Here is a 286,104-nt window from a genome sequence, read left to right as displayed (position 1 = left end):
CCCCGTTCCTGTTCCCATTGCCCCGTTCCTGTTGCCCCGTTCCTGTTCCCATTGCCCCGTTCCTGTTCCCATTGCCCCGTTCCCGTTCCCCCGTTCCTGTTGCCCCGTTCCTGTTCCCATTGCCCCGTTCCTGTTCCCCCGTTCCTGTTCCCATTGCCCCGTTCCTGTTCCCATTGCCCCGTTCCTGTTGCCCCGTTCCTGTTCCCATTGCCCCGTTCCTGTTCCCATTGCCCCGTTCCCGTTCCCCCGTTCCTGTTGCCCCGTTCCTGTTCCCATTGCCCCGTTCCTGTTGCCCCGTTCCTGTTCCCATTGCCCCGTTCCTGTTCCCATTGCCCCGTTCCTGTTCCCCCGTTCCTGTTCCCATTGCCCCGTTCCTGTTGCCCCGTTCCTGTTCCCATTGCCCCATTCCTGGTCCCCCGTTCCTGTTCCCATTGCCCCGTTCCTGTTCCCATTGCCCCGTTCCCGTTCCCCCGTTCCTGTTCCCATTGCCCCGTTCCTGTTCCCATTGCCCCGTTCCTGTTGCCCCGTTCCTGTTCCCATTGCCCCGTTCCTGTTGCCCCGTTCCCGGTCCCGTTCCCCGCCCCGTCCCCGTGGCCCCGCCCCTGCCGGAAGGGGCGGCCCCGCACGCACGTGACGGTGACGTCACGCGAAGCGCCGCGCGGGGCAGGGGGGGAGTAGCGGCTGGGGGCGCGCGCGCTCAGATCCCGGCGCGGCCATGGGGGCAGCGGCAGCCGAGGCGAACCGGACGCTCTTCGTGGGGAACCTGGACCCCAAGGTCACCGAGGAGCTCATCTTCGAGCTCTTCCACCAGGTACCGCCCGGCGCCCGCGCTGCGTGTACCGGGGGAGGGCGCGGCGGGGGGGCCGCGGCCGCCATGGCCGGCGGGGCTACGGCGGCCGCCGCGGGACAGGGTTCGGCGGGGCGCACGTGCGCGGCGGCGGCCGCTGCCTCCTGGTGTTTGCCTAACGCCTTCGCCCCCGGTGCCAGGCGGGGCCCGTGATCACCGTGAAGATCCCGAAGGACCGGGATGGACGGCCCAAGCAGTTCGCCTTCGTCAATTTCAAGCACGAGGAGTCGGTGCCGTACGGGCTGCGGCTGCTCAACGGGATCAAGCTGTACGGGCGGCCCATGCGCATCCAGTTCCGATCAGGTACCGGAGACACCTTCACCCCCTTTGCAGGGGGACGTGAACTGCTGTCAGCTGCCCTAGCCTGCAGCAGTCACGGGTAAATTGCAGGAGCCTCTCACCAAGGGGTCCCTCACCTGCCGGCTCTGCTTCCCTCACATCCTCCTGTCCCGGTGCTTCGACCAGGGACCTCCTGTCTCTCATGGCCAGTGTAACCCCTTGGCTGAGCCTTCTCTGTGGGTTTTTATTGGATAATCCTGCAGCACCTCCAAGATCTGCTCTAAATTATACGAGCAGCAAAAATCGCATCTGATCGTGGTTAAATGAGGCACATTGGCTACAATATCTCTGCCCTTTCTGGTGGGAACTAAGATTGCAGTGCTTTTGCAGATCACTGACGAAACTTGAGAGCCAATTCAAAATGTGTTGATTTTCTGCAAGTTCACTTCACACCTCATTTCCTTAACTGGTGTTTGTGGGTCTCCTGAATTATTTGTCTCTCCGCAGGGAGCAGTCATGCAGCCCAGGATATCAATCCATCCTGTTCCCAGCTCGGAGCTCCTGGCACCAGCCTTCCTGGGATGCCTCAGCCAGCATCCAACTGCAGCAGGTACGAGTGTGGCCAGCACAGGAGTGTGCAGTGGAGGCAGACATTGCATGGTTCACTGTGTTCCTGCCTACTTCCAAGGGCAGTTTGGCGTTTCCTTCCCGTGGAGGGAGCACCAGTGGGATGTAGATGCCCTGTTGTGTGTTTAAGGCTGACACTGCTGCTGTGTTTTCCCTGCAGGTATGAGAGGGTTCCAGATGGCATGGGCTCACCGGGGTACCCGTCGAGCCTGCAGAGACAAGCGGTGGTACGTGCACACTCACGGGCACAGCTGGTGGGAATATACTGCTGGAGGGCTGGAATGGCACTTGCAGATGATGTGAAGCTCCTGGCACAGAGGGGGCCAGCTGGGAGGGCTCTGGGCGATGTAGGGCTCTGGTGTGAGCAGTGTGGGTTGGAGGAGGCTCTGGGCAGTGTAAAGGTTCTGGTGTGAGCACTGTGGGTTGGAGGCCAGCCCGGGGTTTGGTTCAGGCACTCCCCCAGGCAGTGAGCGTGCCACACCGAGCCCCCTGTCTGTGTTTCCCCTCCAGATGAACAGCGCGGCCCGGCAGCAGCCCCAGTTCGGGGGCAAGTACGGGGAGCAGCCCGGCTTTGCCCCTCCCGGCTACCCGCACTCGTTCCACGGCCTGCCCGGCTCCCCGGGGCCGCGGCGCCTGGAGGGGCCGCGCAAGGCCCGCCTGGGCGCCCACCCCTACAGCCCCGACGGGCGCCACTTCGGCCGCGAGCGCTTCGGGGACGGCGGCCCCGAGTACGGGCGCGGCAAGCGCGACGAGTACGGCTTCGAGGAGAGGGGCCGCGAGGGCGAGCACCACTACCGGGGCCGCGAGGAGCACTACGAGGACAGGCACCGCGACGGCTGGAGCTACGAGCACCGCAGGGACAGCTACAGAGAGGCCAAGTGGCACTCGGCGCGCCACTGAGGGACTCGAGGGCGAAGCAAACGTGACCTGTTTCTCACTGAGAACGTGTACAAACCCCCCACCCCCCAAAAACCCCCCCAGTGAAGTCACCTTTTAGTGTTTGTAAAAATACCAGCAGTGCAGTCCTGCCAAACTCCGGTCTCAGTATTAAATGTGTTAACGCACACTTCAGGGCTTTTCACGGGGTAGGGAAGCCATGGAGAAACCACCACACTGACATTGTGTCACAGATAAGTGCTGTTAGTATTTTTTTAGGAGAAAGGAACATCTGTGTCAGATGGAAGGGTCTGGCATTTTAAGCAGAGTTGAGGTGGGACAGATGCTGCCTGACATCTGTAACATTCCTCGTGTTTTTTATACAGTCACAGAATCACATTTTGGTTTGGGTTGGTAGGTGCATTAAAGATCACCTCACTCCAACCCCCTGCCAGAGGCAGGGACACCTTTCACCAGCCAGGCTGCTCAGAGCCCCATCCAGCCTGGCCTTGAACGCTTCCAGTGATGGAGCATCCACAATTTCTATGCGTAACTTGTTACAGTTCCTAAGCACTCTCACAGTAAAGAATCTTTTCCTACTATGTAATTCGCACCTACTCTCTTTCAATATGAACCCATTCCCCGTTGTCCATTTGAAATACAGTATTGTTTTGAAGAACATTAAAAGTCTCCCTGGGGAAAGCCCCTGGGTGAACCTCCGCCTTTGAGGCCGGGGCAGCAGAGCTGCTCCGTGGCGCCGGTAACGGCAGGAGCGCCCCCGGCCACCGTGGACTACATCTCCCAGCAGCCCTTGCGGCGCATCCACCCCTATGGAGCGTAGGCGGCGGCGCGGGGGTCGCCGGGAGCTGTAGTGCGGCGGCGATGCTGGGCGGCGGCCGCGCCGGCCTGGGCCGCCTGCGGATCTGCGCCGGGCGGTTGTGGCGGGGCCGGCGGAGGGCGGCGGCCATGGCCGGCGGCGACATGGGGCAGCGCATGGTCTGGGTGGACCTGGAGGTGCGGGGCGGCGGCGCGGGGCGGCGGGGGGCGCGGGGAAGCAGCGGACGGGACGGGGGGCGCGGGCCCCGGGCGCGCTGACGCTGCCGCTCGCCCCTGGCAGATGACGGGCCTGGACGTGGAGAAGGACCAGATCCTGGAGATGGCGTGTCTGATCACCGACTGCGACCTCAACGTGCTGGCCGAGGTGAGCCGCGCGGGCCCCGCGGGCAGTCCCGGCGATGCTGGAGCAAAGGAACGCCGGGGTCCCGGCTCCGGCCGCGCCGGGATCGCCGCTCGCACCGGGAGCGTGGGAGCGCACCGGAGCGCGGGGCTGCGTCACGGTGCGCGGTGTGCCTGCCGCCGGCACTGCCCGCCTCCGCCTGCGCTCGGCACCCAACTTCCACGGGCTCCTAAACTTCTTGTGCCATTACCTTGTGCTTCCCTTCCCCGCCAGGGCCCGAACCTGATCATCAACCAGCCCGACGAGCTGCTGGAGAGCATGTCCGAGTGGTGCAAGGAGCATCACGGGAAGGTAAAAACCCTGCTCGGCCTCGGCCGCCGTGGGAGCGACGGGTGATTCCGAGAGATGAGCTGCAGGGCGAGTGATGCTGAGAGATGAGCTGCAGGGCGAGTGATGCTGAGAGATGAGCTGCAGCACGAGTGATGCTGAGAGATGAGCTGCAGCACGAGTGATGCTGAGAGATGAGCTGCAGCACGAGTGATGCTGAGAGATGAGCTGCAGCACGAGTGATGCTGAGAGATGAGCTGCAGCACGAGTAATGCTGAGAGATCAGCTGTAGAACATGTAATTCTGAGAGATCAGATGCAGGACGTGTAATTCTGAGAGTTCGGCTGCAGGATGTGTAAATCCTGAGTGATCAGCTGCAGCACGTGTAGGTTCTGAGCGATTAATTCTGATAGATCAGCGGCAGTACAGCTGCCTCAGCAGGGACAATTCCTGTGCTGAGCAGTTCGCAGCCACACAGAGGGGTTCAAAGACAGGAGACAGTGTCTCTCTTATTTTGTATTGAGGAGCCTGTGTGGAGTGTTTTGCCCAAGGTCTCACGAGTCATCTGTGGCAGGGTTCAGACTGCTCTCAGGGATCCTTAGCCTGCAGCTTCCAGCTTGCCTAAAGCAGCCTGTGCTTTGCAGCCTGGTTTCTGATAAGTTGGAAGAGTGCTGGAAGCTGCTCCCTGGTCTGGGAGCTGGAAGCATCAGCACAGCAGCAGCAGTGAGCTCCCCTGGGAGGGCTGGAGCAGGCAGGGGGGCAGAACAGGATCTGTCACTCAGGGATGTGCCTCTGGCTCACATCTCGCAGGGCAGGGCCTCAGCCTCCTTTCTCCCAGTGGGACAATTGGGGTTTGGTTCCTTGGTCCCCACACAGAGCTGCTGGCCACCTCCTGCCTCTGTGGGAGCCCTGGTGCAGGCTGGGCTGGGTTCAAATTCTGACAGCTCCTCCTGATGGGGTCTTGCATAAAACAATTCAAAATCATTCCAGTGGGGAAAGGGGAGGTCAAGCTTGAATGCCTGAATAAGAACAGGTGCAGGATTGGTGCAGAACAGTCCAGAGCCAGTCAAAGGCAGATTTCTCCCTGTGGACTCTGGTGCATGTTTACAGGACTCCAGGCTTTTGCCTGTCCCCTCAGCCCTGTAGGCCTTGTGGATTTTTTAACTGAAAGCTTCACTTTTGCAGCAAGAGATTATTTTTAGTTCTTTGGGCCACCAAAGAAAGGTTCCTCTTTGCCAGCAGCAAGAGAGCAAATGGATTTTCCAGTCCCTGATGATGAATTGAAGTTCAAGTTAGTTTTCAATTAAGGGCTGAAGTTTTAAGACATCCATAACCCCCCTCTCCTCCCCCTTCGGCATCTTGCTCTCCCTGGGAAGAATTAGCAAGAGTTTGAGAAATGAATATTAATTTACTGTGATGGGTGCTTCTCCCTGCCCCAGTCGAGGATTCCAGCTCAGCCTCGGCTCAGGAGTGAATTGGAGATGGAAGCATGCGTCCTTGCTGCTCCTGAGGAGCTACTTATTTTTAATTGACTAAGAGAAGAGAAGCAATTAGAATATAGATGAAAATGCTGCCACATAATGAATTTTTTAACCACCACTTGGATCTGTCAAGTAGATTTTTGCTGCACAGTCGTGGAAATATATAGCGTAGCCAGATGGAAATAAATCACTGAGAACACTTGGAGAGGATTTGACATTTAGCAATTGAAAAAAAAAAAACAGGGAGGAACTTTTCTGATTTATAGGAATCTTGATGAAGCCTGAAGGCAGGATCCTGTTTATTTGTGTTCACTGGTAGCTGCTGCTCCCTGCTGGGGAGGTGAGTGCCTCTCCTGGAGCAGGGATGTGCGGGGAGGTAGCGCTCTGCTGGCTCAAGGATGTGCAGGTGGATCAACAACGCCTCACATCTTGGTAACTGGAAAGAGCTCTGAGCAAAGGAATCAAAAAAAGGGAAGGAAAACGTCCCAAACCACACAGGAAGGTCAGTGCTGTCAGCACTATTTACCTGCCTTGGATTTCCTTCCCACGCAGGAGGTCCCTGGGGAGAGCAGAGGCTGGGGGTGCCCCAGGGACTGAGGTGCAGAGTTCAGGAGGCACCTGGGGGACCAGCAGCACTCCAAGGGCTGACCTTTCACTGCAGAGTTAAACATTTACCTGAGAACTGGAGCGTTCCTGGCAGTGTCTGTGACAGGGTGTTTCTGATTTATGGCTTGGCTCTGTTTTGCAGTCTGGCCTTACTAAGGCGGTGAAGGAGAGTAAAATCTCGCTGCAGCAGGCAGAGTACGAGTTCCTGTCCTTCGTGCGGCAGCAGACACCCCCAGGGCTCTGTCCTCTCGCAGGTGAGGCACCTTCTGTCTGCACATCATCCATCCATCCTGCACTCCCAGCACCCCCTGGCACGTGGGGCAGGCACGGGTTCCTCTTCTGTGCTCTGTTCCTCCCTGGCTATGCAGCCAAAGGCTGAATAAGGATCTTCCAGGTGTCCTGTTACCCAGAATTTCATATATTTAATATATTTCATATATGATCTTGGGACAGGTGCTGAGTGGAATTAATACCAATGGCCACTTTCACTTGGCAAAAAACCCGATGTTGGCACAATTCTGTGATATTTATCTGCGTGACACAAATTGTGGGAGTAGTAACAGAGGAATTACTAGAGGTATTAGTGTTAAACCCCGTGTGATCCTGCAATGAAAATCTGACAAACCTTTACAATCATATTTGCTAGAAAATGGGATAAATGAGCTGCTTGTGAATGGCTTTTCTTCCCCTGTGATCTCTCCCAGCTCGCTCCGTCTGCCGCTCGTTTCCATGTTGTTCTGTTTTCTTCTGTTTGAAGAAACATCTTGTTTGTGTCTTTGTAGGTAACTCTGTTCATGCAGATAAGAAATTCCTTGACAAATACATGCCACAGTTCATGAGGCACCTTCATTACAGGATCATTGATGTGAGCACTGTCAAGGAGCTTTGCAGGTAAGTGTTCCCCCAGTTAAGTGGTTTGAGAGATACCCCTGGGGTGCCCATTTGTGGTGCTGGGGCTCTGCAGATCAAGCAGGGGGACTGGCAGGGCCGTGGCTTCTCTTGGTGTCAGTGAAACCAGGGTTCCTTCACCAAGTGTAACAAACCTGCAGCAGCCACCAGGCATGCCTTTGCATCCCAGTTTTCTTTCTAAGTGGCAATTCTTGTGCTCACAGGCGCTGGTATCCAGAGGAATACGAGTTTGCACCAAAGAAGGCTGCTTCTCACAGGTGAGCTCTGTGCCTCCGTCTCTGACAGCAGGGCTGGTCCTGCAGAGAACTCTGCTCTTCCTGAGCAGGATATGGGGCTCCCTGTGAATTCCAGCATCCTGGGGCTGATGCAGGTGGAGATGGCTTCTGCACCCTGTCAGATGTTTGAATTCTCCCGTCCAAAGCCTAGATAGCGTAGGGAAAGGGATTATTAAAACCCAGAGAACCAGAAGTTTCCTCAGCCCTTCTGTTTCACTCTGCTCTTCAAAGTGCATGTTTGTTGACCATGCAAACAGTCACTTAATGGGGGTTATCTGCCCTTTTTTTGGGCAGAGGTGGTCACAGAAACACAAAAATTTCAGAACTGTGAATGGAGGGGTGAGAGTCCTGCTCGTGCCTATTTCCTGAGCTTGGAATATGCCAGAGAGGTGGCAGGAAGGAGCCAGGGAGCCTCTGTGGCTCCACTCTGATGTGCCCGTGCTGGGCAGGAGGGAGGCTCTGGTGCACACACAGGAGGAGGAGGAGGGCTGGCTGTCACAGGGGTCCTGGCTGAAGCCGTGGTTGATGTGCTGCTGCAGGGAGCTGAGCCCTGAGCGTGCCCTGGCTGGAGCTGGGCAGCTCTCTGGAGCCCTGGCTCTTCCCTCGGGTGGAATTGTTTCTGACAGCCAATGCTGGTTTCCAGCAGCTGCGTCCCAGGCTGACATAAACGAATCAGCTGTGAGTTACTCCCTGCCACCTTGGCACCACTGGACTTCTATTGCTTCCCTGAGACAATGAGTGTTATTTTCATGCCTGACAGATGCACCCTCCTGTGCATCATTTTGGTTTCCTGCAGCCTGGAAGTTTTCAGTGGCATTAGGATGTGGGCATAGCTGGAGATGTACCCCGGCTCTTTGAAACCCTCCTTAATTCTCTTTCAGAGCACTTGATGACATCAGGGAAAGCATCAAAGAACTCCAGTTCTACAGAGACCACATCTTCAAGAGGAAAACGGATGAGAAGAAAAGGAAACTGATTGAGAATGGGGAAAGTGACAAAGCTGCCAGCTGATTTCCCCTCCCGCCACACCAGCCCGTAGCACACACTAGATGCGTCTCCTGGTTTTCTTTTGTTTGCCAGTCTCTTGGGAAGCTGCCCCCTGGGTTACCTTGTTTCTTACCAGCTGTTCAATGCAGACAGAAGCCTGAGTTGCTGCTGCTTTTCAGTTTGAGCGGGGAATGGGCACGCTGGGCCTCGGCAGCGCCGGGCTCGGATGTTCAGGTAAAACACGCTGTTTGATACTCCTTGCACCTGCTTTTGGGTGCAGTCTTTCACGACACAATAAAACAGGTCAGTTGAAAGATGGTGGTTTTGGACAGCCTTTCTTTGGTGCTCCCCACGCTGCTGCTGCTCCCCTGGGCTGTCCTGGAGTGGGAGCTGCCGGCCCATGAAGCGGAGGGTGCAATGGAGCGCGGGCGTGCAGCTCCCAGGCATGTTTTTATTATGGGCATTAATAATAACGGCCATCCAGGGCTTCTCAATCCTGCTGATTGTTGGAACACCTGCTCTGCCAGCCCTGGGAATGACTGTTATTGCAGAGAGGCCGTTAAAATGGTTAATGGGGCAAATAAATGAGTCTGTGAAATGTCTCTCTCCTGTGTCACCAACTCCCAGGTAAGTTGGCAATTCCAGAGAGGCTGGGCAGGCTTGGAGCAGGGCAGAGCTGAGGGACGTCCCTGCACAGGGTTATCCACCACAGGCAGCACCTGCAGAGGTGCCTGGGTGCATCCCCGTGGGGCTGCTGGGGCCCTGGGATGTGTTGGAGCTGAGGATGCACGGTTCACCCTTGTCCCAGCAGCTCCCCAGACCCACATCACAGCCACGTGCCACCAGAATTCACTTTGTCTTTCATTTCCATGTTGTTAGTTTTCCTTCCTTCCTTTGACTTCTTTCTGACCTACTTCTGCTTTTCATATTTTATTCCTTGTTAAGATGCTTTTGTTTTTCTCGAAACATTTTTTAAGGAAAATATGCCACCTGCATTTATACATTTTTAAATATTGTTTATTCTTGCTTCTGAAGTAACGGTGCCGTATGGAGGATTTTTATCTCGTCTCCTGTGTTATGCAATAGCATTCGTGGTTCTCTGTGCTGGCATCGTTTGAGGTTCCATTTTAGTACAAATTTGTCACGCACTTGGCAGAGCACAGATAAACCCCACCAAAGCGGGTGTTATTTTGGGCTGGAAACAAAGTTCCCTCCTGCAGCAGGGGCTGGGGGGAGGAACAGCAAGGACCCCCTGGCTTAGCACCGTTCCCTTCTGTAGGAGCGCTCACAGCAGCTCTTTCCATGCTCTGAAAGCTCCTCAGCATCACACAGCCTGGAGGTTCCAGATACAGGGAGGCAAATAACTCTCTTTTTGGATGGGGTAGTTAAAAGAATCCCTCCAAGGCAAACACAGAGTGTGCCGGGAGCCCTTGGCTCCACCCTTTGCGACTTGTGGAGGTGTTTAACAGCACATTAAACCTGCGGCACCACCCGGGTTTGTGCTCCCGTTGGGAACAGGAGTCCCCACCGCTCCAGTCCTGCCAGCACGGAGAGTTTCCCGTGTGGAAACTCCTTCCAGACATGAGACATTTGAGCCTCCCACGATGGCAAAAAGAGCAGCCAGTTATCCCTCCCTCCTTCCCTTCCTCCCTCCTTCATCTTTTCTCTGCCCTTCCCTGCACCTCTCCATCAATCCACACTGCACTGTTTGGGTGCAAACCACAGAAATCACGAAAAACAACAGCTCATGCTACACTTCTGCCCACCTTCAATGTGGTCTGCTCCCATTCTCTCTTTTTAGAGAAGTCCTCCTGCTCCAGGCGCAGCTGCTGGCTCCACCACAAAGGGCCAGAGCAGCTTCTGCCCTCTAGGAGCTGCAGCACACACGGCACACGCCTTGGGAAGGCAGGGATGAGGCAGCGACCCTCGAGCAGCATTCCCCGTGTGCTGGGGCGGCGCTGGCTGCCCAGAGATGGCAGGGATGAGCTGGGGACACTCTGAGCCCACCCTGGCACCGCTGCCAGCGCTGCCCACTGGCCCTGGGCGCCGCCGGGTGCAGCTGCAGTGGCTCAAGGTCGCTGCAGACAGCCCGGAATAGAAAACCTTCAGACACGATTTTTGTCTCTTTTTTTTCCTCCCACTGCCGCTGATGATACCCTTTTACTGGAATAACTCTCTCCTGCTGACAGATAAGCTTTTAGGGTAGTGAAATCTCTGTGACACTTTAAGTGCCCTAAATGACAAAACAAGGACGTGCAAGATTACCCCGTGAAACACAACTTGTCACGAGTTGCCGCAGCCCCCACGGGGACAGGGCAGACCCAGGACTGTCCCTCCAGCAGGACAGAGAGCGGGATAGGGTGAGCAGAGCAAAGGGAGGGAAAGGGGCAAAGCGGGGCTGGTGTGAGCGCGGCCTCCCAGGCCATGGGCACGGGGGTCCCTCTGGAACCGGGGATTTGTGTCTCTGCCTGCTCCCCGCTGATGGATGGGATCCAAATGGCCATAAATTGCCGGCGCTGCTGCAATGTGGGGGCACGGGCTGCCAGTCAGCTGCCAGGGAGGGAGAGGTGACGGCCAGGGACAGCCATTCCCCAGCACTAACTGCAGCTGAGGGGCATAAATGGGGGATAATGGTGTGAGAGGGCCCAGCAGACACCGTGTTTTGGGAAAGAAAACAATCATCTGGTGAGTCAAGTGGCACCTACTGACCCCTCAGCTCTGGCACTCAGGGCAGGCTACAGAGTGCAAATCCCTCTGCTTTCCCAAGACCAAGCTCAACACCCCTTTCCTGGGAAATCTGGGGGAACTCTGTTCTGAAAATCCATGCAACCTGTGTGAGGGCACAGCTTGGGAAGCTGCCCAGCACCTTCCCCAGACAGAGAGCTCTCCTGCCCTGCACTTGCAAGGCAATGAAATTGGTGTCTGCTCCCGCCCCAACACACAAGGCCGGAGGGAGGATCACACTCTCCAAACTTTGCAGAAGGGAAACGAAGCACCGAGAGATGAAGTGACCTCCTTAAGGTCGCACGGGGAATTTGTAGCAGAGCCAAGAACTGAGCTGAGATCTCCAGGGTCCTCATCTACTTCTTCCACTGTAAGTTATTCCTTCCACTTTCCCTCCAGCCAAGTTAAAAATAAAACTGGGTTTCACGTCCCTTTGGCTGCGACGTGACTCCAGTGCAGAGTCTGGGCCGTGAGCTGCCAGGGCTGCAGCACCAAGGATGAGCCTGGCTCTCTGCAGTGCCCACTCTTGGGGGGATGGCTGCATGCATGGGTATATATTTGTGTGCATACATATTAGTTATGTGGCGCTTTCTGCCTCATAATTAAATGGAACCTCTTCATAGGCCCCTTTGAAGCAAATCTCTGTTGGTTCAGAGAAACTTTCATCGCCAGCCAGCGCTCTGCCTGTTTGTTCTCATTGTTTCTGCCAGCCAGAATAGAACTGCTCACAACGACAGCGAGGGTGGCTCGGGATCCCCAGTGCCATCCACAGGCAGAGCCCAGCCCTTTCAGGAGGGGAGATGCCTGCAGTGGTGTCTGCAGCGAGCCCTCAGCGTGCCCCGAGCGCTGGGCAGCAGTGTGGAGCACTCCCCCGCTGTCCTCACTGTTGGCTCTGGATGTCTCTATCCCTCAATGTCCCCACGAGCCCTCCAACCTGTTGCATGCTTCCATGTTCCGTGCTCTGCTCCCCAGCAGCCCTGGCAGGAGCTGCCTTTTGCAGCAGGAGCCCCGGGGCGGTGGGATGTTCATTGCCAGGTGTACCTGCAGTGCCCTTGCCTTTCCCTGGGCAGGTTCGGACACTCCACCCGCTGCTCGGTAACACCCAAAGCCGCCCCCAGCCCGTTCTGGGCTGCCGTTCCCCGGTGGCAGCGCTGCCGTTCCCGCATTGGTCTTGTGGTGTCTCCCGAGCACCGGAGCTGCGAGCGGAGCTGCGGCAGGAGGAGCGGCTGCGGAGCGAGCGGGGATGGAGCCGGGCCGGGGCGGGGATGCTGCACAGAGCCGGGCTTCCCTTGGGCAGCCTTGGTGTTTTCACTGCTCCAGCAGTCAGAGGGAGCTCTGAAGGGTACAAGGTACCTCTCTAATAATCCCTTGTTTCCAGGGGGAAGGAGAGTTTCCTGCAGGTATTTGATTGTTTGTTTGTTTCCAGGGGGGGCAAGAAGCCCTGGCTGAATCCCCCTGTAGGAATCTGTGCAAGCCCGGGACTCACGGCATGTTCAGCACAGAGTCCGCCTCTCTGATTCCCCACGATTGGTGGCACACGCTTGGAGCTGTCACTCCGGCCTTCTCCCCCACCTCGGGTCCGTGTCCAGGGCAGCAGTGCAGATTTTGGGATGATGTTTTTGGGATGATGTTTTTGGGATGATGTTTTTGGGATGATGTTTTTGGTCCGTGAGCCCCTGCAGGGGTCAGGCTGGCTGGGCCCCGTGGCAGGTGCCAGCTGAGGAGCAAACCCAGAGCCCCACAGCCCCTGGAGAACAGCACGGCACAGACAATCCTGTTCCCAGCCCAGGCTCACCCGGGGCAGCCTGGACAGGGCCAGCCCGGGTCAGCAGGGTGGGCAGAGCAGGGAGAGGTGAATCCCCCAGCCAGGACAAAGGTGATAAGGAAGGGACAGGAGGGGAATGCACTCCTGCGTGGCTCCGAGCAGCAGCGCTGCATGCACTGCAGGCACCATGGAGAAAGGATCCTGCTCTGCTGGTTCTGACCACGCCATGTCCCAGCTCACTGCAATGGATCTGCTTTCATGTCAGGCAGCAAAAATGCGAACAATATGTTCTGGGACAATTATTTCCCTTTCCAGAGGGACAAAGTGACTTGTCTCGAGGTCCTTTCCGTGCCCTCTGCTCCGTGCTCTAATTGCCCCAAGATGCTCTACCTGGAGAGAGCCTTAATACATAATTATATACCATTAGCAATGAGAATAACATGACAACTGCTTTGGATAATCACGGCGAGCACCGTTCCTGCCAGTCTCCTAGCTACCACAGCACACACGTATTGGGCTCAATTTGTACAAGAGGGCATTTTGGAGGAATTATCTGAAGCTGGAAATAAGAACAGCAGACACACAGTCCTGGTTTCATGGGACTGAGATGGAAACCAATGGGGAAATTCACTGCAAAGGCAAGTCAACTAGTAGGATTTTTAATTTTTTAAACCCAGCCTCATTGAGAGCAGAGGGTGTGTAGCCCAAAGGAAGCCTTCAGAAGATTGCAGATGCTCTCTGCCTGGAGATCGTGTGGTATCTGGTGTTGATTTAAAGACTCTGGGAAGCTGCACTGCCATCCCTAGGTAAACTGTTCCCATGTTTTATGACCAGGCTGCTAAGAATTTGTCCCGTATTTCTTGCCTGAATTTGTCTTTCTTTCATTCCTAACCACTAAGGATCATTTTGCCTTTCCCTGAGACACACCATCAGGATTTCCCTCTCTCTGGGAAGGCATGGCAGTGCCAGCTCTCCCTCAGCCAATCCTGTCAGCACACCTCATGCTTCTCTTCTTACTGACCTCCAGAGCTGTGTATCGCCATTTTCTAGAATTCATCCTTACAACTCCAGTGTGTAAACCCCCACTTAAATGCTGTGGGGACATGCCCAAGTCTTTCTTCTAAAACTAAAATCATCTTTCTTGCCTGAAGCACCACAGCATCTCCTGGCTCCCATCTCACCTTCCCCCAGGACTCCCTGCTTTGTCCCCCCCACAGCAGGACCAGGTTTTAATCCATCAGGACAGCGAGAATCACGCCATCACACTGCCCTGGGACGTTGGGAGGCTGCTGTTCACCGCGATGCTGCAGGACCGGGTGCTCCTTGGTGCTGGTGCTTGCCCCAGGAGCAGAGCCCATGGCAGTGAGCTCCCCCCATCCCTCTCTGCCCAGGGCAGGGTCCAGCCTGGCCCTCGTGCCCTGCAGGATGTCCCTGGCTCTCTCCTGCTCCCCCAGCCCTTCTCTCTGACGTGTTTTTCAGCCTGAAGGACAGCACTGTCAACCTGTCCCTGGAGGATGAGGAAAAGCAAACAGGAACCTTGGGGGGTGCTCCGAGTGCCAAGGACAAGGCTGGCTGCTGCCAAGGTCACAGGCAGGAGGATATTCATCTTCATTCCTCACCATCTCCGTCCAGCCCAGCCGGAGAGAATCGAGCTGCTTCCGCTGCACGTGTTTAAAGGATGAGGGAGCACAGGATGGTTCAAGAGGAGATTGCTTCGTAAGACAATGGCTGAGCTGATAATGCCAGCTAAAGTCGGGCCACTGGGGACCTCTTACAATTTTAAGATCCAATCAACTTTAAAATATTACTGTCTCAGGCAGGCGACAAGTCTTGGAGCAGAAAACAAGCGATCCTGTTTTATTTATGGAGGAAAGGATGTTCTCCCTGTCCTCACCCACATGTTGAAATATTAATGGTGTTTGTCTGCGTAGCTGTGTTAACATCACATTTCCAGAGCTCAAGCTATAAAAGCTCTGGTTAAAACACTTAATGCCATGATGCTGGCTGCCCTGGAGAAATGGACAGCAGGGATGCAGAGGGCAGGGGCAGCAAGGACATGAAGGAATGCCTCAGGGAGAGGCTGCAGTCAGGAGGGTCTGTATCTGAATCCCCCTCGCCTCCCAGTGAAACCTCTGACTCCATCACCTTCCTGGTGGCCAGGTCACTGCTCTGGAGCAGCTGGTCCAGCACCAGCAGATGCCCAGCCTTTGAGGTAACTGTGACCTTGGCTTAGAAACTCTGAAATTTCCAGGTGCACCTGACCTCCTTCACCCCTGGGAGCTGCCATCGGGCAATTACACAAATCCCTGCAAGGCTCAAGCGTTGCCTGCAGGAACTGAGCTTGGGAGCAGCCCAGCAGCAGCAGCAGCAGCAGCCGTGCTCTGGGGCTGGGCTGGCCGTGCTGCCACCCTGTTGGGATGCTGACAGAGAGCAGGAGCTCCTGCAGCCAGCTTGAGTGCTGGGTCTGGCTCTGCTGTCTGGGAAGCGCTGGTGTGACACCTCATCACTCTGCCTTAGCCCGTGGCCACAGCGGGACGGCAGCACTGAGGACTGCATTGTACGTTTTATCATAAACACAAAAGCAACAACTACCACAGATTCTTAATAAAAATGTGTCTCTGGCGCCTGTGCAGAGCGCCAGTTAAGCATTGTGCCATCAAGCAATTTGCAGCGCCTGCACACGCGATCGTGCAAACGTCCCCAAAGTGCCCCGTGGAAAAGTCAATAACATCAATAAAATCAACAACAAATAAAAGCAGCCTGGCTCAGCAGCAAGCTCTGTTCACAGGGAACATCTCAGCGACCTTTTGAATGGGCTCAGTGTGAGAAGCATCCCCACGTGCGGGGAGGACGGGCGCTCTCCTCCCTGAGAGCAGCTCTGTGACAAGCACTGCCCAAGGACAGAGCCACAGCATCGCCCTGGGCCTGGGTCTGCCCCACAGCAGCCTTCAGATGGCCAGCAGCGCCCCGCCTTCTGCACTGAGCATCCCTGGCACCCTAACAGCACCCAGCCATCCCAGGTGTCTCCAGGAACCATCATGACAGAAGCAATAGGTCAGAGCCACTTTTGCAACCTGCTGCCCTTTGTTGGGATATAAAACACCTCTCCCCCAACTCTTATCCTCTCCTGTGTTGTGTGACACAGCCTTCCTCTTCCCACCTGCCAGGACCTGTGCTCTAAGTCATGCACCTTCTTCTATTATGTGCCCATTCATCCATCCCTGAAATTCACATTCCTCTTCCTTTATGAAGAATTAACTTGTTGAAGCTGATTTATGAAGACTGGCAGGCACCTGTGCTGGAGCAGGGCTCTAATACGTTCATCATGAAGTCCTGTAGTTATTCCTAAAAGAGCTCATGTTAATGCCTCACATTAAAATTCATACTTTATTTTTACATAACTAGATGACTCTCTGCAATCTTTAAGATATGCCCTTCAGAACCTGGATTTCTTTTTCTTTTTTTAAATTCCTTTTTTTGCGAGGGCTGGAAGCAGCGCAGTGACAGCTCCTCATAAACACGGGCTGGCACTGGTGCAGGGTGGCAGGTCGCGTGCTCGCTGCGTGTTGTGTGCCTCGGGTCTGACTGACAGCGAGGCCTCGCCAAGGCGCATCCTCCGTCAAACACAACTCGCTTTTGTTAGCGCAAAAACAGAACCGTTTTCCTTAGGAACATCACCTTTCCCAAACCTGCCTTTGCTAACAGGAGCCAGCTTGCCCTGGAGAAGCAGCGGGTTGAGCTCTGCTCTTGTGGAAGAGCCTTCAGCAGGCGAGGGGCGAGTGGAGCTGGAGCGGGCGCGGGGGAGCAGCTCCCAGGGAGCCTTTGGAGGCTCTGATGGGCATGAAAGGGGAGCTGCAGGGGGCAAAGGCCTCAATTGTTTGGTGGGAACATTTTTTCCCCCTTTCAATCCAGTGCGTTTCACTCCCTGGTAGAAACAAATCTGCTGGAACCCACTGAAGTTGGCACAGGTTCAGCTCAAAATTTAATTGCCCTCAAAACGCCACTGGCCAAACTTGAGCGCAGCCTCACGCCCCCCTTTTTCCTGACGTGTTTCCCTTTGGATGCCAGGCACACCTGGGGATGGCCAGGGACCCCCGGCATGGTGGGGTGGGGTGCTGGCAGTGCTCAGGGCTCTCTGTGCCCTGCCCACACAGCTCAGAGCCAGCCCTGCGGGGAGGCGTTGGTGGAACAAAGCTCTGCCAGCACACCCAGCACTGCTCTGCAGAGCATAATTGACCGCTGAAAGTCTGAGCTACAGCTCTAATTTGATAGGACTGCAATAAATTGTGTACCTTGCTCTCAGATGCAGAGAGAGAAAGAAAAGGAGTGGGAAAGTTAATCTGGGGGTTTTTTTTCACACCATTGCAGCAGAAAAACCTTGTCCCTTGTTATTGTTTATGTTCAGAGCAGACTGCTGTGTTGGAAACACACACGGATGATCCCTGCCCCAAAGAAGGTCTGTCCTCAGCCAGGCAGACACACAGGCCATCTGTGGCATAGCTGTGGCACAACTTTTGGCTTTCTCTGAGGGATGTGGGGCTTGGAGGAGCTGAGCAGTCAGAATGGCTCTGGGCAGGAGGGGCCACGCTAAGCGCGCCACTGGCATTGGCCATTGTCCAGGCCGTCAGGGAGGGAGTGGATATCTTAATCCTGCTCCCACCCTGGATCTGATCCAAGACAGACTGAAGGCAGTGGAAATCTTCCCGTGTCTGCCCTGGGCTTCCAGCCAGACGGGCAGTGGCGTATGGAGTTCCTGGGACAGAGACAGAAAGACAGACGGAAAGCCCCAGCAGAGCTGCTGTGTGGCTGCAGCGTGAATGCACAAGCAGCTTTCGCTGCAAAGAGGACATGAAGCCCTTAACAGGACTGCCACTGCCCAGTGGGGAAAACTTTCCCTCGGGATCCTGGCGTTGCTCAGCAATGTTCCTCTGAGCATCCCTGGCAGCGTGCCCCCGAGCCACATCCCATCTGTCCAGAGGTGCCACCCAGCTCAGCCCTGTGGGACAGGACACGGCACAGCCCCGCAGCACGGCCAGGACAGATCTGCTCTCCGTTATTTATCTGTTTTTGCGGGGTGGTACAGAAGATGACAGCTCATAAACTGCCTGCCAGCGCCCTCCCTCCCGTGTCCTTTGAAGCGCTGCTTTGAGCCCGCTCTGTTTATTGTGTGCTGCGCAGCTCACGCCTTGCCACTGACATAAATTACAGAGCACGAGGAGAGAGAAAAGCAGGGAGATAATGCAAAATGCCCTCCCAAGTAACTTTGCTAATTAAACCAGCTCTGAAGCCTTCCCAAACACCCCCATGTTGTGACAAGATGAACAGCACGTTCCAGGGAAACTATTAAATTTATATTGTGTAGGTAAAGTTCAAATGAGACCATTGTTGGTTGATAGCTGAAAATGAGCCAGCATGTGCCCAGGGCGGCAAGAAGCCATTGGCATTTTGGCTTGTGCCAGCAATATTGTGGCCATCAGGAGCAGGACAGCGACTGTAACCGTGTGCTCAGCCCTGCTGAGGCCATGCCTTGAGTGCTGGGGGCAGTTTGGGACCTCTCACAACAAGAAAGACACTGTGGTGCTGGATTGTGTCCAGAGAAGGGCAGAGGAGCTGGGAACATGCTTAGTGGGGACATTGGGGTGCTGGGCTAATGGTTAGACTCGATCTTAATGGTAATTTACAACCCAAACAGTTCTCTCAGTCTATGATTTCCTTCCCATTGCCCTTATGCCAGGGGGGGCAATCCTTTGGGACATCCTCGAGGAAGAGGGATCCCTCTGAGCCTGGGTTGTGTCTCCTGCTCTCCCCAAGACGCCCAGAGACAGAGCAAACACAGCCCTGCTGGGATTCTGCCTGGGTTACAGCAACAGCACCAAGGCTTCAGGCTGTGCCAGCACAGCCTGTGAAATGGGAACTCACTACCCTAACAAGAATAATATTCCTTGCAGAGGTTCACGCGCTGCTGCAATTGAGTTATGAAACACCACGAGGATCAGGTGGACTTTGCAGGAGCTGCTCTTCTCCTGGAGCACTTTTTCATTGTCTTTAGCTAAAATAACCTTTCAGAAAAGCAGGAGCAGCATCCTCCTCCCCCTCAGCCCTCCAGTCACTGTCCTTCGCTGAACATTGATTTTTGCACTGCTCCTCATTTTTCCTGCCCTGGAAATGAATATGACTATGTATTCCTGCAGAGATGGTAGAAAAGAGGCAGCGAAGGCAGAGATGTCTGCACGACCACGAGGTCAAACTGGTCCAGCTTCTGGGAGTCCTTACAAGAGGCTCCAAGCTGCCCTGTCTCAGGCACTTTAAATTCAAGACATTGATAGCTGGAAAGGCAGGATTCTCAATGCTGGAGGAGAACGAGTGTGACCCTGTGCCAGGGAGCCCCGCGCTGGGGTGACAGCGACCTGCCCCCATTAACTCATCATTTGCGGGTGGTTATATCGCATTGATGGGTGGCCATCATTTGCCACGACTAATTTGCCACCAGGCCCCTGGAGCTTTCTGGCTGCTATTTTAAATCACTGTTCCCTCTAAGCAAGCAGCAGAGAGAAGCAACTTCCAGGCCCCACTCAGCCGGAGAAGCTGGAAAGAAGAGACTCCTGTGAAAAAAAGGCAACTTCTGCCTCCAGGTCCGGGTCTCGCAGTCCCTGAGCACTCGGGAGGCTCTGCTGCGGGAAGCATTTCCATCCAGCTGCTGCTCTGACAGGTGCAGGAGGGCTGGGAGGCGTTGGGTGGAGCTCTGCATGTTTACCACTGTTTATCCTCTGCATTTTCCTGAAAGCTCTGGGTGCTCAACAATCCTTGTGCAAGGGGAAGCGCACACATGAGAAAGCAAATTTCTCCCAAAAACATAAAAGTGGGGAAAAAAAATAGAGATTACAGATACATTATCAGTGGATGAGGGATCACCCTAAACAGTTATCTACAACTACACAGTGATTTAATTCCAGACACAAATGACGAACTGACAAATTTCACAGCCCAGTTTCTATTCTGAAGCCACTGCTCGCTGGAGCCGATTTTCTGGGGGAGGTTTTGGAGGAAAACGTGTTCTTCCCCCTCAGATCTCCCCGGGGAGCGCTCCCACCGCGCCGCTGCTCGCTCGCAGCATCCCCGACACGGAGCACAAACAGCGACATTTCCCAGAATCAAACGGGGAGCGGAGGGGAGCTGCGAAGATCAAGCTCTGCTCTGATCTAACTTGCATCTTGCCAGTTTAAAATCTTAATTGAAATGCTACTTGAAAGCCTCCTGAGCGCAAGGAGGGAAGATAAACCCAGGCAGTCGGCCTGAATGCCAAAGCACGGGGAAGGAAAGCCAAAGGGCTGTTTTTTTCCGGAAAATATCATTTTGAGCTGCCTGTCGCTGGCAGAGGCATGACATGTTCCTTTTCCAGAGAGGGACAGGAGAGAGAGGGAAATCATCTTTCAATCTCAGTGGAAGCATCAGCTGGGCAGCAGTGCCACGTCTGCCTCTGCCTGCCCGGGAAGTTTGGGAAGAGGAGGGGAAGGAGGGAAGGCAGAGACCGCCCTGTTTGGCAGAGCCGGGCCTGCAGGTCCCTCTCTGCCCGCTCCAGCTCCCTGCGATCCCTGAGTTCGGCGGGCAGCTCTGCCCCGTGGGATGGAGGGTGGGGAGAAACCCCCAAACCGGCCAGAAACCCACTGGCTGTTAATCACACTTTGCAACATCTGCTGTTTGTGACTATTCGTTTTACTATTTCTACTTTATACATTAGAACACTCTGATTTTTGGTTGTCTGGAGCTACAGAACCGCCTTGGAAAAGAGCTACTGCTCAGCAGCAGCAGTGGAGCAAGCGTGACCGGAGCACTGCAGCACAGCAAGGACCGCTCCAAGGCTACGGCAGCCCGGCTGCTGCTTTTTTAGCGATTTTGGTTATTTTGGGCACCGCAGACAAACCGTTTGTTCATTTGGGAACAACAGAGCTTAAAAACAAACGAGGTGTTAAAAGCAGGGAGCTCAAAGCTGGGCTTTCATCTGCAGGCTGCGGTGCGGCTTTGATGGGGCTGGAGAGGAGCTCTGTTCCCAGGGGATCATAATTACGGTTTTGGCTTTGGAGTGCGGTGGGTTGGATCTTCACAGGCTCTCCGTGCTCCCCTCCCCGCCTCCTCGCCTTCCCACTTCAAAGCACAAGGGAAGAAGCCCCGAATAGCATCATTTTGTTGATCAAAACCCGGCACTAAACACCGGCCCGATGAAGAAACCAGAGCGGAGCTTTTCATTAGCGGCACATGAAAACGACACCTCGGCCGGGCTCGGCCGCAGCCGCTCCGTCCCGGACAGGACGTTCCGGCGATGTCCCAGCGATGTCCCAGCGATGTCCCAGCGATGTTCCAGCGATGTTCCAGGGATGTTTCAGGGATGTTTCAGGGATGTTTCAGCGGCAGAGGAGCCGCGCATTTCCCCGGCCCCGTGCGCGGGCAGAGAACCTTGCTCAGGGCACCGGCATTTAGAAGAAAATGGTTTTCTTTCATCTGTCCAAGTAAATCTCTTTCGAACACTTGTGAGCCTGATTGCTGCCAATTTCCGCTGCTGAATGCAGCCATTCGGAGGGAAGGCATTAGGACTAAGAGATACTCATAACATTTCAAATGAAGCCGTTTTTTCCTTTTCTTTCCCCCCCCATCCCACCTCGGGCTGTGTCTCTTTCACCGTTTGGGTATTCATTCTTTGAGAACAAGAGATATTTCTCCGCTTGAGCCCTCTCCTATGCAGTCCATGCCCGGACACGAAGGCACTTCTGCTTGGAGGGATGAGTCCCATTTGCAGCTGGGCGCCATATAAACATAAATATATTTATATATATTTATATATAAAATATATACTTTATATATATTTATATAAAATATATAAATATATAAAATAAATATATAAAATATATAATCATAGGGTGGTTTGAGTGAGAGGGACCTTAAAGCTCATCCCATTCCACCCTCTACCACAGCAGGGACACCTTCCACTATCCCAGGTTGCTCCAACCCGGCCTTGGATTCCCCAGGGATGGGGCAGCCGCAGCTGCTCTGGGCCATCACCCGGTGCCCAGGCTGTGGGATGAGCCCAGGACAGGGGGCTTCTGGTTTCTGGGCTGTGCACACGTCCAGCTCCTGTCCCGCCTCTCATCCAGCAGCTGCCCCGAGTTTTTCTGGGCAGGACTGCTCTCCATCCCCTCATTCCCAGGCTGTACGGAGACCAGCAGGTTGCCCTGGCCCTGGCGCAGCACCAGCCTTGTTAAACCCCTCGAGATTCCCATGCTTGACTATTCCCTGCACTTTACACACTGTAATATATGTACTGAGAGAGAGAGGGAGCAGAGGACTCTGAGCATCTCCCAGCGGTGCTGTGCAGAGCCGCAGCCGCTCGGGGTGTGTACCGGCGCCAGGCTACAACCATTTTCCACTCATCATTCTGTGCCTGAATATTGCCACACATATGTTATGAAAAATTACCCGCTGCTCAGAGAGCTCCGAGATACAATAAGATTCACATCAACATTAATGAACCCCTGTCTCTCTTGCGAGGGAAAGCTAATGTAATAACAGCGTTATATTCGGCAAACAAACGCTTGAGACAATTTTTTTAAAGCACCAGACAGTAAACAGGACTGAAAATATCCTCATGAATTACAAGAGTCTAAAATCCTCTACTGAGAAATTAATTTAATAGCAGTAAATACTAGAACAATTTCCCCCATGTGAAAAGCCACAGCCACATTCAGTTAAAAAGCTTCATTTAAGCAGCACGTGGGCACCCACCGGGGCAGGGGAGCGTATTTCATCACCTAATGGTCCTTTGGAAAAGGCTGTGTCCCTCCTGCGCTGGGACTTCATGATGGATGTGTCTTCCCCTGTGAAAAGCTCAGGGAAAGGAAGAAGGAACACAAGCTGGAGAGACTCAGAAGGAGAAAAACACCCAAACAACCTAACAATTGAGGAACAAGCTCTGGTTCAGGGAAATTCTTAAAGTTTAGCCTCCCTGACCAATGCCAGACATTTCCAGGCAGCTCCCACGTTCATCTGCTGCAGCAGAAGGGGAACGTGGCACCAGGGTCGGTAATGGCCATTGATGTTTGGACGAGGCTCCACGCCCTGGAGAGGGCTCATGGCTGAGAAGCAGCGCCTGCCCCGATCGCCGACCAGCGCCTCTGGCCATAACGGGATCGGGGAGCGCTGCAGGAGCCGGCCCGGCCTTGGGGAGCACACGGGCTTTGGAAGGAATTATGGCAATCAGAGCAGCCCTCTCCCCCCATCTGTTCAGCTGTTATTCCGGGCAAAATTAATAGGTCCAAGGATAGATCCGATCATAATGACAATCTGGTCTGCGCAGCAGGAGGTTTTACAAAGGAACCGAACTGCGGCTCGTTGAAAACACTTAAAGTAATTAGTTACAGGGCTACTCGCTTTCTTTCCTTTTAATAGTAATAATGGTTATTAATGTTTACAAATTACAGCGCCTCGCTGCAAATGAAAGAATGGCTGGAGCTGCTGCCTGGGGAAAGCGAGCGCTCCGAAATTCAGCTCCCTTGGAGACGGACCCTCTCTCCCAGCCCGTGGTGCCGCTGGAGATGGGCTCCCTCTGCCAGGCTGGGGGCATGCCGTGCCCAAACACTCACAATACGAGCTGGTTCCAAGCCCAGACAGAGGTTTGGCACACTGGGGTGACCGTGTGGCCACCCCTTGCCAGCAGGCACCGTGCTCTCACGTGCCAGGCACCAGGAAAGGCAGGGAGAGAATTGCTCTGATGATAAATATGTAGGAGAAGCTCAAATCAACCTGAACTTTAGGAAAGAAGAAAGATAATTAAAATATAAATAGACATGTTTGTTTCAAAGATTGATGGCAAGCACTCGATTCAGCCTGAAGATTAATCAGGGAAGTATAATTATGCCTTTGCACAAAAACCCCCGTTAAGCCCCCTCCCTGCCCCAAGCAGCAGGGGAAGGAGGCAGGCGGTGCTGCCAAACTACAATGAGGCTGAAGGACAGTCCCCAGCATAGGAACACTGGCATGCAGGGGCTCACACCTTTGTTCCACTCCATAGGTTTGACAGCAGCTTCCCTCATTTCCCTAGAAATGCTTCATTTTCACACTGGGAAGCTCAAGTGTGGGATTTCCTTCCATCTCTGTCCCTTCCTCACACACCAAAGCCATTTGTGGGGGTGCAAGGTGTCGCCCCAGCAAGAAGACATTTTCTCTGTTCTTCTCCTTTCCTTGCAGCCCCTGCAGACTCTCCCAAGGACATTCCAGGCTGTAATTATGATGCTGGATGTGATTGCCCAGGCTCGTGTGACCAGCGGATCGTGCGGGGGGTGCTGCTCAGCGAAGCCTCTCGGTAACCCCATCACAGCCCGGGGCTCTGGGCACCAGGGGGAGGTGGGTGCAGCACCACGAACCCCCAGTGCTCCCCACCACAGGCCCCACAGTGCTCCCCACCACGAGCCCCACAGTGCTCCCCACCACGAGCCCCACAGTGCTCCCTACCATGGGCCCCACAGTGCTCCCCACCACGAGCCCCCAGTGCTCCCCACCACAGGCCCCACAGTGCTCCCCACCACGAGCCCCACAGTGCTCCCCACCACGAGCCCCACAGTGCTCCCCACCACAGGCCCCACAGTGCTCCCCACCACAGGCCCCACAGTGCTCCCCACCACGAGCCCACAGTGCTCCCTACCATGGGCCCCACAGTGCTCCCCACCACGAGCCCCACAGTGCTCCCTACCATGGGCCCCACAGTGCTCCCCACCACGAGCCCACAGTGCTCCCCACCATGGGCCCCACAGTGCTCCCCACCACGAGCCCCACAGTGCTCCCCACCACGAGCCCCACAGTGCTCCCCACCATGGGCCCCACAGTGCTCCCCACCATGGGCCCCACAGTGCTCCCCACCACGGGCCCCACAGTGCTCCCCACTACGAGCCCCACGCTGCTCCCCACCATGGGCCCCACAGTGCTCCCCACCATGGGCCCCACAGTGCTCCCCACCACAAGCCCCACGCTGCTCCCCACCAGGCTCACACGGCCAGGCCAGGGCAGCAGATTGATCTGAGGGGAGCTGTGCTCACGTGCCTCAAGCCAAGTGTGACGAGCACAAAGATTTGTTTGACATCGCTTCCACGCAAGGTCAAGTTGTGCTCTGCTGCTGACTCAGGCACTGGGGATGCTGCGAGGCTGGGCTGCTGTCTCAGCATGCCCAGCCACCACTGACACCCTTTCCCTCTGTGCCACTTGCAGCTGTGCCACAGCAGCCCGCTGGTCTCGCCAGGTGGGCACAGCGCATGCACTGCTGCTCCCATGCAGTGCTCCATGCACGCCTGCTCCCACCAGCACCCTCTCCTCCAGACCATTCCGTGCTTCCCCCGGTATCTAGTCACCCTCCCTGCTCACAACTGGGGGAGCTTTCCATCCTTTGGAACGAGCCATCAGAGCGCTGTGCTCCCCATGGAAACACAAGAAGAGGAAATTCTGTGCAAGAGGCAAATGTCTGAACGGCCCTCAAGCCTCTGTGTGTTAGTGGTTCTGGCTCTGAGGCTGTTTTGCTGCCCCAGGCTGTGCATCAGACACTCGCCCCATGGGTCTCTCATTCACTGGCAGGTCCAAGGTCCCAAGGGAGCTGCCCATCACAAGGCAAAGCACGTTCTCAGCTCCTTGCATGTGCCAGCTGGGAGATGGGTCTCTGCTCTTCACATTATTTACTTTTTATAGACAAAGCTGTGACCCTGGACTCCTTTTTAAAGCTTATCTATCATGTACTTTCTCCTCTCCCTCTCAGCATCATGCTGAGAGGAGGATGGTGTGTGTGGAGGGATGCAGGATTTATTCTGCAGCATCCTGAGGATGGAGCTGGCACCCAGGACTCCCCCTGCCCTTCCCTGTGCAGGCAGCAGTGGGACCAAGGTCCCCACACCTACAGAATGCAGGAGATGAGCAAACAGAAAGCAAGGGACAGAGGGAATTTTTGCATGGGAATCAAAAAGAACAAGCTGTCATTGACTGTGAGTGAAGTCAGGGCCGCTGTGAGTGCAGCACATCGAGTGCTTTATTTAGAGTATCTGGAGAGAGAACAGGTAAAATAACTGAGTTCAGGGATGAGGCCACCATTCCCCTGGCTTCGGAGAGCTGAGACTCCATATGAGAGGTCAGAGTGATTTTCATGAATCAGACTAGTGGTGACAGATGCTCTCCTCTCAGCTGGAAAAAGAGGACTGAAAAAGCTCTATCCCCCTTTTTAAATGGCTCTCCATCTCCAGGAGAGCCCACATCATTCCCGGGCCTCCAGCACTCACAGCACACCCTGATGGGGCTGCAGTGCTCCCCTCCTCTCCTGCTGCCTCTGTGGTGCTGGGGTCCGGGTGTGATGGGGCATCACTATTCACACACACATGTATATATATATAATATATAAATATACACACAGAACATGACAGGCAGCTCCTACACCAAGCACAGGGGAGGCAGTTCCCCCTCCACCCACACTGAGACACAGCTCTAATCCGTCACTGTCTCCTCTCCCTTCATCTCTGACCACACCTCGGAGCCGCTCTGTCTCTGCAGAGAACGGAAATGCTGCAGGCTCCTGAGGCACAGGCTTTGTTTGGTTCCTTCCTCTCCACGCACAAGGATGTTAGGAAACAAAGTTAGACATAAAATCCCCTAAATTATTTGATGAAGAAGAAGGCCTGAGTGTGTGCCAGGCAGCTTTTAGGGGCGAGGGGAGAGAGGCAGCCCAAAAGCCACTGCTGAGCATATTAAAGAATGGCATTATCAAGTGGAACAGACAAGACGTATATAATGCATAAGTAGTGTTTGCTGCTTCTCCAAACAACTCATAGATCACCAGGACACCAGCTCCTAGGAAGAGCAGAAAGGGAAAGAGAGAGGAATGCACGATAGCATCAGAAGAGACGTGTCTGCTGCTGAGGAATGGAAAAAGCCCCAACCAAAGCCCGGGATCTGGGCAGGACTGGCAGTGCCTGCAGGTCTGGGGAGAGCTGGAGGGAGCTGGCACTCAGAAACCCTCGATCCCCACATCAGACTGAGCTGTGCTCTGCCTGCCAGCTTGGGTGTCCCCGGTGCCACCCGGGGTGCCAGCCCTGAGCGATGGATGGGCCTGGCAGGGCAGCATCAATCTGCCAATGCAGTGACCTTCAGTCCTGCAGGGATGTTCTCAACAACTCATAAGCCTAAGGAAGGTTCATTTGTGTTCTCATTTAGCATATTAAAAGGGTATTATTGCTACAAACCAGAAACCTAAATGAGCCCCTGCTTGCCGCTTTGGATGAGGCTTTAGACTAAAGGTGCAGGGCAGTGATTAACAGTGGCACAAAATGTTTATGCTTCACAAACAAGGCCAGACACGCTGTCCCTCACGGCAAGTGGTGCAAGGAAGCTGGGCAGAGCAGAGGCAGAGGGCATTTGGGAGCACACGTGGCTGTGGTGGCTCTGGACTGGGTGCCTCCATTGCCACGATCCAGCTCTTTGGACAAGCTGCTGTTTACAAATGCAAAGGCTCAATGTGTGCCCCAGATCCTGAAGGGCCATCCTGCTCCTCCTGGCTTTACCAGGCTCTTCTTACTCCTGGCAGATTTGTAGGACCCCCTTGCCAATAAAAGTGTTGTGCAATTTCATCTCTTTCCTCCTGCTCCCAGCTGCGAACCTTTCCCTCCCCGTCCCTTCCATGACAGAGAAGGGGAGGAAGGAGACGGGAAGGTCCTGCTGGGGCAGGCTAGCAGGGAAATGAGATGGTGATTATCTGTGCGCTGAGATGCTGCTGGCAGGGCCGTCTGAGCCCCTCTGACAGAGGTGACAGGGCTGGCTGTCCCCAGCTCGTGCCATGCCAGACATGGAGCACCCCTGGCTCCCCCCCCTGCTCCAACCCAAGGGCACCACAGCACTGCAGCCTTGGGGAGCTCCTGCCGTGCAGAAATCAGTCACTTTAATTACCCCTTGCACTGCATTTATCTCCATGAAAGGTCCCTGGCTCCTTCAGCTGACGGGCGGGGGGAGCAGGGAGGAGCAGCAATGATCTATCTGTTTGTTTGTTTGTTTGTTTGTTTATTTCAGAGCACCCAAACCCTGCTCCCCAGCGCGCACAGGGGAGGGAGGGCTGCTCCAGGAGCCCGGCCAGAGGTGGGGTGGGATGAGCACATCTGGGGCAGGGCAAACCTGCCCTGCTCTGGGGCAGAGCGAGCGGAGGGGAGCTGTGTGCACAGAAAGCAGGGAAGGAGCAGCAGGGATGGGGAGGGCAGCGTGGCCGTGTCCCCGTCCCCAGGCACCGCTGTCCGTGCCAGCCCAGCAGCTGAGCAGCCCTTTCTGCTGTGACAGGGTTTTCTCTGTGACTGACCCCAATTACAGGAGCCAGCCCGAGTGTGTCACCGCTGTCAGCCCAGCAGCTGCCCGTGCCTGCCCAGCGCACAGAGTGAAGGGCAGAGCTGGGTTAAGGGCAGCTGGCATGCAGGGCGATGCTGGCACTGGTGCAGCATCCCTGGGAGAGCCTGGCACGTACAGAGACCTGTGTGCACCCCGTGTCACCTCCGGGGGACCCCGGGCACCCCCAGCTCTGCCCTGCCCACTCTCACTGGCCAGGAGCTGCCCACAGCTGCTTTACAGCCTCTCCAGCCTTCCCATGCAGATTTATCACTTGCACTGCAACATCAGAGAGCAGAAAGCCAGCACAGGAGCCTTGAGGCGCACTGCAGACCCCACACCCCCAGCACGGGTGATGCCCACCTGCCCTGCCCTGCTCCGAGCATGGGGAGGGGTCCTGGGCATGGCCACGGCACGGGGGGAGCCTGGCCCTGATCCCCTTGCTCTGACCCCTGCCAGCAGCACCAGGGCAGCTGGGGCAGAGTGTGCTGCCAGCTGCAGTACGGAGCACAGCCAGGCACAGCCCCTGCCCCTCGCCTGCTGCAGGAACAGGGGCAGGAAGGGCTTTCCCATTCATTCCGAGTTTTCTCTGGAGCATTTGGGAGCACAGGAGATCAGCAAGCTGCTCCCTGGACAGCAGCTCACACACAGGTGTTTGTGATTAGACTCGCTGTTCATGTGCAAAACGCTTCAAGCCCCCCAGACCACCCTCTCCAGCAGGCCCTGCCTGGGCAGTGATTGTGAGTAACGAGAATCACCTGGTGGGCAACGAGAATCACCTGGTGGGTAACGAGAATCACCTGGTGGGCAACGAGAATCACCTGTGGGGTAACGAGAATCACCTGGTGGGTAATGAGAATCACCTGGTGGGTAACGGGCATCACCTGTGGGGTAACGGACATCACCTGGTGGGTAACGAGAATCACCTGGTGAGTAATGAGAATCACCTCTTGGGGTAACGAGAATCACCTGGTGGGCAACGAGAATCACCTGTGGGGTAACGAGAATCACCTGGTGGGTAACGGGCATCACCTGGTGGGTAACGAGAATCACCTGGTGGGTAACGGGCATCACCTGTGGGGTAACGGACATCACCTGTTCTGACTCAAACCTCTCACTGAGGGGCACCAAACCCAGCACCTTTGTCTGCTTTCCCCAACAGCAAAGGACAATAACAAAGGGTTTATAAATGTTCAAGTGTAGATACATTTCCCCAGCCTGTGTTTCAATGACCTTGCAGAGAGGCAAAGAACTTGTTCTAGAGCACAGAGACACAAATCCTGGAACAACCACTGACCAAAGAACCAAACCATTGACCAGATAACCAAACAGCTGACCAAAGAACCAAACCAATGACCAGACAATTAAACCAATAACCAAACAACCAAACCACTGACCAAAGAACCAAACCACTGACCAAACAACCAAACCAACGATATTTCTGCTGAAATAATTGAGAAATAAACACCCAGAGACTCACCCAGGGTCCCAGCTGAAGGCTTTGGAGGAGCATCCATTGCATGCAGCTCTGGAGAGCCTCTCCAGGACGCGAATGACTTCACCTGCCCCAGGAAGGCAGGCTCAGCTCTCCCCTCGTTACCCACCTGCCCACACCTGGGCCCAGCCTCTCCTGCAGCATGCTCACCTGCCCACACCTGTGGGCATTCCCGGCAGCTCCACCTGTGTTTGCTGGAACACAGCAATTGTGCTCTGCTCAAAGACCCACTTCTGTTATTATTTCATTCCACTGTTATTAATATCCGATTTGATTCCATTTGTTCCATTTTACAGCTTGTCTCCTGCAATTGCCTGGCTTTAGAAACAGTTTTATCTGAGCAGGTGAGGCAGATTATAAATAAATGTTGTACCACACTTTGTATTTTAAGCAAATTTGAGACTTTCCTGATTAGGTGCTTTCACTGGAGAACCTCGTTCTGTTGGATAATTGCAACCTCGGTTCTTTATCCTCCCCTTTTGTTCTCTTCTCCCCTTGGCAAAGCTGCAATCTTGCATGAGAACATCAGCAGACAAAACCCTTGAAAATAACTCTCCAGAAGAAATCTCATTTACTTTTTAATCTGGCTCGGAAATTTGCCAGCAGAATTCCCCCCACAAGCAGAGCCATTTATTCCTGTTTATCATACTGGCCAGGTCCTCACTCCAGTCCAGGTAAGGCCGTGGGGACAGCGGGGCCTGAGGAGAAATGGGAACAGAAATCTTTTGATTTATTATTTATTTGATATAATCTTCCTCCCAGTAAGATCAGCGAGCAGAGGACAGTGATGACCTTATCCATTCCAGCTGAAAGGCCACACGGACACAGAGGCTCATTCCACTCCCTTTGGTGGGTTCTCTATTTATTTATCTATAGGCACGCATGTCCATACGTTTGTATTTAACATTCCCGGGGGGAAAAGAGCTGATTCCTCTTGTTTCCTCCTGGATGAGGGAAGTTTCACTGCATTAGTGACTCGAGAGTCCTTTTGCCACTGGCAGCCACGGGACAGTGCTGCTCCCTGAAGCCAGTATGGTTTGGTCTGATGCTGTGGCTAACGAAGGGCCATGAATTTGTTCTGTGTGGCATCTTCAGGGGCAAAGCAGAGGGAAGGCCCACATGTTCCAGGGGGAATATGGAATGCCCTGGTTCCCAGTGAAATCATTAGACTGGAGCTGGTGAGGTCTGCAGTGGTGTAGGCTCTGCTGTCACCCTGTACCCCAAAACAATCCTCGTTCCCCTCTTTTTCCTGACATCCTGGTGACATCTAACTGCAGGGATTGGGGGGTCCTGCTTGGAGTCTGTCCTCTCCTGGCCACCCCTCTGTGCCCTGACAGCCACTGCCGCATGCTGTCACAGTGTCGTGGTGTCCCTGAAGGGGACAATAATTAGCACTGACTCCATGATTCCAGAAGGCTGATCAATCACTTTATTACACTTATTAATAAACCCATTGCCCTTACAGACAGTCATGATACAGGTGCACCCAATTGGTCCTTGAAACCAAACCCCATCACCAGTATCCAATGAAGAAACCACCCTTTGGTAAACAAATCTCCATAACACATTCCACCAGTTCACAACTGCAGCAAGTGAGGATAGGAATTGCTTCTCATTCTTTGCTCTGATCTTCTCGCAGGCTGCCCCAGAACAGGCCTGTGCGGGTTGTGCCTCCCTCTGTGGCCAGAGCTGCTGGCACAGTCACAGCTCCCAGCCCACAGCTCCTCTCTCTCAGGCAGATTCCCCAGCCCCGCTGAAGTTTCTGCAGCAAAGTTTCCGTCTCTCACTTTTCCTTCTTGGAACGATGCCTCCTGTGGGAAGTGTAAATACAGAAAGATGACAACGTGTGCATTAGTGCTCGTTAGAATGTCATCATTATATCCTGCAAAGTGTCTGCTGAAGGGATCCCTGAAGGACACTTAGAGATGGAGCAGCTGCTCCGGATTTGTTCCAGCTCACATCTCAAAGAAAATGACATTGAGATGGATAGGGCACCGCGAGTGGCTCCGGAGCAGAGCAGGGGAGGAGAGGGGACCCACAGGGCCGGGACACTCAGCATCTGCCCGGGGCACTCAGCATCTCTCCAGGGCACTCAACATCTCTCCAGGGCACTCAGCATCTCTCCCAGGCACTCAGCATCTGCCCGGGGCACTCAGCATCTGCCCAGGGCACTCAGCATCTCCCCGGGGCACTCAGTGGCTCCAGAGGGCACTCAGCATCTGCCCAGGGCACTCAGCATCTCTCCAGGGCACTCAGCATCTGCCCAGGGCACTCAGCATCTCTCCAGGGCACTCAGCATCTCCCTGGGGCACTCAGCATCTCTCCAGGGCACTCAGTGGCTCCAGAGGGCACTCAGCATCTGCCCAGGGCACTCAGCATCTCCCTGGGGCACTCAGCATCTCCCAGGGCACTCAGCATTTCCCAGGGCACTCAGCAGCTCCCAGGGCACTCAGCATCTGCCCAGGGCACTCAGCATCTCTCCAGGGCACTCAGCATCTCTCCAGGGCCTCAGCATCTGCCCAGGGCACTCAGCATCTGCCCAGGGCACTCAGCATCTCCCAGGGCCTGCCTTTAGCAGCAGGGCTGTGCTGAGGTCCCCACAAACCAGGGGTGAGATGGAGAGAGCCCCATCCAGCTCCAGCTCGAGCGGATTCACTGCAGCAGGGGAAGTTTGGATTCTTTGGGGGGAAGAGCCAAAACACCATCCAGATGTCTGGACGATAACGCACACCTGACCAAGCTCTCCAGTGTATTTTATGGTGGATTGTCATCTGCTGGAATCAAAACAACATCGCTTCTCCCTTCTGGAGAGGGGAGCTTTGTACAACAAACGCTTTGCTGGCACCAGAGCCAGGACGGCTCCAGGCTGCCTTTGATGGCCTGCTGCCAGGGGAGAGGGGACACAGGGCTGTGACAGCCTCCCCCTCCTGGCTGCCTCACAGAGCCAGTCCTGAATGCAAACAGTCCCAAGGGGACTCGCAGCAGGAATGAGAAAGGTTAAGGACTGTGATCGACCACAGGAGTATCCAGACTTACACTGCTGGGAGCCCTCACACGCTTTCTCTCTATCTCTGCCCAGAAAATAAAGAAAAAAAGCATTGTCTTCAATTCCCCTGTCTCCCAGGAGCTTCCATCATGTCAAGTAACAAAGCCACAGACAGAGTTTCTTCACTTGACAGCAGCAAACAGCTCCAAACATCTCCAAACAGCTCCTTCCCCGGCAGCAGCGTTGGGCTGGGGTGGGGGGACCTCTCCACTCCTGACACCACTCAGGGAGCTGGCAGGGACCAGGTCACCTTCCCTCCTTGCATTCCAGCGTGTGCGTCCCACACCAATTAATGTTTTTTTAATCTCATCTGCCCAAAAATCAGCCTTGAACATGTCCTTCTGCTTCCTTGTGTCCAGCTGCTCAGGAACTGCACATCAGCAAGCTGGGTGTGCTCTGGGACAGGGGCACATCTCCTGTGAGGGATCCTTGGGACAGGGACACATCTCCTGTGAGGGGTCCGTAGGGACAGGGGCTGCCAGGAGCTGGAACAGAGATGGTGCCAGGAGCTGCTGCAGTGATGAATTTACTGTGAAATTGTGTCACTCTGGGAGGGGGAAATTAGCCAGAGACAGCTGAAAATTCTTTGGAAAACCAGAAAATTTCTGTTTTATCAGTTCACTTCACTTTGGAGAAGTGGAGGAGTGTGGAGTGACTCATGTGGGTGCTGGCACAGGTGCTCCAGGGTTTTTTGTGCGCTTGGGCCAGGACCCTCAGGTGCCACCATGGTGCAGATACCCGTGCCAGCTGCAGGTGACCTGCTCTGGCACACCAGGGTATTGTTGGCTCTCTGGGGACGAGGGCTCAGCATTTCACCACAGAGCTCCATTTCTCTGGGTGACAAGACAGACTGCTCCCTTCAAACCCAGGCTGTGGGCAGCCCTTTCCACTGTAAATCAGCCACACTCATAGGGCAAATATGTCACATACACAGAAGCAGATGCACTGTATATTACATATGGTATTATACGTGGTATAACATATATGTGTGTGCTCTGAGCTGGGAGTCAGGCGCTTCCCCATCACTGTGAAAGAAGTTCCACTTCCAACAGGCAATTCCAGCCATCAAAACATTGAGTTTCCCAGCTGACATCCACCATTTAACAAATTTCCAGTGAAAAATCTGTTTCAGAATGAAATATTGCCACTCTGCAGCCCAGCAGGGCTGAAGCATTTCCATGCTGCTGCTGCATCCCTCCCTGCTCTCCGTTTTCTGCCCCAAGGTGGGATGAGCAGGGCCATGGAGGGGTGCAGGTGGTGCCAGCCGGGCTCTGACCCAAAGCCACCGTGCTGTCCCCAAGGCTGGGGTGTCCCTGAGCTGCAGAGAGCAATGGGCAGAGTGAGAAGGAATGGCTGGGGCACGGGCGAGTGCTGGAGCAATGCAACTCCCAGCACAGCTCCGTGAGGATGCAAGAAAACTGCCCAGATGGCTGTTTTGCTGGAAACAAGCCCCGTTTGGGGTTTTTGTAATGATTAGAAACTAGTTTAAGCTAAAAGGACTGGAATAAGAACAGATGAAAGGCACAATCTGCCGAGCTTTATGGCATCCCCGAGCTGGGCGCCGAGCACGCCCACGGTGACTTACAGCACAGCTGACAAACAGCAACTTGTTAAGCTGCGGTGGCTGCACGATACATCTGAGACTTAAAAGCACAAACAGAGATTCATACCAGCCCGCCTGAACCCAGCACAATTCCCCATATAGGCAAGGCCTCCTCTTCCATCCTCCCTGCCTGTACATAATGCTGACAGAGCGGCTCCCTCTCCACCAAAAATCTCTCCAGCATCAAGCCCAGTGATTTTTATCCCGATTTTTTAAAGCACATGCCTGACTCGGCACCTGCAGCCTCCTCTCCGTGCAGCAGAGTTGCCACAAATAGCTGTAATTTCTTTTTAGTTCAATTATTTCTGCCCCATATTGTTTGCAACAGCTGAAGCCAATGGTGCTGTTCCCATATGAGTACTCTGTCTCTGCTCCATGAAATACTAACACCACAATGGTCTGAACTCACAGAACCATAATCCATTAATAGCTTTCTTCATTTTGGCTGTGGAAGATGGCAGAATAATTCTTTTTTAAAACAAATGTGTGGATTCCAATGAAGCTGAGGCTCTGGCAACTTTTGCATGAAATCTGCATTTACCTGTGCCAATGCACTTGGCTTTATTGCTTTGTTTCTGGCTTATTTGCAGAAAAACATTTTCTTCTGCATCTTTCCAAAGGTCTGCAGTGGCCAGGTTGAGGACTAAGAACAATGAGACACAACTCTAACTCCAGATCTAACTTCCCATTCCCAGAGTGTTTGAGAGGAGCTAGAATGGGGTAGTTCCTTGGGGAGTCCTGCTCCCCACATCCCCATTACACATTAAACTTTTTGGGACATCTCTTCTGAGGCTCAATAGATTCACACTTGCACCTTCTTTTCTTAGTAAAGACCTTTTTTAATGCTTTTTGGCAAATTTGCATATTCCTCCTCCTCTCCTTCCATGCTTAAACTCCCGAAATACAATAAATATTTCACTTTCAAATCTAGATTCATTAAAGGATGCCCAGGAGGGAGAAATAATAAGATATCACTTTACAGCCCAAATAAAGCACAGAAAGACACAGCCTATAATGTATATTTCAGGCTCTAGGTTGAGATAACTCAGACATCGCTCCTGGTTAAGAAACACGGATGGTGCTGTGTCAGCACCTTGGCTGAAAAAGCATCTTGTGGTAATATTTTATGCCTTTTGGGAATGTCTCCCCACGATCCTCTGCTGGAGCGAGAGGGAAATGAGGCAGCCCAGAGCAGCAGCTCTGGGGGGAGCTGGGATGGTCCCTCCTCATCCCTCCATCCTGCACCATGCCCGGGGAACCAGGCTTAGAATGAGACCCTTTAGGGGCAAGCAGCAGAAATTCCCCCTTCCCCAAGACTTGGCATGAGCTGGTCAAGCTCAGCTTTGGCCACCCAGCCCTGGTGGAGCAGGACAGGAGGTGCTGGGTGCTGCAGGTCCTGAGTGAGCAGCTCCAGCCTTGCCTCCGGTGCCTCCCCACCCACACCCTGCATCCCCGCAGCTCTGCAGTGCTCACATCAGCCCCGCAGCTCCGGCAGGGAGCAGAAACGCGGCGTGGGGCAGGGAGGGCCAGGGGAGACCCGCAGGGATGCGCGGCAAGGGAAACACGGCGAGCGCGCTGCGCCTGCTGTGGTTGTTACTCTCCCACGTATCCTCCTGGCTAATCCAGTAATCTCTTATTTATGTGCAGCCTAATTAAGGCTGTGAGTAGCTTGATCTTTGTTTACTTAAGTGCATAGCAGAAGATTGCCGAGGCGAATGGAATCAGCTGCAGGCAGGCAGGGCTGTGCGCGCTCGGGATGGCCCGGACGGCGCACAGGGGCTGCTGCACCACACGCCCTGCTGCCAATTCCAGCTTGGCTAATGAAGATTCAGACAAACCAGACCAAACCAACCCAGCCAGGGCCGAAAGCAGCTAATGGGACGTGATTAGTGCTTGTCAGCCTCTGCTGCTGCTGCTATAGGCAGGACCTCGCACCCCAGCCTTGCTTGGGAGCAGGGAGCACCCTGTGCAGGGGCCACGGAGAGACCAACGTGGTTTTAAAATCTCATCCCTATAAAATAAACCATAACTGGGCTGATCCCAGCTGGAATCATGGCACAGACACCCACGATCTGCTCTTTGGGACCAGCCTGTGCTCCCTCCCAGTGCTCCCCACCTGTGCTGGCCCTGCAGGAACTGCTCTGGGTGCACCCCTGGTCCAGGGAGCTGGGTTCTGGCTTCTCCTCCCTCTGCCCACGGGGCTGATTGGTTCTGGCCAGCCCCTGCAACCTGAATTCCATGAATTACTGCAGGAAATGGGTGGGATGATCAGTGAGTAGCTGTGCACCAGCAGGAACGAGGGGCTGCAGGTTGGCTCTCGTGATTTATCGACACCAGGGAAAGAGATGGAGTGTCCACTCGTGTTGGCTCCCGTTTACTCAGCTGCTCTGTCTGAAAGGGGAACGTGGATAAAGTCGCCTCCTCGGAGCGTCACAGATGAAATATGCTCGCAGCATTGCATACATTATGATTTTTACACTTACCACAGTGGGAGCTGCTTCTCCCACCAGCTCCCGGAGCAGATCCCACAAGCTGAGCCAGCTAACGAGACTATTACATTCGCAATGTGCACTGCCACCCTACATCTTCCAAACGTTCTCCAAATGGATCTGTTTGGACCCATTTTAAATATAAATATTGCTGGGTTCTGTGCTAAATGTGTACGCAATGCGTTTTATGAAACCTTTAACAAATTCTGTGCAGAAGAATATGTTTTCCCATATGGGCTGCTTAAAGAAAGGCAGATGTGAGGCAATCCAAATCCCTCATATGCTTCTCCTCCTTCTCCCTTTCCTTTTGGCAAACTAAGTCAGGCAAAGACAAATATTGTATCAAAGAGTTATGGAAATAAACATGAATGTAGCTCAAGGGCACAAGTAAGTTTCTGGAATATTTTCTCTGTGCAATTAATAGGTAACATTGCGGGGGGAGCACGAGTGCCCAAAATATGCCCGAGGAATGTAATTTTATTGTGCAGACGGTGCTCTGGGATCCACAGAGTGAGCTGCGTTGAGCAACATTAGTCAGGATGCTCGTAACAGGCTGCAGAGAGAGAAGAGGAAACGTGTCACAAGTTGAGGGAGAGCAGGTAGCACGGAGCTGCAGGGAGAAGGCTGAGCTGGGACAGGGGACAGCCTGCTGCAGCCCAGAGGTGGGAGCCACGTCAGGGGCTCAGGTGTGGGGGTGGCCAGCCCTCTGGAGCAGGCTCCAGAAGCCTCTGGAGGTGGCACTGCCTGTCCTGGAAGCCGCTCTGGGGAAGGATGCTCTGGGACGGCTGCCAGCCTTGCCCTGGATTCTGCAGACACAGGAGCTCCGTGGCTGGTGAAGCGTGTGCTGTGTTGGAGCTGCTCATCCTGTGCCCAGGGCCATGTGAGAACAGAGGGAGAGAATGCACCCCCAGATAAATCAGGGTGTTCTGTCTGTGGTCATGCCCTGGCACCCTGCTCCCACGGGGTCCTGCAGCTGAACCTGCTGCTGGAAAAAACAGGAGGCCAGCTTCAAGCTCTGTCTCACTACAAACCCCATTTCTTTCAAGAAGAAGAAGAAGAAATAAATATCTAGTTCTTCTGCCAGGTTCCTCAGTTCATTAAATAACCTGCAAACATTAAACCAGATGTTGTGTTTTATCACTTGACTCAGATCATTATGACTTTATTTCTGACGGGCCTGGAATAAATGAAATGCAGTTATAAAGGTTATTTAACTATTAAAACAACTATTAATTAAAGTTTGCCAAGTCCTGGGGGCCCTGAGGACAAGAGGCAGCTAGGTAAATGTCAGTTATTATTTAATAAGTCCTTGTTGTTGGAATATGTGGCACGTGAGCTGCATCCCCAGCAGGAGCTGGGAGCTTGCAGATCCCTGCAATAAATATTTTGCCCGGTGTTTGCAAGGCAGAGGAAAGGTGGGAGGTGATTGAGTGCCAGGGTCGATACTGCCAGGGCTCAGTGAGCAGAGGAAAAGCAGCTGCAGGGTGGGCACCAGCAGAACTCAGCTCCCCGAGGGGCTCAGGGGAGTGGGAGGCACGGAGAGGCTGCAGGGGCCTCGCTCCTGTCCCGGGATGAGCAGTGACACGGGGGACACAGGCGGCTTGCACAGTGGTGACATGGGTGGCACAGGTGGCTTGCACCAGTGGTGACACGGGTGGCACAGATCATTTGCACACTGGTGAATTGGGTGGCACAGATGATTTGCATGTTAGTGACGCAGATGGTTTGCATGTTGGTGACATGGGTGGCACAGGTGGCTTGCACTAGTGGTGACACGGGTAGCACAGATGATTTGCACAGTGGTGACACAAGTAGCACAGATGATTTGCACACTGGTGACACAGATGGTTTGCACATTGGTGGCACAGATGATTTGTACACTGGTGACACAGATGATTTGCACACTGGTGACACAGATGGTTTGCACATTGGTGGCACAGATGATTTGTACACTGGTGACACAGATGGTTTGCACACTGGTGACACAGATGGTTTGCACACTGGTGACACAGATGATTTGCACACTGGTGACACAGATGGTTTGCACATTGGTGGCACAGATGATTTGCACGCTGGTGACACAGATGGTTTGCACATTGGTGGCACAGATGATTTGCACACTGGTGACACAGATGGTTTGCACAGTGGTGACACAGATGATTTGTACACTGGTGACACAGATGATTTGCACACTGGTGACACAGATGGTTTGCACATTGGTGGCACAGATGATTTGCACGCTGGTGACACAGATGGTTTGCACATTGGTGGCACAGATGATTTGCACACTGGTGACACAGATGGTTTGCACAGTGGTGACACAGATGGTTTGCACACTGGTGACACAGATGATTTGCACACTGGTGACACAGATGGTTTGCACATTGGTGGCACAGATGATTTGCACAGTGGTGACACAGATGATTTGCACACTGGTGACACAGATGATTTGTACACTGGTGACACAGATGATTTGCACACTGGTGACACAGATGGTTTGCACATTGGTGGCACAGATGATTTGCACAGTGGTGACACAGATGGTTTGCACATTGGTGACACGGGTGCCACTGACGATTTGCACATCAGTGCCCGTGCTTTGGGCTGCCCTCCCCTCAGTGCTCCCCCTGCCCTCTCCAGCCTGGAACGCTGTGCCTCGGGGCTCTCTTGTGTTTCTGCCTGCAGAGCACAGGCCCTGGCCTGCAGCCCTGGGAGAAAGAAAGGTGGCAATAAATTGTTCAGCAGCAACAGCTCTGAGCTCATCCAGGATTTCCTGAAACTGCTCTAATGCCACTAATTAACAGAAATAATGCTGAATAAGCTTCCAACGCATCAGAGCCTGAGGAGTAAAGGACTCCACTGAGCTGGAACCTAGGGGAGAGAAATACGGTGCAGCTTTTGCACATTATGCTGTAATTAGGGCTTGCTGCAGCTTTGTCCCTGTTCCCTCCGTGGCAAAGCACAGCCGGTGTCCCCCGGGTGACATGTACCGAGAGGAACAGCCACCTCACAAGTCCCTGCTTTGTACACGTGAACAAAAATAAAACAATAGCTTGATTCTTTTAAGCAGGAGGGAGGGGAAGAAGGGAGAGAGAAATGAATATGGAACAGAGAGCTTGAGCATTAAATTGGGATGAAATGCTGCCAATGTTCTTTTAAAGACAAACCAAGGAAATGAAGGGGCTACACTCAGCTGCCACCGCCACAACGATCGTTCATCAAGTCAAAGTTTCACTCTAATCACTTCAGCTGTTAAGGGGGAAAAGTAGAGCAGTGCTGGGCTGGGAGAATTACCACTCCTTGCCATGCCCTGCCCCAGGATGCCATCAGCAGGGCTGAGGAGCCTGCCTGGGGGCCAGACTACCCCAGATTTCTCGTGTGATCTCTGCTAAGCACTTTGGAATCCCCAGTTCCAATCCCAGCGAGTTTCATCTGATCCAGGAAAGCATTGCTATAATTTTTATTTCTCTTGTATCCTCTCTGAGGTGTGTCAGAACTAAACGGTGATGCTCAGGTGAGCATTAGAGCCTCCTGTTTCCAGGGCTGGATTTTCCCTGCTGTACACTTCAGAGGGAACTGTATTTCTTGGCTTTTTGGATATGGGTGCAGGGCTTCCTCTGTGTATCATCGTTCTGAGCTGACAGGGCTAATCAGGGCACAGACATTCTTGACAACACCTCAGGTAATTGCAGTCTCTGTTCATCATTTTGTGTTGGGCAAGGCAAACATCATCTCTGAGCCAGGCACTCGCTCACCAGCCACTGGTAGATGTCCTTAAAATTTCTCCAGCTTCTTTACACTTGCCTACTTGACACAGCTGTGTGTCATCGCAAATTCTGTTCCTTCACAGCTTATTGCTTCTCTAGATCATTAATGACTGCATGTCACAGTCCTGGAGCAGAGCAAATCCCAGAGGCTGCTTCCCCTTCATCGTCTCCAGCCACAATTTATCTGCTATTCTCTTTGATGCCACGGCCAGTGGAGCAGGGATGAGGGCTGTGTCCCCACAGAGCCCTCCTGCAGAATCAGTGTGAAGAGCCCTGGTCCCTCACAGCCCTGCAGCGAGGAGGATGAGCAGCAGCTCTTGGCACAGAGGCAGGGTTTGGAACACAAGAAATGGCACAAGCTGGAGCCCTGCTTGCAGCAGGAGCAACTCCCTGGGCAGCCACAGGCTGGAGCCTGGTGGGGAAGGAGCCCTCTTGTCCCTCCAGCAAAGGGACTGTCAAGGTTTGTTTTGGTGAAAACAGAATTGGCTGGTGGGCAGGGGAAGGAAATAAAAGTGCTTTCACACCTCTGTTTTTATCTTTGGCCAAAACAGCAGCCAGCAGCATGGCACAGTGACTTATTCTGTTCAAGCCTTATTTTCTGTCAGGAGCAGCCTCCTGAGCCTCTTGCTGCAGTTCAGACGGCTGACCTGCCCTGAGTGTGGGGATTTGCTGTCTGGGTCTGGAGCCCTGGCTGTCCCCGTCCCACGTGCTGCTCTCTGCTCCTGTGGCAGGGCTGGTGTCAGGGCTGTGTGTGCTGCCGGCGCCTGCCACAGGTTCAGCCCAGAGCTGAAAGTCACCGGGGAAGAGGTAATTAATGCAAATCCCCAGGGCTGGATCAATGCAGATATGGAGGCTTTACAGCCTCCCTGGAAGGTAAAAGCTCTCACTGGTTGCTTATTTCAAGAGTCCATGCCACACAAAGATCTGGGGATGCTGTAATTAGCTCCTGAGGTGCTGCAGAGATGCGGGATGCCATCAGTGCCATCAGAACCATCCACAGCAGGAGCACAGCCCCACGGGCCCTGCGCGGGCCTGGGATGGGGCTCACTGCCTTGTTCTGGTCTGGGGAAGCAATATCAGCCAGCTGTGCTTGTTCAGGGCCTCCTCTCCTCACTGTCTGTTAGAGCCTGCCTAGAGGGGCTGGGCAGGACCGCTGAGATGGCAAAGGGAAGATTTCCAGTACAAGATGGTTGAGGGGCACAACGGCGTTACCAATGTTTCCACAGGATTTAAACTTCCCGTGCAATAGCCAGAAATAAAGTGAGCCTCGTACGTGCGTTACCGCTACCTTTTTTGCATACAATTGAATAAATTACCCTTTGTTATGAAACATTAATCCTCTTTGCTAAATGGAATAATTCCCACCTCGGATGCAGCGGAAGGTTGGAGTGCCCTCAGAGCAGACCTGGGGCATCCTCTCAAGCAGCAGAATGAGAGATGGGGCAGGGGAGCTGCTGTGCCCGTGGGGAGAGCCAGGACCTCACTGCAGGGCGAGAGCTTCCCTGGGTGTCCCCAGATAGGGCAGCCTACATGTATTTTATTTGTATATATATATATATATATATATACAAACACACATATAAAGTGAATATACACTCCAGTGCAGAGGGAAGGCTGCCCACGTCTCCCTTCCTGGCTCTGGCAGGTTCCCTCTGCCCTCACCCACGCACAAACACCGCGTCTGATGCTGGCACCAGGAGGGATCCATTAGGAGGAAACTCCACAAATCTCAGTGTGATGCTACAGCTCCTGACAAAATGAAGGCAAGTATCTGGTTCAGATCTGCACTTAAAACAATCCAGAGGGCCATTAGTATTCATCCCGTGTGATCCAGATGGAGTAATAGCAGCTGTATGAATAAAATTAAAATTGGAAAGCTGAGTCTGCCTCACGCTGAGGAAGAGGCTGAAGATTAGAGCTGGCAAAGGCAGCACTTCAGTAGGAGTTGGGGTTTGTGTCCAGCCTGTGTGACCGGCCCAAACTGTGAGAATGTCCCTGTGCTCATCCCTGCAGCTGGGCAGGGCCCTGAGCCCGCCCTGCCAGGGGCCAGAGGGGCTCCAGGACATGGGGGGCAAGGAGCCCCTTCAGAGGGAGACCCTTCCCTTGGGCTGCACCTCCTGGCAAAGCTGGGGAGCATTGCAGAGCCTCCCCTGGGGCAGTGGAGGGCAGGGAGCCTGGCTCTGGGGCAGAGGGAGGGATGCAGAGGGAACCCCAGAGCCCTGGGGGGCACCCAGGGGCACAGGAATCCTCTTTGAGCAGCAAGTGGGTGAAATCCATACAGCTTTTGCCCAGGCTGCAGGTTTCAGACTGGAGTTCATTAATTCAAAGGGATGGAATTGATGTCTCTCCCCTTCCCATCGATGCAGTCCAAGGGTTCTCCAGTGCTGCCATCGTATTCCAATAGCCCTGGCTGCCCCTGCAGAGCTGGATCATTGCTTCCCCCAGGGACCCTTTGGAGATGCCCCTCACGACCCCCCGAGCTGCTGTGTGAGGAGCCTCTGCTTGGATTTCAGAGAGATGCTGGCTGCCTGAGTCAAAACAGCGATTTTTGCCAAGAGTCCCTAAGCACTATTATTCATGGTTGCTTATGAAACCCCTCATTAGCTGGAGAAGCTAATTGTTGTTGTTGAAAAAACGAGCAGTGAATCTCCAGGTCTGGCGTTCTGCCACCCCAGGAACCTGGGCTTGTTTACCGTGAGCCTCAGCGTTCTCTGCTGTTGCAGTCAGGAAAATATTGCCCAACAAACCCCACCTTTCCCATACTACCGACTGTATCTCCTTTTTCCCTGCCCAGGTTTGATTCACAGGAACATTCAGGGGTGCTAGGGGATGCCAACCAGCGCTTTGTGACTGATTTCAGATAAATCCTGGACAGCAGCAAAGTGGCCTCCCAAGTGCCCACAGTGGGGAAAGCATCCTGCAGAGAGCACCAATGCAGGGGCTGGGCATGGAGCTGCTCCATGTCCCTCTGCACCATCTGGGCTCAGGAGCAGCCCCAGGGTGACACCAGGGCACAAACCACCCTCCCACCCAGCTGCGGGGAGCAGCCAGGCTGCAGCCTGCAGGAAATGGTTTTGCAGGAATTGTTTTGCTAACAATAGCGGTTTCTGCTTCCGAGAATGCCGTTTTGCTTAATACCTGCTTTCTGCAGAGTGGCAACGTGATGGAGTAATAGCCCTGGCACAGCTATGAGGGGTCTGGCTGGTGACAGGAGAACAGACAGCTGTATCCATCAGGAAAGAAAGAAAACAAGTGTAAAGGAAATAAGTGCTCCACGCAGGAATCCCCCGACAACATAAGGTTTTAATCTTCAGGATTAAATGGTGTTTTGATCCCGTACAGCACAATAAATGTATTTGCAGGGGGAAATGTGCCAATTTTCTTCTCTGCAAAGAGAAAAGAGAGCTGGACCTGAGCAGTGCTCTGTTTACAGGAAATAAAACGGAGTTTTGTTTTGAAAAGTTATCTGATAGAGGTGAGGTGAGACCCAAATCCCATGGTGTGGCACAGAGCACAACTGGCTGCAGCTCCTGTCCCCGTTACCTGTACCTGCTTTCTGGGGACACTGAGATCACTCAGCGGCTGCACAAACACCAAAACATTCACTGCTGATAAGAAAGTGGGAAACTGAGTCCCATGACAGAGGGGCTGATTGTGCCCATAGGGCAGAGGGGCAGAGGCAGCGCTGCAGCCCCAGCCCCTGCTGCCAACCCTGCCATGCCAGCAGCTCTCAGCCTTTGAACTGAACCCTAAACCCACCCATGACCCAAGATATGGGATTATTCCTAACATTTCCCTGGGACTGTTTCCACTACACAGAGAAGGCCGTCACAGGCCGGGCACTGAGTGTTTATGAATGCTGATGAATTATTCAGGCTGTGTGGAACCAGGCATCATTATCCCCATGTGAGATAAAGGAGCGGGTGCACGTCTACGTGGATGCAGATATAACACCGGCTTTAAAAAGAATTACAATTCTTCGTATTCTCCTCCCAAACAAAACCCCCAAGATGCAATGCTCTGTTTTTCCTTCCTTTGAAAGAAAAGCAGTGAACACCAGGTCCTGCCGGGCTCCTAATGAGAGGCTGCTGTACCCCACATCCCAGCCCAGCAGCCACCAGCCCTGGATGCCACTAAATGTGCCAGCTGTGCCCCACTGCACAGAGGGGCAGGCCTGCAGGAGCTGTGGAGGAGCTGCCCAGGCTTCCCAGCTGCTTCTGGCTCCTTCTCTGGGCTCTGCATTGATGTGTCACCTCTGCCCATGTCCAGCAGCAGCTCCTGTGTGGGTGAGCAGCCCCCACAACCCGACCATGGGCATCTGCGAGTTCCAGAGCTCTGAGCTACCTGCAGCCCTCTGCAAACTGATCCAAAGCAGCCCAAACAGCCTGATCTGGTGCCACAGGCAGTGTGGGTCCAGCGGAGCACAGCAGCTCCGTGCCCAGAGCCCCAGGGCAGAGCTGCATGGCAGGGGCACCCCAGCACCCAGGGGCACCCCCAGGACAGCCCTGCCCAGGCTGGGTGCCAGGGGAGCAAAGCTTCTCTGCAAAAAAAAAAAAAAAAAAAAATTGAAACTCCCTCTGAAGCGTGTGATAAACACGAGTGCAAGGGAAAGCGCTTGTTTTAAAACCTGGTAAGAAATCCTTCAGCGCTGTCCTTCCCCGCTCTCCGCAGGGGTGATGGAGGGGCCAGAGCTGCTATTGATCTGACCCACAGCACCCCGAGCGCTGCTCGTTACCAAAACAGAAAAACAGTGTTCAGCAGCACAACATCTTGTTAGCTGGGGAGGCTGGGGGAGCCCTCCTGTGCCAGCAATCACTCCGAGCAGGGCGAGCGCACGGCTCTTAATGGGGTTATTAATAACTGCCACGTTCCACCAAGCTGGAATAATGGGCTGCCTTTCACCCACAGATTACACAAACCTGTGGGGAATTGCCCCGGTCCCCCTGCCCCGCTCTGTGCCCCAGGCTGGCAGAGGAGCAGCGCTGCTGACACCGTGTGCTGGTCAGGATGGCCAGGGGCAGATCCCCAACACCAAACCCTGTGGGGAATTGGTGGGGAATATCAGTCACTGGTCCCCCTGCCCCGCTCTGTGCCCCAGGCTGGCAGAGGAGCTGCTGGTCAGGATGGCCAAGGGCAGATCCCCAACACCAAACCCTGTGGGGAATTGCCCCAGTCCCAAGCTGGGCAGAGGAGCAGCGCTGCTGACACCGTGTGCTGGTCAGGATGGCCAGGGGCAGATCCCCAACACCAAACCCTGAGCAAAAACAGCTCTGTTTTTGCTCCAAAAAACAAATGCACTCAGTGCTTCCTTGTCGTTATGCTTTTAGACCTAAATATAACTAAAAGCCAGAGAGAGGAGAGTGTGTTAAGAGACTGTTCAACTGCAGGCAAGAAAAATCCCAGTCCCCACGTATTAATTTAAAGTTTGAGGTTTTTATGGGGATGCTGCTGAGACAGACACAGCTATGAGTAAATATGTCAAAATAATCTATCAAGTGGAAAGCTGGTCCCTGAGCTGTTCTATGCAAGAGGTAAATTACACAAAGACTATCACTAGATTTCCAAAATGCCTTCAAAAAAAAGAAAAAAACAAAAAGAGAGAAAGGCAGGGAAAGGACAAGATTTGGGTGTCTTTTTTAAGGCTTAGACTGTTCCCAGCCCTTTCTTGCTTTCAGAGACAGACATTACATTTTGAGGTTCTCCAGCACATGGCAGCCCTGCTGTGCTGGAGCTCCTGACCAGCCCAGGGGCTGCTCCCTTCCCCTCCCTGATGCCCCAAGCATCTCTGGTGGGAAGGATGGCTCCAGTCCCAGTGCCACACAGAGCTGAGTAAAATCTGCCCGCCCTGCCACAGGGCTCCAAGCCACTAGCTGGTGGAAGGGCTAAATTAATCCATTTAATAAAGAAAAACCCTGCCTTCAGAATAAAACAAGATCCAAGATCTCTCTGAGCAGTGTTTCCCCCGAGGCTTAGCAGTGCTGCATTTTCCATCACAAAAATAATGTCCTGTAAAAGACTGATTAGTCAGCTGATAATTGAGTTCTTAAATGTCAAAAACAATATGGTATGAATATTCAGCAGATCATGCCATGAAACTTACCTGTTCCATCAACAATGACTAACAGTTTCTATCCCCATTGTTCTTTTCCAGATATTATGTTAATTCGACTTTTCTGAGGTGATGAACAAGGCTCCCTTAAAACACAGCTTTGCAGGTTAATGTGTAATGGGCTGCTTAAAAGAAAACAGTTTGGAAGTCGTGCCTGCCTTCCATCCCTGTGCATTAGCTGCAGCTTGCTTGAATCACAACAGCTCAAAGCAGACAGAGTTAATATTTTGTCTTCTGAGAGGAAGAAAGACTGATATGTAGATTGAAAAAAAAGCCAAATTTTTGTGCTGTTTAAGGTTAAATGCAGCCCAAGGGTCAAGGTCACAACACATTTCAGACATCATTTAATTTAACAGGGGAAAACACAGGCTGTGTTTCATTCAGGGCTGTATCTCTGGTTTTTAAAGGGAAGTGGGGTGATTTTGGGTATAGCCCCACTCCCCTTGTGGCCCAGCCACCCAGCCAGGTTTCTACTCAGCCAACACAACCCATCCAAGCCACGAGCAGCCAATTTCTCCGGGACAGTCCTGTGGGAAATGGTGCCAAAGGCTTTGTACAGCCTGGGCAGTGAGTGATGGAGCCCAGCACCCTTGGCAGCACGTTAGGGGCTGAGGGATTGCAGCTCTGCATCGTCCTAAGCGTGTGTTCAATTAACACCCCAGCCCAACGGGGAGCTGGAGCCTGGCTCAGTCACCCACACCCAGATTTACGGGCTCCATGAGGAGTGGTGAGCAGAGACATGTAAACCCATCACCACCTCGGAGAGGCAGATCCAGGCAGCCCAGGCTGCGCTCCTTATGCAGGAGAACACAAAAATAAAGCCATCGGGCTCGCCAGACAAGCAGGTTATTTGTACTATTTTTTTCAGTGATTAGTTTCTTTAATAATGCCTTTTGCCTGCACTGGGAGAAACTCTCCATCGTGCTCTCACACCACGCTGCTGATGGATGGAGCTCCCATGGGACCAACCAACTCAATTTTAATGTTTCCTGATGCCACCGAGGAGAATGAAGAGGCAATTGTCATTTTCCCCCAGCCTCAGATGCTGCCAAGCATGAAGGGGTGGCATTCTTGGTTGAGGAACTTTGTGCTTGACTTCCCTGAAGATTTTCAAACACATCAGCCAGATTCAGAATCGTCAGCCTTTTAGGGGAAAATGGAACTTTTGGGGTTTATCCCCCTCAGCCTTGCTACCCCTTATATCAGTCACTGGCTGAACTCCCATGCATGATGGGCTCAGAGCCTTCAGGAGAGGAGAATGTCCCACAGCTGAGGCACCTGGTTTGGGAGCTCTCCATCCCTCGCAGATCCCACTTCAGCCTTGGTCTGCAGGCATCTGCCAGAGCTTAGGAGGACACATCTGTCCCCTGACTTCTCCTGATTGCAGGAGCCATCACTGCAAAATATATCAAGGACCTTTTTAGAAGCTTGCTCTGGTGGGACCCAGAACCAGGGAGGGCAGAAGGGAGGAATCTGCCTTTTAAATACTTTTTACACTATTTTGTAAAAAATCCATCTGTAGAAATGGCATAAAAAGGGCCCTGTTAAAACAGCATCGATATTCCACCTGACAGAAGCCAGAGATTTGGGGGAATTTCTTTCAGTCTTTGAAGGTTTCCATCTCATACAAAACTCTGAGTATTGTTATGGACAATACCCTGTCACTCAGATAGTTCCAGCATGTCTGGGGGGGGGCAGAAAAAGAGGGATTTTTCCTCTCCTGGCAGGCTGAGGGAAGGTGACCTCTCCGAGTTAATCACCATCGTGCCTCTCCTTTGCTGCCCGGCCGGTAGCCCTAATTACACCAACCTATTTTCATGGGTACAATGGGAGAGAGTTCCGAAGGAGCAGAGCTCCTGTGGGCAGGAATTAACCTCCTTCCCTGTGTCTGGTGCTGTTTATTCCTGCCGGTGGCACCGCAGCCCTGGGCAGAGGAGCCGATGGAGCAGGAGCAGGGATGGGGCAGGCAGGGGCAGGGATCCAGCCCAACCCAGCAGGGACCAGGCAGTGCCTCTGCAGCCACACCTGCTCGGAGGGAGCTCCAGCCCTGTGCCCTGAGACCTATTGCAATCACCAAAGCCACTGGAATTTTAATCAGCAATGCTATAGAAGTGTTTCTGATTCAGCCACCTGTGTAAAAACCACACAAATAACCCCAAAATCAAACCCTTGGGGGATTGAGAATGGCCATCCCCATTTATAATGGGACATGAGGGCATTTCCTGGCAGCATCACTGCTCCCAGGGCCACCAGCAATGCCAGAGCCAGCGGGTGGGTGCAGGGGGAGCACTGGGCCCAGCATCCCAGCTCAGCATCCCAGCTCAGCATCCTCATCCTGGCCCAGCATCCCCATCCCAGCATCTCCATCCCAGCCCAGCATCCCAGCCCAGCATCCCCATCCCAGCCCAGCATCCCAGCCCAGCATCCCCATCCCAGCCCAGCATCCCCATCCCAGCATCCCAGCCCAGCATCCCAGCCCAGCATCCCAGCCCAGCATCCCAGCCCAGCGATGCTCCTGCCCAGGATTTCCCCTGATCCATTCCCCTGCCTGGCCGTGCCCACTGATGCCCCTGCCCTGATCCCCTGACCAGCTGGGTTGGGTGCTGGTTTTTGCCCTCCCCGGGTATGCAAGCTGCCCTGCTCCTACCGCAGGAAGCAGAAAACTAGTTTAACATCTCATTTATTTCATAGAGGAGAAAGTAATTCCCTGCTGAATGATTGTCCTGAACCAACAATTCAGAAAGCAGGAATTTACAGTGCCTGCCGGAGCCGGGAGTGCATTACTGTAGTGCTGCTCCATGATGGAGCTGAAATATGTTTTTTTCCTCCTGTTAGCCTGAAGAGAAAAGCCATTAAATATGATTAAGGTTAAGAGATTGCTAAAATTACAAACAGCCGCCATTCAATTATTTTGGTCTATAAAATGCAACACAGATTGGAGTTATTTCTCCGAAATGTGTTTTTAGAAAATAACATAACACAACTAATGTGGTTTGATGTAGCAAATCAGGTTTCAGATACTCCTCGTAATGCAAAACTAAAAGGTTCATAATTTAGCTCAAAGTTCGTAACTTGAAGTCGTCAGGTGGCTGCTCTGTTAAAAAAGTGGGGGGCCAAAAAAAAAAATCAATCCTGCCCCAATGAATGCATCGTGGAGTTGTCTGAAGCCAGAGAGTCAATCAGTTTTAGCACCCATTAAAGCAAAGACAGAAAAATGCAACAACTTGGCATAACAGTCACACATTTTTTATGGAGAATAAATCTCCCCAACAGTTTCTGCAATTTCTAACGCGGCCTGAGGTGGGTGTGAGGGACGTGCAGGGACTGGGGGGCACTGCTGGGGTGTGGGGGGATCACGGGGAGGGCTGCTGGGGGTCACAGTGGGCATGGGGAGCACCCACTGCCCTCCATGCCCCTGGGCCGGGCACTGCCAGGCTCACTGTGCCCCAAAGAAAGTGCACTGCAATGCATTTTCTGTCAGCAAGGTGCAGGGAGCTGAAATAATTGGAAAGCTGGAAAAAAAATGTGGATGGGGATACAGCAACAGCTGGAGACCGGTGTTACTATGGTTAATAAAATATAAGGAATTGCATTATTCTGCTGAAAGCAACACAAACCTCATGGGGTCTCTGGAGGCTGGCTCCAGAGCTGTTTCCATCAGCAGACTCGGAGTGAGCTTGGCATGGAGGACGTGAGAGTGGTTGTGGAGGGCAGGGCAGGGCAGGGCAGGAGGGGCAGGAGGGGCAGGAGGGGCAGGGCAATGGGGGCTTCAGGTGCTGGGCACTCGCCCTGTTGGGGGCTGCCCCATCCCACAGCCAAAGGAACCATCCCACTGACCCAGCATCACTCAGGCCTGGCACATTCCTGTCTCATGAGGATTTCTCGCCCCCTGGATGCTGACATCTGCGTGCCTGCAGGAGTCACAAATTCCCACTGTGGTTATCCCAAAGGCCCAAGGCAAAACCCAGGAAAAACATTCACTTCCACCTGTCAGAGTTTATGCACAAGATCCTTTTGTGGTGGGTTGCAAAGGGTTAATGTGTGAGAAATAGATCATTTGATGAGTAACTTCATGATTAGGACCCAGCGGATCGATAATTTCTTATAAATGTATAAATAATTCATTCTGCTAATGTGCTTATAATAACGTCTCATGTACCCACTTGTGCCTCACAACAGCCACTCACACTCATCCTTTGTCAGCCCCACGTAAAGCAGCACACACAGGGCAGAGAAAACGCAGAAGAGTCTCCTGATGGAGCCAGGATTCAGCTGAGCAGGTGGCTTTTCCAGCAGAAACCTGGACCTCAACAGGTTTGTGGAAAAAAAAAGAAAACAGAAAAGAAGCTCAGCTGGTCAGCAACTTCTTACCACAAATCCAATCCTCCTCCACCTTCCTGGCAAGCACTGGGGCGGTCAGGACACTCTTTCCTCACCTTTCCCACCTGTAGTCCCTCAAAAGAAGCCCTGTGGAAACACAGATGGGGAATTTCCAGTATTCCGGCCCAGCCTGCCCCTTCCTGCCCCCATCACCTGGGTACACCCTGCACCTCCCCGTGGCTCCCTCACAAGCAGCCCCTCGGCACAGGGACCAGCAGAGAACCCTCTCTGACAGGTAATTAGCTGCAGAAAAAAGCCAATGAGAAACAGAGCCTGAATTAATAACAAGGCACACACACGTATTTGTCTGGAGATGCACAATGAATTACTTTAATTTACCAAAAGCGCCTGGTTTATCTGCGGATGGGAGCAGATACATCTTCATTTCTGCTCGTCTCTGGGAATTGCAGCAGCAGCTGGGGAGCAAGGCAAGGCTCCAGCCATTGCCATTCCCTGGCTGTGCCAGAAAGTGCAGACCCTGGCACTGTCTGGCTGTGCCCACAGTGACACTGACAGGGGCAGCTGGATCCTGGTAATTATTGCTATTTTGAGGAGAAAAAGGAAAAGAAAGTGCCACTATTTCAAGCTAACCCTATGAACTTCCAGGGGAGCAGTGTGTGATGAAAAAGGGCAAAAAGAGATTAAAATAAAAGCACCAACCAGCCTTGGCACAGGAGCACTGCAGGCAAAGCCAGGGCTCTTCCTGGGGCACGTGGCTGCTCCTGCTCGGGGAGGCAGGAACAAGGCGGGAGCGAAGGTGAGCTTTGCATTTTCCTTCAAGGCTCATTGCTTTGGAGTTTCAACCTTAAAGCTGAATTTCAATTACATGACCAGTAATATTCACTTAATGAAAAGCATCATCCTCGCCCGGTGGGCTGCAGCGGGAAGGAAGGAGAGGAACAAGAAGGATTAAGCATCACTCCAGTGAGACAGGCACTCACCTGCCTGTGTCCCAGTGCCCCTCACTGCCAGGATGGGGATGAGGTGCACGAGACCCTTGTGCCTTCCTGACTCTCTCTGGGGTGATGCAATTTGAGGAGCAGGGTGTTCAGAGTGTGGGCAAAGTGCACCCCAGCATTGCTCTGGTCCCGCTGGGGACCCCTCCATGGCAGGAGGGATGGAAATGCAGCAGCACTGGCCCATCAGGGGCTGCACAGGGCTGCCAGACACCCATCCCAGCAGGGCAGGCAGCAGCACAGCGCTGCTCCCAGCTCTCCTCCTCCCACACTCCCCTGGCCTAGGGAAAAACATCGCTCTAGGATTAGGCTTCCCCCCGATTCCCATCCAAGGCTCTGGTCACCACCTGTTTGTTTAACACCAGACCTTTCAGGGACCATCAAATTCAACAGGGCTTGACAGATTTGGGATTAAACACAAAAGCCAGACAAATCCCTGCTTTCACAGGAGGCCCCAGTGGATGCTGCAGGACAGGCAGGATTAGGGGAAGGAGAAGAGGGAAAAGGGAACAGGAGAGACACACACATGGAGTCTGGCTGCTCATGCCAGGAGCATTGTCCCGTGCCAGCAGCTCTCTGCCCTCTCTCCTCCCAGCCAGGATGATATCTGCTGGTTCTGCCCACTTTCCCCGGCTTGTTCCCTCTCTGGCTGGTGCAACAAACCCTGGAAGGCACAGCCCTGAGCGGGGCTGGAGAGCTGCTGAGCCTTGCAGCACAGCCCAGGCACTCCAGGGTACAGGGTCTCCTTTATAAACCACTCTCCTCCCTTAGCCAAACAGAAGCTCAAAAGCAGCTGGTCTGATTGAATTACATGTTTAATATTTAACAAGGGGTCAGGTTAGATAATCAAATAGTCTTTTTTGTCTGAAAATTAGTCCTGAGGTCAGTACAGAACCTGCATAGCTTCTCCTCTGCAGCAAGGGGGGCTATTTCTCCCCATTGCAGTGATGATCACGGGCAGGGAGCTCAGGAGAACCCCAGGAAAGTCCAAGATGTTTTTAAAATACCATTAGAAAGGAAACATAAAATACACTTTATCACCAAATGAAACTTTCTTGGTGTCATGGAAACAGAATTTTGGAATTAACAGGTTTGCTTCTGTCGTAGCTTGTTGTCTCACCCTGCTCATGGAAACGAGAAAATGAAGGATGGAGCTTGGTTTGGAAACTGCTGTAAATGGTCACCCAGGCCTGAACCGCTTTTAAATTTGAAATGAAGAGCCATAAGGGAACAGATGATTTGTTCTGACAGAATGAAGGAATGAAGGAAACAGAATGAAGGAAACTCCCCCTGGCTGCTTTGGCAGTGCATGGTGCCTCCAGCCCCACAGGCCCAGCCCTGCTGCCCACCCAAAGCCCTGGGCTGGCACCTCAGAGCCACCACAGGTTCCTCTGGGAATGGGAGCCCTCCTGGCACTGCCCTGCAGCAGGGACAGCCCTGCAGAGGCGCAGGCTGCCCTCCCTGACATCATTTATCTGCAGCTGCAGACAAACGCGTCCGCTCTGCGAGCAAACAGGAGCCGTGGCCAGTCACCGGTAGCAATTCCCAGTAATTAAATGAGAATTAATTGATTAACCAAGCAACGCACTTGCTTTATATATGGTGTTTTTATTAGCAAACCCTAGTTACTTAAGTAATTTCCAAGGCATATTTATTAGCGCTGCATAAATCTGAGTAAACAAGTCATTTTTAATTGTGGGAATAATTAAAAATGCCCACGTGTGTTTGTTGAAGAGCACACCCGACCAGAGCTGTGCTTGAGGAGGCTTTGTCCCTCCAGCCTGGCACCCAGGGCTGTGCCGTCTCCTGGTGCAGCCTTCCCAGGCACCAGCAGCCCCCTGCCCTGGGAATCATCCCCTTCTCCATAAGAAAATGCCCCTCGTCTGATTTATTTCCCATAGGACATGCCCCAGCTGGTGCAAGGGCTGGGGTGTATGGGGCAGCAGCAGAGGAACGTTCTCCTCCATCCCCCAGTGCCCCCACACTCCTCCTCACCTCCCCACTCAGCATAGAAACATTCCAAAGGCCTTTTTGGGGGGGGTCTCATGATTAAAAAATTGGCTCTGCAATGCTTTATGCATGCATCTGTTATGCTAAAATAACCCTCCTTCCTAACCATGCCCACCTGCTGTCTTTTTCAATTTTAAGTATTTCTAAGTAGCAATCAAATCAGTATAATTTGTTCTTTATCTCAGAAAAACCATTGTGAAAGAAAAATGTGACCATTATGTTACATCAGGGAAAAATACCAGCCCTTTCTTTGCAGCCTTCTCTCTGTTCTATCAGATCTCAGTCGTCATTATGCCCGTCAGATTTAATATTGCTCAAATGCTCCGAGCTTTCTTTAATCACTGCAACCTTTCTGCCATCCCCGAGCTCCCCCCTCCCCAAGGTTAAGGCTTTTTTCCCCGTTCTTTTTTAATTCAGACACATAAATACGCACATTAGGGATGCGTTAAGGGTTTCCAGGAGACGGCTGGCTCCCGTTTGGGGAGCTGGGGCTGGCATCAGCCGCTGCTGTGGGCACCGTGGGCCGGGATGGGATGCTCGGGCATGGCCACCGCCCTCCGCCCGCTCTGAGGCACCACAACAGCAGCCCCGGCAAATATTGATGCTGTGATCAATGCTGAGATTGGGATTGACTGCGGGAACACACCCAGGTCGCTGTAAAAACATCCAGTGCTGCAGATTTCAATAAAGCCTGCGGATCAGAGGGCAATGGTAAATGATTATTTATAGACTCGCTGCAGAGGCAGGGCAGAGAGGGAGCCCATTACAGCCTGGATCAATCCCTCCACGTGCCGAGGGCTGGCTGCCATGCACAGGGGCAGGCTTTGGGACGATCTCTGATTTAAAGGAGGGGGCAGCAGAACCTTTCATCCATTTTCAATCACCTGGTTCCTTGAAGGCTCAGTCCCCGTTCAGTTCACTGATTATTCATCTTCCCAGATCCCCACGTGGTCTGTGGCCACCCTGAGCCCCAAACTCCTCTCTTGAGCCCAAGGCTGGAACGCTGTGATGGCACTGAGGCCTGATCATCCTTTATGTCCTTTGGAGGAGTCTCTCCATGCCCTGCAAACACAGCCACGGCCTCTGGTCACACCCCAGCCTGTGCTGTCCCCACGGACTCCCCACGACACGGCCACAGGGGCTGTGTTTGCCACCAGCACTGATGTGATGCTCACTGCACCCCAGCACGGGAGGGCACTGAGGAATTGGGCCCTGGAGAACCGTGTCCTTCAGCCTGCAGACCTCAGATCAGCTTTGGCAAGAATGCACGCTAAAAATACACCCTGTCCTTTCCTTCCCTTTTGACTTCCCAAAAGCCAGGCTAAAAATAAGAGCTATTTGCAGGAAAATCCCCCACCACCGAGACTCCTTTTCCCCGTGTCTCTTCCAGGACACAACACTATTGCTGTGAAGTGACCTGTGAGCACATCTCCAAGAGATGAGAAAAATGGCACACAAGGTTCAGAGCATTAAACAGGCAGCCAGGCTGGGGTCAAGCATTTCTGGCGATGAGTGGGCTCCCCCTGCCAGCTCCTGAGTCCAGTGAGAGATCAGCCCTGACCTGCTGCCCACGAGGGGCTGCAGGACCACCCTCCTCCAGACCCCCAGCTCCCTGCTGCCTTCCCACCTCAGCACGCCCTGCACACGTGCTCTCCAGCCAGCTCAGCTACACTTCACAGAGTCTAGTTTCCATAAATAAAAATTAAGCAAACACTTAACAAGCGTCATGCATATTAATACCCTCCAGGTGAAGGTTAGCATGAGCTGTGATTGTGGCAAATCCGCATTTGATTAGATTGACTTGAAAACAGGGGAGATAAACAACCCACAAAACCCTAAAAATTACTATAATTTATTCTTTTGACCTCTACGAGTTCCTCAGTTTTATACAGCTTCAGCCTTCTTCCCTACCCAGGGCACTTCAAAGGAGCAGGTGGTGGCACAAGAAAAGTGACTCCACTGCCCTGGCCTCTTCAATGGGTCCCACATGCAGACTTGGTCTGCAAAGCAGTTCAGAGTGTTTGACTCAGCCAGCCTGTACAAAGCTCCTTGTGGAAATGAGAGACCTGTTCCAGGTGCCTGTGCTGAGCATTGTGGCTGTGGGACAGGCAGGAGGTGTGAAGGATGGCAGGGTTGCCTTCTCTCACCAGCTGCTGGTAGTTCTGAGCTCTGGTGCTGCTGGGCAGCCAGAGGGATGAGGCTGGCTGGGGAAGCTGCATTTCCCCCCTGCCAGCCCCAGACACAAACTGCCCCACAGATCTCTGCCTTGGCAATAACCTTCCTACAGCCCAGGCAGCTCCTCCTGGCCCCGCTCACATCTGGGGCAGTGCAGATGTTTTATGGACCCCTGGCCCCACTCACATCTGGGGCAGTGCAGATGTTTTATGGATGAACAGAGCAGCTCACAGGGTGAACAGAGCAGCTCCCAGCTCCTGAGCTTTTCCCAGGGCAGCAGTCTCTGCTTTCCCCACCCTCCAAGCCAAGCCATGAAGGACATTCCAGCTGCAGACAGAGCATCAGCAGCTGCTGAACAAACCCTGGTGGAGATCCGTGGCAGGATCCAAACCGCGGCTGGAGCTCTCCGGGGGTCCCTGCTCCACTGCTGAGCTCAGGACACAGCTGCTGTGCCAGAGGGGCCCTGGTTATCCATTCCTGTCCCGTCGGTGGTGACAGTGTTAATCACAGCACTCTCTGGGAGAGGGATGCTAATGAAGATGTGATGTGGGCAGCCCGTCCGCAGCCATTTCTCAATTCATTAGCATCCTGTCACTCCAGGGGCGACCGCAGAGACCTGTGTTCCCACCTTTCACCAAAACATGACAGGATAATAAAGCAACACTATTTTTGCTGGGGAAAAGCCAAGAACATTCCTTAAGCTCAGTGTCTGTGGCGGCGAGTCCCTAAAACTGGGAACAAAACCCCAGCACTCAACTGAGCAACAGCAAAATGCCTTGCAGGCAGGCCCAGCAGCCCCATTGCTCAGTTCAGGGCGCTGCTGTACCCACGGCAAGGAGCAGGGAATGGCATGGAGTGGGCCTGAAAACCTGTGTGTGTATCCCACGGCAGGACTGGCCCTGGCTGCTGAAAGCTCCCTCAGTGCCAATGCCCTCACACCTGCAGGAACCCTTCACTGGGTACCAAGGACATGGAGAAGGGAACAGGCAGCAATGAACAACAGGAATAACTCAAATCTCTGGATCTGAGGTCCAGACTGTGCTCCATGTCAATGTCCCCTAATGTTTGTGCCCCACATCACAGCAGGTGCCTCTTTGGTAGGGCAAATTCATTCCAGCATCTCCACACACAGAACAAGCTCATTTCTCTACTGAAATCACACCTCATCCTCAGGAAAGTTGCAGCGTGCTCTGACCAGCTTTAGGTTAGAAAACACAGTCCTTTGAGCACTCTGATGGGTGCCTGAGGTAACGTGATAACAGATAAGGCAGGTTTCCACCCTGGCTGTGAGCACCCTGCCCTGCTCTGGACAGGCTTCCATGCTGTTCCCATCACTGTGACACCAAGCAAGGACAGGGCTGCAGGAGCTTGCAAGAACCTTCTGGAGCAGCTGACAAGGAAAATGCATCTGCCGCCCTCCCAGATGAAAGAAAATGTTCAGTGCACACTCTGACAATACAGACCTCTCCTGATCTGATGCTCACTCCTCTTGAAAACACTCAAAAAAGGAATAATCTTGCTCCCCATCCTCCTTTTGCAGGCTGGCACAAAGGCACCAGCTCTTCTCCATGTGTTTCTTTTTTTTTTTAAATAAAGACCACGCACTTCCATTTAATTAAAAGTATCTATGTAGGAATGAGATTAATTAATTCTCCTTCTACCCAAGAGCCCTCTCATTGTGTTCACTTAAATGAGGTTTTAAATGTTGTCTCTGTGCCGTATCTGGGCCAGTTGTCTCCAGACAACACTTGGAGTGTTCTTCCAGCTCGTGCTATGCCACCCTGCATCTCCTACAAGGAAATGAGGAGCCCAGGGCCAAGAGTTGTCTGTTCTGCCTGAGGAGCAGCACCCACACTCTGCGCACCCCAATCCCACCTGTTGCAGGGGAGACACCTTTCCTCTCCCTGGAGCTACCTGTGGCCATGGCAGGGGCCCTGCTCTCCCCAGGTAAAGCCCTGGCAAAGCACCACGTTTGCACCCCAGTTCCCAGAGGCAATTCATGTTTCACCCAAATCCCCCATGGTAAACCTTTATCTGAGTGCCCATGGCAAGCCTCTGGTGCCTTTGTTCATTCAGAGTGCCCTGGACCAGCCAGGGCTCCATGGGAGGGTGCTGCTCCTTCCTCTGCACCCCGGGGAGGGCTGGAGGCTGCAGGTGGATCTTTAAAGCCGATTTGGGATGCCCAGGCAGCACTTACCTCCTCCCATTTATATCTCTGCAGCAAATACAGGAAATTCAGTGGATCGCGTTAACCTTTGGTGTTGTTCTCCCCTGTAACTCTAATCTTTTATTCATCTCAGCTATGAGCAGACTTTCCAGATAGTACAGTGGCAATGAGACTGGCAGGTGTGTCACCTCTATGTCTCACATGGGGGTTGTGGGTGCCCTCGGTGCCACCTGCAGCCCCAGCTGTGCAGGACCATGGGCTGGCCCCAGCGAGGCTGCAGGAGCTCCTGGCAGAGCCAATCTCCTCCTGGGACAGCCAGGGGGGAGCACAGAGCCTGCCCAGACAGGGCTGCGATCTGCCGGGGATGGAAATTTCCAGCATCCCTTCCATGCTCCCGTTTGCTCCCTGCCTGCCATTAGCCTCCAGAGCTCTGATTTGTCGGCCTGTCATTTGGACAAACGTTGACGGGCACAAACAAGCAGGGCTTTCTTCCCCCCCCCCTCCCCTTTTCTCTCTTTTTCCACCTTCCACACTCTCTCGTGCCAGAGAGAACATCAAGGGAAAAGGATGAACAACTGACCCATAAAATAAATACAGGGCTTACAGTTTCTGATAGAGATTAAATATTGTAGGAGTCATGACTAGATAAAAGCCAGTGGAAGGAAAAGCCTCAGACCTCAATAGAGCATTAAATAAAAAGAAAGCAGCACATATACACACACCCAGACACAAGAAGATGTGCCGCAAGATTTATGGGGAGTTTGATAATCTGAACTGGCTTTGCTCCAAGCAGGCTCACCTCAGGAGTGCAGCTCTCACACAGAGCCCTGAGGAGAGGAGCAGAGGCAGAGCTGCCTCACCCTGTCCATGGGCTGGCAGGGCCTGTCCCCCGCCCCAGCAGCACCCAGTGCTGGACACGGTGACCAGTCCAGCAGCTGGTGGTAGGGGATGGCAGCTCCTCCAGAGCTGATGGGGACATTTGGCATGATCTGTTTGTGACCCTGCCAGTCTCAGCAGGAGAAGCTGATGCTCCAAGGATTGAACACACAAATGCTCCAAGAACCTCAGCAAACCCTGCTCCCTGCTCCTCATTTCCCTCTGCCTCACTGAGAACTGCCTGCTAAACTCTCCCGTGACCCAGCTCCCAAACCTGGGCCTTGCCAGGCCTCCACAGGTTTAATTTCCCCTCCCTCAGCCTGCAGACCTGTGGGATTTGGGGTTTGCTCTAAACCCAAACCTGGGCCGTGCCAGGCCACCACAGGTTTGATTTCCCGACCCTCAGCCTGCAGACCTGTGGGATTTGGGGTTTGCTCTAAAGCAGCTCCAACCTGGCACAGCCCAGGGACAGCTCGGGCAGGGCTGCTGCCCCTGTGCCTGCCCTGGGTGCCCCTGGTGCTCCAGCCAGCAATCAGGCAAACACCAGGCAGTGAAGGCAGCAGCACAGGGAGAACTGGAGCCGTTCCTGGCAGCAAATTAGGCATTTAAAAACTGAGGAGAGCGAGTGGCAAAGATTAAATGCGTTATAGATTTGCTGGAGGAGAGGCGGGCGAAGCAAAGGTGGATCATTGACACCCCTCAGGCAACTGGGTGAAGATTTGTTTATGTACTGGTGTGTAATCAAGTAGGAATGAATGCGAGACACGGGGCCTTAATTTTTCATTTGCAATCAAGGCCACGCACACACCTTTTCTTAGTCACAGAAAAACACTGCCACGCTCCCTGTCCCTGCTCAGCAGCATTACCCGGAGAAGGGAAAATTACCAGGGATAATGGGGCTGACTGTGGACAGGAGCAGTGGGGAAGGAATGCTCAGGGCTGCAGGGAAGGGCTGCAGGCTGCTGGGTGTGGGAAGGAGCCACAGCAGGTCCCAGTCACCACTGCAGGATGCTCTGGGCACCGTGTGCCCCTGGCTTGGAGCAGGTTATGTGGAAGAAACCTGAATGCCCAGAGCACAGCATGGACAAGGGGCATATCTGAGGAAGGGTAAGGTCTGAGCAAGCAGTGCGGGGCATGGGGCAGCATCTCCTATCCTGGAACAGACACAGGGACCAGGTACAGAGAACAGAAAGCTGACCGTGGGCACGGAAACAGTGGAGAGGAGCTGGAACAGAGAAGGGAACAAAGGTGCAGGGTGCAGAAAAGAACATGGAGAGTCACAGGCTGAAGATTCCCTTCTCCATCTCATTGAGATTCCCGGGCAGGCCCCATTGTGAGGAGCTGCTGCCAGCCTGTCGCAGCTGAGGTGCTGGGAAGCAGCGAGGTGCCGTCCCCGAGGGAGGCTGAGAGCCAGAACAGAGCATACAGGAGGGCGTCTGATCAAATATTCCCTTTACTCCTGGCAGCCCTCACATCTCCCTGCTCTGCTCCGGGTGTGCTCCAGCAGGTGAGGTGCTGCCAGCCCCGCTCACCTGCCTGCTGCAGGAATCCTGCAGGAACCCCGGGAGGAATGGGGCTGCTCCCGCAGGAATGGGGCTGCTCCCGCAGGAATACCATAGGAATGGGGCTGCTCCGGCAGGTGCTTAACCTGGATTAGGGCTCAGCAGCCCAGGTGTGACACGGCACCAAGCACCTCCCACTGCACAGGCGCCACTGCAGCAAGAGATTCCCACTTTGGGGCAGCTTAGTGAGGAAGAGGAGGGCATCCCACCCACCCCAAAGGATGCTGAGAGTCAGCACCTGAGGACTTGGGTCAGCGCTGGTACTGCTGGGACACAAAGCAGGAAAATAGGATTTCCAGGGTTTCTCTGGGGACAGGGCAAAGAACAGCTTAGAGCAACTCTGCCAGCCACCACAGGGAGTGTCAGGAGGCAGATGTGGGTCTGGCTCACAGCTGTGTCTTAAGCCAGAATCGAGACATCCCAGGGCTGCTGAATCCCTTCACTCTTCCGAAGGGCTCAATTTTCCCACCTTCTGGGGTGCAGGGTGTCCTCCAAACCCCACTCAGGCTGTCCAGTGCCCAAGCCCTGCTCACCTTGAATTGCAGAGCCGAGGGAGTGTCGAGTGGCATCCCTCCCTACCCTCTCCTATCTACATTCTGCATCCCTGTTCCATCTACAGGCATTATTCCTATGCTGCCCACATCTCTCCAGGTCTGCAACTTACAGGGCTGCTGCTATCCTGCAGAACAGGATAAGAACTGCTGCAGGAGAGCAGGCTGTGGGCAGATAGGCAGAGGCACACATAGGGTTAGAGCTGATACTGGTGCAGCTCAGCCCGGGCTGACAGGGAAAACAGATGGAGAGCTGTGCAGGCACCGAGGTGTGAGGCACCCATCAGTCCGTAAGGAACTGACCTGGCCTGGGACAGGGAGACGCCCCGAGAGCACTGAGGGTGTCCCCAGGCACAGCAGCTCTCAGGTGGAGAGAGCAACAATGTGCCGGGCAGCATTGCTGAGCTCTCATCCTGCTGGCACAGCTGGACCTCAACAGAGTTTGCTTATTTAACTCAAGCTCTTTACTGCACTCAAGTTTGCTTATTCAACTAAAGTTTATTTATTCACATAGTGTTTGTTAGTTTGGCTAAAGCTTATTTTTCTTCCTGAAACCTGTTTGTTTACACAAAGCCTGTTTATTTAAGCGAAACAGACCAAAGAGCTGCTCAGCTTGCAGGCCAGCTGCAGGGTGTGCAGAGCTCTGCAGAATGCCCTGCCCTGCTCACCTGTGCACAGGTTTCCAGGAGAGACGTCAAAGTGCTGCAGGGATCACAGCTCACTCTGGAAACAGGACAAGCCCAGTTTAAACCCTTAGTGGTCAGTGGACTGAAATTATTTTCCTGGTTACACTAATTCAGATGTAAATTTTTAAGCCAGGTGTTGGGTTTAGATGGAATTCAGGTTTTCCCTTCACTGAAATGACACAACAAGGTAAAGCTGGTGGTGTCACACGTGCCCCTGCCCGATCGATGCCACCTGGAGCAGGTGTTATCCCAGGTGGCACAGCACCAGCCGCTGCCTCGAAAATGGGATTGGATCGTCAGAAAAAGCTATTAGCCCCTTGTCAGGACCCTCTGATGAGAACTGACTGCCCAGCACGGATCGATGCTGCCAGCTCACGCCTCGTCCCTGCTCCTGTGTATTTCAATCACCCAGCCCAGGATCCAGGTACGCCTCACCTGATGGGAGTTTAAGTGTCATTTATGGCTAATTACTTTATGTGGCATAAGGTTTTCAGTAATTTCAGCCTGGCAGAACAGGCTGTAATTACACAGGTCAGACTCAGATACCCAGTTAAAACAATTCCTCCCTGTATTTGGTTAAAAAGTGAAGAAAATGAAGAACTGTGTAACTGACCTAATAAAATAATTTTGCAATTAGGACCAAATAACTTCTGTAACTTGTGAAAATGTGAAATTCAGGGCAAAGATTACATTTTTATTTGAAGTAATGATGATTTTCTTCATTTTCATAAAACCCTGGCAGTGTTCTCAGCTCTGTGTAATGGACTAGGCTCAGCAGCTGTGGGGTCATGGATGGGGAGCGTGTTTCTGCAGCTGGACACAAGATATAGGGGTCACTAAATCTTGCTGCTCAAATGTTACTCTCTCCAGCTTTCCCCATCCAAGTTCTTTGTATCTCAGTGTCTGAGAAGTTAATGCAAAGGGTTTCACCAGGTCCCTGATCCTGCATGCTACAGGTACAGTTTTCTGCCACCTATTTGTAATGTCTGTATAGGGCCAGAAAAGCAAAGAAGCAGAGTGTTTAGGTTCAATGGGAAGAAAAGCACCACTAAATAACCTTAAAACCCTGAAAGATGTGGACCCCTGAGAGGATAAATTACACACACCACAAGTGTGAGACACAATTAGTGCTGGCTTGAGGAGAAAACCATCGTGAGCTGGCATCAGCCACAAACCTCTTCTGCACTGAAATAATTGCAATAGCCATGGAAACCATCAAAGCTGCTCTGCTCATTTCAGGTAAGAAAAGAACGAGCAGCATTTTTGGCTCTGCCCTATGGTTTTTCCCTGTGTCACAATTTCGCTCAGAAAAACCTTATTTGTGACATAACCACGAGATGCCTCGAGTGCTCAGGAGCTGGACAGTGGCCCTGGTGTGGGCACACACCCCCGGGTCCACGCAGCCCCTCTGGGGGCCAAGCGTGCTCATTCTGCACGGTTGTTCTCGGTGTGATCTCCTCAAAAAGCAATTGTCTTCCTCCTCATCCTTTGTGCAAAACATAAAAGATTAATGATTCTAATTTCAGTGCCGCAGCTGCCTCGCAGCCTGATCTGGGGGGCTGTGGTGGAGGGGAGGCAGGAGGAGGAGAGGAGGAATGTTGGTGCTGCTGCCCGAGGCTGAGCGGAGCCGGACGGATCCTCCCGGCAGCACCGGCAGCTGGATCCACGTGTCCGGGGGCAAACAGACCCCGGAGCCACAACCTGGAAATGCCAGGTGTTCCACACACAGACGCCAGGAAAGCTGGCAGTGCCAGGACTGAATGGGAGACAACAATGGGCTGAAGGAGGTCACATATTTCAAGGAGGATTACCTTACCTTATTTACCTTACCTTACCTTACCTTACAAGGCAGGATTTAAATATCTGTCTGCCATTAAGAACTTGTGTGCTGACCTACTGCAGCTTGGGAAAGTTGGAATATCAGTGTCAGATCAACTTCCTCCAAGGCACTGCTCCTCAAAGAAAATAATTTAGCAATTATAAACAAGAAACTTATGAAATCTGCTCTGCATTATATGCAGGTTCAATACATCAGGTTTAACTCCTTTTGTCCTGGTGCTGAGCGTGACCTGCTCAGCCCCAGCTCCGCCTGCCCATGTTGCTGGTGGAGCTCAGATAGTGGACTCTGTAACAGCTGGGATAAAGAGTGCAAAACAAGGTCTAGTTTTGTAACATTAACTTTTTTTTTATTAAGAAGACAGATATTTTATAGTACTTCTTTTCCTTTGTAAAAATGGGATACATGAACCAATACAAAATGTGAATGGGAACAGATGGATATGTATTTTCTTACACTGTAACATCTTCCATGGACACCTTAAAACAGAACTGGCCTAAGGGGAAAAAATAAAAAGGCCGGGTAAATAAAGAACAAGGTTGTTTATCATCAGTTCTGCGTTCTTCATTTGTGATCCTCCTTTAAACAAGGTTGCTCTTTCTTCACGCTTCAAAGTCCTAATGATCTAAAGCTGTACAAAGTAATACTCAACAATACATTTCAACAGTGCACTGTATACTGAAGAAAAAATACATAAACCGATATACAACTAAAATTAATAATTTCCTGTTTTTTCTCCTGTTTTTATGCATGGTTTTTTTTTTTTTTTATTTTTCCAATGCGTGGGGCCGAAATTTTGCAATCTACCTGAGACGGAAAACACCAATCAAACACATGAACCTGAGACATGTCAACATTGTAAGTCAAAGTTACATCGGTAACACTGCACTACGGTACACTTCCAAACAAATATGGGCTGCTCAAGGCCAGGATGCCCGTCCCGTGCCGCGGAGCCCCCGGCTCCAGCCTGGCTGCTTCTCACCGCGATGGGGTTTGGCAATGGTGCTGAGGGCTCAGACAAGAGCTGCGCTCGGCAAAAGCTGCTCGGAAAAAAGGGGTGTTTGCTTCGCGAGGTTCCGCCCGTGAGAGAGGGGAAAGACGGAATACTGCCGGGGAAAACGGGCCTGCTTGGTGCCCCAGGCCGCCCCGTTCCCAAAGGAATCCCACATTGTAATGGTTCTGCCCAAAATCAGCAATTAAAAAACAAACGCACGGAAATGGCCCCCCCCCCCGCCCCAAAACCCATAAAAAAATCCCCAAACCTGACACTAAGATTAATGCTTTCCTTAAATAAATCAGATACATTTGCCACATAAACACAATAAAAAAGTATCACTCAAAATCCATGATTACTCACCAAAAAAAAGTCAGCATATATAACTTTATACCGTCTTCCCGCTGCAGTTTGCTACCTGTCGCTTACAATCCCAATTGAGCCAGAGTCTCCTGTGCACCTATGGCTTTAGTGGTCATTAGCACGCTCGTTTCAACACGAATTCCCGCGTTTTACTCAGCAGGCAGAAAAAAAAGGCAGTTTTGTTCATCCAGCCGCTCTCCGGGTCTGGGCTCACACGTCAGAGGGGCTTTACCTGCTGCCTCCACGGCCGCCAAGCGGGAGAGGATGAGGAGAAGCCCCCGCAGCCGGGAGGGCTCTGCCTGCCCAGCAGGGACCCTGCTCCCACATCCCCACGGCCGAGCGGCGCCTCTGCCGAGCTCCAGCCCATCTCCCAGCTGCACCATCGAAAGCACCTGAAACAGCCACAAAAGGGGGCTTGGGGGTGTTATCCGAGCCCTGACGGCAACAGGGGAACGGGACATGGGCACATTGAACTGCAAACTACGCATCTAAAATGTGCTGGTTCTCCTCCGATGAGCTCGAGTTCTGAACGGAAACTGGTGAAGAGAAAAAAGGGGAAACACCTTCAGAGAAACGCACCTACTCCACGGGGTCCCAGCTGGCAACTCCAGAAACAGGAAAGGGGAAACGAAGAGCCACAGAAACCCGAAGGGAACTAACGCACAGAAGCCCCTCTTCTTCCCAGCCTCCCCCCGACCCGAACAAACAGAAATTAAACAAGGCACAGAATCTTCTGCAAATGACTTCACTAAACTAAATCCAAGCTGGACTTGGCCAAAAAAAGAAAACCCAAACGAACTGAGGTGTCAAACAGCAGAGTGTACTTTACGAGGAATATTTTTACACAGCAAATCCCAGACCTTCCCGGCCTCACCGCTCTCCACCCATTTGCTTTTTTTTTCCTTAAAAAAAAAAAGACACAAGCTGGTTGCAACTTCCAAGATCACTTTGTCTTTGTAGCATTTAAATAGGGCCAGTAGTAACCGTCCACAGTTGGACACCTCATGGGAACCAAGGCTGCTCTAGATGAAGTACTCTTTCTTTTCCTCGGAGTTGTTTTGTCCCCCCTCTGCGTTGATGATGGCTGTGTCTGCGTCGGCCGCATCATCTGCTCCTTTGGCTTCGTGAGTGAAGTATGTACCTGCAAGGGAAGTGGAAGCTGCGTGACTCCTTGGGGGCCTCGGTGTGGTGCTGAGGGAGCGACTGACAAAGGAAACAGAAAGTGCTGCTGGGAGAGAAAGTGGGGCGTGTGTCCCGTCAGACATGACAACACCACGACTGAGGGGCCACACGAGCCTGGCCTTTCATCCTCCAGCCTTGCTCTCTGTCTTACCTTTATGTCTGGCAAAATATCGCCCTAAAATGATGAGCAGGCAAAGCATTGCAAAGACGACGACGGCCACGACGCCACCAACCACGGCATGGTCCACGCTGCGTATGGCGCCGTCCTCACCTGCGCGGGAATCTGTTGAGATCAGAAGAGGAATAAGAATTGGGGACTCACTGCAATGCTCTCGGCAGGCTCTGGCTGCAGCTGCTCTCAGGATGGGGAGAGCTGCCCTCGGGCTCTCCAGAGGAGCAGGGGTGAAGCACGGAGCTAACTAGACAGATGAGTTCGGGCAGAGGAGCTTTGTCCGGAGCCGAACTGATCTGGCGGCTCGACTCGCGAGGTGTTTTCCGCTAAAAGCAGCAGCACTATGACTACGCACGTGGGAGACAGCTGGGAGAGGGGAGGAAGGGCACATGGAGTTGTTGGTGGGGATCTATTTTGGGAAATTTCCCTATAGTGCTCCTCAGCCTTCTTGGCGGATGGGGCATGGAGAAGAGCAGTACCATACGGGAATATTAATCGTCAGCTCTGAGAAATGTCATTAACGAGTGCCCTGTTGAAAACATTTCAACTTCCCAAAACACTCCTTGCCCAAAACCCCACCCACCCAGCATGGAAAATGTGTTTACAAACATCCTCTGCCGTGACTGAACTGGGTTCCACCATGAACCTCCATCTTTACTGTCCAATGCAACCGATAAGGACACCGCACTCCTGACCCAAAAGCTAACACCCAGTCCAGGGCCAACAGTAAGCAGTAACTGTACAGAGCCTCCGACTGCTTTACTGCGTTTATTTAACTCCTCACCACACAATTAGTTTCCTTTCAGAAGCGCCTCTCCCTCGGGACGCCGTCACCTGGGAGAGGGATGACTGATGTGGCGGAGGAACAGCTCCGGAATGAACCCCGGATGAGCTATGGCCATGTAAAATGAATGTATAGCAGTGTAAACAATTTTAATTTAAGAACGCAGCTACATCAACCCTCGCTGCAATCCTAATGGCAACTGAGATTTATAATGCAGTAAAAAACAATTATTCTCCCGCTGATTAATACATTAACATTTTGGAATAGAAGCTAAACCATTGTCTCTTTTTTTTAGTGAGTCAAGCGCGACACCTCTATTAAAATGATTTACTGGCCATACCTTACAATTTAAGCACAGCAGCAACAGAAATGGTAAAAATCTTTTAACTTTACATGATTTGTGAAGTCATATGTGAAGGATTTACCATTTAAATCTTTCACTACAAGAAGCACATGGCCCATAAATCTGCCCTGCCTGCGCCTGCCTGGACACCTCGGAGAAATGCGTTTTGCCAGGACGACTGAGAGAGCAAATGCAAGTCAATTTTTAAGAAAGATTTATCTCCGTCTCCCTCCAAAGAACAGAGCAAATCTCTGAAGCCTCCACCTCTAATAATATTTGAAGTTTATCGATCAAGCGTACAGATCCGTGACAGCTAAAGGTAATGGGGCTCTTTTGAGCTGAGACCTGATACAAAGCTTTCGAGCAGCAGCTGGGATTTACGCTTTCTATCGATATTTCCAATTCTGCTCCAAGATTAAGGACTGAGGGACCCAAGTAAATAACTAGGGACCAAGAGCACCATAAAGCGTCTTTTAATTAAAACAATTTAAGAATAAAAACCACTTTCGAGTAACCTCTGAGAGCAGAAGCCCCAGTGTGGGCAGAGAGATGCTGGGATGAGCTGGGGCGTGGTGAGACACACTGTGGAGACCCTTCCAGCAGCTTGGCTGATAAGGTAAAAACAGCAGCCAAAAAAGATTATTCTCCTGCAAACCAAAAGCACAGCAAAGGAGGACCTTCTGTCTCATCTCCAGTGGGAGCAGATCATGCTGTGATCACTTCCCAGCATCTGCTGTGTGGCGAGCAGCTGAACATCCCTGCATGCTGAGGGAAAGGTGCCCATGGACACCCATGGGGTGCTGAGCTGATGCCGTGCCCAGGGACAGGATCTGCTGCTTGCCCAGGGTGGGGAACACCAGTCACACTGGGCATCCTGGGAGCCCCCACTCCGACAGAGCCTTCCCTCTGCCACTCCAGCTTGGCTGATCCATGAACCGGCTCTCTGCAAAGCAACTGAACTGGCTCATCTGCTGGAGCAGCTGCTTCAGGCATGCTTCACTACATTTTTTTCTTATTTTTTCAGAAACTTTCGCCCAGTTCCGCTCGGGTGCATTCGGAGCAGCCAGCAGCATCCCAGCCTGGGCGATGAGTGCCTTGTTGACATCTGGAACAGCTGAGGGGCATAAACATGCTGAGTTACGGCTCTGTAATGTGCTTCCAGCAGGATTTTGCATCAAGAGGCATTTTTTCTTCATCACCATAAATTAAGGTTCTGGAAAGACGAAGCCGTGTGCTCGTGCTGGCAGCGGCAGCCTCCGCGCTGTCCCACCGACCCGGTGCCGCAGGGATGGGGCTGTGCCAGAGCCCCGTGCCTGACACATCCCTCCTGTCTTCCTTTGCCTGACATCGTGCCAAGAGCAGGGAGCGAGGGCTCCCCTGAGAAGGGACTTTGGCCTACAGCCTTGCCAGGTTTGCTCAGCAGAGTTTGTTAAGTGTCAGTTCCTCTGCTGAGACGTGCAGGGCCATTTTTCTCAATTGTTCCTCTCAAGGAAGACCCCTGCGAGGTGCCAGCCCCAAGTTCACGCTGTTATACACGTGGCTAAATACCTCTTCAAGCTCACACACAGCCTAAAACATTCCCGCTGCAGCATCTCCTCTCCTTGCCTCCAGCCCCTCATCAAACCCTGCATGCTCTGGAGCATGACCCAGCACCAAGAGCTCTGCCTGCAGGCACAGCAAAGCCCAAACCCACAGCCAGCGATTCCCACAATGCTCCCAGCAAACCTGTCTGCGTGCCACCAGCACAGTAACAGCCCCTCCACATCCTCCTGTCCCTCGCTATTTCTTCGGTAATTAACAAAGTGTCAGGTCTATGGAACAAGGAATAATTCCCCAAAGCCAACGAGAGACTTGACCTTAACAACCGGAATCTGCTTTAAATGCTGTCTCCAATTCACCCAAGCTATTCCTGCCTCCTATCTCTGATTAAACCAGAAATCACAACTTTATTGCTGAAGAGGGAACAGTTGAGATGGCAGGAACTGACAAAATGCCACATTATTTGCTAATCCTAATATGTTATTCTTCCTCAAGATTTGCTTTTCTCAGCACCAATTCAATTACAGATGCTACAAATCCTTCTGACATTTAATTCCCTCTTGTCAGGGCGCAGTAAATGTATACATGCAGAGCTTTCCCATTAGGATGTTAATATATATTGGAGCAAGCTGAATCCTGGCCTCTCCAGTGAATCATCAGGAATTTGCCTATTAGGCTTTTGTTTTGGGTTTGCTTGTGAATTTTTGTGGGTGGGGCAGAAAGAAGGAGGGAAGCGCAGGGAATGAACAGACATCACAGCATGTTGGCAGCAACATGCCCCCTCAGGGCTACTCTGCAGCTACGGTGCACCTTGGCTGAACCGTTTTTGGGTCGATGCTTTGCCTGGCACCAAAGCACCTTAAAGGAAAACTGCAGAGGTAATGGTACAATCCACTTGCCAGAGCTGAACTCATGCAGGAAAAAAAAAATCAATTTGTCTTTCCAAGTGCTGTGCTGCTTCCCCAGGGGATTGGCACTGCTGCACCCCACAACGGGGGACACCAGGGTTTCAGGGGATGCAGTACTGGGCCTGTGTGCCCATGGTGCAGATCACTGTACAGCAGCAGCAGTGCTCCAGAGCCTCTTCTAGGGGGGCCAGCAAGAGACTTGGGCAGCTTTAAATTTATTTTTGCTGATTATTTTTACCAACTGCTCATGTAATCAACAAAATAGTGATTACACCGTTGGAATGGCAACCTTGAAGTTTTCCTTTAAACAAAAAGTGCGGCTCAGCAAACAGCACACAGACAGGAGAGAAAGGGGTTTGGGACTGCTTCCTACTCATCACAGAACGAAGGAACTAATTCCAGAGGTTAGGAGCAGTACGGAGCAGATGCTGAGCTGGAGATTGCCCATCTAAGTATCGATAATCATCATCTGTGATTCACACCTGCAGGCTCTCAGCTATGGGGGCTTTGGGGGAACTCTTAGAAAGTGAATGTTCTAATGATCTCCAGGTTTCTAACATTTCTGCCAATGTAAGTGCTAAAATCAGCTTTCTGTGGGCTCTCAAGAAAAATGTTGGTGATGGTAAGAGCAGCACTCTGACAGTCTGGATCAGTGCTTACACTGAGGTTTAGCACAGGGAAGACTTCTCTGCTCCCAACTTCTCAATGAATAGGTTCCACTCAATTCCACTTTAATGAGGCTTTAAATATAGATGTATCTATGAATATTCCACTCTTTCCGTCAGCAGCAGCATCCCAAGAGTAAAGGCAAGACTGGGTTGGCCCGGGCTGCCTGTATTTTAAATCTCCTTTCTACCCACACTAACAGCCTGAGACCGATTTGGGTCAAACCACTGCAGGTTTACCTTCAGCGCTCCCCTCGCTCTCAGCAGCGCGTCCCGCGAGGCTCAGGCAGCGGCTCTGGGCTCACCTTGGTGCCAGGAGCACACACCAGCATCCTCGAGCACCTGGAGGCAGCAGCTCCCTCCTCCCAGGGGCCTCCTGCAGCCGGAGGAGCTGGCCCCACCTCTCCGGAGCGGCTGGCACCGCTGCTGACACCGACACTGCTGCCAGCAGCTCCTGCCCTGCTCTGCACGCTCCCCAGCCGCTTACGGCTCTCCTCAGCTCGGAGCCAGAGTGTGGAGCAAAGGCAGCACTGGGACACGCAGCCTGTCCTGCTGGGATGTGGAACCCCGGCTGTGTGGGGCTGCTGACTCCTGTCCTTCCTCCTCACCTCCCTCCAGCTTCACCTTAGCCCAACTGCAACATTTGGGGTATCTCTGTACAGCCCTGACCTTCCTCTATGTCCATTTCTGCTGTAAAAGCAGAGAACACAGGGAGATTTTTATGAAAGTGGAGTTAAGACATTATTTTTGGCACATCAGGATTTACTGTTGCACTTGCACAAAAATTTACCTTCTATTTCTGGGTGAAAATTAAGGTCAAGCTGCTGACATTGGGCAGTGTGGGCTGAACTTGTGGGCAGGAGCAAGCTCATATATACCAACCCCACTGAAGCTCCTGAGCTTCCCAGATGTGCAGGTAACATCTGCATCGCAGCAGGGGAAAGGAAACCTATGCCAACAGCTTTGAAGAATTCCTAAACAAGTGACCTCTTGTAAATCTGATTGCAGTTTCGTTTGTTAAATGATTATCCCATCAGTATGCCTGAAGATCCCACAGGTCACAATTTGGGTGTTTAATGGCCTTAAGTCATTTGAGCACTCCTGAAAACCTGGTGAGCCAATTATTCCTTTTCCCTGGAGGTAGAAAACATCAGGACTGCACTGACACCTCCCAAATGAATCTGGGGTCAATTCTTTTGTGGAATGAAGTTTTTGAAATGATGGAGCAGCACTAGAGGTTGGACTTGGCAGGGGGTGCTGGTGGAAGAGCAGGCTGCAGTTACTCTGTGAGCACTATAAAGCACTTAGCCACGACATGGGAGGACAGAAATCACTGCCTGCCCATGACAGGATGAGCAATAATGTTATTCATTCCCACAGCGTGGCATGGAGCAGGCTACCCCTCCTCGAATTTATTGAGGGGCTGTTAAAGAGCAGCGTTAACCTGCCTGTCGTATCGTAATTGAATTTGGTCTAATTTAAACCAGAGAAATTTGAGGAGTTCATCCTTCTTCAATCAATAAGCTCCCCTTCAGCGACCCATTTCAAGATCGCTTCATAAAAAATAACGCGCTTTGTTTGAATAAATGTGCTCACCGTGGCAGAGCTCAGAGCTGCACGGCTGTTTCCACAGACTCCTCTCTGGAGAAGGGAGCCCCGTGTGCAGCCGATGCCATCGCTCCACCAGCATCCCCTCTGCAAAGGCAGGCTGATGGTTTTTGGTCAGGGAACCATTCCCCGGTTCACAGGAGGTGCTGGTGCTCTGGAGCAGAGCCAGGAGAGCCTGGGGAGTGTGGGCAGGGGTCCCTGGAGCGCCGTGCCCAGAGCCCACGGCAGTGTCTGTGTGTGTGCACCTGCACGCACAGGTGTGCACAACACACACACACACACAGGCTCAGGTTTGCCCCCTCAGTGCCCAGTGCTGCAGGAACCCTGCCTGCCGGTCTGTGCCAGGCTGGAGTGAGGAACTGAGAGGTGCCAGGCCAGCCCTCTCCGTACCCTAAGGGCTCAGGACGTGAGGAACAAGAGGAGGACTGCGAGAGAGAGGCACGGACACACAGAGCTCAGCCCAGGAGAGAGGATGGCTCTGGACTCAGGCTACCTGAAGGGCGGAAGGCAAGGGATGCATTACTTAATTGCTCAGTCGGCAGAGCCTCGGCTGAAGCTGTGGGTGGGACAGATGTACCTGGAAGGAACAGCACACTGAGCAAACACGGCAGCAGCCCCCGCCCGCCACGCCAGGGTCCCCGTGGGGGTGGGACCACCTGCATCCCTCAGGGTGGTGCCCAGGGTCACCCGTGGGGGTGACACCACCTGCATCCCTCAGGGTGGTGCCCAGGGTCACCCGTGGGGGTGACACCACCTGCATCCCTCAGGGTGGTGCCCAGGGTCCCTGTGGGGGTGGGACCACCTGCATCCCTCAGGGTGGTGCCCAGGGTCACCCATGGGGGTGGGACCACCTGCATCCCTCAGGGTGATACCCAGGGTCCCTGTGGGGATGGGTCTGTGCCCTGCATCCCCCAGGGTGGTTAATCCAGCTGGAGCAGAGGGCAGCGTTCCCAATGGAGAGCTCAACTCCAGCACTCACCTGGACCACCCATCTGAGAGCCCCCATGTGCTGACCCCGGGCCAAAAACGTGACCTGATTTCAGTCTCTGAAGCCATGGGGCAGAGACCACTCTGTCTGCAGCAGAGAAGGGCCTGGGGCTCTCTCTAGTGCCTCCCCCATACCTGACCCAGTATGATGCTGACCAGGAATGATCATCACCCTTCGGGCAGCAGGAGTAACCCAAAGAGCAGCAAGCAAAATTTTGAAATTCTTAGGGAAAAAACCAGCAGCCAAACCAGATGCTCCAGAAAGGCTGCTTGGCAGCACATGATAGGTGCTCACTGTGGGCAGTGGCTCTGCCTGAGCTGCGTTCTGTAGAGGGGGGGGGGCAATTTTTGGTTTCCATTCCAGACTCAGAAAAAGGACTACACTGAGCTGTGTGCTCCGGGAAAGGTGTGAGCCCCTCTGAGCAGCACAGGCTGGGGAGCGAGCACCCATTCTGGGAAATTCCCTTGAGGAATTGTTTCAGGTTCTTCTCTTCATTCACCAAAAAGTGTATTTTTCCTTAAAAAACAGAACTTTAAAAGTAAAAGAACTTAAGACAAAACAATTTTCCCCGTCCACTCAGGGATGTTCACCACAGCCCTGGTGCATCTTACCTATGGGATCTGTCCCAGGCCTGCAATAATAATTGTTAGCATTGCTCAGTGTTAGTAAACATCCAGAATGAATCCATAATTTCTGACCTCTTGGCCACAGCACACCTGTAGTGGCTTATGGGATGAGACAATCCTGATTTGCTTGGGTGAAGGGAACCATTTGATGGAGTAAGATGAGGACTCAGGGTTTTTTTGAGTATTTTTTTGCTCCATGCTGAACCCCTGAGAGGAACAGCACTGGGCTCCAAGCCCCTGGGCTGGGCTCCTCCCAGGGGGACAAGTGGCTGCTCCTGCCCTATGGCCAGGACTGTGCACCCTGTGCTGGAGCAGCCACAGAGCCCAGCAGGTACCAGGAGTCTGCAGGGATGCTCTGCAAGGGGGGGCAAAAAAAAAAAATAGGTGCATTTCTATAAGAAAACATGAAAAACAAAGATTTAGGTTTGTACCACTGGTAGAGTCTCTGCTCTGAATGCACCCAACTGCATCCACTGAAGATGCTGTTATGCTTTAATTCCAATCAGCACTAATTGGCAAGGAGCAGCCATGAGGATGCATTGATGCCCCTTTCAGACCAGTGTGGATAAAAAGAGGCTTGAACCATTTACTTGGCTTGGCCTCACTGATGAAACAACCACCTCCTTTTTACTGCCAATCTGATGCTGGAATGATGAGGAATCCCCGAGCAGCCAAGGGTTAGTGCTGGCCACCTGTTTAAAGGGGGGTTTCACACAACACGGCAGAGTCAAGTGTTTTACAAACAAAGACTCAACTCAACCGGTCTCCCATTCAATGTTCAAAAAATCCCAGCCAGGAGGGAACCACAAGGGTTGGCCTTGGTGCCCTGCACCTCCTGCCCCGAGGATGCCACACAGAAATGGGTGCCAAAATAAAAAAATTAAATAAAAAAAAGAGGAGAACCCCAACAGAAAGGAGCGCGCTTCCAAGCTGCAGGAGCGTGGGGGGAATGGCTGCGCCATAGCGACTGCACAATGCAACATGGCCAAGATGCAGAAACCAGAGTGGAACCAGTGTCTAGCGAAGGAGAGCAGCGGGTTACCTACAGACTAGCCCTTACCTGAGAGATCCCCATAGTCCAGCTCCTCGGCCGAATTGGGCAACTGAGTAAAGCCTTACAAGTAAAAACAGACTCGTTTTTCTCTGCGTTTCTCAAGCGACAAAAAACAACACACTTAAGAACTGAGGATGAATTTCTTGAGGGGGAAAAAGAGAATGCGTCAGTCACTTGCCACCGTCTGCCGGTGCGGGCAGAGCCATCGTGTGACACCAGTGCAATCGTGGCCTTCGTTACAGACAGAAATGCTCCTCGCTCTACACTGTTGGCACACGGAACGTGGTATTGAGACCATCATAACAGCATGCAGAGCCCCACACTCTGCCCTTTGGGGACATTTTCCCAATTTAGTCCAGGCCGATTTCAGTCCTGCATACAGAGAGCAATGGAAAACTTGCCTCCAATTTTGCAACCAATCCAATTAGTTTTGGTCATGGTGACAAGTCAGGACATTTACCAATGACAGAATATGAATACTGCGCAGTGCATGTCATGGCCTGTTTGCAGGCTGTGGGCTGTGTCCTCTGCCAAAATATGGGACAAACCGGCTTTTTTTCATTGGCCCAAATGTGACGGATTTATGGAAAAAGCATCTGTCCTCAAAGCTCTAAAGCAACCAGGGAGGCACGTGGCCATGGCCACCACAGGCAGCACTGTCTGTGAGGGCCTTAGTGCTGCTTGGTCTGGGGGTCTGAGGAAGTGCTGGGCTCTGCAGGCAGAGCATCTCCAGGGGTGGACATCTCAGCACCAGTGCCAGGGCAAACCGGAGGCAGGAGCCAGCCAGACTTACTGAAATGTGGGGTGGGGAAATGTTACCCTGTGGGCTGCGACTTGCAGGACTCACTCTTGCTGCTGGCCACTAAAAGCAAATGCATGAGCAAAGGAAAAAAATTCCCATGAAGAGATCCCTGGGGAACCTGGGATCATCAGCTCAGACTGCTACCAGAGCTGACTCTCTGTTAAACAGCCAAGCTGTGAGTGCAGTATGGTCAATGTGCAGACTTGGCCCCACCGCAAAGCAGCAATATGTGTATTTTTATATATACACTGCCCTTTAAAAATGAAACTTATTTTCAGTGATTAGTTTTTAAATGCATCAAATCATCAGGAAGCTACGTTGGTATTACCTCCTGAAGTGGGAAGCCATTTAGATTAATAGCAGGAAATAGGCTTGCGTGCCACTCTTGGGTTTCAGGGAGTCCTTTTCAGATTTTCAGGAGGTTTTTTCCTATAAATGATCTATAAATACGACAGTTGACTCACAGAACCATTGACCATGCAAAGCTGCACTTGGCAGAGGAGCCCTTCAACTTTTCTCTCTCCAAAATTGATTCTGTAGAGAGTTCCTTTTCAAGGAACTACATTTTCTCACTGATGAAAAAGGGCAACGCTGCATTTTTTATGAAGGAAAAAAAAAGTCCTTTTCAGAATAAAATTTGCAACAATTCCACAATTTCGCTTCTCCCTGCACCTGGGACACTCACAAATGCCACCGGCCGGTGTTAAAGCCTGTTGTGAGGCATTTAAATAGGTGGTAAATTACTTCTTGATTTTTCTCATTAAACTTTCATACTGGCTACTAAAGCCCCTTCTTTTCACTTCTGAGGGGATGAACTCAAAGCCTGCCACTGCCGCTGTCACAGAAATGAAAGGGAACTTTTCACTCTGCTCCATTTCCCTGGGAATGATAAATCCCCGGCAGGCAGAGCCGGCTCGGTGAGTGCATCACACAAGGTGCTCACACAAGCACCGGGCACCCGGGTACGTTTAGGTTCCTGTGGGCTCCCACGCTACACCCAGTTCTTTAGGAAAAGCCAATTTCTCTCCCATCTCAGGCCCTAAATAAGCAATTAGGGATTCCGTTTCATGCGGCGCTGCGCGGAGCCGCAGCGTGCAGGCAGCGCTGTGATGTTTTATTCACCGCCCCAAGGATGGGAGCTGTAAAACAGACTGAGGAGCGCATTCACTATTAGCTGCACTTTTAAGTAGGGCATTTCCAAGAGAGAAGGAGGCAGTGGGACTGGCAGAGCTGCTTGGTGATGGCAGTGCAGAAAGCCCTTTGCTGTGGCACCTGGCAGGATGTACACGTGGCCGGTGCTCTGGTGCAGCCTGGCTTTGGCTTCAGCCAAGCATTTTCAGGGACTGAGGGCTATCAGAAAAAGGAACATGAGTGTAACACAATAGTGCTACCTATTCTTGTACCAAGCATGCTAGGGCCACAATTAAAAACCCACACAGGCCTTCAGGGAAGGATTTCCAGCCTGTAAAATAATTTACCTGCTGCATTATGGGCCAGGTATTTTCTTATCACTCTTCATTTGTGACCAGGGTGTTTTCCTTATTTTAACCTTCACTCCAGGCTTCCTGCTTTGCCAGCTTCAGAGGAGGCTTTTCCAAATGGCTCAAAACCCTATCTTTCCACAGGAATGAGCAGAAATTCTGCCTCTGCTGAACCATTGCCTGGTTCTTGCCTTGCCAGGGGAAGGGGGAGCAGCCCTGAGCCCCCCATTGCTGGGCAGACAGATGGATGGACAGGGCCTCAAGCACAAAGCCCTGTGTGGGCAGCACCCACATCCTGGGGAATCACTCTGAGCATTTAGAGCTCTCTGCTTACAACAGGGTAAGGGCAGAATTTGGAAAAAAATGGACACAAGGTCAGTGTGTTTAAGGTCATGGCTGCTTGGAGATGTCCTGCTTGTACAGGGGGCAAACATGAGCTGGGCATCTCACCTGAGGGGCTCCCCAAAGGCCAGAACTTTGTGAGGGCTGAGCTCCCTGGTCACTGAGGGCTAACACGGGCCAGGGCATTAAAAACTGGCCTGTTGATTTTTGTGGGTAGAGGGGCAGGGAGGAAAACTGAAAGGGCATGGCAGAAAAAGTGCTTTCTGCCCAGAGTGAGTGGTGCAGACACTCCGGGCTGTCACACTCCCGGCTCCACCGAGTTCTGCCTGTACTCCAGCTCAAGCAGTGGGAGCTGTGATTCCAGCCCCACGGGCACCCTGACCCCACGGGGCACACGGGAGGGAGGAGGGCTGAGGCTGGGAAACCCCAGCTCGTGAGGTGCAGCGGAAGCACAAGCCTTCCTGCCGGCCATGACCATGCTGTTATTGGAGCTCTGGCAATGAACAGTGCAGAGAAAGGAGAAAGTGCATCAGAAAATTCACAGTTAAGCTCTCATTTTTCAACAAAAGGGTTAACAACGTTCGTGCGTTAGGTCACTCATGCATCGCTGCCGTCAACTCCATTCCGTGAGGAAACGGGAATGGCAGGGCCTTGGCTACTGCTGGGACATGCACACACACACAGGACTCCTTCCCCCCAGTCCTCTAGGATACACTCCAAAACTTTCAATGGCTCAAAACCCTCTTTCCCCGATTGAAGCATTATGTTGGCTCCTTACATTCCATTTTCTTTGCTAGCAAGCTCTTTTTTAGGTTGGTTTTTGGTTTTGTTTTTTTTGTTGGTTTTTTTTTGGTTGGTTGGTTGATTTTCTTTTTTTCTTCCCCCAATTCATTTTAAATCGTTTTTGGAGAAAATCCATTTGGCTGTATTCATGCCCATGCATTTCTAGTCATTCACAGACATGCTCACTCCCATCGGACATCAGAAAGAACAAATGGCCAACATACAGAAACACCTGGTATACTCCATACACACTCCAGCAACACAAGCTTGGAAAGAAATCCAGAGTCTTCATGGGAAAAGCACCCCACAAGGGCAAGCACGGGGGAATTCAGAACAAACTGGCTGGTTTTAAGGCAGGAAAGTTTGTGGCAGCTCGTTTGACTGGGATAGGTTGTCATTTCAGCTGGCCACCTCCCTGGCACTGATCCTCCCCATGGAGGGGGGAAGCCCCCGAGTTAAGAACAGGCTTTTTATGGCTTCCTCAGAACAAAGCAAAATAAGACATCAGGAATTGCTTTGAAAATGGCGCAAGGGTTTGCCAGTGAGCATCTGCCCAGCTTGTCCTCACTGCAGAGTCTAACACGTGCCTACACTGAGCCTTTCCTGATGCAGAAACAACACCCAGAGAGGATGCTGGGAGTTGTGCCATCACTGGGGCTACCTGATCTTTTTCAAATTTAGGGATCAACATCTAGCCACAGACATGTAGCTACAAAATCAGCAACGATGGCTCTTGACATCTAACACACACAGGGGGATTGACACACAGACAAAACACAAGTGTGCCCCAAGATTTCTGATCTTTATGCCGGGTGGGAAAATGCATCCAGGTAGGTAAGTTATTTGGGATAAAAGTGTAAGCTCCTCCATTTGATAAGGCACATTGCTATGTAATGATTGCTTCACTCAGTCCTGCCTCTGACCTCGCCCAAGCATCCCCTCGAGGGGAGCAGGCAGGAGAATGGGTGCTCTGTGCTAGGGATTTCTGTCAGTAAAAAATCAGCCAATTTATCAGAGTCAAAAGAAACCAGAACAACGAAGTCCAACATGGATTAGCTGTAATTAAAAATTGTCAGAGGTTTTGGTTCTTCAGCTGAAAAGTAAGCTCGTGCCAAAAAAAATGGGATGCTCAACTTCCAGCCTGCAGCGTACGTAGGCTCGCCGGGGAATGGAGGGAGCTCAGGAAGCTGTCAAGCTGTTAGCTAGACTGCCTCGAGCAGACGAGAAGGGTTACTTTGCTAGACTGCTATGCTGAGAGGAAAGTGTTGCTATTTGTTTTCCCCATCTCCTTCTGCAGTGTAATAACGCAAACTTCCCTGCCGGCCTTGGAGGCGAGCGCTCCTCTGTGGAGCATCCCAGAATCCCAGTGCTGCCCTGTGCCAGCAGACCCGCTGGATACTCTGCCTTAAAAACTAACTCAAAATCCAAGGAAAATGCTCAAAAATATAACAAAAAAAAAAAAAAAAAAAACCAAAAAACCCCCACCAAACAAAAACCCTAAAGAAGGAAAAAATTTAATTTCTTTTTCATGTGTGAAGTGATTCTCTCAGTCAATGGCTGGAGAACCAATTGGCGTTGCTTGGACCTAAATGCCATTTCCATGGGGCTCGTGTGTGCCTGGCACCAGGATGATCAGCTGGGGAGCTCACAGCAGAAATGACAAGAGCAGACAGACTTTCCAGCCTTAGAACCCATGTTGTATTTATGAGATGAGTCCACCTGGAACACAGTTTTCCCTTGAAGACTCCAGTTCCCTTTTTGGCCTCCCCTTCCCAGGCTTGTCTTGCCACTCAGCAGCGCTGAGAAATAAGATAAACAGGAATGTGATACCAACCGTGAACTGCTGGTTCTGTCGTCGCCGTTGTGTCTACACACGGGAACAGAGGATTGGAGGAAGGGAAGAAACAGGAGGAACAGCATGCAAAAAAAGGGAAAATGGAAAAAATGGAACAGATAATATATGAGCAAGCTTTCAAAGAACATTGCGTGACAAGCAATAATAAAATGAAAGGCAAAAAGCATTTGAAGTGAGTTGCACTGTTTAGAAGACATGCCTCCAGTTCAAAAGCTATGAGCCTGAGGAAAACAGTAAATTTTTCTCTTTTTCCAGGTCCTTGCCAGAACAATTACTGGTGGTTGCAAAGTCAGGGGAACAGGAGACAGGGGAGAACACCGACACCAACAGTTTTGGTTGGTGGGGACAAAACAGAAGCTCCAGAGCAGGATGAGGAGCTGAGGCTCGGCACGTTGCTGTTACACACTCAAACACTGCCTCACTGAGCACCCCTGGCCAGGGGACAGTCTGCTCCTGCCTCTCCTCCAGCCTCCCAGCCACCACCTGCAGCATGAACCGTTTTTATCAGCATAAAAGGTGTTCTAGAACTGGCAACAGTGGACAAACATTACCAGTCCCTCTGCTGCAGCAGGTAGCTGGCTGAACAGCTATGCGTAATTAAAATATCCTGGATGTTTTTTCCTGGTTAGTCTGAAGCTGACTCTACTTCATATGGACGACATCTCACTGGAAATTTCCTGGGGAGCACTGCCTTGCCAATGGAGAGAAGCCTTGTCTCCTCCAGGAGTTTGCAACAGGCAGTTTTAAAAGACTGACCAAATCTTTTGGCTTTTACTCACAGTTATTTCCACCAACAGGTCTAAACCAAATGTAACCACATTGCCCAATTTACTGGCTAATTCAGCTGTTGGAGGCTGTTTGCTTTGCATCTGGAGGCACTCTGTGGCCGGGGTCAGTGGCTGCAGGGGGCTGGCTCCCCAGAAGTGAAATAAATCCCAGACCAAGCCCTGCCTGGCTGGGGTGGGCAGTGTTTGGGTGGGTAACACCGTGGGTGAGCAGCGCTGCACCTGAGGCCTGCACAGCAGCCTGGAGCTTGGGTTTTGCAGCACGACAGACAATTCACAGTGGCCTTTCCCCGTGACATGCTGGCACAGGACCCAGGGACAGGGCCCTGTGCTGGCAGAGGCAGCAGTGGAAACAACAGGACCTGTGTCTTGGCAATTTAGCTGAGGACAGCCCAGGGCTGAATTCCTGAAGCAGCAGCAAAGACAAGAATCATACAAGGAATACATAATACTTACAGATACAAGGTCTACATGCTTTAATTATGGAAGCAAAACAAATAAACCCTGCACAGTTTAACAAACTGCACCAAGATTCGCATAACAGATTATCAAGCCATCATTAGCCTGTTTCCACTGCCAATGTAGGCTGTTCTCATCTTGGCAACCAAATCTAAGGCACCCTCAAGGAGGCCAGCCCTTGTTCTCCTGCGGGAGCCCTGGGGGCTGCAGGGGAAACCTTCCAAAGCCACGAGGAGACCAAGAGCGGGGCTTTGCTTTGGTTTTGGGTAGCAATCCCCATTTGTTTTAACCAAGCAAATGGTGGAAGGGGAAATGGTGGTGGAGGTGGGGGGGAAGCCATTGTTTAGAAGGGGTTGTAAAACTGAGTATTAATTCCTGAGATAGCATCTTGGCATCTATAAATAGTCTCAATTTACTGTCTTCCTGAAATAAAAAAAGTTATGTCAGCTTTTACAATAAATAGAGAATCTGCTGGAAGCAAACTTGTATTGATGTGCTGGAAGAGATTATTAGTCAAGAAACAGTGCAAACTGGACAGTGCATCTCGCTTCCCCGTCCGGGGACAGAGACCGACAGGTTACACAAAATAAAGTTCTCAAGCGGTTGTAAGTGCGAACAAATATCCACGTCAAACAACATGTTGGCTGCAGCTGGAATGACAAAGTTATGATTAGCAAATGGTTTGGATGGTTGCAGTAGGAAACACAGACCGGTTAAAGTTTAGAGTGAGCTTTCGGGGAGTCCTGAGCAGCCCCAGTCCTCTGTGGGAAGGAGGGCAGCACACACCAGGGCTCTGCAGGGAGAGACCCCTGCTAGAGACACGAACGTGCTGACACTGGTGTGGCTCTACATCATCACGTGGCAGAGGAGAGAAAGCTGTCACTGCTGCTTTGGTACCAGATCAGGGCATTCCTGTAAATCCAGGTGTGTCCCGGCCCCGCCACTGCCGCTCCTCACCTGGGAAGGGACACCTGGGAAGGGACACCTGGGAAGGGACATCCAGGAAGGGACACCTGGGAAGGGACACCCAGGAAGGGACACCTGGGAAGGGACACCTGGGAAGGGACACCCAGGAAGGGACACCTGGGAAGGGACACCTGGGAAGGGACATCCAGGAAGGGACACCTGGGAAGGGACACCTGGGAAGGGACATCCAGGAAGGGACACCTGGGAAGGGACACCTGGGAAGGGACATCCAGGAAGGGACACCTGGGAAGGGACACCTGGGAAGGGACATCCAGGAAGGGACACCTGGGAAGGGACACCTGGGAAGGGACATCCAGGAAGGGACACCTGGGAAGGGACACCCCAGGAACGGACACATGGGAAGGGACACATGGGAAGGGACATCCAGGAAGGGACACCCGGGAATGGACACCTGGGAATGGACACCCCGGGAAGGGACACCCCAGCCCTGCAATGCTGCTGCTCACACAACCTGTAACTTCAGGCTGGACTGGCTAACTTCAAAGGGGCTTTTCTGAATCCTGAGGTTGTGAAAGTAAAGCTTCTGCTTTACTTTCAAGAACAGCCACACTTCCATGTCAGAGCAGGCACACAGCACCCCAGAAATCAGCCTTCTGCCCCATGTCCTGCAACAAAAACCATCTCTTCTCAAATGCTGACCAACAAGAAGTCTTTGATACACTCCTGATTTAGCTAATGTTGATCAAAGCCAAGGAAAGGCTCTGCCATCAGCAAAAAGCACCGTTCTGGCCCCAAGCCATCAACATGCTACACCATCACCCAAGGCTGATGGCTATCATTTAAAATGGAAAGCTGGTGATGAAGAAGGGGCCAGTTTACTCAGTGCAGCAAAGCCAAGAGAACATGGAAATCACATAACCAAACAGACCTGGGATTTTCTACCTTAATATCAAGGCTTCTCTTCCCAATGCCAATCAGGAAAAGCACTAAACACGCTGTTCAGGAAAAGCAGAGCAATGTCAAGGCCTTCCAAAATCTTCATGTACAAAAGCTCCTCAGAGGCCAGGTTTATAGTTACAGAAGGTACCCAAAGGAGTAACCATTGGCTTCTACAAAGCTGCAAATTTCACTTTATTGGGATTTCTGTGTAGCACTGGCTGTAAGAAATAAATATCTGCCAGCTAGGACAACTGAGATGACACCCAAGCTCGAGGCACTTACCACCCCATTAGGCAGCTACGCAAGGGCACACACACATATACACACACATATTTATAAAATTACTGCATGGAGGCAGCTGGGCCACATTTCTCAGAGTTATGAGCTCCACTGCTGAGCCTCCTCGTTTTCTCAAATGGATTCTCTCCAACTTCAAACTGTTTGCAGAGTGTGACAGACCAGGCCCTTTAAACTTGGCCGTAATTAGTCCGCAGCCTCAAACAGAACAAGCACGATGGAGGAATATTAAAACCCCAGCAGCAAAATTAAATTCCCCTGGTTGAATGCTGCAGCCGCAGTGCTGCAGCCTCGCAGAGGTACCTGGTGCTGGGCTGAGGAGCGCACACAGAATCACAGCAGCACATCCACAAAATCACGGCAAAACACGCTGCTGCCTTTTAAATTTAAAGAGGCTTTAGCAAGTATAGATATCCATTCAATATATTGCTTTTTAAATTGCTTTCTGAACTGAAACTAAAAGCCAATCTGATCCCTGACGCGTGGAGCTCTTATTCTTCCCGATTTTCCAGAGTGCTTCACATGCACTGACCGGGGCGAGTGTGAGTTCCTGCACGCTGCTGCCTCGAGCAGCCTGAGGGACAGCATGCAGCACTGCACACGGATCCTGCTTTGGTTCAGCTCCTTGGGGCTGATGAAAACGCCTACAAAACCCTGCCAGTGTTGCTCTGGATGAAACTTCTGCGGGACACCAGCACAGGTGTCACATCCCACAGCAATGGGGTGATGGGGCTCAAACACCTGAGTGCAGTGACCCATCCGTCCCCTCCTTCAGCTCAGCCATCCTCTCCCTCACCACACGCTCCTCCAAGGACGGATGGAGATGTCCCCTGCATTCCTGAGCCCCTGATCTGCTCTGTACAGGGCTCCAGGTTGGCACCGAGTGCCCTGTTATGGGCCCTGGGGACAGCTTGATTGGCAGACCAGATGTTTCACAAAAATCATCACAATCTGTATGGATGTTGTGTGTGACCAGAACAAAAATAGTCTGAAATTAGCACAGTGGCTCCAGCCATGCTTTTGCATGTTTCTCCACACAGATTTGGGAGGATTTGGGTTTGGTTTCAAGCCCAAGCTTGCACACAACCCACTCTTCTGCTCAGCAAAATGATGGTTTGTGCACTGCTTATGTACACCAAAAGTAAGGCCACGTATGACAGGTCCTGCCTGCTACTGGCTGGACATGGGACTGAAAGAGTGAATTTTATTTCATTTTATTTTCTGTCCCAAGCCTGTCAGCTCTGCCTTTAGCCCCTTTAATGCAGACACATCCTGGATGAAAATGTCAGAAAGGCGAAGAATCATCTTTAAATTAACTTGACATTTTACCAGGGACAGGCAGAACCTTCAAGAGAAAGCAGAAGTTAAATAATAAATAATTTGGGGGAACAAATCCCTGGGCTGCGTCCCTGCACAGCGGCACCAAGCAGCTGAGCATGTCACAGCTCAACACCAGGCTGGGAATGCCGAGAGCAGACCGGGAGCCTCCTGCTCCTGCTCATCTCCCGTGGGCAGCGTGGGCATCTCCACACCCCCAGGAAAGGCAGAGACTGTGAGAGAGTCCAGGCAGCCACGCTGACGCCGGCCACTCCGAGCTGACTGGGGAATAAACGTGTTTTACAATCAAATTCCATGATCAGGTCAGCACCTGCAGCAGTCCCAGGCAGACGTGGCCGTACCTGAGCCCATGTCACCATCCTGCCAGGACACAGTTGGGCTTTAAACATCCTCACTCTGCCTCTCTGCCTCCCACAGACCTAGAACAAGGAAACCTGAGAACAGGATGACTGGGACTGCATTCTGCCTGCCCACCAGCCACTGGGATTACTGCTGGAATAAACCCCTGCAACTGCAGCTTCTCACACCACCGGCTGTAATTAGGAAAGGACAAACTCCTACTAGGATAAAATAAATTTTCAACATGTGAAATGCTCTGAAAACCTGCAGCTTATTTTTGCTCCCAGAGTTCACATTTCCATGTGCCATTATTTTTAAAGCAGCTGGGATGACACAAAGGTGTGCTTCTCAGGAGACAGTGCCTGCCCTGTGGGTGACAGGAGAGCTCCACCACCACGTGCCCCTGCTTGAGAGCTGATACTCCAACTCGGCATCAATTCTCAGCTCCACAACTCACTGGTTCCTGCACACCTCCAAGCCAAAGAGAGCTGGCTCCTGGCTCATCCAAATCCTGAGCCTCAGGAAGGAACTCCTGTTCTGGTTTCCACAGGATGGGCTTGGTCCTTTCCACACGCACTCACTGAAGGGGCTGGAACAGCTCTGGGAATTCTCAAGTGAAAATCACTGCCTGCAACGTTACAGCCCCCTGACATACACAGACACCTCCACCCAGACCTGCTACTCCAAGGGACCAGTGGGATTTAAAATATGCTCTAAATGGGCATTCTGGGGGGGACATCAGGAGCCCCCAGCCTGCTGCTGAGGATAGAGAGCAGTGCCTTCACAGAGCAGCATCACCTGCAGGGCTGGCAACACTGGCAACCTGCACGTGTCACCCCCAGGGGTTCACCAAAACCGCTGCCAAGACACCTGTGCAATTCCACCTGTGGAGAAAGAGTGGGACATGCAATGTGCAGCTCTGAGGGGCACCCTGGTCCTGGGAGGGGGCGTGCCAGTGCCTGGGGAGGCTGGCACAGCCAGGTGAACCCGAGGTGAGGGCTGGGCTGTGATTAAGGACCTTTATTACCCAGGAAACGACAGCTGCCCGAGCCCAGCATTTCCAGGAGCCACTCCAGGGCAATTCAAATGATGCTGTTTGCTCTGCTGTATCGTATTGTACATCTTAATGAAGAAAGCCACAAGGACAATTTAACTGATAAAAAAGGGCTCGGCAGTGATAAGGGCTGAAACACCAAAGGATGGCTGGAATATCAATGCTGCTGCAGGATACGTGGAAAAGATCAAGCTGTCACGCAGGAAATCTTTTCAAGCACCTACACTGAAGTGACAGAGGGAAAGCTCTAAAGGTCGTGGTGTCTGGAAACTTCACTGCTCAGCTTGTCCTTCGCTGGAGAAAGCATCAGGTCAGCTTTCCTAGAGCTCCCCCAGAAACTCGCTGAACCAATAAATCAAAAGGACAACTCCAAGGGCAGAATTTTCTAGGGTCACCTGCTAGAAACTGCTTCAGTGCAGCCTCTTTCCCCATGTTTTATTCAATTAAAGCAAGACAATTGTTTTTCAGAACTACTCCATGGTTCCAGGGGACACGAACTACGTCAGGGTTATACTAAAAGTAGGGGGACAAAAGCAAAACGAAGCAGATTTCAAACCCACCTCATCCTAAGGACTGGATTCCACTGGGCTGGCTCCAGATGCCTGGATTGCCAGCAGCTCAGAGAACACCCTGCTCTCTCCCAGCTCTCCTCTGTCAGACAGGAAGAATGCTGGAGCATTTGGGAATTAAGGTATCAGGTGTCTCTCAAGGCTTTGAAAAGTGTTCCAACACTACTCTGCTATGTAATTCTAGAGATTATGTTAATTTGACCTAATTTTTTCCAGCCACAAAGTCTCTTAACTACTGAAGGGCAGAAGCTGGTGTGGCTCCACACTCCTGAGCACTGACTGGAGAGGACACACACACACAGAGATCTCTGCACGACAGAGGGAGGAGAAGCCTTGGCTGCTCTGGGTGGGAAAAGCACACTGAACTCATGGGCACAGCATGGTGAGACACATGTCAAGAAGACTCAGTGCCAGGGAAGAAAATAATAATTTCCCTTATCAGCATTAGTAAATCTTCTTCCGACAAATCGCGAGCAGGAACTGCTGGAATCAGGGAGCAATATCACATCGTTACTGTTCCAGCCTCCTCAGCAGTTCAAAGGCAACACAGAAAAGCACCAAGGAGGCAATGGAGACCCACTGGGCTGGGCCACCAGAGTCTGAGATCCTCCACCACTGCAAACCAAGGTGAGAGAGCAATGCTGGACAGTGAATGCTCCTTACCCCAAGGGATCTCTGCCAAGCTGATGACACGGCCATTTCCAACTGCAAGAATCATCTCTCCCCTTATTTTTAATATAAAAAACCTGGAAAGCTGTGTGAAGGAAAGCCCAAAGGCTACAGAGCATCCACAGCCAAGCTGCAGTAGGACAGCAAACAACCAAGCTGCTGTTCATTGGGAAGAACCAAGCACTGCTGTGGGACCTGACACAGCACCAGCTTTGGAGGGCAGTGCTGGGGCAACCCCTAAAAAGACAGGCTGATAACAACCCAGCTCCCAAAAACAAAACAGTCCCAGTCATTAAGGTTTGCAGGCACCAAGATCAACTGAAGGTGTTATCCAAGCATCAAGACACATGGGTCCATTTAGCCTTCCAAAATTCACTGGAAGCACGAGCAATTACCGTCAGAGAAAGAAACCCGTGAGCACGTCCAGGTACAGCCCGTGGGGCACGGCCGAGCTTCTCTGCCAACAGCTCTCAGGGAGGCTGCGAGAGAGCCTCAAACCTGCTCTGAAACAAAAGCGGGTTAAGGCCAGGAAGCAACGCCAGGGCAGGAGGGAGAGGCAGCCCAGCAGCCCGGAATGGGTGCCCGGAGCGCGGCGGCCGGCAGGCACCTGCAGGGAGGAAGCAGAGCGCGGCGAGGGCTGGCAGGCTGGTGGTGGTGCAGAGAGGCTTCGCCGGCGCGTCCGTGCCAGCGGGGCCTGCCTTGGCTGCAAAAACCTCGGGAGGAAAAGAAGCCACGGAATGCCCTGGGCAGGGTGGTGAGAGTCAGCTGAGCAGCGTCATAAAAGCAAATAAAACGTGAAGGCATTTACACAAGGGGTGCTTTACAGCAACAGTAAACGTTGTGCCATTAGCTATTCAATGGTCCATCCTCACCTGCCGTTTGTCACCTCTGCCTCAAATAAAAAAAAAAAAAAAAACAAACAAAACCAAAACCCACAAAAAGCAGCAAGCAAAAGCAGCGGTTGGAATAGGAAAGGTCAGAGAAATGACAATGCGAATGGTTACAAATAAATCAGAAGGGTTTTCCTGGTGAGTCAGGTTTGTGAGGAGGTATGAGGATGTGTCACAGAGGTGTCATGATCTTGCTGGTTGTTTTTATTCATCTTTTCTCGCAAGACACGGAAAATCTCACAAGCTGAAAGGCAGCTCCTCAAGAAGGGGCCTATGGATGGCATTCACACAATAAAAACAACTGGTGGAATTCCCTTTTCTGGGAGAGGGAGGGAGAAGCTTATCACAAAGAAATACCAACATCTTGGCATGAGAAAAAGCATCTTGAGGCACATCAGGCGAATTGAACTGCCAGAGACCAAACTTTCTATAAATTGCTCAGAAATTGGTACTGACGGGACGGAGGCTGAAACGACTGCCCGTGCTAAGGGAGCTCTGAGGCTTTTGGCATCTGCATGTGAAGTACCCAGTGCTGGCCACCAGTAACTGAATGAATCACTTTTCCTGCCATGGCAATTCCCACATTTCAGGAACGCCCACACCCACAGCAAGGACTGTCCGACACGCCGAGCTGCCGGACCAGGGCTCGTGCTGTGGGTGGGCGCATTTGAGGGGGAAAAAAAAATACTGCAAGTGATTGGTTTGTTGTTTTTCCCCAGGCTTCATGCTCTGCTTATATACATAAAAGACAATAAACATTCAGGACATTTCCAATGGTTATGAAGGTACCATACCTGTGATGGTGGTAGGGATGGTGGTGGTAGTGGTGGTGGTTGTTGTGGGAGGAGGGATAGTTGTGGGGGGATCTGGATAAAATATAAAAAGGAAAATAATAAAAAAGCAAATTAAGAAAAAAAACAAGCAGAACACAACAGCGGTCAATTGTGATCAGAGGAAAACAAGGATGCTAAGAAGCAGCATGGGGATGGGGACCCCTCCCTGGCTAAATCCCAGGGGGGAGCCCAGCAGGGACAGCGGGGCCAGATCCTCCGCCCACGCTTACCCAGGCTGGAGAACCTGGCCCCAGCCTCTCCCCCCTTTCTGCCTTCTACAGTGCTAAAAAAAATAAATAAAACCCAGCATAAATTAGTCAATGAGAGAGAGAATGGAATGGGAGAGGCATAAGGAAAATAAACTGCACGCTTTCCACAACAAAAAGACCAGTTTGCACATACAAGGAGAGACACAGTGGTGCTTTGGTGGTTGCCTACGGACACATTTGCAAACCCGGGTGGGAGGGTTGTGCGAGAGACCCTGCTGTGCTTCACAGCCCGAGCATTAACAGCACACCAACAGATCTCACTGTCTTCCCAGGGCCCTGAACCTCTCTGCTCTTCCTCTATAAACACACGGCAGCAGGATGTTAAAAACTACTTCAAAGGTGGTGAGGGATACAGAGAAACGAACAACACCATTGCTGAATATCAATGTCCAGGTATGAGGAATTCCACCAAGATCTTTTAATTTAAAAAAAAAAAAAAAATCAATATTTTTCTGACAATTTCAGTTGCACACTCTTGTTTTTGCTACTAGGGCATCGTTAATGAGATGTTTCTCTCTGTGACCATTTCTCAGATGGACTGGACCTGTTGAGATTCAAACCCTGCTGCTCGTCACGGGATTGATGTTACACACAGGGACACATCCTTATCAAAACTATCGGGCAGGAGAAGGTAGATATGAGAAGATGTAAAAGAAAAAATATGTATCAATGCCCAGATGATCAAACTGAATGCACTTAGTAGTCAGAAAGACTTTGAACTACGGATTCATTTGGCAATAATAGAGCATGAAACCTTTCATGGGCTTTTGATTTTAGGTTTCCTCCGTAGCACGTCAGCTGTTCCTCACTAACACATCTGCTACTCTTTTATCTCTGAGCGAGCTCCCTTGGATCCCCTAATTAAGATATCTGAACTTTAATTATATACTGCACCATTATTATATTCCATCCAACTTCCCAAGAGTTAAGGAACATCACCCCATAGTTTGCTGTGCTGTGAGCAGTCACTGTCTCTCCTCTGCATCCCAAGGATCTCAGCCCCTGGGCTTCTCTCTCACTGCTGACCCACACGTATCCTGGGAGAGTGGGGATCCTCCCAGTGCTTGGGGAGGCCCCCAGACTCACACTGACCAGCCTGGTCTGGCTGTGCCGTGGGCTTTTCCTCCATAAAACCAAAAAAAACCCCAAAAAATCTGGAGTGCTAATGGAGCTGGAGGTTTCTAGCAATGTATCTGCCCACGCCCACGGGGACAAAAAGCATAAAATGAACTTTAGAAATGAGCAAGTGTCCAGTGTGTGTCCATGTGATGATACACCCCCATCTCACGTGGGCAGCTGGGGAGGAGCTGGCACAGCTCAGCTGCTGGAGCCACATCAAACCCTGGGCCTGCAGGGATGTCCCTTGCAATGGGACTGCCCCAATGCTGCAGGGAACAGGCTGGTTCGGTGTAGGTGCCCCACCACTGAGGGGCTGAGACCCCCATGCTGAACCTGCCCTCAGCAGCAGCTCTGCGCCAGGAGGCTTCACTGATGGCCACAGCCCATCCACTCTGGACTCCTCCCTTTTAAATCAAGGGTTAAAAGGATTCCCTGTGCTGTCCAGAGTGGATGGCCCAGCAGGATGGTCGCAAACGTGCAGCACTGGGGGTGATGGGGTGTGTAAAACCCTTCTGTGCCCATGAGCAGCCCTCCTCTACACGGACACACATCTGCCAGATGCCTAAGCTGGAACCCACAGTCTCCATCCCCTGGGAACCTGCATCTCCTTCCAAGTAATGCTATCCTGGCTCTCCTCCTGGGGATTTAATCCCAAGAGAAGCAACCCCAAGGAAGTCTTGCGCTGTCTATTCTCGCTCACATGCAAAATGCAGAGTAATTATGTGAGATTCCCCACCAGCTCTAAACCTCAGGGCAGTAATGCTGGGGAGGTGCCCCCAGCCCTGCCTTGGCCCAGGATGGGTGCACAGAACTGCACCCACCCCACAGCTGCTTTATGGCAGCAGCTTTCATGATTTCCATCTCGTGGGGAACTGCCTGTCTCCTGTTCCAACTGCTCTGCTCTCTGCAACATTGGCTGTTTCTTTCAACACTGATGTAAACAAGTGGGCTTTTTACATAGTGAGCATGCAAATTACCAATCATAAATGCCTATCTGACTTCATTTTGTAAATTGGAGTCTTGTGGAGCAAGAGGCACTAGAAAAATTACCTATATGATGGGGTACATGAGTTCTGTATAAGCTCAAAGCTGTCACTACCTTGAGTCTTTAGGTGAGTTTCTAAGACTGGGCTTAAAACCACTCCTGCAGAGCTGGCATTTGGAGAGGCATGGGAGGCTCTCCACTCTTTGACTGGATCAACTACCAGAGAGCTCAGACTGCAGAGCTTCAGGTGGCTGTTGCATGGAACAAACTTCAGACCAAGTTTCTGTCCCACCTGAGTGGAACTGTAGCATTGTTCAGGTCAGAAATGACCAAGACCCACCAGGAACTCAGCCCAGCCACACACAACCGCCCTTGACTGAGAGTTTAAATATGCAGCCCAAGGAGCAGCTCATCATTAACTGGGGGATTGCTCTGCCAGTGTCTCCTGAATCTCCATTCCATGCAACACCTCATGGCAGGAGCATGAGGCTCACAGCAATGCCAAAGCAGCACAGAGGAAAGGAAGAATTAAAGCAGGTACTTAACAGCGCTTTAAAAGATGCTGAGGCATGTTTTAGTGTCTGCCCAGCCACACAGACAGGCTGAGGGAACCTCATTCCTCCAGTTTATTTACTGGTTTGTAATTATTTGGGGATGCTGCCTGATTAACTGGCTAGGGAAAGGCTCAGAACCCCTCGGACCATTGCTCAGGCCACTGGAGAAGGCGTTACCAGAAGGACAGAAATCAGTGACAAGCCCAAGGAGAACCGCACAGTTCTCCCCACGCCCCTGCTCTGGCTTTCCTTAGGCTTCGCTTGGGAGCTCCCAGAGCTGGCACAGGCTCTGTGCCCGATGCCCACGCCGAGAGCCCCGCAGCGCCCAGCGCCTCCCCAGCCCCTGCCAGCCCAGCACAGCGCTGGGGCTCAGGAGTTGCCTGCAAACCTGGCATCGAGCAAATGTAAAGTTCTGTCACAGCTTCCCGAGCAGGGCATGGTGCAATCAGGTGTAAAGGAGTCTAGAAGAACGGTGGTTTTTCTCACGTACCGTATACAAACAGCATGTAATCCGCATGTGATTTCCCCACTGCGTTGGAAGCCTCACAGCGGTATGTACCATTATCTGTTTTGTTTAGGTTACTAATGAGAAGGTTTGAACCAGACACTACAACGTGTTGAGGCATCTCATCATCTACTCTTAACCACCTCATGTCCGTAGGCCTACAGAGGAGGGAGAAAAAGAAACAGTCACATTACTATTTTCCTATGGTCAAGATGGCATCTTCAAAAGTTCATCCACAGACAGAAAGCCCAAACCAAGAAAAACTGTAAAGAAACAACACATACTTTTTTGCACTACTCAAGCCCAGATGCTGTCGGGCTTCCTCAATTTAAATTTATTTAAACCCAACAGGAAACTGTATCCAGAGCTTAAATTTTCTGAAAACACTAATGCAAGCAGGAAGAAAGTTCATTAGTGGTTAATCATTCGCTTACTCAGCAAACCTGAAAGCTCTGAGGCTACAGACTCAGTGTTGATCCACGGGGTGCTCTGAGGGCAGAGCTGCACAGCAGAACAAGCAAGGTTTTGTCAAGTTTGAACCCTTCCACAGGGCCCCGGTGACCTCGGCAGGGGCTGTGCTGTGCACTGAGGGAGTTCCAGCCCCTCTCCTGCCCCCCAGCCCGCCTGGCAGCCCCTCCTGCACCCCACACTGATGGAACCCACATGGGCAGGGGTCTGCAGCATTCAGGGGATGAAATGAGCCTGGGTTGTTAGAGATGGTAAAGATTCAAAGTGCTGAAGGGCTTTGGGAAGGGTCTTTTCACTTTGTGGGGTGTTTAGCATCTCTTATCATTAGGTCTTTAAGCAGCAGTGAGGGGACAGATCAGCTCCTTCTTAACAAGAAAATTCCAGCACTGTTCAGGCCACTCAACTCCTGTTAAAGGGGAGTTTCCTGCAGCACAGCACTGCTCAGCCTGCCTGGCTCCAAGGCTGGCAAGCGGGACTTCATGCTGCTGGAGGCATCCCAGGGCTCAGGCTCTTCCCTGGGTACAAACAGTCCATGACAGCCATGGTGCAGAAGCTCCTGATGCTTCAACACCCCAGCCATGGATCCAGCACACAAGGCACAGTGTGGGCAGCAGGAGCTCCTGAGACAGCCCCAATGCAGTTTAACTTCAGTAGGGGTGGGAAGGGTTTGAATGCTCCTGGGTACAGTTTTTGAAGGGCTCTTTGTGCTGTGGAGTCCCCAGCTGGTACACGACACAGTAGCTGCTGCTCTGAGAAGTGCCCCTGGATGCCTCAGAAGTGACCATTTCAGCATCTTCCCACTTCTGTCATAGTTTTAGGGGTTGTGTCTAATCTAACAAAATATCTGTATTAATACCAAATAGAAATTTCTCCTCTCTAGTCTTTTTTTTCCCCCTGAGCTTCCTTCCCCCAATATTTATGCTGCCAAATTTTGCAGAGAAATTACTTTGCTTAACTGGAGAAACCTCCCCCTTCATCTAAAACCCCTGTAAAAGATTTCATGAAACCTCTTTCTCTTAAAAAGATGGAGCCAAACCCAGCTCATTATTTTACTGTGTGTTTTCTTAGCTTTGGGAGACCCAGGTGAAGTGACCTAGAGAAGCCAATTCCCACCACATCACCAGACCACGAAACGTGCAGCAGCGAGCTGCCAGGGAGATGTGTCTGTCCTATTTAACATGGGAATGTCTTACTCATAGCCTGCAAGGAGAAAATGCAGAGAAGCCTGTTCATTAGATTCCCAGGTGACAGCAAATGGGAGGCGCTGCAGGTACCCGGGGGAGCAGGAATGCAGAGGGGCTTGGCAGGCTCTGAGCAGGGAATCGCTACTAAACGGAATTCAGAATTCAGCAGGGACGTGCCAGCCTCTGATGCACGGGAAGGGACTGGCCTCGTGCCCAGCAGAACAAACTGGGAATCAAGCAAGGACTTTGGGAATCAAGAAATACTGTGGATGGGGATGCAGGCTAGCAGGAGGATGAGGGCAGCCCCTGGCGCCTGCCCTGCCCACAGCGCCGAGCTGGACCCGCTCCAGCTCCCCACGCCCAGCCCTGGGCACGCTGCCAGGGAGGCACTGACAGATCTCAGGGATGTTTGCAGAAATCTCATGGACATGAGGAAAATAAGGAAGGATAGTAAATACTTGACAGCCATAAATCCAAGTGGAAGAGAAAGTATTTTGGAAAAAAAAAAAAATAAAGCCGACAAAACTTAAATTAGAACAGCAATGAAAGTGTGAGAAAATCTACCCTCCCTTGCCAGGATTTTCCTGATGCATAAATTTCTTCAACTGCCTAAGAAAGCCTCAAGGGCTTGGCAAGAAGAGGAGAGAGAATAAAACTGGTATTCTATAAAACCACACGAGGCACCAAGGGGGAGCAAAACCATCACACAGTCAGTACGAGCAGAAGGATGGACTGCCTTACCTGGGGATCCATCCCACTTCCCCAAGGGCCAGTGCTGTGGTGCTGGGTGGTGTCCGTGCACTGGCACCTCCAGGGGCCACAACTCCCCAACCCTGCTCTTGCAGATTAACCAAACCCACGATTAACTGCAGATTAATGCCACCCCAGCCATTCCCTGGGGGAAGAGGTGTCCAGTTGGGGGCCTTGTCCTGCTGCACCCGAAGGCTGCCGCATGGTGGCCAGGAGGAGCTCTCCTAGGAGCCTTCCAGTGGAAATTCCTTGGCCATGAGGTGCACAGCAATAAATGCAAGTCCAGCAGCTGTCTGGGTGCAGGAGGCATCTCTGTCCTTCCCTCTGGGACACTGTCTTCACAGCAGAGAATGGCAACAGAACAGCGGCCGCGCAACGTCCCGTCACCACCGGCCCACCCTGGCCAGGGCCCAACTTACTGTGGCTTTCCAAAGGCGGTGCACGTCAGCTCCAGCGGCTCCCCTTCTCTCGTCAGGCCTTGCAAGGGGTAATTCTGAGACACCCGCACTTGAGGCTTATCTGCAGGACACAAAACACGGCAGGTGAGCCCCGGCTCGTGCCCCCGTGCCCGCCTGGGGCTGGTGGCACCGCGAGTCCCCACGGCCCCGTGCTGCCCTGGAAGGGCTCCTGGGGCACAGCTCCTCCCTAAAAGGAGTTCCTCCAGCTAAAAGGAACTGCTTTGCCATCGTGCTGAGGGGAAGCTGCAGAGAGCCGTGGTGCCCGCGATGGAAGGGTTCTGTGGGGTATCAGCGACTCCTGCACCACAGCCCCCAGGTCCACGAGTGCTGACTGGGCTGGACAAGAGATGCTGGTTAGAGACACAAACAGAGCCACAGCCACCGCTGCCTCTGTAAACAACAGGAGGCTGCACTTCATCCGGATGAAGCTCCTCTAAATCCTACAATAAACAGAGAATTAAAGCATGGATAGTTAGGGAGCCAACTCAACAACACTTTAGTAAGACCCTGCAGGAAAAAAAGAGCCAAACCACAAACCTAGAGTCCACAATTAAAAAATTCATTACCTCCCATGACTGAAACAGAGATTAAAAACGCAATCTGAGCTGTAGCTAAAACATTATCAGTGCAGGAAATCAATTCAAGGCTACAAGTGCCATTAAGCCATAGATATTTTTCAGGAATTTACTCAACTGTAAGGAACAAAGGAAGGAAAAAAATCAGTATGCATAAAGGTTGAAACCATTTAAATGTTTCTATTTCCTTTGAGAGTAACTGCTACCCAAAATATTGGCTGGCTGCATTTTATTAACTGTGTTTAACTCATTAACATGCCTCCTATGGAATAATAGAGATTAGGAAAAAAAACCTGCGTGTCAGGATTTAACCAATTTAAACTCTCATAATTTTCAGTAATGGAATAAGCTACACAAGTAAATCCTCTCCCGAGATGACTCTACCACAACATGTCATCAGCTAATCCCTGTTACAGATGCTTCCTGCAGCTCTGGAGCTGGGGTGTCCTTGTGGGCTGGGGGTGCTGGCAGCACCTTGGGTGTCACCGGCTGAGGGGACAAGTCCCAGTCCCACAGGACGCGGGGCAGCTTTGGTGTGCCCTGGAGTGGCAATAGCTCTGCACAAGGAACAGGGGAGGACAAGTTCACCTGGTGTAATGCAGCAAATAAATCACCTGCACATCCTCGGCACTGTGCTCACTGCTCCCGTCCACAACTCCCACCCCACAGCATCTGGTCCCCACTTCTGATGTGCTCTGCAGCAGCAGCACCAGCCCGTGCCAGTGCCAGGAACGTGGATGGTGTTATATCCGTGCTGTGGAAGGAGCAGCAAACATCCCAGCCCAGTTTACTCAGCACACAGGGACTGAAACACTTCCTTTTGCTGTTTGCCTCTCCCACTGCATCCCCCTCCCATTAGGTGAGTTTAGTATTTCTAACGAGCTGTTTACTAATGACAATTACTGATGGAAATGAGGAGGAATACACCCAGGCTCACTGTACTGAGCACAAACTGCCAGCTCCATGAGCTCCCACCAAGCTGGGTGAGCCCTTCCTCTGCCACCTCCCAGCCCCAGCAGCTGCATCAAACCAACAGAGGCAGTGAGGTGGACCCGTCCCATTTGGATCCAGGCACTGTGGAGGGGTCACCTGCAACAGGAATCTGGGTTTATCAGCACTGCTCAAGCCAAGAACTTCCAACACAGTTACCACAGCAAAGGACTTGTCAGCACGCTGGGAGTTACAGAGGGCACTTAGGAAAATGTACCCGAGCCTGAAGGAAGCAGAGGGATGGCTGGACACTCCACAGGACCGGCTGGCATCAGGCTCACAGCATGAAAAAAAATTTCACTCAAGAATCTGGAGGGGCAGTGGTGCCTTTCTCCCTTTGTTTAAGGACGTGCCTTTAGACAATCTTAAATTCCACTTCCAGTGCTCACACCTGCCTCACAGCAAGTCAGTGTATTTCCTGCAGATTATGGACTCAGAGCGCAGGTTTGTGAAATGCCGAGCGCCCTGGGACCCCAGCCCGGCTCCTGTGACATTTAGCAGCACACGGACAGAGCTCTGATGGCTCCAAGGATGCTCCAGCTGTCTGCTCCTGCCTGTTACAGTTCCAGCAGTGATGTCTGCAGCTCTGTGACGTGGGGTGATGACCACCTCGGACGGTAACACAGGACACCAGGCAAGAAGTGGCAGCTTTCACCAGTGCCCGAAAATCCTCAACTTGGAACTTCACAGCATCACACCACTGGATTGTTACATAAAAATAAACACTTGCATCTGTGCACCCGAGGCCCTGCATGCTCCATGGCAGCCAATTAGACCCAACAACCCACAGCTATTTCCTACTACGCCTCTTTCTAGCAGCTTAAAAAAAACAGCCTCGTAATTTAATAAGGCACCTTTATTAAGCTAAATTCATTCAAAAGCTCAGAGTGATATACAAGGTTAAATACCAGTCGTCTAAAGGTTACATTGTAGCAGCAGCCAATTTGAAAAACTTATTACAAAGCCATTCTGCGTTTGATGAGATTTCTCTCACAACAGGCATGGCGCGTGCCCGTGCACTGGGGTCTGTTGGGGTCTGCAGCCCCAGAGGGACCACGCACCCCAAAACCCTCATCTCCCTTCAGGATGCCACTGGCCACCGAAGCCAGTACCCATTGACTTTCACAGCTCTCAAGCTCCGTGCTTGGGAGCTTACCAAACCACTCCAGTTATTCTGCATTTGTCCCAGTTCTTCCTTTTTTAGCTGCTCGCCCCATTTTTGTGCCATCAGCAAAGATTATTAACAGTGACTTTTTAAGAACTTCAAATGCTTCAACTGAACAGCATCAGGCCAAGCACCCAGGCCCCTGCGTTCCCTCTAAAAATACCAGCACTGCTGATTACTCCCTAATGACTATCCTTTGAGATCTGCCAGTTAGTGATTTCTTAATCCATTTAAACATGCACTTCATCGATAATGCTTAGATGTCATTAATCAGCCGAGATAAAACATTACACCGAGTTCGGGGCCTTACAAAAGCCTAAGCCCATTATTTCCACCCGTTTCCTTTCATCAGGCCAGCCCAGGCAGGCAGCTCACTGCCCCAGCCCGCACCAGGCAGGTTTGGCAGGCGCAGCTCCCAGGGATGCTCAGGGCTCGGCGGTGGGACCTCACTGACCATCCCTGGGGACAACCCACGCACGCTGCCCGGAGGACACGCTCCCTGTGAGGCTGCAAACAGCCACAAGGCCCTTCCCAAGCGCTGGGAGAGCAGCACGAGGTGCTTTTGGCAGCGCCAGGCCGGCAGAGGAGCCGCCAACCTGGGCTCTGCCAGGGCTTCAGCCGAGCAGGCTCCGGCCCCTACCAGGCGGGGAGCGGCCGGGTCCAAGCTTAAAATCCGTTCTCTGATCCCTGCACGAACTGCTGACGTACCTCCTGGCAAACCTGACGGCAGATGGCATCCCTGGGAGCAGGATCTGCGGCCAAGCCGTGTTCCTGCCCACCGCAGCTAAACCCAGCCTCAGCACTTCCCAGATAATGCTCAGCACATCTCCCTTCAGGTGGGCATCGCTTCATCCAGCTCCTCATCCCTGTGCCAAAGAGAGCTGCTCAAAAAACTGACTTGAGGGAGTCTCTGATCTCACTCAGGGAAGAGCAGGAAAAATGTGTTTTTCAATATTAAAAGGAGTCAGCAAAGTTAACACTGATCCTCAGGTGTAAACAACAGCCACCTCTATTCCAAAATCCAGTGGGGCTGCTCATCAGGAATGCACTGTGCATCAAAGCCAACCCAGCCTGGCAATCCCCTGCCTGCTCCTCACCTCTGACAAGGACAAGAGGCTGCACTGCTGATTTTCAGCCAAAATACAGAAATCTATTCAATAAATAGATCCCGTGTCTAAAATAAGGAATGAGCAGGACTGGCAGATCACAGCTTGTCTGGAAGAGCCTTGTCAACCCCAAACACGACTCTGCAAAATTCACCCTTAACGAAAGCAATTTAATCATGTTGCTTGTTGCAGGAAAAGGAATGCCAGAGCCCGACAGGCATTTTGGGGATAAACACTTCTCTTTTAATATTTAAGCACACTCTGCTGCTTAATGCCTGCAAATGGCAGAGCCCCGGTCGCCCCACACGCTCCGTGCTCCCAACAACATTCCTCCGAGAAAACCTTATTAATGAGCTCACAAACGAGCACCCAACTGGGAAATGTCACAAACAAGAGTGGCTAATGCCCCAGAAAATCAAATAACTGAACACTCGGCTGATTGTGGTGCTTTTCATATTCACTAAAAGAAAAAAAACAGCTTTAAATCAAAGTTTCTGAAGGGGTCAACACCTCGCTGAACAAAACAACTCATTTATTCGCTTTTAGCGATCTCCAGATGATAAATTACATTGATGTTAATAACTTCACTGCAAACTATGCAATTAATATTTGTACTGGACGGAAATGTAAGGATTACTGGAGATGCGGCAGCAAACATATGCAGCTGATTTTAAACATAATTGGGCACAAAAAGTTCTCCTATCGCAACAGCAGAGGCTGCAACAGACTCCACTGGGGCAGGCTTTAAAGGTACACATGTAGGTACTACAAAAATGAATGCACAGGTAATTATAACTTCAGAAAAGGACAAAAAGCCAGCCCAGGGAAAAGGCCAAAATCCAGTATGACGCTCGCTTCCAGTGTCACATAATGAGAGCAGCAAACGCACCACAAGGGCTCAACTCGCACGTCTCCCAGAATATCTGGTTCCATTCAGCTCCTTAACGACATTTTAATGCATTTTGTTGCTTCATTTCCTTTCTAAAATTACACCCAACGCACTGGTCTCCCATTAGACCCACGGAAACTCGGTGGCTGCAGCAGAGCTGGGGACATTTCCCCTCCAGTGCCACTGTCCCTGCCAGGGCTGGGGGTGCTCCCAGCACGGGAGTGCTGTGGCCACTGTGAGTGCGCCACTCTCAGTCCAGCCCTGCCTCGCTTTTGAGGAGTGCTCGGGGAGGGTTTCACACATGTCACACTGCTTGTTCACAGAGATTTCCTTCCAGTAACACACCCTGCAGCCACGTGAAGGCAGTCACCTCCAACTTCACCATGGGCCATGCTGTGCCAGGGCAGATATGCAACAAATGGCTTACTCCATAAATAGGACAAGTTAACACCCAGCATTGTTGTTTTCTGCTCTTTTTCTTGGAAAACAAACCCCACAACTTTTTAGTTGCATCTCAGAAAAAATATCTCCCTACTCTGAAATTTAGTCAGACAAAAAATACCTCATTATCTGAGCAGGCTCCATCCATCATCCTCCTGTCCTTCCCCAACACATTTCATGCTCCAGTTGGATACATTAAGTGCAGAGAAATACGACATCTGCTGAGAAAAACATTTTCTTGTGCCCTGCTGATGTTCTGAAGGGGCGGATCCGCTGCGCCCGAGAGGGGAGCGGGCAGGATTTGTGGGGAGAGGAAAATCAGAGCAGAGAGTGGAACAGGCAGCCCAGGTAAGGACCTGCTGCAGGGAGAGGGGAACAGGCAGCCCAGGTAACTGACCTGCTGCAGGGAAAGCAGCCACATCCACACGGGATGAGCCAGGGATTCCCAGTGTCTCTGCAGACCTGGGAGCTGGGTGCCTGCAAGGACACGCCATGGACAGTGGAGGCACGGACAGCAGCTGGAGAAGCATCCTCTGCTGCACATCCCACGTCCAAATTCAGCTGAGAAGGTGTCAGTGCAGGAGCCCCAGGGCAGAGCTCTGTGGGAGCACTGATGGGGACGCCTGTGTGCAAGGACAAGAGGCTCTTCCTCCTGCCCACACTCTCCCACTGGCCAACAACTCATCACTGTCAGACAGCAGAAGCTCCAGGGTAAGAGCTTGCTCTGAAACTGCCTTTTCTTCAAGCTACAGCCCTGCAGCAGGTATGAAATGCAGGTGTCTGGCCATGCTCCAGCCCATCGAGCCACAAGGTCACAATGTAGGACAAGTTCTTGGGCTGGGGCTCCTCTCTGGCCATCTGCTCTGCCCACTCAAGGAACAGACTGGGCTAACGGGGTCAAGTCCCCACATTGGGACATAATTACTTTTAACAAGCTCAGAGTTTAAATCAGAACGTAAAACCAAATCAGTCTGAACTCTCCTCTCCTGCTCATCCCTGCTCCCTCCTGAGGAGGCCTCATTCCCACAAACAGCCCTGGAACAGCCCAAGGAAATGCAAATTTCAGCAGCAGGGCCTCCAGTGCAGGAGCTGAACAAAGAACTGCGCTTTAGGGGTGCTTTGCCCTCATTGCACAGGCAACCCCTAAGGCTGCAAACCAAAGTGGCCAAGGAGAGACTGATTTGTGGAAGAAGAGATGAAATGTTCACTTAATTCCCCCGAAACAGTGGCACTCTCCTATTCCACCAAATCACCAGGACTGCAGAGATTTCTGAGAGGAAGCCTCAAGGTTGTCCAACGCTCTTCCAGCCCAGTGAGTTCCAATCCCCTCACACAACAGGGTAGATGGCATTTCTTGCTCTTCCCCGTTAAGTATTTGATCACGCCTCACAAAGGTGCTAATGTATTATTAAAGCTAATGGAGCTCTGCAAGAAATGTTAATGGACATTAAGTTTGCATAAATGAATTACACATTAGCACAGTCGCAAGAAATCTCGTATCTGTCAATTTAGGCAGTATCTGATCATTCCTGTTTTCCTCATTACAGGAACATTACTTCCCGCTACTTTCGGAGATACGAGAATTGTAACCAAATGTTCATAATGAAACTACATAATGAAGCAGATGAAATAAATTAATACCAAACTTCCTCTCCTCCTTTCAGTGTGATGTAGTTGAAGGGACCCTACAAAAACAAGGGCTTTGAATTGTCTCAGGGCCTGGCTTTCCAAGCACATGGCCTCGCTGTAGGGACCATCCCACTTTGCTTTTGGGAGATGTTTCAGAATGTAGGGATGCATGTACACACTCCAAAATCTCCACCGGGTGCATTTGGGACCACAGCTATTTCCAGGTACCTGCTTGCTGCTGTCATGTACAGCGGAGCAGCTCCTAAGGGAAGTGAGATGCATTATTAACAATGAACATGTCAGGAGCAGTACAGGAAATAGGCTGGCTTCAATCAGTGCTGCTGCTACAGATTCCACAGAGCTCCATTCTCTGATGTACAAATGCAGCCGATGCTGTATGCTCACAGTGCACAACACTGGGTTTCTCTTGCACAATACCCAGTTTTTGCCAGTAAACTCGCCATGGTGGCCAGTTGCTTTGGAGGGGGAGAAGCACTTTTCAGAGGTAAGTAAGTTGCTAGAAGAAAAATACTCAGATTTAATCTGTTCTGACAATTAAAAAGCCCAGCCAGAAACCTTTGATGCAAATTCTATGTACAAGGAGTTATTTCATCAGAGAACAAAGTATTTATGGTATCAGAGAGGGCTGAAAAAGTCGTGGCTTCACCCATGAAGTGTTACCTTACATTGTGTTTATGATTTCTGTGTAACACGATATAATCCATATTGATGTTGGAATCTGAACATGTAGGGAATGGTTGCTGAACTCCCAAGCACACAGTGTTACACGTGAAGAGAACGAAAGGTTCTGCTACTCACACATGACTTCCAGGTAACGCTGTGTCTGCAGGTCCTTGACGGCAGGGTGATCCACCAGGCAGATGACGGGCACGCCGTCGTCCTCGCGCCCCACCTTCAGCAGGAGCTGGCTGGTCACCGTGTACATGTCCGACCACCGCTCCACCTCCGACTTGCCTGGCCAGGGCGCACAGGGACAGGGCAGTGAGGGCAGGGGGACGCCCTGCAGCCAGGCCACCTCCCTCCTGTCCACCTCCCTCCTGTCCACCTCCCCTCTGGACACCCATCCCGCCCTCCCCGTCAGCCTCCGGCCAAGCGAGGTCCACGCGATGTTACTGCAATGATTACCGCCATCCCCAAATCCCCAAACTCTCAAACCAATGAGCTACAAATCCCCTCCCACTCCTGAATCAACAATCAGCCACAAAAGCGATTTAACAGATTAGATTAATTAAAAGCAGCATGGGTAGGTGGGAGCATTTTCAGCAGTGCTCTGTTTGAGGGAGGGGAGCCCAGCTCGGGACTGGCTGCCTGAGGGATGCCGAGATGGAAACAAGCAGAAAGACAAGACAAAACGAGACGAGACAAGACAGCAGAAAAAGGATTTCTCCAGGAACTCAGCAAGCGCCTGCTGACAGCGCAGCTCTGCTCTGATCTGTGCCTCTTTATTTAAGAATTCACAGGCAAAATTGCTAAGAGTAACTTCTGTAGCAGAGCTCTTCCAGACACCAAATATTGCTGTATAATATATGAGAGTGAAACAGGTGACACATGCAGACACCCCTTGATATTTGGAGGAAAAGCTTTCCCATGGGCAAAGCCACACTTCCTGTGATTCACAAACTCAGAGCCAAATGTTTCAGTCTCTACTTTGTTAAAAAAAAATCTGAAGACTGAGCAGGGCAAGGAAGTATTACAAGAAGCTCAGCATTCTTCCCAGGGAACTCAAAGCTGGGATTTGACTGCTAACAGAAAACTCAATCAAGAAGCTGCACAGGTCAGGCAGAAAGGGACAGACACTTTGTCCTGCTGCCCACTGGCATGGTGAAGGGAACCAGAACGGGATCATTAACTCCTGCACACCACAGTGCTGGGACACAGCGGGGCACCACTGGGCCAGGTTTGCATCCCACCCATACCAGCATCCTGCCAGCACGTGGCCTGCTCAAATGCTCTGAAGTGCTGGGCTTAAACAGAGGATTTTATCCTGTCCTTGCAGGGGAGTGGGTTTGAAGTAATGAGTCTGGACTTCTGCAGAGAGTCCGTCAGCGTCTCAGACTGGGTAAAGCACAAAGGTGTTGTCAACCAAGCTCACATCTACATGCAGACTTAAACTAACAGCGTGTCACATGCAATCAGAGTCAGTGACTTGAATGTGCAAGTACTGGGAGCCACCAGACTTCAGGGAGTCAGAGAAACCCATCTTGGATGAATATTCAACTGAACGCAGGGAAAACGCTCTACAAACAAGGGAGAGCTAGACGTGAAGGTGAATTGCAAATCCTTCCAGCCCAAAGCGCAGACGATCCCTCTCGTAGCTGAAACAGGGCAGAAAGCTACACAAGCCATGCAGAAATGAATTCAGAGCACAGCCCTGGGCTCCTCAAGGTCACCTGCAGTTACAGCAGGACTCCAGAACCCGCCACTCGAGGCTGGCAGGTGGGCAGAGGACCAAATGGAGTTCAGCCCCCCGCGTTAGGGAATAATCTGTCTGCCCACACAGTCCTTTGTTCCTCAGCTGGTGCTCAAAGAAGCTCGCTCTACTTTTCTTACTTTTTTTTCCCCTTAACTGGCAGCAGAGAACAAACACCCAGCGTTACATAAATCACTTCAGCTCCCTGAACAAAGCAAGGGACTGAGAGGACACATCTACCCGTTAGCTCCTTGTTGCCTTTGAACCATCTGATGGTGGTGGCTGGTCTGCTGGCCATGGCAGTGCAGTTCAGCTCGATCTCCTCTCCCTCCACGGCCGTTTCTTTCTCGATATCAATTACCAAATTGCGTGGTGGCACTGGAATGGGAAACACAACACAAACCAGATGAAAAAAAACGTCTTTTGATCACTAACACAGGACAAAACCTTGAGGAAAACCAGTAAAATCTACCGCAGGAAACAAGCAACCAGCATTTATTTGATCTTTCAATCAATCAAACCCTTTGATAGGTGGTTTTGCAGTAATTGGAGTGAGCACTTTCACTCTCCACCTAATAATCACTGCAGTCTCACAAATTATTACTTATCAGGGTTGTAACTTTCTGTTCCCTCTGCCAGGCAGGCACGGTTCCAGGGAGAGCCGCAGCCTCCTGTGCTGCTCGGGTGTGTGCTGCTATTTAAAAATCCAGCTTGACTCCGTGCACATTTCCTGACTTCTCTGACAAGGAGAGGAAACACAAAAGCTGACACTTGGCACTGCATTACTTACCAAGCCTCTAACCTCCACGGCAATTTTTCTCTCCTGCTGTTCAGCTCCAAGGCTCAGCCGTGAGCATGGAAGCAGGCCAGCAAACATCAACCTCATTTAAGATGCTCGAAAAGCCACTGAGCACAAGCCTGGAGTGGAACAGCATCCCTTGGGAACAGCTCTGCGCCCATCACACCCCCACAAACCACCCCAAAACCACCCCAAAGGAAGGGGGAGCTGGATCTGTGCCTGGCCACAAGTGCCACATCCTTTGGGGTGGAAATAAGTGCCACATCCTTTGCCCAAGCACACATCTTCCCTAGGTCAGGAGTCTCCCAAAACACAAAGCTGGGAGATTGTACCCAATGAAAAATCATCCAGTAATACTGAGAAACAGGCTGTAACTTCAGGGGTAACAACCACTGCAGCACAGCCCGGAAATTGGACAAATGAGCTTAAAAATTAAGACATGGGAACAGGGGAATCTCTTTCCCATGAAAGCACCAGCAGCGAGGCAAAACCCAAGAAAAAGTGAACAGCAAGAGCTCTCATGGCAGTCATGGCTTCAGAAAATCCCAGAACTTCCAAAGGAAACTCAACTTTGCTCTGATCAATGTGATTAAGCAACTGCACAGTTCAGATGTGACTCACAGGTCTTAAAGCTAATGAAGAACAAATATGTATAAATACCATCCAGATGATCAAATGGACTAATTAGTCACTTGTGGCTTCTCTCTAAAAAGAACAGAATGAGCTACATATTTGAGAGTTTCACATGTTCCAATTAAGCATGAATAAATCTACATATTGTGTCACAGAAGACATGAAAGTGCTGAAGCTTCCCCCGAATGCCAGCTGCAAAGGGGACACCTCAGCACCTCCCTGTGCCCTCCCGAGCTGGCAGCACCACAGGCAGGCCAGCAGAATCAGGCTTTGACACAACTTCAGCCCTGTCAAAGGCTGGTGATGGCCACGAGATTCTTGGTGGGGAACAAGTTCCTGCGAGGAGCAGCCAATGCCACACAGAGCACCACTCCCCCACCCTGGCTCATTAGTTCCCCTAATTAGGGAGCCAATAATGGAAAGGACAGGCAAGACAAGCCATGCCTGGCATCACAGTGCCCAGTCTCTCCATGCAAGTACCAAGACCTCTCCCTCATCCTTGCCTGCTTCCTGAGCTGAGGTTTGACCCTAGAGCATGACAAAGGTGGCAAGAAACCACCTCCCTTATGGATGTGGGGGAAAGGCAGCACACGCTCTGGCCATGCCACAAAGGCTGCTCAAAAACAACTCAAGTACAAGGCAAGAAAACTGACTTTTCTCTCAGTTCTAAAGCATGATTCATGCTCTAAAAAAACCCAACAAAAACCTGCATTATGTCTCCCACTTGAAAGACACGCGGTGCTGGCTTACAGGTGAATGAAATGAGTGTTCTCCTTTCAAACACCTTCTCAGCATTGCCAGCAGTGAAATCAAATCCAAGGAACTGTTTTTGCCTGTGCACGATTAGAGGCAGGATCTGGAAGAGCTTCCCGTGCCTGTGAGTGCTGGAAGTGCACGGAAACTTTGAAGGTGTTGATAACTGTAATAGCAAGAGTAAAACTGCTTATAAACATCACTTAACAATGTAGAGAAACTTAAGACCCAAATCTCATTAAGCAAAAGAAGAAAGATTTAAACTAATCAGCAAGTGAGATCTTACATTAAGTCACCCTCCCTGATTCAGGTTCTCCCACTAATAGAGCCTTAAAAGCCGCTGCTAATCGGCAGGAACCGCTCAGACAGAGCAGGGGCTGTCACTGCCACACTGCTCCTGTGGCCACCAGCACTCAGGGCTCAGTCCTGGCTCCCAGTCCCCCTCCCCAGGGCTGCCCAGAGCCCCCGTGCCCCTGTGTGTGCAGGGCTCCTCACCCAGCACCGTGATGGTGGTGTAGATCTCCTGCGGCGGGTCGGTGTAGAGCTGGCAGAAGTACCTCCCCTCGTCTGAGATGGACACGTTGGTCAGGGACACCCGCAGCTCGCTGTTGGAGAAGTTCACCAGCTGGAACCTGCTGTCCTTCAGGGCTGTGGGGCAAGCACAGCCTGGTGACTGCAAGGAGAGGGGCAATGTCCCCTTCCCACCACAGCACAACCCCAAATCCCCACAGGCAGCAGCACATCAGGGCGAGCACCCCTGGGCTCCGGAGTAGCTGCTCCCTACCTTCAAGCTGGACCTACAAAATCTTTTGGTTCTCAATAATCAACATGAACCAATCACAGGGCACAGCATCAAATCTTTGGACATAGTTTTATTACCAGGTTTTATTTGGGATGTGTAGGTGAAATGCTTATGGTGTCTATGCAGCCCCAGCACCAAGTGTAGGCACTCAGGGACAGCCTAAGTGAGGAAGGAATTGGGAGAAGTAGAATTTAAAGCTTTTTTCCTGTCCTGTTGCTTCCTGGGCAGAGGACAGGCGTGTCCCCACAGTGACACCAATGCAGACCATTTAAAGCGTCTCACTGCAGCTACTGTGGCACTGTCACCACAGGACAGACATATCCACTGGACATGCAAGTGATGAGAGATTTCAGTTTGGGTATAAAGCAGCACAGATTGTCCTGAAATTTTCAGTCTTTGGTCTGAAGAGATTACTCCTGAGAACGCTGCGCTGTCTCGGTGTCACCCTGCTCAATTTGTTTGTGTCAGCTAAATATTTGGCATTCAATTGCAATTCACCCTGAATTACAACAATCAATTCCCATTGCAAAGTAAGATGCTCTGACTTTTAGAGGGGACTGTGAAGTTTTCCATTAAGGGGAAGATGATGATTGTCTATCTCACCTACCTCCACAGAGCCAGTGAACCGTAAGTGCCCAGCACTGCACAAACAGGAGGGATCTCAGCAAACGCCGTGTCCTGAGTGCGAGTGAGGCACAGGAGGAGTCACGACCAAAGGAGGAGCCATAAACTTACGCCTGAAATCTCTGAAGTAGATGGTCTGCCTGTTGGGGTTCAGGAGCTGGATCACGGAGTCGTCGCTGTTCTTGACGCGGCAGCTGATGGTGGCCACGTCTCCCTCCACCACGGTCACATCCTCTGTCACCAGGTTCTGACCGTGACCTGCAGGACACAGCAAAGCAGGGCTCAAGGTCAGACATGACACCAGGGAATGACAAGCTCCATGCCACCAAGGGAGGAACATCAGCCAGTGAGGCACTGACCCTGGGTGCCCAAGCAGCTGGTAAAGGAGCAATGAGAAAGGAGCTCTGAGATGGGAATAGAGGAGGAAGGACTGCTGCCCCACACAGAAACACCAAAAATTCCCTTCCTCTCCCAACAGAAATATCCTGTTAAATTACTCAAAGGAACCACTCCCTGTAAGAAGCACTGATCCTTTGCAGCAGGCAGACTTCAGGGAACCAGTCCTTACCCACTCTGTGTAATCAGCAGGTGCTATTAATGTCCAGAGGCAGGGGAAAAAGGATCCTGTGCAATTATGCCGTGGGAGCCTTGTAATCATTTACAGGTCATCACCCCAAAACTCTCCTCCTAATGAGGCAAGGCACGCTGAGACATCTGGCCTGAACACCAAAGGACACGGGGATGGCACTGGAGCTGTGCCTTGCATGTCAATCCTTCCATAACCCTGGGAATCAAAGTGGGACAAGTACTGAGATTTGACGGCAGTGCTCCAAATGGAGCCAGGATGGCACAGGCTGGGTGGTCAGAGAATCCTCTGCTGCTCCCCAGCTGCCTCAGCCACCAGAAACCCAAAAACATGGGATTGGGATCAAGCCTGCACACAGGAAATCTGGGGATCACATTTAAACCCCAGCTTTTCTCTCACCCTGCATTTCCTTAATTTATCTTTCTTTCCAACTTGCCTTTATAATTTGACATCCCTTGGAAACAAACGTTTGACAAAAAGGTGCATAAGAGAAAGATTGATAAAGCATCAGACCCCTCTCCACACCTGATGGGCAGAAAGCTGAAGTCTGGGCACATTTTTCTGCCCTCTCAGTATAAATTTTAGACAGATTCTCCAGACTGATGAGCTTTGAGGAGCAACAAGAAGATTTACTATCAAACAGTAACGCCCATATTGGAGCACAGACCCCCAGCCCCAGTCAGGAGGGGCACAGAGCCTGTCCCAGAGCTCTGCCTGGCTCCTGCTCCACATCCTGCGCACCAGGATGAAGCTGGCCCTGCCCAAAGCCCTCTGATCAGAACATGAGCATTGAACCACCCCACCACACTACCAGCACCCTTAATGTGGTGTTCCTGAACCTTGGGGACACACGTTAATGGCTGGACTCAATCTCAGAGGGCTTTTTCAGCCTAAATGATTCTGTTCTCAAATCCCAAACCCTGTGCAGAGCCCTGCCCTGCCTGTGCCCTGCTGCCCTGGAGGTGCTGGAGCAGCCCTGCACAGCCACATCAATGAAATCAAACATCTCCAAAGTGGTTCAAGCAAAAATATTAAACATTACTAACTGCTTCTGGGGAATAATTTTATCAAACCCATTCAAAACAAGGTTCTTGCACAAGGATCAGCTTGATATGTTCTCATAAACGCAATATTCCCTACAAATCATTAACAAAGCTATTAAGATTCGATTTCCATCTAAGCAATTATTGCCAGCATATTTTTTTACATTTACTTTAAAAGACTCAATCCTATTTTCAATTCATTAAACTGTTCCTTGCGTTTACTGAATTTTACATCCGCTTAGAAGACTATTTGAATTAATAAGAATTACAGTAGAAGTAATTTAGAAATAAATTATTTGAAGTTCAGGGCACTGAAGCTTTTCACACCGGGATGCTGCAGCACTGAGCCCGCCGATGGATGGCTGCAGAGTCCACCCAGCACCAGATCCCTCTGGAGAAGCTTTTACCCGGGTTAACCGTGGGCAGGGAGCACTCGAGGACACGCTGAGCCCCTCCATGGCTCAGAGCAGCCCCAGCCTCTTTGTTCTCCATCCAAGGGTGTCTGAGCAGCCCTGTCTGCTCTGCTGCACCCAGCCACGGCGGGCAGCCCTCCTCATTCTGCTGCACGTTCCCCTCTCTGCTCCCAGGAAAGCCATTCCCACGAGCAGCAGCAGCAATTACAAACTAAATTAAATAAAAACGCAGCACAAAGCAAGAACTCCTCAGACCCATCCTCATTGTCAACAGCTCGGCAAGTTTCTCAGTAAATATTTACTGTCGGTGTATACGTATTTTGAGGAGCATTAAAGTACACACACACACACACAGCATTGACAATATTTTGGAACAGAAAAGGACAGGCTGGGGAGGGCAGAGGAAATTTATGGACTCAACAGGGAATCTCAGGAGCTAAGAGAGGCAAAGGAAAATTACTGTTGAGAACCAACATTAAATCCTGGGAATGCTTTGGAGGGGCACAGCACAAGCAGATCCAATGGAAAGCCCCAACAGAATGATATGGACAGATTTTCATCTATCAAATGTGAAGGGATTATGACAGCACAGTGTCCATGATTCAGACCAAGGCTTCCTTTTGGGACTCCAACATAAGGGACAAATCCTCATCCCAGAGTGTGACGGACAGACACCAGGACAGACAGAGTCCAGGACTGGGCTCAGGGCCTTGAAAATCTTGGCTTGGAGTCCAAGGGATTGCTCCAGAGGGAGTGGAACAGAACAGAAAGGAAGCCACTTTCTGGGGGGAATCTCTGGGGTGAGCTCCTGTCTAACACACGCACGGTGTTAACAGCAAGGGAATCACCCAAATGGGTGTCTGCAGTGCCTGCAGGGAAAACACGACTGTGCTTCCTCCATTACCCAAAGCAATTCTGCAGCCTCATTTGCTGAACCTCCCTGTGAAGGTGAGAAATGACACCTTGTTTTGTACTTACTGCAAGGGGGGCGACGAGGGGGACACAGTGCTGGAGGGACGCTTTGGCTGCAACCTGTACAATTAATTTCTGCACTTGTCTCCCTGCCTTAGACCACTGCAGTCTCTGCTCTTAGGGCTGCAGACACACACAGATGAGTAAATTGTGTTTCAAACAAGTTCCCCCCAGCTGGACACAGCCCAGGGACCTTGGCTCATATTCAGCGGTCACATTTAAAATCAATTCTTTCTCCGCTTGTAGGACACTGGGCTAGAGGGAAGTGTCAGGGAGAGGAAAGATTAAAAATACGTGCTGGGGAGCATGGTTTTTCAATTTCTGTGGAATTTCTAACCACAGGTGCCCCAGCGTGAGCTGCAGCCCTGCTGGCTCAGCCTGCAGGATCCCGACACAAATGCTTTCCAAGGAAGAAGGGTTTTCATTACACCTGAACTGTCTAAGCCCTAAACCTAAACAAAATTCCTCTTAATAGATTGAGTCAGGAGAAACAACTCGCACAGATACACAAACTGCCCACGTGCTCAAGGAAAAAAGCGACACCAAGCTCCATTCCCAGAATTAACACAATTTGAATGTCAACATTCATCTATCAGTTTCAAGTACCTAAAAGGAAATGTGGTGGTTAAGGCAGAGACAAGTGGGTTTATAAACACTGAGCATCCACCTCCCCAGAAGCTTTGTCTCCTTTGTGCTCCTTCTCCTCCCTGAGCTGAGCAGCTCCTCTGCTCTCTCATCCATCACTGAGAGCTTCATCTCTTCCCCTTAACACAAATATCACAGTCTGCTTGCCAGGGAGAGAACAGAACCAGAGACTCCTGGTCACGGATCGGACACAGGAAAAAGGAGGGGACCCAAAGCCACTAACCACCCTGCAGATCTGCCTCTGGGAGGGAGAGGAGAACTGCCAGCAGCGCTGGGAGACGCCACTGGAGCCCCGTGCAACCAGGCTCCAAGTCTTGAGAGACCGCTTTAAAAAGCTGCAGTCGTCACACTTGAACTTTGGAAAAGAACAGACAATCCACGCTGATTGTGCTGGCAGGGAGAGGCAATTGCTGCCGATGGAGTTAATTTCATGGCATCTTTTCACGGGCAGCAGCTGGAGACCAAGGGAGCACACGGACACACGTGTGGCTCTAGTGCAGCAGGAGGGTCCTGCAGCAGGGCAGAACAGGCTGGGGAAGAATGCAGAGCTCCCACAGCCCCACCACGGCCAGCCTGCATCCTCTCACAACCCCAGCAAAGCCAGTCTGCATCCTCCTTGGTTGTTCTCACCCACTCCCAAAAGGTCACTCACTGTGGCAGGCTGGGCTGCAAGGAGGGCAGGACAAGGCAGCTGCTGCTCCTTCCACCCCTGCACAGCCTCCAAGAGAAACCCACCAAGGCCACGGAGCCTGGAGCCAGACGTGGCACCCCTGAGCAATTCTTCTGCCAGTGCCCTCGCCCCAGAGGAAAATGTTGTTTTCCACCAAGGTTCATAACGAACCTTTTGCAACAGCAACTTTCTCTTCTAATAAGATGTAATTACCAGTTTTGTGACCCCGAGTCAAGCCTCTCTGAGATTTTTCTGCATTCAAGTAGCTCTTATTCCCTCTTCAGCATCTTCTCCATGGCCAGAAACAGACTCAGCAACTCCAATTCCCAGGCAAAGAGCTCTTCAAAAAAAGTGATGGCGGCAAACAAATAGAATTCTAGAAAGATCTCCCTTTTGAGTTAGTTCTGTGCAGGTCTGTCAGCTGCAACTCAGCACTGGGGAGAGTCTTGCCCATGAAAATTCCTAGCTGAGCTCAAAGGGAACAGAGACTTTCCAGCAAGGTGCAGCTGAGCCAAACTGGGCAAGGTTTGCTCAGTGATGATGGGAATGGGGTATGGCAGCTCCCTGTCTCCCTCTGAGGCACAGACCACAGCAAATTGATTCGGTAACGCTCACCTGGTATTTGGGTTTTACTTCCACATTTAATGCGTGTTATCCTTCCTTTATGCCGCAGCCAGGTTGAAGAGAATTGCTCTGAGGAAGGGCTCTAACAGCAGAGACAACTTTGCTGTGCCAGGTTTGGGATCCCCTGGCGATGCTCAAAGCCCCAGTTTCCATTTAGGAGCGAGAAGAGGAGGAGTGGGAGGAATTAGCATTCACGAAATGCTGATTTCCTTGAGCCTCCCTGGCACTGTCTGCAGGGACAGAGGCACCCGGATCCCATCCCTGTCACAGGCTGCGGCAGCCCCAGCAGTCCCAGGGACCTCTCTCTCCCCTCCTTCTCGGCACAGATTTTCTCAGCGCTCTCGCAGCGCCCGCTCCTCTCCCCGCTCCCATCACACTTCCCCTGAGCTGCTCCCCACACTCAGACAGCCTGCAAGATGGTGCTAAAAATTACTTATTGTGAGGAGCGAGTTTACGCTATGAAACAGCCACTTCACAGAAATATACGGCAAATTCAAGCGAGTTCTGCACAGATATTAAATTTGTGCAGAAAAAAAAATGCCATTGCCACCTTTATGGCTTTTCTGGCTTAAAGAGTAAGAATAAAAGATGACAATAGCTCCGAAATTACACTGGAGGCTGCACTGACTTTAAACATAGCGAATGTCTATGTGATGCAATGGCATCAGGGAATTCTTTCCACTGGCTGAAACCACAACGGTACAGGAACAAAAATCCTGTGTTATGCCCAAATTAAAGTACTCCTTTGGATGTTAAGAACAAAATTCTCTTTTTCTGCCATGACAGCCTCTGTGGCCGTGGCCAGAGCGTGTTTCAGACTCAGCAGCTCCTTTGCCCTCCCCTCACACTCCCGCTGCCGCCAATCGCCCCGTCGGCGCAGATTTATGATCTGTCACCTGGGCTGGGATTAGATGTCACCCTTGTCTTTCTATTACCCAGATATTGATAGATCAAACTCCCTGGCCATACGTCGCCTGTCCCTTCAAAGGTTACTGCTGGCGGACACTGGGGATCAATATCCATCTGCTCTGTCACTGACCAGAGGGACGAACGTGGCGAGGGAGGATTCGGAGCGGCAGCACCGGTCTGCTGCTCTGCACATCTCCGCTTTGTGCTCCACATTTCTAAAACATTTCTAAGGAACAGAAGCAGCTGCTCTCTTGCCGTGTTTCCAGCAGCTGATGGTCCATTGCCTAGACAGCAAAAGGTCACTTGCTAAAGACTTCTCCCATAAGGTCAGGGGTTTATCCAAGCGTCCCCCAAGGACCCCGGTGGGTGTGAGCGGCTCCTCGGCTGCACAGGGAGACAGAACAGCTTCTGGGGGAGGATCCGGGAAGGGGAGGCTGCTGAGGGCTCTCAGGGGCTCTTGGGGACACTGAGGGACAGAAACAGGGGAGATGAAGAGAGCAGGAAAGGGCCGAGCTGTGAGTGGCCCCTCAGCAGAAAGAGTCAGGTGCCGTCCCCTCGTGTTCCCCTTGCACTCAGCCATCACTGGCAGCCAACACCCGCCAAGGACACCCCCCAAAATCCACCACTGCCATGCCCCAGCACTGCCTGGCAGCAGCACCAGCAAGGGAGAAGCTCTGACTACACGAGACGGTCCCAGCAGGCTGCTGCCTCCATTCAGTGTGTTTAAATAACACTCAGTTAGCATCAACACACGTTTATTATTAATGGAGCCCTAATACAGAATTCTTATCTGCGTTTATCTTCCAGCTACATCGCTACCAAGGACACCCATAGCCCAGATCCAAGGAAGGAGACCTTGATTAAACCCGAGTTTCAAACACAGGTGGAATTTCCTTTCCCTGCCTTGACTTGCTCCATGGGGAGCTAAACCCTGGTGAGGAGCGTAAGAGGAGGAAGCACAGATCAAATATTCAGTTTGCACAATCAAAGAGCATGTTCTGTGCATCTCCCTGACCACAACAACACCTGCTGCCTCACACTCCTTTCTGTCTCTGCCACGGGGGTAAAGCTGCAGCAGCCCCTGCCAAAACCCGAGCACAGGAGGAGAGAATTTACATGTTTGCAGGTTTGTCACCACCGTTGTCACCTCTGTTTGTGCCCTGCGGTGGCCAGCAGCTGCCACCTGCCTCGCACGGAGCAGGGCACTGCTCACACCCCGAGCTGGCACCTGGATGTGAGGAGGGAGCTCCATCTGCTCTGTGCCCACCTCCAGCACACATCCCTGTCCTGGGTGCCATCCCCCTGCAGCTGGACAGGGGCACAGGGGGGGAACATCCATTCCACGGCCCTACCAGGGACCCCAGCACTGCACTCAGACACCCTTTGTCCCCTCCAGCCCTCTGGGTGATGCCATTGCTGGCGAGCTCTGCCCTGGCACAGCTCAGTCCCTGGAGCAGACAGCACCTGCCCCAGGTGTGCCCACAACAGCGATTCCCATTAGTCACAGCGACAGGGCTCCCAGGAACAAGGAATCCTGTTTCAACTCAGATGATGGGTTTCGTTTTACTCTAATGAGCAGATATGTCTTATATCCATACCTGTAACCCATTTCTTGCAGACTTTTTCACATCCTTTCTATTTTTTACTGTCAGTAGCATCTGTCACAACGTGCGGCTTAATAATCTCTTTTAAACCCAAGAAATCTGTATTTCCATAAAGCACCCACAATGAATTCTGATCAACATCAGCCTGGTCTCTTCCCTATAAAAAGGACCTCCTTTCAACTGCCTGCATATTTAAGTCTGAAATCTTTAGCTCACCACTGAAATAAGCAAGAAATAAATGGCAAAATTAATAACAAATGCACAAACCTGTAGGAAATGTCCTCAAAACAAAGGACCAACAAAGAATACCGGGGAATACTGTGGTTTTTGGGGTATCCAGGCCTGTTCCCACCCTTTGGCTCAGCACGCACCCAGCCTTAAATCCCAGCACTGTCCCTGCCCTGTCACACACAGGAGTGACTCTGTGAGCCTCTGACAAAACACCTGCCCAGCTGTTATCCCAAAACTGGGGTGTAGAAGCAGAAGAGGAAACATTTACCAGCTGGAATGACCAGGAGCTTGCACAGTGACCCGTTTGCTACCAGTCCATCTCGAGGGTGAGCTCTCCTCCATAGATCAGGCTGAGTTTCTTCTGCTCTTTGAAGTTAATTCCCAGTTTGCCATCAGGGCAGGAAAGCTGGTGTCACTTTCCAGGAATTGCCAGCTTTGGAGTGGCTTTGCTCACAGGTGTTACCTGCCCACTCCTCATCTCCCTGGGCAGATGGGAATGGCACAGCCCTGGATTCTGGAGCCCTGCTTGCCCACAGGTATTCATCTCCCTGCCCACCCAGCACCTGTAGGGACTCCATGCCATGAAGAAGGGCACTGTCTTAGGGGTCTTTCCCTTCCCTTTCTTTTACTCAAGTATGTGCCCCCCTTCCAGTCCTTTCAGAGACAGCAGACAAGATCTTTTCTCAAGGAACAACAGACCCCCACAGGGACAGACACTCCCCCACAACACAGGTGAAAGGATCTCAGCAGCAACGTCGCGATCAAAGCCAGGACTCCTTCCAATTTCCACTTCCCAGGAAGGATAAAAAGGTATAAGAGAAGCCTTTAGTCTAGATCCCAGATCAGACATTATGATGAATGCTCACCTAAAGGGCAACATATTTGTAAGTTTCAGTCTCTTGCAACACCAACTGTCCTGATTCATCCCCACGATAAAGGCAGCTCTGAGAGCTATTTTACCATATTTATTATTTTACAGAGGAGGAAGAAAAAATGCGGAATCAGCCCTCAATCTGCCACCCGTCGGATTTATGAATGTTAGTATAGGACCAGTGCTAATATCTTTAAACATTAATCTCCTCATTGCAGATCCTGCATGTCCCCCTCCAGCCTCCGCCCGCTGGCTCATCCAGGCTCGGGGAAATAAAATGCATTTTGGTATTTTTTTCCCTTCATCTTTGGGATTTGTTTTGACTAAACCCATGAAAAGAAGAGAAAGGGCAGATGCTCCTGAGCACATTCCTGCCTGCTGTCAGTGCTCTGCCAGCTGAGTGGAAGGCACAAAGCTCTGCTCCAGTGTTTATTTTTAAAGATGCAGCTTGCCTGATCCACGCTCATTCCTCAAGCCTTGTTTTCAATAGAGGCTCTGTTTTCTTTGCTGGCTGCCAGGACAAAGGCAGAGCTGGGAGGAAGGGAAGAGAAACCGTGTTGTGCACACGAAAATAAAACCCTTGGGTTTATAAACTGCGTTAGCCCAATGCCTCTCACTGCCTCTGCAGGTGCAGCAACAGGACTGTGAAGGATATGACCAAACAAATACAGTAAGGATGAGAGAGAAAACGAGTCTGGATATGGTCCTCATCCCACCTTCCTCAAACCTGCACCCAGACCATCCCACAGCAGGCACACCGAGCCCAGCACTCCTCTCTCAGAAAGCTCTTTGTAAATTTTATCACTTATTTCTTAAAGTTGCAATTGCCTTTTAAAATTAGATTGTATTTAGTTCTTAATTAAATCGTCATCGTTCTACAAAACCCCACAGGCTCTGAGGTTTAGATTGTCATTTTAAACAAAAGTAAAATGGTAAATGCCTTTTCCATCCAACACCATTAGGTATAATTAAGCAATGGGTAAAGCATACATCGTGCTATAAATGTCATTTAGTTTTACAGTGAAACTCATCAACATTTATCAAAACACTGCCTCGAGAAAGAACGAGACAGCTCCAGAGAGTGACTTCCATTCGCTGCTGCCTTTGAAGCGTCTGCTCCGAGGGAGAGCTGCAGCAAGAAAAGCCTTCCCATTACATATTTTTATCTTTTGGGCTGAAATGTTCATTTTCTGCCGCGTTCCCATGTGTGGCAGGATGGGTGCTGTGCAGCCATCGTGCACCCATGTTTGGGGTGTCCTGAGAGCCCCAAAGGCAGGGGTGGGATGAGCAATGCCAGGTAGAGCAGAGCCCCAGGTAACACCAAAGCCAAGGGAATTTGTGGTGGGGCAGGACGGAGCCACTGCTGCTCCCTGGGGACAGCGTCCCTGTCCCTGTCCCTGTCCCTGTCCCTGTCCCTGTCCCTGTCCCTGTCCCTGTCCCAGCAGGGCCCTGGGCTGCCCAGCAGACCCACACCTGTCCCTGTGGCAGTGTTCTGCACGTTGGAATGCTGAGATAAATGGCATTTCAGCGCTGCTTTCAGGTGAGGCGCCTCTGAGCCGCCACCAAAGGGACGTGAACTGTAAAGAAAGACAAACACCAGCAACGCACAGCACCAGGCACCGCCGCGCTGCTTCTATTTTAGAATCTCCGCATTTCTTGTGTTCTCCCGAGAAGCATTAAAACAGTCAAACTGAGCCCATTTAGAAGCAATTTTCAATTTAGTGCTCCTCCTTGATACCCACATGGCAAACATCAGCAGGCACCGGCTCCATCCGCAGGGATCTGGGCACCCTGCTCCCTGTGCCGAGCCTGACGCTGCAGCTTCAGGCACCAGTCAGAAAAACAGATTTGAAATTGATGTTTCATCATTACCCGTCATTAAAAAATTATGCTGTTGTACAATCTCAGAAGCAGCAAGGAGCGAACGCTGAATGCCTCTGCCAGCGTTATTAATTCTCCCTCCCCGCCGGGGTGCAGAGGGCTGGTTTTGGGGCGGTGAGGTTCTCTCCTCCTCCCTCTCTTCCTCCTCCTCCTCCTCTCCCTGAGCATCGCTGCAGCCGCGCTCGGCTCCATCTCCTGCACGGTGTTGGCAAGGCAACAGGAGCAGAGGGCTCCGGGGAGAGCGGGCAGGGCTGCGCATCCATCCCCAGGGCAGGGCTGTGCATCCAGGGCAGGGCTGTGCATCCATCCCCAGGGCAGGGCTGTGCATCCAGGGCAGGGCTGTGCATCCATCCCCAGGGCAGGGCTGGGGAACCCGGGCTGGGCTGTGCATCCATCCCCAGGGCAGGGCTGTGCATCCATCCCCAGGGCAGGGCTGCGCATCCAGGGCAGGGCTGGGGAACCCGGGCTGGGCTGTACATCCATCCCCACGTCAGGGCTGCACATCCATCCCCAGGGCAGGGCTGGGGAACCCGGGCTGGGCTGTACATCCATCCTCAGGGCAGGGCTGGGGAACCCGGGCTGGGCTGTACATCCATCCCCAGGGCAGGGCTGGGGAACCTGGGCTGGGCTGTGCATCCATCCCCAGGGCAGGGCTGTGCATCCAGGGCAGGGCTGGGGAACCCGGGCTGGGCTGTACATCCATCCTCAGGGCAGGGCTGGGGAGCCTGGGCAGGGCTGTACATCCATCCCCAGGGCAGGGCTGTACCCCATGGCAGGGCTGTGCATGCATCCCCAGGGCAGGGCTGTACCCCAGGGCAGGGCTGTACCCCAGAGCAGGGTTGCACACTACACAAGGGCTACCCTCTGGGTTTGGCCAGAACCCGGCCACTCCCAGCCCTGTCACAGCCCTCCCTGCCTGTCCGAACACAACCATTTCCATGGCACATTTCAATGGCCACAAAGCAAAGGTGACACCGGACATGCACTTACGGAAAACCTCCCCAAAATCAGAGAAAATACACAAGAAATTCATTCTTCCCCAATTCCTTTTTGCCCTTCTTGTTCTCAAGTATTTGCCATCTCTCATGCTCTCTCATACCCATGAGAAGCCCTTGCCCAGCCTGCACCGGGATATCCTAAGATGAGGGCAGGCAGAGGGGCCAGCAGGAGGACACACTTTGTGCCGCTCCTCTGCCACGTTTCCAAGCTCAGACACAACTGAATTTTGGTCAGCACACACCTGCACTCCCCCCAACAACCCTCCTCCTGTCCACAGGCAGTGTCAGAACTACCAGCAGGGAAACAAACTCCTGATCTCCAGCCCACTGCAGCGCCCTGGAGGAGAGGGGAATATGGATTTACAGGTGGAGAGAGCAGTACAGCCAGGGATTTTGGAAATGGACACTACAGCCAGCACCAATCCTCCAGGTCACCTTGTTTGAAAACTGCAAATACAGAGAGGCCACACCACCAAAAATCCATCTTCTTAACTGCTTGAAACTAAATTTAAAATGCATGTATGCAGTGTTCCTCTCTGCTCGCTATTCTGAGCTTCTCCTTTGGCCTTATGATAAAAGAATGCAGGAAATTATAGCCAACCTTCCCCCAGCCCGGAAAAGGGAATTAATTACTGCAAGCACAAAGTCAGCGCTCTTCCAATAAAGCAATGCAATCCATCCAGGCACTGAAAAGCAAGGAAAACATCCTGGGGGCTCGATACCTTGCTAGCCATTCACAGCATGTGCCGCCGTGGATATTGCACAACAGCTGTGCCTGGGACTATCACAAAGCCAACATTATCTCTGCCATTATTAGAATTAAATAAAGCCTCTCCTGCTCGATGTGCCCGGGATTACAAAGCACCTCAAACCCCTGCAGCTCTCGCCACGCCACGCCTGGCCCCACGGCGGCTTTACCTGCTTTAGCCAGGATTGCATGGACTGCAGCGACCAGGGACAAAGTGCCAAGCTTTGACCACCCCCCGGTGCCACCCACAGCAGCTCTGGAACACTCTGAGGAGCCCATGGAGGGGTGTGGGGCTGGGGGGTCACTGCCCATATCCAACTCCAGCTTTTTCAATCCTGCTCTCCCTCCCATCAATGCTGCTCTTCCCCGTCCTCCTGGGCACAATGAGGAGCCCCCAGGAAAACGTGGTACACTGCTTTTCTGCTGCAATTTTGGACAAACCTGCTCCCTCCTGGCCACGGGGCAGCACAGGGCTGGCACCGAGCACTGCTGCAGGTGGAGCATCCCAGCACACACCAACTACCTCCCTTCCCTCTATTGTACACACAGCGAGTGTATTTCAAATAAAAATACACTCCAACCATCAAAGCCAGGCAGGCTCCAACCCTCCTGCTGCCATGTCACAGGAGACATGAGACCTTTTACAGATGTTGCCAACAGCAGCTGAAAATCTACCAGACATTTGCTTAGCATTTCTTGAAAGAACAGTTTCAATTAGACTCATTCTTCACAGTTCTCTTCTCAAACCCCAACAGTTTGAAGAGATCTGCTTGTTTTTGCCAAGTTTTCACGAACTGTAAGCCTGGCCCTCTTGCACTCAGCATATCAAGGGTAGGATATTTAAAACAAGGCTCATTTTCAATGGAAATGCTCCACAATAAATAACTCAGCAGTGCTGTTGTGAAAATTTCAGATTTCAGCAGTTGACTTTTAATCAGGAGCTGCATTTGCACCTGAGAGCAAGAGAAATCCTCCCCTTAATCACTTGCATTTAAAAGCACTTTATAAAACCCGCTCTAAGTGAGCACAGTCTGTCCAGAACACCCCTCCTTAAGCCCCAGCAACCGCGACCTTCCAGTAAATGCTGCTCTCACCAAACTGGATGACACACCACATTCTGGAGCCACAAATGAAGGACAATTCGTCACGGCTATTTTTCTAGCAAGGCACTGAAATGACAGCCTGGTTCAGGCTGGCTTTTAGAAATGGTTTATAAACGTTAAAAGGGTTTTTGCTGAGGAGCCACTTGAGCACATCCTGTAGCGAAGGTGCTTTTGGGCTGGGGATTATTTTTTTTTTTGCTGAACCTGCCAGGGCTGTGTGCTGCTGAAAGGTTTGCAGGCAGGCAGCTACTCTGGAGAATGGGTGTCATCAATCACCGGATTCAGGCACTCACTGGGTTCTGCATCCAAAGTGACACCAACACCTCGCCCAGGCCTGAGCCCCAGCACCTCCCTGCAAGCACATTTCTCCCTCAGCTCACCTTAGAGTCATCACCCTGGGGTAACCACCCTGTGAATGGAATGCATTAAGCTCAGCTGACAAGATAAAACACCCAAGTTTTGAGGAAAAATGCTTTGACACAGACACCATATGCTCAACGCCCACAATGAGGCAGGTGACTTCAACCTGCAAAATTTCTTTTTTCCTACTGCCTGTACTTAATTTGGGAGCATCTCAGCCTGCTCTCATCCCCTGAGCGCAGGGATCCAAGCAGTGTGCACGGGAATGGATCCTGGAGCACAACAGGTTCTTCCGCAGCTGGGGCTGGATCCTCGTCGTGGGTGCCCCGCGGCAGCCGCGGGCAATGAACGGCTGTGGAGTTTGGGCTGCTTATGAGAGCAGAACAAGCCATCTTGAATCTGGAGGTTTTATGGGTATGCTGTTTCATGTAATTTCCAAAAAAAAAGAGAATTACATTCTGCTCATTAGCAAACGGCGCTGCACAAAGCGGAGGGCTCTGCAAGAGGATTACACGCGGCAGCGCGGGGACAGCGGATAACGACTCCAGTCAAATTCTATTTTAATGTGCCCAAAGAAACAATAGCGCAATCAAACGGGGGGAGGGAATCAGAAAAGAAGGAAATTCATCTGCCGTACTCTTCCTTTCCATCTGAAATGCAATACAAGGAATTAAACTTGTCACTCTCAACTGCAAACCGCACGGCAGAGTGGAACCACGTGCGGTTTTCTCTGGCATCAGTGAGCCCAGGAATCTGTCCTTGCACTGCCAGCCACAACGTTTGGAAGTGCTGGTCTGCAGGACGGGAAGCAGTGATTCCCTGAACCTTGCACCAATTGTTTTCCCTAGGAAAACTGCGAGTTTGCAATCATCCACCCAGAACTGGCAGAGCCTTGTGCAGACACGAGGACACACAACGTTCGTTATTACTGGCACTGTACTGGTGCCATGCCTCAGACTGAGTCACAATCCACACTGCACCTGTTCTCTCACTCAAAATCCCAGGGACAAGTTTTTCGCTCCAGCTCAGAGGGTTTTTGTTTGTCTTCTAAACAAACACCAAGAAAATGTTCTCTGATAGTTACCCACACAGACACGAACAGCCCGTCTCTGAGCAGCCTCGGCAATAACTCACTGCAGAAGCCAAACTGGTTCTTATTCAAACTTCACTTCTTGTTTGGAACCCACCAAACTCTAGAGGAAACATTCAAAATAAGGAGGCTTTGAAACACTCCAATACAAATCCCAGATTTGGAAATAAATGGGAGCTCAACCACAAGGATGGCTATGTGACACAACGCCTGTCACCAGCACCAGCCTGCACCCACCACCAACTGCTGCTTCCCAAAGACCAGATCTTCAATCCTGAAGATTCCTGGGCATCTTCAGGAGCACCAAGCTCAGTCAGAGCAGCTTCTCCATCCCCTGCCACCCCACAGCTACTGGGGATGGTGCTGGTGCCAAAGAAGCAAAACCTTCTGAAGCAGCAGGCGAGCGTTTTGCTATGCTGAGACTCGCTCAGCTGAGAACACCACTTGCAGCACTTTCCTGGTCCAAAAAAGGCTCAATTGCACCTCGTCCCCCTGGCCAGAAATCATTAATGGTGAAACCCCAAAGAGCTGCAGCTTCTCAGCCCTCTTCCCTTGCTGCCACCGCGCTCCCGGCCGGAGCCTGGCCACAGTGCCAGAGCCGGAGGGAACAGGGAATGCTCCCAATGGCGATCCCAATTAACAAGCCCACAGCTATTCACGTTCAAAGGCTTCGCAGCTTCCATTGAACGTTTCCCTTTTGTCTTCCTGTCCCTTCCCAAAGCGAGGGCTCATTACTGCTGCAGCCCCGGCTGTAATTGCTTGGGAATGCGGCTCTCGGCACAATACCCCAGAGAAGCTGCTTTATGAGGCTCCTCATGCTACTGAAGAATGCCATGAAAACCCCAATCCCAGATGTCTGGCTCCGAACCAGGGAACTTGGCCGGCCTGACGAGATTTCCATCGTGCTGCTGCAGCATCGTGCTTATGTAAGGGTGGCACTCACAAAGGGACACTGTGGGACAGAGACTGCCCTGGGCCCGCTCCCCTCGCAGGGAACCAACACCTTTTTTACCTTTCGTGTCCTACACAGCACCTAGAAAGGAACTCAGCACCTGCACTGAACCTTTGCCCAAGTGAAACCATGAAGGCACCTTCTGCCCGTGGGGAATGAGCAGTCAGAGCATCATAAAAGAGAGCAGGTCAAGGAACACCCCGCTGCCTGCCAGGGTAGTGGCCAGGTGTGCCAAACTCGGGGAAATTTGGGCACTGTGGATGCTCAGAGTCATGGGGCAGCCTGTCAGCTGTTCCTCACAGAACACCAACACATTACAGCAAGGAAAAATATCTTATGGGTGAGCTCTTCAGCATCACAAAGTGACAACAATCTTTTTAGAACAGAGAAACAGGTCAGGAGCAGCCTCAGCTGCAGCAGGAGAATCACTTGTGCACCAACATCCCCCAGTAATGGGCGGCCAAATGACACGGTGGAATTATCCATGTTAACAGCTCTCACGTGGCTTAGAGCACTCAGAGCAGGGTTTGGAGCAAAGCCACATGTTCCAGTTTCTGCCTGAACGGGAAGGGATGACCAAGGGCAGCGGGAGGCAGCATCACCACAACAGCACTGGTTTCTCTGCAGCAAATTGTCACCCGGGAAGAATCCTGCTCCTGTCAGGATCTAGATCAGCTGTGTCACGCACCCAGCAGACACAGCAGAGAGCTGCCACAGGAGCTGCACTGCCCGGGGCGTCTGCAGCCGCAGCACTCCAGGAACAGAGAATAAACACAGTGAAGCCTCTCAGGGACACTGCCAAGCTCACAAAGCCAGAGCTCCCTGCAGCACCAGGAGCTTCCTCAGCGTCCCCCAGGAGGCCCTGGCACACCTGGACACACAGAACTGCTGTCCATCTCTAAGAAAATGATTTTTCTGAGTTCAGCCCATCTTCCATTACTCATCAGCCCATCAGCCATTACAAACACAACCCAAGCAAGATGCGCTGAGGTGTCTCAGGTACCGTGTGCTACCTGCAGTGCACATGGGGCTCTCCAAACCATCACCTCCCAGCCCCAAAATGCACTTCCTCAGCAGCAAGGGAGGGAAAGTAGCTATCCTGGCTCAGGGGAAAAGCCAAATTTCCCAAACCACCAGGCAGGAGCACTGCAACCCTGCCAAGGACAGGGGAAAAGCAGAAAGCAGAACTGACTGGGAAAAGGACACAGGGAAAGTCCTTAGCCAGAGGCTGCAGACCACAGGAAATGCAGGTCTTTACTCATTGAAGACAATGCTGAATTTTCCTGTTTGTCAGCTCGGGCCCTGCCACCACATCCCTGCTTCCCCCGGGGGTTAGAGAGGAAGGTTTTCTGCGAGTGACACCCATGGCGTTTGACAGATTGTCCTTCTGCGAGAGGGAAATGGAGGATTGGGTTGCTAAAAGCATCAGCCTGCTTATCAATCTACGAGCAGCATCTTTAAAGGTCACAAGTGGGGAAAAAAATAAAAAAAATCAGCTACTCATTCTAATTCCTCGCAAACAGGAGCTCGTTTTTCACAAATCCACCCTGCCGTGCTCGGTAACGCGACCTTTCACTTACAAAGAGAACAGCCAATTTCTGACTCTCATGCGCTACCCTCCCTTCTTTTCCATAAATTAAACACAGCCTTTGTACCTCCTAACAGGCTTTTCCAGCAGCCCCCTAAAGCTGCCACAGCTGCTCTGGTTCTGGTCCTGCTGAGGGTCTGGAGCCCACTCAATGGGCAAATAGGGAGAAACAAAACTCCACTGGAAAATGGGTTCTGTCACCACGGCAGTGCTGGATGCCAGGCCAGTCCCCAGCTCTGCCAACACTATCAGTGTGATACTGGCCTTTCCAATGGGAATTTTTAATGGTACCTCCTATACATGAAGACAATACAAACCAAGAAAATTTGATAATAAGAACACGACCTGTCCTCTCCAAATCTTTCCATTTCTCTGCTGCTGCTGCAAAAAAAAAACCAGATCAAAACTGGAGTTGAGCTGGCGGACATGGAAGTGGAGCCAAGTACAACCTGGAGGACTTGAGGAGCTCTCAGGGGAGATCACAGTATGCCTTTTCCAATCCTTGTCTGTTTTTAACTACTCCAGACTGCCAAACCCAAACCAGCAGCACCCCAAAAGCCACTTTAGAGCTAACCTGGACTCCCAACCAAGGAGTCAGAGGAACAGAGTCATCACCTCCTACAACACAGTGCACAACCACAAAGAGGTTTAACAGGATTTGCCTTAAAAGCCACATATTTAACACAATCGTTACATTTTGGCAGTAACAGATGTTGGCAATGGGAGGAGAGGTTGATCTTCAACTCCTGTACTTACTCATAAGAACCTTCATTGTTTGTGCACTCTTTGCCCACTTGCCTGCACAGCTTCAGCTCTTAGAGGAGCAGCACCCATGACATTTACCATGGCTGCTCTGCAATTATCTCTGATTTCAATTATCTCAGCATTCTGATGCTGAAGGTATCTGAAATGCCAGCACGGGATTCCACCCACACCCATTGCTGCCCAACTTCATTTGGGCCAGAAGAGCTCCCACATCTCCAGCCAGCCTGACAGCTCCTCCTGCCTGACAGAACAGCTTGAGAAGGGGCTCACGCTGTCCTATAAGCCATCCTTCAGCCTGGGGATGACCAAGGCCTGAGATAACCACCACCACCTCCTGGAAAACTTGATCTGCCAGTGCACGCCAGGCTGGGCAGTGGGAGAGCACCTGAAGTGAAGCTGCAGCTGCGCACACGTGTAAGGCAGAGTGAAGGGGAGACCATCCTGGTCCTGCCAGGTTGTGTTAATGAGCAGATTCCATAAAAATACCCCATATTCCTGCAACCACCAAAAATGGGGAGGTAGTAGCAGCCCTCCCTGGGCTCTGCTGGCGGAGGAGGGCGGTGAGTGGGTTCTGCTGAGCCATCAGGACCAACATCATTGCAGCGCTGAGGAGCGGCGTGCCTGCAGCCCCAGGCAGCGTAAGGAGCTGTGGGAGGGGAACAGCCACGTTGGCATCGGGCTGTGGGAGCTCCAGAGGGGGATCTGGCAGATGACTGCGCTCCTCTCCACCCCCGGCTCTGGCAGGGTGAGTCAAAGCTGAGTCAGGGGCTGCGGCCGCGCTTGGCTGGGGCTGACCAGCAGCACCAGCATCTCCCCGAGCCACGGAGCAGCCTCAGCTCCAGAGCTAACGCCGTTCCGTGTGCCCATGAATTATTGATCCCAGTCGCTCTATCAATTGCAGGAGGCAGAGGAGATCACAGGCAATGCACCCTGTGAGAAAGCAACGCTGGAAAACTCAGTACAAAAGAAAAAGCCTCATTTTACAGATTTCAGTTTAGTTGTGTGTTGCCAGCACCTCCCTTCATCCATATCGTTATCGCTGGTATTTCATATCGGCTCTGTGCTTTTAATCCTAACTTTGTGTGGAAAATATTTCTGAGAGCAGCCTTTGTTTGCCACCCACCACTGCAAGGCTGCTGCCAGCTCCCGTAGCGGCACCGCCGACAGCATGTGCCAGATGAAGAGAATGGCACGTACCTGTCAGTCTTTGTCAGAGCAGCTATTTCTGGCTTAGGTTTACATGCACAGCCTCCTGCAAGCTGCTTGAAATCTCCATTTTATAGAGGTATCTGATGCTACCTGAATGCTGGCAGGGATCGGCACGCTGACAGCGAGCAGCCAGCGCCGTGGGGTCCAGGCTCAGGTTGGAAAGGGCTGACTACAATGCTCAGCTCACAGCTCATTTCTTCATAGATTTAATTAACTCAAAAGTCTTTTGCCTCCACACTTGCAAAAAAAAAAGCATTTTACATCTTAAACTAGGGATAACAAGGGCAGTAGGGCTAAATCTCCAATCGATGTACAGACACTGCAACGCCAGCGAAGAACTGATGAGAAACTAAATAAAAATGCTCTTTTGTGTTCATCAGCCTTGTTACGCTCCAACGTTTCATCCTCTGTTGTGCTTCAGAGCTCCAGCACAGTGGTCTGTCCTGGGGAAGCCTTTTGGACCAGATCTTTTGATGTACCTTCCTGAAACGTGGCCCTGAATGACTAAATGCTGTATGGAGAAACACAACCACACCCCAGTGCCTGCCCAGGGAAGGTGCAAGGATGAACGCCTTCCCCAGACAGTGCTCAGCTCCTGCTGAGGCTCAGCCTACTCTGGCTACCAAAAAATAAAACTTGGGGTTGCTGCAATTTCCACTTAGGCAAGTGCTTTCACAAAGCTCCCATCCCAGGAAAAGCAACAGAGTCTGGTTTGCCCAGTACAGTGATAATGCTCTGTTCCATTTGCACAGAGCAACTTCTCTTCAGTAATGGCTACAAACTCTGATCCTTACCACAATCTGCCAGCTCGCCTGCACCAGCATCATTTCAGGATGAAAGCTGCAAAGGTGAAAGAGTTTCCCAACTGAAATTGTGAGAGCAGCCTCGAAAATAGCATCTCACTAAATCCCACAGCCAGTGAAAAGCCTCAAAAGGCATTTGCTGCACGTGGATTCTTTGAATCCAGTAACTTCCCTTTTCATCCCCTCGAGTACACTGAGCAGCCAGAGAAAAGTCTTCCAAAGGCAGTAAAATAAAGTTCAGAGGGAGGTGTTGAATGATTTCTGTGCTCAAGTCACACATTCTGATGCTGGAGCTGGAACATCCTTTAAGTTATTGTATGAATTTTTCTCCCACCTTCCCTCAAAGGCCAGAGGCCACTGCTGAGGGCACAGCTGATCCCTTAGAGTACACACACAGCTGCTCATCACATATGTATTTTTTAAATTATATGACACCAGGAATGGCTGAAACCATTAGAAGTGTGCAGAGAACCCATCGGCACAGAAGGTGCCGTTGAAAGCCAGGAACTGCCTGGTTCCCATCTGGAGCAGAGCTTTGGGGAGGCTGTTGGAGACCAAACCCACCTTGGTGCAGCAGTTGGGTATGTGGGGCAGCAGGGGACTGGCAGCTGCGGGCTCTGCCACTGCCACAGCCCCAGATGTGGCCCCAGATGCTCCTGGAGCCACGGCAGCACTGAGACATTCATGCTTCACTCTGTCCCAGCTGGGACCGCTCCTGCAGCCCTCCAGAGCACAGAGTGTTCATGGGCTGCAAAAGGATTCATCTGCTGGTCTGGAACTGGAGGACAGCAACAACAAAGAGCAGAAGATGAAGCCAAGTTGCTGTGGCTGAGGTGGGAGCACCAGAAGTGCACAAGGGGAATGAATGCAGAGGCTGTTGGGGATCCCTGTTCCCTCCTGCAGGCAGGGAAGAGCCCACCAGGCAGCAGGACAGGGCACACGCTCCACAAATCATCGGGTTTGAGCAATCCCTCCCCTGTGGAAGCCAAACACGGGATTCCAGGGTAAGAAAACAGGGATCAGGGCATCCCTGGGGTGGGGGAACCATCCTCATCCGGCACCCCCGGCTGGGAACATCCCCCTGCACTGAGCCTTTTATCAGGGATACACGGGATAAAAGCTCTGCTTCTGCCAAGAGTGACCGAATCTACAGGGATATTCCCTGCAAATTGTCTGGTTAGAATAATAAATAGTGGCTTCGCCTTCTAATGTGGGCTGCGCACAACGCGTTCATTTGTGATCCCAGGCTCCGATTTAAGGGAGGAAGAAAGGATCCTCGCCTGCCTGGAGATAAACTTAAGTAAATAATGTTTGCCATCAACTCCAAATGAAGAATGACAGTTAAATTTTATAATCATCTTCACAGCTCCAGGACTTACTTTATATTTTCTCAGGCTCATGACCCAGGGGTTGTCATAGCAACTAGGAAATCCTACCTTATCAGCCTCTTACATTTACATTCCTTACGGCTGCTTCCCTTTATGAATTAAATCCATCACGGTCCTCTATTCTCCAAATAAGAAGTTCTTAGGATTATCTCGCAGAAACAAGGATCAAATGCTTTGATTGAAACACTATGCAAAAGCTAATTCACTGGTGGTTTTCTTTAAGGGAAGATTGACTGTGCTACAAATAAATGGCTCCCATCCAAGCGTGCAGTTGGCAGCCGCTTGCAAAAAAAGTTTAGAGAGCAAACATGATTTCTGCAGCGTGTTCATATCACTGGAGAACGCTCCTACATCTGGACACTAAGAAGGGCACCGGCTTGGCTGGGCTCTCTCTGGTTTACAGAATGTAACAAGAGAGATTCAGCGCTCCAGAGGAAGAAATCCAAACATACCAAACACGTGTGGGCATCCAGCACGCGACAGACCCCAGGCATTGCTCAGAGCCCGGATGCTCCATGCACACACCAAGAAACACAAGGGAGGCTGGCTTACAGACACTGAGCCCATCCGCCTGGCTGTCTGTTCAAAGACAGGATGTCACCAACAAAGAGCATAAAATCCCATTATATGTAGTTATATATATATTTGGGTGGGGGATGAGACCATTTAACTGCTTAAATTAAATTTTTCCACATCCAGTGGGCCCAGGTTCAGAGCCCAGCTCAGTATTCAGAGAGATCAGCAGCAACACCACTTGTCTCTGTCCTAAACAACACAGGAATAAAATAAACTTTAATTCCCAGAATGTTTTCTGCAGGAGTCTCTTGATTAACAGAACTCCTATAAACTGTAATGAATTTCAGAAAGGCAACTCTGCAGTTACAGACCTGCAGGCATCAAGAGTTTAATTTACTTAATGTACTTTTTATTCATTACTGGTCCTCCACGAGAAGCTGATCACCAACTTGCAGAGTGCATTGCTTAATTATCCATGCTGCACTTCTTCAGATGAGAACTATCGGGGCTGCCTGTCAATACGGCGGGCGGGGATCGATTGATGCAGGCAGGGCCGTGCTGCTGGAATGCCAAAGACCAGCAGCGGCCCCGCGGAGCCTGCGTGGAGCAAAACAATCAGCAGCTCATCTCGCGGGCTGAAAACCCTTTCTGTTCCCAGCGATGCTATCTGCTGCATCCACAGATGGCGAGCAGAGCCCAGCGCTCCTCTCCGTGCGCCGTGCGCCTCGCTCAGTGCCAACAGCTCCCCAACACCTTGTCCGGGCAGCCTGCAGCAGCACTGCTCGTGTTTGTGCTTTATCTCTGTCCTCCGCACCGGGAGGACAATGGAGATGTGTGCTCCAGTCTCTGCCAGCTGCCCCAGTGCCCCAGGGAACAGGTCCTGCAGTCAGAACCGGTCCCTCAAGGTCGGCTCACCTACAGAGGCCAGGTGAGACAGAGATCCAGAGCAGCACACAGCGCCAGCACACTGTATCACCTCAACGCCAGCAACTCAATAAACACAAACTACAGCTCCTCTGGCAAACACAGACAAAAACCTGCCCTTCCAAGGAGCAAAGGCCCTAGGAAGCTCCAGAGCTGACCTAGGGTGCCATTCTGCAGAGGTGTCCCCATCCACACTGAAATGCTGCCCACCCACACCTTCACCAGCTGCAGGGTTCATGCCTCACCTCTCCCTTCCAGCAGTGATGCTGATGTGGGAGAGCTGTGGCAGCCTGAAGGGTGGCTGAGGATCTGTGCCCTTGGAGCCGCGTTCCAAGGATGGTGCCCAAGGAGCTGCGCTTGGTCTGAGACTGGGACAGGAGAGACTGCTCGGCCGAGGGCAGCCTCCATCAGCTGCCTTCCCCGGAATATTCACCATCACTGGATCAATAATTCATTATATAATGTGATAAAAGGTAATCCACTGTTTGAAGTCAAAGCTTAAACAAACTGCACTCAGTTACAGCATGGCAAGGTCTCACTGAGCTCAAGATACCCTGCAAAAGGCAGGAAGAGGCAGTGGGAAGGGACAGATCCATCCCTGCTCCAAAACCTCCCTACCTCTGCTGAACAGGAACTATTCACAGCTCCAAGTTAAGCCCGAAGCCCTTTGCAAAGGGATGCTAATTCAATATGAAGTAACATAAGTCAATATTCTTGTTTCCCCTTTCATCCTTTCAGCCAATATAAACTAATACAAATGATAATGACATGGCACCCGTGACCCCTTCAATACTCTGCTCATGTTGGCAGCTGGGTGTTGATTCTCCCCTTAAGCAGACAACTCAATTTGAGTGAAAATTAACTCTGGGTGAAGGAATACCTAAATTGTGTCAGTGCAGAGATGCTGGCATGCCCCAAACAAATGTACCACCCCTTTCTGAGACTAAACACTGGATTTTCAATGCCAACCAGATGCTTTGCTTGAGCAGCCAAGGCTGGAACTCAAGCACATAAAGCAGAGACACAAAGCTGATTCTGAGGGGATTGGATCAGCCTTGCTGTCATTTCTGGACCATTTGCCAAAGGTGTCAGAACTGGGAATATGAAAGGTGCTGAAGCAACCAGACCCTGAAGTCCCAGGTTGTCAGAGGCAAACACAGCCTGCGCTTCCCCTTGGGCTCCTCATCTGCCTCAGTTCATCAGGAAAACCTTAAAAAGGTAAATATCTATACCAAAAAGGGTCTCCTACATTGCCAACCACCTCATGGGCACAGTAAGTGCTGATGAGAGAGGCACGTGAAAGGGAAAATCAAGCCTCCCACCTCTGCTGGCATCCTCCAAGCATCACAAATGCTTCAGCAAAGCTGGTGGCCACAACAGGGGCTTGTTCTTTGCATAAAAGGCCACAACAGCACACAAGAAACCCCGCTGATAGTTAAAAGGCAGAGATCCAAGGTCAGCCAGGCTGGGAGCCAAGGCTCTGGCAATAAACCGCCAGATCTGCTCTGAAGTGGGGAAAGTAAAAGACCTTATAATTGTAGAGCTCTAGAAGTCTTCCATATTAATTTAATGCTCACCTTGAAAGGTGATCCTGCTGCAGACCCTTTGCAGACCACAGAGGATGGGGGAGACCACTGGCAGAAGGAGGAATGCTTCTCCCCAGTGTTTAATCACATGAAAACCAAGATATTAAGACAAAGGGCACCAAACTGATGTCCCAAAGCCAGCCACCATGAAGACAGCACGCCAAAAGCTCCTGCAAGCCTGCTCACACCTTCACACCCTGCCCCATTCCTTCCCAACATGAACATCAATCCTGCACCTGAGGATCTGCATGTTCTACAAAAATAGTTACCGTGGGAGAGGCTTTGTTCGTAAACTGAGTGAGAAAGTTCATTACACGATAAAAATTCCAACCGTGCTACCGGGATGTAAATTGCCTTCGTACCCAGAGCTGACATCTTAAACAGTTTAATTTAGGTACCGCTCTCAGCAGCTTTGGGTGTCTGCAACAGAAACAGATGCCTTGAATCATTTCAAAGTATGCTCCTGTCAGAAATGTCCTTTCTGACACCAAAATCAATTTCCTTCTCCTTTACTAACTACTTTTCCAAAAATAGAAGGGGAAAAGTTGCCTCATTTTATCTATTGTGAGCGGCACGAGACGTGCCGTAGGCTCCAAGGAGGAAGATGGCAGCGCGCGGCACGTGCGGCTGCGGTAATTAGCGCTATTTTGATAGAGCAACTGGCAACGAGAATGAACCTGATCCATCTTCATTATGGAGATCTATGAAACCTTTGACAAGGCTGGTGTAAAGGCAGACAGGCTGCTCCCTCGCACCCACACCGGCGCTCACAGCGGTGGCTCCACAAATGGCGGAAGGGACAGGGCCCTGTGGGCTCCCCTCTGCCCGTGGAGCTCAGCCTCAGCAAACGGAGCGCACAGGAGATCTATGAAACCTTTGACAAGGCTGGTGTAAAGGCAGACAGGCTGCTCCCTCGCACCCACACCGGCGCTCACAGCGGTGGCTCCACAAATGGCGGCAGGGACACGGCCCTGTGGGCTCCCCTCTGCCCGTGGAGCTCAGCCTCAGCAAACGGAGCGCACGGGGCCCGAATGATTTTCCACTGATGGTCAGATGAACACCTCAGCAGTCCCCAAGACCTCGCCGTGCATATTTGAGCAGCTGTTGTAAATCACGGCTCTTCAGCAGGCTGCAAATCCAATTAAAACAAGAGGCACTGCTACCCAGCGATGTGCTGGGCACAAAAACATCCTTCCACCTCTAACAAGCTGCACCAATGGAGGCCTTTCCTTGCTCTGCACAAGGCTGGCTGCTGCCCTGGCAGCCCTGTCCTGCCCTGTGGCTATGAAGCAAAGGGGACAAGTGGCACCACTCCTCCTCCACAGCTGCAGCCCAACACAGAGCATCCCCCTGCCTGCGGTGATGGTGCTGCACAGCATCACCAGCACCCTCCCTAATCTTCAGCACACCTGAAACCTGCCCCATTCCCACCTTCCCACAAGTTCCCTCACCTCTGCTCCCACCAGGTCAAAGTCAATGGCCCTGACATCCCTGGGAAAGCCTTTCAGCAGCTGGAATTGAAATTCACCAGGAATTTGGCTTGCTCAGTGCCAGCCTGGCACCCAGACATCAGCAGGGTCACCTTGGGAGAGCCACGCTCCTCTTAGGGGCAATGAGAGCCTGAATCCCACCCTGCTTCCCATGCTGGAAAAACTGCTCAGGAGCCCCACAAAGAGCCAAGAGCCACAAACACCGAGTGTTTGGGTCACACAGAAAACAAGGGAGGCTCCTGAAAATGACTTTCCTGAGAATGCCAGCACTGCCATCACTGCACAGGTTACTGGTGGAGTTGGCAGTGCTAGGGAAATGGTTGGAGTCAATGATCCTACAGGTATTTTCCAGTCTAAACAATTCCATATTATTCTGTGATACTGGCTTCAGGAAACCGTCACAGATCCTCAGCCCATGTCCATTGCCAGCTGCCTCCTCCAGCAATTTAAAATGCTCCATTAGTTTGACTCCTGCCCAACACACCAAAGTATTTCCAAGATTGCTTCCCTGCAAACACGCTGTGCCAGGGTCTCCAGCCAGCGCTCCCCCTGCACTCAGACGTGCAAGCAGGGCAGCATTTCCTAACAGTAATTTCTTTAAAGCTATACAAAGGAAAGATCTGTGAGGATTTGTGTTCTAAGAGGAAGCACGACGTGGAAAAACAAGCCCAAAACAAGCAAAGCGACAAAACCTTCAGCAGCACAAAGTTGATATTGCTGACAAACGGCTGGCGAGGCTGGGAATTGCACGATGGATCAGCCGGGCGAGGGCATCTGCATATCCCATTAACGGCCGGGAGAAGGGGCCCCGGGCAGCCACCATCACATTTTCAGTTTATTTTTCCTTGTCTGGCCGGCTCCCGCAGGGCAGGGGTAATGATGGCACTCCATCACGGCGCGGAGTGTGCGTTTGCATGGTGTTTGCTCCGTCCTGCCCGCCACAGCTGCGTCCCTCCCGCCCGGGATGCGGCGCCCCGCAGCCATCGCTCACCCTGCGCCTTCATTAACAAACTGCCCTTAATTACAGCGGTAATTGCGGAATTATTTCATAGCTGCAATTACTCTTCTCGGCCCGATCCAGGCTATTTAGGCAGGGCATTGTCTCCGAAAATGGCACCGGGCCAGCCCAGGGCTCTCGCTGTGCCATGCGAAATGCAGCACCCGGGATGGCAGCTCCGGGCATGGGGGCTCTGCTGTGCCCACGGGGGTCCCGCCTCAGCGTGGGACCCTCTGTGTGTGCCAGGGACAGGGTGTCCCACCAGGGCAACCCCCCTGCGATGGGGGAACAAGGAACTGGCTCACCAAACCGGAGGGAAGGAAGGTCAGGAAGGGACAAGGCCCTTTGAAACCACAACCCGGAGCTTTCCTGCAGAACTGCTCGTTTTCAAAGTTCACCATCTGAAGGATGATCCCAGATCATCTTGTAACAGCACAAGATCAAGACAAATGGGAGGTTTTCTCCAAAAACGACTACAGCTTTGTTAAAAACTTCTCATAGATCATCCTTGTAACAACTTTACAGCCAGGAAGTGAATCTATTTCATTTTGATCATTTCAAATACTCCATTAATGAGAAAAATTGAGGCATATTAGTCAGTGATCTGAAATACTGAGGAAGCACAAGTTCAGGGTGAGGCTGTGAGCAATTCCCATGCCTGACAAGTCGGGGGAAAGAAAAGGGGATGATGACAATGCACCACTGGAAGAAACTGCCAGAGGACAGGGTTAGATGGATCCCTGGAAGTGTCCATGGTCAGGTTGGACAGGGCTTGGAGCAGCCTGGCACAGTGGTGGCATCCCTGCCCGTGGCAGAGGCTGGAATGAGATGATGTCTCAAGCCCCTTCCACCCCAAGCCATTCTGTGATTCACTGCCTGAACCCTGTTCCAACAGCCTCAGACTGGTCAGATTTGCTCAATTAATTCCACACTCCTCCTTGCTTCTGCTGCTTTCTAACATCTGAAGTAACTATGGCAGCTGCCAGCGCGCAGAGGAACACCCAGCATAGACAAATTCATGCAAAGTTTTCATGTAATAGAGGGGGAAAAAAAAATCAAACAGCAAATCAACCTGCCATGACCTCAGCTCCTCTCAGCTTCCCGAGTCCTGCACAGCAGCCGTGCTACAATGCATCTTTAATGCCTGACCTGGTTATGTATATGCAAATATTGGAACAGCAGCATCTCCAGAGCCCTGGGTGTACCTGATGTGCAGACACAGGAGCTGCTCTGGGTTTCCAGCCCAGTGCCTTCCTCAGTCCCTCCTTGCTGTGCTCCGCCAACGCCATCTCACCAGGCTGGTGATCCCTACAGAGAGATGTTTCTGCAGATTGAATGCTGGGGCTCGGGGCTTCTTTGAATCCGTGTAATTTTGGAAATTCTAGGGTAATTTTGGAAATTCTAGGGTAATTTGTTTGTCAATTTTATTAGAAGAACACAGCACAGACCTGCCTCTGCTCAGGGCAGTTGGTACAACAAGAACATTTCCCTGCAGAATCTCATATTTGGGAAGTGCTGACGGATGCAGGGGGGAGCAGTGACTCTGCTCTCACAGCCAGGGCACAGGAGGTGCCAGCTTGGCCAGTGCCAGCCAAGCACCTTGGCCAAACAGGATGGAAAATATCAGCACCCACACGGTGAAACCCTGAGGGGCAGGTGCCCAGCAGGCAGTGAGGACACACGGCCACCAACACGTGTTCTCTAAGAGCTCAGATATTTCAAATCACAATGCATTTATCAGCACGGTGTTACTGCACTTCTCAGTCAAAGCAGAGACATTCAATAATCACCCAGAAAAGCACCATCTGTTATGCCTTATAGCTTAATTAAACTAAAATACAGAACTCCTTAATTCTCCCAGCTCATAAAGATAAAGGTCATCCCACAGCTTTACTGTCAGGTATCCTGCACAGAAAATGCAGAGGTTGGAATTTCTCTCAGCCAGACATCACTCAAACGTGGCACACCCTCCCAACACACACAAACATGGTTCCAGCAGCGTGACAATGGACTGGAGTGTGGCTGTTGGACTGACAGCCAGGGTGGACACACACAGGTCACTCCTGCAGTACAAGGGGGCTGCCTGGACCTGGCCACGGTGGGCATCCCCTCCCTGCCATCCAGAGCCCTCCTGATCCTGCCCCAGCACCTGAGAGCACTGCTCCAAAGAGCTGGAGCGCCAAGGACTGTGCCTGCCCACAGGATGCTGTTCAAGGTTTTTGTCCTGTTGTCCCGTGGGAATGCCCACAACAGCAACACTGAGATCTGAAAGTGCCCACTGTGCCCCATCCTACAAGTCCTCCATACCAGATGTCCCAGACAGTCTCTTATACTGGAAACCACCCAAAAATTCAAAGGAGAACCAAACACTGAGCACCCAAACAGGAGCGATGGCTCCAAGGCACCAGTGGGACAGGAGAAATTACAGAGCCACTCATCATTTTGGGAGTGAAACAGGAACAGAAAGGTTCCCTCTGAGGAGGCCCTGGAGAAGCCACCCAAGCTCTGTTTATTTTCTCTTCTGCATTCACATGCAGGGAGAAGGCAAACAAAGCTGAATACAGAACAGGACTGGATGGGTATGGTGTGCCTCAGCCCCAGTGCAGGCACTGCCAGTGCCCCTGCACCTGCAGGTCCATGGAATGGGAAGGAATGGAAGTTCCAGCCCTTTCCATTCCCTGAGCCCCTGCCCAGCCTGCCTGGAGTGACAACGTGGGCACCAATCTGCTCCTGTGCCATTGGCTCCACACTCAAAGTTGTGATTCCCCAAACCTTCCTGCACCATCTCTGCTCTGCTCAGAAAGGTCTGCTCTGTCTTTCAGCACAAGCCCCAGCAGAAGCCTCGCTAACGCAACCAAAATTCAATTATTGGCTTGTCAGCGTTTCCTTGTTGAGGCCTGGGCACGAGGAACAGGGAGTTAAAACCTGTCTGAGAGGCATGGAGCCTTCAGGCTGCCACAGCACCTCCAGGAGCAGGGCCTATGCTGCATGGAGAGGGATGAGCTGCTCCCCTGGAAGGGCTAACCGAGTGCTGTGTGACTCTGGGGGCTTTTCTTGCTTTCTGCTTCCTGTAGGTGGAGGCAGACTCCTTGCTGAAGAGAAGACAGACAGGAAAACAGGCAGAGGTACCTGCAGCAGCTGCCAGAGAGGAGCCTGCGCATCTCTCCTGCAGGGTGATGGAGAGCTCTCACCATGCCATGGCACCCACCCCACAACCAGCTCCAGCTCAGGGATTGTGCAGCCCCAAACTGTAAAACCACCCCAAACTGTCCCCGAGGGGTGGCTGCCCCACAGCACTCTCTGCAGAACACCTTGCTGCTGGTTCTGCCAGCCCAGGGATCACCGTGGCACCCGGGCAGGGAGCATTAACCCACCCATCTTTGGCTCCCTGAGGTTTGCAGGCTGCCCAGCCTACGTAGGGTGTCGTGCCCTCACTCCCTGGCACTGGCACAGACAGGTTTTCAGCAGCAGAGACATCCCACCCACCAGCCCAGCCTCCAGCTGCACCAACCCTCACCAGACCCTGATGCCCGCCAGGCAGGCTCAGCCACAGGGACATTGCCAAATATTGCCAAATACTGCCAAATTGCCAAACCCCTGGGATGGAAGGCTCCCTCCCCTCAGAGCCATTCAGCTGCCTGGGAGCACCACCACAGCCTTAACGAGCTGCCTAACCTTGCCCCTCTTCTCCACCCAGGCTTTAAAATTTAAAGCTCCAGCCAGCTCAACATGAATAGATGAGCAAGAACATCACACTGCTCTCAGTGTAGGTGCAGTGCTTTATATCTTCATTAATATTTCAGTCTCTCCCCATCTCCTCCTCCTCCTGCAACTGGCCTCATTTTATTTATATCTGCAGGATGCCACTGGTACTTCTTCCAAGTTCTTGTTTGCTTGGAGCAAGGCTCCCTGCCGAGGGACTGAGCCTTCCCAGCACTGCCTCCGTGCTCTGGCACGGGGAGAGCTCCAGCCCCGAGGCCAGGGCACCAACGTGGTGCCTCTGCCACCATATGGACCTTCCACCACTGCCAAATAAGTGACATTTGGGGTGTGGGTCAGCCCAAACCCGAGGGCAGCCCCAGGTACCCAAGGTCACACTCCACCCATCACAGGGATGGCACAATGGAGGTCTCTGAGACTGTGGTCAGTTGATACTTTTCTGACTTGATTATGAAGAAATTAAATTATACAAATATTGCATTAAATATCTTTTTAAGCCTATTAATATTAATATCAATTCCGCCTCTTATGTGCCTGGCATTTAAAAACCCACTTTAAAATCTCAAACTAATTTAAGATTTACATCCAGAATACAAATCAGCGAGCAAGACTCCCCACTCTCTATTTTGCCTGGCACCCATATCTGCCCAGTTACTCTTAGATGTCACTCGGTGACACCCGGAGAAGATGAATATTCAAGGCGTGCTCTCTCCTGCAAATGTTTTACAGCTTTCCGGCCACTGAATTTGTTTAAAGCCGCAATTATGCCGAGCAGCCAGCCCCTGCAAGACCAAAGCGCTCTGTTTGTCTGCACGCCACCACATCACTGCACGCTGATCCGGCTCCAAATTAATAATCAGGATGCTGTGCTGGGGGGAGCGAGTTTGTGTGCTGTCAGATGGAGCCTGGCAGGGACGGCAGCACCTGGTTCCCGTGCGATAGCCTCGCCTTTCCTGCTTCCCCACCGAGCTGCCTGCACTTGCAGCCCTCCCCTTTATTTATCCCAACAGCCGCTTCTTCTGCAGCCGCCTTGCACCACACACGGCTTCTTTTCAACGGCCAGAAGCCCAGGGAAAAGGAAAAAGTTATCTTTTCTGAGCAGCCATCCAACAAATGAAAGGCGAACAGAAAATTAGCATCCTTTAAACACTGGTACATCAAGGAGGACAATTGGGAGAGGCTTCTCATGGTGGCCAGGCTCTCCAGCGCCTGAGCGCCTGCTCAGCTTCTCTCTGAGGTCAATACTCTCCAGCTAGCACCAAAAAAAGCTATTAGTGGCCCAGGCACTTCCCCTGACACTTCCCTGTCTCACAGGCACTCCAGGCACCAGTGAGGAGCATTCCCAGACATTGAACAGTGCAGAAACCCTCAGGGTTATCCCAGTTCGTGTCCTTTGGTGGCAGCCCACCCATGGCAATGCCTGCTCAGTTCACATGGTGACAAATGATGATGGGAGGACCCTACAGGCCATGTTTTCTGAAGGCCACACCTGTGCAGACCAGGAGGGGACTGCAGGGTGGTCACTCATCCTCAGGGAGAGCACCTGGCTATTGCACAGGGAGGGAGCCTGCCCCAGGTGTGACCAGGAGATGCTCAGCATTGATCCACAGGGCTCAGGGTTAGCCCAGAGCTCGTGCTGCAGCCCCACTCACTGGAAGGACAACGGGGAACCCCACAGGTGCCACTGGAAGGACAGTGGGGACCCCACGGGTGCCACTGGAAGGACAATGGGGAGCCCACAGGTGCCACTGGAAACACAATGGGGAGCCCACAGGTGCCACTGGAAGGACAATGGGGAGCCCACAGGTGCCACTGGAAGGACAGTGGGGACCCCATGGGTGCCACTGGAAGGACAGTGGGGAGCCCACAGGTGCCACTGGAAGGACAATGGGGAGCCCACAGGTGCCACTGGAAACACAATGGGGAGCCCACAGGTGCCACTGGAAGGACAGTGGGGACCCCATGGGTGCCACTGGAAGGACAGTGGGGAGCCCACAGGTGCCACTGGAAGGACAATGGGGAGCCCACAGGTGCCACTGGAAACACAATGGGGAGCCCACAGGTGCCACTGGAAGGACAGTGGGGACCCCACAGGTGCCACTGGAAGGACAATGGGGAGCCCACAGGTGCCACTGGAAGGACAGTGGGGACCCCACAGGTGCCACTGGAAGGACAATGGGGAGCCCACAGGTGCCACATGTCCCCTGCTCTGGGGCACCGCAGTGTGACCGAGCTGCTCTCAGAGCTCAGTCCTGCATTCCACACTCAGCTCCCTGGGAAGCCACAGGCAGCTCCAGTGCTCAGACTTCCTCCCTTTTACCTCCGATGACTCACGAGCTTGTATCAAAATATTTTCTTTATAGCTGGCAAAATCTGAAGCCAAATTTCCCTTCCCTCTTACAAATGCAAGTGTAAGCTTAGCTGCAGATGCAGCCAGGGAGCTGCTCCTCTCCCATCCAGCCCCACACCTAAGGGATCGCACGACGTATTTTGAAGGGCAGCACCCAATTAACATCATGCTAAATAAAACCTCCTTTCATGCAGAAAAAGCGGCACATCAGCAAAGCCATGGAGCTCACAGCAGCACTGCCTGGCTGCAAGTCAAGGCAGCACACAGGCAGGAGCGCTGTGGGAGATCTGGATCCGTGCTGACCGCATCTCCTGGCACTTTGGAAGGAAGGAGAGCAGCCAGGCAGGGGAGCACGGAGCCAGCCCAGCACTGGGGGAAGGAGCTCATTCCCATCAGCACTGCTGGCAATCCTTGAGACATCTCCCTGCAGCTTCGTGCCAAGTCACTCTGGTCTCTGGATGTCCTCTCTGCAGCTCCTGTCCACAGCAGTTAGCCAAGAGACAGCAAAGAAGCCTTTCTCTGCATGGTCTGTACCTTAAACCAAACACTGTCATCCTTTTGAACCACAAACACGCAGCTGAAGGAGAGAAGACTCAGATAGCACTTTGGTATTTGCTTGATCCAAGGGCTGGTGGTGTCCCAGTGTGTGTGCCCTGCCCAGAAACACCCTGAGCTCTACCAGCACCCTCACCTACAGCCCCAAAACACACAGGATGTGAGCGAATGTCACAGGATGCCCCTTCCCATGGCAGGAGAGGCAGAACAAACCCCAGCCATCTTTATTTCATGCATTATTTCCCCTCCCACCTGAGTTACACTGCAACAAGAAGCTGCCGACGAAGTTCACCGAATTTCACTTTATGGCACCAACAAGATCAGAAAACAATTCTCTGTCTCCTTGTCACGTTAAGTGTTTCAATATCCAACTCAGTGTTTCCAGTCTAAAAATTTATGAATTCAGTGAGCAGCCTGTGCAATATCTTCCCTTTCTATCCATCTACTAAGGAAAGAAATTACACTGGCCATTTGTCATGATCGTCATTCCAAAGATAAGTAACAACTGAAATAACTTTAACTTACCTTAGGACCTGCAGCTACCATAAAAAACAGCTGCATGTGCAGGTTCTGCCATGCTGTAATAAGAGATTACTTTAATTTGATTACTGAGAACAAAGGTAGTAGAGGACCTAAAAACCAGGGCCAATTTATCATACTGCAGAGCCACTGTTATGTTTGGCTCGTGAACCTTATCAGTGTGTAGCTACAAAACACATCAACTGTGTAAGAGAACATACACAACTTGTAATTTTCATCTAAACAGCACTGAGGAAATGTGATTTGGGCTGGGGAAACTCGAGTTTCATTCCCAATTGGAAACAGCACACACACCCCTTCAGTTTCAGAACTAAAGGGCACAGATAGTTGTTTTTTGTAAGTAAAAAGCAGAAGGGAATATGCAAAGTGCTGTTATTTACGAAGAGAATTGCTGGGAGCGTTTTTGCTCACCCAAAAACCTGCTGGCACCTGGCAGATCCCAGCCCACAGCACAAGGGGCACATTCCCCTGTGGGCAGCTCAGCTGGGCTGTGCCCATGCTCACAAATGGGGTTTGTGTCCCCCCTCACACATCCCAGCCATTATCTGCACAGGCACAGGGGAAGCAGCTGGGATTTGCTCATTTGGAGCAGAGCCCACACCTATCAAGGGTCAATTAATCTGCTTGTCCAAATGCAGAGACAGGAGTTCAAATTAAATCTTGAGGCTCAACTGCCTTAAAAAATTCCTTCCCCCGAGGGCTCAGCTTCGAAAAGCCATCACAACACAGCAAAATAATTAATCTCTGCTCAAACAGGGACTAAATGAGACTATGGGACTAAATGAGTTGAGGAATGTCTGAGGAGGGTTCTCGGAGGAGCAGCGAGGACCAGCACGCACACACTCTGTCAACACTGATGCTCACCAGCACCAGCCACAAATTTCTCCAGATCAGAGCTCCATCCTGCACCAAGAGACACAGAAAATCCACCTCTCTGAAAGCACAAGTGCCAAGACAGGAAGGGAGCAGGGCACAGCCCAAAAAGGGGAAACAGAGTCTCCAGGTTCACTTCTGCAAAGGACTGAAGACATGGCACGCCAAGGGCTCGCTTCATAAAAAACCCAGGCTTCTCTTCAGCATCACTTTGCAAAACTTCACATCTGAAGCAGAAACCAAGGGCAAAACTAATCAAAAGGATACGGATGCTACGCGTGGAATGGGGAGGGTGGGGGAGAAGGAGGGATGGGGGCTCTGCTCCCTGCTAAATTTAGTCTGATTTTCATCTGCCTTGAAAGTGTCAGCACCAGGCAAGGAATAAAACAAGGTTAAAGAATGTGAAGTTGAAAGCGGATGTCTTCGTGTTTATCTACAAAAGCTGCACAACTTTTAAGAGCATCATCCCAAGCGGGCGCCACGCAACGCTCAGCTGCCAATTTGCATAGCAAACCAGCTCAGAGAGAGGCTGTGCCAGCATGCCCACAGCCTCCCAAACAGCCCCAGAACCCTCCTCCTCCTCGCTGAAATCCTCCTGACACCCACAGCGCCGCACATTTAACCAAAGCCATTCCCCATCTGAGCAAGGTTTGGTTCGTGACCTCCCAGCACGGTGCAAAGGCAATAAAACAAACACCGAGAAAACAAACTGCTCCTCAAGTTGTCTTGGGACTTTTAGGAAATTCAAGAGACTTTTAAGTCCCTGTCACTGACTCAGCGCAGTGCTTCCAGCACATCAGCACTGCAGAGCCAAGGAAACTCCAACAGAACTTGGAAGAGTCACTCCACAGCTTCTCCCAACTTCGACAAGACTAGACTACATATGGCTACTATTTTCTTCGCAGCGTGTCTCATACCGCCGCTTGAGAGAAACCCAAAAATCCCACATAAAATCTGTGGACAGGCTCTAAGTTGTGGTTAACCACTGAGGATCATCTCAAAAAGAAATCTTGGGGGATTTGGCAAAGCAGGCGGAGAACCACCAGGAGTCAAAACAGGCCTGTGACTCATCTGTGGCATATAACTGGCAAGAGGCACCACGTACAAGTGGAACAGTCCTGGAGCCTTAATGAGCTTGGCTCAAGATAGGAATACCAGCACTTCTTTCCTGGGAAAAATGACACCAGCTACAATAAAGGTGCCCAAAATAAAGCGGCTTACAATGTTATTGATAAGTTCTACGAGTTTGTTAATAAAGGCTGCAAATTACCAGGCTGAAACCCGTCATTTACTAATCAAATTTAAGACTCATTTTCCTCCTACAGACACAAGATGAATTATTAATTCCTTCATATCACTGGTTGAGGAGCAGCCTCCAACACTGCAGAAGACGAGATCTTGGAAGCTTCCCACCAGCAGCACTCGGGGGAGTCACTGCAGCTGACACTCTGGTGAGCCTGGGGTCTGACAGGGTGGCACTGAGGGGTCCACGACACCAATTTTCACTGGAGGAAAATCTCCCTCTGATTTACAGCCAAAATCCAACGCAAACCAAAAGTGCCAAGAAGGAATTCCCCCACCTGTGTACTTCAACACTGCCAAGGGTTTGGGAGTCATCAGGCTTTGGAGGCTGCTTTATTCCAGCCTCTAACGAGCATCCTGACACTGTAACACCAGGATTAACTACCGCAGGCAGATCTCCCTGAGCACTTCTGAGCTTTGTAGGATTCCCTACAAAACTGCACACAGAAGCACAACTTTAACCCAGACTCTGCTGTAGCAAAGCCATCGGATCCTGACACTCAGGGAAGCCCAAGCGACGGCCTCAGCCCCGATGTTTGTTCTCGGCGCATTAGATGGAAAGTTCCATGCTAATGTGACATTTTGCTATCGTGAAGAAAGCCCAACGCTAAAATTAGAACATAAATCAGGCACAAATATTCTTCCAGACATGCAATCAGCCCGGCTTTCCACTCATCCTCCTTTATCCACCGGGGGGTCACGGCGCGCTCCGCTCCGTACGCGCGCACTGCGCGCGGCTCCCTGCGAGCCCCGCGGAGGCAGCTCCGGAGCGCCGCTAACCACACCAGTTGGCTGCAGATAAAGCCAGCGATTAGAGAGCTTGGAAATATCCCTTTAAAATCGAGATTGGAAGATAAACCCTGCAGAGTCTGGGATATTTATCCCGACGCGTTCCGACCGCAAGGCACGCCGGGGAAGGAGCGGCTTTAATCGCAGCATCAGCTCGTAAAAGCAACAGTGCTTGCCCCAGAAAGGCCATGGCGAGCCCGGGGGCTGTTTGGTGAGCAGGAGGCGGCCTTGAGGACAGGCTGCACACAGAGAAATTAATCTTTGAATTAATCCAGTCAACCTGCACCAAGGCCTATAAAGTATTATCCATTTGTGCTCAGACCTGCACAGCCGGTGCGGCCATGCCCCGATCTGACAATGTGTTCCCACCGGGGGGAAAAGCCCATAAATCCAGCTGAAATTCCCTGGCTATCAGGGAAAACCACCAAACCACATACAAACACACACTTTGAATCAATATGCAATGAAATATAAGTGGGCCACCACAGGCCTTGCAAATTAAACAGCATGTTCGCAGCGCATCACAACTTGGCGCATTAATAATTAGCATGTTCTTTGTTTCGAATTCAATGAATTTATATCATCCTTCAGCACTGTTTAGCCAAAGCAAATAAAAAACAAGAAAATCACATTACTTTTTCCCATCCACACAGAATGATCTGGATATTCACATTCAAATTTGCCGTCGTGGATTAGCTGAAGGCAATTACTCGACTTGCTGAATTCTTTTACAATAATTTAAAAAGAGAACTCCAGTCTGTTCTAATAAGAAAAATGAAATCCCATTAGCTGCGTCTCCCATGTATATTAACATTTCTTTTGTTTAGAAAGGTTAATATCCCCCAAATAAAGGAGCACAGACTGCCTGTTAAAATAATTACATCATGACATTTCCAAAGGGTTGGCAGATAGACATGGTTTCCAGCAAAGACACAAACAAAATAAGAGGGCTTTTATAAAATTATCCAGACTTAAAATATGGGAGGAATCGGTGTCTCTGGACATTCCAATAGCTTTTGCATGGTTGGACTTACCTAAAGGAAATACTTTCCAACCCTGCTTCCATGATACACAATCAGCATCTCATCTAGTTAGGTGGTTTGGGGAGGTTGGACCTTCAGCAGAACACTGAAAAGCCCCAGGTCCACTGGTTTTCTGTAAAACTGTTCAAGATGAGCAGAGAGGGCCAGGCTGAGCTTCCACTCTCTGGGGAAGGGAGCCTTGGATCCCACCAACACAGCAGAATGTCTGAGCAGCACGAGCCAAACACTCATTCAGAAACCCAGCAATATTTAAAACACTGTGATCCCAGGAATCCTCGGATCTGAGGGGTCAGAGCCTGAAAGTGCTGCTGAAGGCAGGGCCAGCCCCTCTTGGCTGATGCACAGCAGCACCATGAGAAACACCCCCGTGAGAAACCCCCTGCCCATCCCTTCATCTGGAGCTGGGAATGGCTCCTGGTCATCTTCCCACTCCTTGTTTAACAAATTTCAGTCCAAGGGAGCAAACAAACTCTCCACCTGCTCTGTTCTCACCTGTGATTAGGCACTGGCACCAACCAAGGAACCCTCCCCGTCCTCCTCCTCCCTGCTCCTTTCAGGGCACCCCATGGATTTGCTTTGGGCCACCTCTGAAATCACATTTGGCTGGAACACCATTTGTGGCTTCTTGCAAAAATCAGCTCTCTTCATTGCATGAAATATTTGCATATTTTAAAGCGCTTGAAAAGCAACAAATGTTACAGTTTCCAAATGATTTTGGAACAAGCACATGTAATTAGCCCTGTCTAACAAATCTGCTCCTGACTGCAGTAGTAAACAACTGAATTTAAGCCAAAACCTGTTTCAGAGACATCAAATGTCAAGGTCTGCCTGCTGCTGTACCGCCCGTGCCGGAGCCTGGCAGGTGACACCTCCTTGGGGCTCATTGCTTTGGCTGTGTTTGGATGAGATGTCCTGACTGCTGAGGGCTCCTCCAGCAGGAAAATGCACCCCTGGGCTCCTGCAGCCTCCCATGGCAATTCCAGTGTGGTTTACACGGTACAAACGTGATTCCCGGGCTACAGAAACCACCCCAAACCTTCCCAAAGTGCCACCTCTGGTGCTGGGGCCGCCCTCCTCTTTGGGCTCCAGCACCAAGCCGTGAGTACAGCGCTGTGAGTTAACTCAGCCTGGCAAATCCTGGAAGCTACCTACACAAATCTGCTCATGATGACAGAATCAGCAGTGCATTGGAAGGCAGAGCTGTGTGTGAGCCCTGCAGTCAGGCTCCCAGTGCCATGGGCAGCACCTCGGGTGGCAAAGCAGGGGGACAGAAGGTGACTTGTGGGGCAAGAATCAGGACACCATCACTGACCTGTTCCCACATGGAGCTGGTGATGCTCTGGGAAGGGCCAGACCCATCTCCAGGTGAGAAAAGCTTCTCAAGGTGTGGTGATGCTCTGGGAAGGGCCAGACCCATCTCCAGGTAACCAAAGCTTCTCAAGGCACTGCCAACCCCAAGCCTTGGGACAGGAGGTGACTTGTGGGGCAAGAATCAGGACACATCACTGGCTCCCTCCCCTTTCTGCTCCAAAACAAGGAGAGAAAATTGGGTTTTGGCAAAACCCTCCTCAACGTGATTTCTGTGAGAGCACTGGACCACAATACTGCACTGTAAAGAGGTTTAATACTGATGATGAAAATCCATCTTTTCTTATTGCCTCTTCCATGGGAGAATAAAGACTGCCTTCATCCTGAAAAGGTCATGTTTGCATTTCTGGTAAACACAACACATTGTTTTTTCCTCTCCACCCAATATGCTCAAGTGAGTCACATCTGGCTGACTTGTCAAAAGATAGTGAAAGTTTGAGGAAATGGTGTTCCACAGATGTTACAGCCTAAAAATAGCCTTGCCACAACTGATAACAATTTTCCAGCTCAGTGGCCAAATATTCTGCTCCAAGGCATGTATTGCCAATTGAGATTATTGCAGATGCCAAGTTCAGCAACTTCTTTCTTGTCCTGTAAAAACTTTCCTGTCCTACCATCTCCTGTCAGCACAACCACATGAAATCATCCCAGGATTTCAACACTCCTACTGTTCTGCCACAGAGCTGAGACCTATCTATGATAAATATAAATCCAACGCTGCTTAACCTTCATCTTCCAAAGGAATAATTTTCAAATCAGGTGCCTGTAATAAACAGTTGTTCTCTCACAAATTCATACAAAGAAAAGTGCAGATTTGGCATCTCAGGTAGCATCTTTCCAAGCTGTGTCTTTAGCAGGGACACAGAGAAATAATCACATTAGAGTGTCAGCCAATAAATACTGGAGGAGCAAAGCACAGACAAAGCAATTTCTGCAAACTCTGCCCGGATTGCTTCTACAGTTATTGATAACGGAAGAACCGAATGCAAACAACGCCAGGCTGGCACAAATAAGAAAAATATTTTCCGGAAAAAATTCTATAAAATGAATACTGATATCCCATTGCCATCTAAGTTAAAATTCTGCAGAGGATAAAGAAACTTCAAAAGCCGGTGCATTTAGTGTTGAAAATTCTTTACATTCCATGACTAAACCACCACCGGCGCGGAGGCATTTCCATCTCTGATTCTGCTGATGCTCACAAACCGAGCTGTGCTCGCGCGTGCACGCTGCCCTGACTGAACACCGTGTCATTCCCGAGATAAAGTGTCCCAGAGCCAATTCACCAGGCCCTGAACAGGAAAGAGAGATGACCTCAATCCCCTCATGAAGAATCTCTCCCTAAAACGCCTTCAAAAAGTGAGAAAAAAGGATTCTGCAGGAATCCATCATCCCTTCCTTAAGTAGCCAGCCTTAACGCCTGGCCCCTGCACTCCTGGCCCTCAATTATTCAGCATTTGCAGGGATCCCTGTCCTCTCTAACAGTGGCACAGGCAGCCTGGGGGACATGGTGCCAGCAGTGCCCACTGAGTGCCCTGCTCTGGCAGCAGCCCTGGGCTCACTGCAGACACAGCCAGAACTGCAGCTCGTAACTAACACAGTCCCCAAAAACCAACTGTGCTCCATTGATCTTCTTCTTCAGAGAGGAAACGCCCTGGACGGCACCACAGCCACCAAGATGACTGAAACCTGTCCAGGAGGGACCTTGTACTCAACACCATCCTTTCTGTTTGGTTTTCAGATTGCTGCTTAAATTCACAAGCCTAATAAAGAGACGGAAAGAAGGTATTTGCTAGGTCTGTCACAAGCATCAATTTAACTGATGGAACCAAGAAAATCTTTTTCCTCAGCACTGCTGAAAGAAAACATAAAAGAACTCTAAAATCCCACAGCAGCTCCTTCCCTCCAGGGGAGAGGGATATTTGATATTCTCAGTCTCCCTGCAGCAGAACTGTAGGGAAAGAAGGCAGCAGTGCTCTCAGGGGTGCTGTGTGTGCTGGGGGGCAGAGGGAAACACCCTGCAGCCCCATCTCTGGGGTCAGCCCATCCAGGCATCCCCACGGCAGGGAACTGATGGAAAACGAGGGATGGGATGGGATGGGGTGGGATGGGATGGGATGGGATGGGATGGGATGGGGATGGGATGGGGTGGGATGGGATGGGATGGGATGGGATGGGATGGGATGGGATGGGATGGGATGGGAGGGGGTGGGATGGGATGGGATGGGATGGGAGGGGGTGGGATGGGGTGGGATGGGATGGGAGGGGGTGGGATGGGATGGGATGGGATGGGATGGGATGGGATGGGATGGGATGGGGTGGGATGGGATGGGATGGGATGGGATGGGATGGGATGGGATGGGATGGGATGGGATGGGGTGGGATGGGATGGGATGGGATGGGATGGGATGGGATGGGATGGGATGGGATGGGATGGGAGGGGATGGGATGGGATGGGAGGGGGTGGGATGGGATGGGAGGGGGTGGGATGGGAGGGGGTGGGATGGGGTGGGGCAGGACCTGCAGCAGGGACACTGCTGCAATCCTGACGGGACACTCTGCTCCCCAGCCCATGGCCTCGGAGCACTGCTAAGACATGGCAAAATCTCAGAGGGTTTCTGGGAGGCTGTCTGCCAGTTGAAGAGAATTTAGGAGGCAAGGAAGCAGCAGCCATGGCTCTGGTGGCCCGGAGAGCTCAGGGTGACATCCTGACATCCCAGAGCAGGGCTCCTCGTGCCCTGCACAGGCACAGGACCCCAGAAATAAACACCTCCCAGAGAAAGTTCTGTAACATCTCCCATGCCTGTCACATCCAAATGCTCTCTGCAGAGACAGATGGTCCGGGCTTCTACTAGCAATGAATAATGAGATGTGAAGTGGAAGGTGTGAGATGCTGCTTAACCTTGCTCCCCCCAGCACCCTCAGCCCTGAACTGCTCAGCATTTGATATTTCTGTATTGTAAACCACCGAGAAGCACCACAACCATCACAAGTTTGCCAGGCACCGGTTGTTTTGCTGCCTTTAAACACAAACCTGCTCCTATTTTAGCCTCCTCCAAGACTGGCAAAGCTGAATCATCTGCCACAGAGTCAATTCAGAGCCAGCCACAAATCAAAGGAGCACCCAGTGAGCATCCCAGATTGAGCATCCCGGATTGAGCATCCCAGATTGAGCATCCAGCATCCTGCCAGGGCACACAGCACCTCCTCACACAGCATTATCCTGGATAAAGAAGGATAAGGAAAAAGGAAAAAGGGGCGCTGGCACATCTGTCAGCTGCCACTCCTCACGCTGGAGCAGCAGAGCTTTCAGAAAGAAGGATCCAAAACTATTTAAAACATTTTGTTCAAATTAATGGGCTATTTCACACAAAAGTGTGTTCCCTAGGGCCCTGTGCATTTGCAAACGTGCCTGCTTAACCGGTTTTAGCAATTTGTAGACAAAAGTTTGGCAACACAATACACCCATCTGGGGAATACACATTATGTCTTACTCAGATAAACAGACATAATAGCTGTTCTCTTTTCAGCACCTCTGCTACCACCTGAACTGGGTAATGCCCACAAAGGGTCACTCCCTGCCCAGGGAGGAGAGCCAGAGCAGCCACGAGGGACCTGTTTGGAGGCACAGAGAGGCTCCAGCAGCACCTCTGGGATCACCAGGCAGCAGACAGGGCTGTAAATAACCTGAGGTGCCTTGAAAATCCACTTACAATGATGGCATCCCCACTGCCCTTTCTCTGTGCATGACAGTAATCCCCAGGAGCTGCTGTGTTCTCTCCTGTCTTTATCAAGGAGCGCTGGTGCCCAGGAGCGCTGGGGGAATTTCTGTGGGAAACCAAGGGTTTCCGTCAGGACACTGACACTGCTGGGCAGGCACACAGTGAGGGCCCCTCACCCCAGAACTTCTCCTGTTGGGCAGTGACAGTGACATGGAATGAAGAGTCTGCCCTGGTTATGAGCATTAACATCAGCTTGTCTTCTTTCCTTCCCAAATGAGATGAGAGATGAGCCTGATGCCAGTGAGAGACCAGCAGGAACTCCACACTGAAATCAGGAGACACCAAGATTAGGGACTGCTCCTGCTTGAGCAGCCCACATCCCAAACTCTGACAAAACTGGGACAAAACTGGGACACTGCAACAAGCAGATCTCGCATTTGCCTTCTCTGTCCACACACCCAAACACAATATGTGTGTGTGAGTGTGTTTGTGTGCACACACAGTGATGGGAGGGAGGGCCCAGCTACTATAGCAAATCCTTTCTTCAGGGCACATAAAACCCTCTCGCAGGAGCAAGTGCTTTAAATCCAATTTGCCACAACAAACAAAGGCATGAAATGCTGTGTAACCCTCACACAGGCATTCACGTTCCTCATTGTTAATTTGGAAAGGAAACCACATTTCTCCCAGGCAGATGAAGCCTGGCTCTCGTGATGTGAAGCTGCTCTGCCACAAGGACAGCTCCTAAATGCTGCACTCAGTATTAATAGCTCTGGGAGCCTCACGGGATCAGAGGCAAAAATTAATCCAGTTTAACAAAGTCTGAGGGCACAGTGAGCTGCTATAAACTCCTGGAAGTTCATCTGAAGGTAATCAATAACTTAACAAGGCACTTCCTACCTGTTCCATATTAAAAACTGCAAAAATGCCAAACAAAATGATTTTTCCCCTGCAGTGTCTTCACTGACACAACAATGCAAAAATTCTATTTCTGAGCAGCCTGGCATTCACACTGAGGTGCTCAGATCTGACTGACCCTTTTTAAAGCAGTCTCCTTGCCAAGGCACCTCCCTGTGCCTCTCCCCTGCCCACAAAGTTGCTCACAACTCAAGCAGATCATTTCTTCTTTAATGGGGACCCCAGTGGAAACCAAATAAACTCCCCAGGGCATCCAATGGACCACTGGAGCTTGCACCTGAGAGTTGAGGCTGTCAGATTTACTGGCATTTGGTGAGAAGGCATTTACAGGAGGATCTGTCCCAGGAGAGGTGAGGGCTGGGAGCTGTGGCTTTTCCAGCTGGGGACACGGAGGTGACAGCCTGGTCAGGACCAGCAGTGGCCCAGGGCCTCCTGCCTCCCTGCTTTTCCAGGGCCCTTCCACAACACCATGGTTTTAAATCTGATAAACCAAATTCTCAGCCACAATTTCACGTCCGATGTTAAACCTGAACTCACTGCAGCTCCCAGCCTGGGACAGCAGGACATCCCTACACCCCCAATGCCACAGGACCTCCTCCTCCTCCTGGCACCAGGCTCCTGTTTTGACAATTGCGCTTTTTTTTTTTTTTAACGAGACATTTGTCATTAACAAACTTTAGACAAGGTTAATGAAAGTTCTGTCACTTTAATGTCTCGCCTGCTTTAAATTACAGATGTCATCTGCCATGACTAAAGAAAGGGCACTGAGCAATAATACCATAAACTATCATCTCCAGGGACACACAGGTAATTGCACAGCTCATTAAAAAACTGTTTTAATTATTAATTGACCGTGTCAGAGTTGTCCTTTGAAGTCAGTTTTAATTTTTTTCCTTGCAAGCATGATGATTCCAAGCTGACCTACACAACTTTCTGCAGCACCTCCAGGAGCTGGAGGGAAGGTTTGGGACCTGGCTCACAGCACAAGTGTGGCACACACTCAGACATTCCCAAACCACAGGGGCAATGGTGTGAAATGAAAAGACTCGAGCAATGAAGTGAAAAAAACCTCCTAAATGTTGGCTGGCCACCAAACCTGAAAGGAGGAAAAAAATCTGAATGGTTGGCAGGCCACAGACACAACAAAAAATGCAGGAAGAGTTCTGGTAGTTCCTGTGGCTACAGAATCATCCAGGCCACCTCCTCTGAATGGCTCCAGCTCTGCCCCAGGCTGGGGGACACACGGATGAATTAGAGTTTTCACTCAAGAGAGGTTATGCTGCTGTTGGCACCTTGGCAAGGCCCCGTGAGCCCAGGGGCCGGGTAAGGAGGCTGGAACACAAACAGAGGCAGCTCTGCTGGGCACTCAGTCACAGCGATAAGGACATTAAACACAAAGCAGCCCCTCCATGACAAACAAACACCTGCACAAGCCCTGCCTCAAACTCAGAAAGGGAGCAAGGCACAGACAAGCCGTGCCGCAGAGCTGTGCATCCAGGCAAGCTCCTGGAGGGAGAAATCCCAGGGGAACGCGAGTGTGGGCTGGGGCTTTCAGCTCCTGAGCTGCTTTGTGTTAAACAGCCGAGTGGAAGAGCCCCAGAGGAGGCAGAACGAGCTCACAGGTTCCAGCAATCCAGTGGGGCCCTTGTCCTACAGCTGATAGGAGATGTTTGTACTGCAGGGAGGGCTCGAGCACAGAACCATGTCCTGCTGGGCCCTGGGGTGAATCACAGCCACTCTGGCTGCTCACCCTTCCCCTGCATCTTAACTCAGATCTCACCCGGCATTCAACTCTGGATCCTCACAGCAGCCCCAGCAAGGGCAAAGCAGCTGAACAAAGAATTTGGGGAGAAAAATCCCCTATTTCCAACGAGGAGAACACAAACGCGTTAACTCTTCCCTGCACGGCTTCACCCCAGCAGGATTTGGGGGCCTGTTTCCCACAGAAGGAGCACGGTGAGCACACAGCAGCACTGAAACACTGCCAGCAAAAAGCCACGAGAGCCCCTGGCCACAGCATTCCCCTCTCTGAACCAACCCCAGCAACACCAGGGCTGCAGAGGCAGGCGGAGATCAAAGCTCAGGCAGCACACAGCTCCTTAATTGCCAAGCACAGGCTGGGGGGAAAAGAACAAAGCTCCAGCTCAAGAGAAGAAAACACCTTGCAGGTAATTGCACACCTCGAGGAAGGCTGCAGGAAGAGGGGTTTACAATGGCAATGCCCCTCCTGGTCCTCTGAACCTCACACTGGGGCAGGACACACAGTTCACTGCTGCTGCTTGTCCTGGGCACCAAGTAATTGTGCAAGGAAGCCCTGTGACACAGGCACCGTGATGCCCTGGCCTTTTCAAGCACAGGAATAAACTCATTTCTTTGTGGGTACAAGCAGCAGAGTCACAATTCCTGGGCTGACTGCACCAGAACAGTACAGGAATACACTCTGTGATCCTGAGCTCAGGAATACACCCTGTGAGCCTGTGAGCAGCACTGGCACTGCCAAGGGCTGGGTCAGGCTTCTCCCTCTCCCAGTTCTGTGTACCCAAGGCAGGGAATGCCAATATCACCTATCAGCCACCAACCTCCCAAAGGCACAGAAGGTTTCCCAGCAATAACACAGGCAGCCCAAAGGAAGCTGGAGGGACTGGGATGCACATAAACCATCACACACACACACACACACACACCAGCAGTGCACAAACACCCCCACAGCAGCTCCAGGTGGGTCTGCACGCAGCCCAGGTGTGATGGGAACGGGAGGGTTTAATAAAAGTGGTGTTTTTATCACAGAACTCCATAAATCCACATCCCCCTGCCCCACGAGCTCCCTTCCTACCCAGCTATTTGCCAGTGTAATTGAATCCTTCTCCCAGACTCTTTATATTCCTCTCTGGTTTGGGGACAATGCTGCTGAAATATGTTTACCATCCATCTTTCTTAACGTGTTTAATCTAAATAGAAGACTCAAATCCAAGATTGTGCAGGTGATGGATAGCTCACCTTCTTCCACCAGCACGCCTTAAATGCCTGCTGCTATATTGCTCTCAGAACCTCACAGAAAACCTGCATTTGCTGGGATTTCAGCCTCCTCTGCCCAGTGAGTGATCATATATTCTTATTACTGTAGAGTACCATTAAAAATTGATAAGGTTCAAGGAGCTGCCACATGTAAGACAGAGATATGTGAACACACTTAACAGACCCCAGTGCCACAGGAGACTTTGAGCAGCTCCAGGCTGCGGAACTGAGCCCCCTGCTCCCTCGGGAGCCCCTCACAAGTGGCAGAGCTGTTCACTGGAGCGAGGGACTCCAGCAGCTCCCCAGGTGTGCTGGGCTGGCTCAAAAGGGAGCACAAACAAACCAGGGCAAAAAGCATCCCCTTGTTCACTCCTCACACAGGAACGTCCCTCCCACACACCTCATACCAAACACCACGTGCCCCATGAAGTCTCCAACAATTCTTAATGAAAATTAAAGCATGCAATCAGCAGAGGCAATAACTCTGCCACTCCTAAAGACACCCAGCTATAACAGTGAGGGTGGTGAGGCCCTGGCACGGGCTGCCCCATCCCTCAGGTGTCCGGGGCCAGCTTGGACAGGGCTTGGAGCAGCCTGGGACAGGGGAAAATGTCCCCAACCATGGCAGGGGTGTGGAATGAGACGAGCTCTCAAGTCCTGTCCAGCCTGAGCCATTGTGGGATTCTGTGCTTTACATATTTAGATGCACAGTTGGGATATTTAAAGGTATTACATGGGAACTAAGAGTCCATCACTGGTGCGAGAAAAGCACTGCTATGTACCCAATAAAACCCTGTATTAGAGGACTAACTTGGGTATTCTGCATGAAATGCCCGTGTTTTCCTGTCCTTGGCTATTCTGGATGAAATGCCCGTGTTTTCCTGTATTTGGGTATTCTGTATGAAATTCCCGTGTTTTCCTGTATTTGGGTATTCTGTATGAAATTCCCGTGTTTTCCTGTATTTGGGTATTCTGGATGAAATGCCCGTGTTTTCCTGTATTTGGGTATTCTGGATGAAATTCCCATGTTTTCCTGTCCTTGGCTATTCTGGATGAAATTCCCGTGTTTTCCTGTATTTGGGTATTCTGGATGAAGTGCCCGGGTTTTCCTGTGGTTGGGTATTCCCGATGAAATTCTGTGTTTTCTTGTCTCCAGCACTGCATTAGGGCAGCACTCACAGAGAGGGGAACGCAGCCTGCAGTTCCCATCGTGCAGAGCTTTACAGAGCCCCGTGCTCGCACGTTTCAGAAAAGCACATTATCCTGTGCTGCACAGAGCACCCCCTGCTCCCCAACCACCACGGCAGGGTCCCCTGGGCACACAGTTGGCAGCCCTCCCTCTCCCATGGATTTCCTGTGTAATCTCTGCCTAATCCCAGCCCAGAATGCAGATATTCCAGCCCTGGGACGCGAGGGTCAGCCAGGGTCAGTGCTCCCCGGGCCATCTGCTCAGTGGAGCACAATAAAGGTGCAACTCTGGTTCCTGCCACAACCTCTCACCCTGCACCCCTCAGGGCAGGGCTGCTGCACCCCGAGCCAGGGCTGGGACCTGCCCAGCCATTCCCTGTCACTGCAGGACACCAAAGAACACAAGCGCACACCGCTGCTCTCAAGGCGAATGAGAAAAGGGAAGTTTATTTTTTGACTCTAAGATTCATAGATCTCCAAAAGTGACAGCGGATTGGAGGGTGACAGTGCCACCTCTCCAATGACACTGCACAAACCAACAGCCCATCAACTCTCTCCTCCTCCATAAAGGAATGCAAAACAATTAGTTATTTACAGGAAGCGTGTGAGAAAGTTCACTACAAGCATGTCAACAGCAGAAGGCTTAGAAAATGTTAAAAAAGCGGGGTGGCAATTCCCCAGCTGTGAGCCCCACAGAGCAGTGCCAGGGCTGCACCAGCAGCAGCAGCAGCAGCAGCTGTGCCAGGGAAGCACCTCCCATCACCCTTGGCACACCTGGCACAGGTGGTGCTGGATGGTGCCCAGCACAGCCAGAACCTGCCAGCAGCCCAGGGCTGGCACCAAGTGACCTGTGCTGTGCCCCAGACCTGCTGGATTTTTCCTGGAAAGCCAGTTATGCTAAACAAGTGGAACAGGTGTTTTGTAAGACAGACAGACATCCCAAGCACAGGCTGTGCCTCTTCCCTGCCAGCAAGGACCACCAGGAGCACAGGGATTACATCAGGCCCCTGAGTGATGGGATTCCTAAATCCTGGCGGGGTAAGGCAGAAGCAGATCCTTCCCAGGGGAAGCACAGATAAAGCAGAAAAGGTGCAATAATGAATTGAAATAATTTGTATTTCTGGGAACAAAGCTGACTCACCACTCTCGTTCCTAAAAGCTCACCCTCACTTTCACAGCACAGGCAAGAAAAATCTATGAGGTCAATGTCTCACATCAATTTTGCCACTCCTCCTCAGTCAATGAAATGGTTAATTATAGTTTTCCTCCTGGTTTAATGCAGGGAGAAGAGTCACCACTTCATTTAATAATTTAGCTGAAATGTGTCCACACCAGAACACGTTAATTTCTCATTCAGTTTTCAAATTGAATCAATGCAAAAGCTGCCAACAATACAGAGCAGAAATGCAAACCCCCCCACACTGACAGCAGAGCAAAGTTCCTCCTCCTTTATGAATGACTTTTGTCTCCAGGCCTGCAAAAGAAATCAATGTACATCCCTGCCTGGAAACCCTGAACCCACCTGCACCAGGCGCGAGTAATTGAGCGCAATTAGCCACACAGTGCAGAGAATCCATCAGAGAGAACAGAACCAAGGCCATTTCCCATGGGATGTATTAGTTCCTGTGCAGGAGCCACAGCCCCGTGTGCCCTGGTGCCCTCTGCCTCCTGCCACACATTCCATGGAACCCACATCAGTGACCTTACACTGAATATTCAGCTGCAAACCATGGAACCCACTGCAAAGACCTTACACTGAATATTCAGCTGCAACCCATGGAACCCACTGCAATGACCTTACACTGGATATTCAGCTGCAAACCATGGACCCCACTGCAATGACCTTACACTGAATATTCAGCTGCAAACCATGGAACCCACATCAGTGACCTTACACTGAATATTCAGCTGCAAACCATGGACCCCACTGCAATGACCTTACACTGAATATTCAGCTGCAAACCATGGAACCCACTGCAAAGACCTTACACTGAATATTCAGCTGCAACCCATGGACCCCACTGCAATGACCTTACACTGAATATTCAGCTGCAACCCATGGACCCCACTGCAATCTGACACTGAATATTCAGCTGCAAACCATGGAACCCACTGCAATGACCTTACACTGAATATTCAGCTGCAAACCATGGAACCCACTGCAATGACCTTACACTGAATATTCAGCTGCAACCCATGGAACCCACTGCAATGACCTTACACTGAATATTCAGCTGCAAACCATGGACCCCACTGCAATCTGACACTGAATACTCTGCTGCAAACCATGGAACCCACTGCAATGACCTTACACTGAATGCTGTGCTGCAAACCTCAGTGCTTCCCTAAACATTTCTTTCTAGGAAGATCTTCACCTACAACTCACTGGCTCTAGAAGTCAAGTTAATTTTGCCCTTCCTCGCAGCTCTGGCTTTTCCTGGAGCCCAGGGATCAGCATCATGCTGGCAAAGGCTCTCGGCTGCAAGGGGCAGCAGGGGGATGATGTGGGGATTGTCTGTGCTCAGCCCATGGCTGGGGCACAGCTCTGCCGGCTCTGCCCTCTGTTCACTGCACACCGTTCTGTACCTCGGCTCCAGCAACTGTTTATCACCACACCTCGCTCACACCCACACTCTGCAGAGCTGCCCCGACTGCCAACAACACGTTCCATCCCCAGGTGGGAGCTGTGAGCTTCACCAACTTTGGATTCCATCCTTCAGAGGCAGCTATGCATCTTTTTAAAGCAGCGTCACACATTTGGGCACAAGCAGGAAAGGAGTCGAGTCAAAGCCAAGAATTGCTGCTCCCCAGGTCACACCTCCCTGGTTCCACCCCTCCACTCTCAACTGAAAAAGCTCAAGGCTAAAAATGGGCAGAGCACCAAAAGGAACAAGCCTCAAAGTTTTCTGTAAGTGAGAGTGAGTTTTACACTCTGAGGGCGTGAGTGAGGTTTCTGTAAGTGCTGCCCTGTGTCCCCAGGATCTCCCAGAGGTGGAAATCCAAATTACCTGATGGCCTCACATCCTCACCTTCCCCAACAACACAGCTGGCTCAAACAGGCCCAGGGTAGGATGGAACTGAGTAAAGAACTAAAAACAAAAGGCACTTGTGATGCCAGCACTCCTCTTCCCATAAATCTTCCTCCTTTTATATTAAAGGAACCCATTGACAGCAAATGCATTTTTCAATATTTCAGCCAAATATAGACTCGCAGTGAACTCGGCCATGAATTCCCCAGGAGGCAGAGAGCTGGCTGGGGACGGAGGGGAGCTGCTGTTACACAACAGCAGGGATGGATGGATGGATGGATGGATGGATGGATGGATGGATGGATGGATGGATGGACGGATGGGGGGATGGATGGATGGATGGATGGATGGATGGATGGATGGATGGATGGATGGATGGATGATGGATGGATGGATGGAGGGATGGATGGATGGATGGATGGATGGATGGATGGATGGATGGATGGATGGATGGATGGAGGGATGGATGGAGGGATGGATGGATGGATGGAGGGATGGATGGATGGATGGATGGATGGATGGATGGATGGATGCCCTACTTCCACAGGATGCTGTGCTGCCAGCTCAGCTCGCTCCTGCCCTGCCCAGGGCTGGTGAGCCCGCACACCCCTGAACCAAAACACCCTCACAGCATAGGAACCAGGATCCAGCGGTGGGCAGGAGCTGTCAGGGCACTCTCCCTGCACAGAGCTGTCCCTGAGGCACTGCAGCATGCAGCCAAAAACAAACTCAGGCTGCAAACGAGCCCAGGAGGAGCAAAGAGCCTGAGCTGAGCTGCTGCTGCTCCTTTTTGAAGTCACACACTTGCCAAGGCTGAGAAAAGATGCTCTGAGAACAATGCTGCTCCTTGCAGCCTCCTTGTAAGCGTGTCTCCAGAGGGAAACTCATGTTTGTTAAACCCCAGCACATGTGAGGAGCCACGGCAAGGCAAATAAAGCCGCGCAGGTTTCAGGGGCAGGCAGGACTTTACGCTTTATGGGTCGCAGAGATCCGTGCTCATCTCCTCTCCCATTACCAGCTGCAAGAGGAAAACGATCCTTAAGCTCTTAAGAAGCCAGAGGACAGGGAAATTGCTTAAGAGAGAAAGGAAGTGCTGAAGCACACACTCTGCAAATCAGTCCAGCCCTCGTCTTATTCCCTGCAGGAAACCCAAGGGATGAACAGCAAGGAGATGCTGCTCCTCTAGTCTGCCCCAGCACAGCACCAGAAACCCCCTCCGGAGGCTTTTCCAAGGCAGCCAAGTGCACCCTGCCCTCGTTGGGCTGCCTGGCCCCACATCAGGCTCCTGTCCCCGTTTCCCACCTGCCCTGTGAGCCCGCTGAGGGGGAGGCAGAGCCAGGGCAGCCTTTGGCCAGGGTGGGCAGAGCTGTGCAGGACACACACACACACCCCACACACCCCCAGAGCACTGCCTGGCCCCTGGCTCTGTCTGGAGCTCCAGCTGCACCAAAATCTTATTAGTGCTCTACAGGATTTTATTAAAAATACATGAAATATGCAGAGAGTGGCACTCCTGCATGCGGCTCCACCGCCTGGAGCACCTGCACAGGGAGATAATATTGGAGCAGCAGCAGCTCTCTGGAGCAGCCTCTCTGTTTTTATCACCTTGGTTTGATGTTCAGGAGGGGGTTGAGCTCCAGGCAGGGTCTCAGCAGCACCTGCCCTGAGCTCCAGGGCTGCTGGACCTGGCACCAAGGGGTCCTGGGCAGCTCCCACCCCACAGCCCTCACCTGCTGCGGGGCAGGAAGGAGCAGCAGTCCCTCCAGGGGAAACCCTCTGCTTTGGGAAGTGAATTGCATCACTCTGGGGTCAGCACAAATGAGCAAAAAGCACCATCAACTGCAGCACCCACTGATCGATAGCTCAGGTGTGCAGAATCTTCTGTTCCACCTCACTGCCACCACACGCCACCCAGCCAGTATCTCTGTGACAGATAATCAAATCTCTTGTCTGCCTTCCCTTTATTAATCCTTGACTAATCCTCTTTCACATTTTAGCTGCAGCTCTCATTAGGGAAAGTCTGATTTCTGAAAGGCATCAAAAGGCATCACCTTGACACCTGTCACTCCAGACCCCCGCAAACACACCTTCCCCCACAGAGCAGCAGTGCCGCAGCAAGCCAGGGCTCTGCTCTTCCCTTGTCCCCATCTGACACAGAAATCCCAAAAAGACAAACACCTGACACTTCTGCCCCCCAGCTGCCAGCCCTGCTGTTTGAACCACAGGCTGGAGGGAAGGGTCTGCTCCTCCTTTGGGTACCTGACAGTGCTGGAACCGACAGGGAAACAGCAAAGTTGGGGCTTTAAATGGCTCAGGAGCAGAGCTGCTGCACACCAGGGTCGGGGTGGGATGGGATGGGTGGGATGGGATGGGATAATGGGGTGGGATGAGATAGGATGGGATAATGGGGTGGGATGGGATGGGATGGGATGGGATGGGATGGGATGGGATGGGACGGGACGGGATACGATGGGATAATGGGATGGGGTGGGATGGGATGGGATGGATGGGATGGGGTGGAATGGGATGGGATGGATGGGATGGGATGGAATGGGATGGGATGGGGTGGGATGGGATGGGATGGATGGGATGGGATGGGATGGGGTGGGATGGGATGGGATGGGATGGGATGGGATGGGATGGGATGGGATGGGGATGGGGTGGGATGGGATGGGATGGGACGGGATGGGATAATGGGATGGAGTAGGATGGGACAATGGGATGGGGTGGGTGCCTGCACTGTGACCAGGCAAATGCACCCCAGCCCCGGCTCCTTCCCTGTGTTTTGTTCTGCTGCATCTCCCGAGGCCCGGGGCTGTTTTTTCCCTGCTGCTGATCATTCCTAATGTCATCTCCCAGCCCACATTCTCCTCCTTTGCCATCCCGTTGTGAGGTCACGATACATTTGTGACAAGGTTGCCATGGCAACAGACTGATGTCACAAACATAAGCTGAGGATTTCTCCGCAAAGCGGGAGGAGCAGGAGATGGGCTGCTCCTCAAACAGCTCTCTCCGCTGAGAGCCGGGGGAATACAGAACATTACTGGCAAAGTAAATTGCTTTTTGTGAAAGTGTTCTCTTTTTTGAAGTTTGCCCCCATGCGAAAGTCTCTAAGCCAGAACCTGCCCATTATTTTAATGTGCTGCTCGGTATTTAATCATCTTCTGCCTCAGACACCAGTCTGTTGCCATGGGAATGACAGCAGCACAAATACGGGATTAGGGCTATCAGGCAGGAGAAGAGAAATTATGAATAAGCAGTTATGTTCAATAATTAGCAACTCCATGAAAAAGCCCCGAAATGCTGAATTCAGATGAAAGCGTTTATCTCCGTGTTTGAACACAAGCACGGGTGCTGCTGCTCCACAAGGGATTCCCACAGCACTCGGGGCTCGTGGGCTGAGTGGGTCCTGCCTGGGAATGCAATTTGTCCTGCTCCTGCTCCTGTTTGTCCCCTCTCCACAGGTCTGCATCCTGCTCAAAGCCTCCATCCCCATTCCTCTGAATGCTGACATGCAGCCTGGGGCTGCCCAGCTCAGGAGGGCACTGCTGGAGCAAGGAACATCTCCTGCATGGCCAGGCCACGAGCTGCAGCTCACTGCAGCAAATTAAACCTTTTAAGTCCTTCTTTTTTTAAAAAATGGGAACAGCTTTCTGCTTTAATTGGAATTAGTTACAGCACTGCCGAATAAGCGACCCTGAATGGCACCTGCAGCAGAATCCCGTGTCATTTAACCACATTCACAGGCAAAAAGACACCGGGAGCATCTGTGCCCACTATGAGATGGATGGTTGTGTTTCCCTGCAGCGTGCCCACGCTCAGGAAAAGGAGGCTCTTCCGCCTTCCCCTCTGCACTCAGCTGCCTGGGGACGGTGGCACCTTGGTAAATGCAGCACACAAGCAGCCAGGGAAGGGTCCCACAGGACACGCCCAAGGCGAAATGCCTTCCCTCAGCCAAAGGAGCAGGGGGCTTGAAGGGGAAAAACAGAGTCACTGCCACAGACCCTGCACATGCCCAGGCTGGGTGCCTTGGGGATGCTGCTCCCTCCTGCTCATTTTTGGACAGAGCCTCCCCACACCACTGGAAACCAAATGGAGCCGTTCCTCTCCTCTGGCTTTGCTGGGGAAGTCCTGCTCTGTGTCTGTGCCACAAAAACTCGTGTTCCTGGAGCTGGGAAAGGATCTCCTGCTCACCACCTCCTATTCACCTGAGATACCTCCCTTTTTGCATATCTGTTGCTATTAAAATTCCTCTTCCAGCGTGTAATTCCCTCTACTAGCTTTTCTTGCTTATTAGAGAAGACAAAAAGTACTCTGAGCATCTGATCAGAGAGATCTCATTTTCTCCAGGCACTCCTCTGAATTTAATTCTAGATTAAGCATTATTTAAAAAAACAACAAACCACCCCTGCTGCCTCCCACCTCCTCACGCTCCCTTTCAACACGAGGCTGGAGAACGCTCCCAAGCCCAGGAATCCAGCTGCACTTAAAAATTACTCCTTGAAGAGTTACACTCCTAAACATACTACAGAAAATCAGAAACAGAAATCACAAGGCAGGAGAGGCTGTTTGGGTTCTCCCTACTGTGTTGTGAGAGAAAGAGTTCTGAGTCCTCCTTTCTTCATCCAAACACGAGAATCCCAGAAATTATCCAAAAGCTGTTGGAGCATTTTTTTACATGTTTTTACATTTCTAGACTTACTAATGAAGCTTCTGCTGGCTGACACCTGCCCGAGCCGCTGTCCGAGCCCAACACCTCCAAATCCCACCTCTGAACGGGTTCACTTACCTAGAAAAAGCCAGGAAAACAAAATTAGCACAAATGTAGTGGATATAAAACCCTGGACAAAGACAAGTTTCAGCCCAGGGAGGTGTTGGTTAGCTGCTCCTCCAGTTCCACAAATTCAGATAAAAAACACACAACCAAATAGAGCCTTGGCCAAGTAAAGCCCCTGAAGAGGAGGAGAGGTTAATAAATGCTGAAACAACCTTTGAGGCCTTTTTATTTATACCTACATACATATGAGCACAGGGATTTGACGAATAATGCTCCTCAAATCACTCCTACCATGTTAACACTCCGGAGTATTAACTTGCCCGTGCCTGAAGGAAATGGGTCAATTTTAATTCGTCAAACAATTCTTGGCGGCACAATAACTCATTCTTCAGGCTGCAGATAGCGAGCTGTGCTCTGGGGCGCTGGGTCCCAGCTCAGCACGGGGAAGGGGGGCTGCACCCCCAAAAAGGGGCCACCGGAGGAGCCTCGCTGCCTTATCGGACAGAAACAACAGAAAAATCCACTCAAAACCAAAAATAAAGGGATTGGAGTCGTGGGAACTCTTGATTGCAAAAAGAAAAAAAAAAAAAAAAAAAACCAGCAAAGACATTTTAATAGCTGCCTTTGCCAAGACATCATTTCAGTGCTCACGGTCACCTCCAGGAGCAGAGCCCTGTGGTGGCTGACACTGAAACCTCTCCCAGCACGGGGACCCCAAATCACCAAATCACCAACAGAGCCTGTGGGGTGCCCCAAATCACCAACACAGCCTGTGGGGTGCCCCAAATCACCAACACAGCCTGTGGGACGCCCCAAATCACCAACAGTGCTGTGGGATGCTCCAAATCACCAACAGAGCCTGTGGGATGCTCCAAATCACCAACACAGCCTGTGGGATGCTCCAAATCACCAACACAGCCTGTGGGACGCCCCAAATCACCAACAGAGCTGTGGGATGCTCCAAATCACCAACACAGCCTGTGGGATGCTCCAAATCACCAACACAGCCTGTGGGACGCCCCAAATCACCAACAGAGCTGTGGGATGCTCCAAATCACCAACAGAGCTGTGGGACACCCCAGATCACCAACACAGCCTGTGGGATGCTCCAAATCACCAACACAGCCTATGGGATGCTCCAAATCACCAACAGAGCTGTGGGACACCCCAAATCACCAACACAGCCTGTGGGATGCTCCAAATCACCAACAGAGCTGTGGGATGCTCACAGGGGGCACGTGGGTATGCCCAGCATTGGGAGGCTCTCTCCATTAGAGGCACATTTCACTGCTTGCCAAAAGGACAATTTCGGCAGGTACCCATAGGTCAGTATTTCTCCCTTTGTGTTTTCCTTTTTGGTTTTTTTTCTGTATTTCCTCTGCAGCACCAAATGCAAACACGGCAGAGTGCCGCAGAGAGGGGAACCACCCGCTGCTCCAGCGAGCCCTGTGCACACAGAGATTAACAGGAATTACAGCAGATACAAGCAGCTGCTGGGAAAAAAGTTCCCTTAAATATCACACTTCAAAGGCTGCACGTGTTTAGGTGGGCAAAAGGAGGAAGGCAAGTGAGACAAGTGAGAGCTATCCAGCCCTTTATCCTGGGCAGCAGCAGGATGCTGCAAGCACATTCCCATGGTCTCAAGCTCCCTTTCTCCATGTATTTTAGATACTGGACACGTGGGCAGGACCCCAGCCCAGACCCCAAACCCTGTGCCAGCACAGCACCGGGGCTGCCACCCATCCCTCACACCACAATTACACACAGTAATTACATATTTAATTGTTGAGCATTAATATCACCTCAGCCTACAATTACAGCTTATTCATGTAAACCTAATCAAGGAAAACCAGCATATTTGCATAAAAGTTGTAATGAAAAGTATAATGATTTCACTAACAAGACGTGGATAAGAACGCGTATCTGTGACAAACACTTTGTGTCAAGGAGAATAGAAACTATTTTCTTTCCTGAAGATTATTTCAGGCCCATTTAACACAATCTGTAGCACTCCGGTGATGCGCAGTATCTCACACACATCAAGTCATATCTCGATAATGTTCCTGACTTCAAATAAAATTTCATTACTATATTTAGTTCTGGGATGGTTGGAAATGGTTGCATTGTTAAACTTAATAAAAAGTGGAATTTGTGGAGTATTGGGCAATCCTCAGTGCCGCTTTCTCTCCTCGTAGTTTGAGCGTGGCAGCAGCTCCATCCCAGCCCCCCCGCGCCGTCGTTTACATCCCAGCTTCATTTTCACCCATAAAACAAGCAATTAGGAATAAGCACAACTGCTTTGGAGTTCCCGAGGACAGAGATAAAAATAAATTGGCTTTTATAAATTCACTTTTTGCAATGGTAAAACAAAAAAACAGCCCTAATTATCAGTAATTTGTTACCTCTAATTTCAGCAGCCAGGCTGACGGATGCGTGCATCTGGATCCTTGCTAGCCCTGAGTGGAGCACAGGCACAGGAGAACATCTCCTGGGTAATCAAACTGCAGCAGAGGGGCCAGGCTTGCAGGGCATTGATCACCCTTTGCTCAGAGATGTGGCAACACTCACTCCATGCCAGCTTCACCTTGCTCTAACAGCTCGGTGTGGAGTTTAGAGCCCTGGACTCAACACCCTAATTTCAATTTTCTACGGCAACTTCACAGAGATCAGTTAGACCTGCTCAGCATCAGGAAAGCATCTTCAATTTCCCACTTCTTAAATGTTATTTCCTCTCCAATTACAACTGCTTGCATCTCATCTCATCTCCTCTGGTCATTACCAAGGTGGCTCCTTAGAAAACCACATTATCAAGGTAAGCAGAGAATTTCCAGAGCACAGATAAGAGACGAGGCAATGAGTTTGCCTTTTTGTACGTAATTTTAGTGTAAAGGCAGCAGCTGCACACAACATCTGGAAGGCTGCGCTGCCTCGGAGTGCTTCTGGAACGGGGAGGAACCGTGCCAGTCTCTCCAGCACAGCCCCTGCCAGTCCAACGGGCTTGATTTGTCACCCTGACAACGCGCAGCACGACTCAGTCACCGGCTCCCTGGTAATTAAGGATTTCATTTTGGGCAGAGTCAGGACAAGGCGGGCTGGGTGTGCAGAGGGGCGAGCCCGCAGCTCCCCGGGCTGTGCAGAGCCAGGGGAAGGCAGCTCCACGTCCCAGACAGCCTGTGGGAGTGCATCTCCAGCGAGCTGCAGTTTGACTGCACTTCAGTGCTGTCTATTGCTCCACCTGCCACTCTGTTTAAACACTGTGCCTCAGCCAGCACCGGAACAATTGGCACGAGCAGGGCTCTGTGGAACGGCGCGGGAGCGTTCGGGATGGGAGAGCCGTGAGCAATGGCAAGAGAGAGCCCAGCCTCCCCAATCCGCACCTGTGGGCAGGCCCTGCCCTGTGATTTTATACAAAACTGGCCGTGGGCACTGTCAGAAACCAGCATGGCACAGCACGGTGCCAGCAGCAGCAAGAGCCCAACGCTGGTGATGATGGAACACAGAGGCACCTGAAGGAATGCTGGGCATGGCAGGGCCAGCAGTGTCTGCCCCTTCTGACGCCTCAACATGCCATTTCTATTTTACCATTTACTAGGAACTAATATTTAAATTCCATTTTACGCATCTATTTTTTTTTCATCAAATAATTAAACCTTATATCCCTACATTATCCAAATCACTTGTCACCAATACACTTTCAATTAACCTTCCTCTATATTTCCCACTATAAAAAACAACAATCAAACATCATCATACCTCTACAACCCCCCCAAACAAACACAGAACAAACACAGAACTGCCCCCCCCCCCAAAAAAACCAAACCAAAATACAAACCATGATGATAAATCATTGACCAACCACCCAGCAAATTTTACGTTCCCACACCCTGCTCCGGGCCAGATCCCTGCCCTGACCCAGCTGGCTGTGTGACCCAGGGCTGTCCCCGCGTCCCTCAGAGCCACCACCCCTCGCCCTGCTGCCGACCGAGCACTTTGCACCATCTGCGCTCCCCTCCCGTGTTTGGATCTTGCCCGTTACCTATTATGAAGCCGTGCGTATAATCTCACCATCAGTTCATCAAGGGAGAATTTAAACATGACACACCAGTAATTGAACTGCAGGAGGACCTGGCTAATTCGTGGTGGTGATTAAGAGCCACTGCAGACTAGCGAGTTTTACAAGCGAGTGAACATGCAATAAAAATCTCGCTCATTTGTTTTGACAAGTGTCACTTCACATTAAAGGTACACTCCACCATGAACTCCAGTCTGGGAGCACAACTCTATTCCCAACATGGCCCCTCATTAAGCCCCAGACTCAGCAAAACGCTGTGCCATGTGCTCAGCTGTGACTGGGAGGGCTGGCAGGGCTGCAGGGACAGGGGTGACCTGTCACCACGGGGAGCATGCCAAGGACCACGTGCAAACAAGACACCTCCTTTTCCATTTTCCATCTCATTTTCCCGCTCTCTTCTCCTTGTCCTTTTGCTGTATTAGGTCAAAACCAGAGTCGAGAGTAGCAAAAACTCCTTTGGTGCATGCAACACCATTTCCCAGAGAATGAGACCGAGACTGAAACACAACTTCCATGGATTTATGAAACAGCCCAGGAGCACTCTGCTGTGTTTCTCAGCTCCAAGCTCCTTACCCTGAAGTGGCTGGTGAAGGACACAGGCAGGCACACTGATGTTCCAGCCTCAAGACTGTCGCAGACAACTTTTCATGAAAAATCCTTTCCTTAGAATTTTTCCTCCTGAGAAGCTGGGAGGCCTCAGGAACAAAATGTAAACAATGGTTATCTGCTGCTGTGGAATGCAACAGGTGCATCTGGGATTGGCCCATGTTGGTTTGTTTATAATTAATGGCCAATCACAGGGAGTTCATGGCTCATACTCTCTGTCCGAGACAGATGCTTTGTTATCATTCTTTTTCTATTCTTAGCCAGCCTTCTGATGAAATCCTTTCTTCTATTCTTTTAGTATAGTTTTAATGTAATATATATAATAAAATAATAAAACAAGCCTTCTGAAACATGGAGTCAGATCCTCGTCTCTTCCCTCATCCAAGAACCCGTGTGAGCACAGACACACAAGACAGCACCAGAGTCAGACTCAGGGGAGCAGAGTCCCCAGAGCCACCTTCAGCACCCAGCAAACACAAGCTCTGCAGCCCACAGGATGTCTGCAAAGGGCAGGGGACAGGGGCAGATGCAGCTCTGCCATCGTGGTCAGTGATCTGGGTTTTCACTGATTTACGTGCCTGTCTGAAAGGCTTTGAGCTCGCTCCCCGCCACTGGAGTCCCCGTTATTGGGATTCTGGGGACCATTCCCAGTGTGGGAAGCACCGGGAGCAGCAGCTGAGGCGTTTGTGACCCAGCTGCAGCCTGGGACAGAGCTGTGCTTTGGGATGCTCCTGCTCAGCCCAACAGGACAGAACCAGGGGCAGGGAGCTCGCCCGCCACGGTGCCACCAGATGGGCACAGACAGAGCCCTGCCACGGAAACACTCCAGCCAGCCAGCCCCACACCCTGCTTCTCTCTTTTCTTTATTCTAGGAAACTTTGCAGTTTGGCTGCCCCAAATTGTACCTGTCAGCGCACACGCCGAGGGCGCCTCCATCCACACAGGGCTGCTCACAGGCTCGCTGGGAAGAGCCACAAAGCAGGAGCTGAGCCCTCACATAGAAAACCTCTTCTCCAGCAGCGAGAGGAGCTTCAAAAAGCCAACTCAGTTTCCACTGAAAAGAAACTCATTCTGTGCTCCTGCCTGAACAAATTGTACAGCTTTCCATCAGGCACTTTCATACCCGTGTACTCAACAACTTCAGAGATCATTTAAAAAGAAATATGTTACAGGAGCCCTGCCAACCACAAAAAGGTCTTGTGACTCAAAAAGATCAAATCTGAGAGGAAAAAAAATACTTAAACATTTTTACACAAACCATTTGAAGTCAAAAGTTCAAAAATTAGTATTTTTACATGCCTGCTCCCAGGCAGATGCCCTGAGGTTATTTTCTCAGCCTCTCTATCTCCAGCTATCTCCTTGTAACACTCCGCCTTCCGTGCTGTCTGCATCCAGGCAATTAACTTCAAAATTCTGCTACAGGCACGGGGTGCTTTGAAAATAAACAGGAAGATCTTTCAGAAGGAGCCATGACTGAGCCAGGTGGGAAGAAGATGAGGTGAATACCCTCACTCACAGCCCAGGGCACCTGGAGGAGGCTGGCACAGCCCAGCCCAGCCCAGCCCAGCCTGCCTGGGGCTCTGCATTCCTGGGACGCCTCACCCAGCTGGTCCTGAACAACGTGGGGTGTCAGAATCAGGGAAAGGTGCCTTGGAGGAGGTTTATGAGGCCCTCAGGATGAGGTGCAGGAAAGGCAGGGACAGCTCTGTGTCCCCATGAGTGCGAATGGAGAGAGGACAGGCTGGGATGGGGCAGCATCACCGAGCTCAGCTGCCCAGGACAGAGCCCAAAGCACATCCAGAGCACTCCAAGGAGCTCCAGAGGAGGCTGGGGAGCTCCTCAGGGAGTTCCTCCCAAAGGCAGCAGCAGTGATGGGCACTCCACACGTTCACAGGGCTGGCAGCAGCAATGATGGGCACTCCACACACTCACAGGGCTGGCAGCAGCAGCAATGATGGGCACTCCACTGACTCACAGGGCTGGCAGCAGCAATGATGGGCACTCCACACGTTCACAGGGCTGGCAGCAGCAGCAATGATGGGCACTCCACACGCTCACAGGGCTGGCAGCAGCAATGATGGGCACTCCACTCGCTCACAGGGCTGCCAGCAGCAATGGTGGGCACTCCACACACTCACAGGGCTGGCAGCAGCAGCAATGATGGGCACTCCACACACTCACAGGGCTGGCAGCAGCAGCAATGATGGGCACTCCACTCACTCACAGGGCTGGCAGCAGCAGCAATGATGGGCACTCCACTGACTCACAGGGCTGGCAGCAGCAATGATGGGCACTCCACTGACTCACAGGGCTGGCAGCAGCAATGATGGGCACTCCACATGCTCACAGGGCTGGCAGCAGCAGCAATGATGGGCACTCCACACACTCACAGGGCTGGCAGCAGCAGCAATGATGGGCACTCCACTCACTCACAGGGCTGGCAGCAGCAATGATGGGCACTCCACTCACTCACAGGGCTGGCAGCAGCAATGATGGGCACTCCACTCACTCACAGGGCTGGCAGCAGCAATGATGGGCACTCCACTCACTCACAGGGCTGGCAGCAGCAATGATGGGCACTCCACATGCTCACAGGGCTGGCAGCAGCAGCAATGATGGGCACTCCACACGTTCACAGGGCTGGCAGCAGCAGCAATGATGGGCACTCCACACGCTCACAGGGCTGGCAGCAGCAATGATGGGCACTCCACTCGCTCACAGGGCTGCCAGCAGCAATGGTGGGCACTCCACACACTCACAGGGCTGGCAGCAGCAGCAATGATGGGCACTCCACACACTCACAGGGCTGGCAGCAGCAGCAATGATGGGCACTCCACTCACTCACAGGGCTGGCAGCAGCAGCAATGATGGGCACTCCACTGACTCACAGGGCTGGCAGCAGCAATGATGGGCACTCCACTGACTCACAGGGCTGGCAGCAGCAATGATGGGCACTCCACATGCTCACAGGGCTGGCAGCAGCAGCAATGATGGGCACTCCACACACTCACAGGGCTGGCAGCAGCAGCAATGATGGGCACTCCACTCACTCACAGGGCTGGCAGCAGCAATGATGGGCACTCCACTCACTCACAGGGCTGGCAGCAGCAATGATGGGCACTCCACTCACTCACAGGGCTGGCAGCAGCAATGATGGGCACTCCACTCACTCACAGGGCTGGCAGCAGCAATGATGGGCACTCCACATGCTCACAGGGCTGGCAGCAGCAGCAATGATGGGCACTCCACTCACTCACAGGGCTGGCAGCAGCAATGATGGGCACTCCACACGCTCACAGGGCTGGCAGCAGCAATGATGGGCACTCCACATGCTCACAGGGCTGGCAGCAGCAGCAATGATGGGCACTCCACACACTCACAGGGCTGGCAGCAGCAGCAATGATGGGCACTCCACTGACTCACAGGGCTGGCAGCAGCAGCAATGATGGGCACTCCACATGCTCACAGGGCTGGCAGCAGCAATGATGGGCACTCCACACGCTCACAGGGCTGGCAGCAGCAGCAATGATGGGCACTCCACACGCTCACAGGGCTGGCAGCAGCAGCAGTGATGGGCACTCCACACGCTCACAGGGCTGGCAGCAGCAATGATGGGCACTCCACACGCTCACAGGGCTGGCAGCAGCAGCAATGATGGGCACTCCACACGCTCACAGGGCTGGCAGCAGCAGCAGTGATGGGCACTCCACACGCTCACAGGGCTGGCAGCAGCAATGATGGGCACTCCACTCACTCACAGGGCTGGCAGCAGCAGCAGTGATGGGCACTCCACACGCTCACAGGGCTGGCAGCAGCTGCTCTGGGCACACAAAAGGCCCTGACCAGCTCCCACAGCGAATTCCTGCAGGACCACTCGTGCACCATACAGCTCACGGCGCAAGGTTTAACGCTGCTGTAATTTTTATGATGCAGGTTCACCACTGGCTGCACAGCCCAGTCTGAAAGGGGATTAAAGCCCATGGTCACAAAGCTGGTGGGGTTCCAGCGCTCCTTTGAGGTGTTGGCTTGGCAAAGCCAAGCTGCCAGGAATTCCCTGTACCACAGCTTTGCTTTGCTGCCTTCCACACACCTGAGCTTGTCCTGACTCAGCCCAGCAGCCAACAAACCCCTCCACAGCCATTTTCTGATGCACTGAGCCCACAAGTCCCTTTGGCCTTCTCCTTCAAGGACATCCAGCCCTGGAGAATCCCTCTCCGTGAGGAAAGGACTGAGGAGCACAAAGCCATGGAGTGCTCAGCCCAGCAGGGAAGGTGAGTGGTAAAAGGCTGCTACAAGGAGGGATGAGGCTGAAAATCCTGCATGTTCCTCACAGGACGAGGCTGCCCAACAACAAGTTTAAATTCCTTGGTCACACTTCAGAGCTAAAGCTGATACCCCCTCTATCCCAAATCCCAGCCCGCCCTATTTTGCATCTTATGTTTATACGGCACATGGCAACACTAAGTCTTGCAAAATATCCCAAATTGCTTTCAAAGGGGTGAAATGAAAACAGAGGCAGCCACCAGCAGGATTAAGCCTGAGATCTGCCAGAAAAAAATAATAATAATATTAAAAAAAAAGGATTAACCTTCTTTCCTGGTAATTTAAGAATATCAGTAATTGAAAAAAACAAAATCTCATTTTCAGCCTTTAAAGCTGGAAGAATAAAAATGTGCTGCTTTTACAGAATTTCTGCTGCTCGGTCCAGCAAACCCAGCCCGAACTGAGGCAGAGTCTGGCAGGGATCAACAGCTGACTCCTAATGAACCTTTCAGAGACCTTGGGCCGGAGCTGCAGGGAGCGTGGCAGGCGTCCACGCGTCCGTCTGTCCGTCCGTCTCCGGCCTGGGGGCCCTGCCAGCAATGCCACAGCTCCCAGCCCAGCCCAGCCGTGTCTGGCTCCGGGCTCCCCATGAATTGCAAATCCTCAGGTTGCCACAGAAACTCTCAGGGTGCCGCGCAGCCATCAGGAAGCATCACGGTCATCTTTTCCATCTTGTTTGCCTTGCATCAGAGCACTTTAAGCTCCCTGTGGCATTGGTGCTTGCAGAACGCTCCCTCCGCGCCGCGACTGCTGTGCAGTGTCCAAGCCGCAGTGATTAATCACTCCTGCTTCCTCCGCTGACATATCGAGGTGGGGAAACGACATCCTAAATGAGCAGAGCTGATTACCTGGGAAAGCAATTCTTCAAGATAGCACAGCTAACTAATAGCTCCATCTGCTACAAAAACACATTCCTGAGCCCCAGAGTGGCGGCAGGGTGCAGCCAACGATTTTGTTGCAGCTGCCAGGTTTGAAATTGTTTGTCACGAGTTGCCACAAAAACGTGGGCAGCTCTCCGTCCTTCCTCTCCTGTCTCCTGGAAGAGCAGGGAATCTCAATCACAAGGTCCATGGGGACTGGTGACAGGGACGCTGAAGGTGAGAGCTGGACTGAAAGAACATCCTGATGTTGTGTATTAAATGTTTTGGCAGAACCATCCTTTTTTATCTCTCTGACTGCAAACAGGCTCAGTGAACGCCCATCCCCGTGGGTGCACAAAGGGGCAAAGGTGAAGGGTGGGATTTCATCCAGGTTCACCAATCCCTACCATCCACAGTTAACCCACATTTAACAGCAAAACATCCCAAAGCCCGGGGGACGCCTGTGCCACAAACAGCAGAGCTCTGTCCCACCGGAGCCCTTTGAAATGCAAATTTGCTCCAGGAACGCTCCTCGGTCAATTTTATTTATGTTTCCTAAGTATGTGGATACTTCACTTTGCAACTTCATTGCAAACACGCAATTCACACCGATGACCACTCTCAGTGTCACTCTAATACACACAATTCGCTGCTCAGGATTTCCCCAAACCTTTTTGCAGATTTTTCCCTAGGATCCCAATATTGGGGTTCCTCCTTTTGCTGTTCTCAGCCCCTCCTGAAATCCCAGCTTTAGGTACATTCAAATGACTTCTGGATTTCTGAAGCTTTGGGAAGGAGAGTTATTGGGACACTCCATTGCCTGTAATCTCCATCCATCCATCTTCCTTCGCTGCTCACAGCCCCTGAGAAAAGCTTTGCCACAAATAAAGCCACACTTGGAGCTTTGCTGAGGCACACCAAACGCCCCCAGGAGAGGCAGCTGCCCCTGCTGGGACACCTGGCTGGGTTTTGATGGTTTCTGGTATTTTAATTCCATGCCACCTCGCTCTCCTTGGCTCCTCAGCACATCCATTTCCCTGATAGCCCTGCCACGCTCCCATCATGTGTCAGCAAAAGCCAGCAGCTCTAAATTAGGACCATTTGAGTGATTTGCTGGCTGTGGCTTATTTATCACATTTGTGAAATAAGTAAATTACCATGGTATCCAGTGGAATGATAGAAGTTCAATCACTTAAGAAATTAGCCCATCAAACAGAGAACCACATGACCCTGGTCTCGAATTCACAACCTGATTTAATAACCTGGTTGTGCTGGTTGCTCACATTCAAACCAGAACTGAAGGGTTATACACTTCTGTAATTAATACAAGAAAACAGTGAAGGAAAAAGCATTCTCCTAAAAATTACTTAGCTTTTACCTAAACATATCTGTTGTGTTTCCCTCTGCCTTGGAAGGAGGGAGAAAAATGCCTCAGGAGCAGAGATTTCATAATTTCATTCAAAAGTCACCACTCATGTGTTGTGCTGTTGACAGCTAATTAAGTTCTCCCAAGGTAAAATAAATGTAATGTTTTAAAGCTGCTTCCTTGCTTTAAAAAAAATCTTGACTGATATTTCACTCACTTATTATTAATCAAGGAAATACAATGGAATGGGGAATTTGAATTTGCTTCAGCCCGAATCCCAGCACCTTCTCCATCCTGTAAGTAGGTCACTAATCAGGTCTGGGTTTAATTTTGCCCAGTTCTGTTTCTTGGCACCGACAACGATCGCCCTGGACACAAGTCCTGACTCGGCAGCTTTGGTGATTAGACAATAAACTCCATCTTGCTTTGTAAGGGCAAGGGATGTGGGGAGCTGAGAAAAGAGAGGAAAATGCTGCACCCCCAGGCCGGATCAGGACCCACCTGCAGCCCCCAAACCATCACCAGGCACTGCACGGGCAGGCACAGCGAGCCACGGCATCATTCCTGCTCCTGCCTCACCCAGAGCAGCAACCAGGGGAACCCTGGCGTGGTGTTTCAGGGCTCCCAGGATGAGGGGAGAGAAGACAATGCTAACTCCATTGAGTTGATTCACTATTTTATGACGTTATATTATATATTTTTATATATATTATATTATCTATATAATTAATATATATCATATATATATTTTATATCATGCATATATGAGATATATATGACATATATATCTCATATATCATGCATATATGAGATATATATGACATATATATCTCATATATATCATATATATGACATATATTATATATCATATATATAATATATGATTGATATTATATTATATTATATTATATTATATTATATTATATTATATTATATTATATTATATATACTAAAAGAAAACTAAAATAATAGAAGAAAGGATTTCATCAGAAGGCCAGCTAACAACAGAAAAAGAATGAAAAACAAAGGTTTGTGACCGATCGAGACGGTCCAGACAGCCGGACTGTGATTGGCCATTAATTAGAAACAACCACATGAGACCAATCCCAGATGCACCTGTTGCATTCCACAGCAGCAGATAACCATTGTTTGCATTTTGTTCCTGAGGCCTCTCAGCTTCTCAGGAGGAAAAATCCCAAGGAAAGGGTTTTTCAGAAAATATCATGGCTACAGAACCCAGGGCAAGCCATGCCCAGGGGTGACATGGAGCACATCACAGAGCACAGGGACAGAGCCCTGGGGCTGCTGCTGCTCTGCAGAACACAAACCAGCGTCTGTGGCACATGTGGCACCTCGGGATCACGAGGGTTTGGGCGACAGGAGCCACCAATGCAGCCCCCAAACCTTCCCTTCCCAACAGCCTCACCCTCCAAACTGGGTAAATCCGGGCAAGGCAAGGACCCAGGGCAGCTCTGCCAGGGCGCTGCACTGCAAAACCCTGTGCAAACAAAAATAGACCTGTTTACTTTGCCAAGCCGAGGAACTTCATGTCCTCCTTGTGGCGAGTTATTCCAAGCTGGTTTTCACAGGAGGTGCCAAGGAGAATGCGAGTTTGTGGGCTGTGGGAGGGGGTTTGGCTGCTGGGGATGCAATTGGGCTGGAGGTTGTTTTTGAAGTTCTCTGATTTGCTCAGATTTTCCCTCAAGTGACCTACAAAAGCAAAGGGGAAGGGAAGAACTTGTGCTTATTTTCTTCAGTTTACTGCTGTCAAAGACACCTTAAGAGCTGTCGGGAGATATTTTCCCTCTCGTTTTCTCCCTCCGCGCTGTAAATTCAGGTCAGGCCTCCATTTGAAGATTATCAAAAGGCAAACTGGAGGAACTGTCTCCTCTGAAAGAGCAGCAGGGGCTGCGTTTGATGTGCTGGGGGCTGCTCCAGGAAGGTGCATTGCCCCAGCCCGGCTGAAAGAGCAGGACCCAGGGATGGGACCCAGGGATGGCACCCAGGGATGGGACACAGAGATGGGACCCAGGGATGGCACCCAGGGATGGGACCCAGGGATGAGACCCAGGGATGAGACCCAGGGATGAGACCCAGGGATGGCACCCAGGGATGGCACCCAGGGATGGGACACAGAGATGGGACCCAGGGATGGGACCCAGGGATGGCACCCAGGGATGGGACCCAGGGATGAGACCCAGGGATGAGACCCAGGGATGAGACCCAGGGATGGCACCCAGGGATGGCACCCAGGGATGGCACCCAGGGATGGGACACAGGGATGGCACCCAGAGATGACACCCAGAGATGAGACCCAGGGATGGCACCCAGGGATGAGACCCAGAGATGGGACCCAGAGATGGGACCCAGAGATGGGACCCAGGGATGGCACCCAGGGATGGGACCCAGAGATGGGACCCAGGGATGGGACACAGGGATGGCACCCAGGGATGGCACCCAGAGATGGCACCCAGGGATGAGACCCAGGGATGGGACACAGGGATGGGACACAGGGATGGCACCCAGGGATGAGACCCAGGGATGGGACACAGGGATGGGACACAGGGATGGGACACAGGGATGGCACCCAGAGATGGCACCCAGAGATGGGACACGGAGATGGGACCCAGGGATGTGACCCAGCTGTGCTCTGGGGACACAGGGCAGGCACTGCCAGCACCTATTCCATTGTGAGCCTGCTGGGAGGGTCAGACCCAGCCCAGCAGCCTCCCCTGTGCCTGCACACCCTGGGGATGCTGCAGGACACCAGGGCAGGCCTGGCATTCCCTGCATTCCAAGAACAAACCCCAGCAGACAACAACAGCCTCCCGCTGATATCAGCGTGCACCGGGCCAGACCAGAAGGGAGCGAGGACAAAACCCTCTCACAGGCACAGAAATGCACAGAACTGGAGGGCAGATGGCTTTGGTACAGTGCTGTGCCTCTCCAAGCCCTGGCTGCTGGGAATCTCAGCGCTGTCAGCTCCATGGTGGGCACAGGACACTCCAGGCTGCCTCTCATGTGTTCTCATGTGTGTTGGGGACAGAGGATGAGGGAATTCTTTACCCTGAAAATACTCAATTATTTTAATAGGATTACATTGGAGATTGACAATATTTAGAACAGTTCCCTGGAATTTATTAGCCTGCCAGCACTCCAGATAAGTAATTTGAATGCAAAGATCTCTCAAACTTAAGTAACTAACTGGCAAGGAGCCAGTTCCCACCCTCCGTGGTTTTAGGCACAGCACTAAGTTTTGGAAATGAGCTCCTGAACTGAGCAGTGAAACTCCTCTGTGAGCCTCACACCCAACCCTGCACTGAGATCTCTGCTAATGATGATTTGCCTGATTACAAACACAAGGGCAGAGGAGCTGAGCCCCAGAGACTAATCCTCCTCTTTAAACACCTCGCATCAAGAGCAAACCAAGTGACAAACTCATGGAACATGGAGTCCAAAACACCACGGATGGATGTAGATTGTCTCCTGCACAAGAACACTGCAGCACAAAATGGAAGGACATTTACACCTGGAGCTGCTGTTCTGCAGGGACACAACCATTTCTGTGAAGCCCCAGAAGAATTCTTGGCTGTAAAGAGGTGATGGAGGGGGTGATGTGAGGGGTGATGGAAATGTCCCTTGGTGCATTCCCAGGGACAGGACTGAGCCACACAGCTGGGCAGGGCTGCAAACAGCACCCCTGGGCTCCAGCACAGCCTCCCTGGGTCCTGTTCGGGCAGTACAAGATGCACAGAGCCTCCCTGGGTCCTCTTTGGGCACTAAAGGATCCTCACAGCCTCCCTGGGTCCTCTTTGGGCACTAAAGGATCCTCACAGCCTCCCTGGGTCCTGTTTGGGCACTAAAGGATCCTCACAGCCTCCCTGGGTCCTGTTTGGGTAACAGAGGATGCACAGAGCCTCTCTGGGTCCTGTTTGGGCAGCAAAGGATGCACAGAGCCTCCCTGGCAGGGACCTGGTGCTGCCCCAGCCCCGCTGCCTCCCCTGGCCTCACACAGCTCAGGTTATTTACCTGGAGGAGGGAATTAATAAAAGAGCCATAACTGCTATTTACATAAAGCCTGACATACTCAAAGCCCTGTGCAAACATTAATCCTTAACAGCCCTCAGAGGAAGGTCAGAGTTATCCTCTGCCTGCATCAAGGAAACCTGAGTGTGCTGGCAGCCCCAGCCTGGCTGCCACAGCTCTGCTCCAGCCCACAGCCCAGGTGTGCTGCACACCTGCCATACCTGCCCTCAGAGCCCCCCAAAGTCAGAGACACCCCCATAACCAGGAACCATCCCATAACCAGGAACCCATCCCTTCAGCTCAGCTGAAACAACAGGATCCAGAGGTTTTTGCTGCACAAACACCCCCATAACCATGAAACCATCCCATCAGTGAGACTGAAACCCCTGCCAGAGCACCCCAGGGCTTTGTGGGGCTTGGCTGCAGAGGAAGGAGCCAGGGCAGGGGAGGGGGGTCCTGCATGTGGAGGGGACCCAGCAAACCCTGGGATGTCCCCAGAGTCCATGGACATCACACCCCTGTCCCTAAATGGGGCCAGCACAGGCAGCCACACCTGGAACTGCTCTGATGCCAGCTCTGGGGGCAAAGGACAGGTTACAAAACACAGTGGACACCCAAAATGTCAACTGAGGAGGAGACAAAAGGGCACCTGGGGTAAGGGCACGGGAACACGCACCAGCAGAGTCAGCTCCTGCAGCCTGGCTGGGTGCACAGAGCCATGGGCTGACACTGGGGTCTGCAGAGCTTTGGGCAGGAACGGCTCAGCCACCTGGCAGGGCACTGCTGCTCACACACAGGGGAGCAAACGCAACACAGGACTGCACAGAACCCAAATACACACACCCCAGAACCCCACAGTACCCAAATAAACACACCCCAGAACCCCACAGCTCCCAATTCTCACATAAACACACCCCAGGATTCCACAGCTCCCAAATAAGCACACCTCAGCACTCCACAGCTCCCACTCAGGAGACTGTGTCCAAAGATGCCAGCAGGTAACAGAGATCCCTTTCCTTTCCTTTCTTTGAAATTTCCTTTCCTTTCCTTTCCTTTCCTTTCCTTTCCTTTCCTTTCCTTTCCTTTCCTTGAAATTTCCTTGAAATTTCCTTGAAATTTCCTTGAAATTTCCTTTCCTTTCCTTGAAATTTCCTTTCCTTGAAATTTCCTTTCCTTTCCTTTCCTTGAAATTTCCTTTCCTTGAAATTTCCTTTCCTTGAAATTTCCTTTCCTTGAAATTTCCTTTCCTTGAAATTTCCTTGAAATTTCCTTTCCTTTCCTTGAAATTTCCTTTCCTTGAAATTTCCTTTCCTTGAAATTTCCTTGCAATTTCCTTTCCTTGCAATTTCCTTTCCTTTCCTTGCAATTTCCTTTCCTTTCCTTGAAATTTCCTTTCCTTTCTTTTCCTTGAAATTTCCTTGAAATTTCCCTTTCTTTTCCTTCCTTTCCCTTGGGAGCTGGCTGAGCAGTGCTGCAGGATCCTGGCTGCCAGCTGCTCCTGAGGCCTCTGCTGAGCTTTTCCCCTTCAAACTGAACCTCCTGGCAGCCCAGGGTGTGAGACACCCCTTGCAGAGGCTGCCACACTGCTGAAAAGGCGATTTAATGCTCGCTTTGTCTTCAAGCTGGGGGAACCAAACAGAGGGGCAGGAACATGCACAGGCATTATCCCGCTGGCCAGCCACCAAAAAGGTAATTATAAACCTCCCCCAAACAGGTGGGTCAACAAAACCCAGCATTAATGCCTAGGGCTGCCAAGCCAGTGTGTCTGAGCTGTCCCAGCAAGTCCCTGGGACGTGAGAGCTCTTTGCTTTTTCACATTTCTGTGCTTTTTCACATTTCTGTGCTCTGACAGCTGCCCATGGCAGCAGCTGAGCATCCCCTGGGAGCCTCCAGCGGGACACGGGGGGCTGGATGGGGCTGGGGGAACAGCCCAGGTGTGCTGGGGATGCTGCCCTGCACAGCCCAGGTGTGCTGGGGATGTGCCCCAGGTGTGCTGGGGATGCTGCCCTGCACAGCCCAGGTGTGCTGGGGATGCTGCACTCACAGCCCAGGTGTGCTGGGGATGCTGCCCTGCACAGCCCAGGTGTGCTGGGGATGCTGCACTCACAGCCCAGGTGTGCTGGGGATGCTGCCCTGCACAGCCCAGGTGTGCTGGGGATGCTGCCCTGCACAGCCCAGGTGTGCTGGGGATGTGCCCCAGGTGTGCTGGGGATGCTGCCCTGCACAGCCCAGGTGTGCTGGGGATGTGCCCCAGGTGTGCTGGGGATGCTGCCCTGCACAGCCCAGGTGTGCTGGGGATGTGCCCCAGGTGTGCTGGGGATGCTGCCCTGCACAGCCCAGGTGTGCTGGGGATGTGCCCCAGGTGTGCTGGGGATGCTGCACTCACAGCCCAGGTGTGCTGGGGATGCTGCACTCACAGCCCAGGTGTGCTGGGGGTGTGCCCCAGGTGTGCTGGGGATGCTGCACTCACAGCCCAGGTGTGCTGGGGGCGTGCCCTGCACAGGTTGGACACCCCAGGCTGGGACGCTGCAGGAGCCCCAGCCCGGCCCAGGAGGGCTCCTCTCCCTCCCCACAGGGCATGAAGAGCCCAGGTGTGTCTGGGAGCCAGAACCCTCCCCGGGGAGCAGAACCAGCCCCCTGAGCCCGGCTCCTGTCTCCGGAGCTCGTTGATTTACAGCAGGCACTGCCATTACAGCTCCGGGCTCCGCAAGAAAAGGTCCATTAAAAGATTGCTTTTAGTATGAAATTTCACCAGAGATACATTTTCTCTTGTCAAGGGCAACAAATTGCCCACGTAATTTCAGACCTCTGTAGTAAACATCCTAAAAATACAGACTTTTGCAGCAAATCACATTATCTTGAACGGGTTGGGCTGAATTGTGTTCCTCTCTGGCTCAGGCTGGAGCTGGGGAGCTCTGGGCTGGCCCAGCAATCTGCACACACCTGACAAATCCCAGTGAGCAATTTCACTGCACACACCTCTCCAGCAAGGGAGGTTTAGACACAATAACTGCAGAACTCAGGGACACAAAAGTGCCGGGACAGATAAACACGTGCAAAGCTGCCAGGAATGTTACAGGATCCCCTGCAAATGGAGGAATTGTGTCCCAGAGCAGAAATCCTGCCTGCTCACACAGGAATTGTGTCCCAGAGCAGAGGGGAAGGACAGCCAGGCTCCTCACCAGTTTTACAGCAGCCCAGGCTGTGGATTCACTCAGCACCCATCCCTGCCCTGGGTGAAGCCAGCAAACAAAGCCTCAGACAGTGCCAGGCACAAGGCTTATGAAAAATACCTGCATAGAAACGCACATACATTACAGCTACAGACCACTGGGTACCTGCCAAGAATGATGGAATGCAGCAGAGTTTGCTTATTTCTTCTTAATGGCTCCAACATTCCACCTGAAAAATGGGTCCTGGAGCCACATAATTGGGGATAAAAATTAAGCAAGAGTTGCCATTTGTCAGCAGGAGGCTGGTGGCACCCAAGGCTCACAGTGGCACGCAGAGCACACCTGGTGCCAAGGTCCCTGGTGGCTGAGAGCCAGGGGTGCTGCAGAGCCAGGCCTCAACTGAGCCCAAGGGAACATCAAAGTACTACAGAGCAGTAAAAACGCGTTTATTGAACAGTGATTGAGCTGTTTGCTTCCCCTCCTAACATCACCCGAGCATCCTTCAGTCACTGGCTCCTGCCTGACCACGAGTCTTCTCAGAAATCGTCACAACTGGGTCTCAAATTTGATGTAATTCCATGGTTTTACTGTGACACAGGATCAGGAATGGCTTGGGTTCAAAGGGACCCTAAAGACCACCCTGTTCCAAACTCCCTGCCCTTCCAGGCTGCTCCAAGCCCTGTCCAGCCTGGGTCTGGAACACCTCTAGGGATGTCCTTCCTTCCTCCCAGCCCTCCTTTCTTGTGGTCAAAGGGGCAAAATTCTTAAAGCAGAGCAAGTTCCTGCAGACCCACAGTCACACCAACACCAGTCACAGCCTCAATTCTCACCGTGGACAGGCAGAGGGCAGCAGGAATGTGCCCTGTTCAGTGGTTGCCCCCCACCCCAAATGTGTTTAGGAAGCTTCTCCTGTACCTTCCTTCCCTCCCTGACCTCACGGCAATGCCAGAACACAAAAACAACCTTTTCTTTGTCCTGCCCAACCCATTCCCAGACACTGCCACAAGGCTGGTCCCATTATCCAGAGCAGTGATGGGAGCCTTTCATTCCCATTCCCTCAGCCCAGCTCTAAGTGAGACCGGCCACAAAGGAAGACAGTTTAACACCCTTTAATATGTAAACAAGTTTTCAGGAAACTGGAGCAAACAGAGAGGAAGAAAGCAGGTTTTATTTACAGGTTTCCTGACGCTAGGAAGGCGCGTTTCCATTTCGTTCCCATACAAACAGCTCTCCGCTGGGAAGTTCCGCCTTCATCTCCTCATTCACTGCTGTCTGTCCTCTCCAAGGAGGCAGGGAAGTATCTCAATCCTCACGCTTTTTTCCAATCACAAAGCAGCCCAAAATAAACACGAGAAGGCTCTGAACCAGTAAATATTCCTAAGTACTTGACACCCAGTTCCCTGGGAGAGCTGCACAGATTGCACATTCACAGAATGCCGGGATTCTTCGCACATTTTCCAGGCCATGTTTCCCAGAATTTACAGTTTCTTCCAAAATATTGTGCAACATATTACACCACCAGAATACGCAACTGCTTGGCTGGACACACAAGATTGGTTCATTTTCTCTTTTTAATCTCTTGCGGGTGATGTTTCCATTATGATTTTTTCGGCCAAACCAACAATACAATAAAACCATTCCCTAAATCCCCTGAAGAGTTCAAACCATCATCCATTCTGCACCGAGCACCAACTCTGCAAAATTTCTTCTAGCAGAGTACTGGAAGCGAGTCCAATAAGTTGAAAGTCAATTTAATTCTTTCAAATTCAACTACCAGAGATCTGCAGCCTCGCTGGGGAGACAGAAAATCATATCTATGTATATATACACATATATCTATACACACACAGAGCTGATCTCCCTGCCCTGGCTGCCCCACCTGCAAGGCCAGGACCCCAGGTAAGGTGGCCAGCACCACCAGCCATGCTGCATCAGTGCAGTTATGACCACAGAGCTATTCTGGTTTTATGCACAGACTTTACTACCACCTTATAAAAGAAGGATTTCCAGAAGGCAAATGGACCGACGTCTCAAAATAGAGTGTTTACATTAACGCTTGGCAAGCAGAGCCTGCAAACAGAGATGAATAGAGATAAGCTATAAAAAAACACCGTGGACGTTTACTTGCTGGAATAGGAGCTTGTAATCCAATTTCAGGTCCTTCTGCCAAGTGTTACACACAGCATCTCTGTGTGTGACGGTTCCAGCCCCGTCCCTCCGCCTGGCTCAGCCAGCAGGAGCAGAGCAGAGGAGCGGCAATTCCGGCGGAACGCTCCATTAAAGAGCGGTTTGGATGGGCTGCGTAGCCAAACTCACTGCCCTTCCATTTGTGAGAGCGCTAAAGGACCGGGAAAGGACGATAAACGCTGCCTGGGAGGCACGAGGGACGCGGGATGAGGGCGGGAAAACAAACCTCTCCTCACCTTTCCGCTGTTAACGCAGAGCAAACAGGCTCTGCCCGCGCTTGGAGAGCCCACGGATGGAATTACTGCCCGGTAATTACACGCAGCTGTTTGTTCCACACACAGAGTCACACAAACCCAGCCAACCTGAGCCAGCTCCTCCTGGCTGAGGCACGGCAGGATCGCCTTGGAGCAGCGGGCAGGGCCCCACTGCCCTGAGACCAGGGCAGCCCCAAGGACCAACCCCACCTGCACAATTCTGTACTCCTGACAGCCCCTAACAGCCCTCGCTCCACTGGGGCTTGGTGCTCTCAATGCACCGAGTTTTGCTTCCAGAGCTTCCACCACCACCTGACATCCGGCAAGCATTCTCCTTCCGCTGGATTCTGGTTTGACACAGCACAGCAGAGATCCCTAATTCAGTTAATCGCTCATCACATAAACAAAGAAACCTCTTGAGAGCCAGAGAGCAACACGCACATGTATTTGCAATGCATAAGAGGATATTTTTTTTAAATGGTAACAATGCAATCTATTCAGTGTGAAGAGTCTGGGAGGCCAATTAAATACTTTGGGTTCCATAATTATAATTGCAGTAATGAATAAGAAGGAGTATTACAGCTTGCACAATGCAGTTCCTCCTCAAGTGAATGATGCAGTTCTTGTCTGCTTTCAACTAACCTTTTGTGTCTCTTCGTATCAGATCTTGCAGATTATTTTGAGTAGAATAAAAATATCCCCAAATATCCCAGGTAATGGAATACATTTGGCATCCCTTGATTATGCCTACACACAGCCTACAGAAGGGATTATGCACTAAATGGATAACGCTCATTTTGATTAATTTTAGACATTAGTGAAAATTCAGCAAGGCACCAGCCACCATCTGAATGCCCCTGGCAAGCCTGTGGTGACAGGGGAAAGCTGAAACTTCATTGCCTGGGGTTTTTTGAGGTTTTCCCCCCCTCTGGAAGAGCTTTTCCTGATCATCCTCTGCCTGGAAAGCGGCTTTGGTAAAGGACTTTGCTCCCTCATTTTCCTCCCACAGCAGCTTTCATCCTCCATGTGTCTGCAGAGATCAGCCTGGGGAAATTGAGGACTCACTCCCAGAAAAGTTAACCCCAAACAGCTCCATTTCTCCTCAGACTAGCAAGAAATGTGTTTTGGTTGGTTGGGTTGGATGGTTTGAGTATTTTGCCCAAATATTCTTAGGACTCTCCCAGTCTTGCTGCCCACTGTACTTGGCTGCATTTTGAGACTCAATCACCTTAGAGAAATCCCTTAACTTCTGAGCATTCCCAAACACATGAAATAAGGGACTTTTCCCATAGAATTACCACATTTGGTAAAACCTTCCCATGATTTCTCACACGAAACAAAGCCTGAAGGACAAAGGGTTAACACTGGGCTGCAGCTGCACAGGCACCAACTGCCCCTCCTTTGTTTGCAGGGAATGAAAACAAGAGATTTGAGCAAATCCAGCTTTGTGAATTCAGAACTTCAGACACTGCCTGCAAGAGAGCAAAGCAACATCCTTCACAGATGCACAGAGAAAGGGAAAAGTTAGTTTTGTTGATGGAAGACCCAAAAAAAGGCAGATCCTAATCTGTGGGAGTGAAAAATCTCCTGCTCTGTACAATAAATGGGACGTGGAGCAGCAGACACTGCAGGGATTTATTACCTGAGGAGACAACAACACCCACCTTCTCTCTGGGGTTAAAGCAAGGTGCTTTTGGACTGTCACTGCTTGCCAGGAGCACTCTGAGGATCTGATCACCAAGGAACTCCCTGCACATTGCAGTGTATTCTGTGAGTATCACAATGAGAATGAGGCCTTTGGGAATCCCTCTGAACACAGTGCCTGCCCCAGAAACTCACCTGGGCACGCTGCCCACCTGGGCACACCTTCAGTCATGCCCAGCCACCCTTGGTTTGCTTCCCTTTGGTGCTTCCCAGAGAATCTGATTCCAAACCCAGCCCTGGCCGGCTGAGGATGGCACAGAGGCCAAAAGGAGCCCTCAGGATCACTAATTACTGCCTTGCTGCCTTCTCCCAGGGCAGCTGCAGCTCCTGTCACCGGGCTGTGAGCCCCACGTCCCTGCAATTAGAGCAGCCCTGAACGGCGGGGTCCGAGCACACGGCCACGAGCTGACATCTCCTGGTGACTGAATCAGAGCATCTTCTAATGAGCCTCGCCTCAAAATCATTTTACATCCATTTGCTCATGTCAGCATCAATGTATTCAGCATTATCTACCAATTAGTAAACCGGAAAACATTCTTTAGATAATCTCAAATCTCGCTAAAATATTCAACGTGTCATTCATTTACTACAAACTGCCCTATAAAAACAAATTACTGGAACCAGCTGTAACAAAGCAACAAGTGTCTCAGGACAAAGTGGTTTTTAAACCAAGGCTTTCCAGGACAGATGTGAAGCATCTCCAGCAGAACTGGTCACCCCAACACTGTCCCTGTGCCCAACGAGCAGGGGAAGCCACCACAGGCATTGAACCAGCAGGAGGATGCAGATCACTCTGTCCTGGATGCAGAAGGACATCCCAGGGACCAGGGGTGAGGACTGGGATGGAGTTCACCCTTTGGAAGGATCTGCTGTTTGGGGGTTTGGCTTTCTGGCTCCTTGGACCAGTCCAGTGCCAGGGATGCATCACCACAAAGGAGGCACAACCCAAACCAAGCACCTCCTCAGGCGTGCAGTGGGGATGAGCCCATTCTGTTTGGGGTTATTTTGGGGTTTTTCACTCAAAAGAAGCAAAACCCCCTGGTTTTCCCTAAGTTTTGCAGGCACGGGAAGGGTGGTTTGGAGGATGGCTGTTTTTATTTTTAATCTCTTGAGCGTGGCAGAGCAGTAAATCTTGCATTATGCTCTGAAGACTGTCAGGTTTGGGCTTCATTTTGGTCTCAGATTAGACTCCTGAAGCAATGAATCTTCCATCACGGAGGCCATTACCAGCCCAGTTTTCCTTCATTTTGGACTGCTTTATTCCTGATTGTGTTATCCAGCTCGCCCCAAAGCGCCTCAGCCGTGGGGGCTCAGCAGATCCTGCACCAGGGGAGGTTCAGGTTGGATATTGGTAAAATTCCTTCCCTTAAAGCCCTGCCTAGAGGGGGTCAGCACCCCTGGAGGGATCTAAAAGCCGCGTGGATGTGGCACTTGGGGACAGGATTTAGCGGTGGCCTCGGCAGTGCAGGGTTAATGGCTGGACTCGATGATCTTACAGGGCTTTTCTAACCTAAACGATTCCCTGATTCTAAATTACCATATGCAAATTGTGATCATTAAAAGGCATTTATAAAAATCAAGTAAAACAGCCCATGAATATTGAAAAACGTTTAAGTGTTAAGTTAAACGACAATTTTCAAAACACACGAAGGAAATCTGACCGTAACCAAGCAGTCCCATGAAATACCATATCTATCATCAACTTTTTAATTACCAATTGATCAACATGTAGACAGTGTAATAGCTTACAGCTTTTAATTACTGAACTATCAAAATTCCAACCAAAAAAGGAACCTCCAGAGATGAAACTGTAATGCTTGATTATTCACTGCTACATAATGAATGATTTGTTTTTAAACAAGATGTCAAGTTCCTCATGTAATCCATCTGGATGTGTGACTCCGCAAAGCTCGCACTGCCCATACTAAGTACTTGGGGCTCCTCTTCTCCCTTCCCTCCTGATCCCACAAGGGTTTTTGGGGCATTTTCCCCCTTTAAGGCAGAACAGTCCTGGATGGAGGGGATGGCAGGCAGACTGGGCGCCAGAGCGGATCCAGGCACGCTGTTCCAGCTCCCTCCAAAGGGACAGCTCTTGCCTGGCAGGGAACACACACAGGTCCTTGCAGCTTGCCTGTGCTGCCCAAAAGCAGCTGTGAAGCGAGGAGCACACCAGGGAGGGCGGGCAGGACGTGCTGCCTCTCACACTCCGCACGCAGCATTTGGGATGCAGCTCCCGGGTTCTCTCCCGCAGCCCGAGCACAGCGAGGATTTGAGCGTTGGCATTACACACAGAAGCACTCCGGGGCGGGGAGAGGCTTTTATCTCTGCCCTAAATTCAGCGCTGAGCTGAACATCGCATCCACAAATCCCCTCCACGCACAGCACAGCACAGCTGGCCTCTCCTCCCGTGCTTTATCCTAGTAACTGCTCCGACCTCAGAACTCCAAACCACCCCGCAAATCTGCCTTTCTGCAGGCAAACACAAAGGATGCACAGGTTCTCAGGACCGTGATCGGGATCACAGAGCCCTCCGCAATCCTCACCCCCCTGGAGAGGATTCTGCCAAATCCAGGCTTTCTGCATTCAGAGAGACACTTCCAGAAACACTCGTCTGCTAATTCAGGGCTCTGAGCAGGGATGTAAAGCATTCTGGAAATAAGACTGTTAAACAAGGGCGGCTCAAGCACAGCCTATCGGTCAATTAAAAATAAAACTACCAGCAAATAACACATTTGTTCCATCAGCCCAGTGGCGGGGATGAACATCCCTCAGCCGGAGCCCTGGTGTATAACCCTACAGATGTTCCCTATGCATATCAGCCCCTAATAGTTGTTCCACAGAGCAGCATCTGTTCCCAAAAACAGGCAACAAGAGCCTTTTATTCTCCCTCCATCACAGCCTCGGAGCCCCAGTTGCTGCCAGCCAAACCCGACAGCACTTCCCCCATAAATTCACCCACTGCAGCCACATCTGGGCTTTGATTTCCACACGGAAACCACAGGCTCCTTCCTCACACTTCCCCTGGGAAGCTGCTCGCACGCCGAGCTTGTACACATTTCCACATAAGAAATTCAGTAATCAGTCCAGGAGCTGTAAGCACTTATGACAACAATATCTATCAACACTTAACCATATTTACAACTAAATCATGTAAATACCAGGCAGCTCTCCTCTGCATGCTGATAATCTGGACAAATGAAGGCTGAAAAAAGTCACTCCAGGAGGAGACCAGACAAACAGAACCACACTGGGTGGGAAACAAGCAGTGATGGCACTCCAGGATCACTGATAGCACAAGCTGAGCCCCCAGGGCCACCCTGCCTGCCACAGCCACAAGCCCCCAGCCATCCACACCCTCCCATGCTTGGCTTTGTGCATTTCCTGTATATACGTGTGTATTTCATGTCCATTTCCTAAACACTCCATCCATGGGATCTGTACATTTCTCAGAAAAACAGGGATGAGCTGCTTCCACAGCTACCCAGAGCTCTTCCCTCTCCATCTGCCTTTGAAATCCTTGTAAATCCGAGGAACCAATTTAAAATTAAAAGATCCCAATTTCAGAGAGGCTTTTCTGTCGCCCTCCCTCACTCCCCCAGGATGGACCGTTTTATTACACCCATTAAAGTGACAAAAGTGACTTTTCAGCTGGTTCACTGAAATGCCGCTTCCACAGCAGTTCAGGCAAACACTTTCCCAGACCTTTACAAAGGAAAAGTGATTCCGTATGTAATTGGATTTTTTGGCACAACAAAAATACCAAGTTATTAAAGCTCTCACATGGCTTTGGATTGTGTCTTTAATGGACGCCAGCATCCTCAACTGCTACAAAGACATTTTACATGAAGCAACGAGGAGCTGCATTTCCAAAGGTTCCCCAGAGGATTCAGGGACAGCTTTCAGCAAGATTTGCTCCTTGGGCAGTGAAATCCAGGAGGAGGAGAATCCCAAAACCACTTTCCTCCAATATCCTCCTTTTGCATGCACACCCACCAACATCCACATTAATTTTTGCAGCACAAAACCCCCTCTCCCTCAGGACACCCACTGGACTGGTCACTCCACCGGGCTCTCCCTGGGAAGAAGCAAATGGGAAGGCTGAAAATAGCTTATTAATCCTCATTTGTTTCCTGCAGGATCATTTCAGTCACTCCCTACCTTCAGACAGCATTTTCACACCCCACAGGCCCCATCAGCCATGGAGAGCTATTTTCATTTCCTTCTCCTGCCTTGTCCAAAGAAGTCAGATTCAGAGGGATGCAGTGCACGAGGGGAAGGAGAGGAAGAAGCAGTGGCTTGTGAGTACAACACGTTGTCCACAAGACATTTACTCTTGTAGGAACTTAGAACGAGTTATTCTGAAGGAAACACTGAAATCCATTTAATGGGACTCTGCTAAACCTCCCCCTTCCAAAACAGCAATGAGATCAATAGACCCACCCAACCTCAACAGAAAACAGAGTATCCCAGACCCAACAGCTGGACCGACCTTCCTGAGCTGCATTCCACACACGTCATGTTGTGTTAACACGAAAATTTTGGATCCAATTTGCTAATGAGAGCCTGGAGGAGCATCCTTTAACTGTGCATCCAAAATTCTCCCAGAGTGATTTAAGAGCCAGAGCACTGGGCTTGCTGTAAAGGCTCTGTTTACAAGGCTCCACGGATCCCTACAGAGCAGTAAGTGATTTGCCTCCAAGAATCTCCTTTATTCCTCCTCTCGGAGCGTCTCCCCGTTCCCTGGCGGTGTCTGAAGGGAACACTGTTAATCTCCCGTCTATCCCACTTTAATCTTCACCCTTCCCAGGGAGAGGCACGGCTCTGCTCCTCGTGCTGAGGAAGCAATACCTGGCAGTTATGGATTTGGGGAGTTGATTAAACCTGTGCCTTCTGGTAAAGATTCCAGGGAACGATTAGGGCTGTAAGACCTTTAAATCGAAGGAAAAGCTGTTTGTGTGGCCAGAGCTCAGCAACCTCAGCGTGGGACTCGCTCTCGGTGCTTCTGCCTACTCAGGGATGAGTAACGTCTCCTCTGGAGCCACCCACAGACCAGGAGCTGAGGAAAACCAGGCTGTGACTGCGGCAGGGCAGGAAAAGCCACGGTGTGCCCTGACCCTGCAGACAGACTCTGAATGATGCACGTCTTCATCCCGAGCAGTCTGTAAAATCACAGCAAATGAAGGGCAGCAAAGTGCCAAAGGAGAAATCACGCTCACATTCCGTGCACCAAGAGAACCCCCCTGCATCCACCTGGACAGTGACTGTGGACAAGGAGCAGCAGTGGGTTCCGCAGCTCCTGCTCCATCCCAGTGAGTCCCCACAAGCACAGGGCTGTCACAGAGCTCTGATCCAGACAGAGATCTGCTCTGCCTCTCACCCTCCAGGACAGGAATCCTCCTGCAAACTGGGGAGCCACACGCTGCTCCTCCCGACTGCACAAATGAGGGTGGCAAAGGAACGGATGCGCCTGCAGAACCAGAGCTGCTGTCAAGCCAACGCCACGACAACTCTTCCCAAGGCAAGCAGGGGTTTGGCTGTGTTTGCTCCTGCTGAGCCCACCCTGGGAAGCCTGGCTGGCTCCGAGGAGTCCTGACAAACCAAGTGTCCCCAGCAGCTCCGCCTGACAAGGCTGAGGGCTGATGATGACAGGCATTCGGGGCTTTGATGGTTGTCAGCAGCTTCCCCAGTGCAGGAGCCCAGCCTGGCTGTCACAGGGAACCACAGCAGGGACAGCATCCCTGGGATCTCACAGTGCCCCGTCAGCCACAGCCCTCCCCAGCAAGGCAGAGATCTGGCACAAGGGCTTTGTAAGAGCTCTGACACCCAAACCAGCACAGCGTGCTTTCTGCTCAAAGAGCCTGTGAGTGCATGGCAAGGCCTGTCCTCAAACAGCTGAAAACAGCACCTAATTCCATACAGAGTGGGAAAAGCAGCAGCAGTAACCCTTGGGAGCTTCCCTGCTTCCACCAGGCTTCCAACACCATGTCTGCATCAGCCAACAGGAATGAAGACGTCAAAGAGGCAATGGGAGCACAGGCAAAGGGGTCCAACCATGTTTCCAAGCCAAATAGCTCAGAATGAGAATGCAAAACAGACTCAGCTACAGCAACAGCTCTCTACATGTGGATATTTCAGGTTGTCATTACTGGGAAACCAGTCAGGATTAGCAGAACAACCTCACAACCAGACTCCATGGAGCAATGCAGGGTTTCTGTGAGCACAGGCACTGCAGCAGTGCAGGTGAACAACCAGGTGCTTGGAGCAGTGGGGTGGGTGGATGGATGGATGGATGGATGGATGGATGGATGGATGGATGGATGGATGGATGGATGGATGTCCACCTGCACCCAGCCAGCACACAGACACTGCATGAAGAGAAGCCTTTGCAGCCGGGCCAGCAGCTCTCTCCCCTGGTTTGACCCAGCTGCACCATTGCAACACCTCTCCACAGACAGAGTTATCCCGTGCCACACCAGGGCAGCGAGGCAGAAATGGCTCTGGAGACAGTCACTGTGCTTCCCCAAGGTCAGGGATGTACTGGCATCATGGGGCACACCCCAGAGCAGCATCACTGTGATAAATGCACAAAGTGAGAGCGCTCTCTCTGCAGAATTGGGGACAGATGTGCCTCTGCTCGGCTACAGAACCAGGGCCGTGGGGGCACAGGGAGCCTTTATTTCTGTGTGTTAGCCCAGAGGCTACGCACAAAGTTCCCTTTCCAGCCCAATTCTCACGGAGCCCGACTTTGCTGCAACCCCAGCTCCAAAGCTGAACACGAGTCATGTTGAAAGTGCTCTGCCAGGGAAGCTGCCAGGCAGCCTCATTTAAAAACAGGGAAGCAGCAACAAGCAGTTCCTCATGCTTGATCCGATTACTCTGATCTCTCTTTTGACGCTGCAGACTCAGGCTCGTATTTCTATTGCTGCACGGGGGGAGAAGGGGAGGGAGGGAATGTCACTTTGCTGCTTCATATTCCTCTCTTCCTGTCACACTCTGGAGAGGGGATCTACCCTGCAGGAGCAGGGTGGGAGCGGGGTCTGGGTGCTCCCACCTCGCAGATGAGGTGTCACACAGCCCAGGGTGACAGGACCCCACCGGGCCCCCATCCCGTACAGCACTCCCAGACCAGCCTTGATGGAGCTTACCCAGTATGGTCCCTGCTCTCCATGAGAAATTCATCTCCATAAAAACATTGCTGCCCTGTTCCTGTACCAAATGTTGAGGGCTCTCAGTCCAAGAGTCACCACATTCAGGACCAGCACCCAAGGGCGTCCCTGCGAAGGGAAGGCCCCACTGCAGAGCTCCAGCCAGAGCCCTGCTGACAGCGTGGGGCATGCAGTGACATTTCCATTCTGCAAGCAGACCTTGGAGGAGATCATAAATCAGGTGCAGGCTCACTAACTGCTAAAAGAGGACACCATGAGATCAGAGCAGTTTATTCCAGATGTAACCTGAACCCAGGGGTTTATACACCCAACTGCTCCAGGCTGAGCACAACTTCAAGAGGCAGCGTGACCCTGTGGGCAGCCTTGGCTCTGATGGCTCACTGGCATCTCCCTGATCTGCAGGCAGACATCTCCATCCCCCATGGCCAAGGGCTCCAGAAAATGGGACATTTCCTAGGGAAGGCTCAGCCAGGAGTGTAACTGCTGAGGGCAAACTTCACAGCTGGGATTGGCAGAGGAGCAGAGTTTCCAACACAACTTTTTCCCACTGCCAAATGCACACCTGGGCTTTAAAACCCATTGGCAGTCGTTCACTGTAAAGAGACTATTCCCCTTCCAATGCTGGCATCTGACTGGAACTGCCCTAGGAGGGGAGGGGGACCTGGGCTGTGTCATTGGGGCAGGACCGAAGCAAAGCCAGCACAGAGCTGCCAGCAGGCAGCACCAGTCTGTGAGACTGTCAGCAAACAACAACACCAAGGGGCTCCAGCACTTCCAGGGACAAAAAACCACCTAAAAAAGCAAAACTAAAGACATTTTCCAGTTATGCTACAGCCCACAAAAGTTTTATATCTCTGAGCAAAGATGTGCCTAAGTATCTCTTTGATCCTTCAGACTGGAACTTAATGGGGTATCAAATATTCTACTGATTCACCTTGAGAATTTGGTAAGGGCAGAGTCTTTGTAATGCTCAAGTTTTTAAACCACAGAAGAACACAGTAAATTAAAACCACACCACAGGGTAAAAATAGCCAGCCCAGTCCTACAGAGGGACATTGCTGGTCTAAAATAACCAGGAGTGGAGGGCAGCAAATGTCCCTGGTACGTCCCAGGCAAGCGTTTTAAATGCAAGCAGCCACCAGCCACACACTGCGGGTGAGCGTGTGGTGTGGGCTCAGCAATGGCTCTGAGAAACCCCGAGAGGCAAATCTCCTTGGGGATCTGCATTCCTCGCTGGAATCTGGGATGGGTGAAACACACTGGCACGAAACTCGGGTTTCCAGAGCCTCATCCAGCAGCGTACAGTGGTTTGCAGGGCTCCCCAACACCCAACCCAACGCCTTGCAAAGATATGAGAGCCTGATGCGCAACACAGCAGGAAAACCAAGAGGTTCAACAGGTACCGAGGACACCGGGAAGAAGAAAAACTGTTTCCACAGCAAAAGAGGCTGACAGCAGGCGGGTGGCGGTCACACACGGGCAGGGCCAGCAGAGGAGTCGCCTGCAGCCACAGTATGGCAAATTAAAAACTGCAATAACTAAATGCAGCTCGTGGCTGAACCACAGCTCATCTCATGGGGCAGAGCCGGCCCACAGCTCGCTGTGTTCCCAATTGCCAGGGCCGAGAGCGAATGGAGCCTCGTGGCACTTCCCTTGCGCTCGCCTGCGCGCAGCCCAGCCCGCCCTGCTCCCCAGCACGCCGCCCCGAGCGCCGAGCCCACGCTGGGCGACCTTCAAAGCGTTCGTGGCGGAGCTCCCCAGGAACCGCAGCGGCAGCTGCTCCTGCAGCCGGCAATTACAGCCCGGGAAAGAGACTGATTTATGGAACTTCAGCAAGTACATACCACTCCTAATTACAACATTCCACCTAGGGTCTCTCCTTCGTGGCAGGTTTCCACAGCGTCCCTTTATTTAGCGCCGGTGGGTTTGCACCTCACAATGTCCCCCGGAGGAACAAGCACAACTCATTTTTTTTAATATGTAGCATCCAATTTCTCGGTAGACCCTGGCTGTGTGTCCAGCTTTGCTTGTGCTCTCAATGCACTGTGTTAAGCATTCACTTCCTGGCTCAGCTCCAGGGAAGGCTGCAGCCTCACGCTCCTCTCCCGGAGCTTGCTCACATCTGGAGCCGCAGACAGGAACCGAAATGTTTGGATACAGGAGGGAGCCCCTGCTTTCCTGACAGAAGTGCCACCAACACCCAGAAGAGGAACAGGTTGTCAAAACCCCTATACAAAGTCTGACAATAATCCCTAGAAAAACAGCCATTCAAGAGAAACATCCAGAAAACTCTGCCTACACGCAGGAAGGTGGCTTTGCTTTTTCTGAGGAGCGCTCGGATGGTCCATTCAAGCAGAGGGTGTATCCAGGCTGGAACACAGGTTTGACTCCGGGCAGACGCAGGGTTAAGGAACTGACCCATTTTCCAGGCAGCAATAGGGCACAGAGCTCACTGCTGATGGCACAGGCACGGCCCCACCGGCGCTGGCAGGGCCGGGGAAGGCTCGCCAAGCGCCCGGCCGACGGAGCCAGCGCTGTTTGATTACAGAGCTCCTTTATTTACACACCAGGAAAGACAGCGCAAGGCAAACAAAGGCGACGGCAGCGCAGCAGCGGCAGCACGGCCGGGGGGTCCCCGGGGAGCGCGGCTCTTCTCCGGCCTCCTGTCACCGCAGCCACCTCTGCCACCAGCAGCGGCCACCCGTGCCAAGGGACACCGGCAGCGCCCATCCCAGCGGTGTCCATCCAACAGCGTCCCCCCGGGGATGTCCATCCTGCAGAAGGTGCTGACAGCCGCTCCCTCCTCAGAGCCGAGCACGCACGGAGCCGACCGATCTCCTCGCCTTGCCATCCTCAGGAGCCTCCTTGGCAGTGGTTTCAAACCAGATTGTCGTGCTTATAAACCTGGGCTCAACTGCCTACACGCAAGACAAATGAGCCCAAGCTGCAACCCAGATGGATCGCTTTATTCCCCAGCCCCTTCCCCGCCAGTGTTTGCGTCGCATGCAGCACGCAGCGCGTGTTGCTGAAGGCCAGGGACGAGCAGCCTCGCCTCGCTTGCATACAAAGGCTCCTTGGAAACTCACGCTGTGTTTACAAAGGAGCCTGGCTCAGCGCAGCCGCGCTGGGAGCGCTCCCTGCCTTCACGGGCCGGTTTGGTGTCGGCAGACACGGAGGCTGCAGCCACAAGCAGCCCTGGCCAGCTCCGTGCCACGGCCGGGTCACGGCTCCACACCAACACCGTCTCCAAACACCTCCTGAGGTTCCTGCTGGAAAGTTGCTGTCCCTGAAGTGCCGAGTGCCAGCGCAGACAGACTCCGAGCTCCAGCCCAGAGCTGCCCAAGCGCCTCAGAGTGAGCCGAGAGCGCTCCTCAGCCCTCGCCCTGCTGCACAGGGGCATCAGGAGCTCCACGAACCGCAGAGCATCGGGAGTGGCTGGAGAGGAACCACGGACACACACGGATCCACCCGATTGCACGGCTCTTCCCAAACCCAGCCTCGCTGCTGCCTATTGCTGTTCCAGCCACCTCGGTGAGAGCAGGCAGCAGAACCCTGAGCCACACTCCGCATCACGGGGTGCCACCAAGGCGGTGACACAGCGCTGGCACCGCTGTGCCTCGGGTGGCAGCCGTGCGGGAGCCACAGCACTCTGCGCTGACGCTGCTGCCTCACACTAATTCGCTCTTCGCAGAACACTGGAGCTAACACTGTTAGCTTGGAAAAGGGGGAGAACGGGGGGAAAAAGGGAAAAAAAGGTCCTCAACTGTAAGGAAATTTCACCTAAATGCAGACAGTCTGGGATTTTATCCTGCAACTCACAACACAGCACCGCAACCACAAAATATCCGTCTTACCACAACCCTCAGCGCATGCCGTGCGGTGCTTCTCACCGCGGTGCTTCTCACCCCGGTGCTCGGGTCAGGCACAGCCACTGCGAGCCAGCATCCAGCCCTGCTTTTGCTTCCCTTCAGCAGCTCTGCGACCCCAAATCACAGTTCCACCCGTTGGCTGGGCAGCGGCGAACAGGCTGAGCCTGCCGGGGATCACTGGCCTCCAGCTAAACACTGCTCTCAGAGAACTGAGGTGAGCAAGACAGCAAAACAAAGGATGAAGGCGGCCGGCCAGGAGCCGGGCTCGTATTCCCAACCTGGTCCCAGGTCACACCGGCGGGAAGCTCACCAGGCAGCGAGAAGCACCGAACACACAAACAGCACCTTGTGACGAGACACCTGGGAATCTACAGCACAGCGCCCGCAGAAGCCCGGGCGCGGGGAGCCGGAGCGGAGCGTTTCCTAAGAGCCGCCGCGCTGGCTCCCTTCCTTCGCCCCGGCTCCCCGGAACGGGCTCGGGGCGAAGGAGCGGGGCAGAGCCGCCCTTGGGGCTGGCAGCGCGGCCGCGAGGCGCAGCCCCGGTCGGAGCCGGCGGGCGGGCACGGCCCCGGCCCCGCTCGCGGGGAGAACAAGCTGCAAACGACCCCGGCGCTCTCCCCCCACCACCACCCCACCAAAAAGGGCGCCCGGGAAGAGCGGGGAAGCATGGACATGTACACAGGCTGTGAATAAAGCTCTTTGTTCGCCGGGCTGGCGGCCCCTTCGTCCCCCCTTTCCTACGAGCGGGATTCAACAGATCGTTCAATGGCCTCTTGTTCTTCCCAAACATCCCGGACACTGCACCGCTCCTACGGCCGTGTGGCACCGTGCCGCCCCACGGACGTACTGGAAACGTGAGCGGCGTTAACGGAGGATGCTCGAACCGAAGCCACCGGACACGAGCCGGGTCGCTGCTGCGGCTCCGGGCTCGGCGGGGAGCGAAGCCAGGCGGGGTGGGGGGATCGCCCAACGCCCGAGGGGGCACCGCACCTCGAGGGCGCCGCGGAGAGAACCCAACCGGCCCCGCTCGGGGAGCCTCGTTAGCCACACTGAACCAGCGCCCGTTCCAGCCGCAGCGCCCGAGCCCCGAGCGATCGCCCCGAGCGCGCCCGGCTGGGCGGGGGGCGCGGCTGCGGCAGGGGGCACCGGGGGAGAGGGGAGGGCAAGGAGAGAGAGGGTGGGAAGCGAGGAAGACGGAGAGAGAGAGGAAGAGGGAGAGCGACGCGCCGCGCAAGTTCCACTCAGATTCCAACAGGTTCCCCGCTCCCGCAGGGGCGCAGCATCCCCGCGGCGCCGCAAACACCGGGGGGGCGGAGAGGGGGGAGATACAGGGGGCGCGCAAAGCAATTAGTTTTTAATTGCGGGGCCGCTGATGACCCCCCGGGGCAGCGGAGAAGCCGCTTCCATGGAAACCGGCAGCGGCTGCCCGCGCCGCCACGCGCGGGTGAGCCCGCCCGCCGCTCCCGCCGCCGGGGGCGCTTCCCCGGGACCACCGAGCGCTCCGGGCACGGCCCGGGCCGGAGGAGGGCGGGCGGGCTCGCCCCGCACCCGCCGCAACCGGGGCCGCCCGAGCGCCGCCGCGGTCCCCGAGCGCGAACCCCCCTCCGCGCGCCGCCCGCCCGGTACCGCCCGTCCGCGCGGAGCCCCGTGCGCGGGGCCGCGTCCCTCCTACCTCGGGGGATGATGGCGGCGGCGGACAGGAGCAGCAGCAGCAGCGGGAGGAGCCCCGGAGCGCCGCCGCCGCTGCCCGCGGGGCCGCTGGGCTGGGCGCGACCCGCCATCGCCGGCACCTGCCTCGCTCTGCCGCCGCCGCGCGCCGCCCGCGGGAGATGGCGCGTCACGGGGCGGGGACACGGCGGCACGCTCCGCCCCGCGCCGAGCGGGCCACGGGCGGCACCGAGCGCGGCCGGCCCGACCCCCGAACGGGGCACGGGCGGCACCGAGCGCGGCCGGCCCGACCCCCGAGCGGAGAGCGCCGAACGGGCCACGGGCGGCACCGAGCGCGGCCGGCCCGGCCCCCGAACGGGGCACGGGCGGCACCGAGCGCGGCCGGCCCGACCCCCGAACGGGGCACGGGAGGCACCGAGCGCGGCCGGCCCGACCCCCGAGCGGAGAGCGCCGAACGGGGCACGGGCGGCACCGAGCACGGCCGGCCCGGCCCCCGAACGGGCGGGCGGGAGCACCATGGCGGGGCCGTGCCCCCGCACCCCGCACTGCCCCGGGCCCGCACCGCCCCCGGGCCCCGCACCGCCGCGCCCCACCCGCAGCTTTCACCCCTTTTGTACCCCACAAAGCTGCTTCCACCCCAGCATCCTTCCTCCCGCGGGCCCCCCCCGCCAGCGCTCTACGTCCCGCAGTGTCCCCCCCCGGCATCCCCGCGTTCAGCAGCGTGCGGTCCCCCAGTGTCCGTGCCCCCTCCCTGCCCCGGTGCACCCTCCCGGTGGGACCGTGTCCCCCTCCCCGTGCCGCTCCCCGCCGGAGCGCGCCCCGCGCCGCTGGAGGCGGTGTTGAGCCTCGGCGGCTCCGGGGGCGCGGAGCGGCCGGAGCCCACGAGCCCCCCGGCGGCGGCGGCGGTCGGGGCTCGGTAACCGCAGCCCGGCAACCAAGCCACCTTTTCTGCGGATTTCTCACCCACGCACCGGATTTAAACGGAGCCGATGGGCGAGTAAAGCCCCGGAACTGCGCCCTGCCGTCCCCCCGAGTGCTCAGCTGAACCGTAACACACGGCAAACGGAGCGGCCGGGGTCACTGGGGGATTCATCCCGCCCGGGAAGGGTCCGAGCTTTCCCCCCACCCACGGCACCAGCAATGGAACCATGGAATCGCTGACAACGGGTCCATGCAAGCGTTAATGGAGCAAACGCAGAGGATGTCGAATATTCCCAACCTTATTAATTAGGCTATTCCAAGTTAACCTGAGGCAGGTGAATTGTCAGTTCAACTTCATCATCCCAGATTCTGCCAAGCTTGAGGTTAAAACCGCCCAGGGCAAGCACTGAGTCACACTGTGGGGCTGGAGAGAGCTTTCACCCTTTGGAATGTGAAACCAGGCTGGTTTCACAATCAAGAAAACCCAAAATGCTTCTGCTGGGGACTTGGTTTCAGGCATCACCACCTCCCCATGCCACTCTCTGTCTCCCATGATGACAAGCTTTTCTGCTCCATAGCCATGCCAAACATCTGTTTTCTGCTCAACAAGTAGAGTTTTGGGCCACCATAACCACCACAATCCCATAACTAAGCCATCTTCACCCCAGTTAGTGAGAAAGCATTTGTTTTACACTGGGACCCTAAATTCCCTCCTCTCCAGAAGGACTCCAGCCCCAGCAAACCCAGCAGAGCAGCTCCAGTGGCCACTGTGCCATCCCATATCCAGGCATCCCTAAATGGGTGTGCCTGTCCCCAAATACCCAGTGCAGCCCCCCTGCAGGATATCCCACACTGCGACCCGCTGCGCTCAGGCATCAATGCAGAGACAACCCCTATTAACTAAACAGGTTTATAATAATTCAAGGATTCCGAGGCTGAGGACAATAAGTAGTAGGAAATACAATTTGCATAATAAATATCAATATCACAACAGCTAAAGCAAACCATGACAAATTATCCGCTGGTAAATGGCCGGGAGATTATAGAATGCAAATTGCAAATGCTGAACTCTAGGAAATGACTGCCCTCCCCTCCCGCGTCTTGTCGGCAGACGGACGGGGACTCGGGACGGGCTCAAACTGCCGATGCTCCTGCTGGAGACGTCTTAGTGCCTTCCATTATGCATCAGCTCTCATTTCGAGAGGAAAGCGATTTCCTCTGTCCTGGAAGCTTAGCCTCACATTATTTGTCACAGAGTGTTTAGCAGTGATGCCGCTGCAGCGCGAGGCCCGCTGGCAGTGATTGAAAGCTGCATTAAATCAAATCACCAGCAGCCAGGGACAGCACGGAGCCGGGAGTGGCACGGGGAGGGTGGGCACAGGGCTGGGCATGAAGGACCACAGAGACTGACCTGAGCCACGGGCACGGGGGGTGTAATCGAGGGTTTTATGGGATGAGGTCATCCCTGAGTCCCGCTGGCCGAGTGGGCACTCACTCCTGAGAATCACTTGAGCCAGGGATGCCAGGGATGGAAAGCCCTGTGTCGGCTCTGGAGCAAGGCTTAATTAAGCCTGTGGCCCAGGGAAAACCCAAGGGCCAGCAATGCCTGTGGAAGCCCCTCCAGAACTTTCCATCGGGGTGAGGAGAGGAGCCAGGGACAGAGGAGAGCTCCCAGGACGCTGCTCTGAGCTGCCAGCAGCGAGGCTGAAGCGCAGCATCCCCTGAAATGGAGCTGTCCCCAGGCTACCAGCCGCAGCTGCAGCAATGCCCACTCCAAAGATCAGCTTTCCTTGCCTTGACATGGGTCAGGAGCAGCAGGAATTCCTCCCGGGAGCCTCACCCGTGCCACTTGGAGACCCTTCCCATGTGTCATTCTGGCTCCCCCCGCTGCGGCTTAGCACATCTCAAAGACCAGATGGTGTTTTTGCATTTTAAACCAAATAAGCCATTGTTTGTTAATTCAGCCTTTAAATCAGAGCAGAAATGAACTTAAAAATGAGAATTCCAATCTGTGGTATATTTCCAGAGACAGAGCCAAGCCCCACAGTTTCAGATGCAGAGAGAAAGGCAGGAGAAGGATCAAGGCGATTTGTGCTCTATCCCCCTGTGGCACAGCACAGGACAGTGGCTTGGACATGCTTGGCGTGGCATTTGGAAGCAGGATGAAGCCTTAGATCCATGGATGAGCAGCAGCTGCTGCCAACACACTGGGCCAGGGATTGGAGCAATCCTGGTGCAAGCTGGTGCCAGTCCTGCCTCTGCCACCATTGGGAATGGTCTTAGGAGACACAGCATCACCCAAGGATTACAAATAACTGGCACCAATCACATCCACTGCAGAAGAATTTATGGTAGAAAATGTTTTCAGATGGGGCTACAAAACCAATGATCAATCAGTTCCCTTTCCTTGGTTTCATGTATAGACAGAGGGACCCAAAGTGCTGTTCTCTACAACCCTATATGTAAGAAGGGAAAAAGAACCCAAAGCCACCCAAGTTTTCCCTCCTAGGAAATGACAATCCCCCAGAACTTGTGCAGGTACAGCAGAGTTGCCATTCCTGTGTGGCTCTTTGAGGCTCACATTAAAGGTGCTGCAGAGCCCACGACCAAACTGCTTCCCCCACCCTGGCAGTGTTTGTTCTCTCACCATTTTCTGTCAAGAGAAATAAAACAGTTGTCGATCTTGGGGAAAGCGCCGGCTCTGAAATTTTCAAAGAGCTGCATGGAACTTTAGCCACACAATTCACATGAAAGCGGTGCGGGGCTAAATCCTGTGTACCTCTTTGAAAATGGAGGCGTTTTGTCAAAAGGAGCCCGCAGAAGAAATAATCAAGTTATAGCATTTCGGGTTTAATGCCTTGCCTAAAACCCATCTTGGCTGGGTGTGCCGTGTCCCTTCCTCCAGCAGGACCCCCAATGTGACCAGAGAGCTGCTCCCCAAACCCGTGCCCAGCCTGGGGAGTCTGGAGATGTCTGATCTGGAGATCAGGTAAAAGTGCAAAGCCCGATTTCCAGGCTTTCATGTGCTGTGACAAAGTTGTCGTTGGCCACGCTCTCCCTCTATAAATTCAGGGTTTAGTTACAGCACAAATCGCTCCCAATATATTTTATTTATCTGCCTTCCACTGCAATGAGCAACGAATTTGTTCAGTTTCCAGAGGTAGAAGGGAAGCTGAAGCTCAGAGCTGTGCCAAGGGCAAGGGAACGTGGGGTTCTCCAGCTCCATCAGGCTGGGAGCTCTGGGGTTGGTGCCATTCCTGTCACCCAGAGCGGTGGTGTCACCTCTGTTCCACCACACATGTGCTGGGCACCTGCTGCCATCGCCACATTTTCACACAGAATCTGCACAATCTGCAAATTTACACAGAATCCAGCCCAATGCCCGCTGGATATCCCCATTAGCCCCTTTCCTGCAGGTGTGGGGGGCTGTTTTAAAATTTTCATTTTTGTTTCTAGAGCCAAAAGATTCCATTTAATTATTTTTGAGCCACGAGTGTGACAATAAAACGCAAAAGTCTTTTGATTTTGGAGCAATCCTATTGAAGATCTGAGGGGCTGTCATCAGTGCAGCATCAGTCTTCATTATCTGATTCTTTTTTCAATTGGCTGAGCTTTACAGAGCACAGGGCTCTTTCAACAGGATGATAAAGGGGTATTTGAAATAAACAGAGAGAGTCCCCAGCCAGCGAGTACCTCGGATTGCTGCGGACTGTGACTTAATGCTAACTCCTGTGAACTCCAGCTTTTTATCTTTTAATAAAAAAGCCATACAGATGGGATTCTTTGCTCAACTAAAACCTTTGTTAAAAAAATAAAAAAAAACCCCAAACCCTAAGGAACAACAGATACTAAAAGTATAAAAGTTCTCCCTGAGCAAAGTCTCTTGCATGGATTTATTCAAGACCTCCCAAAAAAAGGAATATTTCCATGGCACTGAGGGCTGATGTGTTGCTGTCCCTGCCCTAAAGAGGAGAGGCTGGCTGCAGCTCTTCTCACACCAAGCTGGGGTGAGAGATGATGCTCTGACTCCCCCGATATGGGGCAGGGGTGCTTCCACCCCTGGGACACCTGAGTTTACCCAAAAGTCTCATTTTTGCCCCAGATCCAGCCTTGTGTTTTGGCACAAGGAGCTGCTGCTGTGGCATTTAGTGCCTGATAAGGTGTAGGCTCCAAACACTTTCCTCTCATCTCCAACAAGCACAACCAGAAAGGTTAAAGCTCCCCAGTCTGCTGAAACAGGATGAAATATTTTCAGATGGTGTTAAAGAAACCAGATTACTCCCCAGCGTAAGGGGAAAGCAGGGCCAATCCAGCCAGCCTGGCTCCCCTGCCAGCCCGTTTTTACTGCTGCAGAATGAGGAGTGAGCTGTAATTCAGATTTTTAATTTTTTTTTTGTTAAACACGTATCTAATTGAGAAAGGAAAGGGACAAATCATTTTGTGCTCTTGCATCATCCTTCCTGCAGATGAGGATCTAATGCACCCGCGCCATAAACTGCAGGAACTGTGCCCTCTGCATGTTGTCGTGACAAATTTCAAATCAAGAGGGTGCTTGAATGGGATTTATTACAATTGGAAGACAAGAAATGGTAATCTTTATGAGCCAATGACACAGAGCCTTATAATAGGAGAATGAAGTATCATTTTAAATGTAAAGCAAATTAGATTACTGGGGTCAAACCCTTCTACAGAGACATCATGTCTTCAGAGTGCCTCGCACATTTGACATCCTCTTTTCAGGTTTCACATTAGCATTTAAGTGTTTTTTAAGTGTGTTTAATATTCTTATAGGAGAAAAGTGCCTGGAAAAGTCAAGACACTGAGATCACAGGGAGGGGAGGAAGGAAGACATCAAAACAAGTGCCAGGGAAGCCACAGCCCTGTGTGAGGAGGGCTCCAGCACCATCAACACTGGTTCAGCACAGCCCACGCGTGAGCTCAGCCTGTGTCCTGCAGCAGGGCTGGGCCAGCTCCTCTCACCATCCCAGCACTCAGGTTTCGGTGTCAGCATCTGCTGGGAGCAGCCAGGGACACGCTGGCACTGCCAGCCCAGCCCCACGCTCCAGACAGGCACCACAGCAAATCGTTTGGGGTTTTTTGTTTGTTTGTTTGTTTTATATAAGCTGCCGGGAGAAAAAAAAAATCCCCCCTTTTGATCCCATCAAAGGCCTTATCTTCCCCACCACATGATGTCTCATGGGTGTTGTCTGCCTCGCCTAAATTCCCAAAAACCCAGCTCCATCCCAGTGGCGCTGTCTGACCCTGGGGTTTGGAAACATCCAGAAGGTGCAGAAGCAGCACTCGCTGGTTCCCCAAATCACAGTGCGGGGTTTGAGTCTGCTAAAACATTCTGCTCCTCATCTGCACGAAATGAGCCTCATCAAGTGACCTCTAAGGACACCAGCAAACCCAGTAAGACCATCCACTATAAACGCACCCCTACCAGTAAAGGACTGGCTTTCCTTCTGTACCTCACTGCTGCAGCAGGTCCTGAGCCAGAGAGTGAGACTGAGGTGATTACACCAGTGTGAATAAACACCTGAGCACACAATGCAAAACTGGGGCTGTTCCTCTGATTTCAGAGATTTCACATCTTAATCATCTGTCAACACCGCACGTACGGAGCGCGGTGCAGAGGAAAGGTCTCCCAGAAGGGATCCAAACCCCGCACATGAAAGGAAGAGCCTTACTTAGCCTAGAGGGAATTTCAAATGAGGTTCAGCATTACTGCAGCTCTCCCTGTCAGGAGCAGTTAGGTTTTCACTGACTCCTTTTGTACCAGCCGGGCTCGCTTTGAAGAATTCGCAAACATCTTCACCTTCAGCTCCCATCTGCGCTCCGGCTCGCTCCTGGCGTGAGCTCCAAAGGCACAGCCAGGGCTGGGACCCGGCTGCAGCAGGTGCTGGGCAGCAAACAGGAGTTTACCCCCTGCCCCAGGAAAGCTGGGGGCAGAGACAAGCGCTGTAAGTAAGGGCCAAGGCAAACACTGCCGGAGGGTCAGAGGGAGAAGTGGCCGGCCCTGGCACGCTGCTGGCCAGAGCTGAGAGCCCAGGAGCGTTCTTGGTGCTGCTCCAGGACACACACCAGGGTCTCCAACCCCTCAAATAATAACAAGGAGGCTCTGCTGACACTCAGTGCTTACCTGTCCTCTCCTTTCCTCCTGCCCTCCTCCTCACTGGGGAACATCCTTCTTGTTCATCACCAGAGACAGGCTGTGGGCATCAGCACAGGCTGGGAGAGACACAGAGGCTGCCACGGACGCACAACAAGCAGGGGAAACCTCAGTGTGCACCTTCCCTGAGGTGAAGGGCAAAGATCTCACTGGGGTGCTCACAAAAGGACGCCAAACTTATCTTCTTAAGCAAAAGGCTTTCCCTGACTGGGGATTTGGGGGCAGACAGGGGCAGGCTGATCTCCAAATGGACTTGGGGAGATAAAAGGAGAGCTTTGCTTTCCAATGGGATTGCTGGGCTTGCCGGCCACCCGCCAGGATGCTGCAAACAGCAGCATTTGCAGGTTGCCATTGCAAGGCTCCTGCCATTCCCTGAGCTGGATGGATGAGACCCAGCAGTCCCTGAGCACTGCCACCCTCTGCTCAGCATCCTGCATATCCTTCGTGCCCTGCTCAGCATCCTGCACATCCTTCGTGCCCTGCTCAGCATCCTCCGTGTCCTCCCTGCCCTGCTCAGCCCCCAGCAGCACACCAGGCTCCGTGCATGGAGCCATTATACACAAACACAGCACACACACGCACACATACACACACACACATACACACACGGGGTTTTAAACATGCATCTTAGCCTGGTAATTGCGGGGCTTTTGTAAGCTTGTCTCAACTTGCCGACAGCTGCAGAGGAAAACATAATTCGTTAACTCTATGCGAGTATTAAAGAACAAAGCTGGAACTCCCATACAATTATATTTTATCTGAGAGCAAGGTGAAATCATTAGATATTAGTGAAGTGCAGTGGCACAAAAATGATCTGTTAGCGGGGGTTCATTACATTGTATTTCCAGAGCCAGGAAGATCAATGTGTTCATGCATCATGAATTAGTCTCATGCCTTCGTCTTCGCTGCTCTCCGGAAACCCAACATGATCTATCGCCAGCCATACATCATTGTTTCAGCATCGCACAGCAATGACAAAGCTCCAGCTTCCACTTGTCACACTGACCAGCTGCATTTTTCTGCACAAGAGACAAAAAATGTCGAGGAGGAGGAAGAGGGTCATTTCTGGGCCAGGCTCTGCAGTAAATTTCAGCCCTTCAAACCTCTCCTGTTTCTGTAGATCCATCACTTTTATAATCTGTGCCTAAACTTGCTTTCCTTGCTTATATCCAAAGCCTGGAAGAGCTGAGGGAAATTGAAGGAATAAATCCATTAAGGGATTGTGCTGAGCGCCTTCCTGCTGGTGCAAAGCTCTGCCTCCTTGGTGCATCCTCTGGGCTTGTGTCTGGAGCAGAGGGGTTCCCATCCCTCAATCCATTTGTCCCAGCCCCCTCTGAGTCAATAGGAAAATATCATTTTCCCAAGCCCCTGTCAGTGTGAGCTCTCTGGAAGAGCCTCCTCTGCTCTTTCATTGTTCTTCTCTCAGACACCCAGACCAGGAGGTGCTGCCTCCACCTTTGCTCACCACCAGCCAGGACAAAATCCTCTTTTTCCTTGCTAATCCAGTCAGAAGCTTGAGTGTTCCCTTTTCCCTCTTGGCCACAGAAACATCCACGGCTGCCCACTACAATTAATGATGGAGAGAAGGCAGAGCATGGCACTGGCATGGCTTCTCCTACTGCCAGCTCCACCCCTGCCCAGGCCAGAGCAGCTGCAGAGCCATGGTGAGGTGCCCTGATGTCCCCTCAGCACCCCAGAGCACCTCTGAGATGTCACTGTCCCTATTTCACGGGGCACTGAGCTGGGCACCGATGTGTTCAGCCCCACAGAGACTAAGACAGCACCTGGGTCTCCACCACCACCCCTTCCCTGCTCGTGGGCAGAGCAGAGGGGCTGTGCCCTGCCCAGCTGGAGGGTCGGTGGGTGGGCAGGAGCTGCCTTGGCACTGCCAGCCCCCACCCAGCCAGCGCTGCTTCTGGGCACGCAGGGGCCAGGCTGCAGCGTTTGTTTTTTTAAACCCATTGATCAGCACTGTTTGAAACATGACAGTGTGCCAATACTTCCCTTGTTACGTGACAGATGAGTGCGCGGACCCAGGGCTAATGCTGCTCTCGCTCCTTATTATTCACTAATGCTCACAAAGCAGCTGACAGTGGGCTGAGCTCTTTAGGGCAAATCGTTCCTTTCCTGGCCTCGGATGCTTTCAAGGCAATGATTCAGCCATGGCTGGTCCCTCAGACTCCCTTTGGGTTTGTCTGAACACCTGCCCTGCCCACCAGGAGGGAGCTGCCAATCCTTCCGTGCCCTGTCCAGGGAATCCCAGAACCACTGAGGGTGGAAAAGGCCCCCAGGACCATGGGGTCCCAGCTGTGCCCCATCCCCAGCCCAGAGCACTGAGTGCCACCTCCGGTCCTTCCTTGGACACCCCCAGGGATGGGAGCTCCGAACCTCCCAGGGCAGCCCCTGCCAAGGCCTGAGCACCCTTTCCATGGGGAAATTCCTGCTGCTGTTCACCCTAAGCCTCTCCTGAGGCCATTCCCTCTCCTTCTGTCCCTGTTCCCTGTGAGCAGATCCCCAAGGGCCCCCCTGATCCCCGTTTCCTCCAGGGTGAGCCTGTTTCCAGCTCCCTCAGGCAAAATTACCCTCCCAGTCCTGCCCATCACCCCTGATCCTGCCCCTGTGCATCCCTCGGCAGGGCCGGGCAGGGGCTCCTGGCCTGGGCAGCCTCTCCAGCCCTCGCCCTGGCCTGGCTATTGACAGCAGTGAGCGGGGAGCCTTTCAGTGCCTCTTTGTTGGTTTTAAACAATGACTGTTGCCAGAGCTATTTTCGCTTCCTCTCCCCCGCTTGCCCCCTCCATACTGCGCCGGGGCTCTTTTTTTTTTTTTTATTTTATTTTTTTTTTAAATCAATGGGTTCAGATAGCGCCGTACTCAAAGTGACCTTTCGAATCCCAGCCGGAGCCAGGTCAGCTTAAATTGTGCTCTCCGCCCCCGCAGAACATGAAAGGCTTTTCATTCCTGGCTGAAGGGCCGGGGAAGAGCGCGGCTGTTTTGAGGACATCCACTGTGAGCCCGGGCCTGGCACGAACAATAATCGGTGGCTTCGTGCCCTCGGCAGCGCCGCTCCGCCGTCACCGCCACCATTATCTGCCGCAGCCCGGTTTTCGGCCACCCTGTTTCTGCGCTTGGAACGGCATCTGAGATACCCAGCAGAAATCCTGACACCTGAGAGCACGTGGAAATCCAGACAAACCTGAATGTTGTCTCCGCAGGGCGGTTGGCAAGCTTCCCACAAACATGCCTGGCAGCTCTGAAAGGCTCCAAGCCTTTGCAGGGCCTGCAGTCAGGCAGGTATTTTGTCTGCTGGGGAAACCAGAAACCTCACTTTCGTGCCCTCCAGGCCATAATTCTCACACACACCACTAAATTCTGGCGTCTGCCTCAGCTGCAGCACACAGAGCAGCGCCCCGAGAGCTGCACGAGCCCCATGGATTCCCTGTGCTCCCCGTCTCCAGGTGAGAGATTTTCCTCCAGCAAAGAGAGGGAACAGAGCGAAGCATGCCGCGCTCAGCGCAGGCAGGAGCTGCTCCTCTCGCAGGGAAGCAGGAACAAATTGCTTCTATTTCTTGAAACCTCTTCCCAGGCGTACTTTGACCTTTCCAGATGGAAGGGGGAGTCAGCTGGGCTCTAACAGCGCTCAAATTCCCCTCTGTTGTGGCACCACAGACAGCCCTTATCAAACACGTTCAACTGCAGCAACGTTCCTGAATGGAAATGGCCAAATGTGCCCTGCCCAGGACGCTCTCCTCGGGGAGGGATATCTCAGGGCTCTGCTTACCCAGCCCTGTGCTGCCTCTGGCACCCAAACATGCCCTGTGTGTGGCTGCTGCCAGCATCACCTGGCCCTTCCCTGGAATGCCTGCCAGGCCAGCTCGTTAGTGCTCCACCATTAACCCAGGGCCAGAAATGCAGGGAGCACAATGGAAAATGAGCAGTGCTGCACTGATGCAGTTTGGGAAAAGCTGTTTGTTCTCTACAGTAAGCATCCTGCTCTCCCAGCAGAAATCCATCTTCTCTGCCTGAAGTGATTTTTTTCTCCATTTTATTTCAAGAAGATGCTCAGCATCTTTCAGCATTTTACTTGAAAATAAGGACCTCGATGGTCTTTCATACTCAGAGCCTAAATGAGTGACTTGCTAATTATTTACTTGACCACTTAGGCTTCTAATATCTGCAAACAGGTTTCAATTTTCTCATTATTGGGAATTAGTCAAAAAGACACTGTGTCACTACAAAAAATCAATGGCTTTGATCATATTTCCTTTGCCACTATTGGATGTTTGCAATTTAAGCTGTATTAAATTACAATTGGCTTCAGAGGTCCAGATCTTATCTGGGCTGATTTGCTTGGGGAGCAGAGAGGTCGCACAGTTGAACTCAAGACTTGCTGGACTTGCTCCCAGCCAGCTCCTGATAAAGAAAACAAATGTTTTAGAGATAGGGAAAGGGTGCGGAAAAAGCTTATCCTCAGCAGGACTGGTGAGCTGTGGGCATTTCCCCAGAGCTTGCCAGGGCTCCAGTGAAGAGGAGATGAGGTGGCTGCTCCTGCAGGGTGTCTGTCTCTGGGAGCAGGGGGACAAAGCTGGCACCCCTGGAGATGGGGGTGTTCCATTGGGAAGGTGGTTCCTGGGTCCCTGCACGTCCCACTCCTTGCAGATCCTGACCCCAACGAGGACCCTCCAGGTGGAGCAGAGGCCCCAGCAGCCACCCCCCCCCTGCCCAGCTCCCCAGGGCTCTGGGGCACCTTCAGTGTGAGAGCCAAAGCAGGGGGTGACCAATGGTCACTGGCTCTGAAGTGGCATCTCACAGAGATGCAAACCCTGCTCTGGACATTTTATCTGATTCCAAAGCCTCAGGGAACGCAGGCCACAGCACAAGGTGCTACAGGGCCCCATAAATATTTACAAGAACAAAAAACAGGCTGGGTTTGACAGGGACCTGGCTCGCTGTGACTCGGCCCTCATCCTCTCCCTTGCCTGGGCTGGGATCCCGGCCACCCTGCATGTTTTAAATTAATATCCATGACTCTCCTGCCTCCCTGGCAGCACCTCAGCCTCTCAGTGAGTCACAGCAGGCCACCGAGCTGGGACAAAGCCCTGCCTGTGTATCTCACTCACCTCTCCAGCCTTTGTGTGCGGCTTTGTCTCCACGATGCTTTTGTGGAGAGACATACACGGGCTTCTCTTTCCTCTAGAGCCTCTTCACAGACTGATTTGGACTGAAGGGTGGAGGAAACAAGCTCGTTTTTCTCGGGCATTGTGTTAAAAATACCTTCACCTCTGCAAGAAGCAGCTGCTGCTCCTCACCGGCATCTTTCTCTTTCAGACCCTGGTGCCCGTGGTTAAAGGGACAAAAGCACAAGGATAAATTGAAGGGACAGTGCTGCAAGAGAGCTAAATATAAGTGCCCCAAGAGCAGTGTTTCCCAATTTGAGAGTTGTTTGCTGCTGGATTTCTACTCCCCTGACAAAAGGTCCCTTTCACAAGGCTCAGAGAAAGCCAGCGAGCCCTGGGAGCACATGGCCAGAGGGGACGAGGGCTGTGGCACACAATGGCTCTTCTCCCAAGTGCCAAAAACCAGACACATCTCACTGCCCACGCCTGGGAATGTGTCTGCACAGCCCTAATGAGGCTCGGTGTGGGCTGGGTGGCCCCGAGAGCGCCCGAGCCAGAAGGAGATGAGATCAGCAAACCCGAAACTTGAGGGATTTTAAGCGCTTTTGACTGGGCACTTTATTCCCATGTAGGATGCATCCGAGAGATCTATTATGGCTGTCAGGCGAGGCTGGGGCTGCAGAGGAAGAGTTAAGTGATGCCCAGTGACACTTGCTGTAATCAGATTTTCACATTGTTTGAGGAGATACAGTTCCTGAGCTCCCCAGCTGTCCGGCCTCATCACCAAGCACATCTCCCAGCAGGGTGGGACGCAGCTGGCACTGAATTCCCGAGGAGCCCACGGAGCCCAGCATCAGCCTGAGCAAACCAGGACCCTCCCAGGGCAAGGTAATGCTGAGATGGAAAACCAGGTCACCAGAGCTGCTCCCCTCCCCTGTGCATCGCCTGCCGTGGAGCTGCCCATGGAAGTGGGGAATGTTCTCCTCATGTTCTCCTCAGCACAGGCACCAGCTCACAGCCCAGGCAGGGCACAAGCCCGGCTGCAGCCCTGGCACAGCACGTCTCAGGGGCTCAGCCACTTTCTGAGGCCAGAAATTTGGGAAAAAACCTCAAACCCCCAAGTCACACACAGGTTACTGGGGTTTTTCCTTCCTGTCTCCTGGACAAAGAGCTCACTGGAAAGCAGGAGCTATAAAAGACTGGTTTGTGACCCAGCTTTGCACACCTCAGAGCAGGAACCCTGAGAGCAGGGTGAAGCCACCACTGAAACTGGAGCCTGGGAGCACTGGGCAGCCCGGGGGGATGGCCTGTGGGGACCGAGCCCTGGACACAAGGCACTGCACAAACACAGCAGTGCAGCCCAGAAAAGGATGGGGGCACACGAAAGGGTGCACGAGTCGCTGGCAATACTTCCCTGCTGGTGGTGCAATAAAGTACATAAAGCCCTTATTTTTCTTAATTATTCCTGATATTTCACCTGTCATGTTGTCAGCTTCCTCTGAGAGCAACGATAAATAGTGCTTCTCATCTCACACCCTCAGGGAAAGCTTGCTATTTATTCCTGTGATGGGCAAGACATCATGACTAATTAGGAAAAATGGGAGCCCGCTTGCACCCCAGCAGGAGAGGTGTCTCCTGCTCTGGGGGAGACGGGCGGTTTTGGGCTGGGGACCTTCAGCTGCTGCCCCTGAGGCATTTGGTTGCTGCAGTCTGGGAGAGGAGAAGGGTGGAGAAGGGGTTCCTCCATCCCCCAAGAATTGAAATCACAGAATTAATGGATTTTCCATCAGGTAAGTGGCCCTAAGTGGGCAGATGCATTGTCAGACAGACTGCCCAAGAGTTAAAATAGTAAATTATGAAACTGGGGAGTCCCTCCATCCCCACTGAGCCCTCACAGACCCAGGGAGGGTCTCTGCATTCCCTTTGTGCAGTTTCAAGGGTGGGAGGATTTACTCCTTCTCTTCCCCTGCCACCACCCACACTCCCATCATAACAAGGCAGTGGAGATCACACTGCAGAAGACAACTCGTGGTAACTGCAAATACTTCAGATTAAAAGTAAGGAAAGTCAGCGCAGAAGTTGCTGTCCCCACAGACAAGAACAACATCTCAGATGTGCACTAAGCACCAGAGGCAGGGCAGCCTCATCCCCTCCCTTCTCCCTTACTCCACCAGAGGTGGATTCATCCTAATGGATGTCCTAAATGCACACCCGGGGGTAAAACCCTCGTGCAGCTGCAGAGACCAGGCTGGTGCTCAGCAGCACCAGTACAGCTCCCTGGGGAGGGGAAGGAGGCCCCAGAGCCCCAGGCAGCCCCAGCATCTGCACAGCAGCTGGGAGGGAGCTGCAGGAGCCTGCTCCCGGTGACACGCGGCGAGGGCCGGGCAGAGCTGGAGTCTTTATGTTGGGAAAACTAATGAGCACAAAACTCCTCTTGTCACTGTCACGTCAGCGAGCGCCGGCGGATTGTCGCAGCCTGTTCCGCACTGTCATGTCGGGTGAGAGTTATTTGTTTGCAAATTCTACCTCTGGGCACCAGCTCCCTCTAAATAAGCTGTCAGAGGCGGCGGTGGGTGGGAGAGGTGCGTGGGGGAACCTCCTCACAAATCGATGTAAAATAAGAGATCGCAGTTGGCAAATCTCTTCGCTGGGAGCTCAAAGCAGGCGCAGGCAGCTGCGGGGAGCATCCAACCCGGAGCAGCACTGCAGCCCTGCCATGGGCCCAGCAGCATGAGCAGCACTGGATGGACTGGGAGAGAGCCAGCCCCAGCTCTGGGGGCGGCACAGGGCACAGCAAACTCTGCGTCAGTGCCTCCTTCATGGGTTTGTCTTGCCCCATGTGCCAAGGCTGCCAGCCCTGCTGCGCTCCCACCCATCCTGCTCCGGGATCCCGGCCACGCTCTGAGCATCCAGAGCTCCTTGGGAATGAGCAGCTTCCCCCAGAGGGCCGGGAGGGAGGGGAGGTGGATGGGGCAGAGCTGGAGATGGGCAGAGGAGAAGGTTCCACACGGGTTCCATCACCAGCCCTGTCTTCCCAAGAGCTTGGGTGCCAGGAGGGAGGGGAGGCGGACGGGGCAGAGCTGGAGATGGGCAGAGCTGAAGGTGGGAGAGGAGAAGGTTCCACTCTGGTTCCATCACCAGCCCTGTTTTCCCAAGAGCTTGGGTGCCAGAGAGCCGCCCCTTCCTGCCGGGCTCCGCAGGGTCCCGGGCACCCATCCAGGCTCCTCCAGCCGCCGCCGAGCTGAAGGCAGCTCGCACCCTCTCCCTCTTTTCTCACGTTCATTTTGGGCTCAGCGCTGCCTCCATATGCCACCAGCATTCCCCATTCATAAAACCCCGCGCCTCGCTCGCGGCTCCGCAGAGACACTGTTTATAGAAGGAGCCAGGCTCCAAAGCCTGCCAAGCACATTCCAGAAACCAGGAACACTCCAAGAGTTGTGAGAAAATATGGAAATGACGTCTTCTGGAGCGCAGGTGGGTGGGAGGTGGGAGATGCCCTCTGGGGCTCTGGCACCTCAAACTGGGCCAGCCCTGGCCCCATTCAGGATCAGCTCGCTGCCTTTCCTCCTCAGGGGTCAGGAGGGAATTTGTCACCTCTGGCACAAAGTATCTGCCCTGTGCTCAGAGCATCCCACAGGCAAAGATTCTGGAGCCTCTACAAGGTGGAGGAAAAATCTTCTTCCCTAGGAAGGGGAACAAACAGGAAAAGAACCCCAGAAAATATTGGAGCACCCAGACATTTCTTCACTCAGCAGGGACTGGTGGAATTCCTGTTTACAGATACAGTTCCTTACAGCAGGCTGGTAAATTAAATTAAAGCTATTTACTCTGTATTTACAGGCTTACGAATAAATCTCTGAAAACATTTTAGCAAGAGAGGCAGGGGGAGGAAAAGCATTTTCTAGGCCGGATATAAACAAACAAGGCCATGAACCTACTCAAAATTCCTTATTAGTTCAGGGAGAGGGGAGCTGGGGGTTGGAATGGCTGGAATAATGCACAGCTAGGGAGAGCAGCATTCCTCATTTGCAGGTAACAGGAAAGAAAAACCAAAGTGGTGCTGTGTAAGGGAAGAACTCTCCTGATCCCACATCTCCTGCCTTCACTGACTGTGGCACCAAAGCACAGCATCACCACACCAAGGCAAACAGACCCATCCCAGATCCAGTCCCAGGGGTTTAATGGGTTGGGAGCACATTTTCCACCTTCAAGGAACAATTAGCAGTCACCATCCATTTTAGGTTATTCTAGGTAGCTTTTAAGGCTTCTCCTGGGTCATCCCCACAAGCTCCAAGGCAAAGGCTGAGGTTGCTACTCATTTAGAGCCTTTCCACCTCTGCAGAAGCCAAAGGAGAGATGCTGTTAGCAGCTCGAGCACTGTGGGATCCCCACACTCCCAGAATGAATTTTCTTTCCAGACAGAGTCTGGCACTGATGGTTACCAGGCAGGAAGGAGCGAGCTTGGCTTTGGCACTCACTGTCTGACCAATCTCTGCTGTCAAGGGGCACAAAGACCCAACCAGAAACCCCACCCTGGAGCCAGGAAGCTGAGCCACATACTTGGGGCATGAGGTAATGAGCTTAAAAGCCACACATCTAAAAATACAGCTTGTAAATGATTAGCCCCATGTAATGAAGCTCTCTTTGCTGGTGAGGCATTAACCAGTGAATGTATGGCCTTCCTGACTCCAAGCAGCTCTTCTCTCCTGCATTCTTGGGTTTCCCAGGAAATTTGAGATGAAAAGCCCCATTTCAAAAGCCATTTTCCAGACTTCCCCTGGAGTGAAAGCAGGTGACCCCACGGTCACAGCAGGTCCCCTCTTCCAGAGACTGATTTCAGCACTGGAGCTGGATGAGGTGATCAGAGCCAGCCCTTTTGAGGCCACACACCAGCCTTGCCAGTGTTCACCCTGGCCCCCAGCTCTGAGGTCTCCTTTCTGCTGTGATTCAAACCAGGACAGCCAATTCCTGCTGTCCTCCCACACCCAAATATACTTAATGCTATGTCCAACACCTGCCTGGGGTTCCCCTGCAGGACACAGGAGCAGTGTCCCATCCCATCTCCAGCTTTTCCAGGAAGAAACCCCACCACACCCCTGCTGCGAGCTGCGCCCCAAAATGCTCAGCCCCACCTCCCCCCTTGGTTTTTTTGTTGGAGTACAAACAGAGCTAAATCAATCCTTTCCCAGCGCTGTGCGCCGAGCCGCTCGCCGTGCCCTGCTTTCCTTTGAACCTCACCTGCTCGGAAATAAAGAGCTTGCACTAATCTATAAAAATATTTTGGATGCTGTGTTCAGCAGCTCTGGGTTTCTGCTTTCTTCTTGTCCTCCCCGATTGACACAGGTGTCTAAGAATAGTTTACATTTGATGGGGGTATCATTAGTGATGATCTGGCAGGCGCTGCTGGTGCTGCGCCGCGTGCCCGGGGAGCCGGCGCCGCTTTCAACCCGCGGCTCTTTGTAGCGGGGCTGGGCTCCGTGCGGGTGCTGGGGCTGCTGGGGATGTTTGCTAATCAGCCTGCTGGCTGCAGCCATCCCGTGCGTGCGCTGGTAATCAGGCTCTGGCAGCCCTGGCTCCAGGCAGCTGGGGTGCAGCTGGATCTGCGTCGCTGCCGCCGGCCGGCTCTGAGCTGCGGGCCTGGCAAAGTGGGGGACAACGCAAGGATGGAGCTGGACGTGCTGCAAGCAGGGGAAAGGAGGTGGGAGCACAGCGATGCCTCTTGCCCTGAATGAGCCTTTCCCCAGAGGAGGATGGGGAGCAGAGGGATGCCTGATGGCTCCTGACCTCGGCACTGAGCCCATGGCACGGCAGACTTGGCGCCCGCGGCCTCCCCAGATGAGCTCAGCACGTTCAGTGGCACTAAAGAGCTTGTTGAGCAATCCCTTGGTTTTCTGCTGACTTCTCCAGCTCTTCTAGATGGAGGCAGAGCTGGCACCCATCCTGAAATCCCAGCGTCACTCTTGGCTCCCCATTCCCTGGATAGGGCACTGGTAGCCCTGTGCCTGCCATAGCTCCTTGTAAGAGACAAACACCTGGACAAGGCCAGAGCCCTCTCATCTCCCACAGCCTGGGAGGGCAGCAAGGGACCAAGGGGACACCACACACGGGTCAGGGCTGATTCTCATCCTTTGTCCTGTGGGAGGGAGAGCAATGACCTCAAACCCTTCAACCCCAGGGTGAGAGGCACTGTCTTGGGCCCCATCACAGGCACTTCCAGCAGGCGCATCTCAAGCAGGAGCACACAGAGGGAAGAAATTAATGTTTCAGCAGCAGACCAAGCAACAGGCTCACAACTCCCTGGATTTTCCTCCTCCCCAGAGCAGTGCGCATGGAATGCTGTGTGTGAGGAGCAAGGGCCCCGCACCAAGCAGGCTGCTGGAGAGGTTGTAATCCAAGCTTAAGGACAAACAGCTGGTGATTAAACAACAGATGGGAGGGAGGGAGAAGGGGACAGATTTCTTCCCCCTCCCCTGGTTTTGTTTTTTTGTTGTTTTTTTTTTTTAATCCATTCCCCTCTCAGACAGAATGCAGAGGAGAGGGAACCCCTCAAATGCACTCTCCAAAGCAGAGGAAGGGTTTGATTTGCACAGATGTTCAGGAACAGAGAATTTCCTACAAAGTGTTATAGCCTTTGGGGAAAGCACACACTTAAAATAAACCCATTCCTACCTCTTCCCAGACCAGAGATCCCCAAAGCTGTAAATTCTTCCAGGGAGAAGACCAGGCAGGAATCTGGGCTGGCAAATAGTTTTGCCCCAAAAAGCCCAGCTATTTCAGCCCTGAGGCCTCATCCTTCCAGGGATTTTCAACTTCCAAGGAAGCGCAGAAACCCCTTCCTCAGCATCCCAGAAAAAAAGATCAGACTCTGAAAGAAACAGGGTGCCATAAAATGAGAGCTGGATACCGCGCTGCTCCTCTCCCCACAGCCCTTTGGGATGTCTCCCTGCACAAGAACAGCAGGGAATAAAGCCAGCGATGGTTTTAGCTTGGGTTTTCTCCCTTTTCTGCAGAAGGAGTCCTCCTGTGCAAATGAGCACCATGATAAAGTATGCAAGACAGGCTTCCCTTTGGAAATGGGAGATTACAGCCGAGGGATCACAGGAACACATGCAGAAAGCAAGGCTGCCGCTTCTTCCCCAATTATTGTGCACTCTCGGCTCTATTTTGTTGACCTCGCACATTTCAATCAGGCTCCAGCACATTCTGCCTTCACCTGCTCTGAATCAAAACCTGGAGGGCTCAGATCTCCCTGCAAAGGAACTCTTTGATAAGCTTGTTATGGATGCCAGGCAGCTCTGGTTCGGAGGGAGCTTTTGTACAACACCATTGCAAATTTATGTCGTCACCCGAGAAAGTTGCGGGATTTACTTGGCAGCGTGTGGGAAGGCGAGGGAGCTGAGACACTCCTGATTTGCCTCAGCAACAAAGGGCTGGAGAGGAGAGAGCACTCCCCAGCAACCACGGCCGAGGGGAGAGCTGCTGGAGCTGGATCTAACAAAAATACCCTAAAATCAAACCATGGGGGAACTGGAGCACTCCGTAGAGGGTTAAAGCCCAAACATATGGCATTGCCACCACGTTGGGGTTGTCAGGCAGCCAAGGATCACTGCGGCTGCTTTAAAGAAACACTCACCCACAGCCAGGGTGTTCAGCACTGGGGCTCCAGCAGCACTGAGGGGGCACCTCTCGGGGTATCTGACATCCCCCTGGGCTCCCAGCCCCCTGCAGGCCCAGCCCCCTGCACCCACCGGGTACTTCAGTGAGCTCTGCCTCTCCAGAAGCATCTGTGCTCCCCACTGCTGGCTCTGCACTCAGGCACCTGAAAGGGAAGGGCTGAAGCTGTCTGGGTGCAGCCTGATTGTGGCTGTGGGCTGCAGAGGGTCGAGACAAGCTCCATCCCGAGGGCTGGTTCTGCTCCAGCACGCAGGGACTCTCCCACCTCTGCTGTGTCCCAGGCAAAGCCAGCTCATTTTTCACACACAAAATTGTTCTTGTCCATCTGCACAGCTCCATGGGCACCGGCCACTTTCTCCTGCTGCTTTTCATCTCTGTGCTAAAGTTCCCTGATATTTCAAGCTGTTCCCCATGCCTTTCCTCAAGGTCTCTCCGAACACGTCCCTCGCCCGGTGGCAGCGGATTTAAGTGATATGATGGAAACCTACCACACACCATTCCCTGCTTCATCCTCTCAAAGAAGACAGCGTGGCACAGAGCTGGGTTTAAGAAACCATTCCATCCTTTTTGACTTTCAAAGGCAGGAAATCCCACAAGGTGTTTAATACTCCTGGAACATGCCCCTGCACCCATCCCTGCCTGCACAGTGCAGTGTCCAGTACCCTCCCTCTCACCCAGGAGGGGCTGCAGTGTCCCCATCCCTGCCCTCCACATCTCTCACTTTCCCTCTGCATGGTAGAGTTTATTTTTGTGATGCGAGGCCGAGCTGGATTTTGTGTTTTTCCACGGTTGTGGCTGTTGACTCACCGGCTCTCCGCAGCAGAGAGGGAATCCAGCCCCTCCGGCACTGAGCAGAATAACCCAGCACATGCAAACTCCACAGGGTAATTGGAAACATTTGCTGCTGCTGCTCTGTGGAGGCACAGGGGCACCAGGAATGTTTTCCTTCTCCCCCAGCTTTGTCTCATGGAGCTCCAGCACCCGAGGCTGAAAGAATTTAGCGGAGTTCATGACCTCTACAGCCCCCAAACCCAGCGGTTCAGGCATTTTTGTGTTCTGAGTTGTCTCTTACCTGAAGGGACTCTTGTCTTTCAACCCCAAGTTCAAAGAACTGCTGAATCCATTACTGAGCTGCAACCAGGCTCCCTGCTCTGAGCAGGGAATTATCCCTGGACTTGTTTGGAGCAGATAATGATGATAAACCTGAGTGCTGGATTCACATTTGGATGTTCTGTGTACAATACTCAATATCCTGCAGGTAATTTTGGCATCCTTGCCCTTGTCCCTTATTCCACCCCCACCCAGCTCGGTGACCAGGGCAGCCATCACCACTGTTCCTTTCTCTGCTCCAATTCCTGGGACAATCCCTAATTTCCCATGGCCATGGATGAGATGACAGAGTAGAAGCAGCACCACAGATTACAGCTACCAGGCAGCACAGGGTTGTTTTGTGCATCAGGAGCACATTCCAGTTCTGGCAGGATGCTCCCTGCAGCACAGAGCCTGCAGCCCAGCACCAGCACCGAGCTGAGCAGGGTGGTGTCCAAGCACAGCATTTCCTCTCCAACCACACCAGGGCCTCAGAGGAACAGGGAGGGAGCCTCAGAGCATCTGTTCATCCCTCATCCATCCATCCATCCCTCATCCATCCATCCATCCCTCCATCCATCCATCCATCCCTCATCCATCCATCCATCCATCCATCCATCCATCCATCCATCCATCCATCCATCCCCCAGTGCTGGCAGTGAGAGCACCAGCAGAGCTAAAGGTTGTTCTGCACCTCAGCCCCCCGGAGCAGAGGGAGGCAAGGCAGGATTGTGTTATTTCTACTGTACTGCAGCAGAGCTGAATTGAAAACTGTAATAAACCTCTCGCAGAACGTCCCTCAGCACAGGGCCAGGAGAAGGCAGCTCAGCACAAGGGAGCTTAGGGAAGCCACGCTCCGGAAGGCGAGCCAAGCTCTGCCAAGCCAGGGCCCTGGGCTCCAGATCACACACACTTCCCCCAGACTCCCTTCAATTTCCTGCTCTCTACTGCTGCGAGCTGTAGGACTGCATGGAGGAGGATAATTCAGCTATCGCTTCTCTTGGCCCTGATGAATGGGCAATATCAGGCTGCAGACACAATTAAAATCCTCAAACACGTGCAAAGCCAGAGACAATTAGTTCGTACTCCAAAATAACTTTCCCTCAGCCACAAATGAACATGCCAAAGTGCCGGAATAAGTCTTGAACTTGCAGATGCCCCTGCATGAAATTTAAGGCCGGCTTTCCCTGTTCTCCCCACCCAGAAAAGCCCGCTCTGAGCACGAGAGAAGGCACTGCCAAAGCCAGGGATGCTTCAGTAAACGAGATGCAGGAGCCAGCGGATCGTTCCAAGTCCTCCCCCGAGAAAGCAAGCTGCTTGCAAACAGATTTGCAAGTAGTGAAGGGGATAAAAAAAATAAAAATCTGCCAAGTTACTCATTCAGGAGACATTCAAAGCAGCCAAAGGACAAATCTCTCTACACTGTGCAACATGGTGCAAAAATCCCTGAGTATTTCATCAGAGGCGAATGCGTCAGAGCCATCAGGCGGGCAGAGCCTGAGCTCTCTGCCCAGGATGGTGCAAGGGGTACAGGACAAAGTGGGGCTGGAAATGTGAGAAAGACCTCCCCTCTATGCCCTGCTGCCAATTAACCACCACCAGCTTTGCCCTCAGCAAACCTGCTCTAACCTCTCAGTGAACAGCCTCAGTTTTGTGGCAGTGCCTCCAAAGTCCTTGCTCAACCTCGGGAACACCCGAGCAAAGCAATCACTCCAGATGCAATCTGGATGGCCCTCCCGGCCCAAGGATGGGAGTTTATTAGGCTGCGGCCCACATCAGAGTTATTGTGCTGTGTTAAATTTATTGGTACTATCTCACCTCATTAAATGCTTAAATAGACCTGACAAGACAGAAAAATGGGACTTAAAAAAAAAAAAAAAAAGGAAAAAAGGGAAGGAAGCTGGCGTTCACATGCTTGGAGTCACCTCTAACACAACAGCCCCCAGAGCAGACAGGGAAGAACAGCGAGGGAAGGGATGCTCTCCATCACCAGCACAGCCGACATGCTCCTTCCCAGGAAACCCTGAGAAAGCTCTGGCATCACTCGAAACTGCACTGCCCTCTCCAGCCAGAGCAGAAGGTTGGATGAGGAAGGAGAGAAGGGAGGAGACACGATCCACCCCATCTGTGCTGTTAGACTTGGGTCAGCCTGGGCAGGACAGGGCTCTGCTCTGCCCTCCTCACACCGCACTTGGTTCTGGTTTGGGGGACAGCTCAGCATAAGGGCTGTGGGAGCCCATTGCCCTGTGCCAGGGCTCTGTTCTGCTGCTATTGCTTCATTAATTAACCACCAACTGACTGTTAATTGTAGGAGGCATTTATTACAGAGGAGAATCAGCTCCCAGGCAGTTAAAGGCCAGTGGCAGGTTCAGCTCCTCAGCTGCGTTGGCACACACCCCACACCTGCAGTCCTGTCCAGGGAAGCCCCATCCCAAAGCCCCGTGCACACACACAGGTGACAGCCCCTCGCTGTGGCCAGGCCCGTGTCTGCATGTGCTGCTCTGGCTTTCAGAGCCAATCGTGGGCAAAGGGGCCAGGGAACAAATAACAGGGAGCTGTTATTTCCCCATTCCAGGGTTATTACAGCTACACAGGGAGCAATGCCCACGGACCGAAGCAATGAAACTCTGCTCCCCAGCTGGGATCAGATCCAAAACAAGGAGTCAGGACAGGAATTCCTGCGCCCCGAGGACTGCAAATGGCTCCAGGCATCACCAAGCCCAGGGCGCAGAGCAGGACAGGCAGATGAAGTGCCCTGTCCTCGTGGCAGGCAGTTTGTGGCTGCAGGGAGCCATGAATTCCAAGCTGTGCATCCCCAGACAGTGCTCAGCCCGCTGGAGTCTCTTCAGGAAAAGATGCGCCTGAAATCTTAGGAGCAAGTTGTCACACCAGAGTTTTATCTGCCCTGAGAGAGCCATCACTCACTCCGGCAGCCTCCGCAGTGCCCGTCCCCGTGCCAGGCACTGGGAAATTGGGAAATGCCATCCTGGGCTCCAGCACGGCTCCTTCACCGGGCAGGTGTGCTCCTCACAGAGCAAACACCTCCGAATTCCCGGGAGGAGCCAAGCAAACCCCAGCTGACTGCCATCGGGTGGCCTTTGGCACTCCTCAGGTCACTCCCTGCATTTCCAGCTCACTTCAGAGTGACTCCAGGCCAGGGCAGCCTGCTCCCGAAAGGAGCTGCCGTTGGGAACGGGCTGCATTTCCCACAGAACTGCCTCGCTCTCACAATGACTGCGAGATTATCTGAAGAGACCTTCGCTCTCATTTAACAAATTAAATGACTGGATTTTTCATGAGTTCAGCATCTGAAGTACTACGCTGTTTTTGAAAATCCTGGCTGTAAATGTCATCACGCTGGGCCCTTTAGAAAAACCTGACTGCAGGAGTGGCTGGGAACCTTTGAAACCCAAATCCTGCGCCGCTGAAGCGCTGACCCTAAATCGATCCTATTCAGGAGCAGACACCCATCTTTGGATGTGAAATTTACTCTCTACCTTCATTTTTATTTAAAGTGGAAGCATTATAAAAGGAGGCAAATAATGAAAGAGCTGAGCATCTCTTTTCCCCTCGTCTCTGATCCAACAGCACCGAACAAATTTCACACAACCAGGTCCCGTATCTCACATCCTCCTTTTCCTTCTTGGAGCACCATGGGCAGGTTCTCACCTCTCCCAGCATGGCCCCAAGGGTAGGGAGCCAAGGCTGTCACACCCTTCATTAACACCATCACTGTGTAAAGTCAGAGTATGGACACAGAGGATGCCCCTTCCTCTGGTGATGCAGAGTGCTCCCTTCTCCCCTTAGAACAGGCTGAGAAACCTCACACCCAGCTTGTTCCTCCCCATCCACATCACACAGGGATCACATAGGAATGGCAACAGGCCAGGGCTCGGGCAATGCTCAGGAACTGCTGTGTGGGCAGCCAGAAGGCCAGAAGGAAAATCCAAATTAAATATAGAAATAAATCCCTGGATGGAAGCCGGGGAAACCAGCCTGCCCCACATTTCAGCCTGTATTTCAGCCTATAAACCCTAGAGGGTTTAGGAGCCTTAGCTGGGAGCCGGGTTCTGAGCGGGCTGCCCAGCAGGTCCCGGCAGGAACCCCAGGCCCAGTTTCCTGTGGTTTGGCTCCAGCTGCTGAACTTCCCCTTGCAGCAGGCTCAGAGTGCACCCCCGGGCTGGTTCTGCTCACTTCTGCCTTCCCAAGGGAGCTATTCTTGTTTCTGCTGTCGCCATGGCCTCAGCCAGGCCTGGGAGCACCTGTGAGGGTGCGAAGGGAGCAGGGCCTGCAGGAGAGCAGAGCCCTCACCCCTTGGAAGAGTCAGCTGAATTGCACATCTCAGCACATGTGGGCGATGGAGGAAAAGGCCAGGTTGGTGTCTGCTGTGCAGTGCATGGCTAACAGAAGACCTGTGACAATTTGAGTGATTAAGCAAACACCTAATAGAGACCCAAAGTTTCATCATGTTGAGATACTTGATGGTGCTGGGAGGCCAGTTAGGGCGCCATTGATAATTTTCAGGATGTGCTGGCTTTTACGAAGGTTGAGGGCCATTGGTTGCTTCTGTATGTGGATACGAGGATTATGAGGATGGACAAGGCGAATGATCCTAAGTAGGCTTTGATTAGGCCGGCTCGGCCCCTCAGCTTCTGCAGCCCCTCAGAGCCCCTCCAGTCCTCCTTGCATAGCTGGCAGAGCACCAGAGATCAGCACCATTCCTGCTGTGGTAGCTCCAAAACCACCCTGAGTGTGGGGAGGAGGATGCTGAGGGTCTCCCTGGCACCAGAGATCAGCACCATTCCTGCTATGGCAGCTCCAACACCACCCTGAGTGTCGGGAGGAGGATGCTGAGGGTCTCCCTGGCACCAGAGATCAGCACCATTCCTGCTGTGGCAGCTCCAACACCACCCTGAGTGTCGGGAGGAGGATGCTGAGGGTCTCCCTGGCACCAGAGATCAGCACCATTCCTGCTGTGGCAGCTCCAACACCACCCTGAGTGTCGGGAGGAGGATGCTGAGGGTCTCCCTGGCAGCGCTTCCCCAGAGAGGCTCCCACAGCCCAGCCCGGCCCTTCCCCTGCCCCCAGAGCCCTCAGCATCGCACCAAAATACACCCGAGAGCACAAACCCTCCTGTAAACCCACACATTTAATATGCAGAGAGTGAATTCTTTAAATAGAGCCCTAAAAAGCAGCCTCATGCTGAAGGAAAAGGGGGAGCTCGGCGTATCGAACAATAATAGCAAGATATTATCAATGTAGAGCTGTGATTGTGCCATATAAAAAATAAAATACACACTGGTTAATCAAAGAACTACAGACACTTTTAAGTAATCCCAACTCTGGCTTTGCATAACTCCATATACTGCCAGCAGCACTCCTGTCGACCACAAGAGACCATCATATACATCAAAAATTCTCCTTTAAATTTATTTTCTGTAAAGATTGGTCTTTTGAACTGCAGTGGTGGAAGCTTAAGGGTACAAAAATCTGCCTTTTTTGTCTCTCTGTCGTGTGGAGGATGCTGATCTGTGGGGAAAGTGCTGCCACAAGCCTCTGTGCCTTGTCAAGATACCCGTCCTTTTCATGGATCACTTCTTTTATCAGCCTCTTGATTAAGACATTAAAAGAAGGAAGGTGAAGGAAGGTTGTGCAGCAGGTAAAAGGCAGCAAGAAGCTTCCTCCCCCTTGAAGGCTGCATAAAAACCGCCTGCTGTCCTTCCAGGAGCTGGGCTTGCTGGGGAGCTGAGCAGCATCCACCCCTGGAGCCAGTGCTGCTGCCCTGGCTGGGCACAGAGCCCCAGGCCAGCAGAGGGACAGCCCCAGGGCAGTGGCTGGGCTGCTGGGGCAGGTTCCAGCTCCAGACGTGGTTGTACCCTTGGGATGGTGGTTCCCGTGGGAAGGGAGCTGGCTGCAGGCTCCTGTCCAGCCCTGGCCTGGCTCCTGGCAGCATTATGGCTCAGGCAGCAAAGCTGTTGGTCCTGCTGCATTAGAATGGGAACAGGGCGTTGAGATTTTATTGGCTAAAAGTGTCAAAAATAGTTATGGCCTGAAGGCACAAGCACGGCTGGCTGGGAGCCCTGGGGGCTGGAGGGTTTGAGCTCAGATGTGGGATCTCTCTCAGAGATGAAAGTGGGACATCACTGCCTCGACTTCCCTGAAACCCAGCTTTATAGGCAGTGCTCTTGCATTGTCAAAGAAGTTCATAAAAGTTAAATTAAATACCTTCACTTCCCCTGTGAGGCATCAAAGCCCTCCTTACTGTAGCAGTGGGGACACCAGAGGTGGAGGCAGAGCCAAGCCCGGCATTCAGGGGTGTGTTTGAGAACATGCACCAACACGTGCCCCGTATAAACATCGTGTGTAGCTGAGGCTTTCATGTGCTGCACAAAGCCTGCAGCACACAAATCCCCGCTCAGTCCCGGGCGTGGTACCAAAGGCTTGCTAAAAAAGATCTGTTTCAACTTTTTGTGTGCCGAGCATGTTTAGTCTGGACAAAGAGATGAAGCGATTTTCTCTCACAATGACTGGGAGGCAGAGGAAGGATTGCAGGAACATCAGGCCTCCCACCGGCTGTGAGCTGCCTGAGCACCCTCCAGGAGCAGCAGCCAGGCTGGAGAGCAGCAGCAGGATTCCCTGGGAAGCCCTGCCTGGAAAACAAGCGCTGAGCCAAGGCAGGGCTGTTCTGGTCAGTGCCCCCAGCACAACCAACCCCATCAGCCCAGGGCAGAGCGAGGGATGCTCTGTGCTCAGGGGCTGAGGCTGCCAGAAGCTGTCCCATCCCTGGAAATGTTCAAGGCCAGGCTGGACAGGGTTTGGAGCAGCCTGGGATAGGGGAAGGTGTCCCTATCCATATGAGGGGGCAGAACCAAGCATCTCCAAAATCCCTTCCAAGCCAAGGCCTCCTATGACAGCAGCAGCTGCACTCCCCATCTCCCATGGGGACAGCTGGGGAAGATGAGGGCTGGGCTCATTTATGGAAATTGGGGCTCCAGGTCCCAGTAGAGGCTGCAGACTCCCCAGTGTAACCAGTGCATTACGGGGGAGGCGCATCCCTCCAAATGAATTTAGTGCCTTTAATAATTCATCCCGGCAGACGCTGCCCAGATCGAGCGCGGCCCCTCGGAAAGCAAAAGCCTCCCCGACTGCATGGATCCAGCTAATGTCTTCATAAAAGGTTCTCAGCCAGACCTCCTCTCCACATCAGCAGCACCAAAGGAAAACTAATAGCTCCAGCTGGCACTCGTTGAAAAGTCACTTAATATTTCACAATGCAGGGAGCTTTGTTTAATGGGACACGTTGTTTTTCCCTAAGCAGTTGGAAAACCCCTTGACATCATATTAATAATGTCAAGTTTTATTGGCACTCTGATTTGAAATGATATTAAACTTTTCAGACTGTCTCGACTGAAGTAGGAAGCTGTTACGATGCAGACAGTTTGGATAACTGGAAAAATAATAGGTCTTGTCAGCCACAGCTTCCAGACTGCTAGGGGATGATGTGAACATCGAGGAATGGGCATCTATTCCCTGCCCTGTGTAGGAGAAGTGATTTCTGACTGTGGACACTGGCTGGGCACAGGAGATGCCAGGCCAAGGGGGCAGGAGCCAGTGCTGCAGCAGCTGGAATGCAGCACAGCTGGGTACCCAGAGCCTCCTTCCCAAGCTGTGCTCCTGAAACAGAACTGACTGAGGGGTTGGTTGTGCCCAGGAGCAGCTGAACAAGCCTGGCAGAGCTCAGTCTGTGAGGCACATTCCTTCCACACACACCTGCAGCTTGCTCAGGCACCTCCTTCCCCAGGGCACAGCCCTGCTGAACTGCCTGTGGTGGTGAGGAGCTGCACAGGGAAAAAATAAGTCACCTAAATGCACGATAAACCAGAAACTCTTGTATTATTTTCATAGACATGTTTCCAGCTTGCCTGCTGTCAAATGACTCTTCATTACCAGTTTATTCTGGGCCACTGCCTTAAAGAAATGCAGTTTTGACAACCAAAGGCTGCTCGCTGCACCTGAAGGATGGGATTTTAAATTGCACCTTTTCTCTTGCATGACATGAAGTGGTGATATTGTAACTGGGTTTCTCAGGAGGCTGGAGCAGCCCCTCCCCAGGTCCAGTCTGCAGCCTCTGGAGCTGATGGGATTTACTTGGCTCCATTAAGACGGTGCAGAATGTGCTCTGGCTGCTGCATGTCAAACAGCTGCTCCGAGCAGGGGCTGAGCCCGTGCCCGCTGAGCTCACTCAGGGCATAAATCGTCCTTGCACCGCCCAGCAGGCCACTCTGCTCCTCTGAACCCTCACACATCCTCACCAGAGCCCAGACTGGCTCCCCCACCAAGAGCAAGCAGACACACGGCCCTGCCCAGAGGGAACCTCCCTTTGCTCAAGTGCTAATTGATGAGCTCACTTATATAAGGCCACAATGAGCAATATTGCAGTTGCAGGTACGTTACAGATGCAGCTTGGTGGATGTCCATCCACCCTGAACTGCCCCAGGGAGCCCCCAGCACCCAATTCCTGCCTTGCCCTGAGCTCCCAGCCCTCTCCCAGCCCCAGGGCAGTGGCACTGGTGTCCCCAGATGCCCCACACAGCAGCCACCGCCCCAGCCATGGCAACCCCTTGGCTGCCTCTCTGCTGGCAGTGGGTGGCTTGAAAAGGCAGCCTCTCATTTTGATTATTTCCCACAACTGTGCTGTAAATCTCATTTCAATCATGGTTTTCCACTTTGCCAGGTGAATGGCCCTATTCTTGCTGACAGAATAGCCAAGGCAGAAACTCGAGCAGCGCATGGGTAATTTACAGGACAAGCTCAGCTTCACTCATGCAGATTCTGGCCTTTAGTCTGTGTCAGATTTTATCAATTAACAATTAACAGTGTCACGGGCATCTCGCAGAGCCCCTCTTTCCAGTGACGTCTATTCCAGAGCCCGGAGCTGTTTGCTGGCTGATGTGCTGCCCTTCCCTCTGCAATGTCATCTGCTGCTCCCTGCATCCCTCCTCTCCTCTGCCACCTCCTCTGGGCACCACCAGCCCCACCGAGGGTCTGCCAAGCCACTGCCATCCCACAGTTACTGCAATTAGCCACGAGGAGTACGAGAAAATGGGGCACAAAGCCCCAGGGGCCCGCGTGCGTGGGGCTGAACGCATCAGGAGCCCAAATCCCAAGAGCAGAGGACAAACAGGCACCACCAAACGCTCTGTACAGCTCTATAAAGCAGGCAGGCAGGCGCTGCTCCCTGGGAGTTTGGGACTGATAAGAGCAGCATCAAGGTAAGGTCCCAGCTCACCTCTGGCACGCCATAGATCATGCATCTTCCTGTTAATTGGAATGCACGGCGGACTGCAGAGTCTCCAGGTTTATATATAGGCTCAGACACTATTGTTAGCAAATTTATACAGGCACACTCGCCGGCGCTGTGCTGCTCCAGAAATTAAACAAACTCGCTCTCAGTGGGAGAGTTATAAATAAGTGACTCGCCCACTCACAAGGCTGATCCTGCTCCTCTCCCAGGCAGCAGACACACAGCTCCTCCAGCTCCTCCACGCAGGATTCAGCAGGAGGGGGACGTGGAGATCTCCCCTCATGCCAGCTGGGTACAATGGGCTCGGGGGCTCCTTTGGGGCATCCCCACCCTCCTCAGTTCTCCAGCTGGAGCAGAGTGGGGTACCAGTGGGTTATGTGATGCTGCCAGCCCAGTGCCACCCCCAAATCCATCCTCCAGCTCCTCTAGGGGGGAAAGGTGGGCAGACCACCAGCAGGGCCCTATGGAAACCACAGGGATGAGCTGAGAGGAATCAGCTCATCAGCACCAAAGCCAAACCCATTACCAGCAAAGTTCAACGTATCAGAGTGACACAAGAGAGAAGTGTTATTAAGAGTCTGAGGTTAAGAGAAATTACTGTTATTTGGTTTATTTAAAGCCTGTTAGATGTTGTTTATCAGGGCAAAAGTTCAAAGTTCGTATCAGGTTGCCAGAGGTGAAGAAGGGATTTTCCCAAGTGGCTCATGAGACTCAGAGCCCACACCGCAGCACTTCCAAGAGTATTTCTGGAATGTCATTAACATGCAGCCCCCAAGGTCAGGCTGTGCTCAAATAGCTCAATTTCTGACATTAAATTCGATGTCACTGCTCTGTTTGGAAATCTTGACATATAATTTCAAATTAATCGCTCCCCCAAACCTCCACATCTGCCATCAGCAGCTCACTCCAACCTGCCCATTTGTACATCAAACCAGAGAAATAAACATTTCTGGTTATGCAGATGAGGTTCTATTCTCCCGGATAACCACAGGTAGGAGGCTGTGCGTGCAAAGTGGGGGCACAGTGATGAAAACATCATCTGAAATTAAACTAAGTGCAAATGAAAAGAATTTTGCAAGTACTCTTTAAGTGCATGAAAATGTAACAGGGCCAAGGGCTGTTTGGCTTTAGAATGTAATAAAAATGCTTGACTTGCTGAATTCATTCTACTTGTATGTAAGGGGGATGAAAACACGCCTTAAGGAAGTTCTCACTGGGGGTGGATTTCTATTTTTACCCCCCACAGCAATATTAGAAAGTGTTCCTAATTATCATTATCCTAAACAGAAGCATCTTTAATGGGGATCCGTGTGCCACAAGCCAGGAGGGTTTTGAGAGAGAAAACAGCCCCGTGCAGGTTTTTGGAGCCATTCAGCCTGGTGTGAGTGTGGGGCCGGCCAGCCCCAGCAGGACTGAGCACCCTTCAGTCACACAGGGGATTTGGGCACCCCAAGGTGTCCCCTCCCTGCCCGGGACACCCCGGCTGCCTCTGCACAGCCACAGCGCCTGTTTCAAGAGCCCTCAACCTTTAATAATGGTTTCTGCTGCTATCTGAACACTTCCTAATTCATCCCCTTCTGTCCCTGAAAATCTAAATCCTATTTAAGTTAATGCCCTTCATTTTCATTTATAAAGACAGATACAAAATAATTATTTCCTATCTCTGCTGTTTCCTTATCTTCTGTCCTAATAATTCCTCACTGTCTCCCTTTCATCATCTGTCTGCCGTACAAGAAACTTTTCTGTTAGTTAAAATATTCTGTGTGTTCGTTTTCCTCCTCTTTCATATCTCGCTGCCTCTCTCCCCACCTGCCCTGGCTCCCTCCTCCCCAGCCTGCCCCTGCTTTTCATGCTCACCCTTCCCACTGATTTTCACATCTCTGCTGTTTGCATTTCAGCTGGCAATGGCGTATGCAAATGCCGGCATGCCACCTCTTCAGGCAGCGCTTTGATACCCCCTGCCCTGCCTGGCTGAGGTGTTTTGCATCCGCATCCCCGCTCCAAAGGACGGCCCCGTCCTCACCCTGGTGAAAGCAGCGAGGCGAGCGGGAACAGACGTGTCTCCTGGTGACAATTTGATTAAAAGGAAATAAAGGTGTTTTGTGTGGGACACCAACCCTGCCAACACCAGGAGGAAGAGCCCCCGTCCTCCAGCAGCCAAGGGCACGGGGCTGGTACGGAGCTCACTGGCACCAGGTCCCGGAGATGAGAGGCAGCAGAGCATCAGAGAGATGCTGAGACCAGCAGGGCATGCTCAGCCCCCTAAACCTGCTGTGGTGGCCTCGGCATCCCCAGAGCACTGGGACTCCTCTCTGGGCTCAGCCCAGCACCGTCAGCAGTGATTTCCATCCTCTTTGTGCTCCCATCCCGCTGCCAGGGCAGCCCTGGTGCCCAGTGCCCTTCCCTGTGCAGAGCCTGTGAGGCCAACACCCTCCAGACTCACAGGAATTACAAATATCAGCCCCGGGGAAGCCAAATCACAAATCCAGCAGCCTCTAAATCATCACAGCAATGCCTCAGAGCTGGCTTTGGGGGTACCTGGCAAACCACCTTCCTTAAAATGATTGTACTTGCTACATGCCATCCCATGACACACTACTAAAAGCTTGTTGTGTGTGTCCATACACATTCATTAAATCCCTTTTCTCACCCTCAGCCCTCGGTGTAGCCTGTCTGCTCTTTTCTCTGCATGGTGAGTTTTCTCTCACTCTGGCTGGAGAGTGTTTGTGTGTTTGCAATCAAAAGAAATGGGAGCGTAAGTGTTCAAAAATTGACAGTGGAGCTCAGAGCGCCGAGATGCCCAAATGCATTTCTAACAGCACTCCCTGGCTCAGCCTCGCCTCTACCCTCACACTGTGGACAACACTGCATCCTCAGCACCCTAGCTGCCCCTTCCCAAAACTGCTCCAGCTTCCCAAAGATGTTTAACTTGACTCAGATTCATTTAATCACGGGCAGAGCTGTAGGGCCCGCTAACAGCTCTCGGTAACCACGTAGCTCTGGCCAGAGAACAAAGAGCTCTGTCTAACGCTGTCTAGCACAGAGCCATCGCTGCTGATAAATAATTTTGACTAGTGACTCATCAGCAGCCTATGCAGGAAGTATATATTTAAACCTGTGCAGCTTAAACAATTGTTAAAGATGTCAGTTTATCATGCAGACAGTTTTTATTGAAAGAAGAAGGAAAAATATCATTTTTTAAATTAATGAGAGCAGACCTTATCTCAGCTGCTTTTACTACACTGTATTTTGGAAAATATTCTTTCATTGTTCACAATTGCTTCCCTTTGTTGGACCCACATGCCAGCAGCCACATTTCAAAAGGCTTTATAAACATTAACCAACAAAACCTCGGTGCTGGGAGCTGCAGAAGTAACAAGTGCAGAAAGAATAATTCACCTGCCTGAAGTTTTATTAAATCAAACCGAACTCATGAGCAGCACCTGTGTTTTGGCTGCCCTGTGGTTGTCGAAGCTGTTCCTGTGCTGGCCCTCTGCTTTTCCTACCCCAGACACTCCCTGCCCTGCTCAGGAGGGACCATTCCCCTGCATGTTTTACCCAGCAACTGGATTATTTGTTTTTTCAGCTGCTGTGTCAGATCTAGGGTCAAAGGTGGGCACTTCCCCCTTCCCCCAAACCCCCTAAATCACTCCCAGTGTTCCAGAGAGGACCTTGAAGGTCCATATGGCTCCGAGCATCGAGTTACAGGCTTTGATGGGCTTTATTGCCCTGAGAGTGGCACCAGCACCTGGGCAGGACAGAAGCTGCCCAGGGCTGCCCCAGGGTCAGCAGGACGGGGCTGAGGAGGCAGCAGGACACCAAATGCAGCTCCCTGTCCTCCCAGGGAGCAGTCTGGGAGGGAAAAGCCAAGCCTTGCACCATATGGGATTTTAAATTAATCCTGTCAGCTCAGCTAACGGGGCTGCCAACATTACAGACAGCTCGCTGAAAGCTCCTGCTCCGCCGTGAAGGGCAGGGAGGCTCCTGCAGCTGCTGGCACTGCTGCTGGGATGGATCCTGCACCCCAGAGCCCGCAGAGCCTCACCATCACCCATCACCCATCACCCATCACCCATCACCCATCACCCATCACCCATCACCCATCACCCATGGGCTCTGCGGGCTCCTGCAGCTGCTGGCACTGCTGCTGGGATGGATCCTGCACCCCAGAGCCCGCAGGGCCTCACCATCACCCATCACCCATCAGCCATCACCCATGGGCTCTGCGGGCTCCTGCAGCTGCTGGCACTGCTGCTGGGATGGATCCTGCACCCCAGAGCCCGCAGGGCCTCACCATCACCCATCACCCATCACCCATCACCCATCAGCCATCACCCATGGGCTCTGCGGGCTCCTGCAGCTGCTGGCACTGCTGCTGGGATGGATCCTGCACCCCAGAGCCCGCAGGGCCTCACCATCACCCATCACCCATCACCCATCAGCCATCACCCATGGGCTCTGCGGGCTCCTGCAGCTGCTGGCACTGCTGCTGGGATGGATCCTGCACCCCAGAGCCCGCAGGGCCTCACCATCACCCATCACCCATCAGCCATCACCCATCAGCCATCACCCATCACCCATGGGCTCTGCGGGCTCCTGCAGCTGCTGGCACTGCTGCTGGGATGGATCCTGCACCCCAGAGCCCGCAGAGCCTCACCATCACCAATCGGCTCTGCTGCCTCACAGCACTGCCCAGACAGGCAGGCTGATCTGAGGGAAGTGCCCTTATCTCAGATGTGTCCAGGAGCCTGACAGATCCTAAAAAATGAGACTCTGCCTTTGGAATGGCAGCTGCTAAGGGGAGGCAATAAAAAGGCAATGGATGGTCCGTAAGGGGTAGAGTGGGACTTCTGTGCTGTCTCATAACACACAAGAACTGGGGCTTTCAATAAAATCAGACAGCAAGAACGTCCAAGCAGATAAAAGGAAAAACTTCTCCAGCACAGTAATGAAGTTGCTGAAGTTATTGCCAGAGAAAATAAGGACAGGAGCTGAGCAGGACTCCGGAGGGGCTCCATGATCACACAGCTACCAGAGCACCCAGGCTCCTTGAAACTCACGGTGAAATGATTCTGAGGAGCGTTTTAAACCTCAGCTCTGATGCTGAAGAGCACCTTGGACTACAGAGAGGCCGGGATGAAGCCTCATGCACGGGGCAGATAATTACACATTTATTAATTTGATCTCAAGCTCTGTGGCAGAAGCAGCACAAACCCTGCTGGATCCGCTCGGGATGGACCCCGATGGTGGGAGGGGAAGGGGCCAGCAGGTCCCAGCCCCCAGGCCGGGGAAGGGGCAGCTCCCGCCCTTCCCTCCCTCCTCCCCAGCCCCAGAGCCGCTCAATCAAGCCCTAATGGACCAGCGTGACGCTGGCGCTGATGAAATCCGAGCAGCCGTGCGTGCTTGAAGGGCTGAGAGAACTCTTCAGCCAGGTCCCCGCTGTGCTCTTTTCAGGAGAGGTCCTTTTAAGCCGCTGCTGTTCCCAGGCCATGGCGCTGATTTAAATGTTAACGCGCTCTCCAGGATGCAGGCACCTCCTGCCCATCAGGGCTCGGGATGACGGAGCGGAGCCGGCTCCGAGGGGCCCGAGGCTGCCCGGCCGGCCCGGACAGGCTCAGCATCCCCGGGAATGAGAAACAGAGCTGCCAATTTCCAGTAAATAACGGCGATATTTACCAAACACCTCTCGCAAATTGCCGCAGCCATCGGAAACAAAGGCGACAGGGAGAAAAAGGCGCTCAGGAAACAGCCAGGAAATCGTCAGGGGAATATGCTGGGAGATTTGCGAAGGCTTAAGGCTGGGACACAAATCCCTGTGCTTTGTCCGTGACAATAGGGGATAAAGGCCGGTGTAGTTCCCCGGCTGCGGTGCAGGGATCAGGGCCAGCGGCTGAGATAGGATCTGGCTGCCGGGCCGGGGTTCACATCCCTGACAGCGGCTGTGGGATCAGCGGCCGCGGATTTTCTGTGACAGCCGAGGGAAAAGCCCTGGAACAGTGTAAGACAGGCATTACCCGAAGGGACAAGGCTGTAAACCCTGCTTCTGCTCGGAGAACAGCGTTTGGAATAGGATAGAGAGGGGCAAATCCCAAATGCAGACAGGCAGGAGGAGGTGAGGAGCTGCCTGCTGTCCATGGAGCGGGGATGAGCTCCCACGCGGTGCCTGGACATGGACACATGGCACGGAGCCCTGCAGGACAGGCAGGATTCCCCTGCACGGACCTTGCCATGGAACAGCCCCACCGCGAGGCTGGTGGCCTTTTAAATGGCCTTTTATTCCCTGCCCCGGCCACTTTTGCGCACTGAGGCACCCACTGCTGCCTGCAGTGCTCGCAGGAGGGGCAGGACAGAGCACGGCAGGTCGCTCTGGGGCTCTGCAGCCTCCTCTCCGTGCAACATTTCCCTGTCTCTTCCCTGCTGGTCTGTGCAGCAGCACAGAGCGCCGCTGAACAGGGCTCCCTGTAATCCATCAGAGGTGCTGCTGCCCATTCATGCTCCACGGGAGCTCTGCCTCTCCACTAAATCCCTCAAGCCATCTCCAAATCACCTAATCTCCATCTCCTCCACCCCCTCTCTCCAGTGACCTTCCTCCTCACAACAGTATCTGCAGGCTTCCAGATAACTCCCTCACATCCTTATCTGCCAGAGTAGCTCAGTGCTGCCCTGGCACTGCGCTCACACGGCAGAAGGGACACGCAAGGCGAGCACCAGCAGGGTCCAGAAAGGGATGGAGGAGCAGCAGCGTTGGAGCTGCTCACCTGAACCCCACCTGCACCTCTGGGTGCACACTCAGGACAGCCTGCAGTGTCCAAACACCAACGCCTCCCAGCAGAGGAGGGATGGGGTTAGGGGCAGGGTTAGGATTGGGGTCAGGGTTGGGGCCAGGGTTAGGGTTAGGGTTAGGATTAGGGTTAGGGGCAGGGTTAGGGTTGGGGTCAGGGTTGGGGGCAGTGTTAGGGTTAGACAGCAGCTGCACCAGCTTGTCAAACCAGTCAGCAAGAGCAGGGTTCTCACAATCAGGTTCTCCCCTTGTCCCCCACAGGGCTGTGCCACCCTCCTGGGTCTGTGATGGTCTGAGAAGCAGGCAGGCTGTCCCAGAACACCCAGTGCTCCCCACACAGCACATCCACCCACACCCATGGCCATCCCAGTGGCCCTGACTCCTCGAAGGCTGCGAGCAGCTGATCTATTAAACTGGGAAGATGTGTGGTTTCCAAACAAGACAGAATTCCCAGGTCTCTCATACCCCTGCTCTCGTTTCCAGCAGCACGGAGCCTCCCTCAGAAGTTTCCCCACTGTGAACAGGCACAGTGAATTGGACACAGATGTTGGCTGTGCCACACTAAGGAGTCATGCTGGTGTTCTGGGCTGGGAGGTGAGGGCCAGTTCCTCCCTGGAGCCGGCAGGTGCAGAGCAGGGGCTGCAGCACAGGGGTTACTCAGAGGTTGCACACAGCCTCTGTTCAGCTCTTCAGCCTGGCCTCTCTGCAGCTAATGAATGTTACAGCAGGAGAGGCTGGAGGGAAATGGAGCAGAAATGCAGGGCTGCCATCTCAGATATCGTCTGCCTCCCTCCAGACAGGCTCCCACAGAGCCACAGCACAGCACCCACGGGAGCTGAGGCCGAAGGGGGACCTGGCCAGGGTGGGCACAGCTGAGGGGGTGTGCCAGCCTCAGAGCTGCGCCCACATCCACCGCCACCCACAGAGGAACCCATTTCCAGTCACATCTGGGGCTGAAAACCAGAATGACTCTGAACTTTGTGTTCACCCTGTGCTGAGGCAGAGCCCCAGCTCTCACCCGTCCAGCCACTGGGCCCTGCTGGGGCAGCTTTCCCACCACACTGGGGCCGCACCAGGCGCTCTCCCTGCCCTCAGCCCTTCCCAGCGTGCAGCAATCTGCCAGAGCCAAGGCAGATTAAGGGATGGGCTGGGGATCACAGAGGGAATCTGAGTGCTGTCCCCAGGCTGCCGCCCCAGCAGCTCACCCTCCCGCTCTCCCTGGTGTCCCTGCAGCTCTGCACCCTGGGCACGGCGTTCCCACAGGCAATCACAGCGCAGAGGCTCTGGCATTTGCTTAGAACACCTCAAATTGCTTTTTTTACACCTCACTGCTCGGTGCCAACCCCAATTCGTGTTATTTGTGCATTTGCTTAGAGAACATTATCTGATCGGTCACCCTGCGAGAGAGAGGCTGCGGAAGAGGCTGAGGCTTCTCCCTGTCACCAAAGCAGGTCGGGAAGAAGGGAATCTCTGAAAATCTTGTGTTAAGCAGCCTCTCCATGCACACAGGGAAGCCCTTGCCATGGTCTCAGGCACAGGATGGCACAGCCCGGGACAAGGGACGGCACCAGGGCTCTGTGTCTGCTGCTCCCAGCTGAGCAGGAGAAAATTAAATTGGCACATCTCTGTGCATTCCCTCTGCTGGCAGAAGCTGGAAAAGGCAACACCCAAAAGCCTCAGGAAGATGTTGGGACTGGCAAGATGCACCTACAAGTATCTGTATTGCATCCCCGTCCATGGCACATGGGCTGCTCACTGGGAGCTGCCCACAGGACAGCACGGGCTGGTCCCTCCCTCCAAGCACAGAACCCAGCAGGCTCCATCCCTGCGGTCCCATGGAACAGCCAGTGTGGCTCCCAGCACAGACTGAGGCTGTGCAGAACCCAGCAGGCTCCATCCCTGCAGTCCCATGAACAGCCAGTGTGGCTCCCAGCACAGACTGAGACACAGAACCCAGCAGGCTCCATCCCTGCAGTCCCATGGAACAGCCATGTGGCTCCCAGCACAGACTGAGACACAGAACCCAGCAAACTCCATCCCTGCAGTCCCATGAACAGCCAGTGTGGCTCCCAGCACAGACTGAGACACAGAACCCAGCAGGCTCCATCCCTGCAGTCCCATGAACAGCCAGTGTGGCTCCCAGCACAGACTGAGACACAGAACCCAGCAGGCTCCATCCCTGCAGTCCCATGGAACAGCCAGTGTGGCTCCCAGCACAGAATGAGGCTCCTGGGCCACCCACCCTTCCCAGCGCCCACATCCAACCACCCCTCATCAGGCAGGCACCTTCTTGGGGAAAGGATGCCAGAGCCACTGCAATTAATAATTCTGTATTAGCCCATCCCTCCAAGCTGTTCCTGCCTCACCATCTGCATGTCCTGAAATGCGAGGTTTTAGTCATAAATGCCAGGCCTCGTTTTGGAAATTTATAAGCTGTTTTGCTTCCATTACCTGAACAGCTTCCAGCTACGGTATCGAGGCATTTTAATTCCCTCAACTCCACCAGAAATGGCACAGACTTCACAATACACAGCTCTGGTGTGACAGACACCAAAGATTTCATCATTCCAAGGAATTTCCTCCTTCCTGTGACTAAAGCCAGGTAGCCAGCAGCTCAAACCTGGGCTGCAGCACACCAAGGCTCAGGGACCTTCCCAGGAACATTTTGGGATCTGTGCTTAAGAAAATCGACTCGTTCCAACTCCCATATTGCAGCCACAACCCCTGATGCACCATCAATTAAGAGCAGCAATAATTACCAACGAAAAACTGCAGACCTCAGAGCAGATAATGTGTTGCCATTAGATTAAGTAGTCATAGAAATCAAAAATAAAACCTATACTTGGGCTAATTAAGCCCACTCACCATCTGATGAAGATGTGTTGTGATACCATGAAAAGCACCAAAGAGCCATTGTAAGCAAACCAACACCACTGGGTGTCTGTGTCACACTCCCTGGCACGGGGATAATTGATGTGCCAGTGGCACGGCCAGCAGAGCTCAGGCTCCTGCAGCAGTGTTTGGGGGAAACAAAAACAGCCTGAGCCCTGAGCCCTGCCCCTGGTCAGTGCCACCCCTGAGCTGAATCCACCCCCACATTCATCTGAACAAATAATAAATTATCCACTTCATGGCTGTGGCTGTGCCCCACAACATCTCCATGCTCCTCAGGCTTTGCTCTCAGGACCAAAAGGAGGCAACAGAAAGAAGGATTAGATTTGCAGATGTGGCAGCACATCAGGTCAGGGCAGGATGGATAATGACCATGGCACCGGAATGGCACTGGAAATGTCATCCAGGGGAGCCCAGGAACTTTTAGGGTGCTGCCAGAAAACCCAGAGGAACCTGGGGCTCCTGATGGTCACAAAGTGGCCAGGAGTGAGGAGCAGCACCTGCACAGGACAGGGGAGCTGAGCTGTCCCCACGCTGCTGTCACAGCTCCAAGGCCACCAAGGCTCTGCTCCTGGCCCAGGGCAGCTCCCCTGAATGCTGTCCTCTGCTGTCTCCTTTGGGCTCCATGTTCCCATGAAATCTGTTATGGGAGATCCACAGAACAAAGATAAAAGGGGCATGACAGTGAATTTAATTAAATATTCGAGGATTTGGTTTGGCATTATTTACTCAGAAAGGACTCCAAGCTCCGGGTTCCAGGTTTGGTTGTTACTGTGGAAACCAGCTGAATGTGATGTATAAAAAGAAAGGGCTCATCAATTAAATCATTTAAAAAGTGAAATGAAGCCTCGGGAAACACAACATGACAGGTTGTTCTGTGCTGAGGAGTCTCTGTCCCAGTGCTTTGGTCTTGGAGGCAGGAGGACTCCATGACCTCGAGCAGCAGCTCCCGATAACAACTTACAGGGAACCAGTGGGCAAATGCCTCCCAAAAACCCCATGCCAGTGGAGCAGGAGCTTGTAACTGGGCAAAGGTGCAGGCTGCAGAGCCCTCACCCTGACTTCCAGCCCTGGATGCACTCCAGCATAGGTGTGGGTTTGTGTCTGCCTTCAAACACTCCCTGATCCCACCTGCCACCCTCCTGAACCTCCTCAAAGGGCTCCAAAACCTCCAGGTGCAGAGTGTAAGATAGTGCAGAGCATTATCCAGCCCCCCTCCCAGCCTGCCGAGGGATTGGGAGCTAAACCACTGCTCGAAATGGCAAATCTGAGGAAATGCAGATAGAATCTGAGGTCAGCCCAGGATTTGCACCTCATCAGCATTCAGCAATGAGGGCAAAGCAGCAAGTGAGGGTTATTAGGAGCCGGGAAGGCCCCGTGCCACCTGTCACCCTCCTGACAGCCTGACAGCCCCCATGGCCATGGGAGGAAGGGCCACCATCCCTCTCACATCTGTCTGTCCCTCGGGGTGGCTCAGCCACGTTCCCAGAGGGGAGCAGGGAGGGGACTGAGGAGCCTGTGGTGGGTCTGGGGGCACGGGGACAGCTGGCACGGCCACCCCCATGCCTGCAACACGAGCCCCAGCAGCTGCTCAGGGCCCTTCTGGCCTGGGGCATTCCCTTCCCAGCAGGAATTCTGCAATTCCCACCTGGCCTGGGGAGGGAGGGATGGGCTGCTGCCCCTGCACCGAGGGTGATTTGTCTGCACCGGGGCTGATTTGTCTCCCCTCACAGAGAACGATGTGCTCAGAGGAGCTGAGGCCACGTCTGACAGCACCCATAAGGTTTTCTGTCATGCTATCCAAAGGATATTTCTCTGCTGTCCGAGCAGCAGCACCATTATTTAATGGTGCCAGAAGATGGATTTCCGTTTTGTTTCCTCCCGTTCTGCTCCCCATCCTCACTCATCACAGCAAGCCCAGCCTGCCCAAGCAAGCTCTCCCATCTGTCACAGCAGGGTCAGGGAAGATCCACATCCCCAGACCCCAAAGGGCAGCAGGGGGACACAGCAGAGGGTGGGTACCCTGTACCTCAGCTCCAAAGGGAAGCTCAGCTCACAGCCAACCCCTCCAAACCTCCCTATCAGAGGAAGCTGGGCATGAGCTGCCCCCAGGAAGGGGCAGAGCTGCCCAGAGCCCCCAGGCACACATGGCACAGACGTGTCTCCCCCAGGAGCCGTCAGAGCAGGAGGAACTGGCAGCCAGTGCTCTTCATCGAACAGTTTAAACATTGATTTTTCCTACTGGCTGGCACCGAGGCCCAAACCCCAGGCAGTGCAGACATGATTAAAAAGCAGTCTCTCCTCAGACAACTAAGACACCATTCTCCTCCAGCGTGGAAGCAGCAGATGGAAACTCAAATGAGCTGCTGGGTCAGCTTTGTTCCCAGCCAGAGGAGACAAGGGGGAGTGCTGCATCAGAGAATCCTCACCTGCCCCCTCCACACAGAGCCGAAAGATGGAAGGGGTTTACAGCTACTCATAAGCTCTCAGTCCTGTGCTGAAAAAGTGCCCAGCACCACACGGCAAAGCCAGGAATGCCCCAAGCAGCCTCTGACAGACACTGTGCATCACCAAGTGACAATCCCTGAGCGGGGAGCGGGGGCAGAGCGGGGCTAAAGGATCAGAGGCTGCCCAGCCCTGCCAGCCCCCTCCCTGTAAGCGTGAGGGCTCAGGGAGGGATGAAGGGCTCCAGAGGGCTTCTCAGGCTCCCCTGCAGGAGGGTCACGCTTCAGAATGTGCTTGTGAATGCCTAAATCCCCCGGAGCTGCAGGAGCCTAAGGCAGCTCTGCCTGCTCTGCACTGCTCCTGCCCTCAGCTGGGGGCTGGCAGCTCCCCTGCACCCAGGAAATTGCTCCAAAGCCTCGGTAACCCTCTTTTCCCTGCTGGAGGATCAAGCGCCTCGCTGCTGGCCAGCCTGCAGGAGAGGCCAGGCCCCTGGAGCATTTCCCTCTGCTCCAAGATGTGAACGGGCTCCGAAGCCAGCGCAGTGCTGAGCATGGCAGCGGCACCTGCAGAAATTGAAGATGTGCTGTAATGGCTGTGATATCGATCTGAAGGTGGGGGCTTTGGCCTTGACATTGGAGCACCAACGGGAAAAGGAAAAAGGCAGCTCGTGTCCAAGGGTGAGGCTCCTGAGCCTGAGTGCTGCTCTCAGGTACCCAGAGCACAGCCAGGCTCTGGAACACGAGAGGGCTGGGAACAATCCCTGCCCCCCTTGAGGGTCTGCACCCCTGAATTGGCATCTCCTGCTCCTCAGCCACAGCCTCGGGCTCTTTGGGAGGCACCTGACAGCCATCCCAGCAGCCGCAGGGACCGAGCAGTGCAGCTGAGGCCTCGTTCTCCAAGCAGCAGAAGAACAAATCCTGAATTTACAAATCCTGAACCCCAGCTCAAAATCAAAACAGCCCCTGAGCTTCATGATACCCAAACACCAATGGAGAGGGTCTAACAATCTCGTACCTCTCCCCATTAACCTGGAACTTCAAAACAATATTCTCTTTTCCATCTTCCCAGCTTCCCAAAGAGAACAAGCGAGCCAAATGGACCAGCCTATCAGGAAATCTTGATGCACTTAAATGAGAAAGCAATTAAACACTTTAATAAGGTGAGGGGGGTGCAGGAAGGAAACAATTAAAGAGAGCTTGGGATGATCTTAAAGCCTTCCACTACTGAGGGTGAGAAAGTTCCTATTTAGCCAGTTTGAGTGAAGATCAGCACCAGCACCCATCACCTCACAGAGCTCAGGGCAGCACAGCCGGGCACAGAACCTTCCCCAGGCCAGCCAACCCTCCTGTTCCCCACTGGCTGCTCCCAGGCACTGCTTGCCCATCGTTTGGCAGGGAGAAAAGCCAGGGCAGTGCCCAGGTAATGCCCTCCCTGGCAGCAAAGCCAATGCCCAGAGCTCAGGTGTGGCAGAGGGTGCCAGCCCGCACTGCTGCCCGATAGCCACCCACCTCACGTAGGGATGACAATAAATGCACTGCCACGGCACTTTAACAAGAGGACATCAAAGCCCTGGCAGACTCAGAAGGCCCTGTGACACCCTTAACAAGTACAGTTTTAGTCTCAGTTTTATGGATGAGGAAATTGAGGCCGGGAAGTGGAATGATTTGCCCGCACAACAGAGGAAAGGAAGAAAGGCTGGAAGGAAAAACACAGGAGCTGTCTCTGAACTCCCACCGAGAGGAGCCCCAGGGAGCTGCCTCCCTGCCAGGGCTGAGCCCAGACCACCCAGCCCCTCGTGGGTGCAGCCCCGGGAGCTCAGAGCACTCCTGAGCACTCAGAACACTCAGGGATGCTCACAGAGCCCCCGTGCTGAGAGCCTGAGACACGAGCAGAGGCCTCTGTGCGGCGATTACACGCGGAAAGGGCTTTAACAAACAACCGCTGCACAAGGGTTATTTGTTCCTGCATCAGCCAAACGCCGGGCTGGGGACCTGAGGCAGCAGCTGCTGCTGTGTGTGATTTGCACAGGCCCCAAAGAGCAGGGCAGGGCAGGAGCAGCTCCTGCCCAGGGCCTGCTGCGTGTCCTGGCAGCCTGAGCACCCCTGGGTGCAGAGGGGCAGAGGGCAGGTCCCACCCAAGGCTGGCCCAGGGCAGGTCCCACCCAAGGCTGGCCCAGAGCAGGTCCCACCCAAGGCTGGCCCAGGGCAGGTCCCACCCAAGGCTGGCCCAGGGCAGGTCCCACCCAAGGCTGGCCCAGGGCAGGTCCCACCAAAGGCTGGCCCAGAGCAGGTCCCACCCATGGCTGGCCCAGGGCAGGCAGGACAGGGCTGAGCTGGGCAGGGATGGCCAGAACCAGCCCTGTCCCCACGCCTGGCTGTGCAGGGCACAGTGTCCCGGCCCCCCTGGAGCAGCCTCATTGACGAGCCTTGTCATCGTTCCTCAAGACTAATTTTTTTAAATTGCAAAATCTTACAGAGCTATTAACCTCAAAAGAGTTTAACATATGGCAGCGCGAGTCTCCCTCTTACCCTAATTATAAGGCTTGCAGTAATGGGGCTGTCTTTTAAGTTACAGCTGCTATGCTTTTGGCTTTTCACTAACATTACATCCTATTAAGGAGCTACATTTAATGCATGCAAATTGCCAGAACACCGAGTGCCTCGGACCAGCGAGGGGATGCATTTAAGCAACAGCAGCAATATCCCAGGGTCAGGCTCACCCTGCTGAGAGCTCCCTATGATCCATCAATCAAACTCCACTCATTAATTAACTAATTCATTAAGTATCTTCCTAGATGAAGGTTCTCCAAGGCGGAACATTGTGTTGACAGCGACGTCCTGTCAGCACTTAGCAGTACAAGCCCCCTCCAAGCCCAGACACCCCAGACTCGGGGTGGCTTCGGCAGCAATCCATGACCCAGCTCCAGGGGAAGAGCTGCCCAGTCTGCCCCACCTGGCTCAGCATCCCCTAAAAGTGCTGTAAAAGGAGAGTAAAACCTGGGGTTTTTTCAGGAATATTGAAAAAGTTTGCAAATAAAAAGAAATAGTAATTAATTAATTAATGACAAAGGGATTGGAGAAGCAGGAGGGGCCCCCACTGGAGCTGCAGATCCTGCAGCCCAGCAGTGAAAATGCTGCCAGGGTGCTGATCCCTGCGAGACACAGCCCAGAGCTGCGGTGGGCTTTGCTGGGAATGGCAGAGCCTGGAGCAGCCTGGCTGCAGCCTGGAGAGGCTCTCCCGGGGGAGTGTTGGGAAAGCCTGCCCTAGCAATGAACGGCGTTTTCCTCCTGTATAAACAAACCCACAGCAGGCTGGGAGGCAGCTGTGCGTGTGTGGGCGCTCCCAAACCCACTGTGAGCACTGGGTGCCTCGAGACCCACCCCAGTGTCATCCTGGGACCCCCTCCTCTGTCATGCTGGGACCGATCCCACTGTCACCCTGAGACTCACCCCACTGACACCCTGAGACTCACCCTGCTGTCACCCTGAGACTCACCCTGCTGTCACCCCAGCACCCACCCCATTGTCACCCTGAGACCCACCCCACTGACACCCTGAGATTCACCCTGCTGTCACCCTGAGACTCACCCCACTGACACCCTGAGACCCACCCTGCTGTCACCCCAGCACCCACCCCATTGTCACCCTGAGACCCACCCCATTGTCACCCTGAGACCCACCTCACTGTCACCCTGAGACCCACCCTGCTGTCATCCTGAGACTCACCCCACTGACACCCTGAGACCCACCCTGCTGTCACCCTGAGACCCACCCCACTGACACCCTGAGACCCACTCCTCTGTCACCCCAGCACCCACCCCATTGTCACCCTGAGACCCACCCCACTGACACCCTGAGATTCACCCTGCTGTCATCCTGAGACTCACCCCACTGACACCCTGAGACCCACTCCTCTGTCACCCCAGCACCCACCCCACTGACACCCTGAGACTCACCCCACTGACACCCTGAGACTCACCCCACTGTTACCCCAGCACCCACCCCATTGTCACCCTGAGACCCACCTCACTGTCACCCTGAGACCCACTCCTGTGTCACCCCAGCACCCACACCACTGTCACCCCTGCCCAGGCCACCCTGCCACCGTTCCCTCAGCCCACTGCGTTCCTGGAGCTCGGGCACAGCACAGCCCTGGCTCCATCCCAAGCCCTCATTTACTCTCCCGAGCTGGAGCTCACCCAGGCTCCCATTAAAGCCAGCGGGAGCCGCTGCCAGCCCCCGGTCTAGACGGGGCTCGGACCCGGCGCGTCTGTGGCGCTCCCGGAGCCCGCAGGGGCTGCCAGGGCCGATGGATCCCGGCCCTGCCGCCTCCCCGAGCCTTCCCCAGCGGGCTCCCACCCTCCCGAGCAGTGTGTGCTAATGGTCACCCCTGCAGCAGCCGCTGCTCCCCGGAGAAAACCCCGGCTTCGGTGCCACAGGCTGTAATACTGAAAATGGCTGTAAATGTGAAAAATTGGCACATTGTAGTCCAACAAGACAATTTTTGAATTGCTGCATGCAGCTGTGCAGTTCTAGATGCGATGCTGCCTGCATCCTAAGCTGGGAACTGGAGCCTCTGAGATAAAAACCAGTCTGGGGCTGGGGTTTCCTTTCTGCTGGTCCCGAAGGAGGAAGCAGAGTGACCCCAGAGCACAGATCACTGCAGGCTGAGGACGGGTGCCCAATCCACTCAACATCCCTGTTATTTGAAGAGGAGCAGCTTTCCTGAGAGGCCTTTCCGCCTGTGTGCTCTGAAGAGCCAAAATTCCAGAATAAATAAATTGTGGCACGATGAGATGGTGAAAGAAAAGAAATTGGTGTCTGGAGGAAGGGGAAAAACAAACCCTCATTTAAGCAGCCATAAGGAACCACTTCACGCCTGGTTTCTCGGGTGAACAGGGAGTGGGGAGGGTTTGTGGACAATACCTGGAAGTCAGGAGCCACACTTTTACTGTAATGTGCTTCTTCAGGGAAGCCAACAAGCCCGGCTCATTAAATTTTACTGTGATATTTTGCAGCCCTCTGCAATGTTTGATTAAAATTTAATAACTGATTGGGTGGCTTTCCTGGAGTCTTGTCCATGCCACTGACAGCTCTGGTAGCTGTGGGGGGCTGTGGGGTGGGAGGTGGCAGGGTTGGTTTGGGGCTCAGGGAAAGGCTCTTCCCCAGAGGGTGCTGGCACTGCCCAGGCTCCCCCGGGAATGGGCACGGCCCTGAGGATGCCAGAGCTCCAGGAGGGGTCGGACAGTGCTGCCAGGGATGGACAGGGTGAGAGTGTTGGGGGGGTCTGTGCAGGAGCAGGGGATGCACTGGATGGTCCTGGTGGGTCCCTTCCAACACGGAACATTCCAGGTTTCCAACACGGGACATTCCCTGTTCCCAGCAGGGCCATTCCCGGTTTCCAGCAGGGACATTCCAGGTCTCCAGCACGGGACATTCCCGGTTTCCAACACAGGCAATTCCTGGTTCCCAGCAGGGCCATTTCAGTTTCCAGCACGGGCCATTCCCGGTTCCCAGCAGGGCCATTACAGTTTCCAACACGGGACATTCCCCGTTTCCAGCAGGGCCATTCCCGGTTCCCAGCACGGCACATTCCCCGTTTCCAGCACAGGAATTCCCGGTTTCCCTCAGGGCCATTCCCGGTTCCCAGCACGGGCCATTCCCGGTTTCCAGCAGGGCCATTCCCGGTTCCCAGCAGGGCCATTACAGTTTCCAGCACAGGAATTCCCGGTTTCCAGCAGGGCCATTCCCGGTTTCTGTGGCCTGGAGCCCGGCAGCCAAGCCCTGTCCGTGCCCGTGCCGAGCCGGAGCTCCTCGGGAGCCGGGCTGGGAGCGCATCCCCAGCTCCAGCGCGTGGAACCGCTCTCCGGGAAGCTCCAGCTGAACGAGCAGGGCTCTGCCGAGGTGTGTGTGCACTGAGATGAGGAATGCCCGGAGCTGTTTGTCTCGGAATGTAATGAAAGGCTTTGTTTATCGCAGCGTGAGCTCCGTGCCCGCAGGTGCGGGTGCTGCCGAACAAACGCCGCTCCCTCGGGCATCCCCGCCCGGGGCTCTGCTGCGCACCGGCACGGAGGGCTCGGCGAGGCTCAGCCTGAGCTCCTCCGGGCCGCAGAGCTGCTCCCGGGGACCACGGGCCTCCCTCCTGTGCCTCTGGGCTCGGGCTCTGCAGTCGCCCTCCTGCCCTGACTGCCTGAATCCCGGCAATGGGAGGGTGGTCTGTGCACCCTGAGATGCCCTTTGCAGGCTGGCACTGCCCCTGTCCCTGTCCCCGTCCCTGTCCCTGCCCCTGTCGCAGTTTGGGATAACATCGCCCTCCAAGCTTGCCCTCCTCTCTCCATGGCATGAGGGAGCCTGCCACGTTTTGGGGTGTTCCAGAGAAATGGGAATTGGGAACTGGGAGCGTGGGTGCTACCACAGAGCCCCCGGAGCCCAGGGGACAGCCTGGCACAGCCCCACACCTCCCCCAGGACCAGGCACCAGACTGGCAGCCTTTCACTTGACCTCCTTTCTGTGCAGCTACACTGAACCTTTCTTCTCTTCCCCTCCCTTTTTTTTTCACAAAAAAATCTGAAGCCATTTCCAGTATTACAGCTTTTGCTGCATAAACCAGGGGGATTTTCTTCAGGGAGCAAAAAATTGATTCCGAGGTTTCCATTAAGTGGCATTAGCACAGCACGGCCTCTTCCAAGGGCTGAGCTTGGCAGTGAATGCGTTGGAAAAGAAATGGGGTCTTTGCAAGGCCTGGCTTGGGTGGAATTGGGCTGCAACAGCCCCATTAAGCTGCTTTTACAGCAGGGCATGGGAGCTGGCCTCTGGGGAGGGCCAGCCTGGCACTGGGATGGGCTCTGCTGGCACTGCAGGGTTTGTCCCCCTGTCTGGGGGACCCCAGGCCTGAGGAGAGGAGGGCTGGAGTGTGCCCTGCAGTGGGGCCAGCTTCTGGAGAACAGCCCTCAGCCTCTTCTGTAGTGTGCCCATGGCTCCATCAGCATCCCCGCTCATGGCATGCCTTTCCTTCTCCTTCTCCTTCTCCTTCTCCTTCTCCTTCTCCTTCTCCTTCTCCTTCTCCTTCTCCTTCTCCTTCTCCTTCTCCTTCTCCTTCTCCTTCTCCTTCTCCTTCTCCTTCTCCTTCTCCTTCTCCTTCTCCTTCTCCTTCTCCTTCTCCTTCTCCTTCTCCTTCTCCTTCTCCTTCTCCTTCTTTCTCCTTCTCCTTCTCCTTCTCTCCATCTCCATCTCTCCCTCTCCCTCTCCCCCTCTCTCCCTCTCTCCATCTCTCCCTCTCCCCACTGCAGGGTGGGCTGTGCCAGGCAGGGCACTGATTGACACCGCTGTGACAGTGACGTGGCTTCACCTTGGCATGGCAGTGATTGTGCCAGACAGAGCTGTTTAAATACCACCAGACAGAGTGTTACTCACAGGAAAACGAGGCCTTAAATGTCATTATTTGTGTCATTATTAATAGCCCCTAATTGTGTTCTCTAATCATCATGAAATTATGTTAATATTAATATTCACATCAAAACTGCCTAGGGAAGGAGGAGAACTTTTTTTTTTAAAAAAAAAAAACAACCCTACTCCGTGTCAATCCCCATTAATGGGAAACACTTGCCTGGCATGCAGGAGACACGGATCACTGCAGGGAATCTCTGCTCCTGCCAGCCTGGGAAAGGCTCTGCCTGCTGCCATCCTGGGCCCTCTGACACCCCCAGACCCATCCCTGCCCTGGGAGGGGCTCAGTTTCATCCAGGAGCTTCCAACAAATCTGCTGGAGGGAGGAAGGCAAGCCAGACTCTGTACTTGCACTGGGAAATCTCAGAGGTGCAGCAATATCACATTTTGTACCATTACTGGCTTCTGGTACATGTTTTTGCTCTGCTGAGTTTATTCTTTTCATTGTGTTTTTGCCAGCATGAAAATCCACCCGAGAGAACAGCAGCAGCGTGAGCCCACCAAAGAAACCTTTGGAAAAAGCCTTCCAAAGGCTTTCATTCATTAACTTCAATGACTGTTTCTCGAGGGCTGAACTCTGGGATGCCGAGGACATTTGGCACCCTGGACCATCATTACAGTTATTTTATCAGCTCCCCAAGGGCCACATTGAAGCCTTTACCACTGCACAGCCCCATTCCCCAGGTGATGCCCACGAGCTGCAGCCTCTGCCCCACCACTCCTGTCCTGATCATCAGATGTCCTGGATGAAGGACAAGGAACCTTGTTTTTCCTGGAAATAAATGGTAATCAGAAGAAATGGCTTTCTCTGCAATTTTCTCCATTTTCCAAGCAGCTCTATGTGTGAGTACCCAAACGCCGGGCTTAGTAAAACAGAGGTTTGAGAGTGGCACTGTTATACCTCGAGTTAAATATAACCGAGCTCTTGAAAATAACAGCGGAGCACACGCAGAGGGAGCTGACAGGGGGATGCTTTGGGGAACAGCTCCAACAGGTCCCTCCTGGGCGTGGAGGCGGCTCAGGAGCTTCCCCTGCATCCCCCAGCAGCTGCACTGCCAGCCCGGCCCGGCAGCGCAAATCCCTTTTCCCCGGGGCTGGGGGGAAGGAAGTTTGCGAAGGTGTTTAACACTTCCATGTGAATGATTTTTCCATAAAATATTAATGACGTGGATATAACCTAATTGAGTCCTTAGGGCAATAACCTCTGACAAAACGGCCCTGATTAGGAGATAATTGACTGTGCGGATGGCTTGGAGAGCTTAATGTTGGCAAGGTCCATTATCTGGGGATAACGACCCCCTTTTGCCAGGTGCCAGGTGTTAGGGGGGCTTCTGGGGGAATAAATCCTCCCTTACCTCTTCTGTCCAGTACTTTGGAAATGATTCTGTTCATCTGTGACTGGACGGGGCAGGGTGACAGTCCTGGTTCCTGTCCTGGCCCTAAGTGCCCAGGACAAGCACAAAGCACAAGAGACGGCGTTTTCTCCCAGAACCAAACGTTTTCTGTGCTCTCCCCCAGACCTGCACATATAGGGACATTCAAGAAAGCATTAATATAAACCACCATTGACTTCAATTTATATTAATACACTGTGCAGTGAACTGAGGTGGCTGATTCACAATCCTCATCAGATTTCAGTGCGCCGGGTAAATCAGCTCCCTTGGTTCACTGTAGTTTAATTATAAGCAAATTGCAAGTGAATTAAGATAAATCGAATTAGAACCACTCTAATACTGAGCCAAAACGCCCACCGAGGAGTCTGTGGAAGTTTAATGCTCCCCTTCGAGAGGTGACTTGGGACACATTGGCCAGGCACTCAGCGAGGCTGGGCTGCGAGGAGCTGGCTCCGAGGGGCTGCTGTGGGCAGGGAGAGCAGGGGAGAGTGGCCACTGACCCCTGGCTGTCCCTGGGCCTGGCTCCAGGATGGCCACAGGAGCTTGTGATGACCACTGGACCTCAGGATGGCCACTGGACCTCGGCATGGCCACTGGGCCCAGCTCTGCGGCCACTGGACCTCAGGATGGCCACGGGATCTTGGGATGGCCCACTGACCCCTGGCTGCTCCCTGGGCCCAGTCATGTGGCCACTGGACCTGGGGATGGCCACTGGACCTGGGGATGACCCCTGGACCTGGGGATGGCCACTGGACCTGGGGATGGCCACTCTCAGGCCCGGGAGCAGAGCCAGAGCAGCAAACGGAGGTTGAAAGCCGGGGAGAGGAGGAGCTGGAGCAGACTGCTGCGGCACAAATTGGAAGCTGGGGTGGCTCTTTCTTCTTCTCCTTCTTTCTTCCCTCCCAGGGAAGTGTCATTTGTACAAATTGCCCGTCCGTGCCAGCTTGGGAGAGACCTCACAAGGGAAACCTGGAGCCTTCCCCGCTTTTCATGTGAGCGGATGCCCCTTTTATTTCTGAGCAAGGAGTAAGTGCAGAAGAAAGGAGCTCCTGTCAGCCTCCGGGAGACAAATTGCTTCCTGCAGCCCGAGGTGCCTCCGCTGTAACAACCGGAGGTGAGCCGAGCTGCCCCAGCCTCTCCCCTCTCCCCAGCTCCCGCTTTTGAACCGGGCCCCGGATCAGGAACCAGGGCTGCCTTTCCCTTTCATCTGGCCAGGATGCATTGCCCTGGGTGGCACCCACAACTGCCCTGGGTGGCATCCACAACTGCCCTGGGCAGCATCCAAAACTGCCCTGGGTGGCATCCACCATTACCCTGGGTGGCATCCACAACTGCCCTGGGTGGCATCCACCATTACCCTGGCGGCATCCAAAACTGCCCTGGGTGGCATCCACCATTACCCTGGCGGCATCCACAATTGCCCTGGGCGGCATCCAAAACTGCCCTGGGTGGCATCCACAATTGCCCTGGGCGCTGCTCCCGTGGGCTCTCATCCCCCTGGCCTCTCCTCCAGAGGCAGGTGGGCAGCAGGGCACTGCGAGCCATCAAGTTATTAAAACAGCGGAGGCAACAAAGCGGCGCGGCTTCCCCGCTGCTCTGACATTTCCGAGGGTGAAAGGTAAAAACGCGCTCTATAAAGCCCAGCCCGGGTTTGCGGCTGCTGCCCGAGCTCTCGGAGCAGCTAATTAAACGGGAGGGGCAAAGCCGCAGAGAAACTCCAGCCAGCAAATCAAAGCCCAGCCTGGCAGGGAGCTGGGCTGTGGGAAGGACACCCCTCTTCTCCTTTGAACCTCCTTTTTGGGGAAAAGCGGGAGCGGGGCTTGGCGTCACCGAGCTGCTCATCCACAGCCCCTAATTATCCCCAAACTCACAGTGCCGGGGCCGGGAGCCAAACCACAGGGAAAAAGGGCTGTGGTGGCAGAGCTGCGGGGGCAAGCGGAGCATTCCTGCAGGCCAGCACAGCGCTGCTGGGTCCTGCTCCCCTTGGCTCTGCTGGGTCCTGCCCCACTTTGTTCTGCTGTGGGTCCTGCCCCCCTTGGCTGTGTTGGGTCCTGCTCCTCTTGGTTCTGCTGGGTCCTGCTCCTCTTGGTTCTGCTGGGTCCTGCTCCTCTTGGCTCTGCTGGGTTCTGCCCCACTTTGTTCTGCTGTGGGTCCTGCCCCCCTTGGCTGTGTTGGGTCCTGCTCCCCTTGGTTCTGCTGGGTTCTGCCCCTCTCGGCTCTGTGCTCTGTGACCCCGGGGGATGCAGGGGATGCCCCCCATGCCTGTGGGGTCGGCACAGTCACATCCCCGTGTCCCATTGATCTGTGAGCTGCCCGCCAGCCCCCACCACTAATGGCCTCGTTGGGTAGGGAAAAGGGTGGCCAAAGTCAATTTATGATATGGAAAAGAGAAAAACCAGCAAAATCAATAATTCTGCAGGGTCAGGGGAGGCTGGCGGGGACCCAGGGGTGAGTTCAGGTAACCAATGAGTTTAACTCATGCAGGAGTTAAAACACCCATTCCCAGCATCGGGCCTCGTGCTCCATCCCAGCTCCATCCCTGCTCTGGGAGGAGAGGAACCTGCTGCAAGTGGCTCAGCAGTGTCCCTGTCAAAGACATCCTGCAGCCGTGGCAGGGCTCCAGAGCTGAGCCAGACGGGTTTGGATGAGTCAGGAGGTGCGAGTGATCCGTGGCAGGAGTGATGGAGGGTTTCCTGTTCTGGAGATTCGGGGAGGGATTTGTTCTTTTGAAGCCTGCCGGAGTTCACGCAGGAGTTAATCTGGAGCAGCCAAATGTACCGGGCTGAGCACAGAGGGATCCCAAAGGTTCCCTCTGATCCATGATCCAAAACCACGAGCCCCCTGTGACAAGGGCTGCTGTAAAGCCTCTTGCCAAATATCTCTGTTCGGTGGTAATTCCTATTACAGCTGATTTCTACCATGTGGCTGCACACCCCGTGGTCTACAGGAGCTCTGGAGCACTGGCAGAGAGCGAAAAATGAGAGTTTGGGAAAATAACTGCAATGGTGAATGTGGTTTTTTGAGCTTTCCTCATCAAATTATGGCAACAAGAGGAATCAGAGGAAGCCCTCCATGCCCACCCTGGCTCACAGCCACCCATCCATCTTCCCTCCCACCCAGCCTGGGCTGCAGGGCACACACACCCCTCAGTTCCATCTCCTCTGTCTCTTGCTGTTGTTTTCCCACAGTATAAATTTTGCATTTCTAGCCTGCTTGTCATATTTCCTACCGGATTGGGTGTTTAATTAAAATCATAATTAAAATTGATCTCCTCATTAGCATGCACCTGCTCTGCTGCTCGCGTCCTGGCATTTAATTATACGCTGAAGATGTCAAGCCTGACAGGCGAGAACGAGACCCCCGCCAGTAACCCCTGACAGGACTTCCCAGTGACAGCATCTGGGAGCTGGAGCCCATCTGCTGGAATGGCCTCGGTGCTGGACAGGGGACGTGGGCACTGCTGGGGCTGGGGGCTGGCAGCCCCGGGGTCAGGGGGGTCTGCACCCAGCAGCCTGCACACCCACTCTGGGGATTCCTGCACACCCACCCTGGGGATTCCTGCACACCCACTCATGGGATTCCTGCACACCCACCCTGCAGATTCCTGCACACCCACTCATGGGATTCCTGCACACCCACTCTAGGGATTCCTGCACACCCACTCTAGGGATTCCTGCACACCCACCCTGGGGATTCCTGCACACCCACTCATGGGATTCCTGCACACCCACTCTAGGGATTCCTGCACACCCACCCTGCAGATTCCTGCACACCCACCCTGGGGATTCCTGCACACCCACTCTGGGGATTCCTGCACACCCACTCTGGGGATTCCTGCACACCCACTCTGGGGATTCCTGCACACCCACCCTGCAGATTCCTGGACACCCACTCTGGGGATTCCTGCACACCCACTCATGGGATTCCTGCACACCCACTCTGGGGATTCCTGCACACCCACTCTGGGGATTCCTGCACACCCACCCTGGGGATTCCTGCACACCCACTCATGGGATTCCTGCACACCCACTCATGGGATTCCTGCACACCCACCTGCAGATTCCTGCACACCCACTCTGGGGATTCCTGCACACCCACCCTGCAGATTCCTGCACACCCACCCTGCAGATTCCTGCACACCCACTCTGGGGATTCCTGCACCCAGCACCCTGCACACCCACTCTGGGGATTCCTGCACACCCACTCATGGGATTCCTGCACACCCACTCATGGGATTCCTGCACACCCACCCTGGGGATTCCTGCACACCCACCCTGCAGATTCCTGCACACCCACCCTGCAGATTCCTGCACACCCACCCTGCAGATTCCTGCACCCAGCACCCTGCACACCCACTCTGGAGGTTCCTGACAGTTTCCCCAGCTGGTGCAGAGCTCTCTGGACTCGCTGGGCTCTCACCAGCACCAGTATGGGGTCCCAGCCAAGCCTGCTCTCTTCTGGAGAGGCCCAGCAGCCAGGGTTGCTCTCCTTTCCATGGGGAAAGCAAAGCTCCCCACACCTTGCCTTGGGGTGGCCATTAAGGGAATTATCCGAGTTCTTTCTGGTTCTGAAAGTGCATCTGCTCTTTTCCCTGTGTGCCAGGCAATAAAGCTGCCAAAAGGCATTTTGGGGGCTGTTATCCATGAGGAGTTTTATTCCCCTGCACTTTGAAGTCTCTCAGTGATGGATGTGGGTTCAGTGGGATCTGTGAAGCAATGAAAGCTGACATGGAACGTACCCTCCAAATTTAGGGCTCTCCCTGTGGCTCCCTGGGGACCCAGCGTGTTTGGAACCCTGGAGCTGCCTCTCCTCCTGCTCTGAGTGTGGGATGGGGCCTGGGCAGCGCTGAGCAGTGTCCCCAAAGCCTTTCCATTGCCTGGGCAGTGCTCAGCAGTGACCCCAAAGCCTTTCCATTGCCTGGGCAGCGCTGAGCAGTGTCCCCAAAGCCTTTCCATTGCCTGGGCAGTGCTCAGCAGTGACCCCAAAGCCTTTCCATTGCCTGGGCAGCGCTGAGCAGTGTCCCCAAAGCCTTTCCATTGCCTGGGCAGTGCTCAGCAGTGTCCCCAAAGCCTTTCCATTGCCTGGGCAGTGCTCAGCAGTGACCCCAAAGCCTTTCCATTGCCTGGGCAGTGCTCAGCAGTGACCCCAAAGCCTTTCCACTGTGGAAACCCCAGCTCAGCCCCCCGAGTGCTGCAGGGGATGCTGCTTTTCAGCACTGTGTTTCCAGTGAAGAGCACAGAGGAGAAGCCCTTTAAATCCCCTCCTGTACATCTGGCTCTGGCTCCTGCCCTGCCAGGGGTGTCTGGGGGCACACAGCAACGCTCCACCCGTGCCAGGGACAGGCTGGGGGCCCATCCCCTCCAGGTGGAGCTGCCCTTACCCTTTTACGGCTCCTTTTACAGCCAAGGCCATCAAACACCACCTACAGAGACCTTTATGGCTGGAGAAGCTGGAGCTGAGGCTGGAGGTTTATTGCAGCTGGGCTTTGGGAGTACTCTGGGTGCCAAAGGGGGAATGCTGTGGGTGCTGTGGACACGTGGGGACAGAGTCAGCTCTGCAGGAGCAACCTTCACACGTGGCTGAGAGCGAGGCAGAAACGTTCCTAGCTGGGAAAAGGGATTCTTGGCAGTAACAACCACTGCAGTGGAAACCCAGAGCTACCAAAGCCCAGCAAACCTGGCCCCAAGCTACCAAACCTGGCCCAGAGCTACCAAACCCCTCCAAACCCAGCAGCAGCCGCCGTCTGACCGCTCCTCACAAAGACAGCCCGGCCCTTTTGGCATAAATAAGGCACTTGAACGTTATGAAGAGGAATACACCAGCGTTAATAGCCTGACAGCAGCACAGCATCCCATTGGGAGCGTTATTTATGAGCTGTAGCAGTGCCAGCCCTGCTGCAGGACGGAGATGCAGGAAGAGCATTCTGTGGGACAGAGCAGGGTCAGTGGGACCAGCACAGGGCTGGGGACACAGCTCCAGCCCAGCAGGGCAGCCCTGTCCTGCCAGGCCCTGGGGTGCTGCATCTGGGCACATTCTCCGTGCCTCTAATGAGATTTTGCATGAGCAATAACTCATCAGCCTGGAGTACAGGCCAGGCAGAGCTGGAGTGTGGGCACTTGCCAGGCCGTGCTGGGAGCAGGGCATGGCACAGGGAGCAGCTGGACACCCTCGTGCTGCCCTTGGAATGGGCCCTGGGGAGAAATGGAGACCAAAGAAACATTTGTCATTTGAGCTGTAATTACACAATTACGTAAATGCATGATATTAGTAGTCAAGAGCCTGGAGTTTTCACTAAAGAGTCCCTTAAGTAAATAAACGATTTCAAGCGATTACATTATTGGGATGAGATTTTTTTAAAAATAAAATGACAAGGATTGTGCAGGATGATACTAGAAAGCAAGAGGGAAAAGCAAACCCAGCCCCAACCAGTGGCTGCCAGGGTAGCAGGGGAGGGACACATCAGGCTCTGCAGTGGTGGCTCATGCTTGGACTGCTGCTCCCTTCTCTAATCCATGAAGGCAGTGTGGATTAGAGGAGTGGAAAGACAATTCAATTTAATTTTAAGAGATACCACTGCGGAGAAGGCACATGAGGATGGCAGTTGCAATGGAAGTACAGAATATAAATAAATATATGTGTAAAAACAAACAAAAGCCCATCAAAACAAGCAAGAACCAAACCAAATCCCTGCATTACACTCAGTAATTAAATATTTATCAGAGCAGAGGAAGTAAAATCCATTTACTGCTTTGGGCCAGTTACAATCTTCCTTTTAAAAATCCTTTGCAATTAGTTCATTCCTCCCTGAGAGACGAGAACGCTGGAGCAGTCTCCAGGTCCATCCTGAACAAACTGTGGAACATTTTCTCTCCTGGTTTGTGGGTGTGCACAAAGGGAGGGTTCCAGGGAACTCTGAGCAGCCTGTCCTGAGTGCAGGGTTACCATGGGCCCTGCAGGTGGGAGAGGGTTTGCCATTAATCCTGGTGGGGTCACCATCAGCATGGCTCCCCGCATTTCCTTTATCCTCGGGTGAGATAAGCTGGGTCTAAACACTACAGATTGATCCAAGCTCCTTCCAGTCAGGTTTTGGGGCCAGGGCTGCCTCAGCTGCCCGTGTGATGCCATCTGGTTCAGGGTTCCTGAGCTAGGACACGCGCTGCCCCTGTCCCTGGCATTGCCCATCCCCTGAGGACCCGAGCTGCAGGATGTGCCAGTGCCCAGGCCCTGTGTCTGCCAGGGCTTCAAGCAGCACAGGTGGTGGTTACAAGGGGCACAAGGTGCTGCTGCACCAGAATTGGGGGCCCAGGGGGATCCTCCCGTCCCCTCCATCCTGCACAAGCCAGGACGCGAAGTGCGGCTGTGGAATCTCACATTTGAGATAATTGCATTAAGGTAATTGCCACTGCAGCATTATTTCCCATTGCTGGGAGAGGCTGAGAGCAGGCTGAGTGCATTGTGTCTGCGTTAGCAGATTAATAATTACAGCCCTTCGGAGCAGCGCTGCCGCGTGTGGATTCACAGCTGCCGCATCATTACCCGCCACACTTGAGGACACCCTATAGGAGCACGACGCCGTGCTGCACAGTGGGCCTGCTCTGCTGCTGGGTCCTGCCTCTGCCACGCTTTCATCAGACTCACAGCTTGGAGGAAATAGAAAACATTTACAACCTGGAGCCAGCCAGCTCTGGAGTGGAGCCGTCGGGGACTCTCTGGCGAATGCCTTGGGAAGGAAACGTTCGGTTCCTTGGAGGAAAACTTCATCCTTCCCCACACAGCCTGGTCCTGGGGAGGCTCTGGGTGCATGTGGGACCTATCTGAGCCCACAGCACTCCCCGTGGTGAAGGAGATCTGTGTAGATCTTCCCTCACTGCAGAGCCACTCTGCAGCAGCTCTGTTTGCTGCAAAACAATTTAGGAGAGGGAGAAGAAGGCTCCTGTGGCCTGTTGGAAAAGATGAATAATTTAGGGAAGCTGGATGAAATTAGGGAGCAGGATAACTCAGCCTCACTAGGAGGACAACACACAATCTCTAACAATGCCATAGCATGAGGGAACAGCAGGTCTGTGTCCCACCTGGCAGAGCTCATCCCCACCTGAACAGTGGGCCATGGAATCAGGCAAACTGGGAAGAGGACACGGATAGTTCACAGAGGGAACTGCTCTGTTCATGTTTAGAGCAAACTGAAAAATAAAAGCATTAATTGTGAACAGAAAATTAGATTGATAAACTGATTTCAATTTTCACAGTCTGGGGTGTCAGAGGGCAAAGAGTTCACCTGAAAGCAAAGAATTCTGTCCTTCCTACTGGTGTCTCCTTCACGTATTGATCAATGTCTGTATGAAGCAAGCATCTCATTTAGGACACAAACAATATTGTATTTCTTCTGTACCTTGAGGGATTTCACAGGGAACTTTGGCACAGAGCAAGTACCAGTGACTCAGAGGTGACAGAGTCAGGACAGCACACCAGGGAGAGGACATGAGTTATTTCGGGAGGTCAGTGGGTGTGAGGATGGATCTGCACATCCATCCACCATCCATCCATCCACCATCCATCCATCCATCCATCCATCCATCCATCCATCCATCCATCCATCCATCCTATAGAGGAGGAGCAGGGGTCAGGAAGGACCCTGGCGCCAGCATCCCCAGGATCTGTCCCCAGGGATCTGTCCCCAGCAGGGATCTGTGCCCAGCAGCTCAGGCAGGCAGTGCAGCACCACGAGCACGGTGATCCCACACTCTGGCAAGCTGGGGAAGCAGCTGCTGGGCAGGTGGGGGAGCTGAGCTCCGCCAGGTGTGCTGAGCTCTCCCAGGGGCACTGAGCTCCCCGTGGCCGCCCCACCCCAGCCAGCAGCAGCTCCACTCCCACTCCTCTGCCCCCAGAGGGACTGGATCAAGCTGTGAGCTGGGTAAGCCCTTGTCGGAGCACGAGGCACCCGAACAGCCTCCTGGACTGACCTCTGCACCTTGGCAATGATATTCCAATCTCTGTACAACACCCAGCGGAGTACCTGGGCTGAACACCTCCAACCACTGCGGCAGGGAAGGAGGCTGACAGCTACATCTGTAATACCCAGCAGAGCACAGGAGCCGCTTCCTCTCGCTCTCCTCTTGCCCGTTTTTACATATGCAATTACAGCGCCGAGCGTTATTTGGATTTGCCTCCGCAACTGCTGCTGTCCTGCCGCGTGCTCCAGCCAAATTACATTTCAGAGATGGCATTTCCACTCCCAGCAGCACAGCCCGGCTCCCCTGCTAAGGGCGAGGAGAGGGATGCGATGGCTCCAGCATTTGTTCCCCCACACAAGCAGGGTTTGTTCTTGTGCCGGCTGCCTCTGCCCCGCGGCTTTGTGGGGAGCCGGCCGGGACAGATCGCTCCCAGCTGGAGAGCCGGGTCAGCGGGAGCTGTGAAATAATGGGAGCTAATCTGCCTGTTGAATTTATTAATTCCCATTTACACTTCTCTATCTCCCTCCCTGTCCATCAAGGCTGATTACACCAAGCTCACCACCCCAGCAGCGATGCCCTCTAACCACTGCTGCACCATCACCAGATCCATATCAGCTTTTCCACAGCATTAGGCAAATGGTTGGATTCAGTGGTCTTAGAGGTCTTTTCAGACCTAAACGATTCAAAGATTTTAGAAATTATCATCTTTAGCAGAGCAGCCTGCCATCAAGGCACCTGTAGCGAGGGCTTTGCCGAGCTCATCACCGCGTTACCTTTCCCTGCAGCCACACTAATTGCTAACCCTGGGCAGGAAAAATGTATTTTCCTTACTGTCAAAATGACAACCTCTAAACAAATCCTAAATCCTGTTCTGTGCTTCCAGCAGTGTTTTATCTTTCCGCTGCTGTTCTCTTGAGATTTATGCCTCATGATCTGGAGGAACCTGCAGCATCCATCCCTACCTGTTTCTTGTCTATTTAAGTGGCAAGGGCTTGTCAAGGCACGGAAGTTTCATTGATTTACTGTAAGATGTGGGATCAGGCTGCTGCAGTGAATCGCTGGCTGTGCTCCCACTCACAGGAGCTCCTCTTGGGCTGGCAGAGCCCAGGCAGGCACCGGAGGGGAGAGGGATTCGAGATGGAGGGGTTTGTGATTGTGCTTCGTCTGAATCTGCAGAGCTGACCCTCGGAGGGGAACGGGGCCTGTCCTTGTCCTGTGACACATCCCTCTGGAGCCCAGGGACTGGGGATAAGCTGTGTTTGTTTGTTTTTACAGCCCGCTGCCACGTTCAGGTGCACGGGCCCCATTAAAGGAGGAGCAGCCTGTAAATCGCTGCTGCACTGAAGGGTTATGTCTCCCTGGCTGCTGCATTTCATCCTGCACAATCAGGGAAGGGATTTGTCCTGGCGCTGTGGAGAGTGAGAATGGAACCACGTCCCTCCTGCTCCTTCCAGCCTGGAAATGTGAGAATGGAACCACGTCCCTCCTGCTCCTCCAGGCTGGAAAAGTGAGAATGGAACCAGGTTTCTCCTGCTCCTTCCAGCCTGGAAATGTGAGAATGGAACCACGTCCCTCCTGCTCCTTCCAGCCTGGAAATGTGAGAATGGAACCACGTCCCTCCTGCTCCTTCCAGCCTGGAAAAGTGAGAATGGAACCACGTCCCTCCTGCTCCTTCCAGCCTGGAAAAGTGAGAATGGAACCAGGGCCCTTCCTGCTCCTTCCAGCCTGGAAAAGTGAGAATGGAACCACGTCCCTTCCTGCTCCTCCAGGCTGGAAAAGTGAGAATGGAACCAGGTTTCTCCTGCTCCTTCCAGGCTGGAAAAAGGCTCCTTTGGCCCCGGGAGCTCAGCCCTCCCAAGATCTGCCATGAAGCTCCAGCTCCCCATGGGAGGGACAGGGCAGCACCAGGATGTGTTGGAGATGGAGCCCATCCTGCACAGGCAGTGCTGGAGATGGGTGTGCTGGAGATGGAGCCCATCCTGCACAGGCAGTGCTGGAGATGGATGTGTTGGAGATGGAGCCCATCCTGCACAGGCAGTGCCAAGGCTCCCTGTCTCATCTCCGAGCACGGAAGGGGTCAGGAATCCTGAGAACTTGTGCCAGTAACAAATGATTGATGCTGTTATTCTCCAGGGTGTGTTAGAGAGAAGATTTATCACGGTCCTGAAAAGGCAAAAGATGTGACAGGAGAGCTCTTGCCTGCTGGAAAAAGGAGACATTTAAACCCTGAAGTGTTCGTGCAAGATGGATTTGATATTGCCGTGCCTTGGACTATCAGAACAGTGCCCCCCTCATCCCTTCCCTTTCCCCATGGCATCCTCCTTTGGGTGAGGGATGCACGAGGATCTATGGCTGCTCCCAACCCTTCTCAGTATCTGAAGTGCTGGAAGAAAATTACCCTGAGGTCCTCCAAGGAGAAATTTAAGCAGCAACTTGATCCTCTTTCTGTCAAACTTCCTGGGAAAACTCTGCTGTAGTTCAACAGGAGATAGATAAAGCGCATTATTGTCACCATTACACATAAACGCGGCCAATTTCGTAAAATTCATCTGCGCCGAGTCCCGTGCCCGTGCAGGGAATGAATCAGGTTAGCAGCTACAGCCCTGGGCTCCCAGCAATCCTCCCGCCTCAAAAACATAAACAGAAAATTGGAAGGGAAATGTCATCTCAGTGAGTTCATTCTGAATCACATGTTTGATGAAAGACTCTTCACAAACCCTTAAACTGCCTAAAGCCATTCACCTGAAAAAAACGTAACATTCCTCACAGGAAAAGAACAATTAGCAATACAATTAGTTTTCTAAGAGGCAGCGATAAATAATTGAATTTTTTCTTTGACGGGGAGGGACGGCGCTGACAGTTCTCAGCTCCTGTATTGACAGCAGAGGAAACGGCCCATGAAACCGCTCGTTTGCGGGGAATTTTGATCTATCAATTGCGAGCGGGGAGAACAAGAGAAGCATGAAAGAGCAGCTCGGCTGTCAGCCGGCAGCTGCAGCCTGGCTGGGCTGCGGCAGGGGCAGCGGGATCCAGGAGCGCGTCCAGAGGCTGCGCACATCTGGCCGGACACGGCTCTGCACAGCTGGATGGAGCGGGCGGGATGCACGGGCTCCAGTGGCGGCCAAGCTGCCGAGCTGGAAGCAGCCCCGGGCCAGCTCAGGCTGATCCCAGCCCCGGAACGGTCACACAGCGCTCGGGACGGGGATTGCGGCGGCAGGGAGGGACAGATCCATCTCTGCCGCGGGAGAAATGAGCCGGGAGCAGCAGCGCGGTGCTCAGCTATGAATTTGTGATCGATCCCCTGTTGCCATTGATTCCCTGCTCGCCGCAATGAGCTCATTAAGGCAAGCACAGCGGGTGCCTCTCCCGGCCCTGGCTCTGGCCTGGCACTGCCAGGGTGCCCAGGTGGGCACAAGTCACCGTGGGGCTCCCTGGGCATGGGTGGGTGCCAGCCTCGGGTTTGGGTACAGCCTCGGGTTTGGGTACAGCCTCAGGTTTAGGTACAGCCTCAGGTTTAGGTACAGCCTCATGTTTAGGTACAGCCTTGGGTTTGGGTACAGCCTCAGGTTTGGGTACAGCCTCAGGTTTAGGTGCCAGCCTCAGGTTTAGGTACAGCCTCATGTTTAGGTACAGCCTTGGGTTTGGGTACAGCCTCAGGTTTGGGTACAGCCTCCACAAGTATCAGAGGCCTTCTGCCCCTCTCTGCCACCAAACTCGCGTCTCTTCCTGGCAGCACACTCCAAGCAGGACCCAGCCCTCTCAGACCTCAGGAGGGCACACACATGGAGAAAGGCCAATCTTTTCAGCATCTCTTAAGCTTGGGACCTTCTCCTCCCCTTTGTTAGTGCCTTTGTACCTGCTCTCTCCTCCGCTTTCCCTCAGCTCCCATCCTTCCCCACTCCTTCCAAAGAGAGTGAAAAATTCGCCTTTTGCCCCCTTAACTGCTTCCCTGTGAAATTAGAACTCCCGTTGGCTGACCCTGCTGTGGCTGAATCTCAGCCTTTTCTCCATCAAATCCTTCTTGCAGAATTTATTGGGTGGTGCAGCATTACCCTCATAAAAAGGCAATAACTGGCCCTGTTTGCATTACACTCCATAATGGCTGTAACCTCGTGGCATTCTTCTGGAGCCGCCTCAGGAACAAAGGGGCAGAAAAGAAGGTTCCCAGAAATCTTTGGGATAATTACACTGCGGGAGTGCTGGGATCTTTAAAATCACGTTAAATCAAAGGAAACCCGGATTTTAAATCTGAGGTTAACAGCACTCGGGACACTTGCAGGACTCCTCAGGCTCAGCAGCTTGCGGCATCCCCTTGGAATGCTGTGAGCACCATCCCTTGGAATGCTGTCAGCCCCCTCGGAGGGGCTGTGGGGACAGGCAGCACTTCAGGGACCAGGGAATGCTGCAGGTGGTCCCGGGGGCTCCTGGCTGGTGCCAAATGTGCCGCAGTTTTTGTTCCCTGCTCTAAGAGCCCAGGACAAGAGAGTTTTTCTGGATCACGGTGGGATTGATTACTCACAGGATGACCAGGAGAAGATCTCTCTCTGTTTGTCCAGAGCGGGTCTGCAGCTCCTGATCCCATCCATGTCCCCGGGGCTGGCGTGGGGACCGCCACCACCTCCCCGTGTCCCCAGGGACATCCCAGCGGCGCTGCAATCACAGCTCAGGCTGTCCAGCTCTGCTCACGCTGCTGTTTGCCCGACCCGCAGCCTTTTATTGCTCGTTCAACGGCCCCTTCTAAACATTATGGCTCACTTAGAGCTGAGGAAGGCGGCACTTCGGAAATGCGGAGTTTGCTGTTTCAGCCAGGATGTGCATTACCTGTCCCTCACTTCTTTACTGGCTAAAGAGGTTTTATCCTCTCCGTGGAGTTCAGTTGTAAAGTGGAGGTGTAAAGTCACAGCAGAGTAAAATGGGGATAAGGATAAGGGAGAGGAGGCAGAAGAGTAAAACTGGGATACGGATAAGGGAGAGCAGGCAGATTTTGGGCCCTGCCAGGTTGGGCTCTCAAGGGCTCCGAGCTGCTCTGAGCTCTCAGCCCCTTCCTGCAGGTGCCACAAGGAGCGGGGCACACCAAGAGGGTGACAGAGGGGACAGGGCTGTGCCAACCCCCTGCTCACCTCAGTGCCATGAGGCACATCTCAGCACCTCAGTGCTCCCAGGTGAAGCCAACCAAAGGCTGGGTGAGAGCAGCCAGCACCAAACCCACAGCAGGGACTGGATTTCTCCCCTGCAGCCCCGGGGCAGGGCTCCCGTCCTGTAATTCACTGACTGGGATGTGGAAATGAAAACAAAGAGAGCATGAACACAGCAGCTCGAGCGAGGCCGGTAATTGAAAACTCCTGACGCTAAACAGAAATGAAAATGTTAATGGCAAACACCCAGAGCAAATGTGTTCCATATGCAGAGCATTGCCATAGGCTGACAAATACAAATGCTGCCGTGGCCAGGGGGGGAGCAGAGGCACAGAGGAGGAAGGGCTGAGCTCCCTGCCCGGCCTGGAGCAGCACCTGCACTCCCAGAGCCTCCTTCCCACCCTCACCTGCTCTCCCAGAGCCTCCTTCCCACCCTCACCTGTTCTCCCAGAGTCTCCTTCCCACCCTCACCTGCACTCCCAGAGTCTCCTTCCCACCCTCACCTGCACTCCCAGAGCTCCCTTCCCACCCTCACCTGCACTCCCAGAGCTCCCTTCCCACCCTCAGCTGCACTCCCCGTGCTTGGGAAGAGGCTGGAGCACGGGCAGGAGCCCTGACCCCCAGCCCTGTCCAGGGGGAAATGCCATCAGGAGCCCCATCCATCAGCACGGGCACGGGAATGAGTGCCATAAATCCATCCTGTAAGAGCTCCGGCAGGAACACGAGGTGCAGGGTAACGACTTAAGAATAATACACAGAAAGCCAGCAAGAACTCGGAATGCCTGGTGGAAGCCCAGGGGAAATTAGCCTAATGCTCGGCAAATGCTGGAGAGCGAGGGGATTACTCTTCCCCCGGGCCCTCTGCTGCCGCAGAGAGAGTTTACAGCACTTTGTCATCTATGGCTGGAGCTCCTGATGGCTCTGGGGCTTTTCATAGCCAGTGGTTCCTCCCTGCATCCATCTCGGCTGTCACAGACACGAGATCGGTGCTTAGGGCACCGACCCGGGGCCTGACAAACCTGGACTGGCTTCAAACCCGGCTCCTGGGCAGCCCTGCCATAAACTCACAGTGAAACCTGGCCCATGCACCTGCTCACAGCCCCCAGACCCAGCCTTGGGGCTCACCTCCTTTCTGGAGATGCAGGTAAAGCTTTGTGCAACTCCTGGCAGCTTTCCTTTCTTCCCCATTTCTTGCCGGGCACGCAGCCTGCCTCCCAAGCAGGCAACGTTCACACTCCTTGGGTTTCACCACAAGCATTCCTCCCAGCTCCATCTGTGAGCCTTAATTAGTGAATTTACTGACAGAAACTTTATTAATGCAGCATTTAGCTCTGCTGGCAGCGCCTGGCACCCTTCAGAGCCTCCTGTGCAGAGAAGCACCATCTCCCAGGGCCCTGGGGGGTTTCCTGCCCTTATTTCCCTTTCTGGGGCCCAGGAGCCCCCGGCCTGTGCTGCTGCCCTCCCCTCGGTGCCCGTTTGCAGGGACAGTGGGACACAGGGGATGCACACACGCTGGGAGCACCAAAGAGGAGCCTGACACACCTTGGCACCCTCTCCATGCCCACTGGCAGCAAAGCAGAGCCCAGGTGCCCAGCTCTGTGCTGTGCCCACCCCCAGCCCCCTGCCCATGTGCCAGGCACACCCAGAGACCCCATCCTGCAGGACAGACCCCACCAGCAGCTCCCACAGAGGCACCAGCCAGGATTCCTGACACATCTTCCCTCTCCTTTCCATTTCCTTCTTCCTTCTGGTTTGTTTTTTTCTTTTCTCAAAGACATTAACCAGATATAAAAAGTTAAATGTGAAGTCGAAACAATAAGGCATGGAAATAGCAGAAATAACTCAATTAAGTTTTTAAAGATTTCCATGCTTGAATAAATTAGCCTTCCTGCAAATGTCACAACAGGCAGAAAAAATGTGTAATCAATGGAGCACAATGTTACTTTGCTCTTTAGTTAAATGCAAGCTCCAGCAGGGTGTTCTCCAAGCTTCCCTCTCTTTCTCCATGCTCCCCACTGCATCTTCCCCACATACAGGGGGAAAAGCTCCAGAAACGCCAATGCCAGCTCTCCCTGTGCAGGCAACAAGCCGAGAGCTCTGCTTGCTCTGCTCCCCTGAAGCACCACGGGAAAGCACCAACAACCACTTCCATCTGCTGGCGACACAACTGGGAGGGAGGGGACACTCCCAATTTGTCAATTAGGCAAAAATAAAAGGCAGAATCAGCAGGAATAATGTGTGTTTTTCACTGGGGAATATGCCAAAGCTCCCCAGAGCCACCCAGGTCCCTGCCCTTCCTGCAGCACAGAGAGAACACCACTCCTGAGGACAGGAATTTATTGGGGAGGGTTTGGGGAGAGCAGCCAGGACAGGCAGGCAGATAAAACACTGACACAGGATGGAAGCAGAGGGAATTTTGGCTTACTTATCCTGGAAAAGAAAGACGAGGCGAGACATGCAAACAGCCTTCAAACATTTAAAGGAAAGCTCTGAAAAGGGAGAGAATAAACAGGTTTTCATGTTTGCTATGAGGATGACAAGATAAACATAAACTGCAGCAAGGAGCATTCATGTTCAACATCAGAAAGGCGCCTGTGATGCCGAGGTGGGGCTGGGAGCACTGCTGCCGGCTGGGCTGTCTGTCTGTCTGTCTGTCTGTCTGTTCTGGGACAAAACCCGAGATCAGCAGGGCCAGGCTGGGCTGTGAGTGCTGCTGCCGGCTGGGCTGTCTGTCTGTCTGTCTGTCTGTCCTGGGACAAAACCCGAGATCAGCAGGGCCAGGCTGGGCTGTGAGTGCTGCTGCCGGCTGGGCTGTCTGTCTGTCTGTCCTGGGACAAAACCCGAGATCAGCAGGGCCAGGCTGGGCTGTGCCTGTCCTGGGGCAGAGCCTGAGATCAGCAGGGCCGGGCTGGGCTGGCAGGAGCAGCTCTGGTGCCTGATGGAGCCCTGCAGCCAGGGACAGACCCTGTGACCCCTGTTCTGGTTGCCCAAGACCCCGTTTCACAAACCCACCGGAGTGAAGCAGGCAGGGCAGGGAGAGCCGGGAACCAGCTGGGAATGGGTTAAACCTTGCTGCTGACTCCTTCCTTTCTTGGACTTGGACCAAGGCAGGTTCTTGGAAGGTGTGGAATAGGAGTGGGTAGCCATGGATTCATTCGATGTTAGTGCTTGTTGGTTCTGGCTGTAAGACTTTACCTTTTGATGCGAAGGCTTCTCAGATGATGAAGACTAGTATGATTATGGCTGTTAAGGATTACAGCTGAGCCTGCCCTGCCTTTTCTGCACTGCTGGAGCTGCCACAGGGGCACTGCCAGCTCCAATCCCCCCGGTAATGACAAGGGTGAGCGATGGAGCCGCGCTCTGCTCCTCCAGGAGCTGCATCCCGGGCTGGGAGTGCCGCTGTCCGCACTGTGACACACTCTGTATTAGAAAGTGAGCCACTGGAAAGTGTTGGAAACTCTTCTAAGACCGTTTTGATTGTCCTCCAGGAATGGTGGCGGAGGCTGGGATGCCGGGAGGACAAAGGCGGCTGCCAGATGAAAGTAAAGAGAAAGGATTTCTCCTCTGAATCATCAGCCAATTAAATTTTCAGCACAATAAAAGCGGAGGGCAAGCGGCTCCGCTAATGGCTCTGCAGCTGATCCCATTACCAGGCAGGGCTGGCAGGGCCCGAGGGGGACACGGGCACATCCAGGGGGCTGAGGAGCTGCAGGGAAGGGCAGCGGGGCTGGGAGCCAGGACACAGCACCGGTTATTGATGCCCATCCCTGCAGAGCCCCATCCCTGTACCTGAGCCCCCCATTTGTGTCCTCACCGTGACGGAGGAGCTGCAGGGCCAAGCCTGCATAGAATGGCTGCTTTTTCTTTTTTTGCCCAAATAATGTTTCATTTTATTGTAAATGAGCTTGCACAGGGCCTTAGGAGTCTTTGTTTAACTTGAAAGGAACAACCCTTGCTGCACTGGCTCCCATCTCTGATCCTGAGATCATTTTGGGTTTAGAGACACGTCCCATGTGTGACTGGTGCATGGGCACACAGCGAGGCAAATGTCCGAGCACTAAAGAGGATTTTATTTATGGTTCTTGATTCTGTGCTGAGCTAAAACATTTGCTGTGACAGAACATTTCTTCCTGACTCTGCCCTTCGCCCCCTTCAAGGCTGCTGAAACATATATATGATCTGAGGAGGAAAGATGGATCTTCCCAGTCCTCACAGGTCATTTGCCAGCGAGACAAAAGCCTGGAAATCTCCCTGTGTTGGTTGAAGTAAATCCTCCCTCCCCTTGCAAAATTTGGGACGGAGCATTGTTGCTAATGACCTCCTTGGATCCGTGCCCAGGATGTGGAGATATCATCTCCTGCTCCCAGTAATAAGGTCACAACTGATCCTGAACAAATGGCAAAGTTATTTAATAATTATTTTGGAAGGTCTGCTCGTGACCTTTCAGCTCGTCAGGGTAAGTAGCACGAATTTATCACCGGTGCCACATGAAGGGCCTTGATTATTTGAGTTGTTTTTCCTGGCAGGAATTTGGTTTTCCCCCATTTTCTGAGCCATTCAAGGTGTGCGCCAGCTGGGAATACAAACACTGCTCCTGCCCACGGCGTGGTGGGGTTTTGCCTGGGGTTGGGGCATCCCTGGAAGGGATCCAGCACAGGATTTATTCTCACACACATCAGTCTGGGCTGGCACCTCATCCAGCACAGGATTTATCCCCACACACATCAGACTGGGCTGGAACCTCACTGGAGCTGCAGCAGCTCCCTGACCGCGGCATCCCAACACCTGCCCTGCAGGAATCCCCTCCAGGGGCTGAGGGTGGGTTGGGGTGGCAGGAGGTCTGTGCAGAGCACGAGGGCCCCGTTCCCACTGCCCCAGGAGCTGCTGAGAGCCTCTGGCTGCTCCCCTTGGGGAAAGCTGCCCAAAGCCTCTTACAGCAGTGCCTGGAAGTGCCCCTTGGCTGTCCTGTTTGGATAGCTGTTCGCAGGCAGCCTTGCCTTTCATTTCCTTAATCTTAAATTGCATCAAAAGGCAGAGATTAGAGGTAAAACCTCAATAAAAGACGGAACAAAAGCCTCTGCCCACATTGGATTCTCATACCCAGCTTTGCTGTGGTTTTGTTCTCCTCTTGTCTGACAGGCTGAGTAGCCAAACCTTAAAAAACTGAAAAACCCCCTAAGATTAAAACACTATTTAGAAAAGGCCATGCCAGTCTGAAATCACCTGTGGTTCATACATTAAACATCAAATGTGCGCTAACTCTGAATTATGGTCATGAAAAGCAAATCCTTTAATACCATTTTCTGTGTTACATGGGCTGGAGCTTAGCACTAAGAGTCCTGGTTTTCTGGAGCCCGTCAGTGGAGCAGGACATTCCCACCTGGAGTCACCCCTCGGCCCTCGGAGGTGTTGGAATCCCTGGGAAGGAGAGGAGAAGTCCCGGCCCCCTCCATCCCAGCGAGGCAGGAGAGTCACCGCCCAGGGCGAGGGATGCTCCTCACCCATCCCTGGGACGGCAGAGAGTCAGAGGGGCTCATTTGGTAGGAGCAGTTTGATTTTGGGAGCGTGTCAGCTTCGTGTTCCATCCCCTCGCTGAAGGGCTGGGTTTGCAGCCGGCAGCTGATGGGCAGCAGAGCAGTGAATGACACATCCCCAGCCGCACTTGTGCCCTAAAATAACCACAATTAAAGGCGAGCAGAGCGGCAGCGACACTTCACAGAGGCACACCAGAGTCAATGGGAGCTGTCCAGCCAGGCATCCTCCCGGTGACAGCCCTTCCCAGAAAGGGAGGCTTAAAATGCAAAGGGAGAGACCAATCCCCACGCCGAGCAATGGGAATTACCCCCTTAGGACAGAGCAGCCAGTTCCTGCTTTTAGTGCCAACTTCTCCTGAAAGTTGCCAGAACCGGTTCTGCTTTTCTCTTTGGTTATTTCTCCAGTTCTTAACATGCCAATAAAGCACCAGGAGCGTTCCTGGCAGGGCAGCCCCATGCTGGCAGGGTCATTTATCATTTTGGGACACAAACCCTTCTGACCAGGGCTGCCCCATGTTCCCCTTATTGCTTTGGGACACAAACTCTTCTCATCAGGGCTGCCCCATGTTCCCATTTGTGCTTTGGGACACAAACCCTTCTCACCAGGGCTGCCCCATGTTCCTGTTACTACTTTGGGACACAAACCTTCTCACCAGGGCTGCCCCATGTTCCCATTTGTGCTTTGGGACACAAACTTTCTCACCAGGACTGCCCCATGTTCCCGGTATTGTTTTAGGACAAAAACTCTTCTCACCAGGGCTGCCCTACATTCCCATTACTGCTTTCTCCCGTTCTTTCAGTCCCGGGATATCCTGGAGAAGCAGAGGGCAGGCGTGGAGGTGACATTTCAGCTGCCCTGCGGCTGCGGGGACCCTGCACAGGGACCCCGAGGGCAGGAGCCAGGAGCTCCATCCCTGTGCCACCCCCATCCCTGTGCCAGCTCCATCCCTGTGCCAGCTCCAGCCCTGTGCCATCTCCAGCCCTGTGCCACCCCCATCCCTGTGCCATCTCCAGCCCTGTGCCACCCCCATCCCTGTGCCAGCTCCATCCCTGTGCCAGCTCCATCCCTGTGCCACCCCCATCCCTGTGCCAGCTCCAGCCCTGTGCCAGCTCCAGCCCTGTGCCACCTCCACCCCTGTGCCACCTCCACCCCTGTGCCAGCTCCATCCCAGCCCCTTCCCCGCTCCACAATTGAATTATCTCCCTCCCATCCGTTTCACCTTGGAGGCACGAGCCGTGCAGGGCTGCCCTGGGCACAACAGGACAGTTTTAACCCTCGTTCAGCGCATCGCTCCTCGTGTGTCACATTCCATAAGGCCCAAATGACCCGTGCATCTTCCTGGCTCTCCCGGACACCGCTCCGGCTTTGTCAAGCCTGGCTTTGGAAAACCCTCGTGTTGCCTCCCCAGGCAGGGGCTGGCTCCTCTCTAGCTCAGCGTTCCCGACTTTTTGTTTTGTCACCCCCGCTCTCCTCCTAATGAGCTGTTAATGATATGACCATTACCCATGCAAATGAGGAGAGCGGATTCCGAGGATGTTTTTTACCTGGAGAGAGAGGCTGCTCCCGAGCCTGCGAGATGATAAATCATGCTGGTGTTTTTATTAAACTGCCGCTCTTGGGGGACCTGGCTCTGCCCAAACCCCCATCGAGCAATCAACACCTTCCTCCGAGCGGCCCTGGGCGGGCGGGGAGCGCCGCATCCGCCTCTGCTTTAATTAGGCAAACAAATAAAGCGCGATGTTAAATCCCCTCGGCGGGCACAGCCTGCCCGGGCTCGGCTGGAACCCCCCTTGGCAAGGGCCGGGATGCCCGGGCAGGATTTGGGCATGCAGGGATGGAGAGCCCAGGTGTGAACATTGCCGGGGACATCGGTGGTGCGGCCATGTCCCTGCAGGGCCAGATCCATCCCTGCTCCCCAAACCTCACTGCTGGGGTGCCCCAAACCTCACTGCTGGGGTGCCAGATCCACCCCTGATCCCCAAACCTCACTGCTGGGGTGCCAGATCCACCCCTGATCCCCAAACCTCACTGCTGGGGTGCCCCAAACCTCACTGCTGGGGTGCCCCAAACCTCACTGCTGGGGTGCCAGATCCACCCCTGATCCCCAAACCTCACTGCTGGGGTGCCAGATCCCCCCTCATTGCCCAAACCTCACTGCTGGGGTGCCAGATCCCCCCTCATTGCCCAAACCTCACTGCTGGGGTGCCAGATCCCCCCTCATTGCCCAAACCTCACTGCTGGGGTGCCAGATCCCCCCTCATTGCCCAAACCTCACTGCTGGGGTGCCAGATCCACCCCTGGGCACAGAGCACAGAACTGGTGCCCAGGCACCTGCAGGAGGATTAAATCTCAGCTTCCACGGACCTTCAAGCCTGGCTGATAGGAATTTATCTCTAAAGCACTCATCCTTCCTTTTCTTTTTGTGGGCTTTAATTAAATATCTCTTTGTTTGAAGCAGCCACTGGTGGCCATGAGCTCTCCTGAGCTTTATCAGTGGCAGCAGGGAGATAACTGCCCACAATCTCGCCTGACCTTTCCTCAGCTCACAAGAAATGGCATTGGGTGGCTTCGTTCCTCTATTCTTTCCCATTATCTCCTGCTGCTTCTCGTCTCTGCCGCTGCCGAGGGTTCCCATAGCGCCTCAGTCACTCCCAGCAATACTGAGGAGAGACCCTAAAATATCCCTGGCAGTTTAACAGCTGGGAGGCAGCAGGGCTTGTGTCTGCCTGGCCATGCTGAGAGCAGCAGGGTCAGACTTTAACGAACTGCTGAGGATTAAACAGAAGGAATGAAACTGAAAGGTGCCCCCGTGGCTTGAACCCAGTTTAAAGCACCTGACCTTTGGAGAGAATGAAACAATTCCTTCCTTAAGCGTTCAGGGTTTGTTTTTTATTTCCCCCCGTGCTGCCTGACGCTCCTGGGATGAGTGGAAGTGGCCAGAGCAGCAGAGCTGGGGCTGGGTAATGCCTTCAGGGCTTCCAGGAGGATTTCTGGAGCTTTCCTGGAGCTGTGCCTGGGCAGAGGGGCTGGCACAGGGACAGAGAGAAATGCTCTGCCCATCCTCAGCTCTTCCTTTCTCCTGTGCCAGGCCCAGCAACAAACCAGAGCTCAAACTGAGGCTGTTCCAAGGAAGGAGGAGCAGGAGCTGCACACACCCAGCTCACGGTCCTGGTGTGCCGAGTTTCATCTCTTCAGGGCAGAGATCACCCTGCAGTGTCCCCTCGTTCAGAGATCACCCTGCAGTGTCCCCTCATTGCTGGGGACCCAGGCAGAGCAGCCTGGTTGGTGCCAGCTCCTGCCTTTGCTCCGGCTGCACCAGCACAGACAGGCTGGACAGAGCCCAGGCTGGCAGCTCCAGCCCTGCCACGTGTCCTGATGGCTCCTCACTTCCCACAGTCTGGAGAGGACAAGGACACTGAGCAAAGTTGGGGAAATACAAACTCCCACTGAAGCTCTCCCTCAGCACGACAGGTATGGCAGCGGCACAGCGAATAAATCCATTTTAATGGAATTATCCATTTCAGTTCCCAACTTAATTGAGCTTTGCCCTGTAACTTAGCACGAGGGTGCCTCTCTTTATTAACCCCGTGGAGGCTGCAGAGTGTTCCAAGGCCACTCACACTCAGCCAGGGGTTTGCTTGGGAGCCACATGGCAGGATTTATCCAGGATGGAAACCAGGGCTGCTGCTGGAGCTCCACAGCTGGAAACATCCCCCATGTGCTGCTCCTGGAGCTCCAGCCTGGGAACACCATCCCTGTGCTGCTCCTGGAGCTCCACATCTGGAAATATCCCCCATGTGCTGCTCCTGGAGCTCCACATCTGGAACATCCCCCATGTGCTGCTGCTGGAGCTCCACAGCTGGAAACATCCCCCATGTGCTGCTCCTGGAGCTCCAGCCTGGGAACACCATCCCTGTGCTGCTCCTGGAGCTCCACATCTGGAACATCCCCCATGTGCTGCTCCTGGAGCTCCACAGCTGGGCACACACCCCATGTGCTGCTCCTCAGAAGGAGAAGTTGCTCGAGCTGACAAATCCCTTATTCCAGGATGGAATCCTGTGCTCTCAGGGGCAGTGGAGCTGAGGAGGCCTGTCCAGCTCCCTCACAGGCAATGGAGGATGTGTGGTTTAATTAACTCACCCCAAATCCCGCCTCTCCCTCTCTCCCATTTCTCTATTAATGTTTTTCTCCATCTGATAACACTCCATTACTAATTCCTTCTGGTTTCATAATGAAGGATGGCGTGCTGAAAGGCAGGTTGGTGTGCTTTGGGCAGGTTTCATCGTCCATCTGAACAGGTGGCAGAGTCATTCCCTGCTTCCTCCCCATGCCCACCCCACCTTTCCTGTGCCTGAGGAACCCTCCTGCTCCTCTCTGCTGCCCAGGGCGGGCAGGGACAGGCTGCCCTTCCCCTCCATGCACACCCGGGATCAGGGGGCACAGGACAGGGACAGGCTGCCCTTCCCCTCCATGCACACCTGAGATCAGGGGGCACAGCACAGGGACAGGCTGCCCTTCCCCTCCATGCACACCCGGGATCAGGGGGCACAGGACAAGGACAGGCTGCCCTTCCCCTCCAGGCACACCTGAGATCAGGGGGCACAGCACAGGGACAGGCTGCCCTTCCCCTCCAGGCACACCTGAGATCAGGGGGCACAGGACAGGGACAGGCTGCCCTTCCCCTCCATGCACACCTGAGATCAGGGGGCACAGCACAGGGACAGGCTGCCCTTCCCCTCCATGCACACCTGAGATCAGGGGGCACAGCACAGGGACAGGCTGCCCTTCCCCTCCATGCACACCTGAGATCAGGGGGCACAGGACAAGGACAGGCTGCCCTTCCCCTCCATGCACACCCGGGATCAGGGGGCACAGGACAGGGACAGGCTGCCCTTCCCCTCCATGCACACCCGGGATCAGGGGGCACAGGACAAGGACAGGCTGCCCTTCCCCTCCATGCACACCCGGGATCAGGGGGCACAGGACAAGGACAGGCTGCCCTTCCCCTCCATGCACACCCGGGATCAGGGGGCACAGGACAAGGACAGGCTGCCCTTCCCCTCCATGCACACCCGGGATCAGGGGGCACAGGACAACGACAGGCTGCCCTTCCCCTCCATGCACACCTGAGATCTGGGGGCACAGCACAGGGACAGGCTGCCCTTCCCCTCCATGCACACCTGAGATCTGGGGGCACAGGACAAGGACAGGCTGCCCTTCCCCTCCATGCACACCCGGGATCAGGGGGCACAGGACAAGGACAGGCTGCCCTTCCCCTCCATGCACACCTGAGATCTGGGGGCACAGCACAGGGACAGGCTGCCCTTCCCCTCCATGCACACCTGAGATCTGGGGGCACAGGAAGGTTCCCCAGCCCCAGGGAGGTGACAGCACATCCCAGGAGCTCTGGGAAGGGATGGCACTGCCAAGGCTAGCACACAGGGTCCGGCCCAGCCAATAAATCCAATATTCCCAAGGCTGCACACACGCACAGCAGCGCGGCCGTAAATCAGAAGCAGCTCGGAGCGAAACTTTCCTGGGGTGTAAATAAATGGCTGCTTTTAGAGAATGCACCAGGAATGCTGATGCAGCAGGAGGGCTCAGCTGGGAGCCCAGGCCGTGCCCTGCAGCCAGGGCAGCTCCAGGAGGATTTTGGGGGGCAGAACCAGGGGCTGCCATCAGGATCACGGCCCTGCACTGAGCCCTGCACTGGGGCAGGGGAGCTGAGGGCTCCAGCCCTGTCCCCATGGCCGGGGGCTCCAGCCCCTCCTGCCCTGTCCCAGCCCAGCAATGTATTTGTTTTCCTGCTGTAAAACCTGAATGGAAATGTCACGAGGACAATCACCATGGTGACATTTCAGCAAGCTCCATATAGAGCCACGCAGGAAATGAATTTCAAAAATCCCTATTAAAAATGGAAGGGCAAAAACAATTTTCTGGGGGAAATTTGTTCTCAGAGAGCTTATGGACTTTTTTTTTTAAAGGAAAAGGTCTCCAGCAAAGAAAGTTTGAGGCGTGCTGGTTTTTAGGGCTTCATTTCATTCTGAGGGAACAGACCTTTACCAAAAGTGATTTTCTGTGTGATTTTTGGTTCAGAAACTAAACTTTGTTGCACCAGGTTCTTTTTCCCAGCCCGGCCGCTGCTCCAGAGGATGATCCCAGCCCAGGGTTTATTCTCCAGCCACGAAGAGCTTGGCAAGGCCAGGAGAGAGGCGGGTGATTATTTCAGTCCCTTGTTCCTCTGACTGGCTGGTACTGCACAAAAGAATGCTAATGCTCGTGTCTTTATGAAAGCACTCGAGTTCATCAGCTTTGCAAAGAAGAGAAATTAAATCAAGATTTAATTGGGATATGCATGTTTTATTCATGGTACTATCCACAGGAGAAGCCAGACAGCTGAAGGTAAAGAGGAGAGGAGGGGGGGAAATCTTTTGAAAAGTTGTTTCTCTCTGATTAAATAGAGATAGTTTCCCACTTCAAAGGGAGGGCTCCTTTAATGTATTTTAAATGCTCCAATGTGCCATTCCATGCAGCAGCCTGGCAAGGGCAGCACTGGCCCCTTGCTCTGCTGCTGTCCCCAGCCCCTGACAGGAGCCCAGAGCCCTGGAGAGCCTCCTGCAGCAGATCCCGAGCAGATCCTGATCCCAGAGCCCTGCAGGGCCTCCTGCAGCAGATCCTGAGCCCTGCAGGGCCTCCTGCAGCACCCCACCTTTGGGAGTCTGGGGTCTGGGAGGTGAATTGTTGCTGCCTCTCCTGTGGCCGCACCAGGAGGGGAGCATGGATCAGCCTTCCTGTGCTTCCCACATTTTCATTTCTTTTCCTTTCTAGGACAGCAACAGGTCCCAGCCCTGAGGCAGCTGATGCAAAAAGCCGTGTGGCTCTGGTAGGAACATCTCCAGGCACCTTTAGGGCCCAGCATGCTCAGCCAGGGTGCGGAGAGCAGTTTGTGGCGCTGATCCTCGGGGGAAGCTGCGGACACAGCGAGTGCAGCTCTGCTTTCCTGCTCACACCCCGGCAGTCAGAGGAGAGGCAGAGCCAGCAGCAGGACAGGAAGGGTGAGGGGCACACCAGGGAGGTTCCAGTGTGTGCTGGAAGCCTTTCGCTCTCCTGCCTTCCCCAGTATCACCCATCCAGCATGGAGAGCCGTGTCTGTCCCCAGGGATGCTGCAGGAATGCCACGGGGCAGGGAGTGGGGAATGCAGAGGAGAGAGGCCAGGGGAGGGTGGGTGCCACAAAAGCAAAGATTTAAGGACACCGGGAACTTGTGGTTGGCTTTTCAGATTGAAATGTGTATGCGAGGCACTGCGAGATAGCGGTTGTAAGGGAGGAGGGGATCTGGCAGCAGCACTCCTATCGCTCCTGGTGGGAATTTCTCTATAAAGCACCGATTGTTCGGCGACGGCGCATGACAAAAATACAATCGGAAAAGTGGCGGAGGAAAAAAGCAAGGAAGAAAAGAAAATCTTCTCTGTAACTTGTGCCCTTCAGAAGCAGCCCCTGTCGCGTTCGGAGCCTGGCGGAGCCGCCGCTGCCTTGGGAGCCTCAGGTCTTTGTTAAGAAAAGGACACAAAGAGAAACACGAGTTGTCCCGAAGGCTCATTATTCAAACTGCTCCAGACCCGGCTCTGCGAGTGCCGGTGACTTTGGAAGACGAACAATCTTATCTCCCGGGTGAAAAGCACCATTTGTTGTTTGCTGTCCGCCAGAGGAAGCTCACAAGAGGCACGCGAGGAAACTTGGAGAATGTGGGAGCCAAACTTGGGAGATGGGCAGAGCAGGGAGCGGTGCCAGGGATTCCCTGCAGAGCAAAGCCCTGGGGCAGGATGGAGCACAGGGTCCCTCTCCATGGATGGCCAAAGGAGGGGAGGGAAGCTGAGGAAAGCTCAGGTGAGCATCCTCCCACACACCCCAGAGCCGTGTGCTGGCACAGCCCTGCCCGGCTCTCCCGGGCTGATCTGCAGGCAATGTTTGCCTTCGTCACTGGTTTCTTTTGGACACCGCAGCACCGTCCCTGCTCAGCAGGGCGTGGGGAGCCTGCTTTGTGCAGCTGGAGCTCTGCAGCCCGGGCTGGGCGCGGGCAGCACTCGCCTGGCACCGAGCTCATCCCGAGAGGCTTCGCACCCCTCTCCCCTCCCGAGCAATCTCTTAACGATAAAAGTCCCCGTGGTTTATAATTACCAGTTTGACAAGTTCATGAGTTGTCTGTTAATTATTATAATTAGCTCTGGCTGAGTGAGAATGCAGCAGTTCAACAACAATATTAGCGATGGGAAAACTATTATCGAGAATTAACGAGAGCGAGCCTGCAGGAAGGGCTGGGCCTGCTCTCCCGGCCTCCCTGTGCTCTGCCCAGCCCCAAAGTGCCCTGCAGAGTGCAGAACACTGCTGCTGCTCAGTGAAACGGGAAGGGAGCCCAAACTCACCCCGGGCTGCCCAAAACAGGGTGAAGATTTGGGCCAGTACAGGAAATCCTGTGGTGAGACTACTGCAAAAGCACAGAGGCCGCAAAGGGACGGGCAGGAGAGACATCCCAACAGAGCAACACGAGACTCGGGCCCTGGGAACCTCTGTAACTCCTCTCTGTTTCACTCAGGATCCTGTGATTGAGTTCCTGCACAAGCCTTTCCTCCTGGGAGAGCGTGGCAGGAGACGCAGGCCTGAGCAAATATCAGAAAACTCTCAATTTTGGGCGCCCATAATTCCCTGAGAAGAACAGATTTGACTTCTCAAACACAGCATGATCCCACCCAACAGAGCTCAGCTCCCGTCCTCTTTTCCAGTTCAAATGTACAGAAAATATTTATCTGGAGGCAGGAGCAAACCTAAGTGGGAGCTGGGACCCTTCTGCGGAGGTGGCAGGGACAGCCCCAGCCTGGGGTGCACCAGAAGCCCTGGAGCCATGACAGAGCTTGGCCACCCCACAAAACCCTGCCATGGCCTCTGCCACCCAGGGAAAGGAGCCCTGACCTGGTGACATCCAGGGCTCAAAAATCAAAAACCAGGCCCTGATATCCCACAGGAGCCGTTGCCTCCTTGGAGCCGGGGAAGCTCCAGATTTCTCTCCTTTGCGGGGAAACTTCATTTGCTTTTCAGACAAGAGCTTCTGCGCACCAAGAAACTCCATTTCAAATACTCACAATCTCAAATACAGACACAGTTATTTATTTTTTTTTAACTGTAAGCAGGTTTTGAAGAAAAGATCAAAATCAGAGGGAAACATTTTGAAGCTGTTGGGATGAAGCGCTCTGCTGTACACGATAGGAATTTCCTGGGAGTAATTTCTATTCGAGGGATTTACATTTGCTTTTACATCCCGAAAAAGGGTTGAAGTCTCAAGGGTTTGGAGGGGGAGCAGAGGCATTTCCCAGCTACAGGGGCTGGGGGATGTGGCCTGGGGAGGATCAGCTCCCACAGCCCGCCCTGGCACCACTCAGCATTCCAGCCCTGTGCCTGCTTTCCCTGCAGCATCTGTAATGCACCCAGGGCATTCCCCGGGGAGCAGCTGCCTGCAAACACCTGGACCCTGCTGCCAGAGGGGGAGAGGGCCCTGAGCACATTTCACACATTTCACAGGTGGAAATGCAGAGGTGCCGAGGGCAGGGCGGGCTCTGCTCCTGCCCTGCCAGCTTCCATTCCCTTCCCAGGGACTTATTAAAGGTTTTGCACCGGGGAACAAATAATTCCAAGCAGAGAAATCCCTCTGGCTTCGTCCTTGCAGACAGACAGTGGAGCAGGAGCCGGGTTCCTCCCCTCCCTCAGCCTTCTGGGAAGCTCCTTTGAACACTTACAACATCAGAGCACAGGGCCTGATTTGTTAGACAAGCCAGACTTTATTATTTTTTTAAAAGGGGGATATTATCTCCTGCCTCCAAAGGAAAGGGGAAGAGGAGAAAGCCACTGATACGGAGGGGGGTAGAGACAGACACAGAACCTCATTATTAAATAAAATAAATAAAATATACTAGCAGAAAATGTGTCTTGGCTTTATTACTATATTCTGTCCTCTAAATATTTCATTTCCAACTGATGCCCAAGCCAAATGGAAAATTTCAAGCAAAACTGTACTACTTAGAATATGCTTAATTATTGATTCAGCCAGGAGGGAAAAAGAAGAGAAAAAACCAGGGGGGAAGAGAAGGCCGTGAGCCGGTGCCGACTCCTTTTTAACCCCTGCAGCATCCCACCCTTCCTCCTGTGGGAAGGGAGCTCTGCTGCTGTGCAGGAGTGAAAAAAGAAAACGGCTTGCTCATTGTTTTCCACTGGCTTTTCCTGCCCTGCATTTACATAAAAGTCCTTTTTAATCAGTGCAGGTAATTTTGGGGGTAAATCTTGTGGTCATGAATGAAAGCTAAAAACGTGGACTTGGAAAAGCAGCCGGAAGCTGTTTGTAATTCACACCAAAATGTAATTCACAAAAACCCCATCAGTTCAGACTCTGCTTGCTTGCGTGCCTGTCGATGCCTCTGACCGTATCTGTTTTCCATCTCCTGCCTGCAAAGCGATCCACCTTCCCACACCCAAACCTAATAAGCTGATTTCTGCGGGAGACACAGGTATTCCACAGGCACAGGAGCTGCTTTAACCCTGGAGCCAACTGAGCTGGAGTTTTCCTGCCACCTCCTCCCTGTCCCTCTGCTCTGGGGAATCCTTCAGCCCTGTGATCCCCATCCCCTCTGGAGGCTCAGGGCTGCAGGAGGGCCCCCAGCACCCCAGGGACCCCAGAATGGGGGGAGCATTGCTGGGGGTCACACACAGGGCCCTGAGGAGCATCGTGACGCCCAGGGGATGCCAAAGCACCGAGGGGGCACAGCCCGCTACAAAGGGAGCCACACACTCAATTAGGAGTTTCACTGGAATTTCAAATTACAGCCCTTTATTTTTTTTTTATTCTTTTTAAGCGACAGAGTTATGCCACGTTCCAGAGAAAGTGACAGGTAATTTGGGACACCGAGCGCTTCTCAGGCTCTGTAGTTAATGGGGAGTTTAGCACCAATTCCTCTGTAATTTGCACTTCTGAGAAACCACATTATTATAAAGTCAGAAATCTCGGGCACTTTTAACTCCAAGATCTGCCAGGCTGCCGATGACCAGGAGCTGAGGGGGCCCGAGTGCACAGGTCACCATTTCAATATCTGAGCCCCCGTGCCTTCCAAAAACGGCCGCTCCGACGGCCCAGCCGAAAATTGGAGGTGACATTCAGAAGTCTCTGAAAATTATAACCCTGACTTCCTCCTTGAAAAGCTTATCTGAATCCTGGCTTATCCTTTGATGAGGTTACTGAAAAAGCATTCTGCTCAGAGTACTTGAAAGATAACAGGCAATATATGTGAGCGGGTGCGCTCCTCCCCGGGGGAAACACTATCGAACTCGGAGCATGGGACACTAATTAAATGGCCTGAACCGTGCTGGACACTCAGCTCCTGGCTGCTTGGCTTAACCCCTTCCCAGCCTTGACACCTGCAGCAGGTGGGCACGTCACTCGTGGTCAGGTGTGCTTGCAGGCATCCTGCTCCATCCTGCTCCATCCTGCTCCATCCTGCTCCAGAGCCCTCTGTGGGAACATTCCCTGGTCCCAGCTGTGGGGACAGCATCCCCAAGGAGCTCCCAAAACCTCCCAAACAAATGACTGAACAGATCCCACCTGCAGAACCAGCTCACTTTGCTCCCCAGGAGATGCTGAGCTGGGGCTCTGCCTATCGCTGCCCATTGGTAAGGACGCAGAAACACTTAAATTCTCACAGAAGTTGAAGCAAGCGCTGGAATTTCTTGGATGCTAAAGCCACAGCTGTGAGCAAGGGTCTTCCCAGGGTTTGGGAAGGAAGGGAACGTGAGTGGAGACAAGAGGGGAAATGATGAATTCAGTAATGCTTAATGGTCTGACAAAGGGGCAGGGGAAAATGATCCTGCTCTGCTTTGGAGGGAAAATAACCAGGCTTCCTTTAAACAGCAGGCACAGTCACATTTCCAGGAAAATGGGAAGAACACCCTTGGTGGGCTGGACCCAGTGCCAGGGCTTGTTCCTCCACCCTCCTCCTCCTCCTCTTCCTCCTGCCACAGAGGCCGTGGCTCCCCGGGATGCTCCTGCTCTGCCCCTTCCCTGCTGAGCCTGTAGCCCAAAAAGCAGGGAAAAGAACAGAAGTGTTTTAATGGCATAATTTATTTTAAAATGAGCTGTCTCTCCGTGCCGCCCCAGCCCCCGAACACCAGTAATTGTTGGTTGGTTCCCTGCCATCCCCGCCAGCGCCTTCAGCGGCTCCGGCGCTGCTGCATGAGATTAGCGGGAGGCATTTGGAGTCCCGCACATCAAAGGGATGGAAAACTGGAAATTTAACAGAACCCATTATGCAGGTGAGGGGAAAATAGGCAAGTCCTGTTAAAAAGGATGACTCTTTTCTCCTCTCTCTGGGGCAGGGCATAAGGCAGCTGGGGAAAAGCCCCACTTTAAAGAGATGCGAGACCCAAAAGCCAAGATATGGAAGGAGAAGGGAGAAGTGCCTTGGGTCCCTGCAGGAAGGGAGCAGAGCTCACCTGGGATGGGTGGGAAGCCTTGGGTGGCCTGTGGCAAATCTCTGGTGCCCCTCTGAGAGCAGCCCCACATCCCACATGGGGTCCTGCTGGGTCAATGAAGGAGGGAGGGAGAAGGGGAGATGAGACAGGAGCAGGGGAAGATGCAGTGGTGGATCTGAAGCCCAGGGTGATGTTTTTCTATCACCTGTGGCACGCTCCTGTGGTTAACATGGCCCCGGACACTTGCCCTGGGCTCAGGGTGCCCTGGGGCTCTGCCTGGGGGCTGTGCCCCGGCCAGGGCAGCAAAGCCCAGCAGCCCAGGGGAAGGTCCAAAGGGCCTTCCCTGAAAACGCTGAGCACTACTTGCACAGCCCCTTAAACAGAATAATTCATTAGTCAGCTCAGAACAATCAATAGCGCCGCCGACAATTTATACACCAGCTCTGTTTACCCAGCAGACCCTCTTTGATAATATTATTTATGATTCCAAATAACTCCATCGGTGTTCAATAGAGCTGGGAGGTACCTGGGGGACCGGGGCACAATCAAATTATGAAGACATATGGTTTACTCAGCGCTGGAAATGTTCAACTGCATTTCATTACCGCTCGTCCTGCCGCAGCCCCTTCCCAGCCCCTCCACGGCCTCCTCCAGCTCGGCTGCTGAACGGGAATGCTCCTTCAGGGAGAGGCTCTGGCTCTGCTGATGGAGAGACGTGGCTGTAAAGGGGATTTTATTGCGCCTGTCCCTGCTGAAGGACACGGCCAGCAGCTCAGTGTGTCCCAGGCCACTGCGCAATTAAAGCGCGGTGCTGGGGGCTGGAGGAGGCACGGGCAGCTGAGCCCAGCGCTGTGTGAGCGGCTGGGCAGCTCCTCGGCCCCTGCCTGCATTCATGCTCCCTGCCTGGGCTGTGTACATTTAATAAAGCGCTCCGAATGCCCACGGAGCAGCCAAATGCTGAGTCATTATTATCGACAGAGCAGCGGCCGAGCCCCGGCAGAGCCTGGGGGGAACCAGCGCGGCTGCTGGACTGCTCTGCAAGCTCCATCCTCCCTGCAGAGAGGCAATAATTAATCACACAATGCATGATTTGCAACAAATTAAAAAGATTGAACTTCCCAGCAAAAACGGTAGGGCTGGAGAGACTGGGCTGTGCTCAGAGTGAGCTGTCCTGGCAGCCCATTTCCACTGTACAGAACTTCCACAGAACACAGGTGGGTGCTGCCAGCTCCAGGACAGGGCACTGCATCCCATTTCCACTGCACAGGACTTCCACAGAGCAGGGGTGGGAGCTGCCAGCTCCAGGACACATCACTGCATCCCATTTCCATGGCACATCACTTCCACAGAGCACAGGTGGGTGCTGCCAGCCCCCGTGGGTGCTCCAGGATGCGCTGTCCCTGCATCCCATGACTTCCACAGAACACGGGTGGGTCCTGCCAGCCCCCGTGGGTGCTCCAGGACAGGGCACTGCCCACCTGGCTGTCCCGGGCAGAGGGAAGCCAACACTTCTGCTTGTGAACTGTCCTGGGAGCTCCTCCCCGCACGGATCCTGCTCCTTCCTGGCTGGTGAATAGCCAAGGCTCTAAAATGAAGTGATAACAGTTATCGCTGTGGAAATACAGTTTCTGAGGAAATCCCACCAGGCTAATAATTAAAACAGAAACTGAAGATTCTGACAACCCTGGATTTCTTCTCTGGTTTCATCTGTTTCTGCTACACAATTCCCTCTAGGAAAATCTGAATCTTCCTTTCACAGCAGACCCAGACACTTCAGGACCCATTTCTGTTCCCCTTGCAGCAGAATGGAGAAGTGAACAGTGAAATTTCCTGTGGAACAGAAAGGAAAAACATTCTAAACTCAGAAACAACAGGGGTTTCACTTCCACCTCCCCAGTGGATGAACTGTGACGTGGAGGGACCCCTGGCTCCTGGTGGGAGCATGTGAGACTGGGGAAGCTGCTGAACTTGGGCAGGACAAACAAGGCACTGCAGACCTCTCCCTACAGCCCCTGAGACAGAAACATCTGGGATCAGGAGTGTCACATGTGCAGAGGGGGTTGAGGATGGGATGTTGAGATGCTGAGCCCTCTGACCTTCTTTGTGGCTCTTCTCTGCTCTGGATGGTGAAGGTCCATGGCTGCCTTCTCCTGGGGACTCAGAGCTGGATGCAGTGCTCAGGTGCGGTCTCACCTGAGCAGAGAAGATGGGAAGAAGGTGTGCACATGTTCCTGGAGTCAGCCTTGGCTACCTTGACTCCGGGAAAATGAGCATACCTCCCTTCCACGGTCACTGCCCTGCCCTTCAGTGCTGAGCGAGGCCAAGTCTAAGGAGGCTCTGGGCTGTGCACACCACGCTGCTTCTGTAGCCTGAAAGGAAGTGTTTGGATTTCTATATTTAGTTGTCCTCGCTTCCTTCCCTCCTTGACATTTATGAATTTTAGATGCCTTTCACGCTGGGCCTCTGAAGGGCATCCTGGAGCGGTGGCCCTGGTGCTGCATGCCCTGGTCCTGCAGGGATATGGCTCTGGCCAGCTGCTGGTGTGGCCAGCGCTCTCTCAGGGGCCACAGGGTGCTCTCCAGCCTTTACCAGGCCTGTGGGGCTGCTGCTCGCTGTGCAGCTGCTGGAG

At 52.8% G+C, this 286,104-nt stretch overlaps 4 protein-coding genes across 4 annotated transcripts; 3 read left to right on the top strand and 1 right to left on the bottom strand.

Moving 5' to 3' along the window:
• The first annotated feature begins 672 nt into the window (after positions 1-672).
• RBM7 (RNA binding motif protein 7) lies at positions 673-3,343 on the top strand. The gene is made up of 5 exons (XM_058819056.1): positions 673-811; positions 988-1,150; positions 1,634-1,736; positions 1,914-1,980; positions 2,264-3,343. Exons 1-5 carry the CDS (start codon positions 716-718, stop codon positions 2,651-2,653), a joined length of 819 nt encoding a protein of 272 aa, XP_058675039.1. The 5' UTR covers positions 673-715; the 3' UTR covers positions 2,654-3,343.
• Positions 3,344-3,496: 153 nt separating this feature from the next.
• Positions 3,497-8,688, top strand: REXO2 (RNA exonuclease 2). The gene is made up of 7 exons (XM_058819057.1): positions 3,497-3,643; positions 3,747-3,830; positions 4,080-4,157; positions 6,363-6,474; positions 7,003-7,111; positions 7,333-7,386; positions 8,286-8,688. The coding sequence occupies exons 1-7, from the start codon at positions 3,512-3,514 to the stop codon at positions 8,413-8,415; spliced, it is 699 nt and encodes a 232-aa protein (XP_058675040.1). The 5' UTR covers positions 3,497-3,511; the 3' UTR covers positions 8,416-8,688.
• Positions 8,689-64,333: 55,645 nt separating this feature from the next.
• On the bottom strand, positions 64,334-200,229 carry CADM1 (cell adhesion molecule 1). The gene is made up of 12 exons (XM_058818998.1): positions 200,121-200,229; positions 108,799-108,945; positions 107,757-107,909; positions 105,317-105,454; positions 103,465-103,620; positions 95,812-95,911; positions 92,976-93,148; positions 89,520-89,591; positions 80,439-80,471; positions 75,203-75,256; positions 66,661-66,792; positions 64,334-66,468 (listed from the first exon to the last, which is right to left on the bottom strand). Exons 1-12 carry the CDS (start codon positions 200,227-200,229, stop codon positions 66,350-66,352), a joined length of 1,386 nt encoding a protein of 461 aa, XP_058674981.1. The 3' UTR covers positions 64,334-66,349.
• Positions 200,230-200,277: 48 nt separating this feature from the next.
• Positions 200,278-201,036, top strand: LOC131567383 (basic proline-rich protein-like). Its single transcript, XM_058818969.1, has one exon. The coding sequence runs from the start codon at positions 200,278-200,280 to the stop codon at positions 201,034-201,036; it is 759 nt and encodes a 252-aa protein (XP_058674952.1).
• Positions 201,037-286,104: the final 85,068 nt, after the last annotated feature.

Source organism: Ammospiza caudacuta, chromosome 23 (assembly GCF_027887145.1).
Source record: "Ammospiza caudacuta isolate bAmmCau1 chromosome 23, bAmmCau1.pri, whole genome shotgun sequence".
NCBI classification, from domain to species: Eukaryota; Metazoa; Chordata; class Aves; order Passeriformes; family Passerellidae; genus Ammospiza; species Ammospiza caudacuta.
This window is presented reverse-complemented; position numbering and strand designations above follow the sequence as displayed.

What these genes read in the sequence shown, in the direction of transcription:
- RBM7 (XM_058819056.1), top strand. Translation starts at nt 716, where the DNA reads ATGGGGGCAGCGGCAGCCGAGGCGAACCGGACGCTCTTCGTGGGGAAC. An exon ending in TCTTCGAGCTCTTCCACCAG is followed by an intron (nt 812 to 987) that starts GTACCGCCCGGC and finishes CCCCGGTGCCAG; the next exon opens with GCGGGGCCCGTGATCACCGT. An exon ending in GCGCATCCAGTTCCGATCAG is followed by an intron (nt 1,151 to 1,633) that starts GTACCGGAGACA and finishes GTCTCTCCGCAG; the next exon opens with GGAGCAGTCATGCAGCCCAG.
- REXO2 (XM_058819057.1), top strand. Translation starts at nt 3,512, where the DNA reads ATGCTGGGCGGCGGCCGCGCCGGCCTGGGCCGCCTGCGGATCTGCGCC. An exon ending in ACCTCAACGTGCTGGCCGAG is followed by an intron (nt 3,831 to 4,079) that starts GTGAGCCGCGCG and finishes CTTCCCCGCCAG; the next exon opens with GGCCCGAACCTGATCATCAA. An exon ending in ACTGTCAAGGAGCTTTGCAG is followed by an intron (nt 7,112 to 7,332) that starts GTAAGTGTTCCC and finishes TTGTGCTCACAG; the next exon opens with GCGCTGGTATCCAGAGGAAT.
- LOC131567383 (XM_058818969.1), top strand. Translation starts at nt 200,278, where the DNA reads ATGGCGCGTCACGGGGCGGGGACACGGCGGCACGCTCCGCCCCGCGCC.
- CADM1 (XM_058818998.1), bottom strand. Translation starts at nt 200,229, where the DNA reads ATGGCGGGTCGCGCCCAGCCCAGCGGCCCCGCGGGCAGCGGCGGCGGC. An exon ending in AGGCAACAAGGAGCTAACGG is followed by an intron (nt 103,621 to 105,316) that starts GTAGATGTGTCC and finishes CGCCCTGGCCAG; the next exon opens with GCAAGTCGGAGGTGGAGCGG. An exon ending in GGACTATGGGGATCTCTCAG is followed by an intron (nt 66,793 to 75,202) that starts GTAAGGGCTAGT and finishes TGATCTCAACAG; the next exon opens with ATTCCCGCGCAGGTGAGGAC.